The sequence below is a fragment of the Balaenoptera ricei genome, chromosome 13 (assembly GCF_028023285.1).
Source record: "Balaenoptera ricei isolate mBalRic1 chromosome 13, mBalRic1.hap2, whole genome shotgun sequence".
Taxonomy (NCBI): Eukaryota; Metazoa; Chordata; class Mammalia; order Artiodactyla; family Balaenopteridae; genus Balaenoptera; species Balaenoptera ricei.
The window spans coordinates 35,227,654-35,516,011 of NC_082651.1; the positions used below are offsets into that span (position 1 = coordinate 35,227,654).

A 288,358-nucleotide genomic window follows, 5' to 3' on the forward strand; every position below is an offset into this window, starting at 1 on the left:
AAGATTTGGTAACAGATTTAAAATACATTTTGCAGGCAAGAAAGGGTGGAATTAACATGAAGGAAGTTAAATTAGTGATGAGGACAAATCTGAGAGTCTGCAAAATTACAGAGGAAAAAGGAGAAGAAAATGAAAATGCTGTGAAAGATGATGAGAGACATAAGAAACATAGCTAAGTAAACCAAACCAAGAATTATATCTGCAGCTGAGGAAGAAAGTAATATTCAAACACTTAATTGAATAAAACATCCTCCTCCTGAAAAGGGGAACACTGTATGCAGATTGAAAGTTGCCATAAAAATCCAGGGAAAAATCAGAGACTGAGACACATATCAGAAAAAGATTTTTGAGTCAAAATAAATAGAAGAAAATCCCATAAATAAACAATTTAAAAAAAAAAGTTAAGAGAAGAAAATTTAGTCTGATATCAGGCTTATTTAAAATACTAAATGTAAAAATAATGGAACCAAATCTGTATTTATTGGGGAAATTATATAATTCAAGGATTTATGGACCCAGTGCATTTTCATTAAGCACTATGACAATGAAAAGACATTTTCACAAGTACACAGCAGCTAGAAAGTATATTCAACCTCTGTACCTTCTTGAAAAATTCACTTGAAGACTCACCCAGCTGAAGAGATGAATCAAAATGAAGAATTCATTACAGAGAAATGAAGCAATGCTGAAAGTGATCAGTGGTGAACTTTGAAGTCAGTTTGACACAACACTCATCTAAATAGCAAATTTAGTTACAAGGTGGAAAAAAAAATGCCAAAAGTTAATTTTGGAATGAAAGGCATGAAAAGAAAAAACAATTGTATTTTTTTGTCTTTTTGACTAAAGAGCTGTCATTTTATTCATGACTTGGTGATCAGATAGGTTAAAGAAGTTTTCATAAAAAATAAATTTGACTTGATTAAAATTTAAAACTTGTGTGCACCAAAAAAAAAAAAAAAAAAAACAAAACACCATCAACATAGTAAAAAGGTTGCACACAGAATTGGGAAAAACATTTGCAATTCATATATCTGATGAGAGATGACTATCCATAATATATGAAGAACTCTTACAGTTCAACAACAGCAAAAAGCAATCTAATTTTTAAATGAGTACAGAATCTGAAGAGACATTTCTCCAGGAAAGATACAGATGGCCAAAAAGAACGTGAAAAGATGTTTTACTTCATTAGTCATGAAGGAAATGTAAATAAAAACTACAAAGAGATACCACTTCATACCCATTAGGATGGCTTTTATGAAATAAAAAAGAGCAAGGGTTGGCAGGGATATGGTGAAATTGGAACTCTTGTGTATTGCTGATGGGAATGTAAAATGGTATAGCCACCGTGGAAAACAGTGTAGTGGTTCCTCAAAAAATGAAACATAGAATTACTATATGATCTAGCAATTCTTCTTCTAAGTATATACCCAAAAGAATCGAAAGCAGGGATTTGAACAGATTTTGAACACCCAGGTTCATAGCAGCATTATTAACAATAGCCAAAGGGTGAGAACAATCCAGATGTCTACCACCTGATGAATGGATCAATACAATGTGATACATACATACAATAGAATATTATTCAGCCTTAAAAAGGAGTGAATTTCTGACACATGCTACACTGTGGATGGACTTTGAAGGCATTGTGCTAAGTAATACAAGCCAATCACAAAAGGGTTGGAGGAGGAGGAAAAGGGAGTTATTGTTTAATAGGTACAGAGTTTCCATTTGGGAAAATGAGTTAATTCTGGAGATGGATGGTGTGATGGTTGCCCAACAATGTGAATATACTTAATGCCTTAACTTGTATACTTAAAAATGTTTGAAATGGTAAATTTTATGTATATTTTACCACAATGGAAAAAAGCTACCAAAAAATGAAACTCGAAAAGAATTTTAAAACTAGATATCTGTCTTCCAAATTATTGTTGAGTATATAAAATAAGCAAAATAACATAGAACAAGAACAGGAAACAAGAGGGGCTTCTGTGGTGGCGCAGTGGTTAAGAATCTGCCTGCCGTCGCAGGGGACACGGGTTCAAGCCCTGGTCCAGGAAGACCCCACATGCCGTGGAGCAGCTAAGTCCATGCACCACAACTACTGAGCCCGCATGCCACGACTACTGAAGCCCGCGAGCCTAGAGCCCATGCTCCGCAACAAGAGAAGCCACCGCAATGAGAAGCCCGCGCACCACAATGAAGAGTAGCCCCGCTCGCCGCAACTACAGAAAGCCCGCGCGCAGCAATGAGCACCCAATGCAACCAAATAAATAAACAAATAAATACATTTATTAAAGAAAAAGAATGAAAACTAAACTTTTTAAGCCTAGTCTTTCAGAACAGTAGAATGGGCTCCCAAAGAACCTTTCAAATGCTAATTTTTCTCTTTTCCTTACAAATTCTATAATCTAATAAATTATATACTTGCACTGTTTCTTAGATGTTCAATTGCTTTCCTGATTCCATTTTTTTCATATGTATTCACCTTTGCCCAAAATGCTTTTCTCTTTCCATCTCAGTTTTTTTGGTTTTGTTTTAAACATCTTTATTGGAGTATAATTGCTTGACAATGGTGTGTTAGTTTCTGCTTTATAACAAAGTGAATCAGCTATACATATACATATATCCCCATATCTCCTCCCTCTTGCATCTCCCTCCCACCCTCCCGATCCCACCCCTCTAGCTGGTCACACCACACTGAGCTGATCTCCCTGTGCTATGCGGCTGCTTCCCACTAACTATCTATTTTACATTTGGTAGTATATGAGTCCGTGCCACTCTCTCACTTCGTCCCAGCTTCCCCTTCCCCCTCCCCGTGTCCTCACGTCTGTTCTCTACGTCTGCGTCTTTATTCCTGTCCTGCATCCATCTCACTGTTTATCCAGTGTAACTCTCTTCTCACACTAGTAGATGCTTGAGAGGTATTTTAAAATAATTTTTGTCAGCTTCCTGTCTGAATCGTGATTTCCCTCTCTTAGGTTCCAGGGCTGCTGCTGCTTCAGAGCAGTCAGCTCAACTACAAGACACGAAGATTGATAATCTAGCAGACACTAAAGCCATTAAACAGAAAGGGGAGATCCACAGTAAGAGGACCGTTCCTAAGGAAGCCTGGCCCGAAGAGAAGAAATCCTTGCAAATAGATATTGCAGGTAATGGGGAGTGGGGTAGGGGGTGTGAGAGAGAGAGAGCATGCACACGCAAACGCCTGTGTCTACGTGTTTCCACTTAATTCTGATGAGACTATAGTCTCACAATTTAAACAGAGTTCCATCTTTTTATTTTTTGCTTTCTTATGCATATCACTTCAGTGCTTCTTTGTCTGTGTGGATGTATGTATTTATTTGTAAGATAATTGTTACTTCTGGGAAAAGACACTGGCAATTTAGAAACAAAATTACAATTAAATACCCAAGGCTGATAGTATTAGAAGTGAAGTATCATGTCTCAACACTGAAACAGGGGAGGGAAAGCTTAAGGCATTCCAGATGACTGTGACAAAGACAGAAAGAATCTCAATACAAACTTTTAAAAAATTACAATAAAAAAGACCCAAGATCAAATCTATTTATGTTCACCCATGGCCCCCTTTTTCTAATAACATAAAAGAAAAGTGTATAGGACACAAGCCATTACTACCTAGCTGTCAAAGGAAAACTGGATATCCACATGCAGAAGAATTAATTTGGACCATTACCTTTTACCATATACAAAATTAACCCAAAATGGATCAAAGATCCAAACAGAAGAGCTAAAATTATAAAACTCTTAGAAGAAAACATGGGGGGAAAGCTTCATGACATTGGATTTGGCAATGATTTCGTGGATATGACACCAACAGTATAGGCAACAAAAGCAAAAATAAATAAATTATACTATATCAGAATTTAAAACTCTGCTTCAAAGGACACAATCAACAGAGTTAAAAGACAACCTGTGGAATAGGAGAAAATATTTGCAAATCATGATAAGTGACCAATATCCAGATTATATATGGAACTTCTAAAAGTCAACAACAAAGAAACCCAATTTAAAAATGGGTAAAGGACTCGAATAGACACTTCTCCAGGGAGTATATATGAATGGCCAACAAGTATATGAAAAGATGCTTAATATCACTAATCATCAAAGAAATGCAAATCAAAACCACAATGAGATACTACTGCACACCTATTAGGATGGGTAGTATCAAAAGAACAGAAAATAACAATCGTTGTCAAGGATGCAGAGAAATTGGATCCCTTGTGCACTGCTGGTGGAAATATAAAATGGCACAGCCATTATGGAAAACAGTGTGGAGGTTCCTAAAAAATTAAAAATAGAATGACGATATGATACAGCAATCCCACTTCTGGGTGTATATCCAAAGGAATTCAAAGCAGGATCTCACAGATATCTGCACACCCATGTTCATTGCAGCATTACTCACGATAATCAAGATACGTCCATCAGCAGATGAATGGATAAATATAATGTGATATCTATACAATAGAATGTTATGCAGCCTTAAAAGAAGAAAATCCTGTCACATGCTATAACATAGGTGAATCTCAAGGACCTTGTGCTGAGTGAAATAAGCCAGTCACAAAAAGATAAACACTGTATATTCCGCCTACGTGAAGTATCTGAAATAGTGAAAATCATAGAAACAAAGTAGAAAAGTGGCTGCCAACGGCTGGGGAGAGAAAGGAGGGGGAATTCATGTTTATTGGGTATAGAGTTTCAGTGTTGCAAGATGAAGATGTTCTAGAGATCTGTTGTGCAACAGTGTGAACATACTTAACACTGCTGAACTGTATGCTTAAAAATTGGTTAAGATGGTAAATTTAATCTTCTGTGTTTATCACACACAAAAAAGAATGTGTAAGATGAAAAAACAACATTGCAATTCTGCAGTGGGTAGTCTAGGAGACATAGCTTGGAAAAGAAAGATGGAAATATAACCTGCAGAAGCATACTCTAGCCCAGGCCGCACAGAGGAGGTGAGCGGCGGGCGGGCGAGCGAGAGAAACTTCATCTGCAGCTCCCTATCGCTCCCCATTCCTCACGTTACCGCCTGAACCATCCCCCCACCCCCCAACCCCGTCTGTGGAAAAATTGTCTTCCATGACACCGGTCCCTGGTGGCAAAAAGGTTGGGGACCGCTGCCCTAGAGGACCCTCAAGGAGAAATGGATAATACAGAACACTAGAGAGCTTGAACACACATACTTAGCCCATGACAGACCATAGAAATGAAATTAAAAAAAAAAAAAAGCAGAGTTAGAGAAACATCTGGAAATATTGAGGTTGATGTGTATAAATGTTTGTATGCTTTTAAAACACAACCTTTCAAATGCTCATAGAACATTTTTTTTTCAAACAGCTTTTTTAATATGTAATGCACATATATAATTCTCCCACTTAAAGTGTACCATTTAATGATTTTTACCCTATTCACAGATATGTGCAACCATCCACACAGTTGACTTTAGAACATTTTTATCACCTCAGAAAGAAACCCTATACCCCTTAGCTATCACCCCTCTATTTCCTCATCACCCACCTCCCCCCAAGCCCTAAGTCAACCACTGATCTACTTTGTCTCTATTATAAATTTTCCTATTCTAGACCTTAATACAAATGGAATCATTTAATGTGTGGACTTTTGTGACTGGCTTCTTGTAACTCAGCATGATGTTTTTGGGTTCATCCAAGTTAGGGCTTGTATCATTATTTTATTCCTTCTAATGGCTCAATAATATTTCATCGTATGTATGTATCACAGTTTGTTTATCTGTTTGTTGATGGACATTTGGTTGTTTCCACCTTTTGGCTACTATGAATAATGCTTTTATAAAATAATGATTTTATATTTATAAAATATAAATGCTTTTCTATTCATGTACAGGTTTTTATATGGACAATATGTTTTCATTTGTCTTGGGTACGTACCCAGGAATGGAATTCCTAGATCATGTGATAACTTTATATTTCATCATCTGAGGAGTTGTCAGACTGTTTGCCAAAGTGGCTGCACCATTTTACATTCCCAGTAGCAATGTATGAGGATTTCAATTTCTCTACTAACTCACCAACACTTATTATCTGACTTTTTCATTGGATCTATTCTAGTGGATGTGAAGTTGTATCTCATTTTGCTTTTGATTTGCATTTGCCTCCTGATTATGATGTTGAACATCTTTCTGTGTGCTTATTGGCCAGTTGTGTGTTATCCTTGGAGAAATGTGTATTCAGATCCTGGCCTGGTTTTTATTTGGGCTATTTCTCTTTTTTATTGAGTTTTAAGAGTTCTATGTATTCTAGATACACATTCTTATCAAAATTTTGATTTTGATATATTCTCCCATTCTGTGAGTTAAAATTGGGAAGTATGAGTCCTCCAACATGACCTTATTTTTCATGATTGTCTTGGCTCTTCTGGGTCCTTGACAATTCCATATGCTTGCAAAATTTCTACTAAGAAATCAGCTAGGATTCTGATAGGGATTGTGTTGAATCTGTGATCACTTTGGTGAGAATTGCTTTCTTAACAGTAAGTCCGTGGACTTGGGATGTTTGATTTAGATAGATATTTATTGATTTAGATATTTATTTAGATATTCTTTAATTTCTTGCAGTCATTTTTTGTAACTTTCAGAGTAGAAGTTTTTCTCTTCTTATGTTAAATTTACATTAATATTTTAATTTTTTTGAGGCTGTTGTGAACAGAATGGTTTCCTTTTGCTTTTCTTTTTGTTTTTGGCTGTGCTGCTTGACTTGAGGGATCTTAGTTCCCCAACCAGGGATCTAACTTATGCCCTCTTGCAGTGGAATTGCAGAGTCCTAACCACTGGACTGCCAGAGAATTCCCCCAGAATGGTTTTCTTAATTTCATTTTCAGTTTGTTAATTGCAAGTATATCATAATACAATTGATTTTTTTAATATTTAACTTTTATCCTGCAACGATGCTGACTCGTTTATTAGTTCTAAATGGTGAATGGGATTGTTTGCTTAATTGGTCTTTCTTAGCTTTCGTTGTTAGTATGTAGAAATGCAGCAGATTTCTGTGTATTAATTTCATATCCTGAAACTTTAGCGAATTCACTGATGAGCTCTAGTAGTTTTCTGGTAGCAGCTTTAGGATTTTATAGTATCATGTCATCTGTAAAAACTGACAGTTTTACTTCTTTTCCAATTTGGATTCGTTTTATTTCTTTTTCTTCTCTGCTTGCCGCGACTAGGACCTTCAAAACTATGTTGAAAAAAAGTGGCGAGAGTGGACATCCTTGTCTTGTTCCTGATCTTAGGGGAAATGCTTTCAGCTTTTCACCATTGAGTATAATGTTAGCTGTGGGTTTGTCATATATGGCCTTTATTGTGTTGAGGTATGTTCTCTCTGTGCCCACTTTCTAGAGAGTTTTTATCATAAATGTGTGTTGAAATTTGTCAAAAGCTTTTTCTGCATCTATTGAGATGATCATATGTTTTTTTTTAATAAATTTATTTTATTTATTTATTTTTGGCTGTGTTGGGTCTTCATTACTGTGTGCGGGCTTTCTCTAGTTGCAACGAGCGGGGGCTACTCTTTGTTGCGGTGTGCGGGCTTCTCATTGCGGTGGCTTCTCTTTGTTGCGGAGCACAGGCTCTAGGCGCACAGGCTTCAGTAGTTGTAGCACGCGGGCTCAGTAGTTGTGGCTCACAGGCTCTAGAGCACAGGCTCAGCAGTTGTGGCACACGGGCTTAGTTGCTTCACGGCATGTGGGATCTTCCGGGACCAGGGCTCGAATCCGTGTCCCCTGCAGTGGCAGGTGGATTCTTAACCACGGTGCCACCAGGGAAGCCCGATCATATGGTTTTTATTCTTCAGTTTGTTAATGCGGTGTATCACACTGATTGATTTGCAGATATTGAAAAATCCTTGCATCCCTGGGATGAATCCCACGTGATCATGGTGTATGAGCCTTTTAATTTATTAGTGGATTCGGTTTGCTAGTATTTTGTAGAGGATTTTTGCATCTATGTTCATCAGTGGTATTGGTCTGTAGTTTTCTTTTGTGTAATATCTTTATCTGGTTTTGGTATCAGGGTGATGGTGGCCTCCTAGAATGAGTTCAGAAGTTTTCTTTCCTCTGCAAACTTTTGGAAGGGTTTCAGAAGGATGGGTGTTAACTCTTCTCAATGTTTGGTAGAATTCACCTGTGAAGCCATTTGGTCCTGGACTTTTCTTTGTTGGGAATTTTTAAATTGCTGATTCAATTTCAGTTCTGGTAATTGGTCTGTTCATATTTTCTGTGTCTTCCTGATTCAGTCTTGGGAGGTTGTACCTTTCTAAGAATTCATCAGTTCCTTCTAGGTTGTCCGTTATATTGGCATGTAGTTGCTCATAGTAGTCTCTTATGATCCTTTGTATTTCTGTGGTGTCGGTTGTAACTTCTCCTTTTTCATTTCTGATTTTATTGATTGGGGCCCTCTCCCTTTTTTTCTTGATGAGTCTTCCTAAAGGTTTATCAATTTTGTTTATATTTTCAAAGAGCCAGCTTTTAGTTTCATTGATCTTTCCTATTGTTTTTTTTAGTCTCTATTTCATTTATTTCTGCTCTGATATTTATGATTTCTTTCCTTCTACTAACTTTGGTTTTTATTTATTCTTCTTTCTCTACTTGCTTTAGATGTAAGTTTAGGTTGTTAATTTGAGATTTTTCTTGTTTCCTGAGGTAAGCCTGTATTACTATAAACTTCCCTCTTAGAACTGCTTTGTCTGCGTCCCATAAGTCTTGGATCATCGTGCTTTCGTTTTCATTTGTCTCTAGGTAGTTTTTGATTTCCTCTTTGATTTCTTCAGTGATCCATCGGTTGTTTAGTAGCATATTGTTTAGCCTCCACGTGTTTGTGGTTTTTGCAGGTTTTTTTTCTTGTAGGTGATTTCTAGTTCCATAGAGTTGTGGTTGGAAAAGAAGCTTGATATGATTTCAGTTTTCTTAAATTTACCAAGGCTTGTTTTGTGGCCTAACATGTGATCTATCCTGGAGAATGTTACATGTGCACTTGAAAAGAATGTGCATTCTGCTGCTTTTGGGTGGAATGCTCTATAAATATCAGTTAAGTCCCTTTGGTCTAATGTGTTATTTAAGGCCTGTGTTTCCCTGTTGATTTTCTCTCTGGATGATCTGTCCATTGATGTAAGTCAGGTGTTAAAGTCCTTACTATTATTGTGCTGCTGTTGATTTCTCCTTTTATGTCTATTAATATTTTGCCTTCTGTATTCAGGTGCTCCTATGTTGGGTGCATATATATTTACAGTTGTTATATCTTCTTCTTGGATTGATCCCTTGATCATTCTGTAGTGTCCTTCTTTGTCTCCTGTGACAGTTTTTATTTTAAAGTTGATTTCATCTAATATAAATATTGGTACTCTGGCTTTCTTTCGATTTTCATTTGTGTGGACTACCTTTTCCATCCCCTCACTTTTAGTCTGTATGTGTCTCTAGATCTGTAGTGAGTCTCTTGTAGGCAGCAAATACACGGGTCTTGTTTTTGTATCCATTCAGCCAGTTTGTGTCTTTTGGTTGGAGCATTCAGTCTGTTTACGTTTAAGGTAATTATCGATATGTATGTTCGTACTGTCATTTTGTTAATTGTTTTGGATTTGTTTCTGTAGGTCTTTTTTTCCCCCTTCTTTTGTTCTCTTCTCTTGTGATTTGATGACTATCTTCAGTGTTATGTTTAGATTCCTTTTTTGTGTATGTGTGTATCTGTTACAGATTTTTGGCTTGTGGTTACCTTGAGGTTATTGTATAGCAGTCTCTGTATACATATGGTGATTCTTCTAAATTGCTGATGTCTTAATTTCAAATGCATTTGCAATTACCCTCCATGTGTACTCTCCTCCCCTCATGATTACTGTTTTTTATGTCATGTTTTACATCAAATTGTTTTGTGTATCCCTTAACTGCTTATCGTGGATACAGATGATTTTACTACTTCCGTCTTTTAATCTTCCTGCTAGCTTTGTTTGCGAATGATTTCCTACCTTTACTGTATGTTTACTGGTGAGCTTTTTTGTTCCATAGTTTTCTTATATCTAGTTGTGGCCCTTTCTTTTGCACCTGGAGAAGTTCCTTTAACATTTGTTGTAAAGCTGGTTTAGTGGTGCTGAATTCTTTTAGCCTTTGCTTGTCTGTACAGCTTTTGATTTCTCTGTCAAATCTGAACAAGAGCCTTGCTGAGTAGAGTATTCTTGGATGTAGGTTCTTCCCTTTCATCACTTGAAATATATCATGCCAGTCCCTTCCGACCTGCAGAGTGCCTGCTGAAAAGTCAACTGATAGTCTTATGGGAGTTCCTTTGTATGTTATTTGCTGCTTTCCCCTTGCTGCTTTTAGTATTCTCTGTATCTTTAATTCTTGACATTTTGATTACAGCGTGTCTTGGTGTGTTCCTCTTTGGGTTATCCTGTATGGGATTTTCTGCGCTTCTTGGACTTGGATGACTATTTCCTTTCCCAGGTTAGGGAGGTTTTCAGCTATTATCTCTTCAAATATTTTCCTGAGCTCTTTCTTTCAAATATGTTCCCGGGCTCTTTCTCTCTTCTTCTGGGACCCCTGTGGTGCGAATATTAGTGCTCTTGATGTTGTCTCAGAGATCTTTTAAACCGTTCTCATTTCTTTTCTTTTTTAAATCTTTTTTCTGTTCAGTGGCAGTGATTTCCACTACTCTGTCTTCCAGCTCACTGATCCATTCTTCTGAATCCTTTAGTCTACTTTGATTCCTTGCACTGTATTTTTCATTTCAGTTATTGTATTCTTCATCTCTGGTTGTTCTTTATATTTTCTAACTCTTTTCTTAAAACTTATAACTTCTCGTTCTGTGCATCCATTCTCCTCCTGAGTTCTTTGATCATCTGTATGATCATTACTCTGAACTATTTCTTGGGTAGATTGCCTATTTCCACTTCACTTAGTTCTTCTTCTGGGATTTTATCTTGTTCCTTCATCTGAAACATATTGCTCTGCCATCTCATTTTGTCAATAAGTTGCTATTTGTATTTTTATGTATGTAGTAGGTAAGTTACATCTGTCAACCTTGGAGAAGTGGCCCTCTGTAGGAGGCGTCCTGTGCATTTCAGCAGCACACTCCCCTCTCGTTACCCAAGCTGTGTGCTCTAGGGGTTCACCCTAAGAGGGCTACTTGGGCCTTCTGTTGTGGTGGGCTAACTATGTGGGTAGTCTGGTAGGCCCCTAGTCTGGTTGGTTGCCAGGTCCTGCCTTGTGTGGATGCTGCTGGCTGCTGTTTAGCAGGGCCTGGTCACAACGTGGCTGGTTGCAGAATGCTAGGGGCCCCGGGGCTAATGCTGGCTCACTGGTGGGTGGAGTCAGGGTCCTGAAGACCCTAGGGTTGTTGCCTACCCACTGGTAGTTGAAGCCAGATCATGGGGTTAGTGCTGGTCTACTGGCAGGCAGAGCTGGTCCCTGGAGTCCAGCTGCAGGGTCCTGGGATCCCAGAGCTCATTTCAGATTGTTGAGGGGGTGGTGTCGGTTCCTGACACAGTTGGGTACAGGGTCTGGAGTGTCCTGAAGGTTTCCTTGGCCTGCTAGTGGGCCAGTCCAAGGCCCAGCTGGTCCCAGGGTAGGCTCTGGCCTGCATTGAGGAATCATAGTTTTCTTGCTTTTGGTGCCTGCATCCTGGTGAATGAGACTGGTCTAGAAGCTTGGCCTGGCTTCCTGGTGGGAGAGTCCTGTGCCTGTCTACTGGTGGGTGGTGCTGGGTCTTGGCCCTCTGGTGGGCTGGGCCATGTCTAGGGGCTAGTCCAAAGGCAGCTGTGAGCTTTTTTGTCTTTAGGCAGCCTGTCTGCTAATGGGTGGAGCTGTGTCCTGACCCAGTTAGTTCTTTGGCCTGAGGCGTCCCAGCACTGTTGCCTGCAGGCTGTTGGGTGGGGCCAGGTTTTGGAGCTAATGAGCCAATATGTCATCCACCAACAGTGTTCCCCAATATGTCTGCCACCAGTGTCTATGTCCCCAGGGTGAGCCGCAGCCACCCTCCCCCAACCCCTGCCGCTCCAGGAGACTCTCCAAGACGAGCAGGTAGGTCTGGCCCAGGCTCCTATCAAATTACTTCTTTGGCCCTGTGTCCCAGGGTATATGAGATTTCATGTGCACCCTTTAAGGGTGATATCTCTATTTTCCCCAGTCCTGTGGGGCTCCTGCAATTAAGCCTTTCTGGCCTTCAAAGCCAAATGCTCTGTGGGCTCATCTCAACAATGCCAGACCCCCAACCTGGGAGAACCTCTGGAATATATTTACTCTCCAGTTTTCGTTGCCTACATAGGGGTTATGGAATTTGATTATATTGTGAGTCTCCCCCTATTACCGGTTTTGTTGCCATTCCTTCTTTATGTCTTTTGGTGTAGGAGATCTTTTCTGGTGGGTTCCAGTGTTTTGTGTGTGTGCGTTTTTTTTTATTGGTTGCTCTGCGGATAGTTGTGATTTTGGTGTGCTTGTGAGAGGAGGTGAGCTCAAGGTCTTTTTACTCTGCCATCTTGCCCACTTTCCTCTATACCACATTTTCTTTTTTTTTGTTTTGTTTTAATTTTTATTGGAGTATAGTTGCTTTACAGTGTTGTGTTAGTTTCTACTGTACAGCAAAGTGAACCAGCTATACGTATATATATATATAGATATCTATCTATCTATCTATATATATATATAGATAGATAGATAGATATCTATATATATATATATATATATATATATATATATCTCCCCTCTTTTTTGGATTTCCTTCCCATTTAGGTCACCACAGAGCATTGAGTAGAATTCCCTGTGCTATATACAGTAGGTTCTCATCAGTTATCTATTTTATACATAGTATCAATAGTGTATATATGTCAGTCCCAATCTCCCAATTCCTCCCACCCCCCCCCATACCACACTTTCCTTATCTATTCATCCATCAGTGGACACTTAGGTGGTTTCCATGTCTTGGCTATTTTAAATAATGCTGCAGTGAGCACAGATCTACGAATATCTCTCCAAGACCAAGCTTTCAATTGTTTTGTGTGTAGACCCAGAAGCAGAACTGCTGGATCGTATGGTAGTTGCATTTTAACTCTTTGGGTAACCTCCATACTGATTTCCATAGTGGCAACACCAATTACATTCTCACTAACAGTGCACAGAAAAAGGAACCTTTAGCTCCATAACCTCACTAATGCTTGTTATTTCTTGTCTTTTTGATGATAGCCATTCTAACAGGTGTGAGGTGATATCTCATTGTGGTTTTGGTTTACATTTCCCTGATGATTATTGGTGCTGAGCATCTTTTCCTGTATTTGTTAGCCATTCGTATGTCTTCTTCACAAAAATGTCTATTAAGATCCTGTGCCCTCATTTTTTAATTGGGTTGTTTGTTTGTTTGTTTTTATTTGAGTTGAATTCTTTGTCTATTTTGGATGTTAACCCCTTGTCAGATATGTCATTTGCAAATATCTTCTTCCATTCAGTAGTCTGATGGTTTCTTTTGCTGTGCAGAAGCCTTTCAGTTGGATGTACTCCTACTATTTACTTTCGCTTTTGTTGTCTTTGCTTTGGGCGTCAAATTCAAAAAATTATTGCTAACACCAGTGTCAAAGCTCTTACTGCCTATGTTTTCTTCTAGGAATTTTATGGTTTCAGACCTTACATTTAAATCTTCAATCCATTTAGAATTGATTTTTGTGTATGGTGTAAGATAACGCTTCAGTTTCATTCTTTTGCATGTGGCTATCGAGTTTTCCCAGTACCATTTATTGAAGAGACTATCCTTTCCCCATTGTATATTCTTGGCTGCTTTGTCATAAGGTAATTGACCTTATATGTGTGAGTTTATTTCTGGTCTCTCTATTCTTTTCCATTGATCTACATGTCTGTTTTTATGTCAGTACTATACCATTTTGATTACTGTAGCTTTGTAATATAGTTTGAAATCAGGAAGTGTGATGCCTACAGTTTTCTTCTACTTTTTAAAGATTGCTTTGGCTATTTGGAGTCTTTTGTGGTTACATACAAATTTTAGGATTGTTCAATTTTTGTGAAAAATGCCATTGGAATTTTGATAGGGATTGCATTGAATCTGTAGATTGTTTTGAGTAGTATGGACATTTTAACAATATTAATTCTTCCAATCTGTGAACACAGAATATTTTCCCATTTGTTCATGTCTTTTTCAGCTTTTTTCATCAATGTTTTCAGTATACAGGTCTTTCACCTCCTTGGTTAAATTTATTCCTAGGTATTTTATTCTTTTGATGCAATTATGAACAGGATTGTTTTAATTTGTTTTTCTGGCAGTTTATTATTAATGTATAGAAATGCAACAGATCTTTGTCTGTTAAATAATTTTGTATACTGCAACTTTACTGAATGTTTTAGTTGTAACAGTTTTTTTGGTGGCGTCTTTAGGGTTTTCTATATCTAAAACCATGTCATTTTCACATAGTGACAATTTTGCTTCTCTTCTGATTTGGGTGCCTTTTGTTTCTTTTTCTTGCCTAATTGCTCTGGCTAGAACTTCCAATACTGTGTTCAATAAACGTGATGCCGGTGGATATCCTTGTCTTGTTCCTGATCTTAGAGGAAATGCTTTCCATTTTTCACCATTGAGTATGTTAGCTATGGTCTTGTCAGAAATGGTCGTGAGCTATGTTTCCTGTATACCTACTTTGTTGAGAGTTTTTATCATGAATGGATTTTGAGTTTTCTCAAATGCTTTTTCTACATCTATTGACTATATGATTTTTGTCCTTTATTTGGTTAGTGTCATGTACCACATTGATTGATTTGTAAGATGTTGAATCATCCTTGCATTCCTGGAATAAATCCCACTTGATCATAGTGTATAATCCTTTTAATATATTATTGAATTTGGTGTGCTAATGTTTTGTTTGGTTTCTTTTTGCATCTATGTTCATCAGGGATATTGGCTTGTAATTTTTTTGTAGTGTATCTACACTGGGTATCTAGGTAACGTCTGGATAACAGGGTAATGTGGGCCTTATAAAATAAGTTTGGAAGTGTTCTCTCCTGTTCTGCTTATTGGAAGAGTTTGAGAATCTTTCATATTAATCCTTCCTTAAGTGTTCGGTAGAATTCAGCAGTGAAGCCACCTGGTCCTGGACTTTTGTTCATTGGGAGGTTTGAGAGTCTTTTTATCCTTTAGATATAAAAGCAGACTCCATGTATCCCACTATATTTTCGGGAAATTGTCTTAGGGATTCCCAGAGTATTTTGTGAAAATTCTGATTACCAATAATCTATAGAGAAGGTAAAATGGATCCCATAGTTACAAGTGATACTGTGTTTCATATGTATGTCTGTTTCTTCCATGACTTCGAACTCTAAAAATGTGTATGGAAACTGAATTAACGTTTGCAATTATGGTTTATAGTTGTTAAGATGTTCTACATCTTAAAATGCCTATTTTGATATAGAATGACTGTCAAAATGTGAAGATGGAAGATGGTAAATTATAGTAGGTGTATTTTACCACAATAAAAAAAATGGAGGGGGTGTGAAGATGGTTCAGAAAAAAGAATTTTTCAAGGCTCTAAAACATACAAAGAGTTGGAGTTTTAAAAATTCCATCCATTTAATTACTGATGATAAAAATAAAGTCTCAGGTTTCTTAGCTGAAAATGAGATTAATAATACCTCTCTCTCAGTTTGATAAGAGGGGAAAAAACAGATATAGAGCATATATCATAATAGCCCACACATAGCAAGCAGTAATACATAGCAGCTGCTGTTACAATCCCAAGAACCTAAATGCCCTCCTCAAGGTCATACAGCCAGTCTGTGGCAGAATCCAGCCCAGAATCTGGGTCTTTTGATCCTGAGTCTCTTAAACTATTACCATGCCAATCTAGCCACTAGGCACAAGGCATGAATCCTTTGTCCAGGCAGTGAATTTTCTGAATCTTTATATAGACCATTCTTTCCTTCAGTCTTTGTTTTGTATCTAAAGAATTAAATGTGAATACTATTTCTAAAGGGAATGCAAATATTTTGAAAGTCCTTCAAAATCTTTTTTTTTTTTTTTTTTTTTCACCTTTTCAGAGTCCAGATGTCATTCAGAATTTGAAAATACCACCCATTCTGTCTTCAGGTCAGCTAAGTTTTACTTTCATCATCCAGTGCACCTACCAAGTGATCAAGATTTTTGCCATGAATCCTTAGGAAGAAGAGTTTTCATGAGGCATTCTTGGAAAGATTCCTTTCAGCATCATCCAGACAAACAAAGAGAACACACTTGTCTTCCTTCCTCTTATCAAAATGTGGCAAAGACAAAGTCAGATTATACCAGAATAGAGAGCCTCAGTATCAATGTAAGCTTGGAAAACAAAGAAGTACAGCATACTACTAAAAGTCAGGCTAGAGATTTTCCAAAATATGACAAACAAGTTAATGACCTAAAAAGGGATCATAAGGCCACCCCAGAGTTAACAACTCAGCACACTGTGAGTTTAAATGAACTCTGGAACAGGTATCAGGAGCGACAGAGGCAACAGAAACCTCCTGAGTTCAGTGCCAAGAAGGAACTTTCCTTGGTGGAGCGACTTGATCGTTTGGCTAAACTTCTTCAGCGTCCCATCACACATTCTCTCCAGCCCTCAGAAAGTACACAGGATGATAGCAAGGGGGAACAAGATGTTAAGGAATGGAGTGGTAGACAGCAACAGCAGAACAACAAGCTTCAGAAAAACAAACGGTATAAAAGCCTGGAGAAATGCCGTAAAAACACAGGCGATCTTAAAAAAAAAACAAGGTTCTTTCTACTCATCAAGCTGGGAGGGCCAATCAGATTACAATTGAACAGATTAAATTTGATAAATATATTCTGAGAAAACAGCCAGGTTTTCATTATAGAAATAACACTTCTTCAGATTCTAGACACTCAGAGGAGAGTGAGCTGCTCACAGATACTGCCGCCAACATCCTTTCCACCACCACTTCTGTGGAATCAGATATATTGACCCAAACAGATAAGGAAGTGACTCTGCATGAGAGGGGCAGCTCTATTTCCACCATTGATACTGCCCGACTGACTGAGCCATGCTTTTGGCCATGAAAGAGTTTGTTTGTCACCCAGGCGAATTAAACTAGACAGCAGCATCACCGACCATCAGAGGAGATACCTTGAGAAGCGGAGCGAGAAAAACAAGAAACCATTGAATACAGGTTACCCCCAAATTACTTCAGAGCACACCAGAAGGAAACACATCCAGGTACATGGCTACAAATTCCATCTGGCAATGTGACTGCATTTTTCATGGACTTTTTAGTTAAGCTTTGCACACAGGTGAAAAATAGCCAATTGCCCTTTCCTCACTATAACATTTCTTACCAGCTGGAAAAGAGTGAGAAAGTGTAGTACAGTGCTGTTTGAGTCGTCATGCTTTTCATCAACACTCATTTACGAATTACCCTTTGGATGAAAGGCTTTGCTGCTAAATGCTTCAAAATCTGCAAAGTCTATACCTTTGGTACAGGGGAGCTTCAAGTTTAGAATGACCTCCATTCTGAACAATATTGCCTGGTTTTTTTTGCCTGTTGGTTTTTGTTTATTCATTCCTTCCTGTCTTTTAAGAAATTTTGAGGTGCTTTTAAGCGCGCGCACACACACACACACAGACACATACATATATAAGTAATATGATATGATTGTTTTTTAAGTAAATGAAGAATTGGAATGATGGAAAATTAGACTGAAGCCAGGGAGGGGTGAGCTACAACATGATTTGAAAAATAAATACATGAAGAATTAAGAGTGACGGGAAGGCAAGTTGATACCTTGTGGATGTGGTTGCTAAAAATGAGCCACAAATTTTGCTTTATGTTTTCTAGCAATTAGTGTTGCTAGAATTTTGTGATCACTTACATAACTCGAATATAAAAGCAAGCGAAATTTTCAAAAGCATTACAGATATTTCTGGTACTGAGACTTCTTAAATTTCTCTCGTCTGTCCTCATAAAGAAGGCGTTGTGGTGTAACAAAATCCTCAACGGCGTCCTTACAGTACATTCTCAGTAACAACAATCATGTAAGGCTAATAGGGCCTTAGTTTAGGGAATTCCATAAAGGCAGATTTCAAGGGGTCAGTAAATGCAGACCATTACTTTAACCCAAGATAAAATTGATTTGGAGAGGTGCTCTCCAAATAGGGATACTTGCAAAATGGTTCATTGGAGTATGAACCTTTTAAAATTTATATTTTTGTATATGTTTTACAGGGCATGAGTACAGCAATAATATATAATTTATAAATAAGTATCTACTTTAGTAGTTTGTACTCAAAAATATTTTATCAGTGGGACCCCATGATCAAAACAATTTGGAGACCACTAGTTTAGCTGAAAGAAGGCACAAAACATTCAGACATTTAACCATAAATATTATTTCTCAATTGAGTTTTTGGTAGGTATTAAATGACAGTAATTACACATATAAATAGTACAATAAGACTCTTTTTTAAAGTAAGCCAAAAATTGGGACAGACACAGATTGAGGCTTTTTGTTCCATAGAGGAGGTAGGGGGAAAAGATGCAGATAGAGGGGTTTTTGGTGTGTGTACTAAAATACATATACGTAACAAAGTTTACAGTTTTATCATTTTAAAGTATGCAGTTCAGTGGCGCTGAGTATATTCACAGTGTCTTACAACTATCACCACTATCTAGTTCCAGAGCTTTTTCATCACCCTAGTGGAAACCTCATACCCATTAAGCAGTTACTCTCTATTCCCCCTTCCTACCAGCCCCTGTCAATCACTAATCTACTTTTTGCCTCTGTGACCTTGCCTATTCTGGTTATTTCATTTAATTGGAATCATATCATATGTGGCCTTTGTGTCAGTCTTCTTTGACTCTAGAATAATCTTTCTGAGATTTATCCATGTCCCAGCATCTGTCAGTACTTCATTGCTTTTTATGGCTGAATAATATTTCATTATATGTTTAGACACATTTTGTCTATGTGTTCATCCATTCATGAACATTTAGGTTGTTTCTACCTTTTGGCTATTGTGAATAGACCTGATATGAACATTTGTGTACAAGTTTTTATTTGAACAGCTACATACAGTTCTTTTGGGTATACATGTAAGAGTTGAAAATGCTGGGTCATTTGGTAGTTTTATTTTAAGCTTATTTAGGAACCATCAAACTGTTTTTCACAGTGGCCACACCATTTTACATTCCCAGCAGCAATTTCTAAGGGTTCCAATTTCTCCACATTCACCAACACTCTTTGTTTACTTTTTTTTTTTTTTTTTTGCCATCCCAGTAGGTACAAAGTGGTATCTCACACTCATTGTCATTTTGATTGTGGTTTGTTTTGCCTTTCCCTTTGCATAATGACTAATGATGTTAAGTATCTTTTTATGTGCTTGTTGGCCATTTTAAAAATTTAATTAATTAATTAATTAATTAATTTTTGGCTGCATTTGGTCTTCGTTGCTGTGCATAGGCTTTCTCTAGTTGTGGCGAGCGGGGGCTACTCTTCGTTGTGGCGTGTGGGCTTCTCATTGCGGTGGCGTCTCTCGTTGCAAAGCACGGGCCCTAGGTGCGTGGGCTTCAGTAGTTGTGGCTTGCTGGCTCAGTACTTGTGGCTCGTGGGCTCTAGAGTGCAGGCTCAGTAGTGTGGCGCCTGGGCTTAGTTGCTCCGTGGCATGTGGGATCTTCCTGGACCAGGGCATGAACCCTGCGTTGTCAGGTGGATTCTTAACCACTGAGCCACCAGGGAAGTCCCTGCCCACTTTTTAATTAAGTTGTTTGGCCTTTTTGTTTTTGAGTTGTAAGAGTTCTTTATATATTCTGGATTGTGGAATCTTATCAGATGTGTAATTTGCAAATATTTGCTTCCACTCTCTGGGTTGTGTTTTCACTCACTTACTACTGTTTTGTGAAGCACAGCAGTTTACTTTCAGTGAAGCCCCAGTGTACCTATTTTTTCTTTTGTTGCCTGTGCTTTTGGTGTCATATTTAAGAAACCATTGCCAAATCCAAAGTCATGAAGATTTGTCCGTATATTTTCTTTCAAGAATTTTATACTTTTAGTTCTTTCATTTGCATCTTGGATGTATATTGAGTTAATTTATTTATATGGTATGAGGTAGGGGTCAAACATTCTTTCCACATGGAATTGTCCCAAAATCAGCTGTTGAGACTGTTCTTTCTCCATTGAATGGTCTTGGCACCCTTGTCAAAAATCAGTTGACCATAGATGTGAGGGTTTATTTCTAGGCTCTCAGTTCTGTTCCATTGATCTATATGCCGATCTGTATGCCATTACTGCACTGATCTGGTTACTGGAGCTTTGTTGTAAGTTTTAAAATTGAGAAGTATGAGTCTTCCAACTTTGTTCTTTTTAAAGACTGTTTTGGCCAATCAGGGCCCTTGTGTCTCCATATGAATTTTAGGATCAGCTTTTTTTCATTTCTGCTGAAAAGGTTGTTGGGAATCTTATGTTAATTGCATTTAATATGTAGCTTGCTTTGGGGTTTATTGCCATCTTAACAACATTGTCTTCCAGCCGATGAACACAGGATGTTTTTCAATTTATTTAGGTCTTTAATTTCTTCCAGTAAGGTCTTGTAGTTGCCAATGTACAAGTGTTATACCTTCTTGTCTAAATTCATTCCTAAGTATTTGATTCTCGTGTTTTCTTTCTTTTTCTTTATTATTTTTAATTGTGGTAATATATGCATAACAAAATTTATCATCTTAACCATTTTTTCTTTGTAATTCTAGTTTATTTATTTTTCTTCCAGTTTTATCGATTTAATTGACATACAGCACTGTTTGTTTGAGTACAGCATAATGATTTGACTTACATACATCATGAAATGATTATCACAGTAAGTTTAGTGAACATCTATCATCTCATACAGATACCAAATTAAAGACATAGAAAAAAAAATTTTCCTTGTGATGAGAACTCTTAGGATTTACTCTCTTAACCACTTTCATCTATAATATACAGCAGTGTTAGTTTTATTTATCATGTTGTACATTACATCCTTAAGAGTTGTTTACCTTATAACTGGAAGTTTGACTGCCCTCAACCAATTCCCACTCCCTCCCCCCACCCGTTGCCTCTGTTAACCACAAATCTGATCTCTTTCTATGAGTTTGTTATCTTGTTTCTGAAGTATAATTAATCTACAACATTCTGTTAGTTCCTGTGCACAAAATAGTGATTTGATATTTCTATACATTTCAAACACCACGGTAAGTCTAGTTACGATATGCCACTATGCAAAGATATTACATAGTTATTGACTGTATTCCCCACACTGTACACTTAATACCCGAGACTCATTTATTTTACAAATGGAAGTTTGGACTTCTTAATCTCCCTCACTTATTTCTTTCCTCCCTTCACCACCTCCCCTCTGACAACCACCTGTTTGTTTTCTATCTATAACTCTGTTTCTGTTTTGTTATGTTTGTTTGTTTTGGTTTTTAGATTTCACTTAGCATAATACCCTCTAGGTCCATCCATGTTGTTGCAAATGGCAAGATTTCATTCTTTTTATGGCTGAGCAATATTCCATTTCATAAATATATACACCACATTTTCTTTATCCATGGGCATTTAGGTTGCTTCCATATCTTGGCTATTGTAAATAATGCTGCAGTGACCATAGGGGTGTATATACCTTTTCGAATGAGTGTTTTTGTTTTCTTCAGAAAAATACCCATATGTTAATTGTTGGATCATGTGATAGTTCTGTTTTTAATTTTGTGAGGAGCCTCCAAACTGTTTTCCATAGTGGCTGCACCAATTTACATTCCCACCAACAGTGCACGAGTGTTCCCTTTTCTCTTCATCCTTGCCAGTACTTGTTGTATTTTGCTAATAGCCATTCTGACAAGTGGGAGGTGATATTTCATTGTGGTTTTGATTTTCATTTCCCTGATGATTAATGATGTTGAGCATCTTTTCATGTGCCTCTTGGCCATCTGTATGTCTTCTTTGCAAAAATGTCTATTCAGATCCTTTGCCCATTTTTAAAAATCAGGTTGTTTGGGTTTTTGATGTTGAGTTGTATGAGTTCTTTGTATATTCTGGGTATTAACCCCTTATCAGATAGATTGCTTGCAGATATCTTCTCCCATTCAGTAGATGATAGTTCCCTTCACTGTGGAAAAGCTCTTTAGTTTGATGTAGTCCCATTTGTTTATTTTTGGTTTTGTTTCCCTTGCCTGAGGAGACATATGCAAAAAAAAATTATTAAGATCAGTGTCAAAGAGCTTAGTGCCTGTGTTTTCTTCAGGAAGTTTTGTCTCTTTTTTTGGTTGTGGTTTCAGTTCTTACATTTAAGTCTTTAATCCATTTTGAATTTGTTTTTGTGCATGGTGTAGTTTAATGGTATTAAATACATTCATATTGTTGTGCAGACATCACCGTCACCCATCTCTAGAACTCTTTTCATCTTGCAAAACTGAATTTCTACATTGACTCAAATAGCAACTCCCCATTCCACCTTATGCTCAAGCCCCTGGCAACCACCATTCTAAGAATTTGACTACTCTAGGTACCTCACGTAATTGGAATACAGTATTTGTCCTTAAGTAACAAGTTTACTTCACTTAGCATAATGTCCTCAAGGATCATCAGTGTTGTACTATCTGACAGGATTGTCTTTTTTTTAAGACTGAATGATACTGCGTTGTATGTATATACCACATTTTGTTTGTTCATTCATTCATCCATCCGTTAATAGATACTTGTGTTGCTTCCACCTTTAGACCATTGTGAATAATGCTGCTATGAACATGAGTGTACAAATATCCATTCAAGATCCTACTTTCAATTTTGGGGGTTACATATCCAGAAGTGGAATGGCTGGATTATATGGTAGTTCTATTTTTAATTATTTGAGGAACCACCCTACTGTTTTCCACAGCAGCTGCCCATTTTACAGTCCCACCAACAGCACACAATGGTTCCACTTTTTCCACATCTTTGTCAACACTTGTTATTTTCTGTTTTTTTTTTTATAGTGGCATCCTAGTGTGTATGAAGTGATATGTTTTTGACTTGCATTTCTTTCATGATTATATTGAGCATCTTTTTATATACTTCTTGGCCATTTGTATATCATCTTTGGAGAAATGTCTATTCAAGTACTTTGCCCATTCTTGAATCGCGTTATTTTTTGGTCATTGAGTTGTAGTAGTTCTTTACATATTCTGAGTATTAACCTCTTATCAGATATATGATTTATAAATTTTTCTCCCAGTCAGTGGGTTGCCTTCTCACCTTTGTTGATTGTGTCCTTTGATGCCCAGAAATTTTTAATATTGATGTAGTCCCAATTGTCGAGTTTTACTTTTGCTGCCTGTGCTTTTGGTGTCATATCTAAGAAGTCATTACCAAGTCCAATGCCATGAAGCTTTTCCCCTGTGTGTTCTTCCAAGAATGTTATGGTTTTAGGTCTTTAATCCATTTTGAGGTAATTTTTGTATACGATGTAAGATAAGGCTCCAACTTCATTCTTTTTTTTTTTTCCCCATTTCATTCTTTTTAAGAGCATGTGCATATCCAGTTTTCCCAGCACCATTTGTTAAGGAGACTGCTCTTTTCCTGTTGAATGGTCTTGGCCCCTTGTCAAGGGTCAGAGATCATTTGACCATGTGGCACAAAGGTTTATTTCTGGGCTCTCTATTCTAGTCCATTGATCTATTTATCTTTATGCCAGTACCACAGTGTTATTGTATTACTGTTTTGAAATCAGGAAGTGTGAATCCTCCAACTTTGTTGTTCTCTTTCAAAGTTGTTTTGGTTCTTCAGGGTTTCTTATCATTTTTAATGATTTCTTATTGTTTTCCTTTTTTTTTATTGCTATATGATTTTCTTTGAGTTGTTTTTTTTTGCTAACTTAGCAGCCATGTAATTAACAAATATGCTTAAGCTACTGTCTCAATGTACCACTCAGATATGAAATAGTATCTATTGACTCCATTATATAAAAAATTAAGAAACTGGTTGCACTTGCCCTACTTCTCCCCACTCTCCACCTACACACACTTCCCCCAACATAACAATATTCGTTAATTTTGTGAATGTTGTCTCAGTTCATTATGGTAGTATTACTACTGTATTGATTAGCTTTATTTTTAAGAAGTATAGCATTTTTCTTCCATGTTATAAGCAAAATCACCATTTTATGTGTTTTTTAAAGGGGGTCAATATCATCAGTCTTTTCAGTGTAACTGTTTGTGAGTTTATTAATTTAAATAATTTTATTATTTAGCTAGATTTTTCAACAGTTGTTCAGGAGTGAGCATCTCTTCAGTTCTTATAAATTTGAGATTATCATTCTGTAACCTTTGTATAGGAATAACAACTTGTTTGGGTATAAAACTTTTGAATAATAATCTTTAATTCAAAACTCAGTCAGATTTGCTCCCCCTTTCTGGGCACATACAATTAATATTTCTGTGCCAGAGGCAACCCTAATATTTTTTCCCTATTGGATCCTGGATTGTTGTTGGGTTTTTAAAATTTAAGTTTTCTTACTTTCCCAGGGTATGTCTCAGCGTTGGTCAATCTCTATTGATTTTTTAAAAATAAAATTTACATACCTTACAATTCATTCTTGTAAAGTATACAATTCAGTGGTTTTTAATATATTCAGAGGAGGTTATACAACTGTCACCACTAATTCCAGAACTTTTTGTCATACCAAAAAGAAACCCTGTGCCCCTTCACAGTCATTTCCTAGCCTTCAACCATTAATCTACTTTCTGTATCTATGGATTTGCCCATTGGGCACATTTTCTATAAGCAAATCATGCAATATGTGGCCTTTTGTGTCTGGCTTCTTTTACTTAATATTTTCAAGGTTCATCCATTTTGTAGCAGGAATCAGTACTTGTTGTTTGTTATGAACAGTAACAAACAGTATTTCAAATACATATACAACATGTTTATTCATGAGTTGTTGGACATGTGGATTGTTTCTGCTTTTTTGGCCATTATGAAAAATGCTGCTGTAAACATTAATGCACAGGTTTTTGTGTGGACATGTTCCTTCAATTTTCTTACGTATATACCTAGGCGTAGAATTGCTGGATCATATGGTAACTCTGTTTAAGCTTCTGAGTAACTGCCAAAGTGTTTTCCAAAGTGGCTGCACCATTTTATATTCCCACCTGGATCATATTTCAGTTTGTCTACATCCTCATCAACACTTGTTGTCTGTCTTTTGATAATAACTATCTTAATGGGTGTGAAGAGGTATCTCACTTTTTAATGATTTTAATTTGCATTTCGCTAATGACTAAGATGTTGAGCATCTTTTCATATGCTTATTGGCCATTTGTTTACCTTTAGAGAAATGTCTATTCCAATCCTTTGCCCATTTTAAAATTGGCTTATTTGTCATTTTATTACTGAGTTCTGTTTCTTTGTCTATTCTGAATACAAGTCCCTTATTAGGATATGTTTTGCAAACATGTTCTTTCATTCTGTGCCATCCTTTTCACTTTCTTGATGACTTTACTTGTGGTACAAAAGTTTTAATTTTGACAAAGTACAATTTGTCTGTTTCTTCTTTTGTCACTTGTGCTTTTCATGTCATATCTAAAACTATTGTCTAACCCAAGGTTACAAAATATTTACTCTTTATTTTCTTCTAAAAGTTTTATAATTGTAGTTCTTACTTTTAGTTCTATGATCATTTTTTAGTTAACTTTTGTATGTGGCATTGAGGTAGTACAGTTTTATTCTTTTGCCTGTGGATAGCCAGTGTCGTAGTACCATTTGTTGCAAAGACTATTCTTTCTTCCATTGAATTGTCTGGGCACCCTTGGCAAAAATCAATTGATCATAAGAAAAAAAAAATCAGAAAAATAAAAATAAACTTAAAAAATGAAAAAAAAAAGCGATTGATTATAAATGTAAGGGTTTATTCTAGACTATAAACCCTATTTTATTGATCTATATGTCACTCTTTATGCCACTACCACACTGTCTAATTAGTGTGACTCCTCCAACTTTGTTTTTTCTTTTTCAAGATTGTTTTATCTATTCTTAGGTCATAGGAATATTCAGATCAGCTTGTCAATAATTTCTGCCAAAAAGAAAAAAAAAAAGACAACTTGAATCTTGGGTAGGGATTGCATTGAAACTGTAGAAAAATTTAGGGAGTACTGCTGTCATAACGATATTAAATCTTCTAATCCATGAACTGGGGTGTTTTTCCATTTATTTAGGTCATCTTTAATTTCTTCAACGATGTTCGTGGGTTCCACTTCTTTGTAGTTTGGCACTTCTGTTGTTAAAAGTATCCCTGAGGGGGGAGAAGAGAAGATGGCGGAAGAGTAAGACGCGGAGATCACCTTCCTTCCCACAGATACAGTAGAAATACATCTACACGTGGAACTGCTCCTACAGAACACCCACTGAATGCTGGCAGAAAACGTCAGACCTACCAAAAGGCAAGAAACTCCCCCCGTACTTGGGTAGGGCAAAAGAAAAAAGAAATAACAGAGACAAAAGAATAGGGACGGCACCTGCACCAGTGGGAGGGAGCTGTGAAGGAGGAAAGATTTCCACGCACTAGGAAGCCCCTTCGCGGGCAGAGACTGCGGGTGGCAGAGGGGGGAAGCTTCGGAGCCACGGAGGAGAGCGCAGCCACAGGGGTGCAGAGGGCAAAGCGGAGAGATTCCCGCACGGAGGATCAGTGCCGACCAGCACTCAGCAGCCCGAGAGGCTTGTCGGCTCACCCGCCGGGGCGGGCGGGGCTGGGAGTTGAGGCTCGGGCTTCGGTCGGATCGCAGGGAGAGGACTGGGGTTGGCGGCGTGAACACAGCCTGAAGGGGTTAGCGCACCACAGCTGGCTGGGAGGGAGACCGGGAAAAAGTCTGCAGCTGCCAAAGAGGCAAGAGACTTTTTCTTGCCTCTTTGTTTCGCGGCGCGCAAGGAGAGGGAATTCAGAGCGCCGCCTAAACGAACTCCAGAGACGGGCGCGAGCCGCGGCTATCAGCGCGGACCCCAGAGACGGGCGTGAGACGCTGGGGCTGCTGCTGCCGCCTCCAAAAATCCTGTGTGCGAGCACAGGTCACTCTCCACACCGCCCCTCCCAGGAGCCTGTGCAGCCCACCACTGCCAGGGTCCCGTGATCCAGGGACAACTTCCCCGGGAGAACGCACGGCGCGCCTCAGGCTGGTGCCACGTCACGCCGGCCTCTGCCGCCGCAGGCTCGCCCCGCCTCCTCTGTACCCCTCCCTCCCCGCGGCCTGGGTGAGCCAGAGCCCCCGAAGCAGCTGCTCCTTTAACCCCGTCCTGTCTGGGCGGGGAACAGACGCCCTCAGGCGACCTACACGCAGAGGCGGGTCCAAATCCAAAGCTGATCCCCAGGAGCTGTGCGAACAGAGAAGAGAAGGGGAAATCTCTCCCAGCAGCCTCAGAAGCAGCGGATTAAAACTCCACAAACAACTTGATGTGCCTGCATCTGTTGAATACCTGAATAGACAACGAATCATCCCAAATTCAGGAGGTGGACTTAGGGAGCAGGATATATTAATTTTTCCCCTTTTCCTTTTTTTGTGAGTGTATATGTATATGCTTCTGGGTGAGATTTTGTCTGTATAGCTTTGCTTTATAATAGCTTTCTTTTACTTCACTATATTATAGCCTCTTTCTTTCTTTCTTTCTATTTTTTCTCCCTTTTACTCTGAGCCGTGTGGACGAAAGGCTCTTGGTGCTCCAGCCAGGCATCAGGGCTGTACCTCTGAGGTGGGAGAGCCAACTTCAGGACACTGGTCCACAAGAGACCTCCCAGCTCCACGTAATACCAAACGGCAAAAATCTCTCAGAGATCTCCATCTCAACATCAAGACCCAGCATCACTCAATGACCAGCAAGCTACAGTGCTGAACACCCTATGCCAAACAACTAGCAAGACAGGAACACAGCCCCATCCATTAGCAGAGAGGCTGCCTAAAATCATAATAAGGCCTCAGACACCCCAAAATACACCACCAGACGTGGACGTGCCCACCAGAAAGACAAGATCCAGCCTCATCCACCAGAACTCAGGCACTAGTCCCCCCCACCAGGAAGCCTACACAACCCACTGAACCAACCTTAGCCACTGGGGACAGATACCAAAAGCAACGGGAACTACGAACCTGCAGCCTGTGAAAAGAAGACCCCAAACACAGTAAGATAAGCAAAATGAGATGACAGAAAAACACACAGCAGATGAAGGAGCAGGGTCAAAACACACCAGACTTAACAAATGAAGAGGAAATAGGTAGTCTACCTGAAAAAGAATTCAGAATAATGATAGTAAGGATGATCCAAAATCTGGGAAATAGTATAGACAAAATGCAAGAAACATTTAACAAGGACGTAGAAGAACTAAAGAGGAACCAAGCAATGATGAAAAACACAATAAATGAAATTAAAAATACTCTAGATGGGATCAATAGCAGAATAACTGAGGCAGAAGAAAGGATAAGTGACCTGGAAGATAAAATGGTGGAAATAACTACTGCAGAGCAGGATAAAGAAAAAAGAATGAAAAGAACTGAGGAAAGTCTCAGAGACCTCTGGGACAACATTAAACGCACCAACATTCGAATTATAGGGGTCCCAGAAGAAGAAGAGAAAAAGAAAGGGACTGAGAAAATATTTGAAGAGATTATAGTTGAAAACTTCCCTAATATGGGAAAGGAAATAGTTAACCAAGTCCTGGAAGCACAGAGAGTCCCATACAGGATAAACCCAAGGAGAAACACGCCAAGACACATATTAATCAAACTGTCAAAAATTAAATATAAGGAAAACATATTAAAAGCAGCAAGGGAAAAACAACAAATAACACACAAGGGAATCCCCATAAGGTTAACATCTGATCTTTCAGCAGAAACTCTGCAAGCCAGAAGGGAGTGGCAGGATATACTTAAAGTGATGAAGGAGAAAAACCTACAACCAAGATTACTCTACCCAGCAGGGATCTCATTCAGATGTGATGGAGAAATGAAAACCTTTACAGACAAGCAAAAGCTGAGAGAGTTCAGCACCACCAAACCAGCTTTACAACAAATGCTAAAGGAACTTCTCTAGGCAAGAAACACAAGAGAAGGAAAACACCTACAATAACAAACCCAAAACAGTTACGAAAATGGGACTAGGAACATACATATCGATAATTACCTTGAATGTAAATGGATTAAATGCTCCCACCAAAAGACACAGGCTGGCTGAATGGATACAAAAACAAGACCCATATATATGCTGTCTACAAGAGACCCACTTCAGACCTAGAGACACATACAGACTGAAAGTGAGGGGATGGAAAAAGATATTCCATGCAAATGGAAATCAAAAGAAAGCTGGAGTAGCAATTCTCATATCAGACAAAATAGACTTTAAAATAAAGACTATTACAAGAGACAAAGAAGGACACTATATAATGATCAAGGGATCGATCCAAGAGGAAGGTATAACAATTGTAAATATTTATGCACCCAACATAGGAGCACCTCAATACAGAAGGCAAATACTAACAGCCATAAAAGGGGAAATCGACAGCAACACAATCATAGTAGGGGACTTTAACACCCCACTTTCACCAATGGACAGATCATCCAAAATGAAAATAAATAAGGAAACACAAGCTTTAAATGATACATTAAACAAGATGGACTTAATTGATATTTATAGGACATTCCACCCAAAAACAACAGAATACACATTTTTCTCAAGTGCTCATGGAACATTCTCCAGGATAGATCATATCTTGGGTCACAAATCAAGCCTTGGTAAATTTAAGAAAATTGAAATCGTATCAAGTATCTTTTCCGACCACAACGCTATGAGACTAGATATCAATTACAGGAAAAGATCTGTAAATAATACAAACACATGGAGGCTACACAATACACTACTTAATAACGAAGTGATCACTGAAGAAATCAAAGGGGAAATCAAAAAATACCTAGAAACAAATGACAATGGAGATACGACGACCCAAAACCTATGGGACGCAGCAAAAGCAGTGCTAAGAGGGAAGTTTATAGCAATACAAGCCTACCTCAAGAAACAGGAAACATCTCGAATAAACAACCTAACCTTGCACCTAAAGCAATTAGAGAAAGAAGAACAAAAAAACCCCAAAGCCAGCAGAAGGAAAGAAATCATAAAGATTAGGTCAGAAATAAATGAAAAAGAAATGAAGGAAACAATAGCAAAAATCAATGAAACTAAAAGCTGGTTCTTTGAGAAGATAAACAAAATTGATAAACCATTAGCCAGACTCATCAAGAGAAAAAGGGAGAAGACTCAAATCAATAGAATTAGAAATGAAAAAGGAGAAGTAACCACTGACACTGCAGAGATACAAACGATCATGAGAGATTACTACAAGCAACTCTATGCCAATAAAATGGACAACCTGGAAGAAATGGACAGATTCTTAGAAATGCACAAACTGCCGAGACTGAACCAGGAAGAAATAGAAAATATGAACAGACCAATCACAAGCACTGAAATTGAAACTGTGATTAAAAACCTTCCAACAAACAAAAACCCAGGACCAGATGGCTTCACAGGCGAATTCTATCAAACATTTAGAGAAGAGCTAACACCTATCCTTCTCAAACTCTTCCAAAATATTGCAGAGGGAGGAACACTCCCCAACTCATTCTACGAGGCCACCATCACCCTGATACCAAAACCAGACAAAGATGTCACAAAGAAAGAAAACTACAGGCCAATATCACTGATGAACATAGATGCAAAAATCCTCAACAAAATACTAGCAAACAGAATCCAACAGCACATTAAAAGGATCATACACCATGATCAAGTGGGGTTTATCCCAGGAATGCAAGGATTCTTCAACATACGCAAATCAATCAATGTGATACACCATATTAACAAACTGAAGGAGAAAAACCATATGATCATCTCAATAGATGCAGAGAAAGCTTTCGACAAAATTCAACACCCATTTATGATAAAAGCCCTGCAGAAAGTAGGCATAGAGGGAACCTTCCTCAACATAATAAAGGCCATATATGACAAACCCACAGCCAACATTGTCCTCAATGGTGAAAAACTGAAACCATTTCCACTAAGATCAGGAACAAGACAAGGTTGCCCACTCTCACCACTATTATTCAACATAGTTTTGGAAGTGTTAGCCACAGCAATCAGAGAAGACAAAGAAATAAAAGGAATCCAAATCAGAAAAGAAGAAGTAAAGCTGTCACTATTTGCAGATGACATGATACTATACATAGAGAATCCTAAAGATGCTACCAGAAAACTCCTAGAGCTAATCAATGAATTTGGTAAAGTAGCAGGATACAAAATTAATGCACAGAAATCTCTTGCATTTCTATACACTAATGACGAAAAATCTGAAAGTGAAATTAAGAAAACACTCCCGTTTACCATTGCAGCAAAAAGAATAAAATATCTAGGAATAAACCTACCTAAGGAGACAAAAGACCTGTATGCAGAAAATTATAAGACACTGATGAAAGAAATTAAAGATGATACAAATAGATGGAGAGATATACCATGTTCCTGGATTGGAAGAATCAACATTGTGAAAATGACTCTACTACCCAAAGAAATCTACAGATTCAATGCAATCCCTATCAAACTACCACTGGCATTTTTCACAGAACTAGAACCAAAAATTTCACAATTTCTATGGAGACACAAAAGACCCCGAATAGCCAAAGCAATCTTGAGAACGAAAAATGGAGCTGGAGGAATCGGGCTCCCTGACTTCAGACTATATTACAAAGCTACAGTAATCAAGACAGTTTGGTACTGGCACAAAAACAGAAATATAGATCAATGGAACAGGATAGAAAGCCCAGAGATAAACCCACACACATATGGTCACCTTATCTTTGATAAAGGAGGCAAGCATATACAGTGGAGAAAAGACAGCCTCTTCAATAAGTGGTGCTGGGAAAATTGGACAGGTACATGTAAAAGTATGAAATTAGAACACTCCCTGACACCATGCACAAAAATAAACTCAAAATGGATTAAAGACCTAAGTGTAAGGGCAGACACTATCAAACTCTTAGAGGAAAACATAGGCAGAACACTCTATGACATACATCACAGCAAGATTCTTTTTGACCCAGCTCCCAGAGAAATGGAAATAAGAACACAAATAAACAAATGGGACCTAATGAAACTTAAAAGCTTTTGCACAGCAAAGGAAACCATAAACAAGACCAAAAGACAACCCTCAGAATGGGAGAAAATATTTGCAAATGAAGCAACTGACAAAGGATTAATCTCCAAGATTTATAAGCAGCTCATGCAGCTCAATAACAAAAAAACAAACAACCCAATCCAAAAATGGGCAGAAGACCTAAATAGACATTTCTCCAAAGAAGATATACAGATGGCCTACAGACACATGAAAGAATGCTCAACATCATTAATCATTAGAGAAATGCAAATCAAAACTACAATGAGATATCATCTCACACCGGTCAGAATGGCCATCATCAAAAAATCTAGAAACAATAAATGCTGGAGAGGGTGTGGAGGAAAGGGAACACTCTTGCACTGTTGGTGGGAATGTAAATTGATACAGCCACTACGGAGAACAGTATGGAGGTTCCTTAAAAAACTACAAATAGAACTACCATACGACCCAGCAATCCCACTCCTGGGCATATACCCTGAGAAAACCATAGGTCAAAAAGAGTCATGTACCAAAATGTTCATTGCAGCTCTATTTACAATAGCCAGGACATGGAAGCAACCTAAATGTCCATCGACAGATGAATGGATAAAGAAGATGTGGCACATATATACAATGGAATATTACTCAGCCATAAAAAGAAATGAAATGGAGATATTTGTAATGAGGTGGATGGAGTTAGAGTCTGTCATACAGAGTGAAGTAAGTCAGAAAGAGAAAAACAAATACAGTATGCTAACACATATATACGGAATCTAAGGAAAAAAAAAAAAAGGCCATGAAGAACCTAGTGGCAAGACGGGAATAAAGACACAGACCTACTAGAGAATGGACTTGAGGATATGGGGAGGGGGTGGGGTGAGATGTGACAGGGTAAGAGAGTGTCATGGACATATATACACTACCAAATGTAAAATAGATAACTAGTGGGAAGCAGCCGCATAGCACAGGGAGATCAGCTCGGTGCTTTGTGACCACCTAGAGGGGTGGGATGGGGAGGGTGGGAGGGAGGGAGATGCAAGAGGGAAGAGAAATGGGAACATATTGTATATGTATAACTGATTCACTTTGTTATAAAGCAGAAGCTAACACACCATTGTAAGGCAATTATACTTCAATAAAGATGTTTAAAAAAAAAAAAGTATCCCTGAGTATTTCATTCTTTTTGATAGCAGTGTAACTAGTATTGGTTTCTTAAGTTCATTTTGGGAATTTTCCTTGTGGTACAGGAATATTACTGGTTTTTGTATGTATTTTGGTTCCTGCAACTTTGCTGAACTTGCTTATAAGTTTGAGTAATTTGTGTTTGTGTGTTCCTTAGTGTTTTCTATATAAAATATTGTGTCATTTGCAAAGAGAGATAGTTTTCCTTCTTCTTTCTGATATCATGTCATTTATCTCTTTTTCTTGCCTAGTTGCCCTTGCTAGAACCTCCAGTACTGTGTTGAATAGAAGTGTTAAGAATGAGTATCCTTGTCTTGTTCCTGATTTTAAGGAGAAATCTTTCTGGTCATTAAGCATGATGTTAGCTGTGAGTTTTTTTTATAAATGCCGTTTATCAGGTTGAGGAACTTCTATTCCTGTTTTGTTGAGTGTTTTTATTATGGAAGGGTTTTGGGTTTTGCCATATGCTTTTTCTATGTATAATGAAATGATCCTATGTTTTCTTTATGAAGATGGTGTGTTACGTTGATTGATAATCATATATTGAACCAACTTTGCCTTCCTGGGATAAATTCCTCTTGGTTTTAATGTATAATCCCTCTTCTGTGTTGCTGGATTCAGTTTGCTAGTATTTTGTTGAGGATTTTCCTTCTATATTCATAAGGGGTATTGGTCTGTAGTTTTACTGTATCTTTGCCTTTTTTATCAGGGTAATAATCTCCTTATAGAAAGAATTGGGAAGTAATCCTTCTTCTCATTTTGTTTTGATGATGATGTTGTTTTTTGAGTTTGTGAATGGTTGTTGTTAATTCTACTTTAAATGTTTTTTAGAATTCACCAGTTTGGGCCTGGGCTTTTCTTTGGGGGGTGTTTTCTGATTACTGACTCAGCCTCTGTCCTTATTATAGGTTTGTTCAGATTTTCTATTTTTGCTTGAGTCAGTTTTGCTAGGTTGTTTTTCTAGGAATTTGTCTATTTCATCTGGGTTACCTAATTTGTTGACATGTGATTGTTCATAATATTCCCTTATGATCCTTTTTAATTTCTGTGTGATTGGTAGTAACATCCCCTGGTTCATTCTTAATGTAAATGATTTGAGTTTTCCCCTTTTTGCTTTTGGTGAATTCTAGCTAAAGATTTGTCCATTTTTGTTGACCTTTTCCAAGAACCAACTTTTGATTTCTTTGATTTTTCTCTTTTTTTGATTCTCTGATTCATTTATTTTCATTCTAATCTATATAATTTCCTTCATTTTGCCTGCTTTGGGTTTTATTTGGTCTTCTTTTTCTGGTTTCTTAAGGTTGAAGGTGAGGTTATAGTTTCGAAATCTTTCTTCTTTTAATATGGACATTTACAGATACAAATATCTGTAAGCTCTGCCTTCACTGCATCCCAAAGGTTTTGGGATGTTTTGCTTTCGTTTTCATTCATCTCAAAGTATTTTCTAATTGCCCTTGTGATTTCTTCTTTGAACATTGGTAGTTAAGAGTGTGTCATTTAATTTCTCTATATTTTTGAATTTCCCAAATTTCCTTATTGATTTCTAGTTTCATTCCATTGTGGTCAGAAAACATACTTTGTATAGTTTGTAAATATATTGTGACTTGTTTTATGGCCTAGCACATGGTCTCTCCTGGAGAACATTATTATGTTCCCTCAGAAGAATGTGTATTCTGCTTCTGTTGGTTGGAGTATTATGTATATGTCTTTAGGTCTAGTTGGATTATAGTGTTGTTCAAGCCTTCTATTTCCTTATTGGTCTGTCGAGTTTTTCTATCCATTTTGAAAGTGTACTATTGCAGTCTCCAGCTATTACTATTGAATTGTCTATGTCTCCCTTCATTTCTGTCAGTTTTTTTCCTTTGGTACCTGTCCTTGGTTTTCCAACACATGGCAGACATTCATTCATTTTTGGATGAAGTGTGTTAATTTGTCAACTACCTTTTAGTCTCCCTGTATTGTCCTAGCTTATCTTGGATCCATTTCATTAAGTCCATGTTCTTTTTAAATTTTCTCTAGAGTGAGAGTACAAATTCTTTATTGACTAAAATGGGTAAACCTTCTGGCAAAATAAATTCTTTCTCTTTCCCTTCTTTTTTTCCTTCCTTTCTTCCACTTGTTTCTTTATAAATTTATTTATTTTATTTATTTATTTTTGGCTGCATTGGGCCTTCATTGCTGCGCCCAGGCTTTCTCTAGTTGTGGTGAGCGAGGGCTACTCTTCATTGTGGTGCGGGAGCTTCTCATTGCCGTGGCTCCTCTTGTTGTGGCGCACGGGCTCTAGGCACACAGGCTTCAGTAGCTGTGGCGCGTGAGCTCAGTAGTTGTGGCTCGCAGGCTCTAGAGCACAGGCTCAGTAATTCTGGCACCCTGGCTTTCTTGCTCCGCGGCATATGGGACCTTCCCAGACCAGGGCTCGAACCCGTGTCCCCTGCATTGGTAGGCGGATTCTTAACCACTGCGCCACCAGAGAAGCCCCCTTTCTTCCACTTTAATGCTATAGAATATTTTCATAAATCCTTCTCTTTTGTTTTCAGATGACCTTTGTCTCAAAACAGTTCTGTGGAAGCCATTTATTTGATCACAACCATTTATTTGATCACATTTGATGACCTTATTACCTATTTACAAGATACTGCTTGAGTCCCCTTCCTAGGACATGAACTTGAAGGCTCATTGTGTATGGCTTGTATTTCTTTTGCCCCTCAGAGTTTGGGAAAGGCAGAAAGATAGTAATTGATTCTAGGACTCTGGACAGCTACAGTAGGTGACATTTTTCTCTGCCATTGTTTTGAAACTCATAAATTGATGGCCACCTTATCAAGTGTGGAGGTGAGGAAAGTATCTTGTTCTATAGGACATGCCCTTGGGGTTTTGCTATTACACTACTGTAAAGTCACCTGGCAGCTGCTTTCATAGCATTGTCGTGTGGGCAGTGATATGGCTGAGGCCTTATTTTTTTCTAGCAAATCTTAGTAATAAAACTAAGACATTTAGACTTAAAAGGTTATTTCCCATCCCTTTTTCTGACTTCTTCCTGGCCAGAGTAGGCATACAGTAAACCATTCTGGCAAGGACATAAGGAGCTATTTTTTCACAGGGAACGTGTCTCCAATTGGGACATTTATCTTTCTCCTGGGCCACTTATTACCTCAGTCCCTTTTCTGAGATACCAGTGGGATATTTTGAATTGTTGACTCACCTTTTACCCTTCTGCTGTATGGTCCTTTGTGTAGGAAGAGCTTTGTGGTGGCTCCTTATATTTATTCCCAGTTGTTTCTTTAGACATTATTTCTGGGATTTTGTGGTGTGAGTTGAGTCTGTTCCCTAGATTCTGAATATTTTTTTACTTTTTTAATAAATTTGTTTATTTATGTAGTTAGTTATTTTGGCTGCGTTTGGGGCTTTGTGCACGGGCTTTCTCTGGTTGTGGCGAGTGGGGGTTACTCTTCGTTGTGGTGCGCAGGCTTCTCATTGTGGTGGCTTCTCTTGTTGTGGAGCACGGACTCTAGGCATGTGGGCTTCAGTAGTTGTGGCACATGGGCTCAGTAGCTGTGGCACACGGGCTTAGTTGCTCCACGGCATGTGGGATCTTCCCTGACCAGGGCTCGAACCCATGTCCCCTGCCTTGGCAGGCGGATTCTCAACCGCTGTGCCACCAGAGAAGCCCTATTTTTTTACTTTTTGATGTTTTTTGTTTGTGTCTTTCAGTTATGAAAGAAAAGGTTCATTAAGGTCTCTGTGCTGTCATATTTTCTAAAATCCATTATCTGTTTTCTCAGTTTTGTTTTCGCTCTCTCTTTTATATTCCATTTCTTCCTTTTCTGTAGGCTCCTTCCTCTCAGCTAGAACCATGCTTATGTCTCTCCTTATCATAGACTGGGGAGTGGAGGGCTTGCCTGTGGTTGATGCTTCTACCACTTTACATCTCTCTCTTCTCTTTATTACTAAATACTTTGGTCAAAAAAGATATTTTATTACTTTTGAGTATAAAAGTAAAAAGGTAACTAAATATAAAGAGTTTAGATAATATATAAAATATAAAGACCTTGGAAATCACCCATAATTCTCACCATCCTGAAATAGTCGTGATTAACATTACAGATAAGCTTCCAGGTTTATATTTTATGATTCACATACCTACTGCCTATCTTGGATCTATTTTATTAGGTCTGCAATCTAATGAAGCTAAATATCAAATGAAGAATTCCACGAGAGCATAAAATGAGAGCTTTATTAATGTTTAATTAAATGTTTACCAGTGTTTCTTACACTTTTATAAAACAGGCCGATTTCATACCAGTCTTCAAAATCATGTTCATATATGGAGAGAAACAACAGTCCAAAAAAATGAAATCATACTATGTATATTGTTTTGAAGCTCTGCACTTAGTATATCATAGACATCTTTCTATGCAGTAAATAAAGATTTATGTAGTCATTGTTAATAGCTTTATGGGTTCCATTGTATAAATATAATATTTAGTTAGTTCCTAATGACAGATATTTAAGTTTTTTTGGAATTTTTCTTTATCATAATCTGCACTTCGATGGGTAGTCTTGTTACATCTTTCTGAATTTTTCAATTTCCTTGAGAAACATTTCTAAACATGGAATTTCTGGGTTACCAAGTAGGCACATTAAAAATGTTTAAGCCACACTACTAAATTGTCCTTCTGAAATGTTGATTCAATTATTTGTTCACCAGTAATGTGCAATAATATTTTGGTCAATACCTGCCAACAGCATCCTTGTTAATACTTGCCACATAGGCCAGAAATATGGTATCTATCCTGATCCACGTTTCTTTAATCACATGGAGTTTTTAGTTTCTTTTGTGTGTTGATCGACCGTATTTCTTCTTTTTGGAACTGCCTATCTTATCTTTAACCCAGGTTTCCTTAGATATGCTAATGCTTTTTTCCCCTGAACATGTGTACCCAGGACATGTACATTTGAGGGGTTAAGAGTGAATATAAGGGAATAAGTGCAACTGCCTGCTTGCTCTTCCCTTCTTCCTTTGATTACACCTACTCTTTCTTTGACTCATTCTTTCTGTGCCTCTCTCTGCTGTGTCTATGCAGGCTGTCCCCAGGCTCTATAGTTCATGCTTTTCTCTTATTACAGTGTCTTTGCACCCTGTCTGCTTCTGTGTTCTTTCTCTCTGCCTCTGTGCACCCGCATTCTGTGCACTTGTGCTCTCCTCCACCCCACCCCATGCTGTCTCTTGTCTCACTGTCTCTGCTGTGTAGCTCTCTTGTTCTTCTGCTTACTCCTTTTCTCCTCTCCTTCTCTCATGTTCTTGCTGTGTTTGTCTCTGTGCTCTTTCTCTCTCTCCTTCTTGTTTTTTCTTTCTTTCCCCCTCCCTTTCCCATCTTTTTCTCTCAATGTCTGGGTGTATACTGGGATCAAAGAAAAGGGATAGTTTACTACTGTCAGTACAAAAGAAGCCATATTTAACAGTTTTTGTTTACAGAGAAAAAGCTGAAGATGAATAATTTCTCTGTATTTTTGACCTCTCATTATTTCCAGTTGCCCACGTTTTCAGCAGTGGGGCAAATGAACAACACAAACTAACTACCAAACAAAGAGACCTCCATGAGAGAATAAAATGAGAGCTTTAGTAATATTTAATTAAATGTTTACCAGTGTTTCTTACATTTTTATAAAACAGGCTAATTTCGTATCACTCTTCACAATCACACATATATGGAGAGAAACAACAGTCCAAAGCAGTATCTTGGAACCCAAGGATACATTTCATTATATGCTAAGAGGTAAAAAGCAAGATATAATATTTACATGTATTTATATGACTGGATCAAAATTAGATATTAGCAGATTATTTTAAGATTATGGGATTATACTTTTTTTAAAAAAATTTTTTCATGTTTTTTTTTAAACAAGAAGCACATCTTTTCTACTATGAAACCATAAAAATTTCTTTGTGACATTAATTAAAAAGTGACCTCAGCCAGACTGATCAAACATAAAACGTTAGTTATGAGCTGGAAGAGAGAATTCTCAAGCTTTTCATTGTGTTCTAGTTTCTGCCTAAAGTACCTGTTTGAACCTCCAATCTAGTCATAACAAATCCTTCTAGAAGCAGAGCGAAAGCATAGAATTAGTACGCAGTTTCTATGCCAAGATAAAGTTAAAAAAATTTTTTTAACTTCAGCTGCCAAGAGTTGAGTTAAGTATACTCCTAGGTTCATGGCCTCTCTTTTTAAAATTTCATTCCCATATCCCATCCTCATTCCTGTCCTCCCGTCGGAACTGGCCTTGTTATGTAAATATCTTTTGGCTTACAAGAGTTCTTACAAAATATGTATTCTGTGTTGTCATGTATTTTCAATGTATATAAAAGGTATGTCATTACTTTTGTTATTTTCACTAAGCTTGTATTTTTAAGATTCATCACATTGCTATACATACGTCTAATTCAGGTTTCTGATCACTGCATAGTACTCCATGGAGTGCATCTACCAATCTACCTATGCACTTGCCCTGTAATGGACACCCAGGTCGCCGTCAATTCCCAACAAGGCAAAACACCAGCAGTGCACATCCTTGTCCATATTGCCTTATGGACCTTGTGAGACTACCTTTGTTGCACAGACCCAGAAGTGGAAATCTTGGATCATAAGCTATATGTATACTTAATTTTCTACATTAGTACCAAATTAATTTCCAGTCTATATTCCTACCTGCAATGCACGAAAATTCCTATACTTCCACCTTTCTGCCAATAATTTATAGTTTTTCCGGATTAGAAATACAAGTTTCTATACCATGGAAAGGTAGCGTTTTGGGGTCATTTCTAATTAAATGTTACTTGTCTTGAGAATCTACCCTATCTCCACTCTGTAATTTCCAAGGGAAGAAAGAGTCTTTCAGAGACTTCCAAAATTACTGCTGTGCTTTCAACCAGAGTGCATTCATATGTTCATCCAGACATAATTACAATACACAACGTGACAAAAGTACAAGAATGGGATATTTTCATTGTTTTTATCAGATTTTGACATATAACAGATAAAAGATATGGAAGATTTTAATAGCAATATTAAGAAGTTTGATTTAAAGTATCTATAGAAAACTTTATTCCCAAAACACAGCAGCCACAGTTGTTCCAAATGCCCACGGAATATTTACAAAAATTAACTGTACATTTAGGCAAAATGTTGATAAATCCGCAAAGTAGAACATTTCTAACTAAGCTTATATTCTCTAACCACAGTACAATAAGGTTGGAATTTAACAACTATAACTTTTTCCTTAAATAAACATTTTAAAACAGTCTAAGCTTTTGGGCTACAGGAGAACTAAAAATTGAGATTATAGAATTTTTTTCATTAATGACAGTAAAAGCACATATCCAAAACTTACGGGATGTGACTAAATCTATATTGAGAGGAAAATGTATAGCCTTCAATGATATTTTAGTTCAACAAACTCAACTAGGAAACAATTGAAATAAGCATTCTATAAATCAGTCCCCAGAATTGATCGATATAACCAAGATCTGGTTCTTTCAAAAAAAAAATAGACCAAATCTCTGGTTATTCTGACCATGAGAAAAGGATCAACACTAATAGTATGGAAGGGTATAACCACAGTCAAAGAAGTGTTTTTTTTAAAAAGATTACTGTATGCAACTTTAAGCTGATATATATATATTTTTTTCCTTTTTTTTTTTTTTAATATGAATGGCTGGATTTTATTTATTTATTTATTTTATTTTTTTGGCTGTGTTGGGTCTTCGTTTCTACGCGAGGGCTTTCTCTAGTTGTGGCAAGCGGGGGCCACTCTTCATCGCGGTGCGCGGGGTTTTCACTGTCGCGGCCTCTCTTGTTGCGGGGCACAGGCTCCAGACGCGCAGGCTCAGTAGTTGTGGCTCACGGGCCTAGTTGCTCCGCGGCATGTGGGATCCTCCCAGACCAGGGCTCGAACCCGTGTCCCCTGCATTGGCAGGCAGATTCTCAACCACTGCGCCACCAGGGAAGCCCTAGGCTGATATATTTTAAAACCGAAGTTAGATGGGTGATTTTCTAAGAAAATATAAATTAACAGAGTTGACCAAGAAGTTTTAAATCCTAAGTAGATCATTAATAATAGAAATTTAAAAGACTGTCAGTAATCTGTAGACCTCCCCACCTCTAACTATGTGCCCTCCGGGAATTTTGTACAAATATATGTGCCCACCAAAAGTATGAGAGGATGTGTTTCTTCATTCCTTTGCCAACTATGGGTAGTATCAGTCTTTTTAATATTTGCTAATCTAATGTGTGAAAAAACTCATTGCTTTAAATTGCATTTTTTAAATATTAGGTTTCAGAGATTGCTCTTTACATTTCTTGTTTTGAGAATTAGCTGCTTAGATCCTTTGCCCATTTTTCTCTGAAGAATTTTTCTTATTAATTCTTGAGCATTATTGATATTGTATTAATAGTGTAATAGCATTGTTGTGTACTCAACTTCTTTATTTCTTTTTTCCATGCTAAGAAAGATGTCCCCAACCACAAGATTATAAAAAAGTATTCTCCTTTTTTTTTTAATACTTATTTAGGGTGGAGGGCAATGCATTTAAACACTTAATCCACATGGAATTTATTTTGTGTGTCTAGATATAATTTTATTGCCAAATGTTTAGCTAATTGTCAGCAGAGATTTTTAAATAAGAAAGTGATATTCATCAATTAATTTATGAGAAGAAACTAAGCTGGACTCTCATCACTTGGACTTGGTAATTAATAGCCGTGGTTCTTTTGAAATTTCTACCCAAAGCAACTAAAATACTATGCAAACACCTTATCAAAATGGAGAGATTGGAAGAGGAAACTAATTCTGACTGAAATATGAAGGAGTTTTATTGATTAAAGTTGAAGTTAGATCAAAACATCCAAGTGAAACTATCTAAAAACATAGCTACGTATGACCTCATGAGTATGTCATGAGTGGAATAAAGATTTTAGAGCCATCCATGTAAAAAAGGTGATCATAATCCTCACAAATACTAAAGCTAAGAGGAAAGATTTCAGAGAATGCAGAGAAGCAAAGAGAGTGAGAGGGTCACTTCCAGACCATAATTTTTCAAACCTGATAGAAAATCCTTTGGGACTTAAGTCATCTAGCTCTACCACCCTCTACAAGATTTTAATGATCATTTGCTAACCTTCCAGTTTTTCCTGTATATTAATTGAGGACTTTAGCTCTTGATTTTCTTTCTTTTCTACCCCAAACCCAGCCACTATCTGGGAACCTTACCATCCTGTTAGTTTCTTGACCTCGGTTCTAATGACAAGTACTTCCATTACATTTTAACTCTACAGTCTCATGGCCATACTTGGAATTTTGGCATTATTCAGATTCGTTATGTCTCTGCAATCTTTACTCATTCATGTATGAAAAGGAATTTTCTGAGGACCATTCTGCAGGCGCAATGCATTTTTGATTTGAGGGGGAGGATATATTAGAGTTATCATCTACCATACTTGCAGAAGTAATTGACCAGTTCTGATTTTCTGATGGTGACTACTAGACAGTTATCACCTTAGTTCCTGCTTTTAGAAGTTCTAATCTTGCCTTTCAGAATTAAATCTACGTCAAAATGTTATTTTGGGGGCAGACGAGCTAGTACGTTTTCGTACTGAAACGCCAGTTGCCAGTTTGAACGGTGCATATCTAAAAACTTTTCACAAGAAAAGACTGTCTTTTGGTGCCATCGACTGTATTTCTAATTTTGACTCTGTCTTATCAATGTGTATCTCTGGTCCTAAACTTTAGTGGTTATAAATAAATGAGCATAAACCCATTTTTCTGAAAGAAAAGCATCTTTCAGCAGGCACCTTGCCGGCAGAAGGTCAGCAATAACAATCTTCATACATGAAGAATAGCTGTATAAGGTGATGTAAGAAAATACAGCCTTTTTCCTATATTAGAGATGTTTTCCTAAGTTCAGTTTCCACCTAAAAAGTCATTATTTAATTGAAAAGCTTTTCTTTTTCCCCCCCCTGGGTCTCTATGATGGTTTGTCTGATCAATGAACACGGGAATGAATTTCACCTAGATTTTAATTAAACTAAAAAGTACTACAAAAAGCCTGAAACATCTCTGAGATGGTGGCAGTTACTTTTTCCCCAGTTGTAATAAGGCATTAACAGGTGAGTTTACTCTCACAATAATAGAAATTATAACAGAAGAAGCCAGCCAGTGTGTATCTCCTTTCAAGACTCTCTGCAACAGAAAGCTTAAATCATGGTAGCTGATAATGTGAGTTGACTTGTAGTCACTTCAATCTTTATGCGTAAGCCCAGTTGCAGAGAACAGAGTGGGTTGATTCACATCCAGGCGCTAAGGGATGATGAGATCATTAGAGGAAATGCCTGAGACTCTCCCACGGACTAAGGAAAGTGGATTGTTGTGGTTTACCGACGGCATCTGTAAATGAATTCAGCAACAGTTCTATGTTCTATCCCATGGTGGGTCCTCAGCACAAATTGTCACACACAGTGCAGACCTGTGAATTGTGGTTATTGATTGAATCTGTGGAAGTCAAATTAGCGTGACGGCACGGTTCTGACGGTTTGCACTTAGTGCTAGCCGTAGTGTGTGTAGCACTGCACCAAACGTACAATACCCAGCGCCCACATTTTTGTTGGGACTGTCCACTGTTAAATGGAAATGACGCTGTTGGTCACCTTCCATTGTTCTTGTACCCCTGATTCAGTAACAGAAGATGTAAGAACAGAGAGCCCGAGAAGCTTTTTTCTCCAAATAAGGCTTCATAATCGACATGTATTTTAGTTTGCGTACATGAATAAACACATTGTTATAGCTTTCTTGAGATCCTTAACATACCATAAAAGTCACCTATTTAAAGCGTACAGTTAAGTGTGTTTCAGTGTATTCACCGAGCTGTGCAACCATCACCCCAGTTTAATTTTAAGACATTTTCAACACCTACCATAAACACCCTATGTACATTAGCAGTCACTCATTTCTCCCAATCTCCCACCCCTGCCCCAGCCCCTGCCCCGGCTGTGGTTACTAATCTGCTTTCTGTCTCTATAGATTTCATTATTCTGGACATTTCATGTAAATGGAATCATACAACATGTGATCTTTTGTGACTGGCTTCTTTCACTTAATATTTTCAGAGTTCATCTACACTGTAGCATGTATTCATTCCTTTTTATGGCCAAATCATATTCCACTGTATGAATGCACATATTTCACTTATCTATTCATCAGTTACTGGACATTTGCATTTCTTCCACTGCTTGGCTACTATTAACAAAGCTGCTGTGAACATCCATGTACAAGTTTTTGTGTGGACGTATTTTACATTTCTTTTGGGCATATGCCGATGAATGGATATACTCTGGATAATACAGTTAACTCTATATTTAACCATTTGGGGAACTACCAGACTGTTATGCAAAGTATTGTTACCATTTTGCATTCCTAGCAGCAATGTATGAAGGTTCCCATTTCTCCACATCCTTGAAAACACTTGTTGGCGTCTGTCCTTTTGATTTTCACCATCCTAGAGGGCTAACTAGATACATTTTGTTGAGAAAGAATTTATTTTTAGACTATTTTCTATTTTTAAATGTTTACCGTTTTATAGGCAGGAATGAACTTAATCAGAAAGATTGAAACTAGAAGCAGAAACACACACACCAAGGCTCCTCCCTCATTTAATCAGATGTAAACGTGTGTGCTTTACACCCAGCGGTGCATACCATGTCCTCTGGAAGTGCCAGAGGTTCTCAGACTCGTTCTCGGAAGGGACCGTCAACACTTCCGCTGCCTCTGCTCCACAGGGTGCTCCAGCCTCTGCTTCAACAGCTCCACCACTCACTTGCCGCTCATTGGCAACTTGTTCCATTTGTCTAAGGCTCCAGCTGGCAAAGGTTTTAAAACTTAAAAAGATCCAAAATCTGCCTGTACTAGATTTCCTGGCTCTGCTTCCAGTTCTGCTCTCTGAAGGCACAAAAGAGACCTAATCTTCTACCTCTCAGGTCCCCACTTCCTTCCCTGAAGTATTTTCCCTCAGGTTTTCACTCTTTGAACCGTTTCTCACAGGTCATCCTTTCTACTCCCCTTTCCTAAGTTGACAGCTTCTGGGTCTATTTGTTGACATCCTGTTTTTAAGCATGTCCCTTTGAACTAAGCATGTTGTGCTTCAGATGGTGACAGAGGATTTATCATCTTCCTTTCTGTAAGCTAGAACATTTCTATGGCCTAACATATGTTTTACTCCTATTGAACTCACCAAAGCCATTAAACCTTTATTGCCACACTCTTCCTTGTAAGTTTTTGTTTTGTTTATTCTCATTTCTTAAACTGACAATACATGGTACAAAATTAAAAATATAGAAAGGAGTATTTGATACAGTGTCTTCCCTCTCCCGTTTCCCAGGCACCCATCTTTCCTTTCCAGAGCTACTCAGTGTGACTTGTTCTGGCATATCTTTACAGAGATTTTTAAAACACTTTATAGAAGTTTAATTTACATACCATAAAATACATCCATTTTAAGTATACAATTCAATTATTTTTAGTAAATTTACAGAGCTGTGCAATCATCACCACAATCCAGTTTTAGAACACTTCTGTTACCCAGAAAAGTCCCTTATACCTGTTTGCAATCAATCCACATTCCCAGCCCCAGACAACCTCCAATCTGCCTTTTTCCTTTTCTGCACATTTCATGTAAATAGAATTATATAATATCTAGTCTTTGCATCTAGCTTCTTAGCATGATGTTTTCAAGATTCATCCTTGTTATAGTGTGTACCAGTACTCCTTTTTATTGCTGGTTAGTATTCCATTGTATGGCTCTACCACATTTTGTTTATCCAGTTGCCAGTTGTTGGACATTTGGATTGTTTCATTTTTTTTTTTTTTCCGGATAACGTGAATCATGCTGCTATGGACATTTTTGTAAAAGTTTTTCTGTGGACATAGGTTTTCATTTCTTTTGCATATATACGCAGGACTGGAATTGCTGGGTCATATGGTAAGTTTATGTTTAGCTTTTAAGAAAATGCCAAAGTGCAAGCCCCACAAACAGCAAGAAAGTTGAAGAATGAGGTCAGCATGCAAAAATGGGGTCAAATCTACAGCTGGGAAGTGGTGTACAGACAGGTCGAATTTAGATCCTGAGCCTTTAATAACCACTACCTTCGCTCAGTGCTCTCTGTTTTTAGACTCTATATGAGAACACCTAGGGCTTCCCTGGTGGCGCCGTGGTTAAGAATCCGCCTGCCAAGGCAGGGGACACGGGTTCGAGGCCTGGTCAGGGAAGATCCCAGATGCAGTGGAGCGACTAAGCGCATGTGCCACAGCTACTGAGCCTGCATTCTAGAGCCCGGGAGCCACAACTACTGAAGCCCATGCGCCTAGAGCCCATACTCCGCAACAAGAGAAGCCACCGCAATGAGAAACCCGCACACCGCAACCAAGAGTAGCCCCCGCTAGCCGCAACTAGAGAAAGCCCGTGCACAGCAATGAGAGACCCAGTGCAGCCAAAAAAATTAATACATAAAATAAATAAGTTCAAAAAATAAATAAACAAATTAAAAAAAAAAAAACAGAACACCTAATGCAGGTGGGAAGGTGGGAGGGACACTGTAAAGGTCATCTATGCTACATGTACAAGAACCCCGAGAGCACACCAATAGGTACCACATTTTTCACTGCTGTAGCCGATCATTCCCCCTGTACTACCACACTGTAGCATTCCCTTCCCTGATCTACTGCTACAGTCTCTTTGGAAGGTGTTTCAGAACTCTTGTTATGAGAGTGCCAGTTGAACTGTCCTCACTTCCTTCATTTATACCAGGATTGAAGACCTTGTGGTCCGAGATCCTGTCCAGAGAGCAAGCAGGCTAAGACTCTGTCTTTGTTGATGTATTTCATCAGAAAGGGCTCTACCCCCTCTCCTAGTTCATGGTGTGAAGTGTTCTTAGCCTCTCAGGAAAGTGGGGAGAATTGGAAAGACTCTACATGAGAATGCTAGGCTTTGTAAAACACTTTAGTTTTTTTAAAATAAGACTCATTTTGTATCGGACTTATAACAATCCTATGAAATACAAAGAAAGCCAAGAATCAGTGACATGAAATGATCACCAGTAAGAACTACAACAGTCACCGCTTATCTCGTAGCACAGGGCATTGTCCATGATCCTTAAGAAGAGTTACTAGAAATGCCTCGCCCATTCTGCCCCTAAACACCAACACAGCAATCATGTACCTTGAACGGTACATGATTGCTGTGTTGGAGTTTAGCGGGAGCATCTCACTTACCAGGGACTGGACTTTTACCTTGATTCCTTTGTAGTGACGGAGACATCCCTGGTGATGAAAAATTCCCTGGGATTGCAACCTCCAAGCCAGACATTTTGTGTGACACAAACTCAAGAACTCCCCAAGTCCTGCAGTAGCAGAAACAGTCACATATTTGAGAGTAACCCAGCATCTGAACTTGGGGACATTTCAGTGACAGTTCCAGTCCAGAGTGCCAGGCGTCTCCTGGCCCTGCCTCCAGCTCCAAGCCAGGGACAAATAGAGAGTAAGAACGTGGATGATATTAAAACCAAGGTTTCAAAGATTCTGGATGCCTAACACATCCCAAAAGAAAACCAAGATACTCCACTACTCCCTTTAGGAATCCCTGATATTCACCAGCCGCTGGCCTGCACCGATCCCCTCAGCCAAGAGGAGCAGCCTGGTTCTGAAAATGCTGATCTGGGAAAGAACAGCCTGAGTCGTGAGGACCTAGGGACACTCGAAAATGGGATCGAATCCAGCAGTGGTTTTGCAGACATTACTACACTGGCGGAGGATATTCACCTTCCCCAGCTCTTTAGTTCTTTGAAAGATCTTGATCAATCCCAAGGTCCCAACGGGATCAAAGCCAAAGATGCCAGAGCCTTTAAGGTGAATCAGGTGCAGGAAAAGCCAAGTGTCATAAAGGTTCCCTCTGATCAACCCAGGAAGAACAAACAGAAAGCCTCTGAGCCTATCAGCGGCGCTCCCAAGGCCAAAATCCAGCCAAAGAATCCAGAGTGCCTGTTAGGGGGAGAAGTGGTTACCTGCCACGCTGCAGTCAGTGACAGGGCTCCTGTGAACACGGCCAAGCACTCTCAAGGCAAACCTCAGAAAGCTGCATCCAGAAAGATCAGCAAAACTAAGAGCCACGGGCAGGAAAAGACCAAAAGGACCAGAGGGAGAAACAAGGCTGAAGAGAACAAGCAGTCAGGGAACAAAGTCAAGGCAGAAGAGAAGCCAGCAATCCCCCACACGAAGCGAAAGGAACACCAAACTGAGCTTCTCCAACAGAGCTTTCAAAAGCCTCGAACCTCCCTTGGCGTGCGCATGCTGGAGTCTGTGAAGGTTCTTCATGCGCTGGGGAAGAAGAATGAGACGAAAACTGGGCTCTCTTCCTGTCGGCTCTTGGGAAAGTCAAGCAACCCCAAAGACCCCCAGCCACCCCCAGCTATCCAGCCATGGCGGCATACCCCACGTGAGGGGAAGGGTCCTGAGAAAACGCAAGTCCAAGCCCAGAAACCAGACAGCAGTGCTGAAACAGAGTGTCCATCTCCAGCCCAGTATGAGCGGCCTCCTCCTGGGAAGGTCAAGTTGATACCTCTGCCTTTTTCTGCCTGGGACAAGCCTCAAGCTCGACCCGCTCCTCGGAGGCCACAGTCTCTGGCCTCACATCGGCCTGCTGGGGCTTACCGTGCCCAGCCTGGTTCTACTGACTCAGCTCAACCTGCTGCAGTCAATTCATCCCAGCCAGCTCCTGCCTCTTTGCCAGGCCCCGCCAAACCAGCTCAGCCAACTGTGACCAACCCAACCCAACCGGCTTGGACCAACCACACCCAGCCTCGTGTCCCTCAGTCTGCTGCTCCTAGGCCTGCACCCTCCAAAACTTCATCCGGCGCTCCTCTCCAGCGGGAGCCTGTTCCCCCTGCTGTGAATAAGCGCCAGGCCCCACCCAAGCTCCAAACCCAATTTCTACTCCAAGACTTCAGCAAGCAACGAGTTCCATGGAGGGAACCCAACGTGCCTGAGCCAGTCATGTCAAAGCCCATCGAACAAGAGCAGAGGCCAGAGCGAGAGGCCATGAAGAGGCGGGCTCAACAACAACGGGAGAATGCTGCCAGATACACCTCTTCGGGCAAGCTGCAATTTTTCACCGAGAGGGAAAACGAAATGGAAATTGCCGACTACTACGGATACGTCAAGTGAGAGCTGCTAGGATTCTTGGTGCCACCTTGGCTACCAGCTGTTCTTCCATACACAGGTAAGACAGGTATAGAACTGAATAAGTAAATGGAATACAATTAAATAGACGAGTAACAAACCTTTCGAATTTTCAGATGCTGCTAACTGGGGCGTGAGAAAGGAAGGACTGAAAGTTGGATGGGAGAATGAAGGAAAGGGGTAAAAACTGAGCAAAGAGGAAGGAACTTGGCCCAGGGCTAGGAAGGCCAAAAGAGACGTATGGATTTAGGAAAGGAAGCAGGAGTGAGGATGAAATGGCAGAAGTAAAAAGCAGGGTCAGAGGTCTGGGTTGAAAGAACACAATTGGAGTAGAGTTGAAGGTGACAGAAGAGGAGTCTAGGTTTACTAGGAGAAATAGAAAAAGTCTCTCGGGGACGCTGGCCTTAAGTCTCACAACCACCAGATAGGTATTTCAGAAAACAAGAGGTTCAGGACACATCTCTGAAAGGTCTGAGTTGCCTTATTCAGGTGTGACTGTAGTGGGGGAATAGGGAAATCTACCAGAGAAGTGGCTAGGGCTCAGAGTTATCCTAGGGGCAGCTGACGACAGGGGCAGAGCCAAGGGAACTGCTGGATCAGGAGGCCCACGAACAAATCAGGGGCAGAGCCGCCTGTCACTTCCCTGCCAGGAAGGAAGCCAGGTATATTACTATAACCAAGGCACACTGGGGTCTTTACTGTATGGAGAACTTGGCTCCTGCCCGCAATCCTACGGCTCGGCGTCACACACAGGAAGTCGGGCCTCTGGGCAACCAGAAATGGGAACGGGACTGAAGGAGATTCAGCCCACAAATATCCGACCACCAGCTTCCACCTCTGCAGTCTGCCACCCTGTGTCTGCTCAACGCATCACAGAAACAAGTTTTCAAGGTGAGTATACAGACGGCAGAGAAAAGTTGAACAATGAGGTCAGCATTCAAAAATGGGGTCAAATCGACAGCTGGGAAGGGGTGTAGAGACAGGTAGAATTTAGATCCTGAGCCTTTAATAACCACTACCTTCTCTCAGTGCTCTCTGTTTTTAGACTCTATATGAGAACACCTAGGGCTTCCCTGGTGGCGCCTGCCAATGCAGGGGACACGGGTACGAGCCCTGGTCTGCGAAGATCCCACATGCCGTGCAGCAACTAAGCGCATGTGCCACAACGACGGAGCCTGCATTCTAGAGCCCGTGAGCCTCAACTACCGAAGCCCACGTGCCTACAGCCCATGCTCCGCAACAAGAGAAGCCACCGCGATGAGATGCCCGCACACCGCAACCAAGAGTAGCCCCCGCTAGCCGCCAACTAGAGAAAGCCCGTGCACAGCAATGAGAGACCCAGTGCGGCCAAAAAAATAAATACGTAGAATAAATAAGTTCAAACAGTAAATAAATACATAAACATAAATTACAAAAAAAAAGAACACCTAATGCAGGTGGGAAGGTGGGAGGGCCACTGTAGAGGTCATCTATGCTACATGTACAAGAACCCCGAGAGCACACCAATCGGTACCACACTTTTCACTGCTGTAGCCGATCGTTCCCCCCTGTACTGCCACACTGTAGCACTCCCTTCCCTCATCTACTGCTATAGTCTCTTTGGAAGGTTATTTCAGAACTCTTGTTATGAGAGTGCCAGTTGAACTGTCCTCACTTCCTTCATTTATACCAGGATTGAAGACCTTGTGGTCCGAGATCCTGTCCAGAGAGCAAGCAGGCTAAGGCTCTGTCTTTGTTGATGTATTTCATCAGAAAGGGCTCTACCCCCTCTCCTAGTTCATGGTGTGAAGTGTTCTTGGCCTCTCGGGAAAGTGGGGAGAATGGAAAGGACCCTATATGAGAATGCTAGGCTCTGTAAAACATTTCAGGTTTTTAAAAATAAGACTCATTTTGTATTGGACTTACAACAGTCCTATGAAATACAAAGAAAGCCGAGAATCAGTGACAGGAAAGGATCACCAGTAAGAACTACAACAGTCACCGCTTACCTCGTAGCATAGGGCACTGTCCGTGGTCCTTAAGAAGAGTTAGTAGAAATGCCTTTGCCCATCTTGCCCCTGAACCCCTTGCAAGGTACACGACTGCTGTGTTGGTGTTTAGGGGGAGCATCTCACTTACCAGGGACTGACTTCTCCCTTGATTCCTCTGTAGTGATGGAGACTTCCCCGCTGATGAAAAATTCCCTGGGATTGCAACCTCCAAGCCAGACAGCTTTCCTATGGAATGACAGAGAACTTGTCAAGGTGAAACACCAGTCTGCGGGAGAAAGGGAAGAAGAGAATGATGGAAATCGTTTCTGGGAAACTATTTTTACATTATGTGTTGTTTGTTCCCGGTAAATAAACTGAAATCTTCTTAACAGTAAAACAAAATCGAAACCACTAAAGCCAATAATACAGGAGTATAACGTTCGAAAAAAATTTCTTTGGCTGCGCAGCATGTGGGATCTTAGCTCCCCAACCAGGGACTGAACCCACGCCTGCTGCATTGGAAGCGCAGAGTCTTCACCACGGGACCACCGGGGAAGTCCCAGGACTACCACTTTTAAAGGAGAAGGTACAAACCCCTCGGTTCTATGAACTGGAGATTTTTAGTAAGAAGTCAATATATTTGTTGTTAGGCACATTTTATGTTAGGCTGTCTCCCTGCACAGGATGCAGGCGCCTTGAGAATGGAAGTCATATCCCTCTATAGTGCGTCCCTCTTCTTTCTGCTTTGCAGTTTGCTGCTCCACTTGTTCAACCCCACCTAGTAATAACCTATACTTCCCTTGTTCCTGTTTTCCCATCTGGAAAACAGACAAAAGGCAACCAAACAACGCAAAGGTCTCAACAAATAAGGGATATCCAAAACCAGAGATGGCCAGAACTTCTGTACCCCTGATGAAATAGTCCTCATACAAAACCTGATAATCAAATTCCTTAATGCTAGGAATCACAGTGAAAAATAGTATCTGAACTGACTTCTGTCAGATGAGTGAGAACTAAGGTTAATTCAGTGTATCTGAAGCATAGAAAGTGAGGGCAAAAGTGGCACAAGATGGGGCTAGAGAAGCAGAGAGGATTCTAGACCACGCAGAGTCTTAAAGGCCAACAGTGTGTTTTCTATTCTCAAAACAATGTTTGTGAGCGATGTTTATGAGCAACGTTCCAACTTGCTTTGAAGGTTTCTTGTGTGAAGAGTGGATGGGAAGGAAACAAGACATATGGACACTAGTTAGGACCTAATCGCAACAGACAGGCAAGTTCAGTATTAGGAAGTTGAGGAAGAGCTGGCTGACAGATTCCAAAGAAATTCAGGAGATGAACTGAAGCGGGCTTAATGGGGTAGGAGATGGAGGAAAGGAAGGTCTTAGGGAATTCAAGGGTTTACTGCACACATGAGCAAAGTCTCAAAATTAATCATTTGAACGTACAGAGGCGGATCTCCCAAATGACACCGGTTAGGAAGCAACGGTACGCCCTTTAGAATTCCTAGAGACAACACAAATCAACTGTTTCGATGGAAAATTCGGCGGGACTCTTGACTTCCATGGGAATACAGAGAAAAGAGACACTGATCTGGCTTGCAGGTATATTTAGGAAGTTGTTAGCCGGACATCACCTACTAGTATCATGTAAGTAGGCCGTCCGAAGTAGGAAGCTTAGGGGAAAAACCTGGAGGAAAACTTAAAAGCTGAAGCCACACCTCCACACTACACCACCTTTCACAATTTCTTCTCAGATAAGCATCATCCCCATCAGTGAAGAAACTCGTACCTCATAATAGGAAAAACAGGCCTAAAGATTCAATGTGTGTCTTGGGAGGTCCCATCTATGCGATATCTTCCTGGGACCAGAAAAGGCCCCAGGAAGATCAATCTCTGCACCCCTGAAAGCTTACCACCAAGGAAAATGACTAGGTCCATAGATTTCCTCCCTCAAACCAGCTTACCTCACACATAGATCATTAGCAACTCAGCCCGTACTCACATCATCACAGTCACAAGAGTGGTTAGGGAGAAAAGCACTAACCAGGGGAACTAAAACAGAGGCAATCCAGGCCAAGCTGGGCTGGTGGCAGATATCTGCTCCTTACGCTCGGGTGCATAATGCGACTCACCACAGTGCCTTTTTCACAGACCCTTTTGAACGTTTCTCCACAGAATCCAACAGCTCAAGTTAGCTCATGACGCTTCAAGGTCAACAATCGTCAAGAGAAAAACATGCAATATGTCTTACAATGTTGGATTCCTTACAAACAGGACAAGGAGATAACCATGTAGACAAAACCAGAGCATTTGAAAACATCTGTATTCTACAAACACACCAGTGAATGCTATAAATAAGGTACTATGACATAAAACAAAATGAAAACTAGATGTGAGACTGTTCTCTTCAGTGTACAGACTTCATGGCAGTTGCTGCACACTATATCTAGCTACTTAGATCTTTAACTCTCTGTTCTGTTAATACCAAATGAGGCCCAAGTGTGTCAACCTGTTTCCCACAGAAACCAAAAAGTCTACATGCATCTCTTTTCTCCTGTGCCCTTTCACCTTACCTGCTCCCAATTCTCCACCAACGTCCTCCTCTTTCTCTAATTATTCTCCTCTTCATTTTGCTTGGCCTTGCCCCCAAGCATGCAAGACAGAGAGTCCTAGAGGTCCAAGATTCTAGAGTGGCTGTTTGCAAGGCGGAGGAGATTACAGTAACTGCCACACTGTATATACTTCTGTGCAAAGAAAAAGGGACAGTGTTCAGAATGTCTCTCACATATAACAAGAGCTGGAGATGGCAGGATACCTGTGTGGCCCAAGGAACTAGAGCTAGCAAATTACGGGCCAAACAATTGCAACCAAAGGCTGGAAGAGGAAAGGTCTGCAACCAGCTCTGTCTCCTAGCTCTCTGGTATTTGCTGCCAACGGGCAGAGTCTATTTCGTGAGGCATCAAGCACTGAAAAGAAGACTCCTGCTGCTGGAAGTTGACAGGAAGTAACGTCCAATGCAAGATCAAGGCTTGTCCTCGAAGCAATGCCCATAATGGAAGAAAAAAAAACAAGAGAAAGCGGAAGAGAAATGTTAAGTCGCAAGTCCAACCTGGCCCCCAGCCTAGCCCAGCCCAAGGAAGGTAGGAGTCAAGGAGAAGAAACTAAAAGAGAAGAGCCTTGGACCACAACATTCTCCACAAGGTACACTCAACAAACTTCACCCTACTCTTGAACCAAGTTACAAAGAGAGCTTCTTAATCCCTACTTTGGCTCCTTAAAAGCTGCTATCAGTTCACTCATTAGACACATATGATTTCAGAACAACTGTAATAGTTCAAACTAGATGGCTCTTTCCTTCCTAAGGATTATTAATTAAATAAGATCTATATAGCTCTAAGTATATGATACATAAAATAGAATACTCTGTAGAATGTAAGTAACTCTTAGTTCAGTGTATTAATGAACGTCTGTAAGAAATGTTGCAATGATTTCCCTAATGGAAGAGCCTGGGGGAGGTAAATCTGTCTTCTAGGATTTCCTCCCCAGAGCTCAGAAACTCAGGTGTTGTTTTAGCTCTCCTACACTCTCTTCACCCAAGCCCGCCTTCCTGTTGGGGATCGGACCTCCCTATTGGCTCTCTCATACCTTTCAACTGCCTGCTTTGTGACATCACTCTCCTACCAAACCTACTACCACTTGGTAGAGCCTTGGGGTTTCCGTGGAGCTGTTTGGACCAGTAACCAGTGACCTCTGTACTGGACACGTGCGCCGTTCAGCTGCAGCCACTCAGACATCCTCTAGTGTTGTCTCCTCATCCCTTGTACCTGCAGTGGATGCTTCCTCTTCTCTGACCATGTCAGGTAAGAAAAGAAACTTTGGAAAGTTTTGCGTTCGATTTCTTTTGCCCCTAAATTGAGTAGGAGATTCAAAATAGCATGGAATAATGAGGGAAAGTATTGAACTACAAGTCTGGAGACCTAATTTCAGTTTTGACTTTGACGTTTACTATCTGTGTGACTTTGGACAAATCACTGGCTGTCTCACAAAGCCTGTTGCTTTCCTTAACTGTTACGTTAGGATACCACATTGGGTTGATCACTCTGATCCCCTTCTTTTCCAGTACTGAGCCTTAAAGGGTACCCATGTAGAAAACGAAATCAGACACTTCTCAAGAGTGTTTCAACAGAAACATAGAAAAGCCAGGGGACATAGAAAACTAGCAATATATACCAAGATGTTTCATCTCTAATGGTCTCCCTCCACTAGGATTTCGACTAGTTGAAAAGAGAGAATAGGGAGAGAGGATGGAGAGTACTGGGCTCTACAGGGAGGCACAGAGTCGAGCGTAAGGAAGTTTAGGATGGTTTTCATTAGCACAGGCCAACAGGCACCAAGAGATGGGAGAAAATGTAAGAATGAAGAGGGAAAGCATAGAGGAGCTCTCAAGAAAAACGGAGTTTGCAATGGAATGCTGATGGGAACCAAAGATTTTCAATTAAAGCAGAAACAGCACAGAGGGAAACCTGCTCAGAGCAGGGCAAAACCAAGTTGATGGTAGCAAACCCTTACATTAACAGACGAAGAAGGAAAGTAAGGCCAGAACAGGGGATCACCAGGAAAGGCAGCTTATCAGAAAAGTCATACTCCGTTTTCTTTCTTTTATTGCCTCTCTGAATACAGTTGGCCACTTGACAGTTTTGAATATAAACATTTTAGAAACACGTTTTAGAAATGATGCCTCCTATAAACAAGCAACCACAGTGGTTATCTAGGGGGCTGCTTTTCAGTGTTTTATTCTTTCTAATTTTTAAACTAGGTAGACATTTCGCCAATTCAACATTTTAAGTGATATCTTCTAAATTGAATCAGAAGGACTATTTTCCTTTGTGTGATATGTAGGTTCTAAGGCAAGGCTGCTTTTCATTTTTACAGTTATTTCCTTCCTAACACAGAGAGCACATTGATCAACAGCCATCGTTCGCTTGTAGATCTTAGCTACCGAAGAAGAAGAAGAAGAAGAAGAAAAAGTCAAGCCCCACATCTCTAATTCCCCCCCACTTAGGGAATTCCTTGGCGGTCCAGTGCTTAGGACTCGGTGCTTTCACGGCCAGGGCCACGCGGCGCGGCCAAAGAAACAAAACAAACAAACATCCACGTTTATCGAAAACCATATTGTGGAGTCCTGTGGATTTTCTTACATTTGAAAATCTTTTTTAATTGGATTCTAGGCATGATGGTTTTTTGAGGTTTTGGGATGCCATCTTCTTGGATGCTGAAGATGATTCTAATCTAAGTTCTAGGATAAATCCAAAAACCTTCCTGATACATTTTAAGCTTCCTTTCTGCTTATTATATAAGCTATATTCATTGAAATATATATTTCTCCTAGGCTTAATACCTCTTACTTGCTGGGTAAAAATATGAAGGAGCACAATAATGAAACTCTTTTACACTTATTATTTTGCTGTCTGCTTCGTACCGGTTTTCATTGAAATACTTGTCTATATGTGTTGTGGCTACCTATACATGCACATTTATTGCATTCTGTTGCTTGTTATGCATTTTTTACTGACATACCTTCTCTGTCTGTATGCATTGGCTAGGAATTCATTCACCTCTATCACCTCCATCGTGTTTTCTGGTTAATAGTATTCACTAAAACAGAGTGGGCAAAATTCACTTTCATAATATTGCATGGATAGTACAGAATGCCATTTGTTAGTAAATTCATTAGGCTTCGATACTTGCCACATACCCCCGTTTTCATTAATATCTATGGATTTCTTTTTCGTTAACATAATATGCTTGTCATGATTTTTCTTTGTCTTTCTAGAACTTATTGTATCTTCCTCCATATAAATCATACGCAATAGATCAGCTTATTCATCTATTAATTATTACTGCTATTATTATTGGTGGTGGTGTTATAACCACTTTATAGATGAGTAATCTGAAGGAATCAGATAACTTTTCCCTTTCCAAAAGCACTTAAGAAATCCACTTTCGGGTAATCATTTTGAGGTAGGATGAGAAACCAGGCTTGAAGAGGGCAAAAATGACTCTTTCAATTCACCAGTTGGACTGAGCTGTACGTCACCTCTAGGTAATAGCGTGGGAACTGCACAAGCCAAGGGAGACACTGAAGACGACAATGGTAATAGCCGTACTGTTTTCTAATGGACAAAAAAAAATGCCTATATTATAAGTTCTGTTTCTCCTGCTTTCTGGCAGTATCATGCTCAGAGTGGAGTCCTGGCAAGGAAGTCAGGATACTTAGGTTCTGAAACCTGGTAATGATACTAACATAATGAGAGAACTTGAACAAGTCAACCCGACCTCTCTGAGCCTCAGTTTCCTTACTCACGAAATGAGACTGAGAACATCGAAGTTCTCTAAGGGCCTCCTAGTTCTAAAATGCTTCCAGTCTAGGAAATAGCATAGAAGTCAATACGAGTGCAGGCTGAAGGGAAAGACAGGGCAGGGAGAAGGTTGCTTCCAGCCTAGAGAACAATCTCTGAACCACACCACTTGGCTCTTCTGCCCGTCTGTGCCCAAGATTGGGAGCACAGGCAGTTAATAGAGAAGAGTGGAAAACTGCTCAGTCCTTACAGCCATCATTAACTGTCTGATTTTGGGTTTCTCAGGAAGTAGTGATAGTAGAGGTGTCCTGATAGCAAGAACCTTCAGATGATGCCGTTCCTCAAACGTAGTGAGAATTTCTCAACCTCCCTGAGTTTGTCATGACCCTCTTGTTCTTACAGAAAATTTCCAACATCCATCTCTACTTGGAACTCTAAATTCTCTGCAGCATTCTCCTCCTGTGGTGAGCAATGCAACTTCCCTAACACGAAGTGTCTGCAACTTCTCCAGAGTCTCTGCCCCTGCCGTCAGTTCGGCATCGGCTACTGGTACCCCTTTCCAGACACTCATGGGTAGTGCCTACCTTTACCAACATTCTAGCACGACTATGTTATCTGGAGTTACTGACCACAGCCAGATCTCCACTTCAGCTGCTTCCTATCCAGGTGTTCTTGAGTGGGACATCACAGCAAGCACTGAAAAGAATTCTTCTTCACTCGGAGACTTTACTCTGGCACTCACTGACCGCCACACAGCTGCCTCCTCCATGTTTCTGGCAGCCCAGTATGATAAAACTTCAGACGCCAAGAACATGGTCCCTCTACATCCATCGCTTTCTGCCAGCCTTGCTCAGGGAACACCATCTCAGATTCCAAATCAGGGGCAGAGCCGCCTGCCACTTCCCTGCCAGGAAGGAAGCCAGGTATATTACTATAACCAAGGCACACTGGGGTCTTTACTGTATGGAGAACTTGGCTCCTGCCCGCAATCCTACGGCTCGGCGTCATACACAGGAAGTCGGGCCTCTGGGCAACCAGAAATGGGAATGGGACTGAAGGAGATTCAGCCCACAAATATCCGACCACCAGCTTCCACCTCTGCAGTCTGCCACCCTGTGTCTGCTCAATGCATCACGGAAACAAGTTTTCAAGGTGAGTATAACAAACGCCAGAGAAAGTTGAAGAATGAGGTCGGCATTCAAAAATGGGGTCAAATCGACAGCTGGGAAGGGGTGTAGAGGCAGGTAGAATTTAGATCCTGAGCCTTTAATAACCACTACCTTCGCTCAGTGCCCTCTGTTTTTAGACTCTATATGAGAACACCTAGGGCTTCCCTGGTGGCGCCGTGGTTAAGAATCCGCCTGCCAATGCAATGCGGGGGACACGGGTTCGAGCCCTGGTCTGCGAAGATCCCACATGCCGTGCAGCAACTAAGCGCATGTGCCACAACGACGGAGCCTGCATTCTAGAGCCCGTGAGCCTCAACTACCGAAGCCCACGTGCCTACAGCCCATGCTCCGCAACAAGAGAAGCCACCGCGATGAGATGCCCGCACACCGCAACCAAGAGTAGCCCCCGCTAGCCGCCAACTAGAGAAAGCCCGTGCACAGCAATGAGAGACCCAGTGCGGCCAAAAAAATAAATACGTAGACTAAATAAGTTCAAACAGTAAATAAATACATAAACATAAATTACAAAAAAAAAGAACACCTAATGCAGGTGGGAAGGTGGGAGGGCCACTGTAGAGGTCATCTATGCTACATGTACAAGAACCCCGAGAGCACACCAATCGGTACCACACTTTTCACTGCTGTAGCCGATCGTTCCCCCCTGTACTGCCACACTGTAGCACTCCCTTCCCTCATCTACTGCTATAGTCTCTTTGGAAGGTTATTTCAGAACTCTTGTTATGAGAGTGCCAGTTGAACTGTCCTCACTTCCTTCATTTATACCAGGATTGAAGACCTTGTGGTCCGAGATCCTGTCCAGAGAGCAAGCAGGCTAAGGCTCTGTCTTTGTTGATGTATTTCATCAGAAAGGGCTCTACCCCCTCTCCTAGTTCATGGTGTGAAGTGTTCTTGGCCTCTCGGGAAAGTGGGGAGAATGGAAAGGACCCTATATGAGAATGCTAGGCTCTGTAAAACATTTCAGGTTTTTAAAAATAAGACTCATTTTGTATTGGACTTACAACAGTCCTATGAAATACAAAGAAAGCCGAGAATCAGTGACAGGAAAGGATCACCAGTAAGAACTACAACAGTCACCGCTTACCTCGTAGCATAGGGCACTGTCCGTGATCCTTAAGAAGAGTTAGTAGAAATGCCTTTGCCCATCTTGCCCCTGAACCCCTTGAAAGGTACACGACTGCTGTGTTGGTGTTTAGGGGGAGCATCTCACTTACCAGGGACTGACTTCTCCCTTGATTCCTCTGTAGTGATGGAGACTTCCCCGCTGATGAAAAATTCCCTGGGATTGCAACCTCCAAGCCAGACAGCTTTCCTATGGAATGACAGAGAACTTGTCAAGGTGAAACACCAGTCTGCGGGAGAAAGGGAAGAAGAGAATGATGGAAATCGTTTCTGGGAAACTATTTTTACATTATGTGTTGTTTGTTCCCGGTAAATAAACTGAAATCTTCTTAACAGTAAAACAAAATCGAAACCACTAAAGCCAATAATACAGGAGTATAACGTTCGAAAAAAATTTCTTTGGCTGCGCAGCATGTGGGATCTTAGCTCCCCAACCAGGGACTGAACCCACGCCTGCTGCATTGGAAGCACAGAGTCTTCACCACGGGACCACCGGGGAAGTCCCAGGACTACCACTTTTAAAGGAGAAGGTACAAACCCCTCGGTTCTATGAACTGGAGATTTTTAGTAAGAAGTCAATATATTTGTTGTTAGGCACATTTTATGTTAGGCTGTCTCCCTGCACAGGATGCAGGCGCCTTGAGAATGGAAGTTATATCCCTCTATAGTGCGTCCCTCTTCTTTCTGCTTTGCAGTTTGCTGCTCCACTTGTTCAACCCCACCTAGTAATAATCTATACTTCCCTTGTTCCTGTTTTCCCATCTGGAAAACAGACAAAAGGCAACCAAACAACGCAAAGGTCTCAACAAATAAGGGATATCCAAAACCAGAGATGGCCAGAACTTCTGTACCCCTGATGAAATAGTCCTCATACAAAACCTGATAATCAAATTCCTTAATGCTAGGAATCACAGTGAAAAATAGTATCTGAACTGACTTCTGTCAGATGAGTGAGAACTAAGGTTAATTCAGTGTATCTGAAGCATAGAAAGTGAGGGCAAAAGTGGCACAAGATGGGGCTAGAGAAGCAGAGAGGATTCTAGACCACGCAGAGTCTTAAAGGCCAACAGTGTGTTTTCTATTCTCAAAACAATGTTTGTGAGCGATGTTTATGAGCAACGTTCCAACTTGCTTTGAAGGTTTCTTGTGTGAAGAGTGGATGGGAAGGAAACAAGACATATGGACACTAGTTAGGACCTAATCGCAACAGACAGGCAAGTTCAGTATTAGGAAGTTGAGGAAGAGCTGGCTGACAGATTCCAAAGAAATTCAGGAGATGAACTGAAGCGGGCTTAATGGGGTAGGAGATGGAGGAAAGGAAGGTCTTAGGGAATTCAAGGGTTTACTGCACACATGAGCAAAGTCTCAAAATTAATCATTTGAACGTACAGAGGCGGATCTCCCAAATGACACCGGTTAGGAAGCAACGGTACGCCCTTTAGAATTCCTAGAGACAACACAAATCAACTGTTTCGATGGAAAATTCGGCGGGACTCTTGATTTCCATGGGAATACAGAGAAAAGAGACACTGATCTGGCTTGCAGGTATATTTAGGAAGTTGTTAGCCGGACATCACCTACTAGTATCATGTAAGTAGGCCGTCCGAAGTAGGAAGCTTAGGGGAAAAACCTGGAGGAAAACTTAAAAGCTGAAGCCACACCTCCACACTACACCACCTTTCACAATTTCTTCTCAGATAAGCATCATCCCCATCAGTGAAGAAACTCGTACCTCATAATAGGAAAAACAGGCCTAAAGATTCAATGTGTGTCTTGGGAGGTCCCATCTATGCGATATCTTCCTGGGACCAGAAAAGGCCCCAGGAAGATCAATCTCTGCACCCCTGAAAGCTTACCACCAAGGAAAATGACTAGGTCCATAGATTTCCTCCCTCAAACCAGCTTACCTCACACATAGATCATTAGCAACTCAGCCCGTACTCACATCATCACAGTCACAAGAGTGGTTAGGGAGAAAAGCACTAACCAGGGGAACTAAAACAGAGGCAATCCAGGCCAAGCTGGGCTGGTGGCAGATATCTGCTCCTTACGCTCGGGTGCATAATGCGACTCACCACAGTGCCTTTTTCACAGACCCTTTTGAACGTTTCTCCACAGAATCCAACAGCTCAAGTTAGTTCATGGCGCTTCAAGGTCAACAATCGTCAAGAGAAAAACATGCAATATGTCTAACAATGTTGGATTCCTTACAAACAGGACAAGGAGATAACCATGTAGACAAAACCAGAGCATTTGAAAACATCTGTATTCTACAAACACACCAGTGAATGCCATAAATAAGGTACTATGACATAAAACAAAATGAAAACTAGATGTGAGACTGTTCTCTTCAGTGTACAGACTTCATGGCAGTTGCTGCACACTATATCTAGCTACTTAGATCTTTAACTCTCTGTTCTGTTAATACCAAATGAGGCCCAAGTGTGTCAACCTGTTTCCCACAGAAACCAAAAAGTCTACATGCATCTCTTTTCTCCTGTGCCCTTTCACCTTACCTGCTCCCAATTCTCCACCAACGTCCTCCTCTTTCTCTAATTATTCTCCTCTTCATTTTGCTTGGCCTTGCCCCCAAGCATGCAAGACAGAGAGTCCTAGAGGTCCAAGATTCTAGAGTGGCTGTTTGCAAGGCGGAGGAGATTACAGTAACTGCCACACTGTATATACTTCTGTGCAAAGAAAAAGGGACAGTGTTCAGAATGTCTCTCACATATAACAAGAGCTGGAGATGGCAGGATACCTGTGTGGCCCAAGGAACTAGAGCTAGCAAATTACGGGCCAAACAATTGCAACCAAAGGCTGGAAGAGGAAAGGTCTGCAACCAGCTCTGTCTCCTAGCTCTCTGGTATTTGCTGCCAACGGGCAGAGTCTATTTCGTGAGGCATCAAGCACTGAAAAGAAGACTCCTGCTGCTGGAAGTTGACAGGAAGTAACGTCCAATGCAAGATCAAGGCTTGTCCTCGAAGCAATGCCCATAATGGAAGAAAAAAAAACAAGAGAAAGCGGAAGAGAAATGTTAAGTCGCAAGTCCAACCTGGCCCCCAGCCTAGCCCAGCCCAAGGAAGGTAGGAGTCAAGGAGAAGAAACTAAAAGAGAAGAGCCTTGGACCACAACATTCTCCACAAGGTACACTCAACAAACTTCACCCTACTCTTGAACCAAGTTACAAAGAGAGCTTCTTAATCCCTACTTTGGCTCCTTAAAAGCTGCTATCAGTTCACTCATTAGACACATATGATTTCAGAACAACTGTAATAGTTCAAACTAGATGGCTCTTTCCTTCCTAAGGATTATTAATTAAATAAGATCTATATAGCTCTAAGTATATGATACATAAAATAGAATACTCTGTAGAATGTAAGTAACTCTTAGTTCAGTGTATTAATGAACGTCTGTAAGAAATGTTGCAATGATTTCCCTAATGGAAGAGCCTGGGGGAGGTAAATCTGTCTTCTAGGATTTCCTCCCCAGAGCTCAGAAACTCAGGTGTTGTTTTAGCTCTCCTACACTCTCTTCACCCAAGCCCGCCTTCCTGTTGGGGATCGGACCTCCCTATTGGCTCTCTCATACCTTTCAACTGCCTGCTTTGTGACATCACTCTCCTACCAAACCTACTTCCACTTGGTAGAGCCTTGGGGTTTCCGTGGAGCTGTTTGGACCAGTAACCAGTGACCTCTGTACTGGACACGTGCGCCGTTCAGCTGCAGCCACTCAGACATCCTCTAGTGTTGTCTCCTCATCCCTTGTACCTGCAGTGGATGCTTCCTCTTCTCTGACCATGTCAGGTAAGAAAAGAAACTTTGGAAAGTTTTGCGTTCGATTTCTTTTGCCCCTAAATTGAGTAGGAGATTCAAAATAGCATGGAATAATGAGGGAAAGTATTGAACTACAAGTCTGGAGACCTAATTTCACTTTTGACTTTGACGTTTACTATCTGTGTGACTTTGGACAAATCACTGGCTGTCTCACAAAGCCTGTTGCTTTCCTTAACTGTTACGTTAGGATACCACATTGGGTTGATCACTCTGATCCCCTTCTTTTCCAGTACTGAGCCTTAAAGGGTACCCATGTAGAAAACGAAATCAGACACTTCTCAAGAGTGTTTCAACAGAAACATAGAAAAGCCAGGGGACATAGAAAACTAGCAATACATACCAAGATGTTTCATCTCTAATGGTCTCCCTCCACTAGGATTTCGACTAGTTGAAAAGAGAGAATAGGGAGAGAGGATGGAGAGTACTGGGCTCTACAGGGAGGCACAGAGTCGAGCGTAAGGAAGTTTAGGATGGTTTTCATTAGCACAGGCCAACAGGCACCAAGAGATGGGAGAAAATGTAAGAATGAAGAGGGAAAGCATAGAGGAGCTCTCAAGAAAAACGGAGTTTGCAATGGAATGCTGATGGGAACCAAAGATTTTCAATTAAAGCAGAAACAGCACAGAGGGAAACCTGCTCAGAGCAGGGCAAAACCAAGTTGATGGTAGCAAACCCTTACATTAACAGACGAAGAAGGAAAGTAAGGCCAGAACAGGGGATCACCAGGAAAGGCAGCTTATCAGAAAAGTCATACTCCGTTTTCTTTCTTTTATTGCCTCTCTGAATACAGTTGGCCACTTGACAGTTTTGAATATAAACATTTTAGAAACACGTTTTAGAAATGATGCCTCCTATAAACAAGCAACCACAGTGGTTATCTAGGGGGCTGCTTTTCAGTGTTTTATTCTTTCTAATTTTTAAACTAGGTAGACATTTCGCCAATTCAACATTTTAAGTGATATCTTCTAAATTGAATCAGAAGGACTATTTTCCTTTGTGTGATATGTAGGTTCTAAGGCAAGGCTGCTTTTCATTTTTACAGTTATTTCCTTCCTAACACAGAGAGCACATTGATCAACAGCCATCGTTCGCTTGTAGATCTTAGCTACCGAAGAAGAAGAAGAAGAAGAAGAAAAAGTCAAGCCCCACATCTCTAATTCCCCCCCACTTAGGGAATTCCCTGGCGGTCCAGTGCTTAGGACTCGGTGCTTTCACGGCCAGGGCCACGCGGCGCGGCCAAAGAAACAAAACAAACAAACATCCACGTTTATCGAAAACCATATTGTGGAGTCCTGTGGATTTTCTTACATTTGAAAATCTTTTTTAATTGGATTCTAGGCATGATGGTTTTTTGAGGTTTTGGGATGCCATCTTCTTGGATGCTGAAGATGATTCTAATCTAAGTTCTAGGATAAATCCAAAAACCTTCCTGATACATTTTAAGCTTCCTTTCTGCTTATTATATAAGCTATATTCATTGAAATATATATTTCTCCTAGGCTTAATACCTCTTACTTGCTGGGTAAAAATATGAAGGAGCACAATAATGAAACTCTTTTACACTTATTATTTTGCTGTCTGCTTCGTACCGGTTTTCATTGAAATACTTGTCTATATGTGTTGTGGCTACCTATACATGCACATTTATTGCATTCTGTTGCTTGTTATGCATTTTTTACTGACATACCTTCTCTGTCTGTATGCATTGGCTAGGAATTCATTCACCTCTATCACCTCCATCGTGTTTTCTGGTTAATAGTATTCACTAAAATAGAGTGGGCAAAATTCACTTTCATAATATTGCATGGATAGTACAGAATGCCATTTGTTAGTAAATTCATTAGGCTTCGATACTTGCCACATACCCCCGTTTTCATTAATATCTATGGATTTCTTTTTCGTTAACGTAATATGCTTGTCATGATTTTTCTTTGTCTTTCTAGAACTTATTGTATCTTCCTCCATATAAATCATACGCAATAGATCAGCTTATTCATCTATTAATTATTACTGCTATTATTATTGGTGGTGGTGTTATAACCACTTTATAGATGAGTAATCTGAAGGAATCAGATAACTTTTCCCTTTCCAAAAGCACTTAAGAAATCCACTTTCGGGTAATCATTTTGAGGTAGGATGAGAAACCAGGCTTGAAGAGGGCAAAAATGACTCTTTCAATTCACCAGTTGGACTGAGCTGTACGTCACCTCTAGGTAATAGCGTGGGAACTGCACAAGCAAAGGGAGACACTGAAGACGACAATGGTAATAGCCGTACTGTTTTCTAATGGACAAAAAAAAATGCCTATATTATAAGTTCTGTTTCTCCTGCTTTCTGGCAGTATCATGCTCAGAGTGGAGTCCTGGCAAGGAAGTCAGGATACTTAGGTTCTGAAACCTGGTAATGATACTAACATAATGAGAGAACTTGAACAAGTCAACCCGACCTCTCTGAGCCTCAGTTTCCTTACTCACGAAATGAGACTGAGAACATCGAAGTTCTCTAAGGGCCTCCTAGTTCTAAAATGCTTCCAGTCTAGGAAATAGCATAGAAGTCAATACGAGTGCAGGCTGAAGGGAAAGACAGGGCAGGGAGAAGGTTGCTTCCAGCCTAGAGAACAATCTCTGAACCACACCACTTGGCTCTTCTGCCCGTCTGTGCCCAAGATTGGGAGCACAGGCAGTTAATAGAGAAGAGTGGAAAACTGCTCAGTCCTTACAGCCATCATTAACTGTCTGATTTTGGGTTTCTCAGGAAGTAGTGATAGTAGAGGTGTCCTGATAGCAAGAACCTTCAGATGATGCCGTTCCTCAAACGTAGTGAGAATTTCTCAACCTCCCTGAGTTTGTCATGACCCTCTTGTTCTTACAGAAAATTTCCAACATCCATCTCTACTTGGAACTCTAAATTCTCTGCAGCATTCTCCTCCTGTGGTGAGCAATGCAACTTCCCTAACACGAAGTGTCTGCAACTTCTCCAGAGTCTCTGCCCCTGCCGTCAGTTCGGCATCGGCTACTGGTACCCCTTTCCAGACACTCATGGGTAGTGCCTACCTTTACCAACATTCTAGCACGACTATGTTATCTGGAGTTACTGACCACAGCCAGATCTCCACTTCAGCTGCTTCCTATCCAGGTGTTCTTGAGTGGGACATCACAGCAAGCACTGAAAAGAATTCTTCTTCACTCGGAGACTTTACTCTGGCACTCACTGACCGCCACACAGCTGCCTCCTCCATGTTTCTGGCAGCCCAGTATGATAAAACTTCAGACGCCAAGAACATGGTCCCTCTACATCCATCGCTTTCTGCCAGCCTTGCTCAGGGAACACCATCTCAGATTCCAAATCAGGGGCAGAGCCGCCTGCCACTTCCCTGCCAGGAAGGAAGCCAGGTATATTACTATAACCAAGGCACACTGGGGTCTTTACTGTATGGAGAACTTGGCTCCTGCCCGCAATCCTACGGCTCGGCGTCATACACAGGAAGTCGGGCCTCTGGGCAACCAGAAATGGGAATGGGACTGAAGGAGATTCAGCCCACAAATATCCGACCACCAGCTTCCACCTCTGCAGTCTGCCACCCTGTGTCTGCTCAACGCATCACGGAAACAAGTTTTCAAGGTGAGTATAACAAACGCCAGAGAAAGTTGAAGAATGAGGTCGGCATTCAAAAATGGGGTCAAATCGACAGCTGGGAAGGGGTGTAGAGGCAGGTAGAATTTAGATCCTGAGCCTTTAATAACCACTACCTTCGCTCAGTGCCCTCTGTTTTTAGACTCTATATGGGAACACCTAGGGCTTCCCTGGTGGCGCCGTGGTTAAGAATCCGCCTGCCAATGCAATGCGGGGGACACGGGTTCGAGCCCTGGTCTGCGAAGATCCCACATGCCGTGCAGCAACTAAGCGCATGTGCCACAACGACGGAGCCTGCATTCTAGAGCCCGTGAGCCTCAACTACCGAAGCCCACGTGCCTACAGCCCATGCTCCGCAACAAGAGAAGCCACCGCGATGAGAAGCCCGCACACCGCAACCAAGAGTAGCCCCCGCTAGCCGCCAACTAGAGAAAGCCCGTGCACAGCAATGAGAGACCCAGTGCAGCCAAAAAAATAAATACGTAGACTAAATAAGTTCAAACAGTAAATAAATACATAAACATAAATTACAAAAAAAAGAACACCTAATGCAGGTGGGAAGGTGGGAGGGCCACTGTAGAGTTCATCTATGCTACATGTACAAGAACCCCGAGAGCACACCAATCGGTACCACACTTTTCACTGCTGTAGCCGATCGTTCCCCCTGTACTGCCACACTGTAGCACTCCCTTCCCTCATCTACTGCTATAGTCTCTTTGGAAGGTGTTTCAGAACTCTTGTTATGAGAGTGCCAGTTGAACTGTCCTCACTTCCTTCATTTATACCAGGATTGAAGACCTTGTGGTCCGAGATCCTGTCCAGAGAGCAAGCAGGCTAAGACTCTGTCTTTGTTGATGTATTTCATCAGCAAGGGCTCTACCCCCTCTCCTAGTTCATGGTGTGACGTGTTCTTGGCCTCTCGGGAAAGTGGGGAGAATGGAAAGGACCCTATATGAGAATGCTAGGCTCTGTAAAACATTTCAGGTTTTTAAAAATAAGACTCATTTTGTATTGGACTTATAACAGTCCTATGAAATACAAAGCGAGCCGAGAATCAGCGACAGGAAAGGCTCACCAGTAAGAATTACAACAGTCACCGCTTACCTCGTAGCATAGGGCACTGTCCATGATCCTTAAGAAGAGTTAGTAGAAATGCCTTGCCCATCTTGCCCCTGAACCCCTTGAAAGGTACACGACTGCTGTGTTGGTGTTTAGGGGGAGCATCTCACTTACCAGGGACTGACTTCTCCCTTGATCCCTTTGTAGGGATGGAGACCTCCCCCCTGGTGATGAAAAATTCCCTGGGATTGCAACCTCCAAGCCAGACGTTTTGTGTGACACAAAGTCAAGAACTCCCCAAGTCCTGCAGTAGCAGAAACAGCCACATACTTGAGAGTAACCCACCATCTGAACTTGGGGACATTTCAGTGACAGCTCCAGTCCAGAGTGCCAGGCGTCTCCTGGCCCTGCCTCCAGCTCCAAGCCAGGGACAAATAGAGAGTAAGCACGTGGATGATATCAAAACCAAGCTTTCAAAGCCTCTGGATGCCTACCAGATCCCAACAGAGAACCAAGATCCTCCACTACTCCCTTTAGGAATCCCTGATATTCACCAGCCGCTGGCCTGCACCGATCCCCTCAGCCAAGAGGAGCAGCCTGGTTCTGAAAATGCTGATCTGGGAGAGAACAGCCGGAGTCGTCAGGACCTAGGGACACTTGAAAATGGGATTGAACCTAGCAGTGGTCTTGCAGACGTTACTACACTGGCGGAGGATATTCACCTTCCCCAGCTCTTTAATCCTTTGAAAGAGCTTGATCAATCCCAAGGTCCCAACGTGATCAAAGCTAAAGACACCAGAGCCATTAAGGTGAATCAGGTGCAGGAAAAGCCAAGTGTCATAAAGGTTCCCTCTGATCAACCCAGGAAGAACAAACAGAAAGCCTCTGAGCCTATCAGTGGCGCTCCCAAGGCCAAAATCCAGCCAAAGAATCCAGAGTGCCTGTTAGGGGGAGAAGTGGTTACCTGCCACGCTGCAGTCAGTGACAGGGCTCCTGTGAACACGGCCAAGCACTCTCAAGGCAAACCTCAGAAAGCTGCATCCAGAAAGATCAGCAAAACTAAGAGCCACGGGCAGGAAAAGACCAAAAGGACCAGAGGGAGAAACAAGGCTGAAGAGAACAAGCAGTCAGGGAACAAAGTCAAGGCAGAAGAGAAGCCAGCAATCCCCCACACGAAGCGAAAGGAACACCAAACTGAGCTTCTCCAACAGAGCTTTCAAAAGCCTCGAACCTCCCTTGGCGTGCGCATGCTGGAGTCTGTGAAGGTTCTTCATGCGCTGGGGAAGAAGAATGAGACGAAAACTGGGCTCTCTTCCTGTCGGCTCTTGGGAAAGTCAAGCAACCCCAAAGACCCCCAGCCACCCCCAGCTATCCAGCCATGGCGGCATACCCCACGTGAGGGGAAGGGTCCTGAGAAAACGCAAGTCCAAGCCCAGAAACCAGACAGCAGTGCTGAAACAGAGTGTCCATCTCCAGCCCAGTATGAGCGGCCTCCTCCTGGGAAGGTCAAGTTGATACCTCTGCCTTTTTCTGCCTGGGACAAGCCTCAAGCTCGACCCGCTCCTCGGAGGCCCCAGTCTCTGGCCTCACATCGGCCTGCTGGGGCTTACCGTGCCCAGCCTGGTTCTACTGACTCAGCTCAACCTGCTGCAGTCAATTCATCCCAGCCAGCTCCTGCCTCTTTGCCAGGCCCCGCCAAACCAGCTCAGCCAACTGTGACCAACCCAACCCAACCGGCTTGGACCAACCACACCCAGCCTCGTGTCCCTCAGTCTGCTGCTCCTAGGCCTGCACCCTCCAAAACTTCATCCGGCGCTCCTCTCCAGCGGGAGCCTGTTCCCCCTGCTGTGAATAAGCGCCAGGCCCCACCCAAGCTCCAAACCCAATTTCTACTCCAAGACTTCAGCAAGCAACGAGTTCCATGGAGGGAACCCAACGTGCCTGAGCCAGTCATGTCAAAGCCCATCGAACAAGAGCAGAGGCCAGAGCGAGAGGCCATGAAGAGGCGGGCTCAACAACAACGGGAGAATGCTGCCAGATACACCTCTTCGGGCAAGCTGCAATTTTTCACCGAGAGGGAAAACGAAATGGAAATTGCCGACTACTACGGATACGTCAAGTGAGAGCTGCTAGGATTCTTGGTGCCACCTTGGCTACCAGCTGTTCTTCCATACACAGGTAAGACAGGTATAGAACTGAATAAGTAAATGGAATACAATTAAATAGACGAGTAACAAACCTTTCGAATTTTCAGATGCTGCTAACTGGGGCGTGAGAAAGGAAGGACTGAAAGTTGGATGGGAGAATGAAGGAAAGGGGTAAAAACTGAGCAAAGAGGAAGGAACTTGGCCCAGGGCTAGGAAGGCCAAAAGAGACGTATGGATTTAGGAAAGGAAGCAGGAGTGAGGATGAAATGGCAGAAGTAAAAAGCAGGGTCAGAGGTCTGGGTTGAAAGAACACAATTGGAGTAGAGTTGAAGGTGACAGAAGAGGAGTCTAGGTTTACTAGGAGAAATAGAAAAAGTCTCTCGGGGACGCTGGCCTTAAGTCTCACAACCACCAGATAGGTATTTCAGAAAACAAGAGGTTCAGGACACATCTCTGAAAGGTCTGAGTTGCCTTATTCAGGTGTGACTGTAGTGGGGGAATAGGGAAATCTACCAGAGAAGTGGCTAGGGCTCAGAGTTATCCTAGGGGCAGCTGACGACAGGGGCAGAGCCAAGGGAACTGCTGGAACAGGAGGCCCACGAACAAATCAGGGGCAGAGCCGCCTGTCACTTCCCTGCCAGGAAGGAAGCCAGGTATATTACTATAACCAAGGCACACTGGGGTCTTTACTGTATGGAGAACTTGGCTCCTGCCCGCAATCCTACGGCTCGGCGTCACACACAGGAAGTCGGGCCTCTGGGCAACCAGAAATGGGAACGGGACTGAAGGAGATTCAGCCCACAAATATCCGACCACCAGCTTCCACCTCTGCAGTCTGCCACCCTGTGTCTGCTCAACGCATCACAGAAACAAGTTTTCAAGGTGAGTATACAGACGGCAGAGAAAAGTTGAACAATGAGGTCAGCATTCAAAAATGGGGTCAAATCGACAGCTGGGAAGGGGTGTAGAGACAGGTAGAATTTAGATCCTGAGCCTTTAATAACCACTACCTTCTCTCAGTGCTCTCTGTTTTTAGACTCTATATGAGAACACCTAGGGCTTCCCTGGTGGCGCCTGCCAATGCAGGGGACACGGGTACGAGCCCTGGTCTGCGAAGATCCCACATGCCGTGCAGCAACTAAGCGCATGTGCCACAACGACGGAGCCTGCATTCTAGAGCCCGTGAGCCTCAACTACCGAAGCCCACGTGCCTACAGCCCATGCTCCGCAACAAGAGAAGCCACCGCGATGAGATGCCCGCACACCGCAACCAAGAGTAGCCCCCGCTAGCCGCCAACTAGAGAAAGCCCGTGCACAGCAATGAGAGACCCAGTGCGGCCAAAAAAATAAATACGTAGAATAAATAAGTTCAAACAGTAAATAAATACATAAACATAAATTACAAAAAAAAAGAACACCTAATGCAGGTGGGAAGGTGGGAGGGCCACTGTAGAGGTCATCTATGCTACATGTACAAGAACCCCGAGAGCACACCAATCGGTACCACACTTTTCACTGCTGTAGCCGATCGTTCCCCCCTGTACTGCCACACTGTAGCACTCCCTTCCCTCATCTACTGCTATAGTCTCTTTGGAAGGTTATTTCAGAACTCTTGTTATGAGAGTGCCAGTTGAACTGTCCTCACTTCCTTCATTTATACCAGGATTGAAGACCTTGTGGTCCGAGATCCTGTCCAGAGAGCAAGCAGGCTAAGGCTCTGTCTTTGTTGATGTATTTCATCAGAAAGGGCTCTACCCCCTCTCCTAGTTCATGGTGTGAAGTGTTCTTGGCCTCTCGGGAAAGTGGGGAGAATGGAAAGGACCCTATATGAGAATGCTAGGCTCTGTAAAACATTTCAGGTTTTTAAAAATAAGACTCATTTTGTATTGGACTTACAACAGTCCTATGAAATACAAAGAAAGCCGAGAATCAGTGACAGGAAAGGATCACCAGTAAGAACTACAACAGTCACCGCTTACCTCGTAGCATAGGGCACTGTCCGTGATCCTTAAGAAGAGTTAGTAGAAATGCCTTTGCCCATCTTGCCCCTGAACCCCTTGAAAGGTACACGACTGCTGTGTTGGTGTTTAGGGGGAGCATCTCACTTACCAGGGACTGACTTCTCCCTTGATTCCTCTGTAGTGATGGAGACTTCCCCGCTGATGAAAAATTCCCTGGGATTGCAACCTCCAAGCCAGACAGCTTTCCTATGGAATGACAGAGAACTTGTCAAGGTGAAACACCAGTCTGCGGGAGAAAGGGAAGAAGAGAATGATGGAAATCGTTTCTGGGAAACTATTTTTACATTATGTGTTGTTTGTTCCCGGTAAATAAACTGAAATCTTCTTAACAGTAAAACAAAATCGAAACCACTAAAGCCAATAATACAGGAGTATAACGTTCGAAAAAAATTTCTTTGGCTGCGCAGCATGTGGGATCTTAGCTCCCCAACCAGGGACTGAACCCACGCCTGCTGCATTGGAAGCGCAGAGTCTTCACCACGGGACCACCGGGGAAGTCCCAGGACTACCACTTTTAAAGGAGAAGGTACAAACCCCTCGGTTCTATGAACTGGAGATTTTTAGTAAGAAGTCAATATATTTGTTGTTAGGCACATTTTATGTTAGGCTGTCTCCCTGCACAGGATGCAGGCGCCTTGAGAATGGAAGTCATATCCCTCTATAGTGCGTCCCTCTTCTTTCTGCTTTGCAGTTTGCTGCTCCACTTGTTCAACCCCACCTAGTAATAACCTATACTTCCCTTGTTCCTGTTTTCCCATCTGGAAAACAGACAAAAGGCAACCAAACAACGCAAAGGTCTCAACAAATAAGGGATATCCAAAACCAGAGATGGCCAGAACTTCTGTACCCCTGATGAAATAGTCCTCATACAAAACCTGATAATCAAATTCCTTAATGCTAGGAATCACAGTGAAAAATAGTATCTGAACTGACTTCTGTCAGATGAGTGAGAACTAAGGTTAATTCAGTGTATCTGAAGCATAGAAAGTGAGGGCAAAAGTGGCACAAGATGGGGCTAGAGAAGCAGAGAGGATTCTAGACCACGCAGAGTCTTAAAGGCCAACAGTGTGTTTTCTATTCTCAAAACAATGTTTGTGAGCGATGTTTATGAGCAACGTTCCAACTTGCTTTGAAGGTTTCTTGTGTGAAGAGTGGATGGGAAGGAAACAAGACATATGGACACTAGTTAGGACCTAATCGCAACAGACAGGCAAGTTCAGTATTAGGAAGTTGAGGAAGAGCTGGCTGACAGATTCCAAAGAAATTCAGGAGATGAACTGAAGCGGGCTTAATGGGGTAGGAGATGGAGGAAAGGAAGGTCTTAGGGAATTCAAGGGTTTACTGCACACATGAGCAAAGTCTCAAAATTAATCATTTGAACGTACAGAGGCGGATCTCCCAAATGACACCGGTTAGGAAGCAACGGTACGCCCTTTAGAATTCCTAGAGACAACACAAATCAACTGTTTCGATGGAAAATTCGGCGGGACTCTTGATTTCCATGGGAATACAGAGAAAAGAGACACTAATCTGGCTTGCAGGTATATTTAGGAAGTTGTTAGCCGGACATCACCTACTAGTATCATGTAAGTAGGCCGTCCGAAGTAGGAAGCTTAGGGGAAAAACCTGGAGGAAAACTTAAAAGCTGAAGCCACACCTCCACACTACACCACCTTTCACAATTTCTTCTCAGATAAGCATCATCCCCATCAGTGAAGAAACTCGTACCTCATAATAGGAAAAACAGGCCTAAAGATTCAATGTGTGTCTTGGGAGGTCCCATCTATGCGATATCTTCCTGGGACCAGAAAAGGCCCCAGGAAGATCAATCTCTGCACCCCTGAAAGCTTACCACCAAGGAAAATGACTAGGTCCATAGATTTCCTCCCTCAAACCAGCTTACCTCACACATAGATCATTAGCAACTCAGCCCTTACTCACATCATCACAGTCACAAGAGTGGTTAGGGAGAAAAGCACTAACCAGGGGAACTAAAACAGAGGCAATCCAGGCCAAGCTGGGCTGGTGGCAGATATCTGCTCCTTACGCTCGGGTGCATAATGCGACTCACCACAGTGCCTTTTTCACAGACCCTTTTGAACGTTTCTCCACAGAATCCAACAGCTCAAGTTAGTTCATGACGCTTCAAGGTCAACAATCGTCAAGAGAAAAACATGCAATATGTCTTACAATGTTGGATTCCTTACAAACAGGACAAGGAGATAACCATGTAGACAAAACCAGAGCATTTGAAAACATCTGTATTCTACAAACACACCAGTGAATGCTATAAATAAGGTACTATGACATAAAACAAAATGAAAACTAGATGTGAGACTGTTCTCTTCAGTGTACAGACTTCATGGCAGTTGCTGCACACTATATCTAGCTACTTAGATCTTTAACTCTCTGTTCTGTTAATACCAAATGAGGCCCAAGTGTGTCAACCTGTTTCCCACAGAAACCAAAAAGTCTACATGCATCTCTTTTCTCCTGTGCCCTTTCACCTTACCTGCTCCCAATTCTCCACCAACGTCCTCCTCTTTCTCTAATTATTCTCCTCTTCATTTTGCTTGGCCTTGCCCCCAAGCATGCAAGACAGAGAGTCCTAGAGGTCCAAGATTCTAGAGTGGCTGTTTGCAAGGCGGAGGAGATTACAGTAACTGCCACACTGTATATACTTCTGTGCAAAGAAAAAGGGACAGTGTTCAGAATGTCTCTCACATATAACAAGAGCTGGAGATGGCAGGATACCTGTGTGGCCCAAGGAACTAGAGCTAGCAAATTACGGGCCAAACAATTGCAACCAAAGGCTGGAAGAGGAAAGGTCTGCAACCAGCTCTGTCTCCTAGCTCTCTGGTATTTGCTGCCAACGGGCAGAGTCTATTTCGTGAGGCATCAAGCACTGAAAAGAAGACTCCTGCTGCTGGAAGTTGACAGGAAGTAACGTCCAATGCAAGATCAAGGCTTGTCCTCGAAGCAATGCCCATAATGGAAGAAAAAAAAACAAGAGAAAGCGGAAGAGAAATGTTAAGTCGCAAGTCCAACCTGGCCCCCAGCCTAGCCCAGCCCAAGGAAGGTAGGAGTCAAGGAGAAGAAACTAAAAGAGAAGAGCCTTGGACCACAACATTCTCCACAAGGTACACTCAACAAACTTCACCCTACTCTTGAACCAAGTTACAAAGAGAGCTTCTTAATCCCTACTTTGGCTCCTTAAAAGCTGCTATCAGTTCACTCATTAGACACATATGATTTCAGAACAACTGTAATAGTTCAAACTAGATGGCTCTTTCCTTCCTAAGGATTATTAATTAAATAAGATCTATATAGCTCTAAGTATATGATACATAAAATAGAATACTCTGTAGAATGTAAGTAACTCTTAGTTCAGTGTATTAATGAACGTCTGTAAGAAATGTTGCAATGATTTCCCTAATGGAAGAGCCTGGGGGAGGTAAATCTGTCTTCTAGGATTTCCTCCCCAGAGCTCAGAAACTCAGGTGTTGTTTTAGCTCTCCTACACTCTCTTCACCCAAGCCCGCCTTCCTGTTGGGGATCGGACCTCCCTATTGGCTCTCTCATACCTTTCAACTGCCTGCTTTGTGACATCACTCTCCTACCAAACCTACTACCACTTGGTAGAGCCTTGGGGTTTCCGTGGAGCTGTTTGGACCAGTAACCAGTGACCTCTGTACTGGACACGTGCGCCGTTCAGCTGCAGCCACTCAGACATCCTCTAGTGTTGTCTCCTCATCCCTTGTACCTGCAGTGGATGCTTCCTCTTCTCTGACCATGTCAGGTAAGAAAAGAAACTTTGGAAAGTTTTGCGTTCGATTTCTTTTGCCCCTAAATTGAGTAGGAGATTCAAAATAGCATGGAATAATGAGGGAAAGTATTGAACTACAAGTCTGGAGACCTAATTTCAGTTTTGACTTTGACGTTTACTATCTGTGTGACTTTGGACAAATCACTGGCTGTCTCACAAAGCCTGTTGCTTTCCTTAACTGTTACGTTAGGATACCACATTGGGTTGATCACTCTGATCCCCTTCTTTTCCAGTACTGAGCCTTAAAGGGTACCCATGTAGAAAACGAAATCAGACACTTCTCAAGAGTGTTTCAACAGAAACATAGAAAAGCCAGGGGACATAGAAAACTAGCAATATATACCAAGATGTTTCATCTCTAATGGTCTCCCTCCACTAGGATTTCGACTAGTTGAAAAGAGAGAATAGGGAGAGAGGATGGAGAGTACTGGGCTCTACAGGGAGGCACAGAGTCGAGCGTAAGGAAGTTTAGGATGGTTTTCATTAGCACAGGCCAACAGGCACCAAGAGATGGGAGAAAATGTAAGAATGAAGAGGGAAAGCATAGAGGAGCTCTCAAGAAAAACGGAGTTTGCAATGGAATGCTGATGGGAACCAAAGATTTTCAATTAAAGCAGAAACAGCACAGAGGGAAACCTGCTCAGAGCAGGGCAAAACCAAGTTGATGGTAGCAAACCCTTACATTAACAGACGAAGAAGGAAAGTAAGGCCAGAACAGGGGATCACCAGGAAAGGCAGCTTATCAGAAAAGTCATACTCCGTTTTCTTTCTTTTATTGCCTCTCTGAATACAGTTGGCCACTTGACAGTTTTGAATATAAACATTTTAGAAACACGTTTTAGAAATGATGCCTCCTATAAACAAGCAACCACAGTGGTTATCTAGGGGGCTGCTTTTCAGTGTTTTATTCTTTCTAATTTTTAAACTAGGTAGACATTTCGCCAATTCAACATTTTAAGTGATATCTTCTAAATTGAATCAGAAGGACTATTTTCCTTTGTGTGATATGTAGGTTCTAAGGCAAGGCTGCTTTTCATTTTTACAGTTATTTCCTTCCTAACACAGAGAGCACATTGATCAACAGCCATCGTTCGCTTGTAGATCTTAGCTACCGAAGAAGAAGAAGAAGAAGAAGAAAAAGTCAAGCCCCACATCTCTAATTCCCCCCCACTTAGGGAATTCCCTGGCGGTCCAGTGCTTAGGACTCGGTGCTTTCACGGCCAGGGCCACGCGGCGCGGCCAAAGAAACAAAACAAACAAACATCCACGTTTATCGAAAACCATATTGTGGAGTCCTGTGGATTTTCTTACATTTGAAAATCTTTTTTAATTGGATTCTAGGCATGATGGTTTTTTGAGGTTTTGGGATGCCATCTTCTTGGATGCTGAAGATGATTCTAATCTAAGTTCTAGGATAAATCCAAAAACCTTCCTGATACATTTTAAGCTTCCTTTCTGCTTATTATATAAGCTATATTCATTGAAATATATATTTCTCCTAGGCTTAATACCTCTTACTTGCTGGGTAAAAATATGAAGGAGCACAATAATGAAACTCTTTTACACTTATTATTTTGCTGTCTGCTTCGTACCGGTTTTCATTGAAATACTTGTCTATATGTGTTGTGGCTACCTATACATGCACATTTATTGCATTCTGTTGCTTGTTATGCATTTTTTACTGACATACCTTCTCTGTCTGTATGCATTGGCTAGGAATTCATTCACCTCTATCACCTCCATCGTGTTTTCTGGTTAATAGTATTCACTAAAATAGAGTGGGCAAAATTCACTTTCATAATATTGCATGGATAGTACAGAATGCCATTTGTTAGTAAGTTCATTAGGCTTCGATACTTGCCACATACCCCCGTTTTCATTAATATCTATGGATTTCTTTTTCGTTAACGTAATATGCTTGTCATGATTTTTCTTTGTCTTTCTAGAACTTATTGTATCTTCCTCCATATAAATCATACGCAATAGATCAGCTTATTCATCTATTAATTATTACTGCTATTATTATTGGTGGTGGTGTTATAACCACTTTATAGATGAGTAATCTGAAGGAATCAGATAACTTTTCCCTTTCCAAAAGCACTTAAGAAATCCACTTTCGGGTAATCATTTTGAGGTAGGATGAGAAACCAGGCTTGAAGAGGGCAAAAATGACTCTTTCAATTCACCAGTTGGACTGAGCTGTACGTCACCTCTAGGTAATAGCGTGGGAACTGCACAAGCAAAGGGAGACACTGAAGACGACAATGGTAATAGCCGTACTGTTTTCTAATGGACAAAAAAAAATGCCTATATTATAAGTTCTGTTTCTCCTGCTTTCTGGCAGTATCATGCTCAGAGTGGAGTCCTGGCAAGGAAGTCAGGATACTTAGGTTCTGAAACCTGGTAATGATACTAACATAATGAGAGAACTTGAACAAGTCAACCCGACCTCTCTGAGCCTCAGTTTCCTTACTCACGAAATGAGACTGAGAACATCGAAGTTCTCTAAGGGCCTCCTAGTTCTAAAATGCTTCCAGTCTAGGAAATAGCATAGAAGTCAATACGAGTGCAGGCTGAAGGGAAAGACAGGGCAGGGAGAAGGTTGCTTCCAGCCTAGAGAACAATCTCTGAACCACACCACTTGGCTCTTCTGCCCGTCTGTGCCCAAGATTGGGAGCACAGGCAGTTAATAGAGAAGAGTGGAAAACTGCTCAGTCCTTACAGCCATCATTAACTGTCTGATTTTGGGTTTCTCAGGAAGTAGTGATAGTAGAGGTGTCCTGATAGCAAGAACCTTCAGATGATGCCGTTCCTCAAACGTAGTGAGAATTTCTCAACCTCCCTGAGTTTGTCATGACCCTCTTGTTCTTACAGAAAATTTCCAACATCCATCTCTACTTGGAACTCTAAATTCTCTGCAGCATTCTCCTCCTGTGGTGAGCAATGCAACTTCCCTAACACGAAGTGTCTGCAACTTCTCCAGAGTCTCTGCCCCTGCCGTCAGTTCGGCATCGGCTACTGGTACCCCTTTCCAGACACTCATGGGTAGTGCCTACCTTTACCAACATTCTAGCACGACTATGTTATCTGGAGTTACTGACCACAGCCAGATCTCCACTTCAGCTGCTTCCTATCCAGGTGTTCTTGAGTGGGACATCACAGCAAGCACTGAAAAGAATTCTTCTTCACTCGGAGACTTTACTCTGGCACTCACTGACCGCCACACAGCTGCCTCCTCCATGTTTCTGGCAGCCCAGTATGATAAAACTTCAGACGCCAAGAACATGGTCCCTCTACATCCATCGCTTTCTGCCAGCCTTGCTCAGGGAACACCATCTCAGATTCCAAATCAGGGGCAGAGCCGCCTGCCACTTCCCTGCCAGGAAGGAAGCCAGGTATATTACTATAACCAAGGCACACTGGGGTCTTTACTGTATGGAGAACTTGGCTCCTGCCCGCAATCCTACGGCTCGGCGTCATACACAGGAAGTCGGGCCTCTGGGCAACCAGAAATGGGAATGGGACTGAAGGAGATTCAGCCCACAAATATCCGACCACCAGCTTCCACCTCTGCAGTCTGCCACCCTGTGTCTGCTCAACGCATCACGGAAACAAGTTTTCAAGGTGAGTATAACAAACGCCAGAGAAAGTTGAAGAATGAGGTCGGCATTCAAAAATGGGGTCAAATCGACAGCTGGGAAGGGGTGTAGAGGCAGGTAGAATTTAGATCCTGAGCCTTTAATAACCACTACCTTCGCTCAGTGCCCTCTGTTTTTAGACTCTATATGAGAACACCTAGGGCTTCCCTGGTGGCGCCGTGGTTAAGAATCCGCCTGCCAATGCAATGCGGGGGACACGGGTTCGAGCCCTGGTCTGCGAAGATCCCACATGCCGTGCAGCAACTAAGCGCATGTGCCACAACGACGGAGCCTGCATTCTAGAGCCCGTGAGCCTCAACTACCGAAGCCCACGTGCCTACAGCCCATGCTCCGCAACAAGAGAAGCCACCGCGATGAGAAGCCCGCACACCGCAACCAAGAGTAGCCCCCGCTAGCCGCCAACTAGAGAAAGCCCGTGCACAGCAATGAGAGACCCAGTGCAGCCAAAAAAATAAATACGTAGACTAAATAAGTTCAAACAGTAAATAAATACATAAACATAAATTACAAAAAAAAGAACACCTAATGCAGGTGGGAAGGTGGGAGGGCCACTGTAGAGGTCATCTATGCTACATGTACAAGAACCCCGAGAGCACACCAATCGGTACCACACTTTTCACTGCTGTAGCCGATCGTTCCCCCTGTACTGCCACACTGTAGCACTCCCTTCCCTCATCTACTGCTATAGTCTCTTTGGAAGGTGTTTCAGAACTCTTGTTATGAGAGTGCCAGTTGAACTGTCCTCACTTCCTTCATTTATACCAGGATTGAAGACCTTGTGGTCCGAGATCCTGTCCAGAGAGCAAGCAGGCTAAGACTCTGTCTTTGTTGATGTATTTCATCAGAAAGGGCTCTACCCCCTCTCCTAGTTCATGGTGTGACGTGTTCTTGGCCTCTCGGGAAAGTGGGGAGAATGGAAAGGACCCTATATGAGAATGCTAGGCTCTGTAAAACATTTCAGGTTTTTAAAAATAAGACTCATTTTGTATTGGACTTATAACAGTCCTATGAAATACAAAGCGAGCCGAGAATCAGCGACAGGAAAGGCTCACCAGTAAGAATTACAACAGTCACCGCTTACCTCGTAGCATAGGGCACTGTCCATGATCCTTAAGAAGAGTTAGTAGAAATGCCTTGCCCATCTTGCCCCTGAACCCCTTGAAAGGTACACGACTGCTGTGTTGGTGTTTAGGGGGAGCATCTCACTTACCAGGGACTGACTTCTCCCTTGATCCCTTTGTAGGGATGGAGACCTCCCCCCTGGTGATGAAAAATTCCCTGGGATTGCAACCTCCAAGCCAGACGTTTTGTGTGACACAAAGTCAAGAACTCCCCAAGTCCTGCAGTAGCAGAAACAGCCACATACTTGAGAGTAACCCACCATCTGAACTTGGGGACATTTCAGTGACAGCTCCAGTCCAGAGTGCCAGGCGTCTCCTGGCCCTGCCTCCAGCTCCAAGCCAGGGACAAATAGAGAGTAAGCACGTGGATGATATCAAAACCAAGCTTTCAAAGCCTCTGGATGCCTACCAGATCCCAACAGAGAACCAAGATCCTCCACTACTCCCTTTAGGAATCCCTGATATTCACCAGCCGCTGGCCTGCACCGATCCCCTCAGCCAAGAGGAGCAGCCTGGTTCTGAAAATGCTGATCTGGGAGAGAACAGCCGGAGTCGTCAGGACCTAGGGACACTTGAAAATGGGATTGAACCTAGCAGTGGTCTTGCAGACGTTACTACACTGGCGGAGGATATTCACCTTCCCCAGCTCTTTAATCCTTTGAAAGATCTTGATCAATCCCAAGGTCCCAACGTGATCAAAGCTAAAGACACCAGAGCCATTAAGGTGAATCAGGTGCAGGAAAAGCCAAGTGTCATAAAGGTTCCCTCTGATCAACCCAGGAAGAACAAACAGAAAGCCTCTGAGCCTATCAGTGGCGCTCCCAAGGCCAAAATCCAGCCAAAGAATCCAGAGTGCCTGTTAGGGGGAGAAGTGGTTACCTGCCACGCTGCAGTCAGTGACAGGGCTCCTGTGAACACGGCCAAGCACTCTCAAGGCAAACCTCAGAAAGCTGCATCCAGAAAGATCAGCAAAACTAAGAGCCACGGGCAGGAAAAGACCAAAAGGACCAGAGGGAGAAACAAGGCTGAAGAGAACAAGCAGTCAGGGAACAAAGTCAAGGCAGAAGAGAAGCCAGCAATCCCCCACACGAAGCGAAAGGAACACCAAACTGAGCTTCTCCAACAGAGCTTTCAAAAGCCTCGAACCTCCCTTGGCGTGCGCATGCTGGAGTCTGTGAAGGTTCTTCATGCGCTGGGGAAGAAGAATGAGACGAAAACTGGGCTCTCTTCCTGTCGGCTCTTGGGAAAGTCAAGCAACCCCAAAGACCCCCAGCCACCCCCAGCTATCCAGCCATGGCGGCATACCCCACGTGAGGGGAAGGGTCCTGAGAAAACGCAAGTCCAAGCCCAGAAACCAGACAGCAGTGCTGAAACAGAGTGTCCATCTCCAGCCCAGTATGAGCGGCCTCCTCCTGGGAAGGTCAAGTTGATACCTCTGCCTTTTTCTGCCTGGGACAAGCCTCAAGCTCGACCCGCTCCTCGGAGGCCCCAGTCTCTGGCCTCACATCGGCCTGCTGGGGCTTACCGTGCCCAGCCTGGTTCTACTGACTCAGCTCAACCTGCTGCAGTCAATTCATCCCAGCCAGCTCCTGCCTCTTTGCCAGGCCCCGCCAAACCAGCTCAGCCAACTGTGACCAACCCAACCCAACCGGCTTGGACCAACCACACCCAGCCTCGTGTCCCTCAGTCTGCTGCTCCTAGGCCTGCACCCTCCAAAACTTCATCTGGCCCTCCTCTCCAGCGGGAGCCTGTTCCCCCTGCTGTGAATAAGCGCCAGGCCCCACCCAAGCTCCAAACCCAATTTCTACTCCAAGACTTCAGCAAGCAACGAGTTCCATGGAGGGAACCCAACGTGCCTGAGCCAGTCATGTCAAAGCCCATCGAACAAGAGCAGAGGCCAGAGCGAGAGGCCATGAAGAGGCGGGCTCAACAACAACGGGAGAATGCTGCCAGATACACCTCTTCGGGCAAGCTGCAATTTTTCACCGAGAGGGAAAACGAAATGGAAATTGCCGACTACTACGGATACGTCAAGTGAGAGCTGCTAGGATTCTTGGTGCCACCTTGGCTACCAGCTGTTCTTCCATACACAGGTAAGACAGGTATAGAACTGAATAAGTAAATGGAATACAATTAATAGACGAGTAACAAACCTTTCGAATTTTCAGATGCTGCTAACTGGGGCGTGAGAAAGGAAGGACTGAAAGTTGGATGGGAGAATGAAGGAAAGGGGTAAAAACTGAGCAAAGAGGAAGGAACTTGGCCCAGGGCTAGGAAGGCCAAAAGAGACGTATGGATTTAGGAAAGGAAGCAGGAGTGAGGATGAAATGGCAGAAGTAAAAAGCAGGGTCAGAGGTCTGGGTTGAAAGAACACAATTGGAGTAGAGTTGAAGGTGACAGAAGAGGAGTCTAGGTTTACTAGGAGAAATAGAAAAAGTCTCTCGGGGACGCTGGCCTTAAGTCTCACAACCACCAGATAGGTATTTCAGAAAACAAGAGGTTCAGGACACATCTCTGAAAGGTCTGAGTCGCCTTATTCAGGTGTGACTGTAGTGGGGGAATAGGGAAATCTACCAGAGAAGTGGCTAGGGCTCAGAGTTATCCTAGGGGCAGCTGACGACAGGGGCAGAGCCAAGGGAACTGCTGGATCAGGAGGCCCACGAACAAATCAGGGGCATAGCCGCCTGTCACTTCCCTGCCAGGAAGGAAGCCAGGTATATTACTATAACCAAGGCACACTGGGGTCTTTACTGTATGGAGAACTTGGCTCCTGCCCGCAATCCTACGGCTCGGCGTCACACACAGGAAGTAGGGCCTCTGGGCAACCAGAAATGGGAACGGGACTGAAGGAGATTCAGCCCACAAATATCCGACCACCAGCTTCCACCTCTGCAATCTGCCACCCTGTGTCTGCTCAACGCATCACAGAAACAAGTTTTCAAGGTGAGTATACAGACGGCAGAGAAAAGTTGAACAATGAGGTCAGCATTGAAAAATGGGGTCAAATCGACAGCTGGGAAGGGGTGTAGAGACAGGTAGAATTTAGATCCTGAGCCTTTAATAACCACTACCTTCTCTCAGTGCTCTCTGTTTTTAGACTCTATATGAGAACACCTAGGGCTTCCCTGGTGGCGCCTGCCAATGCAGGGGACACGGGTTCGAGCCCTGGTCTGCGAAGATCCCACATGCCGTGCAGCAACTAAGCGCATGTGCCACAACGACGGAGCCTGCATTCTAGAGCCCGTGAGCCTCAACTACCGAAGCCCACGTGCCTACAGCCCATGCTCCGCAACAAGAGAAGCCACCGCGATGAGATGCCCGCACACCGCAAGCAAGAGTAGCCCCCGCTAGCCGCCAACTAGAGAAAGCCCGTGCACAGCAATGAGAGACCCAGTGCAGCCAAAAAAATAAATACGTAGAATAAATAAGTTCAAACAGTAAATAAATACATAAACATAAATTACAAAAAAAAAGAACACCTAATGCAGGTGGGAAGGTGGGAGGGCCACTGTAGAGGTCATCTATGCTACATGTACAAGAACCCCGAGAGCACACCAATCGGTACCACACTTTTCACTGCTGTAGCCGATCATTCCCCCGGTACTGCCACACTGTAGCACTCCCTTCCCTCATCTACTGCTATAGTCTCTTTGGAAGGTGTTTCAGAACTCTTGTTATGAGAGTGCCAGTTGAACTGTCCTCACTTCCTTCATTTACACCAGGAGTGAAGACCTTGTGGTCCGAGATCCTGTCCAGAGAGCAAGCAGGCTAAGACTCTGTCTTTGTTGATGTATTTCATCAGAAAGGGCTCTACCCCCTCTCCTAGTTCATGGTGTGAAGTGTTCTTGGCCTCTCGGGAAAGTGGGGAGAATGGAAAGGACCCTATATGAGAATGCTAGGCTCTGTAAAACATTTCAGGTTTTTAAAAATAAGACTCATTTTGTATTGGACTGACAACAGTCCTATGAAATACAAAGAAAGCCGAGAATCAGTGACAGGAAAGGATCACCAGTAAGAACTACAACAGTCACCGCTTACCTCGTAGCACAGGGCGCTGTCCGTGATCCTTAAGAAGAGTTAGTAGAAATGCCTTGCCCATCTTGCCCCTGAACCCCTTGAAAGGTACACGACTGCTGTGTTGGTGTTTAGGGGGAGCATCTCACTTACCAGGGACTGACTTCTCCCTTGATTCCTCTGTAGTGATGGAGACTTCCCCGCTGATGAAAAATTCCCTGGGATTGCAACCTCCAAGCCAGACAGCTTTCCTATGGAATGACAGAGAACTTGTCAAGGTGAAACACCAGTCTGCGGGAGAAAGGGAAGAAGAGAATGATGGAAATCGTTTCTGGGAAACTATTTTTACATTATGTGTTGTTTGTTCCCGGTAAATAAACTGAAATCTTCTTAACAGTAAAACAAAATCGAAACCACTAAAGCCAATAATACAGGAGTATAACGTTCGAAAAAAATTTCTTTGGCTGCGCAGCATGTGGGATCTTAGCTCCCCAACCAGGGATTGAACCCACGCCTGCTGCATTGCAAGCGCAGAGTCTTCACCACGGGACCACCGGGGAAGTCCCAGGACTATCACTTTTAAAGGAGAAGGTACAAACCCCTCGGTTCTATGAACTGGAGATTTTTAGTAAGAAGTCAATATATTTGTTGTTAGGCACATTTTATGTTAGGCTGTCTCCCTGCACAGGATGCAGGCGCCTTGAGAATGGAAGTCATATCCCTCTATAGTACGTCCCTCTTCTTTCTGCTTTGCAGTTTGCTGCTCCACTTGTTCAACCCCACCTAGTAATAACCTATACTTCCCTTGTTCCTGTTTTCCCATCTGGAAAACAGACAAAAGGCCACCAAACAACGCAAAGGTCTCAACAAATAAGGGATATCCAAAACCAGAGATGGCCAGAACTTCTGTACCCCTGATGAAATAGTCCTCATACAAAACCTGATAATCAAATTCCTTAATGCTAGGAATCACAGTGAAAAATAGTATCTGAACTGACTTCTGTCAGATGAGTGAGAACTAAGGTTAATTCAGTGTATCTGAAGCATAGAAAGTGAGGGCAAAAGTGGCACAAGATGGGACTAGAGAAGCAGAGAGGATTCTAGACCACGCAGAGTCTTAAAGGCCAACAGTGTGTTTTCTATTCTCAAAACAATGTTTGTGAGCGATGTTTATGAGCACCGTTCCAACTTGCTTTGAAGGTTTCTTGTGTGAAGAGTGGATTGGAAGGAAACAAGATATATGGACACTAGTTAGGACCTAATCGCAACAGACAGGCAAGTTCAGTATTAGGAAGTTGAGGAAGAGCTGGCTGACAGATTCCAAAGAAATTCAGGAGATGAACTGAAGCGGGCTTAATGGGGTAGGAGATGGAGGAAAGGAAGGTCTTAGGGAATTCAAGGGTTTACTGCACACATGAGCAAAGTCTCAAAATTAATCATTTGAACGTACAGAGGCGGATCTCCCAAATGACACCGGTTAGGAAGCAACGGTACGCCCTTTAGAATTCCTAGAGACAACACAAATCAACTGTTTCGATGGAAAATTCGGCGGGACTCTTGACTTCCATGGGAATACAGAGAAAAGAGACACTGATCTGGCTTGCAGGTATATTTAGGAAGTTGTTAGCCGGACATCACCTACTAGTATCATGTAAGTAGGCCGTCCGAAGTAGGAAGCTTAGGGGAAAAACCTGGAGGAAAACTTAAAAGCTGAAGCCACACCTCTACACTACACCACCTTTCACAATTTCTTCTCAGATAAGCATCATCCCCATCAGTGAAGAAACTCGTACCTCATAATAGGAAAAACAGGCCTAAAGATTCAATGTGTGTCTTGGGGGGTCCCATCTATGCGATATCTTCCTGGGACCAGAAAAGGCCCCAGGAAGATCAATCTCTGCACCCCTGAAAGCTTACCACCAAGGAAAATGACTAGGTCCATAGATTTCCTCCCTCAAACCAGCTTACCTCACACATAGATCATTAGCAACTCCGCCCTTACTCACATTATCACAGTCACAAGAGTGGTTAGGGAGAAAAGCACTGACCAGGGGAACTAAAACAGAGGCAATCCAGGCCAAGCTGGGCTGGTGGCAGATATCTGCTCCTTACGCTCGGGTGCATAATGCGACTCACCACAGTGCCTTTTTCATAGACCCTTTTGAACGTTTCTCCACAGAATCCAACAGCTCAAGTTAGCTCATGACGCTTCAAGGTCAACAGTCGTCAAGAGAAAAACATGCAATATGTCTTACAATGTTGGATTCCTTACAAACAGGACAAGGAGATAACCATGTAGACAAAACCAGAGCATTTGAAAACATCTGTATTCTACAAACACACCAGTGAATGCTATAAATAAGGTACTATGACATAAAACAAAATGAAAACTAGATGTGAGACTGTTCTCTTCAGTGTACAGACTTCATGGCAGTTGCTGCACACTATCTAGCTACTTAGATCTTTAACTCTCTGTTCTGTTAATACCAAATGAGGCCCAAGTGTGTCAACCTGTTTCCCACAGAAACCAAAAAGTCTACATGCATCTCTTTTCTCCTGTGCCCTTTTCACCTTACCTGCTCCCAATTCTCCACCAACGTCCTCCTCTTTCTCTAATTATTCTCCTCTTCATTTTGCTTGGCCTTGCCCCCAAGCATGCAAGACAGAGAGTCCTGGGGCTTCTCTGGTGGCGCAGTGGTTGAGAATCTGCCTGCCAATGCAGGGGACACGGGTTCGAGCCCTGGTCTGGGAAGATCCCACATGCCGTGGAGCAACTAGGCCCGTGAGCCACAACTACTGAGCCTGCGCGTCTGGAGCCTGTGCTCCGCAACGAGAGAGGCCACGATAGTGAGAGGCCCGCGCACCGTGATGAAGAGTGGCCCCCGCTTGCCGCAACTGGAGAAAGCCCTAGCGCAGAAACGAAGACCCAACATAGCAGTCAATCAATAAAATAAATCTTTAAAAAAAAAAAAAAAAAAAAAAAAAAAAAGACAGAGAGTCCTAGAGGTCCAAGATTCTAGAGTGGCTGTTTGCAAGGCGGAGGAGATTACAGTAACTGCCACACTGTATATACTTCTGTGCAAAGAAAAAGGGACAGTGTTCAGAATGTCTCTCACATATAACAAGAGCTGGAGATGGCAGGATACCTGTGTGGCCCAAGGAACTAGAGCTAGCAAATTACGGGCCAAACAATTGCAACCAAAGGCTGGAAGAGGAAAGGTCTGCAACCAGCTCTGTCTCCTAGCTCTCTGGTATTTGCTGCCAACGGGCAGAGTCTATTTCGTGAGGCATCAAGCACTGAAAAGAAGACTCCTGCTGCTGGAAGTTGACAGGAAGTAACGTCCAATGCAAGATCAAGGCTTGTCCTCGAAGCAATGCCCATAATGGAAGAAAAAAAAACAAGAGAAAGCGGAAGAGAAATGTTAAGTCGCAAGTCCAACCTGGCCCCCAGCCTAGCCCAGCCCAAGGAAGGTAGGAGTCAAGGAGAAGAAACTAAAAGAGAAGAGCCTTGGACCACAACATTCTCCACAAGGTACACTCAAGAAACTTCACCCTACTCTTGAACCAAGTTACAAAGAGAGCTTCTTAATCCCTACTTTGGCTCCTTAAAAGCTGCTATCAGTTCACTCATTAGACACATATGATTTCAGAACAACTGTAATAGTTCAAACTAGATGGCTCTTTCCTTCCTAAGGATTATTAATTAAATAAGATCTATATAGCTCTAAGTATATGATACATAAAATAGAATACTCTGTAGAATGTAAGTAACTCTTAGTTCAGTGTATTAATGAACGTCTGTAAGAAATGTTGCAATGATTTCCCTAATGGAAGAGCCTGGGGGAGGTAAATCTGTCTTCTAGGATTTCCTCCCCAGAGCTCAGAAACTCAGGTGTTGTTTTAGCTCTCCTACACTCTCTTCACCCAAGCCGCCTTCCTGTGGGGATCGGACCTCCCCTCTCTCTCCTGTTAGGGGAATCGGACCTCCCTATTGTCTCATTGGCTCTCTCATACCTTTCAACTGCCTGCTTTGTGACATCACTCTCCTACCAAACCTACTACCACTTGGTAGAGTCTTGGGGTTTCCGTGGAGCTGTTTGGACCAGTAACCAGTGACCTCTGTACTGGACACGTGCGCCGTTCAGCTGCAGCCACTCAGACATCCTCTAGTGTTGTCTCCTCATCCCTTGTACCTGCAGTGGATGCTTCCTCTTCTCTGACCATGTCAGGTAAGAAAAGAAACTTTGGAAAGTTTTGCGTTCGATTTCTTTTGCCCCTAAATTGAGTAGGAGATTCAAAATAGCATGGAATAATGAGGGAAAGTATTGAACTACAAGTCTGGAGACCTAATTTCACTTTTGACTTTGACGTTTACTATCTGTGTGACTTTGGACAAATCACTGGCTGTCTCACAAAGCCTGTTGCTTTCCTTAACTGTTACGTTAGGATACCACATTGGGTTGATCACTCTGATCCCCTTCTTTTCCAGTATTGAGCCTTAAAGGGTACCCATGTAGAAAACGAAATCAGACACTTCTCAAGAGTGTTTCAACAGAAACATAGAAAAGCCAGGGGACATAGAAAACTAGCAATATATACCAAGATGTTTCATCTCTAATGGTCTCCCTCCACTAGGATTTCGACTAGTTGAAAAGAGAGAATAGGGAGAGAGGATGGAGAGTACTGGGCTCTACAGGGAGGCACAGAGTCGAGCGTAAGGAAGTTTAGGATGGTTTTCATTAGCACAGGCCAACAGGCACCAAGAGATGGGAGAAAATGTAAGAATGAAGAGGGAAAGCATAGAGGAGCTCTCAAGAAAAACGGAGTTTGCAATGGAATGCTGATGGGAACCAAAGATTTTCAATTAAAGCAGAAACAGCACAGAGGGAAACCTGCTCAGAGCAGGGCAAAACCAAGTTGATGGTAGCAAACCCTTACATTAACAGACTAAGAAGGAAAGTAAGGCCAGAACAGGGGATCACCAGGAAAGGCAGCTTATCAGAAAAGTCATACTCCGTTTTCTTTCTTTTATTGCCTCTCTGAATACAGTTGGCCACTTGACAGTTTTGAATATAAACGTTTTAGAAATACGTTTTAGAAATGATGCCTCCTATAAACAAGCAACCACAGTGGTTATCTAGGGGGCTGCTTTTCAGTGTTTTATTCTTTCTAATTTTTAAACTAGGTAGACATTTCGCCAATTCAACATTTTAAGTGATATCTTCTAAATTGAATCAGAAGGACTATTTTCCTTTGTGTGATATGTAGGTTCTAAGGCAAGGCTGCTTTTCATTTTTACAGTTATTTCCTTCCTAACACAGAGAGCACATTGATCAACAGCCATCGTTCGCTTGTAGATCTTAGCTACCGAAGAAGAAGAAGAAGAAGAAAAAGTCAAGCCCCACATCTCTAATTCCCCCCCACTTAGGGAATTCCCTGGCGGTCCAGTGCTTAGGACTCGGTGCTTTCACGGCCAGGGCCACGCGGCGCGGCCAAAGAAACAAAACAAACAAACATCCACGTTTATCGAAAACCATATTGTGGAGTCCTGTGGATTTTCTTACATTTGAAAATCTTTTTTAATGGGATTCTAGGCATGATGGTTTTTTGAGGTTTTGGGATGCCATCTTCTTGGATGCTGAAGATGATTCTAATCTAAGTTCTAGGATAAATCCAAAAACCTTCCTGATACATTTTAAGCTTCCTTTCTGCTTATTATATAAGCTATATTCATTGAAATATATATTTCTCCTAGGCTTAATACCTCTTACTTGCTGGGTAAAAATATGAAGGAGCACAATAATGAAACTCTTTTACACTTATTATTTTGCCGTCTGCTTCGTACCGGTTTTCATTGAAATACTTGTCTATGTGTGTTGTGGCTACCTATACATGCACATTTATTGCATTCTGTTGCTTGTTATGCATTTTTTACTGACATACCTTCTCTGTCTGTATGCATTGGCTAGGAATTCATTCACCTCTATCACCTCCATCGTGTTTTCTGGTTAATAGTATTCACTAAAATAGAGTGGGCAAAATTCACTTTCATAATGTTGCATGGATGGTACAGAATGCCATTTGTTAGTAAATTCATTAGGCTTCGATACTTGCCACATACCCCAGTTTTCATTAATATCTATGGATTTCTTTTTCGTTAACGTAATATGCTTGTCATGATTTTTCTTTGTCTTTCTAGAACTTATTGTATCTTCCTCCATATAAACCATACGCAATAGATCAGCTTATTCATCTATTAATTATTACTGCTATTATTATTGGTGGTGGTGTTATAACCACTTTATAGATGAGTAATCTGAAGGAATCAGATAACTTTTCCCTTTCCAAAAGCACTTAAGAAATCCACTTTCGGGTAATCATTTTGAGGTAGGATGAGAAACCAGGCTTGAAGAGGGCAAAAATGACTCTTTCAATTCACCAGTTGGACTGAGCTGTACGTCACCTCTAGGTAATAGCGTGGGAACTGCACAAGCAAAGGGAGACACTGAAGACGACAATGGTAATAGCCGTACTGTTTTCTAATGGACAAAAAAAATGCCTATATTATAAGTTCTGTTTCTCCTGCTTTCTGGCAGTATCATGCTCAGAGTGGAGTCCTGGCAAGGAAGTCAGGATACTTAGGTTCTGAAACCTGGTAATGATACTAACATAATGAGAGAACTTGAACAAGTCAACCCGACCTCTCTGAGCCTCAGTTTCCTTACTCACGAAATGAGACTGAGAACATCGAAGTTCTCTAAGGGCCTCCTAGTTCTAAAATGCTTCCAGTCTAGGAAATAGCATAGAAGTCAATACGAGTGCAGGCTGAAGGGAAAGACAGGGCAGGGAGAAGGTTGCTTCCAGCCTAGAGAACAATCTCTGAACCACACCACTTGGCTCTTCTGCCCGTCTGTGCCCAAGATTGGGAGCACAGGCAGTTAATAGAGAAGAGTGGAAAACTGCTCAGTCCTTACAGCCATCATTAACTGTCTGATTTTGGGTTTCTCAGGAAGTAGTGATAGTAGAGGTGTCCTGATAGCAAGAACCTTCAGATGATGCCGTTCCTCAAACGTAGTGAGAATTTCTCAACCTCCCTGAGTTTGTCATGACCCTCTTGTTCTTACAGAAAATTTCCAACATCCATCTCTACGTGGAACTCTAAATTCTCTGCAGCATTCTCCTCCTGTGGTGAGCAATGCAACTTCCCTAACACGAAGTGTCTGCAACTTCTCCAGAGTCTCTGCCCCTGCCGTCAGTTCGGCATCGGCTACTGGTACCCCTTTCCAGACACTCATGGGTAGTGCCTACCTTTACCAACATTCTAGCACGACTATGTTATCTGGAGTTACGGACCACAGCCAGATCTCCACTTCAGCTGCTTCCTATCCAGGTGTTCTTGAGTGGGACATCACAGCAAGCACTGAAAAGAATTCTTCTTCACTCGGAGACTTTACTCTGGCACTCACTGACCGCCACACAGCTGCCTCCTCCATGTTTCTGGCAGCCCAGTATGATAAAACTTCAGACGCCAAGAACATGGTCCCTCTACATCCATCGCTTTCTGCCAGCCTTGCTCAGGGAACACCATCTCAGATTCCAAATCAGGGGCAGAGCCGCCTGCCACTTCCCTGCCAGGAAGGAAGCCAGGTATATTACTATAACCAAGGCACACTGGGGTCTTTACTGTATGGAGAACTTGGCTCCTGCCCGCAATCCTACGGCTCGGCGTCATACACAGGAAGTCGGGCCTCTGGGCAACCAGAAATGGGAATGGGACTGAAGGAGATTCAGCCCACAAATATCCGACCACCAGCTTCCACCTCTGCAGTCTGCCACCCTGTGCCTGCTCAACGCATCACAGAAACAAGTTTTCAAGGTGAGTATAACAAACGCCAGAGAAAGTTGAAGAATGAGGTCGGCATTCAAAAATGGGGTCAAATCGACAGCTGGGAAGGGGTGTAGAGGCAGGTAGAATTTAGATCCTGAGCCTTTAATAACCACTACCTTCGCTCAGTGCCCTCTGTTTTTAGACTCTACATGAGAACACCTAGGGCTTCCCTGGTGGCGCCGTGGTTAAGAATCCGCCTGCCAATGCAATGCGGGGGACACGGGTTCGAGCCCTGGTCTGCGGAGATCCCACATGCCGTGCAGCAACTAAGCGCATGTGCCACAACGACGGAGCCTGCATTCTAGAGCCCGTGAGCCTCAGCTACCGAAGCCCACGTGCCTACAGCCCATGCTCCGCAACAAGAGAAGCCACCGCGATGAGAAGCCCGCAAACCGCAACCAAGAGTAGCCCCCGCTAGCCGCCAAATAGAGAAAGCCCGTGCACAGCAATGAGAGACCCAGTGCAGCCAAAAAAATAAATACGCAGAATAAATAAGTTCAAACAGTAAATAAATACATAAACATAAATTACAAAAAGAAGAACACCTAATGCAGGTGGGAAGGTGGGAGGGCCACTGTAGAGGTCATCTATGCTACATGTACAAGAACCCCGAGAGCACACCAATCGGTACCACACTTTTCACTGCTGTAGCCGATCGTTCCCCCTGTACTGCCACACTGTAGCACTCCCTTCCCTCATCTACTGCTATAGTCTCTTTGGAAGGTGTTTCAGAACTCTTGTTATGAGAGTGCCAGTTGAACTGTCCTCACTTCCTTCATTTATACCAGGATTGAAGACCTTGTGGTCCGAGATCCTGTCCAGAGAGCAAGCAGGCTAAGACTCTGTCTTTGCTGATGTATTTCATCAGAAAGGGCTCTACCCCCTCTCCTAGTTCATGGCGTGACGTGTTCTTGGCCTCTCGGGAGAGTGGGGAGAATGGAAAGGACCCTATATGAGAATATGCTAGGCTCTGTAAAACATTTCAGGTTTTTAAAAATAAGACTCATTTTGTATGGACTTATAACAGTCCTATGAAATACAAAGCGAGCCGAGAATCAGTGACAGGAAAGGCTCACCAGTAAGAATTACAACAGTCACCGCTTACCTCGTAGCATAGGGCACTGTCCATGATCCTTAAGAAGAGTTAGTAGAAATGCCTTGCCCATCTTGCCCCTGAACCCCTTGAAAGGTACATGACTGCTGTGTTGGTGTTTAGGGGGAGCATCTCACTTACCAGGGACTGACTTCTCCCTTGATCCCTTTGTAGGGATGGAGACCTCCCCCCTGGTGATGAAAAATTCCCTGGGATTGCAACCTCCAAGCCAGACGTTTTGTGTGACACAACGTCAAGAACTCCCCAAGTCCTGCAGTAGCAGAAACAGCCACATACTTGAGAGTAACCCACCATCTGAACTTGGGGACATTTCAGTGACAGCTCCAGTCCAGAGTGCCAGGCGTCTCCTGGCCCTGCCTCCAGCTCCAAGCCAGGGACAAATAGAGAGTAAGCACGTGGATGATATCAAAACCAAGCTTTCAAAGCCTCTGGATGCCTACCAGATCCCAACAGAGAACCAAGATCCTCCACTACTCCCTTTAGGAATCCCTGATATTCACCAGCCGCTGGCCTGCACCGATCCCCTCAGCCAAGAGGAGCAGCCTGGTTCTGAAAATGCTGATCTGGGAGAGAACAGCCGGAGTCGTCAGGACCTAGGGACACTTGAAAATGGGATTGAACCTAGCAGTGGTCTTGCAGACGTTACTACACTGGCGGAGGATATTCACCTTCCCCAGCTCTTTAATCCTTTGAAAGATCTTGATCAATCCCAAGGTCCCAACGTGATCAAAGCTAAAGACACCAGAGCCATTAAGGTGAATCAGGTGCAGGAAAAGCCAAGTGTCATAAAGGTTCCCTCTGATCAACCCAGGAAGAACAAACAGAAAGCCTCTGAGCCTATCAGTGGCGCTCCCAAGGCCAAAATCCAGCCAAAGAATCCAGAGTGCCTGTTAGGGGGAGAAGTGGTTACCTGCCACGCTGCAGTCAGTGACAGGGCTCCTGTGAACACGGCCAAGCACTCTCAAGGCAAACCTCAGAAAGCTGCATCCAGAAAGATCAGCAAAACTAAGAGCCACGGGCAGGAAAAGACCAAAAGGACCAGAGGGAGAAACAAGGCTGAAGAGAACAAGCAGTCAGGGAACAAAGTCAAGGCAGAAGAGAAGCCAGCAATCCCCCACACGAAGCGAAAGGAACACCAAACTGAGCTTCTCCAACAGAGCTTTCAAAAGCCTCGAACCTCCCTTGGCGTGCGCATGCTGGAGTCTGTGAAGGTTCTTCATGCGCTGGGGAAGAAGAATGAGACGAAAACTGGGCTCTCTTCCTGTCGGCTCTTGGGAAAGTCAAGCAACCCCAAAGACCCCCAGCCACCCCCAGCTATCCAGCCATGGCGGCATACCCCACGTGAGGGGAAGGGTCCTGAGAAAACGCAAGTCCAAGCCCAGAAACCAGACAGCAGTGCTGAAACAGAGTGTCCATCTCCAGCCCAGTATGAGCGGCCTCCTCCTGGGAAGGTCAAGTTGATACCTCTGCCTTTTTCTGCCTGGGACAAGCCTCAAGCTCGACCCGCTCCTCGGAGGCCCCAGTCTCTGGCCTCACATCGGCCTGCTGGGGCTTACCGTGCCCAGCCTGGTTCTACTGACTCAGCTCAACCTGCTGCAGTCAATTCATCCCAGCCAGCTCCTGCCTCTTTGCCAGGCCCCGCCAAACCAGCTCAGCCAACTGTGACCAACCCAACCCAACCGGCTTGGACCAACCACACCCAGCCTCGTGTCCCTCAGTCTGCTGCTCCTAGGCCTGCACCCTCCAAAACTTCATCTGGCCCTCCTCTCCAGCGGGAGCCTGTTCCCCCTGCTGTGAATAAGCGCCAGGCCCCACCCAAGCTCCAAACCCAATTTCTACTCCAAGACTTCAGCAAGCAACGAGTTCCATGGAGGGAACCCAACGTGCCTGAGCCAGTCATGTCAAAGCCCATCGAACAAGAGCAGAGGCCAGAGCGAGAGGCCATGAAGAGGCGGGCTCAACAACAACGGGAGAATGCTGCCAGATACACCTCTTCGGGCAAGCTGCAATTTTTCACCGAGAGGGAAAACGAAATGGAAATTGCCGACTACTACGGATACGTCAAGTGAGAGCTGCTAGGATTCTTGGTGCCACCTTGGCTACCAGCTGTTCTTCCATACACAGGTAAGACAGGTATAGAACTGAATAAGTAAATGGAATACAATTAATAGACGAGTAACAAACCTTTCGAATTTTCAGATGCTGCTAACTGGGGCGTGAGAAAGGAAGGACTGAAAGTTGGATGGGAGAATGAAGGAAAGGGGTAAAAACTGAGCAAAGAGGAAGGAACTTGGCCCAGGGCTAGGAAGGCCAAAAGAGACGTATGGATTTAGGAAAGGAAGCAGGAGTGAGGATGAAATGGCAGAAGTAAAAAGCAGGGTCAGAGGTCTGGGTTGAAAGAACACAATTGGAGTAGAGTTGAAGGTGACAGAAGAGGAGTCTAGGTTTACTAGGAGAAATAGAAAAAGTCTCTCGGGGACGCTGGCCTTAAGTCTCACAACCACCAGATAGGTATTTCAGAAAACAAGAGGTTCAGGACACATCTCTGAAAGGTCTGAGTCGCCTTATTCAGGTGTGACTGTAGTGGGGGAATAGGGAAATCTACCAGAGAAGTGGCTAGGGCTCAGAGTTATCCTAGGGGCAGCTGACGACAGGGGCAGAGCCAAGGGAACTGCTGGATCAGGAGGCCCACGAACAAATCAGGGGCATAGCCGCCTGTCACTTCCCTGCCAGGAAGGAAGCCAGGTATATTACTATAACCAAGGCACACTGGGGTCTTTACTGTATGGAGAACTTGGCTCCTGCCCGCAATCCTACGGCTCGGCGTCACACACAGGAAGTAGGGCCTCTGGGCAACCAGAAATGGGAACGGGACTGAAGGAGATTCAGCCCACAAATATCCGACCACCAGCTTCCACCTCTGCAATCTGCCACCCTGTGTCTGCTCAACGCATCACAGAAACAAGTTTTCAAGGTGAGTATACAGACGGCAGAGAAAAGTTGAACAATGAGGTCAGCATTGAAAAATGGGGTCAAATCGACAGCTGGGAAGGGGTGTAGAGACAGGTAGAATTTAGATCCTGAGCCTTTAATAACCACTACCTTCTCTCAGTGCTCTCTGTTTTTAGACTCTATATGAGAACACCTAGGGCTTCCCTGGTGGCGCCTGCCAATGCAGGGGACACGGGTTCGAGCCCTGGTCTGCGAAGATCCCACATGCCGTGCAGCAACTAAGCGCATGTGCCACAACGACGGAGCCTGCATTCTAGAGCCCGTGAGCCTCAACTACCGAAGCCCACGTGCCTACAGCCCATGCTCCGCAACAAGAGAAGCCACCGCGATGAGATGCCCGCACACCGCAAGCAAGAGTAGCCCCCGCTAGCCGCCAACTAGAGAAAGCCCGTGCACAGCAATGAGAGACCCAGTGCAGCCAAAAAAATAAATACGTAGAATAAATAAGTTCAAACAGTAAATAAATACATAAACATAAATTACAAAAAAAAAGAACACCTAATGCAGGTGGGAAGGTGGGAGGGCCACTGTAGAGGTCATCTATGCTACATGTACAAGAACCCCGAGAGCACACCAATCGGTACCACACTTTTCACTGCTGTAGCCGATCATTCCCCCGGTACTGCCACACTGTAGCACTCCCTTCCCTCATCTACTGCTATAGTCTCTTTGGAAGGTGTTTCAGAACTCTTGTTATGAGAGTGCCAGTTGAACTGTCCTCACTTCCTTCATTTACACCAGGAGTGAAGACCTTGTGGTCCGAGATCCTGTCCAGAGAGCAAGCAGGCTAAGACTCTGTCTTTGTTGATGTATTTCATCAGAAAGGGCTCTACCCCCTCTCCTAGTTCATGGTGTGAAGTGTTCTTGGCCTCTCGGGAAAGTGGGGAGAATGGAAAGGACCCTATATGAGAATGCTAGGCTCTGTAAAACATTTCAGGTTTTTAAAAATAAGACTCATTTTGTATTGGACTGACAACAGTCCTATGAAATACAAAGAAAGCCGAGAATCAGTGACAGGAAAGGATCACCAGTAAGAACTACAACAGTCACCGCTTACCTCGTAGCACAGGGCGCTGTCCGTGATCCTTAAGAAGAGTTAGTAGAAATGCCTTGCCCATCTTGCCCCTGAACCCCTTGAAAGGTACACGACTGCTGTGTTGGTGTTTAGGGGGAGCATCTCACTTACCAGGGACTGACTTCTCCCTTGATTCCTCTGTAGTGATGGAGACTTCCCCGCTGATGAAAAATTCCCTGGGATTGCAACCTCCAAGCCAGACAGCTTTCCTATGGAATGACAGAGAACTTGTCAAGGTGAAACACCAGTCTGCGGGAGAAAGGGAAGAAGAGAATGATGGAAATCGTTTCTGGGAAACTATTTTTACATTATGTGTTGTTTGTTCCCGGTAAATAAACTGAAATCTTCTTAACAGTAAAACAAAATCGAAACCACTAAAGCCAATAATACAGGAGTATAACGTTCGAAAAAAATTTCTTTGGCTGCGCAGCATGTGGGATCTTAGCTCCCCAACCAGGGATTGAACCCACGCCTGCTGCATTGCAAGCGCAGAGTCTTCACCACGGGACCACCGGCGAAGTCCCAGGACTATCACTTTTAAAGGAGAAGGTACAAACCCCTCGGTTCTATGAACTGGAGATTTTTAGTAAGAAGTCAATATATTTGTTGTTAGGCACATTTTATGTTAGGCTGTCTCCCTGCACAGGATGCAGGCGCCTTGAGAATGGAAGTCATATCCCTCTATAGTACGTCCCTCTTCTTTCTGCTTTGCAGTTTGCTGCTCCACTTGTTCAACCCCACCTAGTAATAACCTATACTTCCCTTGTTCCTGTTTTCCCATCTGGAAAACAGACAAAAGGCCACCAAACAACGCAAAGGTCTCAACAAATAAGGGATATCCAAAACCAGAGATGGCCAGAACTTCTGTACCCCTGATGAAATAGTCCTCATACAAAACCTGATAATCAAATTCCTTAATGCTAGGAATCACAGTGAAAAATAGTATCTGAACTGACTTCTGTCAGATGAGTGAGAACTAAGGTTAATTCAGTGTATCTGAAGCATAGAAAGTGAGGGCAAAAGTGGCACAAGATGGGACTAGAGAAGCAGAGAGGATTCTAGACCACGCAGAGTCTTAAAGGCCAACAGTGTGTTTTCTATTCTCAAAACAATGTTTGTGAGCGATGTTTATGAGCACCGTTCCAACTTGCTTTGAAGGTTTCTTGTGTGAAGAGTGGATTGGAAGGAAACAAGATATATATGGACACTAGTTAGGACCTAATCGCAACAGACAGGCAAGTTCAGTATTAGGAAGTTGAGGAAGAGCTGGCTGACAGATTCCAAAGAAATTCAGGAGATGAACTGAAGCGGGCTTAATGGGGTAGGAGATGGAGGAAAGGAAGGTCTTAGGGAATTCAAGGGTTTACTGCACACATGAGCAAAGTCTCAAAATTAATCATTTGAACGTACAGAGGCGGATCTCCCAAATGACACCGGTTAGGAAGCAACGGTACGCCCTTTAGAATTCCTAGAGACAACACAAATCAACTGTTTCGATGGAAAATTCGGCGGGACTCTTGACTTCCATGGGAATACAGAGAAAAGAGACACTGATCTGGCTTGCAGGTATATTTAGGAAGTTGTTAGCCGGACATCACCTACTAGTATCATGTAAGTAGGCCGTCCGAAGTAGGAAGCTTAGGGGAAAAACCTGGAGGAAAACTTAAAAGCTGAAGCCACACCTCTACACTACACCACCTTTCACAATTTCTTCTCAGATAAGCATCATCCCCATCAGTGAAGAAACTCGTACCTCATAATAGGAAAAACAGGCCTAAAGATTCAATGTGTGTCTTGGGGGGTCCCATCTATGCGATATCTTCCTGGGACCAGAAAAGGCCCCAGGAAGATCAATCTCTGCACCCCTGAAAGCTTACCACCAAGGAAAATGACTAGGTCCATAGATTTCCTCCCTCAAACCAGCTTACCTCACACATAGATCATTAGCAACTCCGCCCTTACTCACATCATCACAGTCACAAGAGTGGTTAGGGAGAAAAGCACTAACCAGGGGAACTAAAACAGAGGCAATCCAGGCCAAGCTGGGCTGGTGGCAGATATCTGCTCCTTACGCTCGGGTGCATAATGCGACTCACCACAGTGCCTTTTTCACAGACCCTTTTGAACGTTTCTCCACAGAATCCAACAGCTCAAGTTAGCTCATGACGCTTCAAGGTCAACAGTCGTCAAGAGAAAAACATGCAATATGTCTTACAATGTTGGATTCCTTACAAACAGGACAAGGAGATAACCATGTAGACAAAACCAGAGCATTTGAAAACATCTGTATTCTACAAACACACCAGTGAATGCTATAAATAAGGTACTATGACATAAAACAAAATGAAAACTAGATGTGAGACTGTTCTCTTCAGTGTACAGACTTCATGGCAGTTGCTGCACACTATATCTAGCTACTTAGATCTTTAACTCTCTGTTCTGTTAATACCAAATGAGGCCCAAGTGTGTCAACCTGTTTCCCACAGAAACCAAAAAGTCTACATGCATCTCTTTTCTCCTGTGCCCTTTCACCTTACCTGCTCCCAATTCTCCACCAACGTCCTCCTCTTTCTCTAATTATTCTCCTCTTCATTTTGCTTGGCCTTGCCCCCAAGCATGCAAGACAGAGAGTCCTAGAGGTCCAAGATTCTAGAGTGGCTGTTTGCAAGGCGGAGGAGATTACAGTAACTGCCACACTGTATATACTTCTGTGCAAAGAAAAAGGGACAGTGTTCAGAATGTCTCTCACATATAACAAGAGCTGGAGATGGCAGGATACCTGTGTGGCCCAAGGAACTAGAGCTAGCAAATTACGGGCCAAACAATTGCAACCAAAGGCTGGAAGAGGAAAGGTCTGCAACCAGCTCTGTCTCCTAGCTCTCTGGTATTTGCTGCCAACGGGCAGAGTCTATTTCGTGAGGCATCAAGCACTGAAAAGAAGACTCCTGCTGCTGGAAGTTGACAGGAAGTAACGTCCAATGCAAGATCAAGGCTTGTCCTCGAAGCAATGCCCATAATGGAAGAAAAAAAAACAAGAGAAAGCGGAAGAGAAATGTTAAGTCGCAAGTCCAACCTGGCCCCCAGCCTAGCCCAGCCCAAGGAAGGTAGGAGTCAAGGAGAAGAAACTAAAAGAGAAGAGCCTTGGACCACAACATTCTCCACAAGGTACACTCAAGAAACTTCACCCTACTCTTGAACCAAGTTACAAAGAGAGCTTCTTAATCCCTACTTTGGCTCCTTAAAAGCTGCTATCAGTTCACTCATTAGACACATATGATTTCAGAACAACTGTAATAGTTCAAACTAGATGGCTCTTTCCTTCCTAAGGATTATTAATTAAATAAGATCTATATAGCTCTAAGTATATGATACATAAAATAGAATACTCTGTAGAATGTAAGTAACTCTTAGTTCAGTGTATTAATGAACGTCTGTAAGAAATGTTGCAATGATTTCCCTAATGGAAGAGCCTGGGGGAGGTAAATCTGTCTTCTAGGATTTCCTCCCCAGAGCTCAGAAACTCAGGTGTTGTTTTAGCTCTCCTACACTCTCTTCACCCAAGCCCGCCTTCCTGTTGGGGATCGGACCTCCCTATTGGCTCTCTCATACCTTTCAACTGCCTGCTTTGTGACATCACTCTCCTACCAAACCTACTACCACTTGGTAGAGCCTTGGGGTTTCCGTGGAGCTGTTTGGACCAGTAACCAGTGACCTCTGTACTGGACACGTGCGCCGTTCAGCTGCAGCCACTCAGACATCCTCTAGTGTTGTCTCCTCATCCCTTGTACCTGCAGTGGATGCTTCCTCTTCTCTGACCATGTCAGGTAAGAAAAGAAACTTTGGAAAGTTTTGCGTTCGATTTCTTTTGCCCCTAAATTGAGTAGGAGATTCAAAATAGCATGGAATAATGAGGGAAAGTATTGAACTACAAGTCTGGAGACCTAATTTCAGTTTTGACTTTGACGTTTACTATCTGTGTGACTTTGGACAAATCACTGGCTGTCTCACAAAGCCTGTTGCTTTCCTTAACTGTTACGTTAGGATACCACATTGGGTTGATCACTCTGATCCCCTTCTTTTCCAGTACTGAGCCTTAAAGGGTACCCATGTAGAAAACGAAATCAGACACTTCTCAAGAGTGTTTCAACAGAAACATAGAAAAGCCAGGGGACATAGAAAACTAGCAATATATACCAAGATGTTTCATCTCTAATGGTCTCCCTCCACTAGGATTTCGACTAGTTGAAAAGAGAGAATAGGGAGAGAGGATGGAGAGTACTGGGCTCTACAGGGAGGCACAGAGTCGAGCGTAAGGAAGTTTAGGATGGTTTTCATTAGCACAGGCCAACAGGCACCAAGAGATGGGAGAAAATGTAAGAATGAAGAGGGAAAGCATAGAGGAGCTCTCAAGAAAAACGGAGTTTGCAATGGAATGCTGATGGGAACCAAAGATTTTCAATTAAAGCAGAAACAGCACAGAGGGAAACCTGCTCAGAGCAGGGCAAAACCAAGTTGATGGTAGCAAACCCTTACATTAACAGACGAAGAAGGAAAGTAAGGCCAGAACAGGGGATCACCAGGAAAGGCAGCTTATCAGAAAAGTCATACTCCGTTTTCTTTCTTTTATTGCCTCTCTGAATACAGTTGGCCACTTGACAGTTTTGAATATAAACATTTTAGAAACACGTTTTAGAAATGATGCCTCCTATAAACAAGCAACCACAGTGGTTATCTAGGGGGCTGCTTTTCAGTGTTTTATTCTTTCTAATTTTTAAACTAGGTAGACATTTCGCCAATTCAACATTTTAAGTGGTATCTTCTAAATTGAATCAGAAGGACTATTTTCCTTTGTGTGATATGTAGGTTCTAAGGCAAGGCTGCTTTTCATTTTTACAGTTATTTCCTTCCTAACACAGAGAGCACATTGATCAACAGCCATCGTTCGCTTGTAGATCTTAGCTACCGAAGAAGAAGAAGAAGAAGAAAAAGTCAAGCCCCACATCTCTAATTCCCCCCCACTTAGGGAATTCCCTGGCGGTCCAGTGCTTAGGACTCGGTGCTTTCACGGCCAGGGCCACGCGGCGCGGCCAAAGAAACAAAACAAACAAACATCCACGTTTATCGAAAACCATATTGTGGAGTCCTGTGGATTTTCTTACATTTGAAAATCTTTTTTAATGGGATTCTAGGCATGATGGTTTTTTGAGGTTTTGGGATGCCATCTTCTTGGATGCTGAAGATGATTCTAATCTAAGTTCTAGGATAAATCCAAAAACCTTCCTGATACATTTTAAGCTTCCTTTCTGCTTATTATATAAGCTATATTCATTGAAATATATATTTCTCCTAGGCTTAATACCTCTTACTTGCTGGGTAAAAATATGAAGGAGCACAATAATGAAACTCTTTTACACTTATTATTTTGCCGTCTGCTTCGTACCGGTTTTCATTGAAATACTTGTCTATGTGTGTTGTGGCTACCTATACATGCACATTTATTGCATTCTGTTGCTTGTTATGCATTTTTTACTGACATACCTTCTCTGTCTGTATGCATTGGCTAGGAATTCATTCACCTCTATCACCTCCATCGTGTTTTCTGGTTAATAGTATTCACTAAAATAGAGTGGGCAAAATTCACTTTCATAATGTTGCATGGATGGTACAGAATGCCATTTGTTAGTAAATTCATTAGGCTTCGATACTTGCCACATACCCCAGTTTTCATTAATATCTATGGATTTCTTTTTCGTTAACGTAATATGCTTGTCATGATTTTTCTTTGTCTTTCTAGAACTTATTGTATCTTCCTCCATATAAACCATACGCAATAGATCAGCTTATTCATCTATTAATTATTACTGCTATTATTATTGGTGGTGGTGTTATAACCACTTTATAGATGAGTAATCTGAAGGAATCAGATAACTTTTCCCTTTCCAAAAGCACTTAAGAAATCCACTTTCGGGTAATCATTTTGAGGTAGGATGAGAAACCAGGCTTGAAGAGGGCAAAAATGACTCTTTCAATTCACCAGTTGGACTGAGCTGTACGTCACCTCTAGGTAATAGCGTGGGAACTGCACAAGCAAAGGGAGACACTGAAGACGACAATGGTAATAGCCGTACTGTTTTCTAATGGACAAAAAAAATGCCTATATTATAAGTTCTGTTTCTCCTGCTTTCTGGCAGTATCATGCTCAGAGTGGAGTCCTGGCAAGGAAGTCAGGATACTTAGGTTCTGAAACCTGGTAATGATACTAGCATAATGAGAGAACTTGAACAAGTCAACCCGACCTCTCTGAGCCTCAGTTTCCTTACTCACGAAATGAGACTGAGAACATCGAAGTTCTCTAAGGGCCTCCTAGTTCTAAAATGCTTCCAGTCTAGGAAATAGCATAGAAGTCAATACGAGTGCAGGCTGAAGGGAAAGACAGGGCAGGGAGAAGGTTGCTTCCAGCCTAGAGAACAATCTCTGAACCACACCACTTGGCTCTTCTGCCCGTCTGTGCCCAAGATTGGGAGCACAGGCAGTTAATAGAGAAGAGTGGAAAACTGCTCAGTCCTTACAGCCATCATCAACTGTCTGATTTTGGGTTTCTCAGGAAGTAGTGATAGTAGAGGTGTCCTGATAGCAAGAACCTTCAGATGATGCCGTTCCTCAAACGTAGTGAGAATTTCTCAACCTCCCTGAGTTTGTCATGACCCTCTTGTTCTTACAGAAAATTTCCAACATCCATCTCTACGTGGAACTCTAAATTCTCTGCAGCATTCTCCTCCTGTGGTGAGCAATGCAACTTCCCTAACACGAAGTGTCTGCAACTTCTCCAGAGTCTCTGCCCCTGCCGTCAGTTCGGCATCGGCTACTGGTACCCCTTTCCAGACACTCATGGGTAGTGCCTACCTTTACCAACATTCTAGCACGACTATGTTATCTGGAGTTACGGACCACAGCCAGATCTCCACTTCAGCTGCTTCCTATCCAGGTGTTCTTGAGTGGGACATCACAGCAAGCACTGAAAAGAATTCTTCTTCACTCGGAGACTTTACTCTGGCACTCACTGACCGCCACACAGCTGCCTCCTCCATGTTTCTGGCAGCCCAGTATGATAAAACTTCAGACGCCAAGAACATGGTCCCTCTACATCCATCGCTTTCTGCCAGCCTTGCTCAGGGAACACCATCTCAGATTCCAAATCAGGGGCAGAGCCGCCTGTCACTTCCCTGCCAGGAAGGAAGCCAGGTATATTACTATAACCAAGGCACACTGGGGTCTTTACTGTATGGAGAACTTGGCTCCTGCCCGCAATCCTACGGCTCGGCGTCATACACAGGAAGTCGGGCCTCTGGGCAACCAGAAATGGGAATGGGACTGAAGGAGATTCAGCCCACAAATATCCGACCACCAGCTTCCACCTCTGCAGTCTGCCACCCTGTGCCTGCTCAACGCATCACAGAAACAAGTTTTCAAGGTGAGTATAACAAACGCCAGAGAAAGTTGAAGAATGAGGTCGGCATTCAAAAATGGGGTCAAATCGACAGCTGGGAAGGGGTGTAGAGGCAGGTAGAATTTAGATCCTGAGCCTTTAATAACCACTACCTTCGCTCAGTGCCCTCTGTTTTTAGACTCTACATGAGAACACCTAGGGCTTCCCTGGTGGCGCCGTGGTTAAGAATCCGCCTGCCAATGCAATGCGGGGGACACGGGTTCGAGCCCTGGTCTGCGGAGATCCCACATGCCGTGCAGCAACTAAGCGCATGTGCCACAACGACGGAGCCTGCATTCTAGAGCCCGTGAGCCTCAGCTACCGAAGCCCACGTGCCTACAGCCCATGCTCCGCAACAAGAGAAGCCACCGCGATGAGAAGCCCGCACACCGCAAGCAAGAGTAGCCCCCGCTAGCCGCCAACTAGAGAAAGCCCGTGCACAGCAATGAGAGACCCAGTGCAGCCAAAAAAATAAATACGCAGAATAAATAAGTTCAAACAGTAAATAAATACATAAACATAAATTACAAAAAGAAGAACACCTAATGCAGGTGGGAAGGTGGGAGGGCCACTGTAGAGGTCATCTATGCTACATGTACAAGAACCCCGAGAGCACACCAATCGGTACCACACTTTTCACTGCTGTAGCCGATCGTTCCCCCTGTACTGCCACACTGTAGCACTCCCTTCCCTCATCTACTGCTATAGTCTCTTTGGAAGGTGTTTCAGAACTCTTGTTATGAGAGTGCCAGTTGAACTGTCCTCACTTCCTTCATTTATACCAGGATTGAAGACCTTGTGGTCCGAGATCCTGTCCAGAGAGCAAGCAGGCTAAGACTCTGTCTTTGCTGATGTATTTCATCAGAAAGGGCTCTACCCCCTCTCCTAGTTCATGGTGTGACGTGTTCTTGGCCTCTCGGGAGAGTGGGGAGAATGGAAAGGACCCTATATGAGAATATGCTAGGCTCTGTAAAACATTTCAGGTTTTTAAAAATAAGACTCATTTTGTATTGGACTTATAACAGTCCTATGAAATACAAAGCGAGCCGAGAATCAGTGACAGGAAAGGCTCACCAGTAAGAATTACAACAGTCACCGCTTACCTCGTAGCATAGGGCACTGTCCATGATCCTTAAGAAGAGTTAGTAGAAATGCCTTGCCCATCTTGCCCCTGAACCCCTTGAAAGGTACACGACTGCTGTGTTGGTGTTTAGGGGGAGCATCTCACTTACCAGGGACTGACTTCTCCCTTGATCCCTTTGTAGGGATGGAGACCTCCCCCCTGGTGATGAAAAATTCCCTGGGATTGCAACCTCCAAGCCAGACGTTTTGTGTGACACAACGTCAAGAACTCCCCAAGTCCTGCAGTAGCAGAAACAGCCACATACTTGAGAGTAACCCACCATCTGAACTTGGGGACATTTCAGTGACAGCTCCAGTCCAGAGTGCCAGGCGTCTCCTGGCCCTGCCTCCAGCTCCAAGCCAGGGACAAATAGAGAGTAAGCACGTGGATGATATCAAAACCAAGCTTTCAAAGCCTCTGGATGCCTACCAGATCCCAACAGAGAACCAAGATCCTCCACTACTCCCTTTAGGAATCCCTGATATTCACCAGCCGCTGGCCTGCACCGATCCCCTCAGCCAAGAGGAGCAGCCTGGTTCTGAAAATGCTGATCTGGGAGAGAACAGCCGGAGTCGTCAGGACCTAGGGACACTTGAAAATGGGACTGAACCTAGCAGTGGTCTTGCAGACGTTACTACACTGGCGGAGGATATTCACCTTCCCCAGCTCTTTAATCCTTTGAAAGAGCTTGATCAATCCCAAGGTCCCCACGTGATCAAAGCTAAAGACACCAGAGCCATTAAGGTGAATCAGGTGCAGGAAAAGCCAAGTGTCATAAAGGTTCCCTCTGATCAACCCAGGAAGAACAAACAGAAAGCCTCTGAGCCTATCAGTGGCGCTCCCAAGGCCAAAATCCAGCCAAAGAATCCAGAGTGCCTGTTAGGGGGAGAAGTGGTTACCTGCCACGCTGCAGTCAGTGACAGGGCTCCTGTGAACACGGCCAAGCACTCTCAAGGCAAACCTCAGAAAGCTGCATCCAGAAAGATCAGCAAAACTAAGAGCCACGGGCAGGAAAAGACCAAAAGGACCAGAGGGAGAAACAAGGCTGAAGAGAACAAGCAGTCAGGGAACAAAGTCAAGGCAGAAGAGAAGCCAGCAATCCCCCACACGAAGCGAAAGGAACACCAAACTGAGCTTCTCCAACAGAGCTTTCAAAAGCCTCGAACCTCCCTTGGCGTGCGCATGCTGGAGTCTGTGAAGGTTCTTCATGCGCTGGGGAAGAAGAATGAGACGAAAACTGGGCTCTCTTCCTGTCGGCTCTTGGGAAAGTCAAGCAACCCCAAAGACCCCCAGCCACCCCCAGCTATCCAGCCATGGCGGCATACCCCACGTGAGGGGAAGGGTCCTGAGAAAACGCAAGTCCAAGCCCAGAAACCAGACAGCAGTGCTGAAACAGAGTGTCCATCTCCAGCCCAGTATGAGCGGCCTCCTCCTGGGAAGGTCAAGTTGATACCTCTGCCTTTTTCTGCCTGGGACAAGCCTCAAGCTCGACCCGCTCCTCGGAGGCCCCAGTCTCTGGCCTCACATCGGCCTGCTGGGGCTTACCGTGCCCAGCCTGGTTCTACTGACTCAGCTCAACCTGCTGCAGTCAATTCATCCCAGCCAGCTCCTGCCTCTTTGCCAGGCCCCGCCAAACCAGCTCAGCCAACTGTGACCAACCCAACCCAACCGGCTTGGACCAACCACACCCAGCCTCGTGTCCCTCAGTCTGCTGCTCCTAGGCCTGCACCCTCCAAAACTTCATCTGGCCCTCCTCTCCAGCGGGAGCCTGTTCCCCCTGCTGTGAATAAGCGCCAGGCCCCACCCAAGCTCCAAACCCAATTTCTACTCCAAGACTTCAGCAAGCAACGAGTTCCATGGAGGGAACCCAACGTGCCTGAGCCAGTCATGTCAAAGCCCATCGAACAAGAGCAGAGGCCAGAGCGAGAGGCCATGAAGAGGCGGGCTCAACAACAACGGGAGAATGCTGCCAGATACACCTCTTCGGGCAAGCTGCAATTTTTCACCGAGAGGGAAAACGAAATGGAAATTGCCGACTACTACGGATACGTCAAGTGAGAGCTGCTAGGATTCTTGGTGCCACCTTGGCTACCAGCTGTTCTTCCATACACAGGTAAGACAGGTATAGAACTGAATAAGTAAATGGAATACAATTAATAGACGAGTAACAAACCTTTCGAATTTTCAGATGCTGCTAACTGGGGCGTGAGAAAGGAAGGACTGAAAGTTGGATGGGAGAATGAAGGAAAGGGGTAAAAACTGAGCAAAGAGGAAGGAACTTGGCCCAGGGCTAGGAAGGCCAAAAGAGACGTATGGATTTAGGAAAGGAAGCAGGAGTGAGGATGAAATGGCAGAAGTAAAAAGCAGGGTCAGAGGTCTGGGTTGAAAGAACACAATTGGAGTAGAGTTGAAGGTGACAGAAGAGGAGTCTAGGTTTACTAGGAGAAATAGAAAAAGTCTCTCGGGGACGCTGGCCTTAAGTCTCACAACCACCAGATAGGTATTTCAGAAAACAAGAGGTTCAGGACACATCTCTGAAAGGTCTGAGTCGCCTTATTCAGGTGTGACTGTAGTGGGGGAATAGGGAAATCTACCAGAGAAGTGGCTAGGGCTCAGAGTTATCCTAGGGGCAGCTGACGACAGGGGCAGAGCCAAGGGAACTGCTGGATCAGGAGGCCCACGAACAAATCAGGGGCATAGCCGCCTGTCACTTCCCTGCCAGGAAGGAAGCCAGGTATATTACTATAACCAAGGCACACTGGGGTCTTTACTGTATGGAGAACTTGGCTCCTGCCCGCAATCCTACGGCTCGGCGTCACACACAGGAAGTAGGGCCTCTGGGCAACCAGAAATGGGAACGGGACTGAAGGAGATTCAGCCCACAAATATCCGACCACCAGCTTCCACCTCTGCAATCTGCCACCCTGTGTCTGCTCAACGCATCACAGAAACAAGTTTTCAAGGTGAGTATACAGACGGCAGAGAAAAGTTGAACAATGAGGTCAGCATTGAAAAATGGGGTCAAATCGACAGCTGGGAAGGGGTGTAGAGACAGGTAGAATTTAGATCCTGAGCCTTTAATAACCACTACCTTCTCTCAGTGCTCTCTGTTTTTAGACTCTATATGAGAACACCTAGGGCTTCCCTGGTGGCGCCTGCCAATGCAGGGGACACGGGTTCGAGCCCTGGTCTGCGAAGATCCCACATGCCGTGCAGCAACTAAGCGCATGTGCCACAACGACGGAGCCTGCATTCTAGAGCCCGTGAGCCTCAACTACCGAAGCCCACGTGCCTACAGCCCATGCTCCGCAACAAGAGAAGCCACCGCGATGAGATGCCCGCACACCGCAAGCAAGAGTAGCCCCCGCTAGCCGCCAACTAGAGAAAGCCCGTGCACAGCAATGAGAGACCCAGTGCAGCCAAAAAAATAAATACGTAGAATAAATAAGTTCAAACAGTAAATAAATACATAAACATAAATTACAAAAAAAAAGAACACCTAATGCAGGTGGGAAGGTGGGAGGGCCACTGTAGAGGTCATCTATGCTACATGTACAAGAACCCCGAGAGCACACCAATCGGTACCACACTTTTCACTGCTGTAGCCGATCATTCCCCCGGTACTGCCACACTGTAGCACTCCCTTCCCTCATCTACTGCTATAGTCTCTTTGGAAGGTGTTTCAGAACTCTTGTTATGAGAGTGCCAGTTGAACTGTCCTCACTTCCTTCATTTACACCAGGAGTGAAGACCTTGTGGTCCGAGATCCTGTCCAGAGAGCAAGCAGGCTAAGACTCTGTCTTTGTTGATGTATTTCATCAGAAAGGGCTCTACCCCCTCTCCTAGTTCATGGTGTGAAGTGTTCTTGGCCTCTCGGGAAAGTGGGGAGAATGGAAAGGACCCTATATGAGAATGCTAGGCTCTGTAAAACATTTCAGGTTTTTAAAAATAAGACTCATTTTGTATTGGACTGACAACAGTCCTATGAAATACAAAGAAAGCCGAGAATCAGTGACAGGAAAGGATCACCAGTAAGAACTACAACAGTCACCGCTTACCTCGTAGCACAGGGCGCTGTCCGTGATCCTTAAGAAGAGTTAGTAGAAATGCCTTGCCCATCTTGCCCCTGAACCCCTTGAAAGGTACACGACTGCTGTGTTGGTGTTTAGGGGGAGCATCTCACTTACCAGGGACTGACTTCTCCCTTGATTCCTCTGTAGTGATGGAGACTTCCCCGCTGATGAAAAATTCCCTGGGATTGCAACCTCCAAGCCAGACAGCTTTCCTATGGAATGACAGAGAACTTGTCAAGGTGAAACACCAGTCTGCGGGAGAAAGGGAAGAAGAGAATGATGGAAATCGTTTCTGGGAAACTATTTTTACATTATGTGTTGTTTGTTCCCGGTAAATAAACTGAAATCTTCTTAACAGTAAAACAAAATCGAAACCACTAAAGCCAATAATACAGGAGTATAACGTTCGAAAAAAATTTCTTTGGCTGCGCAGCATGTGGGATCTTAGCTCCCCAACCAGGGATTGAACCCACGCCTGCTGCATTGCAAGCGCAGAGTCTTCACCACGGGACCACCGGGGAAGTCCCAGGACTATCACTTTTAAAGGAGAAGGTACAAACCCCTCGGTTCTATGAACTGGAGATTTTTAGTAAGAAGTCAATATATTTGTTGTTAGGCACATTTTATGTTAGGCTGTCTCCCTGCACAGGATGCAGGCGCCTTGAGAATGGAAGTCATATCCCTCTATAGTACGTCCCTCTTCTTTCTGCTTTGCAGTTTGCTGCTCCACTTGTTCAACCCCACCTAGTAATAACCTATACTTCCCTTGTTCCTGTTTTCCCATCTGGAAAACAGACAAAAGGCCACCAAACAACGCAAAGGTCTCAACAAATAAGGGATATCCAAAACCAGAGATGGCCAGAACTTCTGTACCCCTGATGAAATAGTCCTCATACAAAACCTGATAATCAAATTCCTTAATGCTAGGAATCACAGTGAAAAATAGTATCTGAACTGACTTCTGTCAGATGAGTGAGAACTAAGGTTAATTCAGTGTATCTGAAGCATAGAAAGTGAGGGCAAAAGTGGCACAAGATGGGACTAGAGAAGCAGAGAGGATTCTAGACCACGCAGAGTCTTAAAGGCCAACAGTGTGTTTTCTATTCTCAAAACAATGTTTGTGAGCGATGTTTATGAGCACCGTTCCAACTTGCTTTGAAGGTTTCTTGTGTGAAGAGTGGATTGGAAGGAAACAAGATATATATGGACACTAGTTAGGACCTAATCGCAACAGACAGGCAAGTTCAGTATTAGGAAGTTGAGGAAGAGCTGGCTGACAGATTCCAAAGAAATTCAGGAGATGAACTGAAGCGGGCTTAATGGGGTAGGAGATGGAGGAAAGGAAGGTCTTAGGGAATTCAAGGGTTTACTGCACACATGAGCAAAGTCTCAAAATTAATCATTTGAACGTACAGAGGCGGATCTCCCAAATGACACCGGTTAGGAAGCAACGGTACGCCCTTTAGAATTCCTAGAGACAACACAAATCAACTGTTTCGATGGAAAATTCGGCGGGACTCTTGACTTCCATGGGAATACAGAGAAAAGAGACACTGATCTGGCTTGCAGGTATATTTAGGAAGTTGTTAGCCGGACATCACCTACTAGTATCATGTAAGTAGGCCGTCCGAAGTAGGAAGCTTAGGGGAAAAACCTGGAGGAAAACTTAAAAGCTGAAGCCACACCTCTACACTACACCACCTTTCACAATTTCTTCTCAGATAAGCATCATCCCCATCAGTGAAGAAACTCGTACCTCATAATAGGAAAAACAGGCCTAAAGATTCAATGTGTGTCTTGGGGGGTCCCATCTATGCGATATCTTCCTGGGACCAGAAAAGGCCCCAGGAAGATCAATCTCTGCACCCCTGAAAGCTTACCACCAAGGAAAATGACTAGGTCCATAGATTTCCTCCCTCAAACCAGCTTACCTCACACATAGATCATTAGCAACTCCGCCCTTACTCACATCATCACAGTCACAAGAGTGGTTAGGGAGAAAAGCACTAACCAGGGGAACTAAAACAGAGGCAATCCAGGCCAAGCTGGGCTGGTGGCAGATATCTGCTCCTTACGCTCGGGTGCATAATGCGACTCACCACAGTGCCTTTTTCACAGACCCTTTTGAACGTTTCTCCACAGAATCCAACAGCTCAAGTTAGCTCATGACGCTTCAAGGTCAACAGTCGTCAAGAGAAAAACATGCAATATGTCTTACAATGTTGGATTCCTTACAAACAGGACAAGGAGATAACCATGTAGACAAAACCAGAGCATTTGAAAACATCTGTATTCTACAAACACACCAGTGAATGCTATAAATAAGGTACTATGACATAAAACAAAATGAAAACTAGATGTGAGACTGTTCTCTTCAGTGTACAGACTTCATGGCAGTTGCTGCACACTATATCTAGCTACTTAGATCTTTAACTCTCTGTTCTGTTAATACCAAATGAGGCCCAAGTGTGTCAACCTGTTTCCCACAGAAACCAAAAAGTCTACATGCATCTCTTTTCTCCTGTGCCCTTTCACCTTACCTGCTCCCAATTCTCCACCAACGTCCTCCTCTTTCTCTAATTATTCTCCTCTTCATTTTGCTTGGCCTTGCCCCCAAGCATGCAAGACAGAGAGTCCTAGAGGTCCAAGATTCTAGAGTGGCTGTTTGCAAGGCGGAGGAGATTACAGTAACTGCCACACTGTATATACTTCTGTGCAAAGAAAAAGGGACAGTGTTCAGAATGTCTCTCACATATAACAAGAGCTGGAGATGGCAGGATACCTGTGTGGCCCAAGGAACTAGAGCTAGCAAATTACGGGCCAAACAATTGCAACCAAAGGCTGGAAGAGGAAAGGTCTGCAACCAGCTCTGTCTCCTAGCTCTCTGGTATTTGCTGCCAACGGGCAGAGTCTATTTCGTGAGGCATCAAGCACTGAAAAGAAGACTCCTGCTGCTGGAAGTTGACAGGAAGTAACGTCCAATGCAAGATCAAGGCTTGTCCTCGAAGCAATGCCCATAATGGAAGAAAAAAAAACAAGAGAAAGCGGAAGAGAAATGTTAAGTCGCAAGTCCAACCTGGCCCCCAGCCTAGCCCAGCCCAAGGAAGGTAGGAGTCAAGGAGAAGAAACTAAAAGAGAAGAGCCTTGGACCACAACATTCTCCACAAGGTACACTCAAGAAACTTCACCCTACTCTTGAACCAAGTTACAAAGAGAGCTTCTTAATCCCTACTTTGGCTCCTTAAAAGCTGCTATCAGTTCACTCATTAGACACATATGATTTCAGAACAACTGTAATAGTTCAAACTAGATGGCTCTTTCCTTCCTAAGGATTATTAATTAAATAAGATCTATATAGCTCTAAGTATATGATACATAAAATAGAATACTCTGTAGAATGTAAGTAACTCTTAGTTCAGTGTATTAATGAACGTCTGTAAGAAATGTTGCAATGATTTCCCTAATGGAAGAGCCTGGGGGAGGTAAATCTGTCTTCTAGGATTTCCTCCCCAGAGCTCAGAAACTCAGGTGTTGTTTTAGCTCTCCTACACTCTCTTCACCCAAGCCCGCCTTCCTGTTGGGGATCGGACCTCCCTATTGGCTCTCTCATACCTTTCAACTGCCTGCTTTGTGACATCACTCTCCTACCAAACCTACTACCACTTGGTAGAGCCTTGGGGTTTCCGTGGAGCTGTTTGGACCAGTAACCAGTGACCTCTGTACTGGACACGTGCGCCGTTCAGCTGCAGCCACTCAGACATCCTCTAGTGTTGTCTCCTCATCCCTTGTACCTGCAGTGGATGCTTCCTCTTCTCTGACCATGTCAGGTAAGAAAAGAAACTTTGGAAAGTTTTGCGTTCGATTTCTTTTGCCCCTAAATTGAGTAGGAGATTCAAAATAGCATGGAATAATGAGGGAAAGTATTGAACTACAAGTCTGGAGACCTAATTTCAGTTTTGACTTTGACGTTTACTATCTGTGTGACTTTGGACAAATCACTGGCTGTCTCACAAAGCCTGTTGCTTTCCTTAACTGTTACGTTAGGATACCACATTGGGTTGATCACTCTGATCCCCTTCTTTTCCAGTACTGAGCCTTAAAGGGTACCCATGTAGAAAACGAAATCAGACACTTCTCAAGAGTGTTTCAACAGAAACATAGAAAAGCCAGGGGACATAGAAAACTAGCAATATATACCAAGATGTTTCATCTCTAATGGTCTCCCTCCACTAGGATTTCGACTAGTTGAAAAGAGAGAATAGGGAGAGAGGATGGAGAGTACTGGGCTCTACAGGGAGGCACAGAGTCGAGCGTAAGGAAGTTTAGGATGGTTTTCATTAGCACAGGCCAACAGGCACCAAGAGATGGGAGAAAATGTAAGAATGAAGAGGGAAAGCATAGAGGAGCTCTCAAGAAAAACGGAGTTTGCAATGGAATGCTGATGGGAACCAAAGATTTTCAATTAAAGCAGAAACAGCACAGAGGGAAACCTGCTCAGAGCAGGGCAAAACCAAGTTGATGGTAGCAAACCCTTACATTAACAGACGAAGAAGGAAAGTAAGGCCAGAACAGGGGATCACCAGGAAAGGCAGCTTATCAGAAAAGTCATACTCCGTTTTCTTTCTTTTATTGCCTCTCTGAATACAGTTGGCCACTTGACAGTTTTGAATATAAACATTTTAGAAACACGTTTTAGAAATGATGCCTCCTATAAACAAGCAACCACAGTGGTTATCTAGGGGGCTGCTTTTCAGTGTTTTATTCTTTCTAATTTTTAAACTAGGTAGACATTTCGCCAATTCAACATTTTAAGTGGTATCTTCTAAATTGAATCAGAAGGACTATTTTCCTTTGTGTGATATGTAGGTTCTAAGGCAAGGCTGCTTTTCATTTTTACAGTTATTTCCTTCCTAACACAGAGAGCACATTGATCAACAGCCATCGTTCGCTTGTAGATCTTAGCTACCGAAGAAGAAGAAGAAGAAGAAAAAGTCAAGCCCCACATCTCTAATTCCCCCCCACTTAGGGAATTCCCTGGCGGTCCAGTGCTTAGGACTCGGTGCTTTCACGGCCAGGGCCACGCGGCGCGGCCAAAGAAACAAAACAAACAAACATCCACGTTTATCGAAAACCATATTGTGGAGTCCTGTGGATTTTCTTACATTTGAAAATCTTTTTTAATGGGATTCTAGGCATGATGGTTTTTTGAGGTTTTGGGATGCCATCTTCTTGGATGCTGAAGATGATTCTAATCTAAGTTCTAGGATAAATCCAAAAACCTTCCTGATACATTTTAAGCTTCCTTTCTGCTTATTATATAAGCTATATTCATTGAAATATATATTTCTCCTAGGCTTAATACCTCTTACTTGCTGGGTAAAAATATGAAGGAGCACAATAATGAAACTCTTTTACACTTATTATTTTGCCGTCTGCTTCGTACCGGTTTTCATTGAAATACTTGTCTATGTGTGTTGTGGCTACCTATACATGCACATTTATTGCATTCTGTTGCTTGTTATGCATTTTTTACTGACATACCTTCTCTGTCTGTATGCATTGGCTAGGAATTCATTCACCTCTATCACCTCCATCGTGTTTTCTGGTTAATAGTATTCACTAAAATAGAGTGGGCAAAATTCACTTTCATAATGTTGCATGGATGGTACAGAATGCCATTTGTTAGTAAATTCATTAGGCTTCGATACTTGCCACATACCCCAGTTTTCATTAATATCTATGGATTTCTTTTTCGTTAACGTAATATGCTTGTCATGATTTTTCTTTGTCTTTCTAGAACTTATTGTATCTTCCTCCATATAAACCATACGCAATAGATCAGCTTATTCATCTATTAATTATTACTGCTATTATTATTGGTGGTGGTGTTATAACCACTTTATAGATGAGTAATCTGAAGGAATCAGATAACTTTTCCCTTTCCAAAAGCACTTAAGAAATCCACTTTCGGGTAATCATTTTGAGGTAGGATGAGAAACCAGGCTTGAAGAGGGCAAAAATGACTCTTTCAATTCACCAGTTGGACTGAGCTGTACGTCACCTCTAGGTAATAGCGTGGGAACTGCACAAGCAAAGGGAGACACTGAAGACGACAATGGTAATAGCCGTACTGTTTTCTAATGGACAAAAAAAATGCCTATATTATAAGTTCTGTTTCTCCTGCTTTCTGGCAGTATCATGCTCAGAGTGGAGTCCTGGCAAGGAAGTCAGGATACTTAGGTTCTGAAACCTGGTAATGATACTAACATAATGAGAGAACTTGAACAAGTCAACCCGACCTCTCTGAGCCTCAGTTTCCTTACTCACGAAATGAGACTGAGAACATCGAAGTTCTCTAAGGGCCTCCTAGTTCTAAAATGCTTCCAGTCTAGGAAATAGCATAGAAGTCAATACGAGTGCAGGCTGAAGGGAAAGACAGGGCAGGGAGAAGGTTGCTTCCAGCCTAGAGAACAATCTCTGAACCACACCACTTGGCTCTTCTGCCCGTCTGTGCCCAAGATTGGGAGCACAGGCAGTTAATAGAGAAGAGTGGAAAACTGCTCAGTCCTTACAGCCATCATTAACTGTCTGATTTTGGGTTTCTCAGGAAGTAGTGATAGTAGAGGTGTCCTGATAGCAAGAACCTTCAGATGATGCCGTTCCTCAAACGTAGTGAGAATTTCTCAACCTCCCTGAGTTTGTCATGACCCTCTTGTTCTTACAGAAAATTTCCAACATCCATCTCTACGTGGAACTCTAAATTCTCTGCAGCATTCTCCTCCTGTGGTGAGCAATGCAACTTCCCTAACACGAAGTGTCTGCAACTTCTCCAGAGTCTCTGCCCCTGCCGTCAGTTCGGCATCGGCTACTGGTACCCCTTTCCAGACACTCATGGGTAGTGCCTACCTTTACCAACATTCTAGCACGACTATGTTATCTGGAGTTACGGACCACAGCCAGATCTCCACTTCAGCTGCTTCCTATCCAGGTGTTCTTGAGTGGGACATCACAGCAAGCACTGAAAAGAATTCTTCTTCACTCGGAGACTTTACTCTGGCACTCACTGACCGCCACACAGCTGCCTCCTCCATGTTTCTGGCAGCCCAGTATGATAAAACTTCAGACGCCAAGAACATGGTCCCTCTACATCCATCGCTTTCTGCCAGCCTTGCTCAGGGAACACCATCTCAGATTCCAAATCAGGGGCAGAGCCGCCTGCCACTTCCCTGCCAGGAAGGAAGCCAGGTATATTACTATAACCAAGGCACACTGGGGTCTTTACTGTATGGAGAACTTGGCTCCTGCCCGCAATCCTACGGCTCGGCGTCATACACAGGAAGTCGGGCCTCTGGGCAACCAGAAATGGGAATGGGACTGAAGGAGATTCAGCCCACAAATATCCGACCACCAGCTTCCACCTCTGCAGTCTGCCACCCTGTGCCTGCTCAACGCATCACAGAAACAAGTTTTCAAGGTGAGTATAACAAACGCCAGAGAAAGTTGAAGAATGAGGTCGGCATTCAAAAATGGGGTCAAATCGACAGCTGGGAAGGGGTGTAGAGGCAGGTAGAATTTAGATCCTGAGCCTTTAATAACCACTACCTTCGCTCAGTGCCCTCTGTTTTTAGACTCTACATGAGAACACCTAGGGCTTCCCTGGTGGCGCCGTGGTTAAGAATCCGCCTGCCAATGCAATGCGGGGGACACGGGTTCGAGCCCTGGTCTGCGGAGATCCCACATGCCGTGCAGCAACTAAGCGCATGTGCCACAACGACGGAGCCTGCATTCTAGAGCCCGTGAGCCTCAGCTACCGAAGCCCACGTGCCTACAGCCCATGCTCCGCAACAAGAGAAGCCACCGCGATGAGAAGCCCGCAAACCGCAACCAAGAGTAGCCCCCGCTAGCCGCCAAATAGAGAAAGCCCGTGCACAGCAATGAGAGACCCAGTGCAGCCAAAAAAATAAATACGCAGAATAAATAAGTTCAAACAGTAAATAAATACATAAACATAAATTACAAAAAGAAGAACACCTAATGCAGGTGGGAAGGTGGGAGGGCCACTGTAGAGGTCATCTATGCTACATGTACAAGAACCCCGAGAGCACACCAATCGGTACCACACTTTTCACTGCTGTAGCCGATCGTTCCCCCTGTACTGCCACACTGTAGCACTCCCTTCCCTCATCTACTGCTATAGTCTCTTTGGAAGGTGTTTCAGAACTCTTGTTATGAGAGTGCCAGTTGAACTGTCCTCACTTCCTTCATTTATACCAGGATTGAAGACCTTGTGGTCCGAGATCCTGTCCAGAGAGCAAGCAGGCTAAGACTCTGTCTTTGCTGATGTATTTCATCAGAAAGGGCTCTACCCCCTCTCCTAGTTCATGGCGTGACGTGTTCTTGGCCTCTCGGGAGAGTGGGGAGAATGGAAAGGACCCTATATGAGAATATGCTAGGCTCTGTAAAACATTTCAGGTTTTTAAAAATAAGACTCATTTTGTATGGACTTATAACAGTCCTATGAAATACAAAGCGAGCCGAGAATCAGTGACAGGAAAGGCTCACCAGTAAGAATTACAACAGTCACCGCTTACCTCGTAGCATAGGGCACTGTCCATGATCCTTAAGAAGAGTTAGTAGAAATGCCTTGCCCATCTTGCCCCTGAACCCCTTGAAAGGTACATGACTGCTGTGTTGGTGTTTAGGGGGAGCATCTCACTTACCAGGGACTGACTTCTCCCTTGATCCCTTTGTAGGGATGGAGACCTCCCCCCTGGTGATGAAAAATTCCCTGGGATTGCAACCTCCAAGCCAGACGTTTTGTGTGACACAACGTCAAGAACTCCCCAAGTCCTGCAGTAGCAGAAACAGCCACATACTTGAGAGTAACCCACCATCTGAACTTGGGGACATTTCAGTGACAGCTCCAGTCCAGAGTGCCAGGCGTCTCCTGGCCCTGCCTCCAGCTCCAAGCCAGGGACAAATAGAGAGTAAGCACGTGGATGATATCAAAACCAAGCTTTCAAAGCCTCTGGATGCCTACCAGATCCCAACAGAGAACCAAGATCCTCCACTACTCCCTTTAGGAATCCCTGATATTCACCAGCCGCTGGCCTGCACCGATCCCCTCAGCCAAGAGGAGCAGCCTGGTTCTGAAAATGCTGATCTGGGAGAGAACAGCCGGAGTCGTCAGGACCTAGGGACACTTGAAAATGGGATTGAACCTAGCAGTGGTCTTGCAGACGTTACTACACTGGCGGAGGATATTCACCTTCCCCAGCTCTTTAATCCTTTGAAAGATCTTGATCAATCCCAAGGTCCCAACGTGATCAAAGCTAAAGACACCAGAGCCATTAAGGTGAATCAGGTGCAGGAAAAGCCAAGTGTCATAAAGGTTCCCTCTGATCAACCCAGGAAGAACAAACAGAAAGCCTCTGAGCCTATCAGTGGCGCTCCCAAGGCCAAAATCCAGCCAAAGAATCCAGAGTGCCTGTTAGGGGGAGAAGTGGTTACCTGCCACGCTGCAGTCAGTGACAGGGCTCCTGTGAACACGGCCAAGCACTCTCAAGGCAAACCTCAGAAAGCTGCATCCAGAAAGATCAGCAAAACTAAGAGCCACGGGCAGGAAAAGACCAAAAGGACCAGAGGGAGAAACAAGGCTGAAGAGAACAAGCAGTCAGGGAACAAAGTCAAGGCAGAAGAGAAGCCAGCAATCCCCCACACGAAGCGAAAGGAACACCAAACTGAGCTTCTCCAACAGAGCTTTCAAAAGCCTCGAACCTCCCTTGGCGTGCGCATGCTGGAGTCTGTGAAGGTTCTTCATGCGCTGGGGAAGAAGAATGAGACGAAAACTGGGCTCTCTTCCTGTCGGCTCTTGGGAAAGTCAAGCAACCCCAAAGACCCCCAGCCACCCCCAGCTATCCAGCCATGGCGGCATACCCCACGTGAGGGGAAGGGTCCTGAGAAAACGCAAGTCCAAGCCCAGAAACCAGACAGCAGTGCTGAAACAGAGTGTCCATCTCCAGCCCAGTATGAGCGGCCTCCTCCTGGGAAGGTCAAGTTGATACCTCTGCCTTTTTCTGCCTGGGACAAGCCTCAAGCTCGACCCGCTCCTCGGAGGCCCCAGTCTCTGGCCTCACATCGGCCTGCTGGGGCTTACCGTGCCCAGCCTGGTTCTACTGACTCAGCTCAACCTGCTGCAGTCAATTCATCCCAGCCAGCTCCTGCCTCTTTGCCAGGCCCCGCCAAACCAGCTCAGCCAACTGTGACCAACCCAACCCAACCGGCTTGGACCAACCACACCCAGCCTCGTGTCCCTCAGTCTGCTGCTCCTAGGCCTGCACCCTCCAAAACTTCATCTGGCCCTCCTCTCCAGCGGGAGCCTGTTCCCCCTGCTGTGAATAAGCGCCAGGCCCCACCCAAGCTCCAAACCCAATTTCTACTCCAAGACTTCAGCAAGCAACGAGTTCCATGGAGGGAACCCAACGTGCCTGAGCCAGTCATGTCAAAGCCCATCGAACAAGAGCAGAGGCCAGAGCGAGAGGCCATGAAGAGGCGGGCTCAACAACAACGGGAGAATGCTGCCAGATACACCTCTTCGGGCAAGCTGCAATTTTTCACCGAGAGGGAAAACGAAATGGAAATTGCCGACTACTACGGATACGTCAAGTGAGAGCTGCTAGGATTCTTGGTGCCACCTTGGCTACCAGCTGTTCTTCCATACACAGGTAAGACAGGTATAGAACTGAATAAGTAAATGGAATACAATTAATAGACGAGTAACAAACCTTTCGAATTTTCAGATGCTGCTAACTGGGGCGTGAGAAAGGAAGGACTGAAAGTTGGATGGGAGAATGAAGGAAAGGGGTAAAAACTGAGCAAAGAGGAAGGAACTTGGCCCAGGGCTAGGAAGGCCAAAAGAGACGTATGGATTTAGGAAAGGAAGCAGGAGTGAGGATGAAATGGCAGAAGTAAAAAGCAGGGTCAGAGGTCTGGGTTGAAAGAACACAATTGGAGTAGAGTTGAAGGTGACAGAAGAGGAGTCTAGGTTTACTAGGAGAAATAGAAAAAGTCTCTCGGGGACGCTGGCCTTAAGTCTCACAACCACCAGATAGGTATTTCAGAAAACAAGAGGTTCAGGACACATCTCTGAAAGGTCTGAGTCGCCTTATTCAGGTGTGACTGTAGTGGGGGAATAGGGAAATCTACCAGAGAAGTGGCTAGGGCTCAGAGTTATCCTAGGGGCAGCTGACGACAGGGGCAGAGCCAAGGGAACTGCTGGATCAGGAGGCCCACGAACAAATCAGGGGCATAGCCGCCTGTCACTTCCCTGCCAGGAAGGAAGCCAGGTATATTACTATAACCAAGGCACACTGGGGTCTTTACTGTATGGAGAACTTGGCTCCTGCCCGCAATCCTACGGCTCGGCGTCACACACAGGAAGTAGGGCCTCTGGGCAACCAGAAATGGGAACGGGACTGAAGGAGATTCAGCCCACAAATATCCGACCACCAGCTTCCACCTCTGCAATCTGCCACCCTGTGTCTGCTCAACGCATCACAGAAACAAGTTTTCAAGGTGAGTATACAGACGGCAGAGAAAAGTTGAACAATGAGGTCAGCATTGAAAAATGGGGTCAAATCGACAGCTGGGAAGGGGTGTAGAGACAGGTAGAATTTAGATCCTGAGCCTTTAATAACCACTACCTTCTCTCAGTGCTCTCTGTTTTTAGACTCTATATGAGAACACCTAGGGCTTCCCTGGTGGCGCCTGCCAATGCAGGGGACACGGGTTCGAGCCCTGGTCTGCGAAGATCCCACATGCCGTGCAGCAACTAAGCGCATGTGCCACAACGACGGAGCCTGCATTCTAGAGCCCGTGAGCCTCAACTACCGAAGCCCACGTGCCTACAGCCCATGCTCCGCAACAAGAGAAGCCACCGCGATGAGATGCCCGCACACCGCAAGCAAGAGTAGCCCCCGCTAGCCGCCAACTAGAGAAAGCCCGTGCACAGCAATGAGAGACCCAGTGCAGCCAAAAAAATAAATACGTAGAATAAATAAGTTCAAACAGTAAATAAATACATAAACATAAATTACAAAAAAAAAGAACACCTAATGCAGGTGGGAAGGTGGGAGGGCCACTGTAGAGGTCATCTATGCTACATGTACAAGAACCCCGAGAGCACACCAATCGGTACCACACTTTTCACTGCTGTAGCCGATCATTCCCCCGGTACTGCCACACTGTAGCACTCCCTTCCCTCATCTACTGCTATAGTCTCTTTGGAAGGTGTTTCAGAACTCTTGTTATGAGAGTGCCAGTTGAACTGTCCTCACTTCCTTCATTTACACCAGGAGTGAAGACCTTGTGGTCCGAGATCCTGTCCAGAGAGCAAGCAGGCTAAGACTCTGTCTTTGTTGATGTATTTCATCAGAAAGGGCTCTACCCCCTCTCCTAGTTCATGGTGTGAAGTGTTCTTGGCCTCTCGGGAAAGTGGGGAGAATGGAAAGGACCCTATATGAGAATGCTAGGCTCTGTAAAACATTTCAGGTTTTTAAAAATAAGACTCATTTTGTATTGGACTGACAACAGTCCTATGAAATACAAAGAAAGCCGAGAATCAGTGACAGGAAAGGATCACCAGTAAGAACTACAACAGTCACCGCTTACCTCGTAGCACAGGGCGCTGTCCGTGATCCTTAAGAAGAGTTAGTAGAAATGCCTTGCCCATCTTGCCCCTGAACCCCTTGAAAGGTACACGACTGCTGTGTTGGTGTTTAGGGGGAGCATCTCACTTACCAGGGACTGACTTCTCCCTTGATTCCTCTGTAGTGATGGAGACTTCCCCGCTGATGAAAAATTCCCTGGGATTGCAACCTCCAAGCCAGACAGCTTTCCTATGGAATGACAGAGAACTTGTCAAGGTGAAACACCAGTCTGCGGGAGAAAGGGAAGAAGAGAATGATGGAAATCGTTTCTGGGAAACTATTTTTACATTATGTGTTGTTTGTTCCCGGTAAATAAACTGAAATCTTCTTAACAGTAAAACAAAATCGAAACCACTAAAGCCAATAATACAGGAGTATAACGTTCGAAAAAAATTTCTTTGGCTGCGCAGCATGTGGGATCTTAGCTCCCCAACCAGGGATTGAACCCACGCCTGCTGCATTGCAAGCGCAGAGTCTTCACCACGGGACCACCGGGGAAGTCCCAGGACTATCACTTTTAAAGGAGAAGGTACAAACCCCTCGGTTCTATGAACTGGAGATTTTTAGTAAGAAGTCAATATATTTGTTGTTAGGCACATTTTATGTTAGGCTGTCTCCCTGCACAGGATGCAGGCGCCTTGAGAATGGAAGTCATATCCCTCTATAGTACGTCCCTCTTCTTTCTGCTTTGCAGTTTGCTGCTCCACTTGTTCAACCCCACCTAGTAATAACCTATACTTCCCTTGTTCCTGTTTTCCCATCTGGAAAACAGACAAAAGGCCACCAAACAACGCAAAGGTCTCAACAAATAAGGGATATCCAAAACCAGAGATGGCCAGAACTTCTGTACCCCTGATGAAATAGTCCTCATACAAAACCTGATAATCAAATTCCTTAATGCTAGGAATCACAGTGAAAAATAGTATCTGAACTGACTTCTGTCAGATGAGTGAGAACTAAGGTTAATTCAGTGTATCTGAAGCATAGAAAGTGAGGGCAAAAGTGGCACAAGATGGGACTAGAGAAGCAGAGAGGATTCTAGACCACGCAGAGTCTTAAAGGCCAACAGTGTGTTTTCTATTCTCAAAACAATGTTTGTGAGCGATGTTTATGAGCACCGTTCCAACTTGCTTTGAAGGTTTCTTGTGTGAAGAGTGGATTGGAAGGAAACAAGATATATATGGACACTAGTTAGGACCTAATCGCAACAGACAGGCAAGTTCAGTATTAGGAAGTTGAGGAAGAGCTGGCTGACAGATTCCAAAGAAATTCAGGAGATGAACTGAAGCGGGCTTAATGGGGTAGGAGATGGAGGAAAGGAAGGTCTTAGGGAATTCAAGGGTTTACTGCACACATGAGCAAAGTCTCAAAATTAATCATTTGAACGTACAGAGGCGGATCTCCCAAATGACACCGGTTAGGAAGCAACGGTACGCCCTTTAGAATTCCTAGAGACAACACAAATCAACTGTTTCGATGGAAAATTCGGCGGGACTCTTGACTTCCATGGGAATACAGAGAAAAGAGACACTGATCTGGCTTGCAGGTATATTTAGGAAGTTGTTAGCCGGACATCACCTACTAGTATCATGTAAGTAGGCCGTCCGAAGTAGGAAGCTTAGGGGAAAAACCTGGAGGAAAACTTAAAAGCTGAAGCCACACCTCTACACTACACCACCTTTCACAATTTCTTCTCAGATAAGCATCATCCCCATCAGTGAAGAAACTCGTACCTCATAATAGGAAAAACAGGCCTAAAGATTCAATGTGTGTCTTGGGGGGTCCCATCTATGCGATATCTTCCTGGGACCAGAAAAGGCCCCAGGAAGATCAATCTCTGCACCCCTGAAAGCTTACCACCAAGGAAAATGACTAGGTCCATAGATTTCCTCCCTCAAACCAGCTTACCTCACACATAGATCATTAGCAACTCCGCCCTTACTCACATCATCACAGTCACAAGAGTGGTTAGGGAGAAAAGCACTAACCAGGGGAACTAAAACAGAGGCAATCCAGGCCAAGCTGGGCTGGTGGCAGATATCTGCTCCTTACGCTCGGGTGCATAATGCGACTCACCACAGTGCCTTTTTCACAGACCCTTTTGAACGTTTCTCCACAGAATCCAACAGCTCAAGTTAGCTCATGACGCTTCAAGGTCAACAATCGTCAAGAGAAAAACATGCAATATGTCTTACAATGTTGGATTCCTTACAAACAGGACAAGGAGATAACCATGTAGACAAAACCAGAGCATTTGAAAACATCTGTATTCTACAAACACACCAGTGAATGCTATAAATAAGGTACTATGACATAAAACAAAATGAAAACTAGATGTGAGACTGTTCTCTTCAGTGTACAGACTTCATGGCAGTTGCTGCACACTATATCTAGCTACTTAGATCTTTAACTCTCTGTTCTGTTAATACCAAATGAGGCCCAAGTGTGTCAACCTGTTTCCCACAGAAACCAAAAAGTCTACATGCATCTCTTTTCTCCTGTGCCCTTTCACCTTACCTGCTCCCAATTCTCCACCAACGTCCTCCTCTTTCTCTAATTATTCTCCTCTTCATTTTGCTTGGCCTTGCCCCCAAGCATGCAAGACAGAGAGTCCTAGAGGTCCAAGATTCTAGAGTGGCTGTTTGCAAGGCGGAGGAGATTACAGTAACTGCCACACTGTATATACTTCTGTGCAAAGAAAAAGGGACAGTGTTCAGAATGTCTCTCACATATAACAAGAGCTGGAGATGGCAGGATACCTGTGTGGCCCAAGGAACTAGAGCTAGCAAATTACGGGCCAAACAATTGCAACCAAAGGCTGGAAGAGGAAAGGTCTGCAACCAGCTCTGTCTCCTAGCTCTCTGGTATTTGCTGCCAACGGGCAGAGTCTATTTCGTGAGGCATCAAGCACTGAAAAGAAGACTCCTGCTGCTGGAAGTTGACAGGAAGTAACGTCCAATGCAAGATCAAGGCTTGTCCTCGAAGCAATGCCCATAATGGAAGAAAAAAAAACAAGAGAAAGCGGAAGAGAAATGTTAAGTCGCAAGTCCAACCTGGCCCCCAGCCTAGCCCAGCCCAAGGAAGGTAGGAGTCAAGGAGAAGAAACTAAAAGAGAAGAGCCTTGGACCACAACATTCTCCACAAGGTACACTCAAGAAACTTCACCCTACTCTTGAACCAAGTTACAAAGAGAGCTTCTTAATCCCTACTTTGGCTCCTTAAAAGCTGCTATCAGTTCACTCATTAGACACATATGATTTCAGAACAACTGTAATAGTTCAAACTAGATGGCTCTTTCCTTCCTAAGGATTATTAATTAAATAAGATCTATATAGCTCTAAGTATATGATACATAAAATAGAATACTCTGTAGAATGTAAGTAACTCTTAGTTCAGTGTATTAATGAACGTCTGTAAGAAATGTTGCAATGATTTCCCTAATGGAAGAGCCTGGGGGAGGTAAATCTGTCTTCTAGGATTTCCTCCCCAGAGCTCAGAAACTCAGGTGTTGTTTTAGCTCTCCTACACTCTCTTCACCCAAGCCCGCCTTCCTGTTGGGGATCGGACCTCCCTATTGGCTCTCTCATACCTTTCAACTGCCTGCTTTGTGACATCACTCTCCTACCAAACCTACTACCACTTGGTAGAGCCTTGGGGTTTCCGTGGAGCTGTTTGGACCAGTAACCAGTGACCTCTGTACTGGACACGTGCGCCGTTCAGCTGCAGCCACTCAGACATCCTCTAGTGTTGTCTCCTCATCCCTTGTACCTGCAGTGGATGCTTCCTCTTCTCTGACCATGTCAGGTAAGAAAAGAAACTTTGGAAAGTTTTGCGTTCGATTTCTTTTGCCCCTAAATTGAGTAGGAGATTCAAAATAGCATGGAATAATGAGGGAAAGTATTGAACTACAAGTCTGGAGACCTAATTTCAGTTTTGACTTTGACGTTTACTATCTGTGTGACTTTGGACAAATCACTGGCTGTCTCACAAAGCCTGTTGCTTTCCTTAACTGTTACGTTAGGATACCACATTGGGTTGATCACTCTGATCCCCTTCTTTTCCAGTACTGAGCCTTAAAGGGTACCCATGTAGAAAACGAAATCAGACACTTCTCAAGAGTGTTTCAACAGAAACATAGAAAAGCCAGGGGACATAGAAAACTAGCAATATATACCAAGATGTTTCATCTCTAATGGTCTCCCTCCACTAGGATTTCGACTAGTTGAAAAGAGAGAATAGGGAGAGAGGATGGAGAGTACTGGGCTCTACAGGGAGGCACAGAGTCGAGCGTAAGGAAGTTTAGGATGGTTTTCATTAGCACAGGCCAACAGGCACCAAGAGATGGGAGAAAATGTAAGAATGAAGAGGGAAAGCATAGAGGAGCTCTCAAGAAAAACGGAGTTTGCAATGGAATGCTGATGGGAACCAAAGATTTTCAATTAAAGCAGAAACAGCACAGAGGGAAACCTGCTCAGAGCAGGGCAAAACCAAGTTGATGGTAGCAAACCCTTACATTAACAGACGAAGAAGGAAAGTAAGGCCAGAACAGGGGATCACCAGGAAAGGCAGCTTATCAGAAAAGTCATACTCCGTTTTCTTTCTTTTATTGCCTCTCTGAATACAGTTGGCCACTTGACAGTTTTGAATATAAACATTTTAGAAACACGTTTTAGAAATGATGCCTCCTATAAACAAGCAACCACAGTGGTTATCTAGGGGGCTGCTTTTCAGTGTTTTATTCTTTCTAATTTTTAAACTAGGTAGACATTTCGCCAATTCAACATTTTAAGTGGTATCTTCTAAATTGAATCAGAAGGACTATTTTCCTTTGTGTGATATGTAGGTTCTAAGGCAAGGCTGCTTTTCATTTTTACAGTTATTTCCTTCCTAACACAGAGAGCACATTGATCAACAGCCATCGTTCGCTTGTAGATCTTAGCTACCGAAGAAGAAGAAGAAGAAGAAGAAGAAAAAGTCAAGCCCCACATCTCTAATTCCCCCCCACTTAGGGAATTCCCTGGCGGTCCAGTGCTTAGGACTCGGTGCTTTCACGGCCAGGGCCACGCGGCGCGGCCAAAGAAACAAAACAAACAAACATCCACGTTTATCGAAAACCATATTGTGGAGTCCTGTGGATTTTCTTACATTTGAAAATCTTTTTTAATTGGATTCTAGGCATGATGGTTTTTTGAGGTTTTGGGATGCCATCTTCTTGGATGCTGAAGATGATTCTAATCTAAGTTCTAGGATAAATCCAAAAACCTTCCTGATACATTTTAAGCTTCCTTTCTGCTTATTATATAAGCTATATTCATTGAAATATATATTTCTCCTAGGCTTAATACCTCTTACTTGCTGGGTAAAAATATGAAGGAGCACAATAATGAAACTCTTTTACACTTATTATTTTGCTGTCTGCTTCGTACCGGTTTTCATTGAAATACTTGTCTATATGTGTTGTGGCTACCTATACATGCACATTTATTGCATTCTGTTGCTTGTTATGCATTTTTTACTGACATACCTTCTCTGTCTGTATGCATTGGCTAGGAATTCATTCACCTCTATCACCTCCATCGTGTTTTCTGGTTAATAGTATTCACTAAAATAGAGTGGGCAAAATTCACTTTCATAATATTGCATGGATAGTACAGAATGCCATTTGTTAGTAAGTTCATTAGGCTTCGATACTTGCCACATACCCCCGTTTTCATTAATATCTATGGATTTCTTTTTCGTTAACGTAATATGCTTGTCATGATTTTTCTTTGTCTTTCTAGAACTTATTGTATCTTCCTCCATATAAATCATACGCAATAGATCAGCTTATTCATCTATTAATTATTACTGCTATTATTATTGGTGGTGGTGTTATAACCACTTTATAGATGAGTAATCTGAAGGAATCAGATAACTTTTCCCTTTCCAAAAGCACTTAAGAAATCCACTTTCGGGTAATCATTTTGAGGTAGGATGAGAAACCAGGCTTGAAGAGGGCAAAAATGACTCTTTCAATTCACCAGTTGGACTGAGCTGTACGTCACCTCTAGGTAATAGCGTGGGAACTGCACAAGCAAAGGGAGACACTGAAGACGACAATGGTAATAGCCGTACTGTTTTCTAATGGACAAAAAAAAATGCCTATATTATAAGTTCTGTTTCTCCTGCTTTCTGGCAGTATCATGCTCAGAGTGGAGTCCTGGCAAGGAAGTCAGGATACTTAGGTTCTGAAACCTGGTAATGATACTAACATAATGAGAGAACTTGAACAAGTCAACCCGACCTCTCTGAGCCTCAGTTTCCTTACTCACGAAATGAGACTGAGAACATCGAAGTTCTCTAAGGGCCTCCTAGTTCTAAAATGCTTCCAGTCTAGGAAATAGCATAGAAGTCAATACGAGTGCAGGCTGAAGGGAAAGACAGGGCAGGGAGAAGGTTGCTTCCAGCCTAGAGAACAATCTCTGAACCACACCACTTGGCTCTTCTGCCCGTCTGTGCCCAAGATTGGGAGCACAGGCAGTTAATAGAGAAGAGTGGAAAACTGCTCAGTCCTTACAGCCATCATTAACTGTCTGATTTTGGGTTTCTCAGGAAGTAGTGATAGTAGAGGTGTCCTGATAGCAAGAACCTTCAGATGATGCCGTTCCTCAAACGTAGTGAGAATTTCTCAACCTCCCTGAGTTTGTCATGACCCTCTTGTTCTTACAGAAAATTTCCAACATCCATCTCTACTTGGAACTCTAAATTCTCTGCAGCATTCTCCTCCTGTGGTGAGCAATGCAACTTCCCTAACACGAAGTGTCTGCAACTTCTCCAGAGTCTCTGCCCCTGCCGTCAGTTCGGCATCGGCTACTGGTACCCCTTTCCAGACACTCATGGGTAGTGCCTACCTTTACCAACATTCTAGCACGACTATGTTATCTGGAGTTACTGACCACAGCCAGATCTCCACTTCAGCTGCTTCCTATCCAGGTGTTCTTGAGTGGGACATCACAGCAAGCACTGAAAAGAATTCTTCTTCACTCGGAGACTTTACTCTGGCACTCACTGACCGCCACACAGCTGCCTCCTCCATGTTTCTGGCAGCCCAGTATGATAAAACTTCAGATGCCAAGAACATGGTCCCTCTACATCCATCGCTTTCTGCCAGCCTTGCTCAGGGAACACCATCTCAGATTCCAAATCAGGGGCAGAGCCGCCTGCCACTTCCCTGCCAGGAAGGAAGCCAGGTATATTACTATAACCAAGGCACACTGGGGTCTTTACTGTATGGAGAACTTGGCTCCTGCCCGCAATCCTACGGCTCGGCGTCATACACAGGAAGTCGGGCCTCTGGGCAACCAGAAATGGGAATGGGACTGAAGGAGATTCAGCCCACAAATATCCGACCACCAGCTTCCACCTCTGCAGTCTGCCACCCTGTGTCTGCTCAACGCATCACGGAAACAAGTTTTCAAGGTGAGTATAACAAACGCCAGAGAAAGTTGAAGAATGAGGTCGGCATTCAAAAATGGGGTCAAATCGACAGCTGGGAAGGGGTGTAGAGGCAGGTAGAATTTAGATCCTGAGCCTTTAATAACCACTACCTTCGCTCAGTGCCCTCTGTTTTTAGACTCTATATGGGAACACCTAGGGCTTCCCTGGTGGCGCCGTGGTTAAGAATCCGCCTGCCAATGCAATGCGGGGGACACGGGTTCGAGCCCTGGTCTGCGAAGATCCCACATGCCGTGCAGCAACTAAGCGCATGTGCCACAACGACGGAGCCTGCATTCTAGAGCCCGTGAGCCTCAGCTACCGAAGCCCACGTGCCTACAGCCCATGCTCCGCAACAAGAGAAGCCACCGCGATGAGAAGCCCGCACACCGCAACCAAGAGTAGCCCCCGCTAGCCGCCAACTAGAGAAAGCCCGTGCACAGCAATGAGAGACCCAGTGCAGCCAAAAAAATAAATACGTAGACTAAATAAGTTCAAACAGTAAATAAATACATAAACATAAATTACAAAAAAAAGAACACCTAATGCAGGTGGGAAGGTGGGAGGGCCACTGTAGAGGTCATCTATGCTACATGTACAAGAACCCCGAGAGCACACCAATCGGTACCACACTTTTCACTGCTGTAGCCGATCGTTCCCCCTGTACTGCCACACTGTAGCACTCCCTTCCCTCATCTACTGCTATAGTCTCTTTGGAAGGTGTTTCAGAACTCTTGTTATGAGAGTGCCAGTTGAACTGTCCTCACTTCCTTCATTTATACCAGGATTGAAGACCTTGTGGTCCGAGATCCTGTCCAGAGAGCAAGCAGGCTAAGACTCTGTCTTTGTTGATGTATTTCATCAGCAAGGGCTCTACCCCCTCTCCTAGTTCATGGTGTGACGTGTTCTTGGCCTCTCGGGAAAGTGGGGAGAATGGAAAGGACCCTATATGAGAATGCTAGGCTCTGTAAAACATTTCAGGTTTTTAAAAATAAGACTCATTTTGTATTGGACTTATAACAGTCCTATGAAATACAAAGCGAGCCGAGAATCAGCGACAGGAAAGGCTCACCAGTAAGAATTACAACAGTCACCGCTTACCTCGTAGCATAGGGCACTGTCCATGATCCTTAAGAAGAGTTAGTAGAAATGCCTTGCCCATCTTGCCCCTGAACCCCTTGAAAGGTACACGACTGCTGTGTTGGTGTTTAGGGGGAGCATCTCACTTACCAGGGACTGACTTCTCCCTTGATCCCTTTGTAGGGATGGAGACCTCCCCCCTGGTGATGAAAAATTCCCTGGGATTGCAACCTCCAAGCCAGACGTTTTGTGTGACACAAAGTCAAGAACTCCCCAAGTCCTGCAGTAGCAGAAACAGCCACATACTTGAGAGTAACCCACCATCTGAACTTGGGGACATTTCAGTGACAGCTCCAGTCCAGAGTGCCAGGCGTCTCCTGGCCCTGCCTCCAGCTCCAAGCCAGGGACAAATAGAGAGTAAGCACGTGGATGATATCAAAACCAAGCTTTCAAAGCCTCTGGATGCCTACCAGATCCCAACAGAGAACCAAGATCCTCCACTACTCCCTTTAGGAATCCCTGATATTCACCAGCCGCTGGCCTGCACCGATCCCCTCAGCCAAGAGGAGCAGCCTGGTTCTGAAAATGCTGATCTGGGAGAGAACAGCCGGAGTCGTCAGGACCTAGGGACACTTGAAAATGGGATTGAACCTAGCAGTGGTCTTGCAGACGTTACTACACTGGCGGAGGATATTCACCTTCCCCAGCTCTTTAATCCTTTGAAAGATCTTGATCAATCCCAAGGTCCCAACGTGATCAAAGCTAAAGACACCAGAGCCATTAAGGTGAATCAGGTGCAGGAAAAGCCAAGTGTCATAAAGGTTCCCTCTGATCAACCCAGGAAGAACAAACAGAAAGCCTCTGAGCCTATCAGTGGCGCTCCCAAGGCCAAAATCCAGCCAAAGAATCCAGAGTGCCTGTTAGGGGGAGAAGTGGTTACCTGCCACGCTGCAGTCAGTGACAGGGCTCCTGTGAACACGGCCAAGCACTCTCAAGGCAAACCTCAGAAAGCTGCATCCAGAAAGATCAGCAAAACTAAGAGCCACGGGCAGGAAAAGACCAAAAGGACCAGAGGGAGAAACAAGGCTGAAGAGAACAAGCAGTCAGGGAACAAAGTCAAGGCAGAAGAGAAGCCAGCAATCCCCCACACGAAGCGAAAGGAACACCAAACTGAGCTTCTCCAACAGAGCTTTCAAAAGCCTCGAACCTCCCTTGGCGTGCGCATGCTGGAGTCTGTGAAGGTTCTTCATGCGCTGGGGAAGAAGAATGAGACGAAAACTGGGCTCTCTTCCTGTCGGCTCTTGGGAAAGTCAAGCAACCCCAAAGACCCCCAGCCACCCCCAGCTATCCAGCCATGGCGGCATACCCCACGTGAGGGGAAGGGTCCTGAGAAAACGCAAGTCCAAGCCCAGAAACCAGACAGCAGTGCTGAAACAGAGTGTCCATCTCCAGCCCAGTATGAGCGGCCTCCTCCTGGGAAGGTCAAGTTGATACCTCTGCCTTTTTCTGCCTGGGACAAGCCTCAAGCTCGACCCGCTCCTCGGAGGCCCCAGTCTCTGGCCTCACATCGGCCTGCTGGGGCTTACCGTGCCCAGCCTGGTTCTACTGACTCAGCTCAACCTGCTGCAGTCAATTCATCCCAGCCAGCTCCTGCCTCTTTGCCAGGCCCCGCCAAACCAGCTCAGCCAACTGTGACCAACCCAACCCAACCGGCTTGGACCAACCACACCCAGCCTCGTGTCCCTCAGTCTGCTGCTCCTAGGCCTGCACCCTCCAAAACTTCATCTGGCGCTCCTCTCCAGCGGGAGCCTGTTCCCCCTGCTGTGAATAAGCGCCAGGCCCCACCCAAGCTCCAAACCCAATTTCTACTCCAAGACTTCAGCAAGCAACGAGTTCCATGGAGGGAACCCAACGTGCCTGAGCCAGTCATGTCAAAGCCCATCGAACAAGAGCAGAGGCCAGAGCGAGAGGCCATGAAGAGGCGGGCTCAACAACAACGGGAGAATGCTGCCAGATACACCTCTTCGGGCAAGCTGCAATTTTTCACCGAGAGGGAAAACGAAATGGAAATTGCCGACTACTACGGATACGTCAAGTGAGAGCTGCTAGGATTCTTGGTGCCACCTTGGCTACCAGCTGTTCTTCCATACACAGGTAAGACAGGTATAGAACTGAATAAGTAAATGGAATACAATTAAATAGACGAGTAACAAACCTTTCGAATTTTCAGATGCTGCTAACTGGGGCGTGAGAAAGGAAGGACTGAAAGTTGGATGGGAGAATGAAGGAAAGGGGTAAAAACTGAGCAAAGAGGAAGGAACTTGGCCCAGGGCTAGGAAGGCCAAAAGAGACGTATGGATTTAGGAAAGGAAGCAGGAGTGAGGATGAAATGGCAGAAGTAAAAAGCAGGGTCAGAGGTCTGGGTTGAAAGAACACAATTGGAGTAGAGTTGAAGGTGACAGAAGAGGAGTCTAGGTTTACTAGGAGAAATAGAAAAAGTCTCTCGGGGACGCTGGCCTTAAGTCTCACAACCACCAGATAGGTATTTCAGAAAACAAGAGGTTCAGGACACATCTCTGAAAGGTCTGAGTTGCCTTATTCAGGTGTGACTGTAGTGGGGGAATAGGGAAATCTACCAGAGAAGTGGCTAGGGCTCAGAGTTATCCTAGGGGCAGCTGACGACAGGGGCAGAGCCAAGGGAACTGCTGGATCAGGAGGCCCACGAACAAATCAGGGGCAGAGCCGCCTGTCACTTCCCTGCCAGGAAGGAAGCCAGGTATATTACTATAACCAAGGCACACTGGGGTCTTTACTGTATGGAGAACTTGGCTCCTGCCCGCAATCCTACGGCTCGGCGTCACACACAGGAAGTCGGGCCTCTGGGCAACCAGAAATGGGAACGGGACTGAAGGAGATTCAGCCCACAAATATCCGACCACCAGCTTCCACCTCTGCAGTCTGCCACCCTGTGTCTGCTCAACGCATCACAGAAACAAGTTTTCAAGGTGAGTATACAGACGGCAGAGAAAAGTTGAACAATGAGGTCAGCATTCAAAAATGGGGTCAAATCGACAGCTGGGAAGGGGTGTAGAGACAGGTAGAATTTAGATCCTGAGCCTTTAATAACCACTACCTTCTCTCAGTGCTCTCTGTTTTTAGACTCTATATGAGAACACCTAGGGCTTCCCTGGTGGCGCCTGCCAATGCAGGGGACACGGGTTCGAGCCCTGGTCTGCGAAGATCCCACATGCCGTGCAGCAACTAAGCGCATGTGCCACAACGACGGAGCCTGCATTCTAGAGCCCGTGAGCCTCAACTACCGAAGCCCACGTGCCTACAGCCCATGCTCCGCAACAAGAGAAGCCACCGCGATGAGATGCCCGCACACCGCAACCAAGAGTAGCCCCCGCTAGCCGCCAACTAGAGAAAGCCCGTGCACAGCAATGAGAGACCCAGTGCGGCCAAAAAAATAAATACGTAGAATAAATAAGTTCAAACAGTAAATAAATACATAAACATAAATTACAAAAAAAAAGAACACCTAATGCAGGTGGGAAGGTGGGAGGGCCACTGTAGAGGTCATCTATGCTACATGTACAAGAACCCCGAGAGCACACCAATCGGTACCACACTTTTCACTGCTGTAGCCGATCGTTCCCCCCTGTACTGCCACACTGTAGCACTCCCTTCCCTCATCTACTGCTATAGTCTCTTTGGAAGGTTATTTCAGAACTCTTGTTATGAGAGTGCCAGTTGAACTGTCCTCACTTCCTTCATTTATACCAGGATTGAAGACCTTGTGGTCCGAGATCCTGTCCAGAGAGCAAGCAGGCTAAGGCTCTGTCTTTGTTGATGTATTTCATCAGAAAGGGCTCTACCCCCTCTCCTAGTTCATGGTGTGAAGTGTTCTTGGCCTCTCGGGAAAGTGGGGAGAATGGAAAGGACCCTATATGAGAATGCTAGGCTCTGTAAAACATTTCAGGTTTTTAAAAATAAGACTCATTTTGTATTGGACTTACAACAGTCCTATGAAATACAAAGAAAGCCGAGAATCAGTGACAGGAAAGGATCACCAGTAAGAACTACAACAGTCACCGCTTACCTCGTAGCATAGGGCACTGTCCGTGATCCTTAAGAAGAGTTAGTAGAAATGCCTTTGCCCATCTTGCCCCTGAACCCCTTGAAAGGTACACGACTGCTGTGTTGGTGTTTAGGGGGAGCATCTCACTTACCAGGGACTGACTTCTCCCTTGATTCCTCTGTAGTGATGGAGACTTCCCCGCTGATGAAAAATTCCCTGGGATTGCAACCTCCAAGCCAGACAGCTTTCCTATGGAATGACAGAGAACTTGTCAAGGTGAAACACCAGTCTGCGGGAGAAAGGGAAGAAGAGAATGATGGAAATCGTTTCTGGGAAACTATTTTTACATTATGTGTTGTTTGTTCCCGGTAAATAAACTGAAATCTTCTTAACAGTAAAACAAAATCGAAACCACTAAAGCCAATAATACAGGAGTATAACGTTCGAAAAAAATTTCTTTGGCTGCGCAGCATGTGGGATCTTAGCTCCCCAACCAGGGACTGAACCCACGCCTGCTGCATTGGAAGCGCAGAGTCTTCACCACGGGACCACCGGGGAAGTCCCAGGACTACCACTTTTAAAGGAGAAGGTACAAACCCCTCGGTTCTATGAACTGGAGATTTTTAGTAAGAAGTCAATATATTTGTTGTTAGGCACATTTTATGTTAGGCTGTCTCCCTGCACAGGATGCAGGCGCCTTGAGAATGGAAGTCATATCCCTCTATAGTGTGTCCCTCTTCTTTCTGCTTTGCAGTTTGCTGCTCCACTTGTTCAACCCCACCTAGTAATAACCTATACTTCCCTTGTTCCTGTTTTCCCATCTGGAAAACAGACAAAAGGCAACCAAACAACGCAAAGGTCTCAACAAATAAGGGATATCCAAAACCAGAGATGGCCAGAACTTCTGTACCCCTGATGAAATAGTCCTCATACAAAACCTGATAATCAAATTCCTTAATGCTAGGAATCACAGTGAAAAATAGTATCTGAACTGACTTCTGTCAGATGAGTGAGAACTAAGGTTAATTCAGTGTATCTGAAGCATAGAAAGTGAGGGCAAAAGTGGCACAAGATGGGGCTAGAGAAGCAGAGAGGATTCTAGACCACGCAGAGTCTTAAAGGCCAACAGTGTGTTTTCTATTCTCAAAACAATGTTTGTGAGCGATGTTTATGAGCAACGTTCCAACTTGCTTTGAAGGTTTCTTGTGTGAAGAGTGGATGGGAAGGAAACAAGACATATGGACACTAGTTAGGACCTAATCGCAACAGACAGGCAAGTTCAGTATTAGGAAGTTGAGGAAGAGCTGGCTGACAGATTCCAAAGAAATTCAGGAGATGAACTGAAGCGGGCTTAATGGGGTAGGAGATGGAGGAAAGGAAGGTCTTAGGGAATTCAAGGGTTTACTGCACACATGAGCAAAGTCTCAAAATTAATCATTTGAACGTACAGAGGCGGATCTCCCAAATGACACCGGTTAGGAAGCAACGGTACGCCCTTTAGAATTCCTAGAGACAACACAAATCAACTGTTTCGATGGAAAATTCGGCGGGACTCTTGATTTCCATGGGAATACAGAGAAAAGAGACACTGATCTGGCTTGCAGGTATATTTAGGAAGTTGTTAGCCGGACATCGCCTACTAGTATCATGTAAGTAGGCCGTCCGAAGTAGGAAGCTTAGGGGAAAAACCTGGAGGAAAACTTAAAAGCTGAAGCCACACCTCCACACTACACCACCTTTCACAATTTCTTCTCAGATAAGCATCATCCCCATCAGTGAAGAAACTCGTACCTCATAATAGGAAAAACAGGCCTAAAGATTCAATGTGTGTCTTGGGAGGTCCCATCTATGCGATATCTTCCTGGGACCAGAAAAGGCCCCAGGAAGATCAATCTCTGCACCCCTGAAAGCTTACCACCAAGGAAAATGACTAGGTCCATAGATTTCCTCCCTCAAACCAGCTTACCTCACACATAGATCATTAGCAACTCAGCCCTTACTCACATCATCACAGTCACAAGAGTGGTTAGGGAGAAAAGCACTAACCAGGGGAACTAAAACAGAGGCAATCCAGGCCAAGCTGGGCTGGTGGCAGATATCTGCTCCTTACGCTCGGGTGCATAATGCGACTCACCACAGTGCCTTTTTCACAGACCCTTTTGAACGTTTCTCCACAGAATCCAACAGCTCAAGTTAGCTCATGACGCTTCAAGGTCAACAATCGTCAAGAGAAAAACATGCAATATGTCTTACAATGTTGGATTCCTTACAAACAGGACAAGGAGATAACCATGTAGACAAAACCAGAGCATTTGAAAACATCTGTATTCTACAAACACACCAGTGAATGCTATAAATAAGGTACTATGACATAAAACAAAATGAAAACTAGATGTGAGACTGTTCTCTTCAGTGTACAGACTTCATGGCAGTTGCTGCACACTATCTAGCTACTTAGATCTTTAACTCTCTGTTCTGTTAATACCAAATGAGGCCCAAGTGTGTCAACCTGTTTCCCACAGAAACCAAAAAGTCTACATGCATCTCTTTTCTCCTGTGCCCTTTCACCTTACCTGCTCCCAATTCTCCACCAACGTCCTCCTCTTTCTCTAATTATTCTCCTCTTCATTTTGCTTGGCCTTGCCCCCAAGCATGCAAGACAGAGAGTCCTAGAGGTCCAAGATTCTAGAGTGGCTGTTTGCAAGGCGGAGGAGATTACAGTAACTGCCACACTGTATATACTTCTGTGCAAAGAAAAAGGGACAGTGTTCAGAATGTCTCTCACATATAACAAGAGCTGGAGATGGCAGGATACCTGTGTGGCCCAAGGAACTAGAGCTAGCAAATTATGGGCCAAACAATTGCAACCAAAGGCTGGAAGAGGAAAGGTCTGCAACCAGCTCTGTCTCCTAGCTCTCTGGTATTTGCTGCCAACGGGCAGAGTCTATTTCGTGAAGCATCAAGCACTGAAAAGAAGACTCCTGCTGCTGGAAGTTGACAGGAAGTAACGTCCAATGCAAGATCAAGGCTTGTCCTCGAAGCAATGCCCATAATGGAAGAAAAAAAAACAAGAGAAAGCGGAAGAGAAATGTTAAGTCGCAAGTCCAACCTGGCCCCCAGCCTAGCCCAGCCCAAGGAAGGTAGGAGTCAAGGAGAAGAAACTAAAAGAGAAGAGCCTTGGACCACAACATTCTCCACAAGGTACACTCAACAAACTTCACCCTACTCTTGAACCAAGTTACAAAAAGAGCTTCTTAATCCCTACTTTGGCTCCTTAAAAGCTGCTATCAGTTCACTCATTAGACACATATGATTTCAGAACAACTGTAATAGTTCAAACTAGATGGCTCTTTCCTTCCTAAGGATTATTAATTAAATAAGATCTATATAGCTCTAAGTATATGATACATAAAATAGAATACTCAGTAGAATATAAGTAACTCTTAGTTCAGTGTATTAATGAACGTCTGTAAGAAATGTTGCAATGATTTCCCTAATGGAAGAGCCTGGGGGAGGTAAATCTGTCTTCTAGGATTTCCTCCCCAGAGCTCAGAAACTCAGGTGTTGTTTTAGCTCTCCTACACTCTCTTCACCCAAGCCCGCCTTCCTGTTGGGGATCGGACCTCCCTATTGGCTCTCTCATACCTTTCAACTGCCTGCTTTGTGACATCACTCTCCTACCAAACCTACTACCACTTGGTAGAGCCTTGGGGTTTCCGTGGAGCTGTTTGGACCAGTAACCAGTGACCTCTGTACTGGACACGTGCGCCGTTCAGCTGCAGCCACTCAGACATCCTCTAGTGTTGTCTCCTCATCCCTTGTACCTGCAGTGGATGCTTCCTCTTCTCTGACCATGTCAGGTAAGAAAAGAAACTTTGGAAAGTTTTGCGTTCGATTTCTTTTGCCCCTAAATTGAGTAGGAGATTCAAAATAGCATGGAATAATGAGGGAAAGTATTGAACTACAAGTCTGGAGACCTAATTTCAGTTTTGACTTTGACGTTTACTATCTGTGTGACTTTGGACAAATCACTGGCTGTCTCACAAAGCCTGTTGCTTTCCTTAACTGTTACGTTAGGATACCACATTGGGTTGATCACTCTGATCCCCTTCTTTTCCAGTACTGAGCCTTAAAGGGTACCCATGTAGAAAACGAAATCAGACACTTCTCAAGAGTGTTTCAACAGAAACATAGAAAAGCCAGGGGACATAGAAAACTAGCAATATATACCAAGATGTTTCGTCTCTAATGGTCTCCCTCCACTAGGATTTCGACTAGTTGAAAAGAGAGAATAGGGAGAGAGGATGGAGAGTACTGGGCTCTACAGGGAGGCACAGAGTCGAGCGTAAGGAAGTTTAGGATGGTTTTCATTAGCACAGGCCAACAGGCACCAAGAGATGGGAGAAAATGTAAGAATGAAGAGGGAAAGCATAGAGGAGCTCTCAAGAAAAACGGAGTTTGCAATGGAATGCTGATGGGAACCAAAGATTTTCAATTAAAGCAGAAACAGCACAGAGGGAAACCTGCTCAGAGCAGGGCAAAACCAAGTTGATGGTAGCAAACCCTTACATTAACAGACGAAGAAGGAAAGTAAGGCCAGAACAGGGGATCACCAGGAAAGGCAGCTTATCAGAAAAGTCATACTCCGTTTTCTTTCTTTTATTGCCTCTCTGAATACAGTTGGCCACTTGACAGTTTTGAATATAAACATTTTAGAAACACGTTTTAGAAATGATGCCTCCTATAAACAAGCAACCACAGTGGTTATCTAGGGGGCTGCTTTTCAGTGTTTTATTCTTTCTAATTTTTAAACTAGGTAGACATTTCGCCAATTCAACATTTTAAGTGATATCTTCTAAATTGAATCAGAAGGACTATTTTCCTTTGTGTGATATGTAGGTTCTAAGGCAAGGCTGCTTTTCATTTTTACAGTTATTTCCTTCCTAACACAGAGAGCACATTGATCAACAGCCATCGTTCGCTTGTAGATCTTAGCTACCGAAGAAGAAGAAGAAGAAGAAAAAGTCAAGCCCCACATCTCTAATTCCCCCCCACTTAGGGAATTCCCTGGCGGTCCAGTGCTTAGGACTCGGTGCTTTCACGGCCAGGGCCACGCGGCGCGGCCAAAGAAACAAAACAAACAAACATCCACGTTTATCGAAAACCATATTGTGGAGTCCTGTGGATTTTCTTACATTTGAAAATCTTTTTTAATGGGATTCTAGGCATGATGGTTTTTTGAGGTTTTGGGATGCCATCTTCTTGGATGCTGAAGATGATTCTAATCTAAGTTCTAGGATAAATCCAAAAACCTTCCTGATACATTTTAAGCTTCCTTTCTGCTTATTATATAAGCTATATTCATTGAAATATATATTTCTCCTAGGCTTAATACCTCTTACTTGCTGGGTAAAAATATGAAGGAGCACAATAATGAAACTCTTTTACACTTATTATTTTGCCGTCTGCTTCGCACCGGTTTTCATTGAAATACTTGTCTATGTGTGTTGTGGCTACCTATACATGCACATTTATTGCATTCTGTTGCTTGTTATGCATTTTTTACTGACATACCTTCTCTGTCTGTATGCATTGGCTAGGAATTCATTCACCTCTATCACCTCCATCGTGTTTTCTGGTTAATAGTATTCACTAAAATAGAGTGGGCAAAATTCACTTTCATAATGTTGCATGGATGGTACAGAATGCCATTTGTTAGTAAATTCATTAGGCTTCGATACTTGCCACATACCCCCGTTTTCATTAATATCTATGGATTTCTTTTTCGTTAACGTAATATGCTTGTCATGATTTTTCTTTGTCTTTCTAGAACTTATTGTATCTTCCTCCATATAAACCATACGCAATAGATCAGCTTATTCATCTATTAATTATTACTGCTATTATTATTGGTGGTGGTGTTATAACCACTTTATAGATGAGTAATCTGAAGGAATCAGATAACTTTTCCCTTTCCAAAAGCACTTAAGAAATCCACTTTCGGGTAATCATTTTGAGGTAGGATGAGAAACCAGGCTTGAAGAGGGCAAAAATGACTCTTTCAATTCACCAGTTGGACTGAGCTGTACGTCACCTCTAGGTAATAGCGTGGGAACTGCACAAGCAAAGGGAGACACTGAAGACGACAATGGTAATAGCCGTACTGTTTTCTAATGGACAAAAAAAAATGCCTATATTATAAGTTCTGTTTCTCCTGCTTTCTGGCAGTATCATGCTCAGAGTGGAGTCCTGGCAAGGAAGTCAGGATACTTAGGTTCTGAAACCTGGTAATGATACTAACATAATGAGAGAACTTGAACAAGTCAACCCGACCTCTCTGAGCCTCAGTTTCCTTACTCACGAAATGAGACTGAGAACATCGAAGTTCTCTAAGGGCCTCCTAGTTCTAAAATGCTTCCAGTCTAGGAAATAGCATAGAAGTCAATACGAGTGCAGGCTGAAGGGAAAGACAGGGCAGGGAGAAGGTTGCTTCCAGCCTAGAGAACAATCTCTGAACCACACCACTTGGCTCTTCTGCCCGTCTGTGCCCAAGATTGGGAGCACAGGCAGTTAATAGAGAAGAGTGGAAAACTGCTCAGTCCTTACAGCCATCATTAACTGTCTGATTTTGGGTTTCTCAGGAAGTAGTGATAGTAGAGGTGTCCTGATAGCAAGAACCTTCAGATGATGCCGTTCCTCAAACGTAGTGAGAATTTCTCAACCTCCCTGAGTTTGTCATGACCCTCTTGTTCTTACAGAAAATTTCCAACATCCATCTCTACGTGGAACTCTAAATTCTCTGCAGCATTCTCCTCCTGTGGTGAGCAATGCAACTTCCCTAACACGAAGTGTCTGCAACTTCTCCAGAGTCTCTGCCCCTGCCGTCAGTTCGGCATCGGCTACTGGTACCCCTTTCCAGACACTCATGGGTAGTGCCTACCTTTACCAACATTCTAGCACGACTATGTTATCTGGAGTTACGGACCACAGCCAGATCTCCACTTCAGCTGCTTCCTATCCAGGTGTTCTTGAGTGGGACATCACAGCAAGCACTGAAAAGAATTCTTCTTCACTCGGAGACTTTACTCTGGCACTCACTGACCGCCACACAGCTGCCTCCTCCATGTTTCTGGCAGCCCAGTATGATAAAACTTCAGACGCCAAGAACATGGTCCCTCTACATCCATCGCTTTCTGCCAGCCTTGCTCAGGGAACACCATCTCAGATTCCAAATCAGGGGCAGAGCCGCCTGCCACTTCCCTGCCAGGAAGGAAGCCAGGTATATTACTATAACCAAGGCACACTGGGGTCTTTACTGTATGGAGAACTTGGCTCCTGCCCGCAATCCTACGGCTCGGCGTCATACACAGGAAGTCGGGCCTCTGGGCAACCAGAAATGGGAATGGGACTGAAGGAGATTCAGCCCACAAATATCCGACCACCAGCTTCCACCTCTGCAGTCTGCCACCCTGTGCCTGCTCAACGCATCACAGAAACAAGTTTTCAAGGTGAGTATAACAAACGCCAGAGAAAGTTGAAGAATGAGGTCGGCATTCAAAAATGGGGTCAAATCGACAGCTGGGAAGGGGTGTAGAGGCAGGTAGAATTTAGATCCTGAGCCTTTAATAACCACTACCTTCGCTCAGTGCCCTCTGTTTTTAGACTCTACATGAGAACACCTAGGGCTTCCCTGGTGGCGCCGTGGTTAAGAATCCGCCTGCCAATGCAATGCGGGGGACACGGGTTCGAGCCCTGGTCTGCGGAGATCCCACATGCCGTGCAGCAACTAAGCGCATGTGCCACAACGACGGAGCCTGCATTCTAGAGCCCGTGAGCCTCAGCTACCGAAGCCCACGTGCCTACAGCCCATGCTCCGCAACAAGAGAAGCCACCGCGATGAGAAGCCCGCAAACCGCAACCAAGAGTAGCCCCCGCTAGCCGCCAAATAGAGAAAGCCCGTGCACAGCAATGAGAGACCCAGTGCAGCCAAAAAAATAAATACGCAGAATAAATAAGTTCAAACAGTAAATAAATACATAAACATAAATTACAAAAAGAAGAACACCTAATGCAGGTGGGAAGGTGGGAGGGCCACTGTAGAGGTCATCTATGCTACATGTACAAGAACCCCGAGAGCACACCAATCGGTACCACACTTTTCACTGCTGTAGCCGATCGTTCCCCCTGTACTGCCACACTGTAGCACTCCCTTCCCTCATCTACTGCTATAGTCTCTTTGGAAGGTGTTTCAGAACTCTTGTTATGAGAGTGCCAGTTGAACTGTCCTCACTTCCTTCATTTATACCAGGATTGAAGACCTTGTGGTCCGAGATCCTGTCCAGAGAGCAAGCAGGCTAAGACTCTGTCTTTGCTGATGTATTTCATCAGAAAGGGCTCTACCCCCTCTCCTAGTTCATGGTGTGACGTGTTCTTGGCCTCTCGGGAGAGTGGGGAGAATGGAAAGGACCCTATATGAGAATATGCTAGGCTCTGTAAAACATTTCAGGTTTTTAAAAATAAGACTCATTTTGTATGGACTTATAACAGTCCTATGAAATACAAAGCGAGCCGAGAATCAGTGACAGGAAAGGCTCACCAGTAAGAATTACAACAGTCACCGCTTACCTCGTAGCATAGGGCACTGTCCATGATCCTTAAGAAGAGTTAGTAGAAATGCCTTGCCCATCTTGCCCCTGAACCCCTTGAAAGGTACATGACTGCTGTGTTGGTGTTTAGGGGGAGCATCTCACTTACCAGGGACTGACTTCTCCCTTGATCCCTTTGTAGGGATGGAGACCTCCCCCCTGGTGATGAAAAATTCCCTGGGATTGCAACCTCCAAGCCAGACGTTTTGTGTGACACAACGTCAAGAACTCCCCAAGTCCTGCAGTAGCAGAAACAGCCACATACTTGAGAGTAACCCACCATCTGAACTTGGGGACATTTCAGTGACAGCTCCAGTCCAGAGTGCCAGGCGTCTCCTGGCCCTGCCTCCAGCTCCAAGCCAGGGACAAATAGAGAGTAAGCACGTGGATGATATCAAAACCAAGCTTTCAAAGCCTCTGGATGCCTACCAGATCCCAACAGAGAACCAAGATCCTCCACTACTCCCTTTAGGAATCCCTGATATTCACCAGCCGCTGGCCTGCACCGATCCCCTCAGCCAAGAGGAGCAGCCTGGTTCTGAAAATGCTGATCTGGGAGAGAACAGCCGGAGTCGTCAGGACCTAGGGACACTTGAAAATGGGATTGAACCTAGCAGTGGTCTTGCAGACGTTACTACACTGGCGGAGGATATTCACCTTCCCCAGCTCTTTAATCCTTTGAAAGATCTTGATCAATCCCAAGGTCCCAACGTGATCAAAGCTAAAGACACCAGAGCCATTAAGGTGAATCAGGTGCAGGAAAAGCCAAGTGTCATAAAGGTTCCCTCTGATCAACCCAGGAAGAACAAACAGAAAGCCTCTGAGCCTATCAGTGGCGCTCCCAAGGCCAAAATCCAGCCAAAGAATCCAGAGTGCCTGTTAGGGGGAGAAGTGGTTACCTGCCACGCTGCAGTCAGTGACAGGGCTCCTGTGAACACGGCCAAGCACTCTCAAGGCAAACCTCAGAAAGCTGCATCCAGAAAGATCAGCAAAACTAAGAGCCACGGGCAGGAAAAGACCAAAAGGACCAGAGGGAGAAACAAGGCTGAAGAGAACAAGCAGTCAGGGAACAAAGTCAAGGCAGAAGAGAAGCCAGCAATCCCCCACACGAAGCGAAAGGAACACCAAACTGAGCTTCTCCAACAGAGCTTTCAAAAGCCTCGAACCTCCCTTGGCGTGCGCATGCTGGAGTCTGTGAAGGTTCTTCATGCGCTGGGGAAGAAGAATGAGACGAAAACTGGGCTCTCTTCCTGTCGGCTCTTGGGAAAGTCAAGCAACCCCAAAGACCCCCAGCCACCCCCAGCTATCCAGCCATGGCGGCATACCCCACGTGAGGGGAAGGGTCCTGAGAAAACGCAAGTCCAAGCCCAGAAACCAGACAGCAGTGCTGAAACAGAGTGTCCATCTCCAGCCCAGTATGAGCGGCCTCCTCCTGGGAAGGTCAAGTTGATACCTCTGCCTTTTTCTGCCTGGGACAAGCCTCAAGCTCGACCCGCTCCTCGGAGGCCACAGTCTCTGGCCTCACATCGGCCTGCTGGGGCTTACCGTGCCCAGCCTGGTTCTACTGACTCAGCTCAACCTGCTGCAGTCAATTCATCCCAGCCAGCTCCTGCCTCTTTGCCAGGCCCCGCCAAACCAGCTCAGCCAACTGTGACCAACCCAACCCAACCGGCTTGGACCAACCACACCCAGCCTCGTGTCCCTCAGTCTGCTGCTCCTAGGCCTGCACCCTCCAAAACTTCATCTGGCCCTCCTCTCCAGCGGGAGCCTGTTCCCCCTGCTGTGAATAAGCGCCAGGCCCCACCCAAGCTCCAAACCCAATTTCTACTCCAAGACTTCAGCAAGCAACGAGTTCCATGGAGGGAACCCAACGTGCCTGAGCCAGTCATGTCAAAGCCCATCGAACAAGAGCAGAGGCCAGAGCGAGAGGCCATGAAGAGGCGGGCTCAACAACAACGGGAGAATGCTGCCAGATACACCTCTTCGGGCAAGCTGCAATTTTTCACCGAGAGGGAAAACGAAATGGAAATTGCCGACTACTACGGATACGTCAAGTGAGAGCTGCTAGGATTCTTGGTGCCACCTTGGCTACCAGCTGTTCTTCCATACACAGGTAAGACAGGTATAGAACTGAATAAGTAAATGGAATACAATTAATAGACGAGTAACAAACCTTTCGAATTTTCAGATGCTGCTAACTGGGGCGTGAGAAAGGAAGGACTGAAAGTTGGATGGGAGAATGAAGGAAAGGGGTAAAAACTGAGCAAAGAGGAAGGAACTTGGCCCAGGGCTAGGAAGGCCAAAAGAGACGTATGGATTTAGGAAAGGAAGCAGGAGTGAGGATGAAATGGCAGAAGTAAAAAGCAGGGTCAGAGGTCTGGGTTGAAAGAACACAATTGGAGTAGAGTTGAAGGTGACAGAAGAGGAGTCTAGGTTTACTAGGAGAAATAGAAAAAGTCTCTCGGGGACGCTGGCCTTAAGTCTCACAACCACCAGATAGGTATTTCAGAAAACAAGAGGTTCAGGACACATCTCTGAAAGGTCTGAGTCGCCTTATTCAGGTGTGACTGTAGTGGGGGAATAGGGAAATCTACCAGAGAAGTGGCTAGGGCTCAGAGTTATCCTAGGGGCAGCTGACGACAGGGGCAGAGCCAAGGGAACTGCTGGATCAGGAGGCCCACGAACAAATCAGGGGCATAGCCGCCTGTCACTTCCCTGCCAGGAAGGAAGCCAGGTATATTACTATAACCAAGGCACACTGGGGTCTTTACTGTATGGAGAACTTGGCTCCTGCCCGCAATCCTACGGCTCGGCGTCACACACAGGAAGTCGGGCCTCTGGGCAACCAGAAATGGGAATGGGACTGAAGGAGATTCAGCCCACAAATATCCGACCACCAGCTTCCACCTCTGCAATCTGCCACCCTGTGTCTGCTCAACGCATCACAGAAACAAGTTTTCAAGGTGAGTATACAGACGGCAGAGAAAAGTTGAACAATGAGGTCAGCATTGAAAAATGGGGTCAAATCGACAGCTGGGAAGGGGTGTAGAGACAGGTAGAATTTAGATCCTGAGCCTTTAATAACCACTACCTTCTCTCAGTGCTCTCTGTTTTTAGACTCTATATGAGAACACCTAGGGCTTCCCTGGTGGCGCCTGCCAATGCAGGGGACACGGGTTCGAGCCCTGGTCTGCGAAGATCCCACATGCCGTGCAGCAACTAAGCGCATGTGCCACAACGACGGAGCCTGCATTCTAGAGCCCGTGAGCCTCAACTACCGAAGCCCACGTGCCTACAGCCCATGCTCCGCAACAAGAGAAGCCACCGCGATGAGATGCCCGCACACCGCAAGCAAGAGTAGCCCCCGCTAGCCGCCAACTAGAGAAAGCCCGTGCACAGCAATGAGAGACCCAGTGCAGCCAAAAAAATAAATACGTAGAATAAATAAGTTCAAACAGTAAATAAATACATAAACATAAATTACAAAAAAAAAGAACACCTAATGCAGGTGGGAAGGTGGGAGGGCCACTGTAGAGGTCATCTATGCTACATGTACAAGAACCCCGAGAGCACACCAATCGGTACCACACTTTTCACTGCTGTAGCCGATCATTCCCCCGGTACTGCCACACTGTAGCACTCCCTTCCCTCATCTACTGCTATAGTCTCTTTGGAAGGTGTTTCAGAACTCTTGTTATGAGAGTGCCAGTTGAACTGTCCTCACTTCCTTCATTTACACCAGGAGTGAAGACCTTGTGGTCCGAGATCCTGTCCAGAGAGCAAGCAGGCTAAGACTCTGTCTTTGTTGATGTATTTCATCAGAAAGGGCTCTACCCCCTCTCCTAGTTCATGGTGTGAAGTGTTCTTGGCCTCTCGGGAAAGTGGGGAGAATGGAAAGGACCCTATATGAGAATGCTAGGCTCTGTAAAACATTTCAGGTTTTTAAAAATAAGACTCATTTTGTATTGGACTGACAACAGTCCTATGAAATACAAAGAAAGCCGAGAATCAGTGACAGGAAAGGATCACCAGTAAGAACTACAACAGTCACCGCTTACCTCGTAGCACAGGGCGCTGTCCGTGATCCTTAAGAAGAGTTAGTAGAAATGCCTTGCCCATCTTGCCCCTGAACCCCTTGAAAGGTACACGACTGCTGTGTTGGTGTTTAGGGGGAGCATCTCACTTACCAGGGACTGACTTCTCCCTTGATTCCTCTGTAGTGATGGAGACTTCCCCGCTGATGAAAAATTCCCTGGGATTGCAACCTCCAAGCCAGACAGCTTTCCTATGGAATGACAGAGAACTTGTCAAGGTGAAACACCAGTCTGCGGGAGAAAGGGAAGAAGAGAATGATGGAAATCGTTTCTGGGAAACTATTTTTACATTATGTGTTGTTTGTTCCCGGTAAATAAACTGAAATCTTCTTAACAGTAAAACAAAATCGAAACCACTAAAGCCAATAATACAGGAGTATAACGTTCGAAAAAAATTTCTTTGGCTGCGCAGCATGTGGGATCTTAGCTCCCCAACCAGGGATTGAACCCACGCCTGCTGCATTGCAAGCGCAGAGTCTTCACCACGGGACCACCGGGGAAGTCCCAGGACTATCACTTTTAAAGGAGAAGGTACAAACCCCTCGGTTCTATGAACTGGAGATTTTTAGTAAGAAGTCAATATATTTGTTGTTAGGCACATTTTATGTTAGGCTGTCTCCCTGCACAGGATGCAGGCGCCTTGAGAATGGAAGTCATATCCCTCTATAGTACGTCCCTCTTCTTTCTGCTTTGCAGTTTGCTGCTCCACTTGTTCAACCCCACCTAGTAATAACCTATACTTCCCTTGTTCCTGTTTTCCCATCTGGAAAACAGACAAAAGGCCACCAAACAACGCAAAGGTCTCAACAAATAAGGGATATCCAAAACCAGAGATGGCCAGAACTTCTGTACCCCTGATGAAATAGTCCTCATACAAAACCTGATAATCAAATTCCTTAATGCTAGGAATCACAGTGAAAAATAGTATCTGAACTGACTTCTGTCAGATGAGTGAGAACTAAGGTTAATTCAGTGTATCTGAAGCATAGAAAGTGAGGGCAAAAGTGGCACAAGATGGGACTAGAGAAGCAGAGAGGATTCTAGACCACGCAGAGTCTTAAAGGCCAACAGTGTGTTTTCTATTCTCAAAACAATGTTTGTGAGCGATGTTTATGAGCACCGTTCCAACTTGCTTTGAAGGTTTCTTGTGTGAAGAGTGGATTGGAAGGAAACAAGATATATATGGACACTAGTTAGGACCTAATCGCAACAGACAGGCAAGTTCAGTATTAGGAAGTTGAGGAAGAGCTGGCTGACAGATTCCAAAGAAATTCAGGAGATGAACTGAAGCGGGCTTAATGGGGTAGGAGATGGAGGAAAGGAAGGTCTTAGGGAATTCAAGGGTTTACTGCACACATGAGCAAAGTCTCAAAATTAATCATTTGAACGTACAGAGGCGGATCTCCCAAATGACACCGGTTAGGAAGCAACGGTACGCCCTTTAGAATTCCTAGAGACAACACAAATCAACTGTTTCGATGGAAAATTCGGCGGGACTCTTGACTTCCATGGGAATACAGAGAAAAGAGACACTGATCTGGCTTGCAGGTATATTTAGGAAGTTGTTAGCCGGACATCACCTACTAGTATCATGTAAGTAGGCCGTCCGAAGTAGGAAGCTTAGGGGAAAAACCTGGAGGAAAACTTAAAAGCTGAAGCCACACCTCTACACTACACCACCTTTCACAATTTCTTCTCAGATAAGCATCATCCCCATCAGTGAAGAAACTCGTACCTCATAATAGGAAAAACAGGCCTAAAGATTCAATGTGTGTCTTGGGGGGTCCCATCTATGCGATATCTTCCTGGGACCAGAAAAGGCCCCAGGAAGATCAATCTCTGCACCCCTGAAAGCTTACCACCAAGGAAAATGACTAGGTCCATAGATTTCCTCCCTCAAACCAGCTTACCTCACACATAGATCATTAGCAACTCCGCCCTTACTCACATCATCACAGTCACAAGAGTGGTTAGGGAGAAAAGCACTAACCAGGGGAACTAAAACAGAGGCAATCCAGGCCAAGCTGGGCTGGTGGCAGATATCTGCTCCTTACGCTCGGGTGCATAATGCGACTCACCACAGTGCCTTTTTCACAGACCCTTTTGAACGTTTCTCCACAGAATCCAACAGCTCAAGTTAGCTCATGACGCTTCAAGGTCAACAATCGTCAAGAGAAAAACATGCAATATGTCTTACAATGTTGGATTCCTTACAAACAGGACAAGGAGATAACCATGTAGACAAAACCAGAGCATTTGAAAACATCTGTATTCTACAAACACACCAGTGAATGCTATAAATAAGGTACTATGACATAAAACAAAATGAAAACTAGATGTGAGACTGTTCTCTTCAGTGTACAGACTTCATGGCAGTTGCTGCACACTATATCTAGCTACTTAGATCTTTAACTCTCTGTTCTGTTAATACCAAATGAGGCCCAAGTGTGTCAACCTGTTTCCCACAGAAACCAAAAAGTCTACATGCATCTCTTTTCTCCTGTGCCCTTTCACCTTACCTGCTCCCAATTCTCCACCAACGTCCTCCTCTTTCTCTAATTATTCTCCTCTTCATTTTGCTTGGCCTTGCCCCCAAGCATGCAAGACAGAGAGTCCTAGAGGTCCAAGATTCTAGAGTGGCTGTTTGCAAGGCGGAGGAGATTACAGTAACTGCCACACTGTATATACTTCTGTGCAAAGAAAAAGGGACAGTGTTCAGAATGTCTCTCACATATAACAAGAGCTGGAGATGGCAGGATACCTGTGTGGCCCAAGGAACTAGAGCTAGCAAATTACGGGCCAAACAATTGCAACCAAAGGCTGGAAGAGGAAAGGTCTGCAACCAGCTCTGTCTCCTAGCTCTCTGGTATTTGCTGCCAACGGGCAGAGTCTATTTCGTGAGGCATCAAGCACTGAAAAGAAGACTCCTGCTGCTGGAAGTTGACAGGAAGTAACGTCCAATGCAAGATCAAGGCTTGTCCTCGAAGCAATGCCCATAATGGAAGAAAAAAAAACAAGAGAAAGCGGAAGAGAAATGTTAAGTCGCAAGTCCAACCTGGCCCCCAGCCTAGCCCAGCCCAAGGAAGGTAGGAGTCAAGGAGAAGAAACTAAAAGAGAAGAGCCTTGGACCACAACATTCTCCACAAGGTACACTCAAGAAACTTCACCCTACTCTTGAACCAAGTTACAAAGAGAGCTTCTTAATCCCTACTTTGGCTCCTTAAAAGCTGCTATCAGTTCACTCATTAGACACATATGATTTCAGAACAACTGTAATAGTTCAAACTAGATGGCTCTTTCCTTCCTAAGGATTATTAATTAAATAAGATCTATATAGCTCTAAGTATATGATACATAAAATAGAATACTCTGTAGAATGTAAGTAACTCTTAGTTCAGTGTATTAATGAACGTCTGTAAGAAATGTTGCAATGATTTCCCTAATGGAAGAGCCTGGGGGAGGTAAATCTGTCTTCTAGGATTTCCTCCCCAGAGCTCAGAAACTCAGGTGTTGTTTTAGCTCTCCTACACTCTCTTCACCCAAGCCCGCCTTCCTGTTGGGGATCGGACCTCCCTATTGGCTCTCTCATACCTTTCAACTGCCTGCTTTGTGACATCACTCTCCTACCAAACCTACTACCACTTGGTAGAGCCTTGGGGTTTCCGTGGAGCTGTTTGGACCAGTAACCAGTGACCTCTGTACTGGACACGTGCGCCGTTCAGCTGCAGCCACTCAGACATCCTCTAGTGTTGTCTCCTCATCCCTTGTACCTGCAGTGGATGCTTCCTCTTCTCTGACCATGTCAGGTAAGAAAAGAAACTTTGGAAAGTTTTGCGTTCGATTTCTTTTGCCCCTAAATTGAGTAGGAGATTCAAAATAGCATGGAATAATGAGGGAAAGTATTGAACTACAAGTCTGGAGACCTAATTTCAGTTTTGACTTTGACGTTTACTATCTGTGTGACTTTGGACAAATCACTGGCTGTCTCACAAAGCCTGTTGCTTTCCTTAACTGTTACGTTAGGATACCACATTGGGTTGATCACTCTGATCCCCTTCTTTTCCAGTACTGAGCCTTAAAGGGTACCCATGTAGAAAACGAAATCAGACACTTCTCAAGAGTGTTTCAACAGAAACATAGAAAAGCCAGGGGACATAGAAAACTAGCAATATATACCAAGATGTTTCATCTCTAATGGTCTCCCTCCACTAGGATTTCGACTAGTTGAAAAGAGAGAATAGGGAGAGAGGATGGAGAGTACTGGGCTCTACAGGGAGGCACAGAGTCGAGCGTAAGGAAGTTTAGGATGGTTTTCATTAGCACAGGCCAACAGGCACCAAGAGATGGGAGAAAATGTAAGAATGAAGAGGGAAAGCATAGAGGAGCTCTCAAGAAAAACGGAGTTTGCAATGGAATGCTGATGGGAACCAAAGATTTTCAATTAAAGCAGAAACAGCACAGAGGGAAACCTGCTCAGAGCAGGGCAAAACCAAGTTGATGGTAGCAAACCCTTACATTAACAGACGAAGAAGGAAAGTAAGGCCAGAACAGGGGATCACCAGGAAAGGCAGCTTATCAGAAAAGTCATACTCCGTTTTCTTTCTTTTATTGCCTCTCTGAATACAGTTGGCCACTTGACAGTTTTGAATATAAACATTTTAGAAACACGTTTTAGAAATGATGCCTCCTATAAACAAGCAACCACAGTGGTTATCTAGGGGGCTGCTTTTCAGTGTTTTATTCTTTCTAATTTTTAAACTAGGTAGACATTTCGCCAATTCAACATTTTAAGTGGTATCTTCTAAATTGAATCAGAAGGACTATTTTCCTTTGTGTGATATGTAGGTTCTAAGGCAAGGCTGCTTTTCATTTTTACAGTTATTTCCTTCCTAACACAGAGAGCACATTGATCAACAGCCATCGTTCGCTTGTAGATCTTAGCTACCGAAGAAGAAGAAGAAGAAGAAGAAGAAAAAGTCAAGCCCCACATCTCTAATTCCCCCCCACTTAGGGAATTCCCTGGCGGTCCAGTGCTTAGGACTCGGTGCTTTCACGGCCAGGGCCACGCGGCGCGGCCAAAGAAACAAAACAAACAAACATCCACGTTTATCGAAAACCATATTGTGGAGTCCTGTGGATTTTCTTACATTTGAAAATCTTTTTTAATTGGATTCTAGGCATGATGGTTTTTTGAGGTTTTGGGATGCCATCTTCTTGGATGCTGAAGATGATTCTAATCTAAGTTCTAGGATAAATCCAAAAACCTTCCTGATACATTTTAAGCTTCCTTTCTGCTTATTATATAAGCTATATTCATTGAAATATATATTTCTCCTAGGCTTAATACCTCTTACTTGCTGGGTAAAAATATGAAGGAGCACAATAATGAAACTCTTTTACACTTATTATTTTGCTGTCTGCTTCGTACCGGTTTTCATTGAAATACTTGTCTATATGTGTTGTGGCTACCTATACATGCACATTTATTGCATTCTGTTGCTTGTTATGCATTTTTTACTGACATACCTTCTCTGTCTGTATGCATTGGCTAGGAATTCATTCACCTCTATCACCTCCATCGTGTTTTCTGGTTAATAGTATTCACTAAAATAGAGTGGGCAAAATTCACTTTCATAATATTGCATGGATAGTACAGAATGCCATTTGTTAGTAAGTTCATTAGGCTTCGATACTTGCCACATACCCCCGTTTTCATTAATATCTATGGATTTCTTTTTCGTTAACGTAATATGCTTGTCATGATTTTTCTTTGTCTTTCTAGAACTTATTGTATCTTCCTCCATATAAATCATACGCAATAGATCAGCTTATTCATCTATTAATTATTACTGCTATTATTATTGGTGGTGGTGTTATAACCACTTTATAGATGAGTAATCTGAAGGAATCAGATAACTTTTCCCTTTCCAAAAGCACTTAAGAAATCCACTTTCGGGTAATCATTTTGAGGTAGGATGAGAAACCAGGCTTGAAGAGGGCAAAAATGACTCTTTCAATTCACCAGTTGGACTGAGCTGTACGTCACCTCTAGGTAATAGCGTGGGAACTGCACAAGCAAAGGGAGACACTGAAGACGACAATGGTAATAGCCGTACTGTTTTCTAATGGACAAAAAAAAATGCCTATATTATAAGTTCTGTTTCTCCTGCTTTCTGGCAGTATCATGCTCAGAGTGGAGTCCTGGCAAGGAAGTCAGGATACTTAGGTTCTGAAACCTGGTAATGATACTAACATAATGAGAGAACTTGAACAAGTCAACCCGACCTCTCTGAGCCTCAGTTTCCTTACTCACGAAATGAGACTGAGAACATCGAAGTTCTCTAAGGGCCTCCTAGTTCTAAAATGCTTCCAGTCTAGGAAATAGCATAGAAGTCAATACGAGTGCAGGCTGAAGGGAAAGACAGGGCAGGGAGAAGGTTGCTTCCAGCCTAGAGAACAATCTCTGAACCACACCACTTGGCTCTTCTGCCCGTCTGTGCCCAAGATTGGGAGCACAGGCAGTTAATAGAGAAGAGTGGAAAACTGCTCAGTCCTTACAGCCATCATTAACTGTCTGATTTTGGGTTTCTCAGGAAGTAGTGATAGTAGAGGTGTCCTGATAGCAAGAACCTTCAGATGATGCCGTTCCTCAAACGTAGTGAGAATTTCTCAACCTCCCTGAGTTTGTCATGACCCTCTTGTTCTTACAGAAAATTTCCAACATCCATCTCTACTTGGAACTCTAAATTCTCTGCAGCATTCTCCTCCTGTGGTGAGCAATGCAACTTCCCTAACACGAAGTGTCTGCAACTTCTCCAGAGTCTCTGCCCCTGCCGTCAGTTCGGCATCGGCTACTGGTACCCCTTTCCAGACACTCATGGGTAGTGCCTACCTTTACCAACATTCTAGCACGACTATGTTATCTGGAGTTACTGACCACAGCCAGATCTCCACTTCAGCTGCTTCCTATCCAGGTGTTCTTGAGTGGGACATCACAGCAAGCACTGAAAAGAATTCTTCTTCACTCGGAGACTTTACTCTGGCACTCACTGACCGCCACACAGCTGCCTCCTCCATGTTTCTGGCAGCCCAGTATGATAAAACTTCAGATGCCAAGAACATGGTCCCTCTACATCCATCGCTTTCTGCCAGCCTTGCTCAGGGAACACCATCTCAGATTCCAAATCAGGGGCAGAGCCGCCTGCCACTTCCCTGCCAGGAAGGAAGCCAGGTATATTACTATAACCAAGGCACACTGGGGTCTTTACTGTATGGAGAACTTGGCTCCTGCCCGCAATCCTACGGCTCGGCGTCATACACAGGAAGTCGGGCCTCTGGGCAACCAGAAATGGGAATGGGACTGAAGGAGATTCAGCCCACAAATATCCGACCACCAGCTTCCACCTCTGCAGTCTGCCACCCTGTGTCTGCTCAACGCATCACGGAAACAAGTTTTCAAGGTGAGTATAACAAACGCCAGAGAAAGTTGAAGAATGAGGTCGGCATTCAAAAATGGGGTCAAATCGACAGCTGGGAAGGGGTGTAGAGGCAGGTAGAATTTAGATCCTGAGCCTTTAATAACCACTACCTTCGCTCAGTGCCCTCTGTTTTTAGACTCTATATGGGAACACCTAGGGCTTCCCTGGTGGCGCCGTGGTTAAGAATCCGCCTGCCAATGCAATGCGGGGGACACGGGTTCGAGCCCTGGTCTGCGAAGATCCCACATGCCGTGCAGCAACTAAGCGCATGTGCCACAACGACGGAGCCTGCATTCTAGAGCCCGTGAGCCTCAGCTACCGAAGCCCACGTGCCTACAGCCCATGCTCCGCAACAAGAGAAGCCACCGCGATGAGAAGCCCGCACACCGCAACCAAGAGTAGCCCCCGCTAGCCGCCAACTAGAGAAAGCCCGTGCACAGCAATGAGAGACCCAGTGCAGCCAAAAAAATAAATACGTAGACTAAATAAGTTCAAACAGTAAATAAATACATAAACATAAATTACAAAAAAAAGAACACCTAATGCAGGTGGGAAGGTGGGAGGGCCACTGTAGAGGTCATCTATGCTACATGTACAAGAACCCCGAGAGCACACCAATCGGTACCACACTTTTCACTGCTGTAGCCGATCGTTCCCCCTGTACTGCCACACTGTAGCACTCCCTTCCCTCATCTACTGCTATAGTCTCTTTGGAAGGTGTTTCAGAACTCTTGTTATGAGAGTGCCAGTTGAACTGTCCTCACTTCCTTCATTTATACCAGGATTGAAGACCTTGTGGTCCGAGATCCTGTCCAGAGAGCAAGCAGGCTAAGACTCTGTCTTTGTTGATGTATTTCATCAGCAAGGGCTCTACCCCCTCTCCTAGTTCATGGTGTGACGTGTTCTTGGCCTCTCGGGAAAGTGGGGAGAATGGAAAGGACCCTATATGAGAATGCTAGGCTCTGTAAAACATTTCAGGTTTTTAAAAATAAGACTCATTTTGTATTGGACTTATAACAGTCCTATGACATACAAAGCGAGCCGAGAATCAGCGACAGGAAAGGCTCACCAGTAAGAATTACAACAGTCACCGCTTACCTCGTAGCATAGGGCACTGTCCATGATCCTTAAGAAGAGTTAGTAGAAATGCCTTGCCCATCTTGCCCCTGAACCCCTTGAAAGGTACACGACTGCTGTGTTGGTGTTTAGGGGGAGCATCTCACTTACCAGGGACTGACTTCTCCCTTGATCCCTTTGTAGGGATGGAGACCTCCCCCCTGGTGATGAAAAATTCCCTGGGATTGCAACCTCCAAGCCAGACGTTTTGTGTGACACAAAGTCAAGAACTCCCCAAGTCCTGCAGTAGCAGAAACAGCCACATACTTGAGAGTAACCCACCATCTGAACTTGGGGACATTTCAGTGACAGCTCCAGTCCAGAGTGCCAGGCGTCTCCTGGCCCTGCCTCCAGCTCCAAGCCAGGGACAAATAGAGAGTAAGCACGTGGATGATATCAAAACCAAGCTTTCAAAGCCTCTGGATGCCTACCAGATCCCAACAGAGAACCAAGATCCTCCACTACTCCCTTTAGGAATCCCTGATATTCACCAGCCGCTGGCCTGCACCGATCCCCTCAGCCAAGAGGAGCAGCCTGGTTCTGAAAATGCTGATCTGGGAGAGAACAGCCGGAGTCGTCAGGACCTAGGGACACTTGAAAATGGGATTGAACCTAGCAGTGGTCTTGCAGACGTTACTACACTGGCGGAGGATATTCACCTTCCCCAGCTCTTTAATCCTTTGAAAGATCTTGATCAATCCCAAGGTCCCAACGTGATCAAAGCTAAAGACACCAGAGCCATTAAGGTGAATCAGGTGCAGGAAAAGCCAAGTGTCATAAAGGTTCCCTCTGATCAACCCAGGAAGAACAAACAGAAAGCCTCTGAGCCTATCAGTGGCGCTCCCAAGGCCAAAATCCAGCCAAAGAATCCAGAGTGCCTGTTAGGGGGAGAAGTGGTTACCTGCCACGCTGCAGTCAGTGACAGGGCTCCTGTGAACACGGCCAAGCACTCTCAAGGCAAACCTCAGAAAGCTGCATCCAGAAAGATCAGCAAAACTAAGAGCCACGGGCAGGAAAAGACCAAAAGGACCAGAGGGAGAAACAAGGCTGAAGAGAACAAGCAGTCAGGGAACAAAGTCAAGGCAGAAGAGAAGCCAGCAATCCCCCACACGAAGCGAAAGGAACACCAAACTGAGCTTCTCCAACAGAGCTTTCAAAAGCCTCGAACCTCCCTTGGCGTGCGCATGCTGGAGTCTGTGAAGGTTCTTCATGCGCTGGGGAAGAAGAATGAGACGAAAACTGGGCTCTCTTCCTGTCGGCTCTTGGGAAAGTCAAGCAACCCCAAAGACCCCCAGCCACCCCCAGCTATCCAGCCATGGCGGCATACCCCACGTGAGGGGAAGGGTCCTGAGAAAACGCAAGTCCAAGCCCAGAAACCAGACAGCAGTGCTGAAACAGAGTGTCCATCTCCAGCCCAGTATGAGCGGCCTCCTCCTGGGAAGGTCAAGTTGATACCTCTGCCTTTTTCTGCCTGGGACAAGCCTCAAGCTCGACCCGCTCCTCGGAGGCCCCAGTCTCTGGCCTCACATCGGCCTGCTGGGGCTTACCGTGCCCAGCCTGGTTCTACTGACTCAGCTCAACCTGCTGCAGTCAATTCATCCCAGCCAGCTCCTGCCTCTTTGCCAGGCCCCGCCAAACCAGCTCAGCCAACTGTGACCAACCCAACCCAACCGGCTTGGACCAACCACACCCAGCCTCGTGTCCCTCAGTCTGCTGCTCCTAGGCCTGCACCCTCCAAAACTTCATCTGGCGCTCCTCTCCAGCGGGAGCCTGTTCCCCCTGCTGTGAATAAGCGCCAGGCCCCACCCAAGCTCCAAACCCAATTTCTACTCCAAGACTTCAGCAAGCAACGAGTTCCATGGAGGGAACCCAACGTGCCTGAGCCAGTCATGTCAAAGCCCATCGAACAAGAGCAGAGGCCAGAGCGAGAGGCCATGAAGAGGCGGGCTCAACAACAACGGGAGAATGCTGCCAGATACACCTCTTCGGGCAAGCTGCAATTTTTCACCGAGAGGGAAAACGAAATGGAAATTGCCGACTACTACGGATACGTCAAGTGAGAGCTGCTAGGATTCTTGGTGCCACCTTGGCTACCAGCTGTTCTTCCATACACAGGTAAGACAGGTATAGAACTGAATAAGTAAATGGAATACAATTAAATAGACGAGTAACAAACCTTTCGAATTTTCAGATGCTGCTAACTGGGGCGTGAGAAAGGAAGGACTGAAAGTTGGATGGGAGAATGAAGGAAAGGGGTAAAAACTGAGCAAAGAGGAAGGAACTTGGCCCAGGGCTAGGAAGGCCAAAAGAGACGTATGGATTTAGGAAAGGAAGCAGGAGTGAGGATGAAATGGCAGAAGTAAAAAGCAGGGTCAGAGGTCTGGGTTGAAAGAACACAATTGGAGTAGAGTTGAAGGTGACAGAAGAGGAGTCTAGGTTTACTAGGAGAAATAGAAAAAGTCTCTCGGGGACGCTGGCCTTAAGTCTCACAACCACCAGATAGGTATTTCAGAAAACAAGAGGTTCAGGACACATCTCTGAAAGGTCTGAGTTGCCTTATTCAGGTGTGACTGTAGTGGGGGAATAGGGAAATCTACCAGAGAAGTGGCTAGGGCTCAGAGTTATCCTAGGGGCAGCTGACGACAGGGGCAGAGCCAAGGGAACTGCTGGATCAGGAGGCCCACGAACAAATCAGGGGCAGAGCCGCCTGTCACTTCCCTGCCAGGAAGGAAGCCAGGTATATTACTATAACCAAGGCACACTGGGGTCTTTACTGTATGGAGAACTTGGCTCCTGCCCGCAATCCTACGGCTCGGCGTCACACACAGGAAGTCGGGCCTCTGGGCAACCAGAAATGGGAACGGGACTGAAGGAGATTCAGCCCACAAATATCCGACCACCAGCTTCCACCTCTGCAGTCTGCCACCCTGTGTCTGCTCAACGCATCACAGAAACAAGTTTTCAAGGTGAGTATACAGACGGCAGAGAAAAGTTGAACAATGAGGTCAGCATTCAAAAATGGGGTCAAATCGACAGCTGGGAAGGGGTGTAGAGACAGGTAGAATTTAGATCCTGAGCCTTTAATAACCACTACCTTCTCTCAGTGCTCTCTGTTTTTAGACTCTATATGAGAACACCTAGGGCTTCCCTGGTGGCGCCTGCCAATGCAGGGGACACGGGTTCGAGCCCTGGTCTGCGAAGATCCCACATGCCGTGCAGCAACTAAGCGCATGTGCCACAACGACGGAGCCTGCATTCTAGAGCCCGTGAGCCTCAACTACCGAAGCCCACGTGCCTACAGCCCATGCTCCGCAACAAGAGAAGCCACCGCGATGAGATGCCCGCACACCGCAACCAAGAGTAGCCCCCGCTAGCCGCCAACTAGAGAAAGCCCGTGCACAGCAATGAGAGACCCAGTGCGGCCAAAAAAATAAATACGTAGAATAAATAAGTTCAAACAGTAAATAAATACATAAACATAAATTACAAAAAAAAAGAACACCTAATGCAGGTGGGAAGGTGGGAGGGCCACTGTAGAGGTCATCTATGCTACATGTACAAGAACCCCGAGAGCACACCAATCGGTACCACACTTTTCACTGCTGTAGCCGATCGTTCCCCCCTGTACTGCCACACTGTAGCACTCCCTTCCCTCATCTACTGCTATAGTCTCTTTGGAAGGTTATTTCAGAACTCTTGTTATGAGAGTGCCAGTTGAACTGTCCTCACTTCCTTCATTTATACCAGGATTGAAGACCTTGTGGTCCGAGATCCTGTCCAGAGAGCAAGCAGGCTAAGGCTCTGTCTTTGTTGATGTATTTCATCAGAAAGGGCTCTACCCCCTCTCCTAGTTCATGGTGTGACGTGTTCTTGGCCTCTCGGGAAAGTGGGGAGAATGGAAAGGACCCTATATGAGAATGCTAGGCTCTGTAAAACATTTCAGGTTTTTAAAAATAAGACTCATTTTGTATTGGACTTACAACAGTCCTATGAAATACAAAGAAAGCCGAGAATCAGTGACAGGAAAGGATCACCAGTAAGAACTACAACAGTCACCGCTTACCTCGTAGCATAGGGCACTGTCCGTGATCCTTAAGAAGAGTTAGTAGAAATGCCTTTGCCCATCTTGCCCCTGAACCCCTTGAAAGGTACACGACTGCTGTGTTGGTGTTTAGGGGGAGCATCTCACTTACCAGGGACTGACTTCTCCCTTGATTCCTCTGTAGTGATGGAGACTTCCCCGCTGATGAAAAATTCCCTGGGATTGCAACCTCCAAGCCAGACAGCTTTCCTATGGAATGACAGAGAACTTGTCAAGGTGAAACACCAGTCTGCGGGAGAAAGGGAAGAAGAGAATGATGGAAATCGTTTCTGGGAAACTATTTTTACATTATGTGTTGTTTGTTCCCGGTAAATAAACTGAAATCTTCTTAACAGTAAAACAAAATCGAAACCACTAAAGCCAATAATACAGGAGTATAACGTTCGAAAAAAATTTCTTTGGCTGCGCAGCATGTGGGATCTTAGCTCCCCAACCAGGGACTGAACCCACGCCTGCTGCATTGGAAGCGCAGAGTCTTCACCACGGGACCACCGGGGAAGTCCCAGGACTACCACTTTTAAAGGAGAAGGTACAAACCCCTCGGTTCTATGAACTGGAGATTTTTAGTAAGAAGTCAATATATTTGTTGTTAGGCACATTTTATGTTAGGCTGTCTCCCTGCACAGGATGCAGGCGCCTTGAGAATGGAAGTCATATCCCTCTATAGTGCGTCCCTCTTCTTTCTGCTTTGCAGTTTGCTGCTCCACTTGTTCAACCCCACCTAGTAATAACCTATACTTCCCTTGTTCCTGTTTTCCCATCTGGAAAACAGACAAAAGGCAACCAAACAACGCAAAGGTCTCAACAAATAAGGGATATCCAAAACCAGAGATGGCCAGAACTTCTGTACCCCTGATGAAATAGTCCTCATACAAAACCTGATAATCAAATTCCTTAATGCTAGGAATCACAGTGAAAAATAGTATCTGAACTGACTTCTGTCAGATGAGTGAGAACTAAGGTTAATTCAGTGTATCTGAAGCATAGAAAGTGAGGGCAAAAGTGGCACAAGATGGGGCTAGAGAAGCAGAGAGGATTCTAGACCACGCAGAGTCTTAAAGGCCAACAGTGTGTTTTCTATTCTCAAAACAATGTTTGTGAGCGATGTTTATGAGCAACGTTCCAACTTGCTTTGAAGGTTTCTTGTGTGAAGAGTGGATGGGAAGGAAACAAGACATATGGACACTAGTTAGGACCTAATCGCAACAGACAGGCAAGTTCAGTATTAGGAAGTTGAGGAAGAGCTGGCTGACAGATTCCAAAGAAATTCAGGAGATGAACTGAAGCGGGCTTAATGGGGTAGGAGATGGAGGAAAGGAAGGTCTTAGGGAATTCAAGGGTTTACTGCACACATGAGCAAAGTCTCAAAATTAATCATTTGAACGTACAGAGGCGGATCTCCCAAATGACACCGGTTAGGAAGCAACGGTACGCCCTTTAGAATTCCTAGAGACAACACAAATCAACTGTTTCGATGGAAAATTCGGCGGGACTCTTGACTTCCATGGGAATACAGAGAAAAGAGACACTGATCTGGCTTGCAGGTATATTTAGGAAGTTGTTAGCCGGACATCACCTACTAGTATCATGTAAGTAGGCCGTCCGAAGTAGGAAGCTTAGGGGAAAAACCTGGAGGAAAACTTAAAAGCTGAAGCCACACCTCTACACTACACCACCTTTCACAATTTCTTCTCAGATAAGCATCATCCCCATCAGTGAAGAAACTCGTACCTCATAATAGGAAAAACAGGCCTAAAGATTCAATGTGTGCCTTGGGAGGTCCCATCTATGCGATATCTTCCTGGGACCAGAAAAGGCCCCAGGAAGATCAATCTCTGCACCCCTGAAAGCTTACCACCAAGGAAAATGACTAGGTCCATAGATTTCCTCCCTCAAACCAGCTTACCTCACACATAGATCATTAGCAACTCCGCCCTTACTCACATTATCACAGTCACAAGAGTGGTTAGGGAGAAAAGCACTGACCAGGGGAACTAAAACAGAGGCAATCCAGGCCAAGCTGGGCTGGTGGCAGATATCTGCTCCTTACGCTCGGGTGCATAATGCGACTCACCACAGTGCCTTTTTCACAGACCCTTTTGAACGTTTCTCCACAGAATCCAACAGCTCAAGTTAGCTCATGACGCTTCAAGGTCAACAGTCGTCAAGAGAAAAACATGCAATATGTCTTACAATGTTGGATTCCTTACAAACAGGACAAGGAGATAACCATGTAGACAAAACCAGAGCATTTGAAAACATCTGTATTCTACAAACACACCAGTGAATGCTATAAATAAGGTACTATGACATAAAACAAAATGAAAACTAGATGTGAGACTGTTCTCTTCAGTGTACAGACTTCATGGCAGTTGCTGCACACTATATCTAGCTACTTAGATCTTTAACTCTCTGTTCTGTTAATACCAAATGAGGCCCAAGTGTGTCAACCTGTTTCCCACAGAAACCAAAAAGTCTACATGCATCTCTTTTCTCCTGTGCCCTTTTCACCTTACCTGCTCCCAATTCTCCACCAACGTCCTCCTCTTTCTCTAATTATTCTCCTCTTCATTTTGCTTGGCCTTGCCCCCAAGCATGCAAGACAGAGAGTCCTAGAGGTCCAAGATTCTAGAGTGGCTGTTTGCAAGGCGGAGGAGATTACAGTAACTGCCACACTGTATATACTTCTGTGCAAAGAAAAAGGGACAGTGTTCAGAATGTCTCTCACATATAACAAGAGCTGGAGATGGCAGGATACCTGTGTGGCCCAAGGAACTAGAGCTAGCAAATTACGGGCCAAACAATTGCAACCAAAGGCTGGAAGAGGAAAGGTCTGCAACCAGCTCTGTCTCCTAGCTCTCTGGTATTTGCTGCCAACGGGCAGAGTCTATTTCGTGAGGCATCAAGCACTGAAAAGAAGACTCCTGCTGCTGGAAGTTGACAGGAAGTAACGTCCAATGCAAGATCAAGGCTTGTCCTCGAAGCAATGCCCATAATGGAAGAAAAAAAAACAAGAGAAAGCGGAAGAGAAATGTTAAGTCGCAAGTCCAACCTGGCCCCCAGCCTAGCCCAGCCCAAGGAAGGTAGGAGTCAAGGAGAAGAAACTAAAAGAGAAGAGCCTTGGACCACAACATTCTCCACAAGGTACACTCAACAAACTTCACCCTACTCTTGAACCAAGTTACAAAGAGAGCTTCTTAATCCCTACTTTGGCTCCTTAAAAGCTGCTATCAGTTCACTCATTAGACACATATGATTTCAGAACAACTGTAATAGTTCAAACTAGATGGCTCTTTCCTTCCTAAGGATTATTAATTAAATAAGATCTATATAGCTCTAAGTATATGATACATAAAATAGAATACTCTGTAGAATGTAAGTAACTCTTAGTTCAGTGTATTAATGAACGTCTGTAAGAAATGTTGCAATGATTTCCCTAATGGAAGAGCCTGGGGGAGGTAAATCTGTCTTCTAGGATTTCCTCCCCAGAGCTCAGAAACTCAGGTGTTGTTTTAGCTCTCCTACACTCTCTTCACCCAAGCCCGCCTTCCTGTTGGGGATCGGACCTCCCTATTGGCTCTCTCATACCTTTCAACTGCCTGCTTTGTGACATCACTCTCCTACCAAACCTACTACCACTTGGTAGAGCCTTGGGGTTTCCGTGGAGCTGTTTGGACCAGTAACCAGTGACCTCTGTACTGGACACGTGCGCCGTTCAGCTGCAGCCACTCAGACATCCTCTAGTGTTGTCTCCTCATCCCTTGTACCTGCAGTGGATGCTTCCTCTTCTCTGACCATGTCAGGTAAGAAAAGAAACTTTGGAAAGTTTTGCGTTCGATTTCTTTTGCCCCTAAATTGAGTAGGAGATTCAAAATAGCATGGAATAATGAGGGAAAGTATTGAACTACAAGTCTGGAGACCTAATTTCAGTTTTGACTTTGACGTTTACTATCTGTGTGACTTTGGACAAATCACTGGCTGTCTCACAAAGCCTGTTGCTTTCCTTAACTGTTACGTTAGGATACCACATTGGGTTGATCACTCTGATCCCCTTCTTTTCCAGTACTGAGCCTTAAAGGGTACCCATGTAGAAAACGAAATCAGACACTTCTCAAGAGTGTTTCAACAGAAACATAGAAAAGCCAGGGGACATAGAAAACTAGCAATATATACCAAGATGTTTCATCTCTAATGGTCTCCCTCCACTAGGATTTCGACTAGTTGAAAAGAGAGAATAGGGAGAGAGGATGGAGAGTACTGGGCTCTACAGGGAGGCACAGAGTCGAGCGTAAGGAAGTTTAGGATGGTTTTCATTAGCACAGGCCAACAGGCACCAAGAGATGGGAGAAAATGTAAGAATGAAGAGGGAAAGCATAGAGGAGCTCTCAAGAAAAACGGAGTTTGCAATGGAATGCTGATGGGAACCAAAGATTTTCAATTAAAGCAGAAACAGCACAGAGGGAAACCTGCTCAGAGCAGGGCAAAACCAAGTTGATGGTAGCAAACCCTTACATTAACAGACGAAGAAGGAAAGTAAGGCCAGAACAGGGGATCACCAGGAAAGGCAGCTTATCAGAAAAGTCATACTCCGTTTTCTTTCTTTTATTGCCTCTCTGAATACAGTTGGCCACTTGACAGTTTTGAATATAAACATTTTAGAAACACGTTTTAGAAATGATGCCTCCTATAAACAAGCAACCACAGTGGTTATCTAGGGGGCTGCTTTTCAGTGTTTTATTCTTTCTAATTTTTAAACTAGGTAGACATTTCGCCAATTCAACATTTTAAGTGGTATCTTCTAAATTGAATCAGAAGGACTATTTTCCTTTGTGTGATATGTAGGTTCTAAGGCAAGGCTGCTTTTCATTTTTACAGTTATTTCCTTCCTAACACAGAGAGCACATTGATCAACAGCCATCGTTCGCTTGTAGATCTTAGCTACCGAAGAAGAAGAAGAAGAAGAAGAAGAAAAAGTCAAGCCCCACATCTCTAATTCCCCCCCACTTAGGGAATTCCCTGGCGGTCCAGTGCTTAGGACTCGGTGCTTTCACGGCCAGGGCCACGCGGCGCGGCCAAAGAAACAAAACAAACAAACATCCACGTTTATCGAAAACCATATTGTGGAGTCCTGTGGATTTTCTTACATTTGAAAATCTTTTTTAATTGGATTCTAGGCATGATGGTTTTTTGAGGTTTTGGGATGCCATCTTCTTGGATGCTGAAGATGATTCTAATCTAAGTTCTAGGATAAATCCAAAAACCTTCCTGATACATTTTAAGCTTCCTTTCTGCTTATTATATAAGCTATATTCATTGAAATATATATTTCTCCTAGGCTTAATACCTCTTACTTGCTGGGTAAAAATATGAAGGAGCACAATAATGAAACTCTTTTACACTTATTATTTTGCTGTCTGCTTCGTACCGGTTTTCATTGAAATACTTGTCTATATGTGTTGTGGCTACCTATACATGCACATTTATTGCATTCTGTTGCTTGTTATGCATTTTTTACTGACATACCTTCTCTGTCTGTATGCATTGGCTAGGAATTCATTCACCTCTATCACCTCCATCGTGTTTTCTGGTTAATAGTATTCACTAAAATAGAGTGGGCAAAATTCACTTTCATAATATTGCATGGATAGTACAGAATGCCATTTGTTAGTAAGTTCATTAGGCTTCGATACTTGCCACATACCCCCGTTTTCATTAATATCTATGGATTTCTTTTTCGTTAACGTAATATGCTTGTCATGATTTTTCTTTGTCTTTCTAGAACTTATTGTATCTTCCTCCATATAAATCATACGCAATAGATCAGCTTATTCATCTATTAATTATTACTGCTATTATTATTGGTGGTGGTGTTATAACCACTTTATAGATGAGTAATCTGAAGGAATCAGATAACTTTTCCCTTTCCAAAAGCACTTAAGAAATCCACTTTCGGGTAATCATTTTGAGGTAGGATGAGAAACCAGGCTTGAAGAGGGCAAAAATGACTCTTTCAATTCACCAGTTGGACTGAGCTGTACGTCACCTCTAGGTAATAGCGTGGGAACTGCACAAGCAAAGGGAGACACTGAAGACGACAATGGTAATAGCCGTACTGTTTTCTAATGGACAAAAAAAAATGCCTATATTATAAGTTCTGTTTCTCCTGCTTTCTGGCAGTATCATGCTCAGAGTGGAGTCCTGGCAAGGAAGTCAGGATACTTAGGTTCTGAAACCTGGTAATGATACTAACATAATGAGAGAACTTGAACAAGTCAACCCGACCTCTCTGAGCCTCAGTTTCCTTACTCACGAAATGAGACTGAGAACATCGAAGTTCTCTAAGGGCCTCCTAGTTCTAAAATGCTTCCAGTCTAGGAAATAGCATAGAAGTCAATACGAGTGCAGGCTGAAGGGAAAGACAGGGCAGGGAGAAGGTTGCTTCCAGCCTAGAGAACAATCTCTGAACCACACCACTTGGCTCTTCTGCCCGTCTGTGCCCAAGATTGGGAGCACAGGCAGTTAATAGAGAAGAGTGGAAAACTGCTCAGTCCTTACAGCCATCATTAACTGTCTGATTTTGGGTTTCTCAGGAAGTAGTGATAGTAGAGGTGTCCTGATAGCAAGAACCTTCAGATGATGCCGTTCCTCAAACGTAGTGAGAATTTCTCAACCTCCCTGAGTTTGTCATGACCCTCTTGTTCTTACAGAAAATTTCCAACATCCATCTCTACTTGGAACTCTAAATTCTCTGCAGCATTCTCCTCCTGTGGTGAGCAATGCAACTTCCCTAACACGAAGTGTCTGCAACTTCTCCAGAGTCTCTGCCCCTGCCGTCAGTTCGGCATCGGCTACTGGTACCCCTTTCCAGACACTCATGGGTAGTGCCTACCTTTACCAACATTCTAGCACGACTATGTTATCTGGAGTTACTGACCACAGCCAGATCTCCACTTCAGCTGCTTCCTATCCAGGTGTTCTTGAGTGGGACATCACAGCAAGCACTGAAAAGAATTCTTCTTCACTCGGAGACTTTACTCTGGCACTCACTGACCGCCACACAGCTGCCTCCTCCATGTTTCTGGCAGCCCAGTATGATAAAACTTCAGATGCCAAGAACATGGTCCCTCTACATCCATCGCTTTCTGCCAGCCTTGCTCAGGGAACACCATCTCAGATTCCAAATCAGGGGCAGAGCCGCCTGCCACTTCCCTGCCAGGAAGGAAGCCAGGTATATTACTATAACCAAGGCACACTGGGGTCTTTACTGTATGGAGAACTTGGCTCCTGCCCGCAATCCTACGGCTCGGCGTCATACACAGGAAGTCGGGCCTCTGGGCAACCAGAAATGGGAATGGGACTGAAGGAGATTCAGCCCACAAATATCCGACCACCAGCTTCCACCTCTGCAGTCTGCCACCCTGTGTCTGCTCAACGCATCACGGAAACAAGTTTTCAAGGTGAGTATAACAAACGCCAGAGAAAGTTGAAGAATGAGGTCGGCATTCAAAAATGGGGTCAAATCGACAGCTGGGAAGGGGTGTAGAGGCAGGTAGAATTTAGATCCTGAGCCTTTAATAACCACTACCTTCGCTCAGTGCCCTCTGTTTTTAGACTCTATATGGGAACACCTAGGGCTTCCCTGGTGGCGCCGTGGTTAAGAATCCGCCTGCCAATGCAATGCGGGGGACACGGGTTCGAGCCCTGGTCTGCGAAGATCCCACATGCCGTGCAGCAACTAAGCGCATGTGCCACAACGACGGAGCCTGCATTCTAGAGCCCGTGAGCCTCAGCTACCGAAGCCCACGTGCCTACAGCCCATGCTCCGCAACAAGAGAAGCCACCGCGATGAGAAGCCCGCACACCGCAACCAAGAGTAGCCCCCGCTAGCCGCCAACTAGAGAAAGCCCGTGCACAGCAATGAGAGACCCAGTGCAGCCAAAAAAATAAATACGTAGACTAAATAAGTTCAAACAGTAAATAAATACATAAACATAAATTACAAAAAAAAGAACACCTAATGCAGGTGGGAAGGTGGGAGGGCCACTGTAGAGGTCATCTATGCTACATGTACAAGAACCCCGAGAGCACACCAATCGGTACCACACTTTTCACTGCTGTAGCCGATCGTTCCCCCTGTACTGCCACACTGTAGCACTCCCTTCCCTCATCTACTGCTATAGTCTCTTTGGAAGGTGTTTCAGAACTCTTGTTATGAGAGTGCCAGTTGAACTGTCCTCACTTCCTTCATTTATACCAGGATTGAAGACCTTGTGGTCCGAGATCCTGTCCAGAGAGCAAGCAGGCTAAGACTCTGTCTTTGTTGATGTATTTCATCAGCAAGGGCTCTACCCCCTCTCCTAGTTCATGGTGTGACGTGTTCTTGGCCTCTCGGGAAAGTGGGGAGAATGGAAAGGACCCTATATGAGAATGCTAGGCTCTGTAAAACATTTCAGGTTTTTAAAAATAAGACTCATTTTGTATTGGACTTATAACAGTCCTATGAAATACAAAGCGAGCCGAGAATCAGCGACAGGAAAGGCTCACCAGTAAGAATTACAACAGTCACCGCTTACCTCGTAGCATAGGGCACTGTCCATGATCCTTAAGAAGAGTTAGTAGAAATGCCTTGCCCATCTTGCCCCTGAACCCCTTGAAAGGTACACGACTGCTGTGTTGGTGTTTAGGGGGAGCATCTCACTTACCAGGGACTGACTTCTCCCTTGATCCCTTTGTAGGGATGGAGACCTCCCCCCTGGTGATGAAAAATTCCCTGGGATTGCAACCTCCAAGCCAGACGTTTTGTGTGACACAAAGTCAAGAACTCCCCAAGTCCTGCAGTAGCAGAAACAGCCACATACTTGAGAGTAACCCACCATCTGAACTTGGGGACATTTCAGTGACAGCTCCAGTCCAGAGTGCCAGGCGTCTCCTGGCCCTGCCTCCAGCTCCAAGCCAGGGACAAATAGAGAGTAAGCACGTGGATGATATCAAAACCAAGCTTTCAAAGCCTCTGGATGCCTACCAGATCCCAACAGAGAACCAAGATCCTCCACTACTCCCTTTAGGAATCCCTGATATTCACCAGCCGCTGGCCTGCACCGATCCCCTCAGCCAAGAGGAGCAGCCTGGTTCTGAAAATGCTGATCTGGGAGAGAACAGCCGGAGTCGTCAGGACCTAGGGACACTTGAAAATGGGATTGAACCTAGCAGTGGTCTTGCAGACGTTACTACACTGGCGGAGGATATTCACCTTCCCCAGCTCTTTAATCCTTTGAAAGATCTTGATCAATCCCAAGGTCCCAACGTGATCAAAGCTAAAGACACCAGAGCCATTAAGGTGAATCAGGTGCAGGAAAAGCCAAGTGTCATAAAGGTTCCCTCTGATCAACCCAGGAAGAACAAACAGAAAGCCTCTGAGCCTATCAGTGGCGCTCCCAAGGCCAAAATCCAGCCAAAGAATCCAGAGTGCCTGTTAGGGGGAGAAGTGGTTACCTGCCACGCTGCAGTCAGTGACAGGGCTCCTGTGAACACGGCCAAGCACTCTCAAGGCAAACCTCAGAAAGCTGCATCCAGAAAGATCAGCAAAACTAAGAGCCACGGGCAGGAAAAGACCAAAAGGACCAGAGGGAGAAACAAGGCTGAAGAGAACAAGCAGTCAGGGAACAAAGTCAAGGCAGAAGAGAAGCCAGCAATCCCCCACACGAAGCGAAAGGAACACCAAACTGAGCTTCTCCAACAGAGCTTTCAAAAGCCTCGAACCTCCCTTGGCGTGCGCATGCTGGAGTCTGTGAAGGTTCTTCATGCGCTGGGGAAGAAGAATGAGACGAAAACTGGGCTCTCTTCCTGTCGGCTCTTGGGAAAGTCAAGCAACCCCAAAGACCCCCAGCCACCCCCAGCTATCCAGCCATGGCGGCATACCCCACGTGAGGGGAAGGGTCCTGAGAAAACGCAAGTCCAAGCCCAGAAACCAGACAGCAGTGCTGAAACAGAGTGTCCATCTCCAGCCCAGTATGAGCGGCCTCCTCCTGGGAAGGTCAAGTTGATACCTCTGCCTTTTTCTGCCTGGGACAAGCCTCAAGCTCGACCCGCTCCTCGGAGGCCCCAGTCTCTGGCCTCACATCGGCCTGCTGGGGCTTACCGTGCCCAGCCTGGTTCTACTGACTCAGCTCAACCTGCTGCAGTCAATTCATCCCAGCCAGCTCCTGCCTCTTTGCCAGGCCCCGCCAAACCAGCTCAGCCAACTGTGACCAACCCAACCCAACCGGCTTGGACCAACCACACCCAGCCTCGTGTCCCTCAGTCTGCTGCTCCTAGGCCTGCACCCTCCAAAACTTCATCTGGCGCTCCTCTCCAGCGGGAGCCTGTTCCCCCTGCTGTGAATAAGCGCCAGGCCCCACCCAAGCTCCAAACCCAATTTCTACTCCAAGACTTCAGCAAGCAACGAGTTCCATGGAGGGAACCCAACGTGCCTGAGCCAGTCATGTCAAAGCCCATCGAACAAGAGCAGAGGCCAGAGCGAGAGGCCATGAAGAGGCGGGCTCAACAACAACGGGAGAATGCTGCCAGATACACCTCTTCGGGCAAGCTGCAATTTTTCACCGAGAGGGAAAACGAAATGGAAATTGCCGACTACTACGGATACGTCAAGTGAGAGCTGCTAGGATTCTTGGTGCCACCTTGGCTACCAGCTGTTCTTCCATACACAGGTAAGACAGGTATAGAACTGAATAAGTAAATGGAATACAATTAAATAGACGAGTAACAAACCTTTCGAATTTTCAGATGCTGCTAACTGGGGCGTGAGAAAGGAAGGACTGAAAGTTGGATGGGAGAATGAAGGAAAGGGGTAAAAACTGAGCAAAGAGGAAGGAACTTGGCCCAGGGCTAGGAAGGCCAAAAGAGACGTATGGATTTAGGAAAGGAAGCAGGAGTGAGGATGAAATGGCAGAAGTAAAAAGCAGGGTCAGAGGTCTGGGTTGAAAGAACACAATTGGAGTAGAGTTGAAGGTGACAGAAGAGGAGTCTAGGTTTACTAGGAGAAATAGAAAAAGTCTCTCGGGGACGCTGGCCTTAAGTCTCACAACCACCAGATAGGTATTTCAGAAAACAAGAGGTTCAGGACACATCTCTGAAAGGTCTGAGTTGCCTTATTCAGGTGTGACTGTAGTGGGGGAATAGGGAAATCTACCAGAGAAGTGGCTAGGGCTCAGAGTTATCCTAGGGGCAGCTGACGACAGGGGCAGAGCCAAGGGAACTGCTGGATCAGGAGGCCCACGAACAAATCAGGGGCAGAGCCGCCTGTCACTTCCCTGCCAGGAAGGAAGCCAGGTATATTACTATAACCAAGGCACACTGGGGTCTTTACTGTATGGAGAACTTGGCTCCTGCCCGCAATCCTACGGCTCGGCGTCACACACAGGAAGTCGGGCCTCTGGGCAACCAGAAATGGGAACGGGACTGAAGGAGATTCAGCCCACAAATATCCGACCACCAGCTTCCACCTCTGCAGTCTGCCACCCTGTGTCTGCTCAACGCATCACAGAAACAAGTTTTCAAGGTGAGTATACAGACGGCAGAGAAAAGTTGAACAATGAGGTCAGCATTCAAAAATGGGGTCAAATCGACAGCTGGGAAGGGGTGTAGAGACAGGTAGAATTTAGATCCTGAGCCTTTAATAACCACTACCTTCTCTCAGTGCTCTCTGTTTTTAGACTCTATATGAGAACACCTAGGGCTTCCCTGGTGGCGCCTGCCAATGCAGGGGACACGGGTTCGAGCCCTGGTCTGCGAAGATCCCACATGCCGTGCAGCAACTAAGCGCATGTGCCACAACGACGGAGCCTGCATTCTAGAGCCCGTGAGCCTCAACTACCGAAGCCCACGTGCCTACAGCCCATGCTCCGCAACAAGAGAAGCCACCGCGATGAGATGCCCGCACACCGCAACCAAGAGTAGCCCCCGCTAGCCGCCAACTAGAGAAAGCCCGTGCACAGCAATGAGAGACCCAGTGCGGCCAAAAAAATAAATACGTAGAATAAATAAGTTCAAACAGTAAATAAATACATAAACATAAATTACAAAAAAAAAGAACACCTAATGCAGGTGGGAAGGTGGGAGGGCCACTGTAGAGGTCATCTATGCTACATGTACAAGAACCCCGAGAGCACACCAATCGGTACCACACTTTTCACTGCTGTAGCCGATCGTTCCCCCCTGTACTGCCACACTGTAGCACTCCCTTCCCTCATCTACTGCTATAGTCTCTTTGGAAGGTTATTTCAGAACTCTTGTTATGAGAGTGCCAGTTGAACTGTCCTCACTTCCTTCATTTATACCAGGATTGAAGACCTTGTGGTCCGAGATCCTGTCCAGAGAGCAAGCAGGCTAAGGCTCTGTCTTTGTTGATGTATTTCATCAGAAAGGGCTCTACCCCCTCTCCTAGTTCATGGTGTGAAGTGTTCTTGGCCTCTCGGGAAAGTGGGGAGAATGGAAAGGACCCTATATGAGAATGCTAGGCTCTGTAAAACATTTCAGGTTTTTAAAAATAAGACTCATTTTGTATTGGACTTACAACAGTCCTATGAAATACAAAGAAAGCCGAGAATCAGTGACAGGAAAGGATCACCAGTAAGAACTACAACAGTCACCGCTTACCTCGTAGCATAGGGCACTGTCCGTGATCCTTAAGAAGAGTTAGTAGAAATGCCTTTGCCCATCTTGCCCCTGAACCCCTTGAAAGGTACACGACTGCTGTGTTGGTGTTTAGGGGGAGCATCTCACTTACCAGGGACTGACTTCTCCCTTGATTCCTCTGTAGTGATGGAGACTTCCCCGCTGATGAAAAATTCCCTGGGATTGCAACCTCCAAGCCAGACAGCTTTCCTATGGAATGACAGAGAACTTGTCAAGGTGAAACACCAGTCTGCGGGAGAAAGGGAAGAAGAGAATGATGGAAATCGTTTCTGGGAAACTATTTTTACATTATGTGTTGTTTGTTCCCGGTAAATAAACTGAAATCTTCTTAACAGTAAAACAAAATCGAAACCACTAAAGCCAATAATACAGGAGTATAACGTTCGAAAAAAATTTCTTTGGCTGCGCAGCATGTGGGATCTTAGCTCCCCAACCAGGGATTGAACCCACGCCTGCTGCATTGCAAGCGCAGAGTCTTCACCACGGGACCACCGGGGAAGTCCCAGGACTACCACTTTTAAAGGAGAAGGTACAAACCCCTCGGTTCTATGAACTGGAGATTTTTAGTAAGAAGTCAATATATTTGTTGTTAGGCACATTTTATGTTAGGCTGTCTCCCTGCACAGGATGCAGGCGCCTTGAGAATGGAAGTCATATCCCTCTATAGTGTGTCCCTCTTCTTTCTGCTTTGCAGTTTGCTGCTCCACTTGTTCAACCCCACCTAGTAATAACCTATACTTCCCTTGTTCCTGTTTTCCCATCTGGAAAACAGACAAAAGGCAACCAAACAACGCAAAGGTCTCAACAAATAAGGGATATCCAAAACCAGAGATGGCCAGAACTTCTGTACCCCTGATGAAATAGTCCTCATACAAAACCTGATAATCAAATTCCTTAATGCTAGGAATCACAGTGAAAAATAGTATCTGAACTGACTTCTGTCAGATGAGTGAGAACTAAGGTTAATTCAGTGTATCTGAAGCATAGAAAGTGAGGGCAAAAGTGGCACAAGATGGGGCTAGAGAAGCAGAGAGGATTCTAGACCACGCAGAGTCTTAAAGGCCAACAGTGTGTTTTCTATTCTCAAAACAATGTTTGTGAGCGATGTTTATGAGCAACGTTCCAACTTGCTTTGAAGGTTTCTTGTGTGAAGAGTGGATGGGAAGGAAACAAGACATATGGACACTAGTTAGGACCTAATCGCAACAGACAGGCAAGTTCAGTATTAGGAAGTTGAGGAAGAGCTGGCTGACAGATTCCAAAGAAATTCAGGAGATGAACTGAAGCGGGCTTAATGGGGTAGGAGATGGAGGAAAGGAAGGTCTTAGGGAATTCAAGGGTTTACTGCACACATGAGCAAAGTCTCAAAATTAATCATTTGAACGTACAGAGGCGGATCTCCCAAATGACACCGGTTAGGAAGCAACGGTACGCCCTTTAGAATTCCTAGAGACAACACAAATCAACTGTTTCGATGGAAAATTCGGCGGGACTCTTGATTTCCATGGGAATACAGAGAAAAGAGACACTGATCTGGCTTGCAGGTATATTTAGGAAGTTGTTAGCCGGACATCGCCTACTAGTATCATGTAAGTAGGCCGTCCGAAGTAGGAAGCTTAGGGGAAAAACCTGGAGGAAAACTTAAAAGCTGAAGCCACACCTCCACACTACACCACCTTTCACAATTTCTTCTCAGATAAGCATCATCCCCATCAGTGAAGAAACTCGTACCTCATAATAGGAAAAACAGGCCTAAAGATTCAATGTGTGTCTTGGGAGGTCCCATCTATGCGATATCTTCCTGGGACCAGAAAAGGCCCCAGGAAGATCAATCTCTGCACCCCTGAAAGCTTACCACCAAGGAAAATGACTAGGTCCATAGATTTCCTCCCTCAAACCAGCTTACCTCACACATAGATCATTAGCAACTCAGCCCTTACTCACATCATCACAGTCACAAGAGTGGTTAGGGAGAAAAGCACTAACCAGGGGAACTAAAACAGAGGCAATCCAGGCCAAGCTGGGCTGGTGGCAGATATCTGCTCCTTACGCTCGGGTGCATAATGCGACTCACCACAGTGCCTTTTTCACAGACCCTTTTGAACGTTTCTCCACAGAATCCAACAGCTCAAGTTAGCTCATGACGCTTCAAGGTCAACAATCGTCAAGAGAAAAACATGCAATATGTCTTACAATGTTGGATTCCTTACAAACAGGACAAGGAGATAACCATGTAGACAAAACCAGAGCATTTGAAAACATCTGTATTCTACAAACACACCAGTGAATGCTATAAATAAGGTACTATGACATAAAACAAAATGAAAACTAGATGTGAGACTGTTCTCTTCAGTGTACAGACTTCATGGCAGTTGCTGCACACTATCTAGCTACTTAGATCTTTAACTCTCTGTTCTGTTAATACCAAATGAGGCCCAAGTGTGTCAACCTGTTTCCCACAGAAACCAAAAAGTCTACATGCATCTCTTTTCTCCTGTGCCCTTTCACCTTACCTGCTCCCAATTCTCCACCAACGTCCTCCTCTTTCTCTAATTATTCTCCTCTTCATTTTGCTTGGCCTTGCCCCCAAGCATGCAAGACAGAGAGTCCTAGAGGTCCAAGATTCTAGAGTGGCTGTTTGCAAGGCGGAGGAGATTACAGTAACTGCCACACTGTATATACTTCTGTGCAAAGAAAAAGGGACAGTGTTCAGAATGTCTCTCACATATAACAAGAGCTGGAGATGGCAGGATACCTGTGTGGCCCAAGGAACTAGAGCTAGCAAATTATGGGCCAAACAATTGCAACCAAAGGCTGGAAGAGGAAAGGTCTGCAACCAGCTCTGTCTCCTAGCTCTCTGGTATTTGCTGCCAACGGGCAGAGTCTATTTCGTGAAGCATCAAGCACTGAAAAGAAGACTCCTGCTGCTGGAAGTTGACAGGAAGTAACGTCCAATGCAAGATCAAGGCTTGTCCTCGAAGCAATGCCCATAATGGAAGAAAAAAAAACAAGAGAAAGCGGAAGAGAAATGTTAAGTCGCAAGTCCAACCTGGCCCCCAGCCTAGCCCAGCCCAAGGAAGGTAGGAGTCAAGGAGAAGAAACTAAAAGAGAAGAGCCTTGGACCACAACATTCTCCACAAGGTACACTCAACAAACTTCACCCTACTCTTGAACCAAGTTACAAAAAGAGCTTCTTAATCCCTACTTTGGCTCCTTAAAAGCTGCTATCAGTTCACTCATTAGACACATATGATTTCAGAACAACTGTAATAGTTCAAACTAGATGGCTCTTTCCTTCCTAAGGATTATTAATTAAATAAGATCTATATAGCTCTAAGTATATGATACATAAAATAGAATACTCAGTAGAATATAAGTAACTCTTAGTTCAGTGTATTAATGAACGTCTGTAAGAAATGTTGCAATGATTTCCCTAATGGAAGAGCCTGGGGGAGGTAAATCTGTCTTCTAGGATTTCCTCCCCAGAGCTCAGAAACTCAGGTGTTGTTTTAGCTCTCCTACACTCTCTTCACCCAAGCCCGCCTTCCTGTTGGGGATCGGACCTCCCTATTGGCTCTCTCATACCTTTCAACTGCCTGCTTTGTGACATCACTCTCCTACCAAACCTACTACCACTTGGTAGAGCCTTGGGGTTTCCGTGGAGCTGTTTGGACCAGTAACCAGTGACCTCTGTACTGGACACGTGCGCCGTTCAGCTGCAGCCACTCAGACATCCTCTAGTGTTGTCTCCTCATCCCTTGTACCTGCAGTGGATGCTTCCTCTTCTCTGACCATGTCAGGTAAGAAAAGAAACTTTGGAAAGTTTTGCGTTCGATTTCTTTTGCCCCTAAATTGAGTAGGAGATTCAAAATAGCATGGAATAATGAGGGAAAGTATTGAACTACAAGTCTGGAGACCTAATTTCAGTTTTGACTTTGACGTTTACTATCTGTGTGACTTTGGACAAATCACTGGCTGTCTCACAAAGCCTGTTGCTTTCCTTAACTGTTACGTTAGGATACCACATTGGGTTGATCACTCTGATCCCCTTCTTTTCCAGTACTGAGCCTTAAAGGGTACCCATGTAGAAAACGAAATCAGACACTTCTCAAGAGTGTTTCAACAGAAACATAGAAAAGCCAGGGGACATAGAAAACTAGCAATATATACCAAGATGTTTCATCTCTAATGGTCTCCCTCCACTAGGATTTCGACTAGTTGAAAAGAGAGAATAGGGAGAGAGGATGGAGAGTACTGGGCTCTACAGGGAGGCACAGAGTCGAGCGTAAGGAAGTTTAGGATGGTTTTCATTAGCACAGGCCAACAGGCACCAAGAGATGGGAGAAAATGTAAGAATGAAGAGGGAAAGCATAGAGGAGCTCTCAAGAAAAACGGAGTTTGCAATGGAATGCTGATGGGAACCAAAGATTTTCAATTAAAGCAGAAACAGCACAGAGGGAAACCTGCTCAGAGCAGGGCAAAACCAAGTTGATGGTAGCAAACCCTTACATTAACAGACGAAGAAGGAAAGTAAGGCCAGAACAGGGGATCACCAGGAAAGGCAGCTTATCAGAAAAGTCATACTCCGTTTTCTTTCTTTTATTGCCTCTCTGAATACAGTTGGCCACTTGACAGTTTTGAATATAAACATTTTAGAAACACGTTTTAGAAATGATGCCTCCTATAAACAAGCAACCACAGTGGTTATCTAGGGGGCTGCTTTTCAGTGTTTTATTCTTTCTAATTTTTAAACTAGGTAGACATTTCGCCAATTCAACATTTTAAGTGGTATCTTCTAAATTGAATCAGAAGGACTATTTTCCTTTGTGTGATATGTAGGTTCTAAGGCAAGGCTGCTTTTCATTTTTACAGTTATTTCCTTCCTAACACAGAGAGCACATTGATCAACAGCCATCGTTCGCTTGTAGATCTTAGCTACCGAAGAAGAAGAAGAAGAAGAAGAAGAAAAAGTCAAGCCCCACATCTCTAATTCCCCCCCACTTAGGGAATTCCCTGGCGGTCCAGTGCTTAGGACTCGGTGCTTTCACGGCCAGGGCCACGCGGCGCGGCCAAAGAAACAAAACAAACAAACATCCACGTTTATCGAAAACCATATTGTGGAGTCCTGTGGATTTTCTTACATTTGAAAATCTTTTTTAATTGGATTCTAGGCATGATGGTTTTTTGAGGTTTTGGGATGCCATCTTCTTGGATGCTGAAGATGATTCTAATCTAAGTTCTAGGATAAATCCAAAAACCTTCCTGATACATTTTAAGCTTCCTTTCTGCTTATTATATAAGCTATATTCATTGAAATATATATTTCTCCTAGGCTTAATACCTCTTACTTGCTGGGTAAAAATATGAAGGAGCACAATAATGAAACTCTTTTACACTTATTATTTTGCTGTCTGCTTCGTACCGGTTTTCATTGAAATACTTGTCTATATGTGTTGTGGCTACCTATACATGCACATTTATTGCATTCTGTTGCTTGTTATGCATTTTTTACTGACATACCTTCTCTGTCTGTATGCATTGGCTAGGAATTCATTCACCTCTATCACCTCCATCGTGTTTTCTGGTTAATAGTATTCACTAAAATAGAGTGGGCAAAATTCACTTTCATAATATTGCATGGATAGTACAGAATGCCATTTGTTAGTAAGTTCATTAGGCTTCGATACTTGCCACATACCCCCGTTTTCATTAATATCTATGGATTTCTTTTTCGTTAACGTAATATGCTTGTCATGATTTTTCTTTGTCTTTCTAGAACTTATTGTATCTTCCTCCATATAAATCATACGCAATAGATCAGCTTATTCATCTATTAATTATTACTGCTATTATTATTGGTGGTGGTGTTATAACCACTTTATAGATGAGTAATCTGAAGGAATCAGATAACTTTTCCCTTTCCAAAAGCACTTAAGAAATCCACTTTCGGGTAATCATTTTGAGGTAGGATGAGAAACCAGGCTTGAAGAGGGCAAAAATGACTCTTTCAATTCACCAGTTGGACTGAGCTGTACGTCACCTCTAGGTAATAGCGTGGGAACTGCACAAGCAAAGGGAGACACTGAAGACGACAATGGTAATAGCCGTACTGTTTTCTAATGGACAAAAAAAAATGCCTATATTATAAGTTCTGTTTCTCCTGCTTTCTGGCAGTATCATGCTCAGAGTGGAGTCCTGGCAAGGAAGTCAGGATACTTAGGTTCTGAAACCTGGTAATGATACTAACATAATGAGAGAACTTGAACAAGTCAACCCGACCTCTCTGAGCCTCAGTTTCCTTACTCACGAAATGAGACTGAGAACATCGAAGTTCTCTAAGGGCCTCCTAGTTCTAAAATGCTTCCAGTCTAGGAAATAGCATAGAAGTCAATACGAGTGCAGGCTGAAGGGAAAGACAGGGCAGGGAGAAGGTTGCTTCCAGCCTAGAGAACAATCTCTGAACCACACCACTTGGCTCTTCTGCCCGTCTGTGCCCAAGATTGGGAGCACAGGCAGTTAATAGAGAAGAGTGGAAAACTGCTCAGTCCTTACAGCCATCATCAACTGTCTGATTTTGGGTTTCTCAGGAAGTAGTGATAGTAGAGGTGTCCTGATAGCAAGAACCTTCAGATGATGCCGTTCCTCAAACGTAGTGAGAATTTCTCAACCTCCCTGAGTTTTTCATGACCCTCTTGTTCTTACAGAAAATTTCCAACATCCATCTCTACTTGGAACTCTAAATTCTCTGCAGCATTCTCCTCCTGTGGTGAGCAATGCAACTTCCCTAACACGAAGTGTCTGCAACTTCTCCAGAGTCTCTGCCCCTGCCGTCAGTTCGGCATCGGCTACTGGTACCCCTTTCCAGACACTCATGGGTAGTGCCTACCTTTACCAACATTCTAGCACGACTATGTTATCTGGAGTTACTGACCACAGCCAGATCTCCACTTCAGCTGCTTCCTATCCAGGTGTTCTTGAGTGGGACATCACAGCAAGCACTGAAAAGAATTCTTCTTCACTCGGAGACTTTACTCTGGCACTCACTGACCGCCACACAGCTGCCTCCTCCATGTTTCTGGCAGCCCAGTATGATAAAACTTCAGACGCCAAGAACATGGTCCCTCTACATCCATCGCTTTCTGCCAGCCTTGCTCAGGGAACACCATCTCAGATTCCAAATCAGGGGCAGAGCCGCCTGCCACTTCCCTGCCAGGAAGGAAGCCAGGTATATTACTATAACCAAGGCACACTGGGGTCTTTACTGTATGGAGAACTTGGCTCCTGCCCGCAATCCTACGGCTCGGCGTCATACACAGGAAGTCGGGCCTCTGGGCAACCAGAAATGGGAATGGGACTGAAGGAGATTCAGCCCACAAATATCCGACCACCAGCTTCCACCTCTGCAGTCTGCCACCCTGTGTCTGCTCAACGCATCACGGAAACAAGTTTTCAAGGTGAGTATAACAAACGCCAGAGAAAGTTGAAGAATGAGGTCGGCATTCAAAAATGGGGTCAAATCGACAGCTGGGAAGGGGTGTAGAGGCAGGTAGAATTTAGATCCTGAGCCTTTAATAACCACTACCTTCGCTCAGTGCCCTCTGTTTTTAGACTCTATATGGGAACACCTAGGGCTTCCCTGGTGGCGCCGTGGTTAAGAATCCGCCTGCCAATGCAATGCGGGGGACACGGGTTCGAGCCCTGGTCTGCGAAGATCCCACATGCCGTGCAGCAACTAAGCGCATGTGCCACAACGACGGAGCCTGCATTCTAGAGCCCGTGAGCCTCAGCTACCGAAGCCCACGTGCCTACAGCCCATGCTCCGCAACAAGAGAAGCCACCGCGATGAGAAGCCCGCACACCGCAACCAAGAGTAGCCCCCGCTAGCCGCCAACTAGAGAAAGCCCGTGCACAGCAATGAGAGACCCAGTGCAGCCAAAAAAATAAATACGTAGAATAAATAAGTTCAAACAGTAAATAAATACATAAACATAAATTACAAAAAAAAGAACACCTAATGCAGGTGGGAAGGTGGGAGGGCCACTGTAGAGGTCATCTATGCTACATGTACAAGAACCCCGAGAGCACACCAATCGGTACCACACTTTTCACTGCTGTAGCCGATCGTTCCCCCTGTACTGCCACACTGTAGCACTCCCTTCCCTCATCTACTGCTATAGTCTCTTTGGAAGGTGTTTCAGAACTCTTGTTATGAGAGTGCCAGTTGAACTGTCCTCACTTCCTTCATTTATACCAGGATTGAAGACCTTGTGGTCCGAGATCCTGTCCAGAGAGCAAGCAGGCTAAGACTCTGTCTTTGTTGATGTATTTCATCAGCAAGGGCTCTACCCCCTCTCCTAGTTCATGGTGTGACGTGTTCTTGGCCTCTCGGGAAAGTGGGGAGAATGGAAAGGACCCTATATGAGAATGCTAGGCTCTGTAAAACATTTCAGGTTTTTAAAAATAAGACTCATTTTGTATTGGACTTATAACAGTCCTATGAAATACAAAGCGAGCCGAGAATCAGCGACAGGAAAGGCTCACCAGTAAGAATTACAACAGTCACCGCTTACCTCGTAGCATAGGGCACTGTCCATGATCCTTAAGAAGAGTTAGTAGAAATGCCTTGCCCATCTTGCCCCTGAACCCCTTGAAAGGTACACGACTGCTGTGTTGGTGTTTAGGGGGAGCATCTCACTTACCAGGGACTGACTTCTCCCTTGATCCCTTTGTAGGGATGGAGACCTCCCCCCTGGTGATGAAAAATTCCCTGGGATTGCAACCTCCAAGCCAGACGTTTTGTGTGACACAAAGTCAAGAACTCCCCAAGTCCTGCAGTAGCAGAAACAGCCACATACTTGAGAGTAACCCACCATCTGAACTTGGGGACATTTCAGTGACAGCTCCAGTCCAGAGTGCCAGGCGTCTCCTGGCCCTGCCTCCAGCTCCAAGCCAGGGACAAATAGAGAGTAAGCACGTGGATGATATCAAAACCAAGCTTTCAAAGCCTCTGGATGCCTACCAGATCCCAACAGAGAACCAAGATCCTCCACTACTCCCTTTAGGAATCCCTGATATTCACCAGCCGCTGGCCTGCACCGATCCCCTCAGCCAAGAGGAGCAGCCTGGTTCTGAAAATGCTGATCTGGGAGAGAACAGCCGGAGTCGTCAGGACCTAGGGACACTTGAAAATGGGATTGAACCTAGCAGTGGTCTTGCAGACGTTACTACACTGGCGGAGGATATTCACCTTCCCCAGCTCTTTAATCCTTTGAAAGATCTTGATCAATCCCAAGGTCCCAACGTGATCAAAGCTAAAGACACCAGAGCCATTAAGGTGAATCAGGTGCAGGAAAAGCCAAGTGTCATAAAGGTTCCCTCTGATCAACCCAGGAAGAACAAACAGAAAGCCTCTGAGCCTATCAGTGGCGCTCCCAAGGCCAAAATCCAGCCAAAGAATCCAGAGTGCCTGTTAGGGGGAGAAGTGGTTACCTGCCACGCTGCAGTCAGTGACAGGGCTCCTGTGAACACGGCCAAGCACTCTCAAGGCAAACCTCAGAAAGCTGCATCCAGAAAGATCAGCAAAACTAAGAGCCACGGGCAGGAAAAGACCAAAAGGACCAGAGGGAGAAACAAGGCTGAAGAGAACAAGCAGTCAGGGAACAAAGTCAAGGCAGAAGAGAAGCCAGCAATCCCCCACACGAAGCGAAAGGAACACCAAACTGAGCTTCTCCAACAGAGCTTTCAAAAGCCTCGAACCTCCCTTGGCGTGCGCATGCTGGAGTCTGTGAAGGTTCTTCAGGCGCTGGGGAAGAAGAATGAGACGAAAACTGGGCTCTCTTCCTGTCGGCTCTTGGGAAAGTCAAGCAACCCCAAAGACCCCCAGCCACCCCCAGCTATCCAGCCATGGCGGCATACCCCACGTGAGGGGAAGGGTCCTGAGAAAACGCAAGTCCAAGCCCAGAAACCAGACAGCAGTGCTGAAACAGAGTGTCCATCTCCAGCCCAGTATGAGCGGCCTCCTCCTGGGAAGGTCAAGTTGATACCTCTGCCTTTTTCTGCCTGGGACAAGCCTCAAGCTCGACCCGCTCCTCGGAGGCCACAGTCTCTGGCCTCACATCGGCCTGCTGGGGCTTACCGTGCCCAGCCTGGTTCTACTGACTCAGCTCAACCTGCTGCAGTCAATTCATCCCAGCCAGCTCCTGCCTCTTTGCCAGGCCCCGCCAAACCAGCTCAGCCAACTGTGACCAACCCAACCCAACCGGCTTGGACCAACCACACCCAGCCTCGTGTCCCTCAGTCTGCTGCTCCTAGGCCTGCACCCTCCAAAACTTCATCTGGCGCTCCTCTCCAGCGGGAGCCTGTTCCCCCTGCTGTGAATAAGCGCCAGGCCCCACCCAAGCTCCAAACCCAATTTCTACTCCAAGACTTCAGCAAGCAACGAGTTCCATGGAGGGAACCCAACGTGCCTGAGCCAGTCATGTCAAAGCCCATCGAACAAGAGCAGAGGCCAGAGCGAGAGGCCATGAAGAGGCGGGCTCAACAACAACGGGAGAATGCTGCCAGATACACCTCTTCGGGCAAGCTGCAATTTTTCACCGAGAGGGAAAACGAAATGGAAATTGCCGACTACTACGGATACGTCAAGTGAGAGCTGCTAGGATTCTTGGTGCCACCTTGGCTACCAGCTGTTCTTCCATACACAGGTAAGACAGGTATAGAACTGAATAAGTAAATGGAATACAATTAAATAGACGAGTAACAAACCTTTCGAATTTTCAGATGCTGCTAACTGGGGCGTGAGAAAGGAAGGACTGAAAGTTGGATGGGAGAATGAAGGAAAGGGGTAAAAACTGAGCAAAGAGGAAGGAACTTGGCCCAGGGCTAGGAAGGCCAAAAGAGACGTATGGATTTAGGAAAGGAAGCAGGAGTGAGGATGAAATGGCAGAAGTAAAAAGCAGGGTCAGAGGTCTGGGTTGAAAGAACACAATTGGAGTAGAGTTGAAGGTGACAGAAGAGGAGTCTAGGTTTACTAGGAGAAATAGAAAAAGTCTCTCGGGGACGCTGGCCTTAAGTCTCACAACCACCAGATAGGTATTTCAGAAAACAAGAGGTTCAGGACACATCTCTGAAAGGTCTGAGTTGCCTTATTCAGGTGTGACTGTAGTGGGGGAATAGGGAAATCTACCAGAGAAGTGGCTAGGGCTCAGAGTTATCCTAGGGGCAGCTGACGACAGGGGCAGAGCCAAGGGAACTGCTGGATCAGGAGGCCCACGAACAAATCAGGGGCAGAGCCGCCTGTCACTTCCCTGCCAGGAAGGAAGCCAGGTATATTACTATAACCAAGGCACACTGGGGTCTTTACTGTATGGAGAACTTGGCTCCTGCCCGCAATCCTACGGCTCGGCGTCACACACAGGAAGTCGGGCCTCTGGGCAACCAGAAATGGGAACGGGACTGAAGGAGATTCAGCCCACAAATATCCGACCACCAGCTTCCACCTCTGCAGTCTGCCACCCTGTGTCTGCTCAACGCATCACAGAAACAAGTTTTCAAGGTGAGTATACAGACGGCAGAGAAAAGTTGAACAATGAGGTCAGCATTCAAAAATGGGGTCAAATCGACAGCTGGGAAGGGGTGTAGAGACAGGTAGAATTTAGATCCTGAGCCTTTAATAACCACTACCTTCTCTCAGTGCTCTCTGTTTTTAGACTCTATATGAGAACACCTAGGGCTTCCCTGGTGGCGCCTGCCAATGCAGGGGACACGGGTTCGAGCCCTGGTCTGCGAAGATCCCACATGCCGTGCAGCAACTAAGCGCATGTGCCACAACGACGGAGCCTGCATTCTAGAGCCCGTGAGCCTCAACTACCGAAGCCCACGTGCCTACAGCCCATGCTCCGCAACAAGAGAAGCCACCGCGATGAGATGCCCGCACACCGCAACCAAGAGTAGCCCCCGCTAGCCGCCAACTAGAGAAAGCCCGTGCACAGCAATGAGAGACCCAGTGCGGCCAAAAAAATAAATACGTAGAATAAATAAGTTCAAACAGTAAATAAATACATAAACATAAATTACAAAAAAAAAGAACACCTAATGCAGGTGGGAAGGTGGGAGGGCCACTGTAGAGGTCATCTATGCTACATGTACAAGAACCCCGAGAGCACACCAATCGGTACCACACTTTTCACTGCTGTAGCCGATCGTTCCCCCCTGTACTGCCACACTGTAGCACTCCCTTCCCTCATCTACTGCTATAGTCTCTTTGGAAGGTTATTTCAGAACTCTTGTTATGAGAGTGCCAGTTGAACTGTCCTCACTTCCTTCATTTATACCAGGATTGAAGACCTTGTGGTCCGAGATCCTGTCCAGAGAGCAAGCAGGCTAAGGCTCTGTCTTTGTTGATGTATTTCATCAGAAAGGGCTCTACCCCCTCTCCTAGTTCATGGTGTGAAGTGTTCTTGGCCTCTCGGGAAAGTGGGGAGAATGGAAAGGACCCTATATGAGAATGCTAGGCTCTGTAAAACATTTCAGGTTTTTAAAAATAAGACTCATTTTGTATTGGACTTACAACAGTCCTATGAAATACAAAGAAAGCCGAGAATCAGTGACAGGAAAGGATCACCAGTAAGAACTACAACAGTCACCGCTTACCTCGTAGCATAGGGCACTGTCCGTGATCCTTAAGAAGAGTTAGTAGAAATGCCTTTGCCCATCTTGCCCCTGAACCCCTTGAAAGGTACACGACTGCTGTGTTGGTGTTTAGGGGGAGCATCTCACTTACCAGGGACTGACTTCTCCCTTGATTCCTCTGTAGTGATGGAGACTTCCCCGCTGATGAAAAATTCCCTGGGATTGCAACCTCCAAGCCAGACAGCTTTCCTATGGAATGACAGAGAACTTGTCAAGGTGAAACACCAGTCTGCGGGAGAAAGGGAAGAAGAGAATGATGGAAATCGTTTCTGGGAAACTATTTTTACATTATGTGTTGTTTGTTCCCGGTAAATAAACTGAAATCTTCTTAACAGTAAAACAAAATCGAAACCACTAAAGCCAATAATACAGGAGTATAACGTTCGAAAAAAATTTCTTTGGCTGCGCAGCATGTGGGATCTTAGCTCCCCAACCAGGGACTGAACCCACGCCTGCTGCATTGGAAGCGCAGAGTCTTCACCACGGGACCACCGGGGAAGTCCCAGGACTACCACTTTTAAAGGAGAAGGTACAAACCCCTCGGTTCTATGAACTGGAGATTTTTAGTAAGAAGTCAATATATTTGTTGTTAGGCACATTTTATGTTAGGCTGTCTCCCTGCACAGGATGCAGGCGCCTTGAGAATGGAAGTCATATCCCTCTATAGTGCGTCCCTCTTCTTTCTGCTTTGCAGTTTGCTGCTCCACTTGTTCAACCCCACCTAGTAATAACCTATACTTCCCTTGTTCCTGTTTTCCCATCTGGAAAACAGACAAAAGGCAACCAAACAACGCAAAGGTCTCAACAAATAAGGGATATCCAAAACCAGAGATGGCCAGAACTTCTGTACCCCTGATGAAATAGTCCTCATACAAAACCTGATAATCAAATTCCTTAATGCTAGGAATCACAGTGAAAAATAGTATCTGAACTGACTTCTGTCAGATGAGTGAGAACTAAGGTTAATTCAGTGTATCTGAAGCATAGAAAGTGAGGGCAAAAGTGGCACAAGATGGGGCTAGAGAAGCAGAGAGGATTCTAGACCACGCAGAGTCTTAAAGGCCAACAGTGTGTTTTCTATTCTCAAAACAATGTTTGTGAGCGATGTTTATGAGCAACGTTCCAACTTGCTTTGAAGGTTTCTTGTGTGAAGAGTGGATGGGAAGGAAACAAGACATATGGACACTAGTTAGGACCTAATCGCAACAGACAGGCAAGTTCAGTATTAGGAAGTTGAGGAAGAGCTGGCTGACAGATTCCAAAGAAATTCAGGAGATGAACTGAAGCGGGCTTAATGGGGTAGGAGATGGAGGAAAGGAAGGTCTTAGGGAATTCAAGGGTTTACTGCACACATGAGCAAAGTCTCAAAATTAATCATTTGAACGTACAGAGGCGGATCTCCCAAATGACACCGGTTAGGAAGCAACGGTACGCCCTTTAGAATTCCTAGAGACAACACAAATCAACTGTTTCGATGGAAAATTCGGCGGGACTCTTGACTTCCATGGGAATACAGAGAAAAGAGACACTGATCTGGCTTGCAGGTATATTTAGGAAGTTGTTAGCCGGACATCACCTACTAGTATCATGTAAGTAGGCCGTCCGAAGTAGGAAGCTTAGGGGAAAAACCTGGAGGAAAACTTAAAAGCTGAAGCCACACCTCTACACTACACCACCTTTCACAATTTCTTCTCAGATAAGCATCATCCCCATCAGTGAAGAAACTCGTACCTCATAATAGGAAAAACAGGCCTAAAGATTCAATGTGTGTCTTGGGGGGTCCCATCTATGCGATATCTTCCTGGGACCAGAAAAGGCCCCAGGAAGATCAATCTCTGCACCCCTGAAAGCTTACCACCAAGGAAAATGACTAGGTCCATAGATTTCCTCCCTCAAACCAGCTTACCTCACACATAGATCATTAGCAACTCCGCCCTTACTCACATTATCACAGTCACAAGAGTGGTTAGGGAGAAAAGCACTGACCAGGGGAACTAAAACAGAGGCAATCCAGGCCAAGCTGGGCTGGTGGCAGATATCTGCTCCTTACGCTCGGGTGCATAATGCGACTCACCACAGTGCCTTTTTCACAGACCCTTTTGAACGTTTCTCCACAGAATCCAACAGCTCAAGTTAGCTCATGACGCTTCAAGGTCAACAGTCGTCAAGAGAAAAACATGCAATATGTCTTACAATGTTGGATTCCTTACAAACAGGACAAGGAGATAACCATGTAGACAAAACCAGAGCATTTGAAAACATCTGTATTCTACAAACACACCAGTGAATGCTATAAATAAGGTACTATGACATAAAACAAAATGAAAACTAGATGTGAGACTGTTCTCTTCAGTGTACAGACTTCATGGCAGTTGCTGCACACTATATCTAGCTACTTAGATCTTTAACTCTCTGTTCTGTTAATACCAAATGAGGCCCAAGTGTGTCAACCTGTTTCCCACAGAAACCAAAAAGTCTACATGCATCTCTTTTCTCCTGTGCCCTTTTCACCTTACCTGCTCCCAATTCTCCACCAACGTCCTCCTCTTTCTCTAATTATTCTCCTCTTCATTTTGCTTGGCCTTGCCCCCAAGCATGCAAGACAGAGAGTCCTAGAGGTCCAAGATTCTAGAGTGGCTGTTTGCAAGGCGGAGGAGATTACAGTAACTGCCACACTGTATATACTTCTGTGCAAAGAAAAAGGGACAGTGTTCAGAATGTCTCTCACATATAACAAGAGCTGGAGATGGCAGGATACCTGTGTGGCCCAAGGAACTAGAGCTAGCAAATTACGGGCCAAACAATTGCAACCAAAGGCTGGAAGAGGAAAGGTCTGCAACCAGCTCTGTCTCCTAGCTCTCTGGTATTTGCTGCCAACGGGCAGAGTCTATTTCGTGAGGCATCAAGCACTGAAAAGAAGACTCCTGCTGCTGGAAGTTGACAGGAAGTAACGTCCAATGCAAGATCAAGGCTTGTCCTCGAAGCAATGCCCATAATGGAAGAAAAAAAAACAAGAGAAAGCGGAAGAGAAATGTTAAGTCGCAAGTCCAACCTGGCCCCCAGCCTAGCCCAGCCCAAGGAAGGTAGGAGTCAAGGAGAAGAAACTAAAAGAGAAGAGCCTTGGACCACAACATTCTCCACAAGGTACACTCAAGAAACTTCACCCTACTCTTGAACCAAGTTACAAAGAGAGCTTCTTAATCCCTACTTTGGCTCCTTAAAAGCTGCTATCAGTTCACTCATTAGACACATATGATTTCAGAACAACTGTAATAGTTCAAACTAGATGGCTCTTTCCTTCCTAAGGATTATTAATTAAATAAGATCTATATAGCTCTAAGTATATGATACATAAAATAGAATACTCTGTAGAATGTAAGTAACTCTTAGTTCAGTGTATTAATGAACGTCTGTAAGAAATGTTGCAATGATTTCCCTAATGGAAGAGCCTGGGGGAGGTAAATCTGTCTTCTAGGATTTCCTCCCCAGAGCTCAGAAACTCAGGTGTTGTTTTAGCTCTCCTACACTCTCTTCACCCAAGCCCGCCTTCCTGTTGGGGATCGGACCTCCCTATTGGCTCTCTCATACCTTTCAACTGCCTGCTTTGTGACATCACTCTCCTACCAAACCTACTACCACTTGGTAGAGCCTTGGGGTTTCCGTGGAGCTGTTTGGACCAGTAACCAGTGACCTCTGTACTGGACACGTGCGCCGTTCAGCTGCAGCCACTCAGACATCCTCTAGTGTTGTCTCCTCATCCCTTGTACCTGCAGTGGATGCTTCCTCTTCTCTGACCATGTCAGGTAAGAAAAGAAACTTTGGAAAGTTTTGCGTTCGATTTCTTTTGCCCCTAAATTGAGTAGGAGATTCAAAATAGCATGGAATAATGAGGGAAAGTATTGAACTACAAGTCTGGAGACCTAATTTCACTTTTGACTTTGACGTTTACTATCTGTGTGACTTTGGACAAATCACTGGCTGTCTCACAAAGCCTGTTGCTTTCCTTAACTGTTACGTTAGGATACCACATTGGGTTGATCACTCTGATCCCCTTCTTTTCCAGTACTGAGCCTTAAAGGGTACCCATGTAGAAAACGAAATCAGACACTTCTCAAGAGTGTTTCAACAGAAACATAGAAAAGCCAGGGGACATAGAAAACTAGCAATATATACCAAGATGTTTCATCTCTAATGGTCTCCCTCCACTAGGATTTCGACTAGTTGAAAAGAGAGAATAGGGAGAGAGGATGGAGAGTACTGGGCTCTACAGGGAGGCACAGAGTCGAGCGTAAGGAAGTTTAGGATGGTTTTCATTAGCACAGGCCAACAGGCACCAAGAGATGGGAGAAAATGTAAGAATGAAGAGGGAAAGCATAGAGGAGCTCTCAAGAAAAACGGAGTTTGCAATGGAATGCTGATGGGAACCAAAGATTTTCAATTAAAGCAGAAACAGCACAGAGGGAAACCTGCTCAGAGCAGGGCAAAACCAAGTTGATGGTAGCAAACCCTTACATTAACAGACGAAGAAGGAAAGTAAGGCCAGAACAGGGGATCACCAGGAAAGGCAGCTTATCAGAAAAGTCATACTCCGTTTTCTTTCTTTTATTGCCTCTCTGAATACAGTTGGCCACTTGACAGTTTTGAATATAAACATTTTAGAAACACGTTTTAGAAATGATGCCTCCTATAAACAAGCAACCACAGTGGTTATCTAGGGGGCTGCTTTTCAGTGTTTTATTCTTTCTAATTTTTAAACTAGGTAGACATTTCGCCAATTCAACATTTTAAGTGGTATCTTCTAAATTGAATCAGAAGGACTATTTTCCTTTGTGTGATATGTAGGTTCTAAGGCAAGGCTGCTTTTCATTTTTACAGTTATTTCCTTCCTAACACAGAGAGCACATTGATCAACAGCCATCGTTCGCTTGTAGATCTTAGCTACCGAAGAAGAAGAAGAAGAAGAAGAAGAAAAAGTCAAGCCCCACATCTCTAATTCCCCCCCACTTAGGGAATTCCCTGGCGGTCCAGTGCTTAGGACTCGGTGCTTTCACGGCCAGGGCCACGCGGCGCGGCCAAAGAAACAAAACAAACAAACATCCACGTTTATCGAAAACCATATTGTGGAGTCCTGTGGATTTTCTTACATTTGAAAATCTTTTTTAATTGGATTCTAGGCATGATGGTTTTTTGAGGTTTTGGGATGCCATCTTCTTGGATGCTGAAGATGATTCTAATCTAAGTTCTAGGATAAATCCAAAAACCTTCCTGATACATTTTAAGCTTCCTTTCTGCTTATTATATAAGCTATATTCATTGAAATATATATTTCTCCTAGGCTTAATACCTCTTACTTGCTGGGTAAAAATATGAAGGAGCACAATAATGAAACTCTTTTACACTTATTATTTTGCTGTCTGCTTCGTACCGGTTTTCATTGAAATACTTGTCTATATGTGTTGTGGCTACCTATACATGCACATTTATTGCATTCTGTTGCTTGTTATGCATTTTTTACTGACATACCTTCTCTGTCTGTATGCATTGGCTAGGAATTCATTCACCTCTATCACCTCCATCGTGTTTTCTGGTTAATAGTATTCACTAAAATAGAGTGGGCAAAATTCACTTTCATAATATTGCATGGATAGTACAGAATGCCATTTGTTAGTAAGTTCATTAGGCTTCGATACTTGCCACATACCCCCGTTTTCATTAATATCTATGGATTTCTTTTTCGTTAACGTAATATGCTTGTCATGATTTTTCTTTGTCTTTCTAGAACTTATTGTATCTTCCTCCATATAAATCATACGCAATAGATCAGCTTATTCATCTATTAATTATTACTGCTATTATTATTGGTGGTGGTGTTATAACCACTTTATAGATGAGTAATCTGAAGGAATCAGATAACTTTTCCCTTTCCAAAAGCACTTAAGAAATCCACTTTCGGGTAATCATTTTGAGGTAGGATGAGAAACCAGGCTTGAAGAGGGCAAAAATGACTCTTTCAATTCACCAGTTGGACTGAGCTGTACGTCACCTCTAGGTAATAGCGTGGGAACTGCACAAGCAAAGGGAGACACTGAAGACGACAATGGTAATAGCCGTACTGTTTTCTAATGGACAAAAAAAAATGCCTATATTATAAGTTCTGTTTCTCCTGCTTTCTGGCAGTATCATGCTCAGAGTGGAGTCCTGGCAAGGAAGTCAGGATACTTAGGTTCTGAAACCTGGTAATGATACTAACATAATGAGAGAACTTGAACAAGTCAACCCGACCTCTCTGAGCCTCAGTTTCCTTACTCACGAAATGAGACTGAGAACATCGAAGTTCTCTAAGGGCCTCCTAGTTCTAAAATGCTTCCAGTCTAGGAAATAGCATAGAAGTCAATACGAGTGCAGGCTGAAGGGAAAGACAGGGCAGGGAGAAGGTTGCTTCCAGCCTAGAGAACAATCTCTGAACCACACCACTTGGCTCTTCTGCCCGTCTGTGCCCAAGATTGGGAGCACAGGCAGTTAATAGAGAAGAGTGGAAAACTGCTCAGTCCTTACAGCCATCATTAACTGTCTGATTTTGGGTTTCTCAGGAAGTAGTGATAGTAGAGGTGTCCTGATAGCAAGAACCTTCAGATGATGCCGTTCCTCAAACGTAGTGAGAATTTCTCAACCTCCCTGAGTTTGTCATGACCCTCTTGTTCTTACAGAAAATTTCCAACATCCATCTCTACTTGGAACTCTAAATTCTCTGCAGCATTCTCCTCCTGTGGTGAGCAATGCAACTTCCCTAACACGAAGTGTCTGCAACTTCTCCAGAGTCTCTGCCCCTGCCGTCAGTTCGGCATCGGCTACTGGTACCCCTTTCCAGACACTCATGGGTAGTGCCTACCTTTACCAACATTCTAGCACGACTATGTTATCTGGAGTTACTGACCACAGCCAGATCTCCACTTCAGCTGCTTCCTATCCAGGTGTTCTTGAGTGGGACATCACAGCAAGCACTGAAAAGAATTCTTCTTCACTCGGAGACTTTACTCTGGCACTCACTGACCGCCACACAGCTGCCTCCTCCATGTTTCTGGCAGCCCAGTATGATAAAACTTCAGACGCCAAGAACATGGTCCCTCTACATCCATCGCTTTCTGCCAGCCTTGCTCAGGGAACACCATCTCAGATTCCAAATCAGGGGCAGAGCCGCCTGCCACTTCCCTGCCAGGAAGGAAGCCAGGTATATTACTATAACCAAGGCACACTGGGGTCTTTACTGTATGGAGAACTTGGCTCCTGCCCGCAATCCTACGGCTCGGCGTCATACACAGGAAGTCGGGCCTCTGGGCAACCAGAAATGGGAATGGGACTGAAGGAGATTCAGCCCACAAATATCCGACCACCAGCTTCCACCTCTGCAGTCTGCCACCCTGTGTCTGCTCAACGCATCACGGAAACAAGTTTTCAAGGTGAGTATAACAAACGCCAGAGAAAGTTGAAGAATGAGGTCGGCATTCAAAAATGGGGTCAAATCGACAGCTGGGAAGGGGTGTAGAGGCAGGTAGAATTTAGATCCTGAGCCTTTAATAACCACTACCTTCGCTCAGTGCCCTCTGTTTTTAGACTCTATATGGGAACACCTAGGGCTTCCCTGGTGGCGCCGTGGTTAAGAATCCGCCTGCCAATGCAATGCGGGGGACACGGGTTCGAGCCCTGGTCTGCGAAGATCCCACATGCCGTGCAGCAACTAAGCGCATGTGCCACAACGACGGAGCCTGCATTCTAGAGCCCGTGAGCCTCAGCTACCGAAGCCCACGTGCCTACAGCCCATGCTCCGCAACAAGAGAAGCCACCGCGATGAGAAGCCCGCACACCGCAACCAAGAGTAGCCCCCGCTAGCCGCCAACTAGAGAAAGCCCGTGCACAGCAATGAGAGACCCAGTGCAGCCAAAAAAATAAATACGTAGAATAAATAAGTTCAAACAGTAAATAAATACATAAACATAAATTACAAAAAAAAGAACACCTAATGCAGGTGGGAAGGTGGGAGGGCCACTGTAGAGGTCATCTATGCTACATGTACAAGAACCCCGAGAGCACACCAATCGGTACCACACTTTTCACTGCTGTAGCCGATCGTTCCCCCTGTACTGCCACACTGTAGCACTCCCTTCCCTCATCTACTGCTATAGTCTCTTTGGAAGGTGTTTCAGAACTCTTGTTATGAGAGTGCCAGTTGAACTGTCCTCACTTCCTTCATTTATACCAGGATTGAAGACCTTGTGGTCCGAGATCCTGTCCAGAGAGCAAGCAGGCTAAGACTCTGTCTTTGTTGATGTATTTCATCAGCAAGGGCTCTACCCCCTCTCCTAGTTCATGGTGTGACGTGTTCTTGGCCTCTCGGGAAAGTGGGGAGAATGGAAAGGACCCTATATGAGAATGCTAGGCTCTGTAAAACATTTCAGGTTTTTAAAAATAAGACTCATTTTGTATTGGACTTATAACAGTCCTATGAAATACAAAGCGAGCCGAGAATCAGCGACAGGAAAGGCTCACCAGTAAGAATTACAACAGTCACCGCTTACCTCGTAGCATAGGGCACTGTCCATGATCCTTAAGAAGAGTTAGTAGAAATGCCTTGCCCATCTTGCCCCTGAACCCCTTGAAAGGTACACGACTGCTGTGTTGGTGTTTAGGGGGAGCATCTCACTTACCAGGGACTGACTTCTCCCTTGATCCCTTTGTAGGGATGGAGACCTCCCCCCTGGTGATGAAAAATTCCCTGGGATTGCAACCTCCAAGCCAGACGTTTTGTGTGACACAAAGTCAAGAACTCCCCAAGTCCTGCAGTAGCAGAAACAGCCACATACTTGAGAGTAACCCACCATCTGAACTTGGGGACATTTCAGTGACAGCTCCAGTCCAGAGTGCCAGGCGTCTCCTGGCCCTGCCTCCAGCTCCAAGCCAGGGACAAATAGAGAGTAAGCACGTGGATGATATCAAAACCAAGCTTTCAAAGCCTCTGGATGCCTACCAGATCCCAACAGAGAACCAAGATCCTCCACTACTCCCTTTAGGAATCCCTGATATTCACCAGCCGCTGGCCTGCACCGATCCCCTCAGCCAAGAGGAGCAGCCTGGTTCTGAAAATGCTGATCTGGGAGAGAACAGCCGGAGTCGTCAGGACCTAGGGACACTTGAAAATGGGATTGAACCTAGCAGTGGTCTTGCAGACGTTACTACACTGGCGGAGGATATTCACCTTCCCCAGCTCTTTAATCCTTTGAAAGAGCTTGATCAATCCCAAGGTCCCAACGTGATCAAAGCTAAAGACACCAGAGCCATTAAGGTGAATCAGGTGCAGGAAAAGCCAAGTGTCATAAAGGTTCCCTCTGATCAACCCAGGAAGAACAAACAGAAAGCCTCTGAGCCTATCAGTGGCGCTCCCAAGGCCAAAATCCAGCCAAAGAATCCAGAGTGCCTGTTAGGGGGAGAAGTGGTTACCTGCCACGCTGCAGTCAGTGACAGGGCTCCTGTGAACACGGCCAAGCACTCTCAAGGCAAACCTCAGAAAGCTGCATCCAGAAAGATCAGCAAAACTAAGAGCCACGGGCAGGAAAAGACCAAAAGGACCAGAGGGAGAAACAAGGCTGAAGAGAACAAGCAGTCAGGGAACAAAGTCAAGGCAGAAGAGAAGCCAGCAATCCCCCACACGAAGCGAAAGGAACACCAAACTGAGCTTCTCCAACAGAGCTTTCAAAAGCCTCGAACCTCCCTTGGCGTGCGCATGCTGGAGTCTGTGAAGGTTCTTCATGCGCTGGGGAAGAAGAATGAGACGAAAACTGGGCTCTCTTCCTGTCGGCTCTTGGGAAAGTCAAGCAACCCCAAAGACCCCCAGCCACCCCCAGCTATCCAGCCATGGCGGCATACCCCACGTGAGGGGAAGGGTCCTGAGAAAACGCAAGTCCAAGCCCAGAAACCAGACAGCAGTGCTGAAACAGAGTGTCCATCTCCAGCCCAGTATGAGCGGCCTCCTCCTGGGAAGGTCAAGTTGATACCTCTGCCTTTTTCTGCCTGGGACAAGCCTCAAGCTCGACCCGCTCCTCGGAGGCCCCAGTCTCTGGCCTCACATCGGCCTGCTGGGGCTTACCGTGCCCAGCCTGGTTCTACTGACTCAGCTCAACCTGCTGCAGTCAATTCATCCCAGCCAGCTCCTGCCTCTTTGCCAGGCCCCGCCAAACCAGCTCAGCCAACTGTGACCAACCCAACCCAACCGGCTTGGACCAACCACACCCAGCCTCGTGTCCCTCAGTCTGCTGCTCCTAGGCCTGCACCCTCCAAAACTTCATCTGGCGCTCCTCTCCAGCGGGAGCCTGTTCCCCCTGCTGTGAATAAGCGCCAGGCCCCACCCAAGCTCCAAACCCAATTTCTACTCCAAGACTTCAGCAAGCAACGAGTTCCATGGAGGGAACCCAACGTGCCTGAGCCAGTCATGTCAAAGCCCATCGAACAAGAGCAGAGGCCAGAGCGAGAGGCCATGAAGAGGCGGGCTCAACAACAACGGGAGAATGCTGCCAGATACACCTCTTCGGGCAAGCTGCAATTTTTCACCGAGAGGGAAAACGAAATGGAAATTGCCGACTACTACGGATACGTCAAGTGAGAGCTGCTAGGATTCTTGGTGCCACCTTGGCTACCAGCTGTTCTTCCATACACAGGTAAGACAGGTATAGAACTGAATAAGTAAATGGAATACAATTAAATAGACGAGTAACAAACCTTTCGAATTTTCAGATGCTGCTAACTGGGGCGTGAGAAAGGAAGGACTGAAAGTTGGATGGGAGAATGAAGGAAAGGGGTAAAAACTGAGCAAAGAGGAAGGAACTTGGCCCAGGGCTAGGAAGGCCAAAAGAGACGTATGGATTTAGGAAAGGAAGCAGGAGTGAGGATGAAATGGCAGAAGTAAAAAGCAGGGTCAGAGGTCTGGGTTGAAAGAACACAATTGGAGTAGAGTTGAAGGTGACAGAAGAGGAGTCTAGGTTTACTAGGAGAAATAGAAAAAGTCTCTCGGGGACGCTGGCCTTAAGTCTCACAACCACCAGATAGGTATTTCAGAAAACAAGAGGTTCAGGACACATCTCTGAAAGGTCTGAGTTGCCTTATTCAGGTGTGACTGTAGTGGGGGAATAGGGAAATCTACCAGAGAAGTGGCTAGGGCTCAGAGTTATCCTAGGGGCAGCTGACGACAGGGGCAGAGCCAAGGGAACTGCTGGATCAGGAGGCCCACGAACAAATCAGGGGCAGAGCCGCCTGTCACTTCCCTGCCAGGAAGGAAGCCAGGTATATTACTATAACCAAGGCACACTGGGGTCTTTACTGTATGGAGAACTTGGCTCCTGCCCGCAATCCTACGGCTCGGCGTCACACACAGGAAGTCGGGCCTCTGGGCAACCAGAAATGGGAACGGGACTGAAGGAGATTCAGCCCACAAATATCCGACCACCAGCTTCCACCTCTGCAGTCTGCCACCCTGTGTCTGCTCAACGCATCACAGAAACAAGTTTTCAAGGTGAGTATACAGACGGCAGAGAAAAGTTGAACAATGAGGTCAGCATTCAAAAATGGGGTCAAATCGACAGCTGGGAAGGGGTGTAGAGACAGGTAGAATTTAGATCCTGAGCCTTTAATAACCACTACCTTCTCTCAGTGCTCTCTGTTTTTAGACTCTATATGAGAACACCTAGGGCTTCCCTGGTGGCGCCTGCCAATGCAGGGGACACGGGTTCGAGCCCTGGTCTGCGAAGATCCCACATGCCGTGCAGCAACTAAGCGCATGTGCCACAACGACGGAGCCTGCATTCTAGAGCCCGTGAGCCTCAACTACCGAAGCCCACGTGCCTACAGCCCATGCTCCGCAACAAGAGAAGCCACCGCGATGAGATGCCCGCACACCGCAACCAAGAGTAGCCCCCGCTAGCCGCCAACTAGAGAAAGCCCGTGCACAGCAATGAGAGACCCAGTGCGGCCAAAAAAATAAATACGTAGAATAAATAAGTTCAAACAGTAAATAAATACATAAACATAAATTACAAAAAAAAAGAACACCTAATGCAGGTGGGAAGGTGGGAGGGCCACTGTAGAGGTCATCTATGCTACATGTACAAGAACCCCGAGAGCACACCAATCGGTACCACACTTTTCACTGCTGTAGCCGATCGTTCCCCCCTGTACTGCCACACTGTAGCACTCCCTTCCCTCATCTACTGCTATAGTCTCTTTGGAAGGTTATTTCAGAACTCTTGTTATGAGAGTGCCAGTTGAACTGTCCTCACTTCCTTCATTTATACCAGGATTGAAGACCTTGTGGTCCGAGATCCTGTCCAGAGAGCAAGCAGGCTAAGGCTCTGTCTTTGTTGATGTATTTCATCAGAAAGGGCTCTACCCCCTCTCCTAGTTCATGGTGTGAAGTGTTCTTGGCCTCTCGGGAAAGTGGGGAGAATGGAAAGGACCCTATATGAGAATGCTAGGCTCTGTAAAACATTTCAGGTTTTTAAAAATAAGACTCATTTTGTATTGGACTTACAACAGTCCTATGAAATACAAAGAAAGCCGAGAATCAGTGACAGGAAAGGATCACCAGTAAGAACTACAACAGTCACCGCTTACCTCGTAGCATAGGGCACTGTCCGTGATCCTTAAGAAGAGTTAGTAGAAATGCCTTTGCCCATCTTGCCCCTGAACCCCTTGAAAGGTACACGACTGCTGTGTTGGTGTTTAGGGGGAGCATCTCACTTACCAGGGACTGACTTCTCCCTTGATTCCTCTGTAGTGATGGAGACTTCCCCGCTGATGAAAAATTCCCTGGGATTGCAACCTCCAAGCCAGACAGCTTTCCTATGGAATGACAGAGAACTTGTCAAGGTGAAACACCAGTCTGCGGGAGAAAGGGAAGAAGAGAATGATGGAAATCGTTTCTGGGAAACTATTTTTACATTATGTGTTGTTTGTTCCCGGTAAATAAACTGAAATCTTCTTAACAGTAAAACAAAATCGAAACCACTAAAGCCAATAATACAGGAGTATAACGTTCGAAAAAAATTTCTTTGGCTGCGCAGCATGTGGGATCTTAGCTCCCCAACCAGGGACTGAACCCACGCCTGCTGCATTGGAAGCGCAGAGTCTTCACCACGGGACCACCGGGGAAGTCCCAGGACTACCACTTTTAAAGGAGAAGGTACAAACCCCTCGGTTCTATGAACTGGAGATTTTTAGTAAGAAGTCAATATATTTGTTGTTAGGCACATTTTATGTTAGGCTGTCTCCCTGCACAGGATGCAGGCGCCTTGAGAATGGAAGTCATATCCCTCTATAGTGCGTCCCTCTTCTTTCTGCTTTGCAGTTTGCTGCTCCACTTGTTCAACCCCACCTAGTAATAACCTATACTTCCCTTGTTCCTGTTTTCCCATCTGGAAAACAGACAAAAGGCAACCAAACAACGCAAAGGTCTCAACAAATAAGGGATATCCAAAACCAGAGATGGCCAGAACTTCTGTACCCCTGATGAAATAGTCCTCATACAAAACCTGATAATCAAATTCCTTAATGCTAGGAATCACAGTGAAAAATAGTATCTGAACTGACTTCTGTCAGATGAGTGAGAACTAAGGTTAATTCAGTGTATCTGAAGCATAGAAAGTGAGGGCAAAAGTGGCACAAGATGGGGCTAGAGAAGCAGAGAGGATTCTAGACCACGCAGAGTCTTAAAGGCCAACAGTGTGTTTTCTATTCTCAAAACAATGTTTGTGAGCGATGTTTATGAGCAACGTTCCAACTTGCTTTGAAGGTTTCTTGTGTGAAGAGTGGATGGGAAGGAAACAAGACATATGGACACTAGTTAGGACCTAATCGCAACAGACAGGCAAGTTCAGTATTAGGAAGTTGAGGAAGAGCTGGCTGACAGATTCCAAAGAAATTCAGGAGATGAACTGAAGCGGGCTTAATGGGGTAGGAGATGGAGGAAAGGAAGGTCTTAGGGAATTCAAGGGTTTACTGCACACATGAGCAAAGTCTCAAAATTAATCATTTGAACGTACAGAGGCGGATCTCCCAAATGACACCGGTTAGGAAGCAACGGTACGCCCTTTAGAATTCCTAGAGACAACACAAATCAACTGTTTCGATGGAAAATTCGGCGGGACTCTTGACTTCCATGGGAATACAGAGAAAAGAGACACTGATCTGGCTTGCAGGTATATTTAGGAAGTTGTTAGCCGGACATCACCTACTAGTATCATGTAAGTAGGCCGTCCGAAGTAGGAAGCTTAGGGGAAAAACCTGGAGGAAAACTTAAAAGCTGAAGCCACACCTCTACACTACACCACCTTTCACAATTTCTTCTCAGATAAGCATCATCCCCATCAGTGAAGAAACTCGTACCTCATAATAGGAAAAACAGGCCTAAAGATTCAATGTGTGTCTTGGGGGGTCCCATCTATGCGATATCTTCCTGGGACCAGAAAAGGCCCCAGGAAGATCAATCTCTGCACCCCTGAAAGCTTACCACCAAGGAAAATGACTAGGTCCATAGATTTCCTCCCTCAAACCAGCTTACCTCACACATAGATCATTAGCAACTCCGCCCTTACTCACATTATCACAGTCACAAGAGTGGTTAGGGAGAAAAGCACTGACCAGGGGAACTAAAACAGAGGCAATCCAGGCCAAGCTGGGCTGGTGGCAGATATCTGCTCCTTACGCTCGGGTGCATAATGCGACTCACCACAGTGCCTTTTTCACAGACCCTTTTGAACGTTTCTCCACAGAATCCAACAGCTCAAGTTAGCTCATGACGCTTCAAGGTCAACAGTCGTCAAGAGAAAAACATGCAATATGTCTTACAATGTTGGATTCCTTACAAACAGGACAAGGAGATAACCATGTAGACAAAACCAGAGCATTTGAAAACATCTGTATTCTACAAACACACCAGTGAATGCTATAAATAAGGTACTATGACATAAAACAAAATGAAAACTAGATGTGAGACTGTTCTCTTCAGTGTACAGACTTCATGGCAGTTGCTGCACACTATATCTAGCTACTTAGATCTTTAACTCTCTGTTCTGTTAATACCAAATGAGGCCCAAGTGTGTCAACCTGTTTCCCACAGAAACCAAAAAGTCTACATGCATCTCTTTTCTCCTGTGCCCTTTTCACCTTACCTGCTCCCAATTCTCCACCAACGTCCTCCTCTTTCTCTAATTATTCTCCTCTTCATTTTGCTTGGCCTTGCCCCCAAGCATGCAAGACAGAGAGTCCTAGAGGTCCAAGATTCTAGAGTGGCTGTTTGCAAGGCGGAGGAGATTACAGTAACTGCCACACTGTATATACTTCTGTGCAAAGAAAAAGGGACAGTGTTCAGAATGTCTCTCACATATAACAAGAGCTGGAGATGGCAGGATACCTGTGTGGCCCAAGGAACTAGAGCTAGCAAATTACGGGCCAAACAATTGCAACCAAAGGCTGGAAGAGGAAAGGTCTGCAACCAGCTCTGTCTCCTAGCTCTCTGGTATTTGCTGCCAACGGGCAGAGTCTATTTCGTGAGGCATCAAGCACTGAAAAGAAGACTCCTGCTGCTGGAAGTTGACAGGAAGTAACGTCCAATGCAAGATCAAGGCTTGTCCTCGAAGCAATGCCCATAATGGAAGAAAAAAAAACAAGAGAAAGCGGAAGAGAAATGTTAAGTCGCAAGTCCAACCTGGCCCCCAGCCTAGCCCAGCCCAAGGAAGGTAGGAGTCAAGGAGAAGAAACTAAAAGAGAAGAGCCTTGGACCACAACATTCTCCACAAGGTACACTCAAGAAACTTCACCCTACTCTTGAACCAAGTTACAAAGAGAGCTTCTTAATCCCTACTTTGGCTCCTTAAAAGCTGCTATCAGTTCACTCATTAGACACATATGATTTCAGAACAACTGTAATAGTTCAAACTAGATGGCTCTTTCCTTCCTAAGGATTATTAATTAAATAAGATCTATATAGCTCTAAGTATATGATACATAAAATAGAATACTCTGTAGAATGTAAGTAACTCTTAGTTCAGTGTATTAATGAACGTCTGTAAGAAATGTTGCAATGATTTCCCTAATGGAAGAGCCTGGGGGAGGTAAATCTGTCTTCTAGGATTTCCTCCCCAGAGCTCAGAAACTCAGGTGTTGTTTTAGCTCTCCTACACTCTCTTCACCCAAGCCCGCCTTCCTGTTGGGGATCGGACCTCCCTATTGGCTCTCTCATACCTTTCAACTGCCTGCTTTGTGACATCACTCTCCTACCAAACCTACTACCACTTGGTAGAGCCTTGGGGTTTCCGTGGAGCTGTTTGGACCAGTAACCAGTGACCTCTGTACTGGACACGTGCGCCGTTCAGCTGCAGCCACTCAGACATCCTCTAGTGTTGTCTCCTCATCCCTTGTACCTGCAGTGGATGCTTCCTCTTCTCTGACCATGTCAGGTAAGAAAAGAAACTTTGGAAAGTTTTGCGTTCGATTTCTTTTGCCCCTAAATTGAGTAGGAGATTCAAAATAGCATGGAATAATGAGGGAAAGTATTGAACTACAAGTCTGGAGACCTAATTTCACTTTTGACTTTGACGTTTACTATCTGTGTGACTTTGGACAAATCACTGGCTGTCTCACAAAGCCTGTTGCTTTCCTTAACTGTTACGTTAGGATACCACATTGGGTTGATCACTCTGATCCCCTTCTTTTCCAGTATTGAGCCTTAAAGGGTACCCATGTAGAAAACGAAATCAGACACTTCTCAAGAGTGTTTCAACAGAAACATAGAAAAGCCAGGGGACATAGAAAACTAGCAATATATACCAAGATGTTTCATCTCTAATGGTCTCCCTCCACTAGGATTTCGACTAGTTGAAAAGAGAGAATAGGGAGAGAGGATGGAGAGTACTGGGCTCTACAGGGAGGCACAGAGTCGAGCGTAAGGAAGTTTAGGATGGTTTTCATTAGCACAGGCCAACAGGCACCAAGAGATGGGAGAAAATGTAAGAATGAAGAGGGAAAGCATAGAGGAGCTCTCAAGAAAAACGGAGTTTGCAATGGAATGCTGATGGGAACCAAAGATTTTCAATTAAAGCAGAAACAGCACAGAGGGAAACCTGCTCAGAGCAGGGCAAAACCAAGTTGATGGTAGCAAACCCTTACATTAACAGACGAAGAAGGAAAGTAAGGCCAGAACAGGGGATCACCAGGAAAGGCAGCTTATCAGAAAAGTCATACTCCGTTTTCTTTCTTTTATTGCCTCTCTGAATACAGTTGGCCACTTGACAGTTTTGAATATAAACGTTTTAGAAATACGTTTTAGAAATGATGCCTCCTATAAACAAGCAACCACAGTGGTTATCTAGGGGGCTGCTTTTCAGTGTTTTATTCTTTCTAATTTTTAAACTAGGTAGACATTTCGCCAATTCAACATTTTAAGTGATATCTTCTAAATTGAATCAGAAGGACTATTTTCCTTTGTGTGATATGTAGGTTCTAAGGCAAGGCTGCTTTTCATTTTTACAGTTATTTCCTTCCTAACACAGAGAGCACATTGATCAACAGCCATCGTTCGCTTGTAGATCTTAGCTACCGAAGAAGAAGAAGAAGAAGAAAAAGTCAAGCCCCACATCTCTAATTCCCCCCCACTTAGGGAATTCCCTGGCGGTCCAGTGCTTAGGACTCGGTGCTTTCACGGCCAGGGCCACGCGGCGCGGCCAAAGAAACAAAACAAACAAACATCCACGTTTATCGAAAACCATATTGTGGAGTCCTGTGGATTTTCTTACATTTGAAAATCTTTTTTAATGGGATTCTAGGCATGATGGTTTTTTGAGGTTTTGGGATGCCATCTTCTTGGATGCTGAAGATGATTCTAATCTAAGTTCTAGGATAAATCCAAAAACCTTCCTGATACATTTTAAGCTTCCTTTCTGCTTATTATATAAGCTATATTCATTGAAATATATATTTCTCCTAGGCTTAATACCTCTTACTTGCTGGGTAAAAATATGAAGGAGCACAATAATGAAACTCTTTTACACTTATTATTTTGCCGTCTGCTTCGTACCGGTTTTCATTGAAATACTTGTCTATGTGTGTTGTGGCTACCTATACATGCACATTTATTGCATTCTGTTGCTTGTTATGCATTTTTTACTGACATACCTTCTCTGTCTGTATGCATTGGCTAGGAATTCATTCACCTCTATCACCTCCATCGTGTTTTCTGGTTAATAGTATTCACTAAAATAGAGTGGGCAAAATTCACTTTCATAATGTTGCATGGATGGTACAGAATGCCATTTGTTAGTAAATTCATTAGGCTTCGATACTTGCCACATACCCCCGTTTTCATTAATATCTATGGATTTCTTTTTCGTTAACGTAATATGCTTGTCATGATTTTTCTTTGTCTTTCTAGAACTTATTGTATCTTCCTCCATATAAACCATACGCAATAGATCAGCTTATTCATCTATTAATTATTACTGCTATTATTATTGGTGGTGGTGTTATAACCACTTTATAGATGAGTAATCTGAAGGAATCAGATAACTTTTCCCTTTCCAAAAGCACTTAAGAAATCCACTTTCGGGTAATCATTTTGAGGTAGGATGAGAAACCAGGCTTGAAGAGGGCAAAAATGACTCTTTCAATTCACCAGTTGGACTGAGCTGTACGTCACCTCTAGGTAATAGCGTGGGAACTGCACAAGCAAAGGGAGACACTGAAGACGACAATGGTAATAGCCGTACTGTTTTCTAATGGACAAAAAAAATGCCTATATTATAAGTTCTGTTTCTCCTGCTTTCTGGCAGTATCATGCTCAGAGTGGAGTCCTGGCAAGGAAGTCAGGATACTTAGGTTCTGAAACCTGGTAATGATACTAACATAATGAGAGAACTTGAACAAGTCAACCCGACCTCTCTGAGCCTCAGTTTCCTTACTCACGAAATGAGACTGAGAACATCGAAGTTCTCTAAGGGCCTCCTAGTTCTAAAATGCTTCCAGTCTAGGAAATAGCATAGAAGTCAATACGAGTGCAGGCTGAAGGGAAAGACAGGGCAGGGAGAAGGTTGCTTCCAGCCTAGAGAACAATCTCTGAACCACACCACTTGGCTCTTCTGCCCGTCTGTGCCCAAGATTGGGAGCACAGGCAGTTAATAGAGAAGAGTGGAAAACTGCTCAGTCCTTACAGCCATCATCAACTGTCTGATTTTGGGTTTCTCAGGAAGTAGTGATAGTAGAGGTGTCCTGATAGCAAGAACCTTCAGATGATGCCGTTCCTCAAACGTAGTGAGAATTTCTCAACCTCCCTGAGTTTTTCATGACCCTCTTGTTCTTACAGAAAATTTCCAACATCCATCTCTACGTGGAACTCTAAATTCTCTGCAGCATTCTCCTCCTGTGGTGAGCAATGCAACTTCCCTAACACGAAGTGTCTGCAACTTCTCCAGAGTCTCTGCCCCTGCCGTCAGTTCGGCATCGGCTACTGGTACCCCTTTCCAGACACTCATGGGTAGTGCCTACCTTTACCAACATTCTAGCACGACTATGTTATCTGGAGTTACGGACCACAGCCAGATCTCCACTTCAGCTGCTTCCTATCCAGGTGTTCTTGAGTGGGACATCACAGCAAGCACTGAAAAGAATTCTTCTTCACTCGGAGACTTTACTCTGGCACTCACTGACCGCCACACAGCTGCCTCCTCCATGTTTCTGGCAGCCCAGTATGATAAAACTTCAGACGCCAAGAACATGGTCCCTCTACATCCATCGCTTTCTGCCAGCCTTGCTCAGGGAACACCATCTCAGATTCCAAATCAGGGGCAGAGCCGCCTGTCACTTCCCTGCCAGGAAGGAAGCCAGGTATATTACTATAACCAAGGCACACTGGGGTCTTTACTGTATGGAGAACTTGGCTCCTGCCCGCAATCCTACGGCTCGGCGTCATACACAGGAAGTCGGGCCTCTGGGCAACCAGAAATGGGAATGGGACTGAAGGAGATTCAGCCCACAAATATCCGACCACCAGCTTCCACCTCTGCAGTCTGCCACCCTGTGCCTGCTCAACGCATCACGGAAACAAGTTTTCAAGGTGAGTATAACAAACGCCAGAGAAAGTTGAAGAATGAGGTCGGCATTCAAAAATGGGGTCAAATCGACAGCTGGGAAGGGGTGTAGAGGCAGGTAGAATTTAGATCCTGAGCCTTTAATAACCACTACCTTCGCTCAGTGCCCTCTGTTTTTAGACTCTACATGAGAACACCTAGGGCTTCCCTGGTGGCGCCGTGGTTAAGAATCCGCCTGCCAATGCAATGCGGGGGACACGGGTTCGAGCCCTGGTCTGCGAAGATCCCACATGCCGTGCAGCAACTAAGCGCATGTGCCACAACGACGGAGCCTGCATTCTAGAGCCCGTGAGCCTCAGCTACCGAAGCCCACGTGCCTACAGCCCATGCTCCGCAACAAGAGAAGCCACCGCGATGAGAAGCCCGCACACCGCAACCAAGAGTAGCCCCCGCTAGCCGCCAACTAGAGAAAGCCCGTGCACAGCAATGACAGACCCAGTGCAGCCAAAAAAATAAATACGCAGAATAAATAAGTTCAAACAGTAAATAAATACATAAACATAAATTACAAAAAGAAGAACACCTAATGCAGGTGGGAAGGTGGGAGGGCCACTGTAGAGGTCATCTATGCTACATGTACAAGAACCCCGAGAGCACACCAATCGGTACCACACTTTTCACTGCTGTAGCCGATCGTTCCCCCTGTACTGCCACACTGTAGCACTCCCTTCCCTCATCTACTGCTATAGTCTCTTTGGAAGGTGTTTCAGAACTCTTGTTATGAGAGTGCCAGTTGAACTGTCCTCACTTCCTTCATTTATACCAGGATTGAAGACCTTGTGGTCCGAGATCCTGTCCAGAGAGCAAGCAGGCTAAGACTCTGTCTTTGCTGATGTATTTCATCAGAAAGGGCTCTACCCCCTCTCCTAGTTCATGGTGTGACGTGTTCTTGGCCTCTCGGGAGAGTGGGGAGAATGGAAAGGACCCTATATGAGAATATGCTAGGCTCTGTAAAACATTTCAGGTTTTTAAAAATAAGACTCATTTTGTATTGGACTTATAACAGTCCTATGAAATACAAAGCGAGCCGAGAATCAGCGACAGGAAAGGCTCACCAGTAAGAATTACAACAGTCACCGCTTACCTCGTAGCATAGGGCACTGTCCATGATCCTTAAGAAGAGTTAGTAGAAATGCCTTGCCCATCTTGCCCCTGAACCCCTTGAAAGGTACACGACTGCTGTGTTGGTGTTTAGGGGGAGCATCTCACTTACAAGGGACTGACTTCTCCCTTGATCCCTTTGTAGGGATGGAGACCTCCCCCCTGGTGATGAAAAATTCCCTGGGATTGCAACCTCCAAGCCAGACGTTTTGTGTGACACAACGTCAAGAACTCCCCAAGTCCTGCAGTAGCAGAAACAGCCACATACTTGAGAGTAACCCACCATCTGAACTTGGGGACATTTCAGTGACAGCTCCAGTCCAGAGTGCCAGGCGTCTCCTGGCCCTGCCTCCAGCTCCAAGCCAGGGACAAATAGAGAGTAAGCACGTGGATGATATCAAAACCAAGCTTTCAAAGCCTCTGGATGCCTACCAGATCCCAACAGAGAACCAAGATCCTCCACTACTCCCTTTAGGAATCCCTGATATTCACCAGCCGCTGGCCTGCACCGATCCGCTCAGCCAAGAGGAGCAGCCTGGTTCTGAAAATGCTGATCTGGGAGAGAACAGCCGGAGTCGTCAGGACCTAGGGACACTTGAAAATGGGACTGAACCTAGCAGTGGTCTTGCAGACATTACTACACTGGCGGAGGATATTCACCTTCCCCAGCTCTTTAATCCTTTGAAAGAGCTTGATCAATCCCAAGGTCCCAACGTGATCAAAGCTAAAGACACCAGAGCCATTAAGGTGAATCAGGTGCAGGAAAAGCCAAGTGTCATAAAGGTTCCCTCTGATCAACCCAGGAAGAACAAACAGAAAGCCTCTGAGCCTATCAGTGGCGCTCCCAAGGCCAAAATCCAGCCAAAGAATCCAGAGTGCCTGTTAGGGGGAGAAGTGGTTACCTGCCACGCTGCAGTCAGTGACAGGGCTCCTGTGAACACGGCCAAGCACTCTCAAGGCAAACCTCAGAAAGCTGCATCCAGAAAGATCAGCAAAACTAAGAGCCACGGGCAGGAAAAGACCAAAAGGACCAGAGGGAGAAACAAGGCTGAAGAGAACAAGCAGTCAGGGAACAAAGTCAAGGCAGAAGAGAAGCCAGCAATCCCCCACACGAAGCGAAAGGAACACCAAACTGAGCTTCTCCAACAGAGCTTTCAAAAGCCTCGAACCTCCCTTGGCGTGCGCATGCTGGAGTCTGTGAAGGTTCTTCATGCGCTGGGGAAGAAGAATGAGACGAAAACTGGGCTCTCTTCCTGTCGGCTCTTGGGAAAGTCAAGCAACCCCAAAGACCCCCAGCCACCCCCAGCTATCCAGCCATGGCGGCATACCCCACGTGAGGGGAAGGGTCCTGAGAAAACGCAAGTCCAAGCCCAGAAACCAGACAGCAGTGCTGAAACAGAGTGTCCATCTCCAGCCCAGTATGAGCGGCCTCCTCCTGGGAAGGTCAAGTTGATACCTCTGCCTTTTTCTGCCTGGGACAAGCCTCAAGCTCGACCCGCTCCTCGGAGGCCACAGTCTCTGGCCTCACATCGGCCTGCTGGGGCTTACCGTGCCCAGCCTGGTTCTACTGACTCAGCTCAACCTGCTGCAGTCAATTCATCCCAGCCAGCTCCTGCCTCTTTGCCAGGCCCCGCCAAACCAGCTCAGCCAACTGTGACCAACCCAACCCAACCGGCTTGGACCAACCACACCCAGCCTCGTGTCCCTCAGTCTGCTGCTCCTAGGCCTGCACCCTCCAAAACTTCATCTGGCGCTCCTCTCCAGCGGGAGCCTGTTCCCCCTGCTGTGAATAAGCGCCAGGCCCCACCCAAGCTCCAAACCCAATTTCTACTCCAAGACTTCAGCAAGCAACGAGTTCCATGGAGGGAACCCAACGTGCCTGAGCCAGTCATGTCAAAGCCCATCGAACAAGAGCAGAGGCCAGAGCGAGAGGCCATGAAGAGGCGGGCTCAACAACAACGGGAGAATGCTGCCAGATACACCTCTTCGGGCAAGCTGCAATTTTTCACCGAGAGGGAAAACGAAATGGAAATTGCCGACTACTACGGATACGTCAAGTGAGAGCTGCTAGGATTCTTGGTGCCACCTTGGCTACCAGCTGTTCTTCCATACACAGGTAAGACAGGTATAGAACTGAATAAGTAAATGGAATACAATTAAATAGACGAGTAACAAACCTTTCGAATTTTCAGATGCTGCTAACTGGGGCGTGAGAAAGGAAGGACTGAAAGTTGGATGGGAGAATGAAGGAAAGGGGTAAAAACTGAGCAAAGAGGAAGGAACTTGGCCCAGGGCTAGGAAGGCCAAAAGAGACGTATGGATTTAGGAAAGGAAGCAGGAGTGAGGATGAAATGGCAGAAGTAAAAAGCAGGGTCAGAGGTCTGGGTTGAAAGAACACAATTGGAGTAGAGTTGAAGGTGACAGAAGAGGAGTCTAGGTTTACTAGGAGAAATAGAAAAAGTCTCTCGGGGACGCTGGCCTTAAGTCTCACAACCACCAGATAGGTATTTCAGAAAACAAGAGGTTCAGGACACATCTCTGAAAGGTCTGAGTCGCCTTATTCAGGTGTGACTGTAGTGGGGGAATAGGGAAATCTACCAGAGAAGTGGCTAGGGCTCAGAGTTATCCTAGGGGCAGCTGACGACAGGGGCAGAGCCAAGGGAACTGCTGGATCAGGAGGCCCACGAACAAATCAGGGGCAGAGCCGCCTGTCACTTCCCTGCCAGGAAGGAAGCCAGGTATATTACTATAACCAAGGCACACTGGGGTCTTTACTGTATGGAGAACTTGGCTCCTGCCCGCAATCCTACGGCTCGGCGTCACACACAGGAAGTCGGGCCTCTGGGCAACCAGAAATGGGAACGGGACTGAAGGAGATTCAGCCCACAAATATCCGACCACCAGCTTCCACCTCTGCAGTCTGCCACCCTGTGTCTGCTCAACGCATCACAGAAACAAGTTTTCAAGGTGAGTATACAGACGGCAGAGAAAAGTTGAACAATGAGGTCAGCATTCAAAAATGGGGTCAAATCGACAGCTGGGAAGGGGTGTAGAGACAGGTAGAATTTAGATCCTGAGCCTTTAATAACCACTACCTTCTCTCAGTGCTCTCTGTTTTTAGACTCTATATGAGAACACCTAGGGCTTCCCTGGTGGCGCCTGCCAATGCAGGGGACACGGGTTCGAGCCCTGGTCTGCGAAGATCCCACATGCCGTGCAGCAACTAAGCGCATGTGCCACAACGACGGAGCCTGCATTCTAGAGCCCGTGAGCCTCAACTACCGAAGCCCACGTGCCTACAGCCCATGCTCCGCAACAAGAGAAGCCACCGCGATGAGATGCCCGCACACCGCAACCAAGAGTAGCCCCCGCTAGCCGCCAACTAGAGAAAGCCCGTGCACAGCAATGAGAGACCCAGTGCGGCCAAAAAAATAAATACGTAGAATAAATAAGTTCAAACAGTAAATAAATACATAAACATAAATTACAAAAAAAAAGAACACCTAATGCAGGTGGGAAGGTGGGAGGGCCACTGTAGAGGTCATCTATGCTACATGTACAAGAACCCCGAGAGCACACCAATCGGTACCACACTTTTCACTGCTGTAGCCGATCGTTCCCCCCTGTACTGCCACACTGTAGCACTCCCTTCCCTCATCTACTGCTATAGTCTCTTTGGAAGGTTATTTCAGAACTCTTGTTATGAGAGTGCCAGTTGAACTGTCCTCACTTCCTTCATTTATACCAGGATTGAAGACCTTGTGGTCCGAGATCCTGTCCAGAGAGCAAGCAGGCTAAGGCTCTGTCTTTGTTGATGTATTTCATCAGAAAGGGCTCTACCCCCTCTCCTAGTTCATGGTGTGACGTGTTCTTGGCCTCTCGGGAAAGTGGGGAGAATGGAAAGGACCCTATATGAGAATGCTAGGCTCTGTAAAACATTTCAGGTTTTTAAAAATAAGACTCATTTTGTATTGGACTTACAACAGTCCTATGAAATACAAAGAAAGCCGAGAATCAGTGACAGGAAAGGATCACCAGTAAGAACTACAACAGTCACCGCTTACCTCGTAGCATAGGGCACTGTCCGTGATCCTTAAGAAGAGTTAGTAGAAATGCCTTTGCCCATCTTGCCCCTGAACCCCTTGAAAGGTACACGACTGCTGTGTTGGTGTTTAGGGGGAGCATCTCACTTACCAGGGACTGACTTCTCCCTTGATTCCTCTGTAGTGATGGAGACTTCCCCGCTGATGAAAAATTCCCTGGGATTGCAACCTCCAAGCCAGACAGCTTTCCTATGGAATGACAGAGAACTTGTCAAGGTGAAACACCAGTCTGCGGGAGAAAGGGAAGAAGAGAATGATGGAAATCGTTTCTGGGAAACTATTTTTACATTATGTGTTGTTTGTTCCCGGTAAATAAACTGAAATCTTCTTAACAGTAAAACAAAATCGAAACCACTAAAGCCAATAATACAGGAGTATAACGTTCGAAAAAAATTTCTTTGGCTGCGCAGCATGTGGGATCTTAGCTCCCCAACCAGGGACTGAACCCACGCCTGCTGCATTGGAAGCGCAGAGTCTTCACCACGGGACCACCGGGGAAGTCCCAGGACTACCACTTTTAAAGGAGAAGGTACAAACCCCTCGGTTCTATGAACTGGAGATTTTTAGTAAGAAGTCAATATATTTGTTGTTAGGCACATTTTATGTTAGGCTGTCTCCCTGCACAGGATGCAGGCGCCTTGAGAATGGAAGTCATATCCCTCTATAGTGCGTCCCTCTTCTTTCTGCTTTGCAGTTTGCTGCTCCACTTGTTCAACCCCACCTAGTAATAACCTATACTTCCCTTGTTCCTGTTTTCCCATCTGGAAAACAGACAAAAGGCAACCAAACAACGCAAAGGTCTCAACAAATAAGGGATATCCAAAACCAGAGATGGCCAGAACTTCTGTACCCCTGATGAAATAGTCCTCATACAAAACCTGATAATCAAATTCCTTAATGCTAGGAATCACAGTGAAAAATAGTATCTGAACTGACTTCTGTCAGATGAGTGAGAACTAAGGTTAATTCAGTGTATCTGAAGCATAGAAAGTGAGGGCAAAAGTGGCACAAGATGGGGCTAGAGAAGCAGAGAGGATTCTAGACCACGCAGAGTCTTAAAGGCCAACAGTGTGTTTTCTATTCTCAAAACAATGTTTGTGAGCGATGTTTATGAGCAACGTTCCAACTTGCTTTGAAGGTTTCTTGTGTGAAGAGTGGATGGGAAGGAAACAAGACATATGGACACTAGTTAGGACCTAATCGCAACAGACAGGCAAGTTCAGTATTAGGAAGTTGAGGAAGAGCTGGCTGACAGATTCCAAAGAAATTCAGGAGATGAACTGAAGCGGGCTTAATGGGGTAGGAGATGGAGGAAAGGAAGGTCTTAGGGAATTCAAGGGTTTACTGCACACATGAGCAAAGTCTCAAAATTAATCATTTGAACGTACAGAGGCGGATCTCCCAAATGACACCGGTTAGGAAGCAACGGTACGCCCTTTAGAATTCCTAGAGACAACACAAATCAACTGTTTCGATGGAAAATTCGGCGGGACTCTTGACTTCCATGGGAATACAGAGAAAAGAGACACTGATCTGGCTTGCAGGTATATTTAGGAAGTTGTTAGCCGGACATCACCTACTAGTATCATGTAAGTAGGCCGTCCGAAGTAGGAAGCTTAGGGGAAAAACCTGGAGGAAAACTTAAAAGCTGAAGCCACACCTCTACACTACACCACCTTTCACAATTTCTTCTCAGATAAGCATCATCCCCATCAGTGAAGAAACTCGTACCTCATAATAGGAAAAACAGGCCTAAAGATTCAATGTGTGTCTTGGGGGGTCCCATCTATGCGATATCTTCCTGGGACCAGAAAAGGCCCCAGGAAGATCAATCTCTGCACCCCTGAAAGCTTACCACCAAGGAAAATGACTAGGTCCATAGATTTCCTCCCTCAAACCAGCTTACCTCACACATAGATCATTAGCAACTCCGCCCTTACTCACATCATCACAGTCACAAGAGTGGTTAGGGAGAAAAGCACTAACCAGGGGAACTAAAACAGAGGCAATCCAGGCCAAGCTGGGCTGGTGGCAGATATCTGCTCCTTACGCTCGGGTGCATAATGCGACTCACCACAGTGCCTTTTTCACAGACCCTTTTGAACGTTTCTCCACAGAATCCAACAGCTCAAGTTAGCTCATGACGCTTCAAGGTCAACAATCGTCAAGAGAAAAACATGCAATATGTCTTACAATGTTGGATTCCTTACAAACAGGACAAGGAGATAACCATGTAGACAAAACCAGAGCATTTGAAAACATCTGTATTCTACAAACACACCAGTGAATGCTATAAATAAGGTACTATGACATAAAACAAAATGAAAACTAGATGTGAGACTGTTCTCTTCAGTGTACAGACTTCATGGCAGTTGCTGCACACTATATCTAGCTACTTAGATCTTTAACTCTCTGTTCTGTTAATACCAAATGAGGCCCAAGTGTGTCAACCTGTTTCCCACAGAAACCAAAAAGTCTACATGCATCTCTTTTCTCCTGTGCCCTTTCACCTTACCTGCTCCCAATTCTCCACCAACGTCCTCCTCTTTCTCTAATTATTCTCCTCTTCATTTTGCTTGGCCTTGCCCCCAAGCATGCAAGACAGAGAGTCCTAGAGGTCCAAGATTCTAGAGTGGCTGTTTGCAAGGCGGAGGAGATTACAGTAACTGCCACACTGTATATACTTCTGTGCAAAGAAAAAGGGACAGTGTTCAGAATGTCTCTCACATATAACAAGAGCTGGAGATGGCAGGATACCTGTGTGGCCCAAGGAACTAGAGCTAGCAAATTACGGGCCAAACAATTGCAACCAAAGGCTGGAAGAGGAAAGGTCTGCAACCAGCTCTGTCTCCTAGCTCTCTGGTATTTGCTGCCAACGGGCAGAGTCTATTTCGTGAGGCATCAAGCACTGAAAAGAAGACTCCTGCTGCTGGAAGTTGACAGGAAGTAACGTCCAATGCAAGATCAAGGCTTGTCCTCGAAGCAATGCCCATAATGGAAGAAAAAAAAACAAGAGAAAGCGGAAGAGAAATGTTAAGTCGCAAGTCCAACCTGGCCCCCAGCCTAGCCCAGCCCAAGGAAGGTAGGAGTCAAGGAGAAGAAACTAAAAGAGAAGAGCCTTGGACCACAACATTCTCCACAAGGTACACTCAAGAAACTTCACCCTACTCTTGAACCAAGTTACAAAGAGAGCTTCTTAATCCCTACTTTGGCTCCTTAAAAGCTGCTATCAGTTCACTCATTAGACACATATGATTTCAGAACAACTGTAATAGTTCAAACTAGATGGCTCTTTCCTTCCTAAGGATTATTAATTAAATAAGATCTATATAGCTCTAAGTATATGATACATAAAATAGAATACTCTGTAGAATGTAAGTAACTCTTAGTTCAGTGTATTAATGAACGTCTGTAAGAAATGTTGCAATGATTTCCCTAATGGAAGAGCCTGGGGGAGGTAAATCTGTCTTCTAGGATTTCCTCCCCAGAGCTCAGAAACTCAGGTGTTGTTTTAGCTCTCCTACACTCTCTTCACCCAAGCCCGCCTTCCTGTTGGGGATCGGACCTCCCTATTGGCTCTCTCATACCTTTCAACTGCCTGCTTTGTGACATCACTCTCCTACCAAACCTACTACCACTTGGTAGAGCCTTGGGGTTTCCGTGGAGCTGTTTGGACCAGTAACCAGTGACCTCTGTACTGGACACGTGCGCCGTTCAGCTGCAGCCACTCAGACATCCTCTAGTGTTGTCTCCTCATCCCTTGTACCTGCAGTGGATGCTTCCTCTTCTCTGACCATGTCAGGTAAGAAAAGAAACTTTGGAAAGTTTTGCGTTCGATTTCTTTTGCCCCTAAATTGAGTAGGAGATTCAAAATAGCATGGAATAATGAGGGAAAGTATTGAACTACAAGTCTGGAGACCTAATTTCACTTTTGACTTTGACGTTTACTATCTGTGTGACTTTGGACAAATCACTGGCTGTCTCACAAAGCCTGTTGCTTTCCTTAACTGTTACGTTAGGATACCACATTGGGTTGATCACTCTGATCCCCTTCTTTTCCAGTACTGAGCCTTAAAGGGTACCCATGTAGAAAACGAAATCAGACACTTCTCAAGAGTGTTTCAACAGAAACATAGAAAAGCCAGGGGACATAGAAAACTAGCAATATATACCAAGATGTTTCATCTCTAATGGTCTCCCTCCACTAGGATTTCGACTAGTTGAAAAGAGAGAATAGGGAGAGAGGATGGAGAGTACTGGGCTCTACAGGGAGGCACAGAGTCGAGCGTAAGGAAGTTTAGGATGGTTTTCATTAGCACAGGCCAACAGGCACCAAGAGATGGGAGAAAATGTAAGAATGAAGAGGGAAAGCATAGAGGAGCTCTCAAGAAAAACGGAGTTTGCAATGGAATGCTGATGGGAACCAAAGATTTTCAATTAAAGCAGAAACAGCACAGAGGGAAACCTGCTCAGAGCAGGGCAAAACCAAGTTGATGGTAGCAAACCCTTACATTAACAGACGAAGAAGGAAAGTAAGGCCAGAACAGGGGATCACCAGGAAAGGCAGCTTATCAGAAAAGTCATACTCCGTTTTCTTTCTTTTATTGCCTCTCTGAATACAGTTGGCCACTTGACAGTTTTGAATATAAACATTTTAGAAACACGTTTTAGAAATGATGCCTCCTATAAACAAGCAACCACAGTGGTTATCTAGGGGGCTGCTTTTCAGTGTTTTATTCTTTCTAATTTTTAAACTAGGTAGACATTTCGCCAATTCAACATTTTAAGTGATATCTTCTAAATTGAATCAGAAGGACTATTTTCCTTTGTGTGATATGTAGGTTCTAAGGCAAGGCTGCTTTTCATTTTTACAGTTATTTCCTTCCTAACACAGAGAGCACATTGATCAACAGCCATCGTTCGCTTGTAGATCTTAGCTACCGAAGAAGAAGAAGAAGAAGAAGAAAAAGTCAAGCCCCACATCTCTAATTCCCCCCCACTTAGGGAATTCCCTGGCGGTCCAGTGCTTAGGACTCGGAGCTTTCACGGCCAGGGCCACGCGGCGCGGCCAAAGAAACAAAACAAACAAACATCCACGTTTATCGAAAACCATATTGTGGAGTCCTGTGGATTTTCTTACATTTGAAAATCTTTTTTAATTGGATTCTAGGCATGATGGTTTTTTGAGGTTTTGGGATGCCATCTTCTTGGATGCTGAAGATGATTCTAATCTAAGTTCTAGGATAAATCCAAAAACCTTCCTGATACATTTTAAGCTTCCTTTCTGCTTATTATATAAGCTATATTCATTGAAATATATATTTCTCCTAGGCTTAATACCTCTTACTTGCTGGGTAAAAATATGAAGGAGCACAATAATGAAACTCTTTTACACTTATTATTTTGCTGTCTGCTTCGTACCGGTTTTCATTGAAATACTTGTCTATATGTGTTGTGGCTACCTATACATGCACATTTATTGCATTCTGTTGCTTGTTATGCATTTTTTACTGACATACCTTCTCTGTCTGTATGCATTGGCTAGGAATTCATTCACCTCTATCACCTCCATCGTGTTTTCTGGTTAATAGTATTCACTAAAATAGAGTGGGCAAAATTCACTTTCATAATATTGCATGGATAGTACAGAATGCCATTTGTTAGTAAATTCATTAGGCTTCGATACTTGCCACATACCCCCGTTTTCATTAATATCTATGGATTTCTTTTTCGTTAACGTAATATGCTTGTCATGATTTTTCTTTGTCTTTCTAGAACTTATTGTATCTTCCTCCATATAAATCATACGCAATAGATCAGCTTATTCATCTATTAATTATTACTGCTATTATTATTGGTGGTGGTGTTATAACCACTTTATAGATGAGTAATCTGAAGGAATCAGATAACTTTTCCCTTTCCAAAAGCACTTAAGAAATCCACTTTCGGGTAATCATTTTGAGGTAGGATGAGAAACCAGGCTTGAAGAGGGCAAAAATGACTCTTTCAATTCACCAGTTGGACTGAGCTGTACGTCACCTCTAGGTAATAGCGTGGGAACTGCACAAGCAAAGGGAGACACTGAAGACGACAATGGTAATAGCCGTACTGTTTTCTAATGGACAAAAAAAAATGCCTATATTATAAGTTCTGTTTCTCCTGCTTTCTGGCAGTATCATGCTCAGAGTGGAGTCCTGGCAAGGAAGTCAGGATACTTAGGTTCTGAAACCTGGTAATGATACTAACATAATGAGAGAACTTGAACAAGTCAACCCGACCTCTCTGAGCCTCAGTTTCCTTACTCACGAAATGAGACTGAGAACATCGAAGTTCTCTAAGGGCCTCCTAGTTCTAAAATGCTTCCAGTCTAGGAAATAGCATAGAAGTCAATACGAGTGCAGGCTGAAGGGAAAGACAGGGCAGGGAGAAGGTTGCTTCCAGCCTAGAGAACAATCTCTGAACCACACCACTTGGCTCTTCTGCCCGTCTGTGCCCAAGATTGGGAGCACAGGCAGTTAATAGAGAAGAGTGGAAAACTGCTCAGTCCTTACAGCCATCATTAACTGTCTGATTTTGGGTTTCTCAGGAAGTAGTGATAGTAGAGGTGTCCTGATAGCAAGAACCTTCAGATGATGCCGTTCCTCAAACGTAGTGAGAATTTCTCAACCTCCCTGAGTTTGTCATGACCCTCTTGTTCTTACAGAAAATTTCCAACATCCATCTCTACTTGGAACTCTAAATTCTCTGCAGCATTCTCCTCCTGTGGTGAGCAATGCAACTTCCCTAACACGAAGTGTCTGCAACTTCTCCAGAGTCTCTGCCCCTGCCGTCAGTTCGGCATCGGCTACTGGTACCCCTTTCCAGACACTCATGGGTAGTGCCTACCTTTACCAACATTCTAGCACGACTATGTTATCTGGAGTTACTGACCACAGCCAGATCTCCACTTCAGCTGCTTCCTATCCAGGTGTTCTTGAGTGGGACATCACAGCAAGCACTGAAAAGAATTCTTCTTCACTCGGAGACTTTACTCTGGCACTCACTGACCGCCACACAGCTGCCTCCTCCATGTTTCTGGCAGCCCAGTATGATAAAACTTCAGACGCCAAGAACATGGTCCCTCTACATCCATCGCTTTCTGCCAGCCTTGCTCAGGGAACACCATCTCAGATTCCAAATCAGGGGCAGAGCCGCCTGCCACTTCCCTGCCAGGAAGGAAGCCAGGTATATTACTATAACCAAGGCACACTGGGGTCTTTACTGTATGGAGAACTTGGCTCCTGCCCGCAATCCTACGGCTCGGCGTCATACACAGGAAGTCGGGCCTCTGGGCAACCAGAAATGGGAATGGGACTGAAGGAGATTCAGCCCACAAATATCCGACCACCAGCTTCCACCTCTGCAGTCTGCCACCCTGTGTCTGCTCAACGCATCACGGAAACAAGTTTTCAAGGTGAGTATAACAAACGCCAGAGAAAGTTGAAGAATGAGGTCGGCATTCAAAAATGGGGTCAAATCGACAGCTGGGAAGGGGTGTAGAGGCAGGTAGAATTTAGATCCTGAGCCTTTAATAACCACTACCTTCGCTCAGTGCCCTCTGTTTTTAGACTCTATATGGGAACACCTAGGGCTTCCCTGGTGGCGCCGTGGTTAAGAATCCGCCTGCCAATGCAATGCGGGGGACACGGGTTCGAGCCCTGGTCTGCGAAGATCCCACATGCCGTGCAGCAACTAAGCGCATGTGCCACAACGACGGAGCCTGCATTCTAGAGCCCGTGAGCCTCAACTACCGAAGCCCACGTGCCTACAGCCCATGCTCCGCAACAAGAGAAGCCACCGCGATGAGAAGCCCACACACCGCAACCATGAGAAGCCCGCACACCGCAACCAAGAGTAGCCCCCGCTAGCCGCCAACTAGAGAAAGCCCGTGCACAGCAATGAGAGACCCAGTGCAGCCAAAAAAATAAATACGTAGAATAAATAAGTTCAAACAGTAAATAAATACATAAACATAAATTACAAAAAAAAGAACACCTAATGCAGGTGGGAAGGTGGGAGGGCCACTGTAGAGGTCATCTATGCTACATGTACAAGAACCCCGAGAGCACACCAATCGGTACCACACTTTTCACTGCTGTAGCCGATCGTTCCCCCCTGTACTGCCACACTGTAGCACTCCCTTCCCTCATCTACTGCTATAGTCTCTTTGGAAGGTTATTTCAGAACTCTTGTTATGAGAGTGCCAGTTGAACTGTCCTCACTTCCTTCATTTATACCAGGAGTGAAGACCTTGTGGTCCGAGATCCTGTCCAGAGAGCAAGCAGGCTAAGGCTCTGTCTTTGTTGATGTATTTCATCAGAAAGGGCTCTACCCCCTCTCCTAGTTCATGGTGTGAAGTGTTCTTGGCCTCTCGGGAAAGTGGGGAGAATGGAAAGGACCCTATATGAGAATGCTAGGCTCTGTAAAACATTTCAGGTTTTTAAAAATAAGACTCATTTTGTATTGGACTTACAACAGTCCTATGAAATACAAAGAAAGCCGAGAATCAGTGACAGGAAAGGATCACCAGTAAGAACTACAACAGTCACCGCTTACCTCGTAGCATAGGGCACTGTCCGTGATCCTTAAGAAGAGTTAGTAGAAATGCCTTTGCCCATCTTGCCCCTGAACCCCTTGAAAGGTACACGACTGCTGTGTTGGTGTTTAGGGGGAGCATCTCACTTACCAGGGACTGACTTCTCCCTTGATTCCTCTGTAGTGATGGAGACTTCCCCGCTGATGAAAAATTCCCTGGGATTGCAACCTCCAAGCCAGACAGCTTTCCTATGGAATGACAGAGAACTTGTCAAGGTGAAACACCAGTCTGCGGGAGAAAGGGAAGAAGAGAATGATGGAAATCGTTTCTGGGAAACTATTTTTACATTATGTGTTGTTTGTTCCCGGTAAATAAACTGAAATCTTCTTAACAGTAAAACAAAATCGAAACCACTAAAGCCAATAATACAGGAGTATAACGTTCGAAAAAAATTTCTTTGGCTGCGCAGCATGTGGGATCTTAGCTCCCCAACCAGGGACTGAACCCACGCCTGCTGCATTGGAAGCGCAGAGTCTTCACCACGGGACCACCGGGGAAGTCCCAGGACTACCACTTTTAAAGGAGAAGGTACAAACCCCTCGGTTCTATGAACTGGAGATTTTTAGTAAGAAGTCAATATATTTGTTGTTGGGCACATTTTATGTTAGGCTGTCTCCCTGCACAGGATGCAGGCGCCTTGAGAATGGAAGTCATATCCCTCTATAGTGCGTCCCTCTTCTTTCTGCTTTGCAGTTTGCTGCTCCACTTGTTCAACCCCACCTAGTAATAACCTATACTTCCCTTGTTCCTGTTTTCCCATCTGGAAAACAGACAAAAGGCAACCAAACAACGCAAAGGTCTCAACAAATAAGGGATATCCAAAACCAGAGATGGCCAGAACTTCTGTACCCCTGATGAAATAGTCCTCATACAAAACCTGATAATCAAATTCCTTAATGCTAGGAATCACAGTGAAAAATAGTATCTGAACTGACTTCTGTCAGATGAGTGAGAACTAAGGTTAATTCAGTGTATCTGAAGCATAGAAAGTGAGGGCAAAAGTGGCATAAGATGGGGCTAGAGAAGCAGAGAGGATTCTAGACCACGCAGAGTCTTAAAGGCCAACAGTGTGTTTTCTATTCTCAAAACAATGTTTGTGAGCGATGTTTATGAGCAACGTTCCAACTTGCTTTGAAGGTTTCTTGTGTGAAGAGTGGATGGGAAGGAAACAAGATATATGGACACTAGTTAGGACCTAATCGCAACAGACAGGCAAGTTCAGTATTAGGAAGTTGAGGAAGAGCTGGCTGACAGATTCCAAAGAAATTCAGGAGATGAACTGAAGCGGGCTTAATGGGGTAGGAGATGGAGGAAAGGAAGGTCTTAGGGAATTCAAGGGTTTACTGCACACATGAGCAAAGTCTCAAAATTAATCATTTGAACGTACAGAGGCGGATCTCCCAAATGACACCGGTTAGGAAGCAACGGTACGCCCTTTAGAATTCCTAGAGACAACACAAATCAACTGTTTCGATGGAAAATTCGGCGGGACTCTTGATTTCCATGGGAATACAGAGAAAAGAGACACTGATCTGGCTTGCAGGTATATTTAGGAAGTTGTTAGCCGGACATCACCTACTAGTATCATGTAAGTAGGCCGTCCGAAGTAGGAAGCTTAGGGGAAAAACCTGGAGGAAAACTTAAAAGCTGAAGCCACACCTCCACACTACACCACCTTTCACAATTTCTTCTCAGATAAGCATCATCCCCATCAGTGAAGAAACTCGTACCTCATAATAGGAAAAACAGGCCTAAAGATTCAATGTGTGTCTTGGGAGGTCCCATCTATGCGATATTTTCCTGGGACCAGAAAAGGCCCCAGGAAGATCAATCTCTGCACCCCTGAAAGCTTACCACCAAGGAAAATGACTAGGTCCATAGATTTCCTCCCTCAAACCAGCTTACCTCACACATAGATCATTAGCAACTCAGCCCTTACTCACATTATCACAGTCACAAGAGTGGTTAGGGAGAAAAGCACTAACCAGGGGAACTCAAACAGAGGCAATCCAGGCCAAGCTGGGCTGGTGGCAGATATCTGCTCCTTACGCTCGGGTGCATAATGCGACTCACCACAGTGCCTTTTTCACAGACCCTTTTGAACGTTTCTCCACAGAATCCAACAGCTCAAGTTAGTTCATGGCGCTTCAAGGTCAACAATCGTCAAGAGAAAAACATGCAATATGTCTTACAATGTTGGATTCCTTACAAACAGGACAAGGAGATAACCATGTAGACAAAACCAGAGCATTTGAAAACATCTGTATTCTACAAACACACCAGTGAATGCTATAAATAAGGTACTATGACATAAAACAAAATGAAAACTAGATGTGAGACTGTTCTCTTCAGTGTACAGACTTCATGGCAGTTGCTGCACACTATCTAGCTACTTAGATCTTTAACTCTCTGTTCTGTTAATACCAAATGAGGCCCAAGTGTGTCAACCTGTTTCCCACAGAAACCAAAAAGTCTACATGCATCTCTTTTCTCCTGTGCCCTTTTCACCTTACCTGCTCCCAATTCTCCACCAACGTCCTCCTCTTTCTCTAATTATTCTCCTCTTCATTTTGCTTGGCCTTGCCCCCAAGCATGCAAGACAGAGAGTCCTAGAGGTCCAAGATTCTAGAGTGGCTGTTTGCAAGGCGGAGGAGATTACAGTAACTGCCACACTGTATATACTTCTGTGCAAAGAAAAAGGGACAGTGTTCAGAATGTCTCTCACATATAACAAGAGCTGGAGATGGCAGGATACCTGTGTGGCCCAAGGAACTAGAGCTAGCAAATTACGGGCCAAACAATTGCAACCAAAGGCTGGAAGAGGAAAGGTCTGCAACCAGCTCTGTCTCCTAGCTCTCTGGTATTTGCTGCCAACGGGCAGAGTCTATTTCGTGAGGCATCAAGCACTGAAAAGAAGACTCCTGCTGCTGGAAGTTGACAGGAAGTAACGTCCAATGCAAGATCAAGGCTTGTCCTCGAAGCAATGCCCATAATGGAAGAAAAAAAAACAAGAGAAAGCGGAAGAGAAATGTTAAGTCGCAAGTCCAACCTGGCCCCCAGCCTAGCCCAGCCCAAGGAAGGTAGGAGTCAAGGAGAAGAAACTAAAAGAGAAGAGCCTTGGACCACAACATTCTCCACAAGGTACACTCAACAAACTTCACCCTACTCTTGAACCAAGTTACAAAGAGAGCTTCTTAATCCCTACTTTGGCTCCTTAAAAGCTGCTATCAGTTCACTCATTAGACACATATGATTTCAGAACAACTGTAATAGTTCAAACTAGATGGCTCTTTCCTTCCTAAGGATTATTAATTAAATAAGATCTATATAGCTCTAAGTATATGATACATAAAATAGAATACTCTGTAGAATGTAAGTAACTCTTAGTTCAGTGTATTAATGAACGTCTGTAAGAAATGTTGCAATGATTTCCCTAATGGAAGAGCCTGGGGGAGGTAAATCTGTCTTCTAGGATTTCCTCCCCAGAGCTCAGAAACTCAGGTGTTGTTTTAGCTCTCCTACACTCTCTTCACCCAAGCCCGCCTTCCTGTTGGGGATCGGACCTCCCTATTGGCTCTCTCATACCTTTCAACTGCCTGCTTTGTGACATCACTCTCCTACCAAACCTACTACCACTTGGTAGAGCCTTGGGGTTTCCGTGGAGCTGTTTGGACCAGTAACCAGTGACCTCTGTACTGGACACGTGCGCCGTTCAGCTGCAGCCACTCAGACATCCTCTAGTGTTGTCTCCTCATCCCTTGTACCTGCAGTGGATGCTTCCTCTTCTCTGACCATGTCAGGTAAGAAAAGAAACTTTGGAAAGTTTTGCGTTCGATTTCTTTTGCCCCTAAATTGAGTAGGAGATTCAAAATAGCATGGAATAATGAGGGAAAGTATTGAACTACAAGTCTGGAGACCTAATTTCACTTTTGACTTTGACGTTTACTATCTGTGTGACTTTGGACAAATCACTGGCTGTCTCACAAAGCCTGTTGCTTTCCTTAACTGTTACGTTAGGATACCACATTGGGTTGATCACTCTGATCCCCTTCTTTTCCAGTACTGAGCCTTAAAGGGTACCCATGTAGAAAACGAAATCAGACACTTCTCAAGAGTGTTTCAACAGAAACATAGAAAAGCCAGGGGACATAGAAAACTAGCAATATATACCAAGATGTTTCATCTCTAATGGTCTCCCTCCACTAGGATTTCGACTAGTTGAAAAGAGAGAATAGGGAGAGAGGATGGAGAGTACTGGGCTCTACAGGGAGGCACAGAGTCGAGCGTAAGGAAGTTTAGGATGGTTTTCATTAGCACAGGCCAACAGGCACCAAGAGATGGGAGAAAATGTAAGAATGAAGAGGGAAAGCATAGAGGAGCTCTCAAGAAAAACGGAGTTTGCAATGGAATGCTGATGGGAACCAAAGATTTTCAATTAAAGCAGAAACAGCACAGAGGGAAACCTGCTCAGAGCAGGGCAAAACCAAGTTGATGGTAGCAAACCCTTACATTAACAGACGAAGAAGGAAAGTAAGGCCAGAACAGGGGATCACCAGGAAAGGCAGCTTATCAGAAAAGTCATACTCCGTTTTCTTTCTTTTATTGCCTCTCTGAATACAGTTGGCCACTTGACAGTTTTGAATATAAACATTTTAGAAACACGTTTTAGAAATGATGCCTCCTATAAACAAGCAACCACAGTGGTTATCTAGGGGGCTGCTTTTCAGTGTTTTATTCTTTCTAATTTTTAAACTAGGTAGACATTTCGCCAATTCAACATTTTAAGTGATATCTTCTAAATTGAATCAGAAGGACTATTTTCCTTTGTGTGATATGTAGGTTCTAAGGCAAGGCTGCTTTTCATTTTTACAGTTATTTCCTTCCTAACACAGAGAGCACATTGATCAACAGCCATCGTTCGCTTGTAGATCTTAGCTACCGAAGAAGAAGAAGAAGAAGAAGAAAAAGTCAAGCCCCACATCTCTAATTCCCCCCCACTTAGGGAATTCCCTGGCGGTCCAGTGCTTAGGACTCGGTGCTTTCACGGCCAGGGCCACGCGGTGCGGCCAAAGAAACAAAACAAACAAACATCCACGTTTATCGAAAACCATATTGTGGAGTCCTGTGGATTTTCTTACATTTGAAAATCTTTTTTAATTGGATTCTAGGCATGATGGTTTTTTGAGGTTTTGGGATGCCATCTTCTTGGATGCTGAAGATGATTCTAATCTAAGTTCTAGGATAAATCCAAAAACCTTCCTGATACATTTTAAGCTTCCTTTCTGCTTATTATATAAGCTATATTCATTGAAATATATATTTCTCCTAGGCTTAATACCTCTTACTTGCTGGGTAAAAATATGAAGGAGCACAATAATGAAACTCTTTTACACTTATTATTTTGCTGTCTGCTTCGTACCGGTTTTCATTGAAATACTTGTCTATATGTGTTGTGGCTACCTATACATGCACATTTATTGCATTCTGTTGCTTGTTATGCATTTTTTACTGACATACCTTCTCTGTCTGTATGCATTGGCTAGGAATTCATTCACCTCTATCACCTCCATCGTGTTTTCTGGTTAATAGTATTCACTAAAATAGAGTGGGCAAAATTCACTTTCATAATATTGCATGGATAGTACAGAATGCCATTTGTTAGTAAGTTCATTAGGCTTCGATACTGGCCACATACCCCCGTTTTCATTAATATCTATGGATTTCTTTTTCGTTAACGTAATATGCTTGTCATGATTTTTCTTTGTCTTTCTAGAACTTATTGTATCTTCCTCCATATAAATCATACGCAATAGATCAGCTTATTCATCTATTAATTATTACTGCTATTATTATTGGTGGTGGTGTTATAACCACTTTATAGATGAGTAATCTGAAGGAATCAGATAACTTTTCCCTTTCCAAAAGCACTTAAGAAATCCACTTTCGGGTAATCATTTTGAGGTAGGATGAGAAACCAGGCTTGAAGAGGGCAAAAATGACTCTTTCAATTCACCAGTTGGACTGAGCTGTACGTCACCTCTAGGTAATAGCGTGGGAACTGCACAAGCAAAGGGAGACACTGAAGACGACAATGGTAATAGCCGTACTGTTTTCTAATGGACAAAAAAAAATGCCTATATTATAAGTTCTGTTTCTCCTGCTTTCTGGCAGTATCATGCTCAGAGTGGAGTCCTGGCAAGGAAGTCAGGATACTTAGGTTCTGAAACCTGGTAATGATACTAACATAATGAGAGAACTTGAACAAGTCAACCCGACCTCTCTGAGCCGCAGTTTCCTTACTCACGAAATGAGACTGAGAACATCGAAGTTCTCTAAGGGCCTCCTAGTTCTAAAATGCTTCCAGTCTAGGAAATAGCATAGAAGTCAATACGAGTGCAGGCTGAAGGGAAAGACAGGGCAGGGAGAAGGTTGCTTCCAGCCTAGAGAACAATCTCTGAACCACACCACTTGGCTCTTCTGCCCGTCTGTGCCCAAGATTGGGAGCACAGGCAGTTAATAGAGAAGAGTGGAAAACTGCTCAGTCCTTACAGCCATCATTAACTGTCTGATTTTGGGTTTCTCAGGAAGTAGTGATAGTAGAGGTGTCCTGATAGCAAGAACCTTCAGATGATGCCGTTCCTCAAACGTAGTGAGAATTTCTCAACCTCCCTGAGTTTGTCATGACCCTCTTGTTCTTACAGAAAATTTCCAACATCCATCTCTACTTGGAACTCTAAATTCTCTGCAGCATTCTCCTCCTGTGGTGAGCAATGCAACTTCCCTAACACGAAGTGTCTGCAACTTCTCCAGAGTCTCTGCCCCTGCCGTCAGTTCGGCATCGGCTACTGGTACCCCTTTCCAGACACTCATGGGTAGTGCCTACCTTTACCAACATTCTAGCACGACTATGTTATCTGGAGTTACTGACCACAGCCAGATCTCCACTTCAGCTGCTTCCTATCCAGGTGTTCTTGAGTGGGACATCACAGCAAGCACTGAAAAGAATTCTTCTTCACTCGGAGACTTTACTCTGGCACTCACTGACCGCCACACAGCTGCCTCCTCCATGTTTCTGGCAGCCCAGTATGATAAAACTTCAGACGCCAAGAACATGGTCCCTCTACATCCATCGCTTTCTGCCAGCCTTGCTCAGGGAACACCATCTCAGATTCCAAATCAGGGGCAGAGCCGCCTGCCACTTCCCTGCCAGGAAGGAAGCCAGGTATATTACTATAACCAAGGCACACTGGGGTCTTTACTGTATGGAGAACTTGGCTCCTGCCCGCAATCCTACGGCTCGGCGTCATACACAGGAAGTCGGGCCTCTGGGCAACCAGAAATGGGAATGGGACTGAAGGAGATTCAGCCCACAAATATCCGACCACCAGCTTCCACCTCTGCAGTCTGCCACCCTGTGTCTGCTCAACGCATCACGGAAACAAGTTTTCAAAGTGAGTATAACAAACGCCAGAGAAAGTTGAAGAATGAGGTCGGCATTCAAAAATGGGGTCAAATCGACAGCTGGGAAGGGGTGTAGAGGCAGGTAGAATTTAGATCCTGAGCCTTTAATAACCACTACCTTCGCTCAGTGCCCTCTGTTTTTAGACTCTATATGGGAACACCTAGGGCTTCCCTGGTGGCGCCGTGGTTAAGAATCCGCCTGCCAATGCAATGCGGGGGACACGGGTTTGAGCCCTGGTCTGCGAAGATCCCACATGCCGTGCAGCAACTAAGCGCATGTGCCACAACGACGGAGCCTGCATTCTAGAGCCCGTGAGCCTCAACTACCGAAGCCCACGTGCCTACAGCCCATGCTCCGCAACAAGAGAAGCCACCGCGATGAGAAGCCCACACACCGCAACCATGAGAAGCCCGCACACCGCAACCAAGAGTAGCCCCCGCTAGCCGCCAACTAGAGAAAGCCCGTGCACAGCAATGAGAGACCCAGTGCAGCCAAAAAAATAAATACGTAGAATAAATAAGTTCAAACAGTAAATAAATACATAAACATAAATTACAAAAAAAAAGAACACCTAATGCAGGTGGGAAGGTGGGAGGGCCACTGTAGAGGTCATCTATGCTACATGTACAAGAACCCCGAGAGCACACCAATCGGTACCACACTTTTCACTGCTGTAGCCGATCGTTCCCCCGGTACTGCCACACTGTAGCACTCCCTTCCCTCATCTACTGCTATAGTCTCTTTGGAAGGTGTTTCAGAACTCTTGTTATGAGAGTGCCAGTTGAACTGTCCTCACTTCCTTCATTTACACCAGGAGTGAAGACCTTGTGGTCCGAGATCCTGTCCAGAGAGCAAGCAGGCTAAGACTCTGTCTTTGTTGATGTATTTCATCAGAAAGGGCTCTACCCCCTCTCCTAGTTCATGGTGTGAAGTGTTCTTGGCCTCTCGGGAAAGTGGGGAGAATGGAAAGGACCCTATATGAGAATGCTAGGCTCTGTAAAACATTTCAGGTTTTTAAAAATAAGACTCATTTTGTATTGGACTGACAACAGTCCTATGAAATACAAAGAAAGCCGAGAATCAGTGACAGGAAAGGATCACCAGTAAGAACTACAACAGTCACCGCTTACCTCGTAGCACAGGGCGCTGTCCGTGATCCTTAAGAAGAGTTAGTAGAAATGCCTTGCCCATCTTGCCCCTGAACCCCTTGAAAGGTACACGACTGCTGTGTTGGTGTTTAGGGGGAGCATCTCACTTACCAGGGACTGACTTCTCCCTTGATCCCTCTGTAGTGATGGAGACTTCCCCGCTGATGAAAAATTCCCTGGGATTGCAACCTCCAAGCCAGACAGCTTTCCTATGGAATGACAGAGAACTTGTCAAGGTGAAACACCAGTCTGCGGGAGAAAGGGAAGAAGAGAATGATGGAAATCGTTTCTGGGAAACTATTTTTACATTATGTGTTGTTTGTTCCCGGTAAATAAACTGAAATCTTCTTAACAGTAAAACAAAATCGAAACCACTAAAGCCAATAATACAGGAGTATAACGTTCGAAAAAAATTTCTTTGGCTGCGCAGCATGTGGGATCTTAGCTCCCCAACCAGGGATTGAACCCACGCCTGCTGCATTGCAAGCGCAGAGTCTTCACCACGGGACCACCGGGGAAGTCCCAGGACTATCACTTTTAAAGGAGAAGGTACAAACCCCTCGGTTCTATGAACTGGAGATTTTTAGTAAGAAGTCAATATATTTGTTGTTAGGCACATTTTATGTTAGGCTGTCTCCCTGCACAGGATGCAGGCGCCTTGAGAATGGAAGTCATATCCCTCTATAGTACGTCCCTCTTCTTTCTGCTTTGCAGTTTGCTGCTCCACTTGTTCAACCCCACCTAGTAATAACCTATACTTCCCTTGTTCCTGTTTTCCCATCTGGAAAACAGACAAAAGGCCACCAAACAACGCAAAGGTCTCAACAAATAAGGGATATCCAAAACCAGAGATGGCCAGAACTTCTGTACCCCTGATGAAATAGTCCTCATACAAAACCTGATAATCAAATTCCTTAATGCTAGGAATCACAGTGAAAAATAGTATCTGAACTGACTTCTGTCAGATGAGTGAGAACTAAGGTTAATTCAGTGTATCTGAAGCATAGAAAGTGAGGGCAAAAGTGGCACAAGATGGGACTAGAGAAGCAGAGAGGATTCTAGACCACGCAGAGTCTTAAAGGCCAACAGTGTGTTTTCTATTCTCAAAACAATGTTTGTGAGCGATGTTTATGAGCACCGTTCCAACTTGCTTTGAAGGTTTCTTGTGTGAAGAGTGGATTGGAAGGAAACAAGATATATGGACACTAGTTAGGACCTAATCGCAACAGACAGGCAAGTTCAGTATTAGGAAGTTGAGGAAGAGCTGGCTGACAGATTCCAAAGAAATTCAGGAGATGAACTGAAGCGGGCTTAATGGGGTAGGAGATGGAGGAAAGGAAGGTCTTAGGGAATTCAAGGGTTTACTACTGCACACATGAGCAAAGTCTCAAAATTAATCATTTGAACGTACAGAGGCGGATCTCCCAAATGACACCGGTTAGGAAGCAACGGTACGCCCTTTAGAATTCCTAGAGACAACACAAATCAACTGTTTCGATGGAAAATTCGGCGGGACTCTTGACTTCCATGGGAATACAGAGAAAAGAGACACTGATCTGGCTTGCAGGTATATTTAGGAAGTTGTTAGCCGGACATCACCTACTAGTATCATGTAAGTAGGCCGTCCGAAGTAGGAAGCTTAGGGGAAAAACCTGGAGGAAAACTTAAAAGCTGAAGCCACACCTCTACACTACACCACCTTTCACAATTTCTTCTCAGATAAGCATCATCCCCATCAGTGAAGAAACTCGTACCTCATAATAGGAAAAACAGGCCTAAAGATTCAATGTGTGTCTTGGGGGGTCCCATCTATGCGATATCTTCCTGGGACCAGAAAAGGCCCCAGGAAGATCAATCTCTGCACCCCTGAAAGCTTACCACCAAGGAAAATGACTAGGTCCATAGATTTCCTCCCTCAAACCAGCTTACCTCACACATAGATCATTAGCAACTCCGCCCTTACTCACATTATCACAGTCACAAGAGTGGTTAGGGAGAAAAGCACTGACCAGGGGAACTAAAACAGAGGCAATCCAGGCCAAGCTGGGCTGGTGGCAGATATCTGCTCCTTACGCTCGGGTGCATAATGCGACTCACCACAGTGCCTTTTTCATAGACCCTTTTGAACGTTTCTCCACAGAATCCAACAGCTCAAGTTAGCTCATGACGCTTCAAGGTCAACAGTCGTCAAGAGAAAAACATGCAATATGTCTTACAATGTTGGATTCCTTACAAACAGGACAAGGAGATAACCATGTAGACAAAACCAGAGCATTTGAAAACATCTGTATTCTACAAACACACCAGTGAATGCTATAAATAAGGTACTATGACATAAAACAAAATGAAAACTAGATGTGAGACTGTTCTCTTCAGTGTACAGACTTCATGGCAGTTGCTGCACACTATCTAGCTACTTAGATCTTTAACTCTCTGTTCTGTTAATACCAAATGAGGCCCAAGTGTGTCAACCTGTTTCCCACAGAAACCAAAAAGTCTACATGCATCTCTTTTCTCCTGTGCCCTTTTCACCTTACCTGCTCCCAATTCTCCACCAACGTCCTCCTCTTTCTCTAATTATTCTCCTCTTCATTTTGCTTGGCCTTGCCCCCAAGCATGCAAGACAGAGAGTCCTAGAGGTCCAAGATTCTAGAGTGGCTGTTTGCAAGGCGGAGGAGATTACAGTAACTGCCACACTGTATATACTTCTGTGCAAAGAAAAAGGGACAGTGTTCAGAATGTCTCTCACATATAACAAGAGCTGGAGATGGCAGGATACCTGTGTGGCCCAAGGAACTAGAGCTAGCAAATTACGGGCCAAACAATTGCAACCAAAGGCTGGAAGAGGAAAGGTCTGCAACCAGCTCTGTCTCCTAGCTCTCTGGTATTTGCTGCCAACGGGCAGAGTCTATTTCGTGAGGCATCAAGCACTGAAAAGAAGACTCCTGCTGCTGGAAGTTGACAGGAAGTAACGTCCAATGCAAGATCAAGGCTTGTCCTCGAAGCAATGCCCATAATGGAAGAAAAAAAAACAAAGAGAAAGCGGAAGAGAAATGTTAAGTCGCAAGTCCAACCTGGCCCCCAGCCTAGCCCAGCCCAAGGAAGGTAGGAGTCAAGGAGAAGAAACTAAAAGAGAAGAGCCTTGGACCACAACATTCTCCACAAGGTACACTCAAGAAACTTCACCCTACTCTTGAACCAAGTTACAAAGAGAGCTTCTTAATCCCTACTTTGGCTCCTTAAAAGCTGCTATCAGTTCACTCATTAGACACATATGATTTCAGAACAACTGTAATAGTTCAAACTAGATGGCTCTTTCCTTCCTAAGGATTATTAATTAAATAAGATCTATATAGCTCTAAGTATATGATACATAAAATAGAATACTCTGTAGAATGTAAGTAACTCTTAGTTCAGTGTATTAATGAACGTCTGTAAGAAATGTTGCAATGATTTCCCTAATGGAAGAGCCTGGGGGAGGTAAATCTGTCTTCTAGGATTTCCTCCCCAGAGCTCAGAAACTCAGGTGTTGTTTTAGCTCTCCTACACTCTCTTCACCCAAGCCCGCCTTCCTGTTGGGGATCGGACCTCCCTATTGGCTCTCTCATACCTTTCAACTGCCTGCTTTGTGACATCACTCTCCTACCAAACCTACTACCACTTGGTAGAGTCTTGGGGTTTCCGTGGAGCTGTTTGGACCAGTAACCAGTGACCTCTGTACTGGACACGTGCGCCGTTCAGCTGCAGCCACTCAGACATCCTCTAGTGTTGTCTCCTCATCCCTTGTACCTGCAGTGGATGCTTCCTCTTCTCTGACCATGTCAGGTAAGAAAAGAAACTTTGGAAAGTTTTGCGTTCGATTTCTTTTGCCCCTAAATTGAGTAGGAGATTCAAAATAGCATGGAATAATGAGGGAAAGTATTGAACTACAAGTCTGGAGACCTAATTTCACTTTTGACTTTGACGTTTACTATCTGTGTGACTTTGGACAAATCACTGGCTGTCTCACAAAGCCTGTTGCTTTCCTTAACTGTTACGTTAGGATACCACATTGGGTTGATCACTCTGATCCCCTTCTTTTCCAGTATTGAGCCTTAAAGGCTACCCATGTAGAAAACGAAATCAGACACTTCTCAAGAGTGTTTCAACAGAAACATAGAAAAGCCAGGGGACATAGAAAACTAGCAATATATACCAAGATGTTTCATCTCTAATGGTCTCCCTCCACTAGGATTTCGACTAGTTGAAAAGAGAGAATAGGGAGAGAGGATGGAGAGTACTGGGCTCTACAGGGAGGCACAGAGTCGAGCGTAAGGAAGTTTAGGATGGTTTTCATTAGCACAGGCCAACAGGCACCAAGAGATGGGAGAAAATGTAAGAATGAAGAGGGAAAGCATAGAGGAGCTCTCAAGAAAAACGGAGTTTGCAATGGAATGCTGATGGGAACCAAAGATTTTCAATTAAAGCAGAAACAGCACAGAGGGAAACCTGCTCAGAGCAGGGCAAAACCAAGTTGATGGTAGCAAACCCTTACATTAACAGACTAAGAAGGAAAGTAAGGCCAGAACAGGGGATCGCCAGGAAAGGCAGCTTATCAGAAAAGTCATACTCCGTTTTCTTTCTTTTATTGCCTCTCTGAATACAGTTGGCCACTTGACAGTTTTGAATATAAACGTTTTAGAAATACGTTTTAGAAATGATGCCTCCTATAAACAAGCAACCACAGTGGTTATCTAGGGGGCTGCTTTTCAGTGTTTTATTCTTTCTAATTTTTAAACTAGGTAGACATTTCGCCAATTCAACATTTTAAGTGATATCTTCTAAATTGAATCAGAAGGACTATTTTCCTTTGTGTGATATGTAGGTTCTAAGGCAAGGCTGCTTTTCATTTTTACAGTTATTTCCTTCCTAACACAGAGAGCACATTGATCAACAGCCATCGTTCGCTTGTAGATCTTAGCTACCGAAGAAGAAGAAGAAGAAGAAAAAGTCAAGCCCCACATCTCTAATTCCCCCCCACTTAGGGAATTCCCTGGCGGTCCAGTGCTTAGGACTCGGTGCTTTCACGGCCAGGGCCACGCGGCGCGGCCAAAGAAACAAAACAAACAAACATCCACGTTTATCGAAAACCATATTGTGGAGTCCTGTGGATTTTCTTACATTTGAAAATCTTTTTTAATGGGATTCTAGGCATGATGGTTTTTTGAGGTTTTGGGATGCCATCTTCTTGGATGCTGAAGATGATTCTAATCTAAGTTCTAGGATAAATCCAAAAACCTTCCTGATACATTTTAAGCTTCCTTTCTGCTTATTATATAAGCTATATTCATTGAAATATATATTTCTCCTAGGCTTAATACCTCTTACTTGCTGGGTAAAAATATGAAGGAGCACAATAATGAAACTCTTTTACACTTATTATTTTGCCGTCTGCTTCGTACCGGTTTTCATTGAAATACTTGTCTATGTGTGTTGTGGCTACCTATACATGCACATTTATTGCATTCTGTTGCTTGTTATGCATTTTTTACTGACATACCTTCTCTGTCTGTATGCATTGGCTAGGAATTCATTCACCTCTATCACCTCCATCGTGTTTTCTGGTTAATAGTATTCACTAAAATAGAGTGGGCAAAATTCACTTTCATAATGTTGCATGGATGGTACAGAATGCCATTTGTTAGTAAATTCATTAGGCTTCGATACTTGCCACATACCCCAGTTTTCATTAATATCTATGGATTTCTTTTTCGTTAACGTAATATGCTTGTCATGATTTTTCTTTGTCTTTCTAGAACTTATTGTATCTTCCTCCATATAAACCATACGCAATAGATCAGCTTATTCATCTATTAATTATTACTGCTATTATTATTGGTGGTGGTGTTATAACCACTTTATAGATGAGTAATCTGAAGGAATCAGATAACTTTTCCCTTTCCAAAAGCACTTAAGAAATCCACTTTCGGGTAATCATTTTGAGGTAGGATGAGAAACCAGGCTTGAAGAGGGCAAAAATGACTCTTTCAATTCACCAGTTGGACTGAGCTGTACGTCACCTCTAGGTAATAGCGTGGGAACTGCACAAGCAAAGGGAGACACTGAAGACGACAATGGTAATAGCCGTACTGTTTTCTAATGGACAAAAAAAATGCCTATATTATAAGTTCTGTTTCTCCTGCTTTCTGGCAGTATCATGCTCAGAGTGGAGTCCTGGCAAGGAAGTCAGGATACTTAGGTTCTGAAACCTGGTAATGATACTAACATAATGAGAGAACTTGAACAAGTCAACCCGACCTCTCTGAGCCTCAGTTTCCTTACTCACGAAATGAGACTGAGAACATCGAAGTTCTCTAAGGGCCTCCTAGTTCTAAAATGCTTCCAGTCTAGGAAATAGCATAGAAGTCAATACGAGTGCAGGCTGAAGGGAAAGACAGGGCAGGGAGAAGGTTGCTTCCAGCCTAGAGAACAATCTCTGAACCACACCACTTGGCTCTTCTGCCCGTCTGTGCCCAAGATTGGGAGCACAGGCAGTTAATAGAGAAGAGTGGAAAACTGCTCAGTCCTTACAGCCATCATTAACTGTCTGATTTTGGGTTTCTCAGGAAGTAGTGATAGTAGAGGTGTCCTGATAGCAAGAACCTTCAGATGATGCCGTTCCTCAAACGTAGTGAGAATTTCTCAACCTCCCTGAGTTTGTCATGACCCTCTTGTTCTTACAGAAAATTTCCAACATCCATCTCTACTTGGAACTCTAAATTCTCTGCAGCATTCTCCTCCTGTGGTGAGCAATGCAACTTCCCTAACACGAAGTGTCTGCAACTTCTCCAGAGTCTCTGCCCCTGCCGTCAGTTCGGCATCGGCTACTGGTACCCCTTTCCAGACACTCATGGGTAGTGCCTACCTTTACCAACATTCTAGCACGACTATGTTATCTGGAGTTACTGACCACAGCCAGATCTCCACTTCAGCTGCTTCCTATCCAGGTGTTCTTGAGTGGGACATCACAGCAAGCACTGAAAAGAATTCTTCTTCACTCGGAGACTTTACTCTGGCACTCACTGACTGCCACACAGCTGCCTCCTCCATGTTTCTGGCAGCCCAGTATGATAAAACTTCAGACGCCAAGAACATGGTCCCTCTACATCCATCGCTTTCTGCCAGCCTTGCTCAGGGAACACCATCTCAGATTCCAAATCAGGGGCAGAGCCGCCTGCCACTTCCCTGCCAGGAAGGAAGCCAGGTATATTACTATAACCAAGGCACACTGGGGTCTTTACTGTATGGAGAACTTGGCTCCTGCCCGCAATCCTACGGCTCGGCGTCATACACAGGAAGTCGGGCCTCTGGGCAACCAGAAATGGGAATGGGACTGAAGGAGATTCAGCCCACAAATATCCGACCACCAGCTTCCACCTCTGCAGTCTGCCACCCTGTGTCTGCTCAACGCATCACGGAAACAAGTTTTCAAGGTGAGTATAACAAACGCCAGAGAAAGTTGAAGAATGAGGTCGGCATTCAAAAATGGGGTCAAATCGACAGCTGGGAAGGGGTGTAGAGGCAGGTAGAATTTAGATCCTGAGCCTTTAATAACCACTACCTTCGCTCAGTGCCCTCTGTTTTTAGACTCTATATGGGAACACCTAGGGCTTCCCTGGTGGCGCCGTGGTTAAGAATCCGCCTGCCAATGCAATGCGGGGGACACGGGTTCGAGCCCTGGTCTGCGAAGATCCCACATGCCGTGCAGCAACTAAGCGCATGTGCCACAACGACGGAGCCTGCATTCTAGAGCCCGTGAGCCTCAACTACCGAAGCCCACGTGCCTACAGCCCATGCTCCGCAACAAGAGAAGCCACCGCGATGAGAAGCCCGCACACCGCAACCAAGAGTAGCCCCCGCTAGCCGCCAACTAGAGAAAGCCCGTGCACAGCAATGAGAGACCCAGTGCAGCCAAAAAAATAAATACGTAGACTAAATAAGTTCAAACAGTAAATAAATACATAAACATAAATTACAAAAAAAAGAACACCTAATGCAGGTGGGAAGGTGGGAGGGCCACTGTAGAGGTCATCTATGCTACATGTACAAGAACCCCGAGAGCACACCAATCGGTACCACACTTTTCACTGCTGTAGCCGATCGTTCCCCCTGTACTGCCACACTGTAGCACTCCCTTCCCTCATCTACTGCTATAGTCTCTTTGGAAGGTGTTTCAGAACTCTTGTTATGAGAGTGCCAGTTGAACTGTCCTCACTTCCTTCATTTATACCAGGATTGAAGACCTTGTGGTCCGAGATCCTGTCCAGAGAGCAAGCAGGCTAAGACTCTGTCTTTGTTGACGTATTTCATCAGCAAGGGCTCTACCCCCTCTCCTAGTTCATGGTGTGACGTGTTCTTGGCCTCTCGGGAAAGTGGGGAGAATGGAAAGGACCCTATATGAGAATGCTAGGCTCTGTAAAACATTTCAGGTTTTTAAAAATAAGACTCATTTTGTATTGGACTTATAACAGTCCTATGAAATACAAAGCGAGCCGAGAATCAGCGACAGGAAAGGCTCACCAGTAAGAATTACAACAGTCACCGCTTACCTCGTAGCATAGGGCACTGTCCATGATCCTTAAGAAGAGTTAGTAGAAATGCCTTGCCCATCTTGCCCCTGAACCCCTTGAAAGGTACACGACTGCTGTGTTGGTGTTTAGGGGGAGCATCTCACTTACCAGGGACTGACTTCTCCCTTGATCCCTTTGTAGGGATGGAGACCTCCCCCCTGGTGATGAAAAATTCCCTGGGATTGCAACCTCCAAGCCAGACGTTTTGTGTGACACAAAGTCAAGAACTCCCCAAGTCCTGCAGTAGCAGAAACAGCCACATACTTGAGAGTAACCCACCATCTGAACTTGGGGACATTTCAGTGACAGCTCCAGTCCAGAGTGCCAGGCGTCTCCTGGCCCTGCCTCCAGCTCCAAGCCAGGGACAAATAGAGAGTAAGCACGTGGATGATATCAAAACCAAGCTTTCAAAGCCTCTGGATGCCTACCAGATCCCAACAGAGAACCAAGATCCTCCACTACTCCCTTTAGGAATCCCTGATATTCACCAGCCGCTGGCCTGCACCGATCCCCTCAGCCAAGAGGAGCAGCCTGGTTCTGAAAATGCTGATCTGGGAGAGAACAGCCGGAGTCGTCAGGACCTAGGGACACTTGAAAATGGGACTGAACCTAGCAGTGGTCTTGCAGACGTTACTACACTGGCGGAGGATATTCACCTTCCCCAGCTCTTTAATCCTTTGAAAGAGCTTGATCAATCCCAAGGTCCCAACGTGATCAAAGCTAAAGACACCAGAGCCATTAAGGTGAATCAGGTGCAGGAAAAGCCAAGTGTCATAAAGGTTCCCTCTGATCAACCCAGGAAGAACAAACAGAAAGCCTCTGAGCCTATCAGTGGCGCTCCCAAGGCCAAAATCCAGCCAAAGAATCCAGAGTGCCTGTTAGGGGGAGAAGTGGTTACCTGCCACGCTGCAGTCAGTGACAGGGCTCCTGTGAACACGGCCAAGCACTCTCAAGGCAAACCTCAGAAAGCTGCATCCAGAAAGATCAGCAAAACTAAGAGCCACGGGCAGGAAAAGACCAAAAGGACCAGAGGGAGAAACAAGCCTGAAGAGAACAAGCAGTCAGGGAACAAAGTCAAGGCAGAAGAGAAGCCAGCAATCCCCCACACGAAGCGAAAGGAACACCAAACTGAGCTTCTCCAACAGAGCTTTCAAAAGCCTCGAACCTCCCTTGGCGTGCGCATGCTGGAGTCTGTGAAGGTTCTTCAGGCGCTGGGGAAGAAGAATGAGACGAAAACTGGGCTCTCTTCCTGTCGGCTCTTGGGAAAGTCAAGCAACCCCAAAGACCCCCAGCCACCCCCAGCTATCCAGCCATGGCGGCATACCCCACGTGAGGGGAAGGGTCCTGAGAAAACGCAAGTCCAAGCCCAGAAACCAGACAGCAGTGCTGAAACAGAGTGTCCATCTCCAGCCCAGTATGAGCGGCCTCCTCCTGGGAAGGTCAAGTTGATACCTCTGCCTTTTTCTGCCTGGGACAAGCCTCAAGCTCGACCCGCTCCTCGGAGGCCACAGTCTCTGGCCTCACATCGGCCTGCTGGGGCTTACCGTGCCCAGCCTGGTTCTACTGACTCAGCTCAACCTGCTGCAGTCAATTCATCCCAGCCAGCTCCTGCCTCTTTGCCAGGCCCCGCCAAACCAGCTCAGCCAACTGTGACCAACCCAACCCAACCGGCTTGGACCAACCACACCCAGCCTCGTGTCCCTCAGTCTGCTGCTCCTAGGCCTGCACCCTCCAAAACTTCATCTGGCGCTCCTCTCCAGCGGGAGCCTGTTCCCCCTGCTGTGAATAAGCGCCAGGCCCCACCCAAGCTCCAAACCCAATTTCTACTCCAAGACTTCAGCAAGCAACGAGTTCCATGGAGGGAACCCAACGTGCCTGAGCCAGTCATGTCAAAGCCCATCGAACAAGAGCAGAGGCCAGAGCGAGAGGCCATGAAGAGGCGGGCTCAACAACAACGGGAGAATGCTGCCAGATACACCTCTTCGGGCAAGCTGCAATTTTTCACCGAGAGGGAAAACGAAATGGAAATTGCCGACTACTACGGATACGTCAAGTGAGAGCTGCTAGGATTCTTGGTGCCACCTTGGCTACCAGCTGTTCTTCCATACACAGGTAAGACAGGTATAGAACTGAATAAGTAAATGGAATACAATTAATAGACGAGTAACAAACCTTTCGAATTTTCAGATGCTGCTAACTGGGGCGTGAGAAAGGAAGGACTGAAAGTTGGATGGGAGAATGAAGGAAAGGGGTAAAAACTGAGCAAAGAGGAAGGAACTTGGCCCAGGGCTAGGAAGGCCAAAAGAGACGTATGGATTTAGGAAAGGAAGCAGGAGTGAGGATGAAATGGCAGAAGTAAAAAGCAGGGTCAGAGGTCTGGGTTGAAAGAACACAATTGGAGTAGAGTTGAAGGTGACAGAAGAGGAGTCTAGGTTTACTAGGAGAAATAGAAAAAGTCTCTCGGGGACGCTGGCCTTAAGTCTCACAACCACCAGATAGGTATTTCAGAAAACAAGAGGTTCAGGACACATCTCTGAAAGGTCTGAGTTGCCTTATTCAGGTGTGACTGTAGTGGGGGAATAGGGAAATCTACCAGAGAAGTGGCTAGGGCTCAGAGTTATCCTAGGGGCAGCTGACGACAGGGGCAGAGCCAAGGGAACTGCTGGATCAGGAGGCCCACGAACAAATCAGGGGCATAGCCGCCTGTCACTTCCCTGCCAGGAAGGAAGCCAGGTATATTACTATAACCAAGGCACACTGGGGTCTTTACTGTATGGAGAACTTGGCTCCTGCCCGCAATCCTACGGCTCGGCGTCACACACAGGAAGTAGGGCCTCTGGGCAACCAGAAATGGGAATGGGACTGAAGGAGATTCAGCCCACAAATATCCGACCACCAGCTTCCACCTCTGCAATCTGCCACCCTGTGTCTGCTCAACGCATCACAGAAACAAGTTTTCAAGGTGAGTATACAGACGGCAGAGAAAAGTTGAACAATGAGGTCAGCATTGAAAAATGGGGTCAAATCGACAGCTGGGAAGGGGTGTAGAGACAGGTAGAATTTAGATCCTGAGCCTTTAATAACCACTACCTTCTCTCAGTGCTCTCTGTTTTTAGACTCTATATGAGAACACCTAGGGCTTCCCTGGTGGCGCCTGCCAATGCAGGGGACACGGGTTCGAGCCCTGGTCTGCGAAGATCCCACATGCCGTGCAGCAACTAAGCGCATGTGCCACAACGACGGAGCCTGCATTCTAGAGCCCGTGAGCCTCAACTACCGAAGCCCACGTGCCTACAGCCCATGCTCCGCAACAAGAGAAGCCACCGCGATGAGATGCCCGCACACCGCAACCAAGAGTAGCCCCCGCTAGCCGCCAACTAGAGAAAGCCCGTGCACAGCAATGAGAGACCCAGTGCAGCCAAAAAAATAAATACGTAGAATAAATAAGTTCAAACAGTAAATAAATACATAAACATAAATTACAAAAAAAAAGAACACCTAATGCAGGTGGGAAGGTGGGAGGGCCACTGTAGAGGTCATCTATGCTACATGTACAAGAACCCCGAGAGCACACCAATCGGTACCACACTTTTCACTGCTGTAGCCGATCGTTCCCCCGGTACTGCCACACTGTAGCACTCCCTTCCCTCATCTACTGCTATAGTCTCTTTGGAAGGTGTTTCAGAACTCTTGTTATGAGAGTGCCAGTTGAACTGTCCTCACTTCCTTCATTTACACCAGGAGTGAAGACCTTGTGGTCCGAGATCCTGTCCAGAGAGCAAGCAGGCTAAGACTCTGTCTTTGTTGATGTATTTCATCAGAAAGGGCTCTACCCCCTCTCCTAGTTCATGGTGTGACGTGTTCTTGGCCTCTCGGGAAAGTGGGGAGAATGGAAAGGACCCTATATGAGAATGCTAGGCTCTGTAAAACATTTCAGGTTTTTAAAAATAAGACTCATTTTGTATTGGGCTTACAACAGTCCTATGAAATACAAAGCGAGCCGAGAATCAGCGACAGGAAAGGCTCACCAGTAAGAATTACAACAGTCACCGCTTACCTCGTAGCATAGGGCACTGTCCATGATCCTTAAGAAGAGTTAGTAGAAATGCCTTGCCCATCTTGCCCCTGAACCCCTTGAAAGGTACACGACTGCTGTGTTGGTGTTTAGGGGGAGCATCTCACTTACCAGGGACTGACTTCTCCCTTGATCCCTTTGTAGGGATGGAGACCTCCCCCCTGGTGATGAAAAATTCCCTGGGATTGCAACCTCCAAGCCAGACGTTTTGTGTGACACAAAGTCAAGAACTCCCCAAGTCCTGCAGTAGCAGAAACAGCCACATACTTGAGAGTAACCCACCATCTGAACTTGGGGACATTTCAGTGACAGCTCCAGTCCAGAGTGCCAGGCGTCTCCTGGCCCTGCCTCCAGCTCCAAGCCAGGGACAAATAGAGAGTAAGCACGTGGATGATATCAAAACCAAGCTTTCAAAGCCTCTGGATGCCTACCAGATCCCAACAGAGAACCAAGATCCTCCACTACTCCCTTTAGGAATCCCTGATATTCACCAGCCGCTGGCCTGCACCGATCCCCTCAGCCAAGAGGAGCAGCCTGGTTCTGAAAATGCTGATCTGGGAGAGAACAGCCGGAGTCGTCAGGACCTAGGGACACTTGAAAATGGGACTGAACCTAGCAGTGGTCTTGCAGACATTACTACACTGGCGGAGGATATTCACCTTCCCCAGCTCTTTAATCCTTTGAAAGAGCTTGATCAATCCCAAGGTCCCAACGTGATCAAAGCTAAAGACACCAGAGCCATTAAGGTGAATCAGGTGCAGGAAAAGCCAAGTGTCATAAAGGTTCCCTCTGATCAACCCAGGAAGAACAAACAGAAAGCCTCTGAGCCTATCAGTGGCGCTCCCAAGGCCAAAATCCAGCCAAAGAATCCAGAGTGCCTGTTAGGGGGAGAAGTGGTTACCTGCCACGCTGCAGTCAGTGACAGGGCTCCTGTGAACACGGCCAAGCACTCTCAAGGCAAACCTCAGAAAGCTGCATCCAGAAAGATCAGCAAAACTAAGAGCCACGGGCAGGAAAAGACCAAAAGGACCAGAGGGAGAAACAAGCCTGAAGAGAACAAGCAGTCAGGGAACAAAGTCAAGGCAGAAGAGAAGCCAGCAATCCCCCACACGAAGCGAAAGGAACACCAAACTGAGCTTCTCCAACAGAGCTTTCAAAAGCCTCGAACCTCCCTTGGCGTGCGCATGCTGGAGTCTGTGAAGGTTCTTCAGGCGCTGGGGAAGAAGAATGAGACGAAAACTGGGCTCTCTTCCTGTCGGCTCTTGGGAAAGTCAAGCAACCCCAAAGACCCCCAGCCACCCCCAGCTATCCAGCCATGGCGGCATACCCCACGTGAGGGGAAGGGTCCTGAGAAAACGCAAGTCCAAGCCCAGAAACCAGACAGCAGTGCTGAAACAGAGTGTCCATCTCCAGCCCAGTATGAGCGGCCTCCTCCTGGGAAGGTCAAGTTGATACCTCTGCCTTTTTCTGCCTGGGACAAGCCTCAAGCTCGACCCGCTCCTCGGAGGCCACAGTCTCTGGCCTCACATCGGCCTGCTGGGGCTTACCGTGCCCAGCCTGGTTCTACTGACTCAGCTCAACCTGCTGCAGTCAATTCATCCCAGCCAGCTCCTGCCTCTTTGCCAGGCCCCGCCAAACCAGCTCAGCCAACTGTGACCAACCCAACCCAACCGGCTTGGACCAACCACACCCAGCCTCGTGTCCCTCAGTCTGCTGCTCCTAGGCCTGCACCCTCCAAAACTTCATCTGGCCCTCCTCTCCAGCGGGAGCCTGTTCCCCCTGCTGTGAATAAGCGCCAGGCCCCACCCAAGCTCCAAACCCAATTTCTACTCCAAGACTTCAGCAAGCAACGAGTTCCATGGAGGGAACCCAACGTGCCTGAGCCAGTCATGTCAAAGCCCATCGAACAAGAGCAGAGGCCAGAGCGAGAGGCCATGAAGAGGCGGGCTCAACAACAACGGGAGAATGCTGCCAGATACACCTCTTCGGGCAAGCTGCAATTTTTCACCGAGAGGGAAAACGAAATGGAAATTGCCGACTACTACGGATACGTCAAGTGAGAGCTGCTAGGATTCTTGGTGCCACCTTGGCTACCAGCTGTTCTTCCATACACAGGTAAGACAGGTATAGAACTGAATAAGTAAATGGAATACAATTAATAGACGAGTAACAAACCTTTCGAATTTTCAGATGCTGCTAACTGGGGCGTGAGAAAGGAAGGACTGAAAGTTGGATGGGAGAATGAAGGAAAGGGGGAAAAACTGAGCAAAGAGGAAGGAACTTGGCCCAGGGCTAGGAAGGCCAAAAGAGACGTATGGATTTAGGAAAGGAAGCAGGAGTGAGGATGAAATGGCAGAAGTAAAAAGCAGGGTCAGAGGTCTGGGTTGAAAGAACACAATTGGAGTAGAGTTGAAGGTGACAGAAGAGGAGTCTAGGTTTACTAGGAGAAATAGAAAAAGTCTCTCGGGGACGCTGGCCTTAAGTCTCACAACCACCAGATAGGTATTTCAGAAAACAAGAGGTTCAGGACACATCTCTGAAAGGTCTGAGTCGCCTTATTCAGGTGTGACTGTAGTGGGGGAATAGGGAAATCTACCAGAGAAGTGGCTAGGGCTCAGAGTTATCCTAGGGGCAGCTGACGACAGGGGCAGAGCCAAGGGAACTGCTGGATCAGGAGGCCCACGAACAAATCAGGGGCATAGCCGCCTGTCACTTCCCTGCCAGGAAGGAAGCCAGGTATATTACTATAACCAAGGCACACTGGGGTCTTTACTGTATGGAGAACTTGGCTCCTGCCCGCAATCCTACGGCTCGGCGTCACACACAGGAAGTAGGGCCTCTGGGCAACCAGAAATGGGAATGGGACTGAAGGAGATTCAGCCCACAAATATCCGACCACCAGCTTCCACCTCTGCAATCTGCCACCCTGTGTCTGCTCAACGCATCACAGAAACAAGTTTTCAAGGTGAGTATACAGACGGCAGAGAAAAGTTGAACAATGAGGTCAGCATTGAAAAATGGGGTCAAATCGACAGCTGGGAAGGGGTGTAGAGACAGGTAGAATTTAGATCCTGAGCCTTTAATAACCACTACCTTCTCTCAGTGCTCTCTGTTTTTAGACTCTATATGAGAACACCTAGGGCTTCCCTGGTGGCGCCTGCCAATGCAGGGGACACGGGTTCGAGCCCTGGTCTGCGAAGATCCCACATGCTGTGCAGCAACTAAGCGCATGTGCCACAACGACGGAGCCTGCATTCTAGAGCCCGTGAGCCTCAACTACCGAAGCCCACGTGCCTACAGCCCATGCTCCGCAACAAGAGAAGCCACCGCGATGAGATGCCCGCACACCGCAACCAAGAGTAGCCCCCGCTAGCCGCCAACTAGAGAAAGCCCGTGCACAGCAATGAGAGACCCAGTGCAGCCAAAAAAATAAATACGTAGAATAAATAAGTTCAAACAGTAAATAAATACATAAACATAAATTACAAAAAAAAAGAACACCTAATGCAGGTGGGAAGGTGGGAGGGCCACTGTAGAGGTCATCTATGCTACATGTACAAGAACCCCGAGAGCACACCAATCGGTACCACACTTTTCACTGCTGTAGCCGATCGTTCCCCCGGTACTGCCACACTGTAGCACTCCCTTCCCTCATCTACTGCTATAGTCTCTTTGGAAGGTGTTTCAGAACTCTTGTTATGAGAGTGCCAGTTGAACTGTCCTCACTTCCTTCATTTACACCAGGAGTGAAGACCTTGTGGTCCGAGATCCTGTCCAGAGAGCAAGCAGGCTAAGACTCTGTCTTTGTTGATGTATTTCATCAGAAAGGGCTCTACCCCCTCTCCTAGTTCATGGTGTGACGTGTTCTTGGCCTCTCGGGAAAGTGGGGAGAATGGAAAGGACCCTATATGAGAATGCTAGGCTCTGTAAAACATTTCAGGTTTTTAAAAATAAGACTCATTTTGTATTGGGCTTACAACAGTCCTATGAAATACAAAGCGAGCCGAGAATCAGCGACAGGAAAGGCTCACCAGTAAGAATTACAACAGTCACCGCTTACCTCGTAGCATAGGGCACTGTCCATGATCCTTAAGAAGAGTTAGTAGAAATGCCTTGCCCATCTTGCCCCTGAACCCCTTGAAAGGTACACGACTGCTGTGTTGGTGTTTAGGGGGAGCATCTCACTTACCAGGGACTGACTTCTCCCTTGATCCCTTTGTAGGGATGGAGACCTCCCCCCTGGTGATGAAAAATTCCCTGGGATTGCAACCTCCAAGCCAGACGTTTTGTGTGACACAAAGTCAAGAACTCCCCAAGTCCTGCAGTAGCAGAAACAGCCACATACTTGAGAGTAACCCACCATCTGAACTTGGGGACATTTCAGTGACAGCTCCAGTCCAGAGTGCCAGGCGTCTCCTGGCCCTGCCTCCAGCTCCAAGCCAGGGACAAATAGAGAGTAAGCACGTGGATGATATCAAAACCAAGCTTTCAAAGCCTCTGGATGCCTACCAGATCCCAACAGAGAACCAAGATCCTCCACTACTCCCTTTAGGAATCCCTGATATTCACCAGCCGCTGGCCTGCACCGATCCCCTCAGCCAAGAGGAGCAGCCTGGTTCTGAAAATGCTGATCTGGGAGAGAACAGCCGGAGTCGTCAGGACCTAGGGACACTTGAAAATGGGACTGAACCTAGCAGTGGTCTTGCAGACATTACTACACTGGCGGAGGATATTCACCTTCCCCAGCTCTTTAATCCTTTGAAAGAGCTTGATCAATCCCAAGGTCCCAACGTGATCAAAGCTAAAGACACCAGAGCCATTAAGGTGAATCAGGTGCAGGAAAAGCCAAGTGTCATAAAGGTTCCCTCTGATCAACCCAGGAAGAACAAACAGAAAGCCTCTGAGCCTATCAGTGGCGCTCCCAAGGCCAAAATCCAGCCAAAGAATCCAGAGTGCCTGTTAGGGGGAGAAGTGGTTACCTGCCACGCTGCAGTCAGTGACAGGGCTCCTGTGAACACGGCCAAGCACTCTCAAGGCAAACCTCAGAAAGCTGCATCCAGAAAGATCAGCAAAACTAAGAGCCACGGGCAGGAAAAGACCAAAAGGACCAGAGGGAGAAACAAGCCTGAAGAGAACAAGCAGTCAGGGAACAAAGTCAAGGCAGAAGAGAAGCCAGCAATCCCCCACACGAAGCGAAAGGAACACCAAACTGAGCTTCTCCAACAGAGCTTTCAAAAGCCTCGAACCTCCCTTGGCGTGCGCATGCTGGAGTCTGTGAAGGTTCTTCAGGCGCTGGGGAAGAAGAATGAGACGAAAACTGGGCTCTCTTCCTGTCGGCTCTTGGGAAAGTCAAGCAACCCCAAAGACCCCCAGCCACCCCCAGCTATCCAGCCATGGCGGCATGCCCCACGTGAGGGGAAGGGTCCTGAGAAAACGCAAGTCCAAGCCCAGAAACCAGACAGCAGTGCTGAAACAGAGTGTCCATCTCCAGCCCAGTATGAGCGGCCTCCTCCTGGGAAGGTCAAGTTGATACCTCTGCCTTTTTCTGCCTGGGACAAGCCTCAAGCTCGACCCGCTCCTCGGAGGCCACAGTCTCTGGCCTCACATCGGCCTGCTGGGGCTTACCGTGCCCAGCCTGGTTCTACTGACTCAGCTCAACCTGCTGCAGTCAATTCATCCCAGCCAGCTCCTGCCTCTTTGCCAGGCCCCGCCAAACCAGCTCAGCCAACTGTGACCAACCCAACCCAACCGGCTTGGACCAACCACACCCAGCCTCGTGTCCCTCAGTCTGCTGCTCCTAGGCCTGCACCCTCCAAAACTTCATCTGGCGCTCCTCTCCAGCGGGAGCCTGTTCCCCCTGCTGTGAATAAGCGCCAGGCCCCACCCAAGCTCCAAACCCAATTTCTACTCCAAGACTTCAGCAAGCAACGAGTTCCATGGAGGGAACCCAACGTGCCTGAGCCAGTCATGTCAAAGCCCATCGAACAAGAGCAGAGGCCAGAGCGAGAGGCCATGAAGAGGCGGGCTCAACAACAACGGGAGAATGCTGCCAGATACACCTCTTCGGGCAAGCTGCAATTTTTCACCGAGAGGGAAAACGAAATGGAAATTGCCGACTACTACGGATACGTCAAGTGAGAGCTGCTAGGATTCTTGGTGCCACCTTGGCTACCAGCTGTTCTTCCATACACAGGTAAGACAGGTATAGAACTGAATAAGTAAATGGAATACAATTAATAGACGAGTAACAAACCTTTCGAATTTTCAGATGCTGCTAACTGGGGCGTGAGAAAGGAAGGACTGAAAGTTGGATGGGAGAATGAAGGAAAGGGGTAAAAACTGAGCAAAGAGGAAGGAACTTGGCCCAGGGCTAGGAAGGCCAAAAGAGACGTATGGATTTAGGAAAGGAAGCAGGAGTGAGGATGAAATGGCAGAAGTAAAAAGCAGGGTCAGAGGTCTGGGTTGAAAGAACACAATTGGAGTAGAGTTGAAGGTGACAGAAGAGGAGTCTAGGTTTACTAGGAGAAATAGAAAAAGTCTCTCGGGGACGCTGGCCTTAAGTCTCACAACCACCAGATAGGTATTTCAGAAAACAAGAGGTTCAGGACACATCTCTGAAAGGTCTGAGTCGCCTTATTCAGGTGTGACTGTAGTGGGGGAATAGGGAAATCTACCAGAGAAGTGGCTAGGGCTCAGAGTTATCCTAGGGGCAGCTGACGACAGGGGCAGAGCCAAGGGAACTGCTGGATCAGGAGGCCCACGAACAAATCAGGGGCATAGCCGCCTGTCACTTCCCTGCCAGGAAGGAAGCCAGGTATATTACTATAACCAAGGCACACTGGGGTCTTTACTGTATGGAGAACTTGGCTCCTGCCCGCAATCCTACGGCTCGGCGTCACACACAGGAAGTAGGGCCTCTGGGCAACCAGAAATGGGAATGGGACTGAAGGAGATTCAGCCCACAAATATCCGACCACCAGCTTCCACCTCTGCAATCTGCCACCCTGTGTCTGCTCAACGCATCACAGAAACAAGTTTTCAAGGTGAGTATACAGACGGCAGAGAAAAGTTGAACAATGAGGTCAGCATTGAAAAATGGGGTCAAATCGACAGCTGGGAAGGGGTGTAGAGACAGGTAGAATTTAGATCCTGAGCCTTTAATAACCACTACCTTCTCTCAGTGCTCTCTGTTTTTAGACTCTATATGAGAACACCTAGGGCTTCCCTGGTGGCGCCTGCCAATGCAGGGGACACGGGTTCGAGCCCTGGTCTGCGAAGATCCCACATGCCGTGCAGCAACTAAGCGCATGTGCCACAACGACGGAGCCTGCATTCTAGAGCCCGTGAGCCTCAACTACCGAAGCCCACGTGCCTACAGCCCATGCTCCGCAACAAGAGAAGCCACCGCGATGAGATGCCCGCACACCGCAACCAAGAGTAGCCCCCGCTAGCCGCCAACTAGAGAAAGCCCGTGCACAGCAATGAGAGACCCAGTGCAGCCAAAAAAATAAATACGTAGAATAAATAAGTTCAAACAGTAAATAAATACATAAACATAAATTACAAAAAAAAAGAACACCTAATGCAGGTGGGAAGGTGGGAGGGCCACTGTAGAGGTCATCTATGCTACATGTACAAGAACCCCGAGAGCACACCAATCGGTACCACACTTTTCACTGCTGTAGCCGATCGTTCCCCCGGTACTGCCACACTGTAGCACTCCCTTCCCTCATCTACTGCTATAGTCTCTTTGGAAGGTGTTTCAGAACTCTTGTTATGAGAGTGCCAGTTGAACTGTCCTCACTTCCTTCATTTACACCAGGAGTGAAGACCTTGTGGTCCGAGATCCTGTCCAGAGAGCAAGCAGGCTAAGACTCTGTCTTTGTTGATGTATTTCATCAGAAAGGGCTCTACCCCCTCTCCTAGTTCATGGTGTGACGTGTTCTTGGCCTCTCGGGAAAGTGGGGAGAATGGAAAGGACCCTATATGAGAATGCTAGGCTCTGTAAAACATTTCAGGTTTTTAAAAATAAGACTCATTTTGTATTGGACTTACAACAGTCCTATGAAATACAAAGAAAGCCGAGAATCAGTGACAGGAAAGGATCACCAGTAAGAACTACAACAGTCACCGCTTACCTCGTAGCACAGGGCACTGTCCGTGATCCTTAAGAAGAGTTAGTAGAAATGCCTTGCCCATCTTGCCCCTGAACCCCTTGAAAGGTACACGACTGCTGTGTTGGTGTTTAGGGGGAGCATCTCACTTACCAGGGACTGACTTCTCCCTTGATTCCTCTGTAGTGATGGAGACTTCCCCGCTGATGAAAAATTCCCTGGGATTGCAACCTCCAAGCCAGACAGCTTTCCTATGGAATGACAGAGAACTTGTCAAGGTGAAACACCAGTCTGCGGGAGAAAGGGAAGAAGAGAATGATGGAAATCGTTTCTGGGAAACTATTTTTACATTATGTGTTGTTTGTTCCCGGTAAATAAACTGAAATCTTCTTAACAGTAAAACAAAATCGAAACCACTAAAGCCAATAATACAGGAGTATAACGTTCGAAAAAAATTTCTTTGGCTGCGCAGCATGTGGGATCTTAGCTCCCCAACCAGGGATTGAACCCACGCCTGCTGCATTGCAAGCGCAGAGTCTTCACCACGGGACCACCGGGGAAGTCCCAGGATTATCACTTTTAAAGGAGAAGGTACAAACCCCTCGGTTCTATGAACTGGAGATTTTTAGTAAGAAGTCAATATATTTGTTGTTAGGCACATTTTATGTTAGGCTGTCTCCCTGCACAGGATGCAGGCGCCTTGAGAATGGAAGTCATATCCCTCTATAGTACGTCCCTCTTCTTTCTGCTTTGCAGTTTGCTGCTCCACTTGTTCAACCCCACCTAGTAATAACCTATACTTCCCTTGTTCCTGTTTTCCCATCTGGAAAACAGACAAAAGGCCACCAAACAATGCAAAGGTCTCAACAAATAAGGGATATCCAAAACCAGAGATGGCCAGAACTTCTGTACCCCTGATGAAATAGTCCTCATACAAAACCTGATAATCAAATTCCTTAATGCTAGGAATCACAGTGAAAAATAGTATCTGAACTGACTTCTGTCAGATGAGTGAGAACTAAGGTTAATTCAGTGTATCTGAAGCATAGAAAGTGAGGGCAAAAGTGGCACAAGATGGGACTAGAGAAGCAGAGAGGATTCTAGACCACGCAGAGTCTTAAAGGCCAACAGTGTGTTTTCTATTCTCAAAACAATGTTTGTGAGCGATGTTTATGAGCACCGTTCCAACTTGCTTTGAAGGTTTCTTGTGTGAAGAGTGGATTGGAAGGAAACAAGATATATGGACACTAGTTAGGACCTAATCGCAACAGACAGGCAAGTTCAGTATTAGGAAGTTGAGGAAGAGCTGGCTGACAGATTCCAAAAAAATTCAGGAGATGAACTGAAGCGGGCTTAATGGGGTAGGAGATGGAGGAAAGGAAGGTCTTAGGGAATTCAAGGGTTTACTGCACACATGAGCAAAGTCTCAAAATTAATCATTTGAACGTACAGAGGCGGATCTCCCAAATGACACCGGTTAGGAAGCAACGGTACGCCCTTTAGAATTCCTAGAGACAACACAAATCAACTGTTTCGATGGAAAATTCGGCGGGACTCTTGACTTCCATGGGAATACAGAGAAAAGAGACACTGATCTGGCTTGCAGGTATATTTAGGAAGTTGTTAGCCGGACATCACCTACTAGTATCATGTAAGTAGGCCGTCCGAAGTAGGAAGCTTAGGGGAAAAACCTGGAGGAAAACTTAAAAGCTGAAGCCACACCTCTACACTACACCACCTTTCACAATTTCTTCTCAGATAAGCATCATCCCCATCAGTGAAGAAACTCGTACCTCATAATAGGAAAAACAGGCCTAAAGATTCAATGTGTGTCTTGGGAGGTCCCATCTATGCGATATCTTCCTGGGACCAGAAAAGGCCCCAGGAAGATCAATCTCTGCACCCCTGAAAGCTTACCACCAAGGAAAATGACTAGGTCCATAGATTTCCTCCCTCAAACCAGCTTACCTCACACATAGATCATTAGCAACTCCGCCCTTACTCACATTATCACAGTCACAAGAGTGGTTAGGGAGAAAAGCACTAACCAGGGGAACTAAAACAGAGGCAATCCAGGCCAAGCTGGGCTGGTGGCAGATATCTGCTCCTTACGCTCGGGTGCATAATGCGACTCACCACAGTGCCTTTTTCACAGACCCTTTTGAACGTTTCTCCACAGAATCCAACAGCTCAAGTTAGCTCATGACGCTTCAAGGTCAACAGTCGTCAAGAGAAAAACATGCAATATGTCTTACAATGTTGGATTCCTTACAAACAGGACAAGGAGATAACCATGTAGACAAAACCAGAGCATTTGAAAACATCTGTATTCTACAAACACACCAGTGAATGCTATAAATAAGGTACTATGACATAAAACAAAATGAAAACTAGATGTGAGACTGTTCTCTTCAGTGTACAGACTTCATGGCAGTTGCTGCACACTATCTAGCTACTTAGATCTTTAACTCTCTGTTCTGTTAATACCAAATGAGGCCCAAGTGTGTCAACCTGTTTCCCACAGAAACCAAAAAGTCTACATGCATCTCTTTTCTCCTGTGCCCTTTCACCTTACCTGCTCCCAATTCTCCACCAACGTCCTCCTCTTTCTCTAATTATTCTCCTCTTCATTTTGCTTGGCCTTGCCCCCAAGCATGCAAGACACAGAGTCCTAGAGGTCCAAGATTCTAGAGTGGCTGTTTGCAAGGCGGAGGAGATTACAGTAACTGCCACACTGTATATACTTCTGTGCAAAGAAAAAGGGACAGTGTTCAGAATGTCTCTCACATATAACAAGAGCTGGAGATGGCAGGATACCTGTGTGGCCCAAGGAACTAGAGCTAGCAAATTATGGGCCAAACAATTGCAACCAAAGGCTGGAAGAGGAAAGGTCTGCAACCAGCTCTGTCTCCTAGCTCTCTGGTATTTGCTGCCAACGGGCAGAGTCTATTTCGTGAGGCATCAAGCACTGAAAAGAAGACTCCTGCTGCTGGAAGTTGACAGGAAGTAACGTCCAATGCAAGATCAAGGCTTGTCCTCGAAGCAATGCCCATAATGGAAGAAAAAAAACAAAGAGAAAGCGGAAGAGAAATGTTAAGTCGCAAGTCCAACCTGGCCCCCAGCCTAGCCCAGCCCAAGGAAGGTAGGAGTCAAGGAGAAGAAACTAAAAGAGAAGAGCCTTGGACCACAACATTCTCCACAAGGTACACTCAACAAACTTCACCCTACTCTTGAACCAAGTTACAAAGAGAGCTTCTTAATCCCTACTTTGGCTCCTTAAAAGCTGCTATCAGTTCACTCATTAGACACATATGATTTCAGAACAACTGTAATAGTTCAAACTAGATGGCTCTTTCCTTCCTAAGGATTATTAATTAAATAAGATCTATATAGCTCTAAGTATATGATACATAAAATAGAATACTCTGTAGAATGTAAGTAACTCTTAGTTCAGTGTATTAATGAACGTCTGTAAGAAATGTTGCAATGATTTCCCTAATGGAAGAGCCTGGGAGAGGTAAATCTGTCTTCTAGGATTTCCTCCCCAGAGCTCAGAAACTCAGGTGTTGTTTTAGCTCTCCTACACTCTTCTTCACCCAAGCCCGCCTTCCTGTTGGGGATCGGACCTCCCTATTGGCTCTCTCATACCTTTCAACTGCCTGCTTTGTGACATCACTCTCCTACCAAACCTACTACCACTTGGTAGAGTCTTGGGGTTTCCGTGGAGCTGTTTGGACCAGTAACCAGTGACCTCTGTACTGGACACGTGCGCCGTTCAGCTGCAGCCACTCAGACATCCTCTAGTGTTGTCTCCTCATCCCTTGTACCTGCAGTGGATGCTTCCTCTTCTCTGACCATGTCAGGTAAGAAAAGAAACTTTGGAAAGTTTTGCGTTCGATTTCTTTTGCCCCTAAATTGAGTAGGAGATTCAAAATAGCATGGAATAATGAGGGAAAGTATTGAACTACAAGTCTGGAGACCTAATTTCACTTTTGACTTTGACGTTTACTATCTGTGTGACTTTGGACAAATCACTGGCTGTCTCACAAAGCCTGTTGCTTTCCTTAACTGTTACGTGAGGATACCACATTGGGTTGATCACTCTGATCCCCTTCTTTTCCAGTATTGAGCCTTAAAGGGTACCCATGTAGAAAACGAAATCAGACACTTCTCAAGAGTGTTTCAACAGAAACATAGAAAAGCCAGGGGACATAGAAAACTAGCAATATATACCAAGATGTTTCATCTCTAATGGTCTCCCTCCACTAGGATTTCGACTAGTTGAAAAGAGAGAATAGGGAGAGAGGATGGAGAGTACTGGGCTCTACAGGGAGGCACAGAGTCGAGCGTAAGGAAGTTTAGGATGGTTTTCATTAGCACAGGCCAACAGGCACCAAGAGATGGGAGAAAATGTAAGAATGAAGAGGGAAAGCATAGAGGAGCTCTCAAGAAAAACGGAGTTTGCAATGGAATGCTGATGGGAACCAAAGATTTTCAATTAAAGCAGAAACAGCACAGAGGGAAACCTGCTCAGAGCAGGGCAAAACCAAGTTGATGGTAGCAAACCCTTACATTAACAGACTAAGAAGGAAAGTAAGGCCAGAACAGGGGATCACCAGGAAAGGCAGCTTATCAGAAAAGTCATACTCCATTTTCTTTCTTTTATTGCCTCTCTGAATACAGTTGGCCACTTGACAGTTTTGAATATAAACGTTTTAGAAATACGTTTTAGAAATGATGCCTCCTATAAACAAGCAACCACAGTGGTTATCTAGGGGGCTGCTTTTCAGTGTTTTATTCTTTCTAATTTTTAAACTAGGTAGACATTTCGCCAATTCAACATTTTAAGTGATATCTTCTAAATTGAATCAGAAGGACTATTTTCCTTTGTGTGATATGTAGGTTCTAAGGCAAGGCTGCTTTTCATTTTTACAGTTATTTCCTTCCTAACACAGAGAGCACATTGATCAACAGCCATCGTTCGCTTGTAGATCTTAGCTACCGAAGAAGAAGAAGAAGAAGAAAAAGTCAAGCCCCACATCTCTAATTCCCCCCCACTTAGGGAATTCCCTGGCGGTCCAGTGCTTAGGACTCGGTGCTTTCACGGCCAGGGCCACGCGGCGCGGCCAAAGAAACAAAACAAACAAACATCCACGTTTATCGAAAACCATATTGTGGAGTCCTGTGGATTTTCTTACATTTGAAAATCTTTTTTAATGGGATTCTAGGCATGATGGTTTTTTGAGGTTTTGGGATGCCATCTTCTTGGATGCTGAAGATGATTCTAATCTAAGTTCTAGGATAAATCCAAAAACCTTCCTGATACATTTTAAGCTTCCTTTCTGCTTATTATATAAGCTATATTCATTGAAATATATATTTCTCCTAGGCTTAATACCTCTTACTTGCTGGGTAAAAATATGAAGGAGCACAATAATGAAACTCTTTTACACTTATTATTTTGCCGTCTGCTTCGTACCGGTTTTCATTGAAATACTTGTCTATGTGTGTTGTGGCTACCTATACATGCACATTTATTGCATTCTGTTGCTTGTTATGCATTTTTTACTGACATACCTTCTCTGTCTGTATGCATTGGCTAGGAATTCATTCACCTCTATCACCTCCATCGTGTTTTCTGGTTAATAGTATTCACTAAAATAGAGTGGGCAAAATTCACTTTCATAATGTTGCATGGATGGTACAGAATGCCATTTGTTAGTAAATTCATTAGGCTTCGATACTTGCCACATACCCCAGTTTTCATTAATATCTATGGATTTCTTTTTCGTTAACGTAATATGCTTGTCATGATTTTTCTTTGTCTTTCTAGAACTTATTGTATCTTCCTCCATATAAATCATACGCAATAGATCAGCTTATTCATCTATTAATTATTACTGCTATTATTATTGGTGGTGGTGTTATAACCACTTTATAGATGAGTAATCTGAAGGAATCAGATAACTTTTCCCTTTCCAAAAGCACTTAAGAAATCCACTTTCGGGTAATCATTTTGAGGTAGGATGAGAAACCAGGCTTGAAGAGGGCAAAAATGACTCTTTCAATTCACCAGTTGGACTGAGCTGTACGTCACCTCTAGGTAATAGCGTGGGAACTGCACAAGCAAAGGGAGACACTGAAGACGACAATGGTAATAGCCGTACTGTTTTCTAATGGACAAAAAAAATGCCTATATTATAAGTTCTGTTTCTCCTGCTTTCTGGCAGTATCATGCTCAGAGTGGAGTCCTGGCAAGGAAGTCAGGATACTTAGGTTCTGAAACCTGGTAATGATACTAACATAATGAGAGAACTTGAACAAGTCAACCCGACCTCTCTGAGCCTCAGTTTCCTTACTCACGAAATGAGACTGAGAACATCGAAGTTCTCTAAGGGCCTCCTAGTTCTAAAATGCTTCCAGTCTAGGAAATAGCATAGAAGTCAATACGAGTGCAGGCTGAAGGGAAAGACAGGGCAGGGAGAAGGTTGCTTCCAGCCTAGAGAACAATCTCTGAACCACACCACTTGGCTCTTCTGCCCGTCTGTGCCCAAGATTGGGAGCACAGGCAGTTAATAGAGAAGAGTGGAAAACTGCTCAGTCCTTACAGCCATCATTAACTGTCTGATTTTGGGTTTCTCAGGAAGTAGTGATAGTAGAGGTGTCCTGATAGCAAGAACCTTCAGATGATGCCGTTCCTCAAACGTAGTGAGAATTTCTCAACCTCCCTGAGTTTGTCATGACCCTCTTGTTCTTACAGAAAATTTCCAACATCCATCTCTACTTGGAACTCTAAATTCTCTGCAGCATTCTCCTCCTGTGGTGAGCAATGCAACTTCCCTAACACGAAGTGTCTGCAACTTCTCCAGAGTCTCTGCCCCTGCCGTCAGTTCGGCATCGGCTACTGGTACCCCTTTCCAGACACTCATGGGTAGTGCCTACCTTTACCAACATTCTAGCACGACTATGTTATCTGGAGTTACTGACCACAGCCAGATCTCCACTTCAGCTGCTTCCTATCCAGGTGTTCTTGAGTGGGACATCACAGCAAGCACTGAAAAGAATTCTTCTTCACTCGGAGACTTTACTCTGGCACTCACTGACCGCCACACAGCTGCCTCCTCCATGTTTCTGGCAGCCCAGTATGATAAAACTTCAGATGCCAAGAACATGGTCCCTCTACATCCATCGCTTTCTGCCAGCCTTGCTCAGGGAACACCATCTCAGATTCCAAATCAGGGGCAGAGCCGCCTGCCACTTCCCTGCCAGGAAGGAAGCCAGGTATATTACTATAACCAAGGCACACTGGGGTCTTTACTGTATGGAGAACTTGGCTCCTGCCCGCAATCCTACGGCTCGGCGTCACACACAGGAAGTAGGGCCTCTGGGCAACCAGAAATGGGAATGGGACTGAAGGAGATTCAGCCCACAAATATCCGACCACCAGCTTCCACCTCTGCAATCTGCCACCCTGTGTCTGCTCAACGCATCACAGAAACAAGTTTTCAAGGTGAGTATACAGACGGCAGAGAAAAGTTGAACAATGAGGTCAGCATTGAAAAATGGGGTCAAATCGACAGCTGGGAAGGGGTGTAGAGACAGGTAGAATTTAGATCCTGAGCCTTTAATAACCACTACCTTCTCTCAGTGCTCTCTGTTTTTAGACTCTATATGAGAACACCTAGGGCTTCCCTGGTGGCGCCTGCCAATGCAGGGGACACGGGTTCGAGCCCTGGTCTGCGAAGATCCCACATGCCGTGCAGCAACTAAGCGCATGTGCCACAACGACGGAGCCTGCATTCTAGAGCCCGTGAGCCTCAACTACCGAAGCCCACGTGCCTACAGCCCATGCTCCGCAACAAGAGAAGCCACCGCGATGAGATGCCCGCACACCGCAAGCAAGAGTAGCCCCCGCTAGCCGCCAACTAGAGAAAGCCCGTGCACAGCAATGAGAGACCCAGTGCAGCCAAAAAAATAAATACGTAGAATAAATAAGTTCAAACAGTAAATAAATACATAAACATAAATTACAAAAAAAAAGAACACCTAATGCAGGTGGGAAGGTGGGAGGGCCACTGTAGAGGTCATCTATGCTACATGTACAAGAACCCCGAGAGCACACCAATCGGTACCACACTTTTCACTGCTGTAGCCGATCGTTCCCCCGGTACTGCCACACTGTAGCACTCCCTTCCCTCATCTACTGCTATAGTCTCTTTGGAAGGTGTTTCAGAACTCTTGTTATGAGAGTGCCAGTTGAACTGTCCTCACTTCCTTCATTTACACCAGGAGTGAAGACCTTGTGGTCCGAGATCCTGTCCAGAGAGCAAGCAGGCTAAGACTCTGTCTTTGTTGATGTATTTCATCAGAAAGGGCTCTACCCCCTCTCCTAGTTCATGGTGTGACGTGTTCTTGGCCTCTCGGGAAAGTGGGGAGAATGGAAAGGACCCTATATGAGAATGCTAGGCTCTGTAAAACATTTCAGGTTTTTAAAAATAAGACTCATTTTGTATTGGACTTACAACAGTCCTATGAAATACAAAGAAAGCCGAGAATCAGTGACAGGAAAGGATCACCAGTAAGAACTACAACAGTCACCGCTTACCTCGTAGCACAGGGCACTGTCCGTGATCCTTAAGAAGAGTTAGTAGAAATGCCTTGCCCATCTTGCCCCTGAACCCCTTGAAAGGTACACGACTGCTGTGTTGGTGTTTAGGGGGAGCATCTCACTTACCAGGGACTGACTTCTCCCTTGATTCCTCTGTAGTGATGGAGACTTCCCCGCTGATGAAAAATTCCCTGGGATTGCAACCTCCAAGCCAGACAGCTTTCCTATGGAATGACAGAGAACTTGTCAAGGTGAAACACCAGTCTGCGGGAGAAAGGGAAGAAGAGAATGATGGAAATCGTTTCTGGGAAACTATTTTTACATTATGTGTTGTTTGTTCCCGGTAAATAAACTGAAATCTTCTTAACAGTAAAACAAAATCGAAACCACTAAAGCCAATAATACAGGAGTATAACGTTCGAAAAAAATTTCTTTGGCTGCGCAGCATGTGGGATCTTAGCTCCCCAACCAGGGATTGAACCCACGCCTGCTGCATTGCAAGCGCAGAGTCTTCACCACGGGACCACCGGGGAAGTCCCAGGATTATCACTTTTAAAGGAGAAGGTACAAACCCCTCGGTTCTATGAACTGGAGATTTTTAGTAAGAAGTCAATATATTTGTTGTTAGGCACATTTTATGTTAGGCTGTCTCCCTGCACAGGATGCAGGCGCCTTGAGAATGGAAGTCATATCCCTCTATAGTACGTCCCTCTTCTTTCTGCTTTGCAGTTTGCTGCTCCACTTGTTCAACCCCACCTAGTAATAACCTATACTTCCCTTGTTCCTGTTTTCCCATCTGGAAAACAGACAAAAGGCCACCAAACAATGCAAAGGTCTCAACAAATAAGGGATATCCAAAACCAGAGATGGCCAGAACTTCTGTACCCCTGATGAAATAGTCCTCATACAAAACCTGATAATCAAATTCCTTAATGCTAGGAATCACAGTGAAAAATAGTATCTGAACTGACTTCTGTCAGATGAGTGAGAACTAAGGTTAATTCAGTGTATCTGAAGCATAGAAAGTGAGGGCAAAAGTGGCACAAGATGGGACTAGAGAAGCAGAGAGGATTCTAGACCACGCAGAGTCTTAAAGGCCAACAGTGTGTTTTCTATTCTCAAAACAATGTTTGTGAGCGATGTTTATGAGCACCGTTCCAACTTGCTTTGAAGGTTTCTTGTGTGAAGAGTGGATTGGAAGGAAACAAGATATATGGACACTAGTTAGGACCTAATCGCAACAGACAGGCAAGTTCAGTATTAGGAAGTTGAGGAAGAGCTGGCTGACAGATTCCAAAAAAATTCAGGAGATGAACTGAAGCGGGCTTAATGGGGTAGGAGATGGAGGAAAGGAAGGTCTTAGGGAATTCAAGGGTTTACTGCACACATGAGCAAAGTCTCAAAATTAATCATTTGAACGTACAGAGGCGGATCTCCCAAATGACACCGGTTAGGAAGCAACGGTACGCCCTTTAGAATTCCTAGAGACAACACAAATCAACTGTTTCGATGGAAAATTCGGCGGGACTCTTGACTTCCATGGGAATACAGAGAAAAGAGACACTGATCTGGCTTGCAGGTATATTTAGGAAGTTGTTAGCCGGACATCACCTACTAGTATCATGTAAGTAGGCCGTCCGAAGTAGGAAGCTTAGGGGAAAAACCTGGAGGAAAACTTAAAAGCTGAAGCCACACCTCTACACTACACCACCTTTCACAATTTCTTCTCAGATAAGCATCATCCCCATCAGTGAAGAAACTCGTACCTCATAATAGGAAAAACAGGCCTAAAGATTCAATGTGTGTCTTGGGAGGTCCCATCTATGCGATATCTTCCTGGGACCAGAAAAGGCCCCAGGAAGATCAATCTCTGCACCCCTGAAAGCTTACCACCAAGGAAAATGACTAGGTCCATAGATTTCCTCCCTCAAACCAGCTTACCTCACACATAGATCATTAGCAACTCCGCCCTTACTCACATTATCACAGTCACAAGAGTGGTTAGGGAGAAAAGCACTAACCAGGGGAACTAAAACAGAGGCAATCCAGGCCAAGCTGGGCTGGTGGCAGATATCTGCTCCTTACGCTCGGGTGCATAATGCGACTCACCACAGTGCCTTTTTCACAGACCCTTTTGAACGTTTCTCCACAGAATCCAACAGCTCAAGTTAGCTCATGACGCTTCAAGGTCAACAGTCGTCAAGAGAAAAACATGCAATATGTCTTACAATGTTGGATTCCTTACAAACAGGACAAGGAGATAACCATGTAGACAAAACCAGAGCATTTGAAAACATCTGTATTCTACAAACACACCAGTGAATGCTATAAATAAGGTACTATGACATAAAACAAAATGAAAACTAGATGTGAGACTGTTCTCTTCAGTGTACAGACTTCATGGCAGTTGCTGCACACTATCTAGCTACTTAGATCTTTAACTCTCTGTTCTGTTAATACCAAATGAGGCCCAAGTGTGTCAACCTGTTTCCCACAGAAACCAAAAAGTCTACATGCATCTCTTTTCTCCTGTGCCCTTTCACCTTACCTGCTCCCAATTCTCCACCAACGTCCTCCTCTTTCTCTAATTATTCTCCTCTTCATTTTGCTTGGCCTTGCCCCCAAGCATGCAAGACACAGAGTCCTAGAGGTCCAAGATTCTAGAGTGGCTGTTTGCAAGGCGGAGGAGATTACAGTAACTGCCACACTGTATATACTTCTGTGCAAAGAAAAAGGGACAGTGTTCAGAATGTCTCTCACATATAACAAGAGCTGGAGATGGCAGGATACCTGTGTGGCCCAAGGAACTAGAGCTAGCAAATTATGGGCCAAACAATTGCAACCAAAGGCTGGAAGAGGAAAGGTCTGCAACCAGCTCTGTCTCCTAGCTCTCTGGTATTTGCTGCCAACGGGCAGAGTCTATTTCGTGAGGCATCAAGCACTGAAAAGAAGACTCCTGCTGCTGGAAGTTGACAGGAAGTAACGTCCAATGCAAGATCAAGGCTTGTCCTCGAAGCAATGCCCATAATGGAAGAAAAAAAACAAAGAGAAAGCGGAAGAGAAATGTTAAGTCGCAAGTCCAACCTGGCCCCCAGCCTAGCCCAGCCCAAGGAAGGTAGGAGTCAAGGAGAAGAAACTAAAAGAGAAGAGCCTTGGACCACAACATTCTCCACAAGGTACACTCAACAAACTTCACCCTACTCTTGAACCAAGTTACAAAGAGAGCTTCTTAATCCCTACTTTGGCTCCTTAAAAGCTGCTATCAGTTCACTCATTAGACACATATGATTTCAGAACAACTGTAATAGTTCAAACTAGATGGCTCTTTCCTTCCTAAGGATTATTAATTAAATAAGATCTATATAGCTCTAAGTATATGATACATAAAATAGAATACTCTGTAGAATGTAAGTAACTCTTAGTTCAGTGTATTAATGAACGTCTGTAAGAAATGTTGCAATGATTTCCCTAATGGAAGAGCCTGGGAGAGGTAAATCTGTCTTCTAGGATTTCCTCCCCAGAGCTCAGAAACTCAGGTGTTGTTTTAGCTCTCCTACACTCTTCTTCACCCAAGCCCGCCTTCCTGTTGGGGATCGGACCTCCCTATTGGCTCTCTCATACCTTTCAACTGCCTGCTTTGTGACATCACTCTCCTACCAAACCTACTACCACTTGGTAGAGTCTTGGGGTTTCCGTGGAGCTGTTTGGACCAGTAACCAGTGACCTCTGTACTGGACACGTGCGCCGTTCAGCTGCAGCCACTCAGACATCCTCTAGTGTTGTCTCCTCATCCCTTGTACCTGCAGTGGATGCTTCCTCTTCTCTGACCATGTCAGGTAAGAAAAGAAACTTTGGAAAGTTTTGCGTTCGATTTCTTTTGCCCCTAAATTGAGTAGGAGATTCAAAATAGCATGGAATAATGAGGGAAAGTATTGAACTACAAGTCTGGAGACCTAATTTCACTTTTGACTTTGACGTTTACTATCTGTGTGACTTTGGACAAATCACTGGCTGTCTCACAAAGCCTGTTGCTTTCCTTAACTGTTACGTGAGGATACCACATTGGGTTGATCACTCTGATCCCCTTCTTTTCCAGTATTGAGCCTTAAAGGGTACCCATGTAGAAAACGAAATCAGACACTTCTCAAGAGTGTTTCAACAGAAACATAGAAAAGCCAGGGGACATAGAAAACTAGCAATATATACCAAGATGTTTCATCTCTAATGGTCTCCCTCCACTAGGATTTCGACTAGTTGAAAAGAGAGAATAGGGAGAGAGGATGGAGAGTACTGGGCTCTACAGGGAGGCACAGAGTCGAGCGTAAGGAAGTTTAGGATGGTTTTCATTAGCACAGGCCAACAGGCACCAAGAGATGGGAGAAAATGTAAGAATGAAGAGGGAAAGCATAGAGGAGCTCTCAAGAAAAACGGAGTTTGCAATGGAATGCTGATGGGAACCAAAGATTTTCAATTAAAGCAGAAACAGCACAGAGGGAAACCTGCTCAGAGCAGGGCAAAACCAAGTTGATGGTAGCAAACCCTTACATTAACAGACTAAGAAGGAAAGTAAGGCCAGAACAGGGGATCACCAGGAAAGGCAGCTTATCAGAAAAGTCATACTCCATTTTCTTTCTTTTATTGCCTCTCTGAATACAGTTGGCCACTTGACAGTTTTGAATATAAACGTTTTAGAAATACGTTTTAGAAATGATGCCTCCTATAAACAAGCAACCACAGTGGTTATCTAGGGGGCTGCTTTTCAGTGTTTTATTCTTTCTAATTTTTAAACTAGGTAGACATTTCGCCAATTCAACATTTTAAGTGATATCTTCTAAATTGAATCAGAAGGACTATTTTCCTTTGTGTGATATGTAGGTTCTAAGGCAAGGCTGCTTTTCATTTTTACAGTTATTTCCTTCCTAACACAGAGAGCACATTGATCAACAGCCATCGTTCGCTTGTAGATCTTAGCTACCGAAGAAGAAGAAGAAGAAGAAAAAGTCAAGCCCCACATCTCTAATTCCCCCCCACTTAGGGAATTCCCTGGCGGTCCAGTGCTTAGGACTCGGTGCTTTCACGGCCAGGGCCACGCGGCGCGGCCAAAGAAACAAAACAAACAAACATCCACGTTTATCGAAAACCATATTGTGGAGTCCTGTGGATTTTCTTACATTTGAAAATCTTTTTTAATGGGATTCTAGGCATGATGGTTTTTTGAGGTTTTGGGATGCCATCTTCTTGGATGCTGAAGATGATTCTAATCTAAGTTCTAGGATAAATCCAAAAACCTTCCTGATACATTTTAAGCTTCCTTTCTGCTTATTATATAAGCTATATTCATTGAAATATATATTTCTCCTAGGCTTAATACCTCTTACTTGCTGGGTAAAAATATGAAGGAGCACAATAATGAAACTCTTTTACACTTATTATTTTGCCGTCTGCTTCGCACCGGTTTTCATTGAAATACTTGTCTATGTGTGTTGTGGCTACCTATACATGCACATTTATTGCATTCTGTTGCTTGTTATGCATTTTTTACTGACATACCTTCTCTGTCTGTATGCATTGGCTAGGAATTCATTCACCTCTATCACCTCCATCGTGTTTTCTGGTTAATAGTATTCACTAAAATAGAGTGGGCAAAATTCACTTTCATAATGTTGCATGGATGGTACAGAATGCCATTTGTTAGTAAATTCATTAGGCTTCGATACTTGCCACATACCCCAGTTTTCATTAATATCTATGGATTTCTTTTTCGTTAACGTAATATGCTTGTCATGATTTTTCTTTGTCTTTCTAGAACTTATTGTATCTTCCTCCATATAAATCATACGCAATAGATCAGCTTATTCATCTATTAATTATTACTGCTATTATTATTGGTGGTGGTGTTATAACCACTTTATAGATGAGTAATCTGAAGGAATCAGATAACTTTTCCCTTTCCAAAAGCACTTAAGAAATCCACTTTCGGGTAATCATTTTGAGGTAGGATGAGAAACCAGGCTTGAAGAGGGCAAAAATGACTCTTTCAATTCACCAGTTGGACTGAGCTGTACGTCACCTCTAGGTAATAGCGTGGGAACTGCACAAGCAAAGGGAGACACTGAAGACGACAATGGTAATAGCCGTACTGTTTTCTAATGGACAAAAAAAATGCCTATATTATAAGTTCTGTTTCTCCTGCTTTCTGGCAGTATCATGCTCAGAGTGGAGTCCTGGCAAGGAAGTCAGGATACTTAGGTTCTGAAACCTGGTAATGATACTAACATAATGAGAGAACTTGAACAAGTCAACCCGACCTCTCTGAGCCTCAGTTTCCTTACTCACGAAATGAGACTGAGAACATCGAAGTTCTCTAAGGGCCTCCTAGTTCTAAAATGCTTCCAGTCTAGGAAATAGCATAGAAGTCAATACGAGTGCAGGCTGAAGGGAAAGACAGGGCAGGGAGAAGGTTGCTTCCAGCCTAGAGAACAATCTCTGAACCACACCACTTGGCTCTTCTGCCCGTCTGTGCCCAAGATTGGGAGCACAGGCAGTTAATAGAGAAGAGTGGAAAACTGCTCAGTCCTTACAGCCATCATTAACTGTCTGATTTTGGGTTTCTCAGGAAGTAGTGATAGTAGAGGTGTCCTGATAGCAAGAACCTTCAGATGATGCCGTTCCTCAAACGTAGTGAGAATTTCTCAACCTCCCTGAGTTTGTCATGACCCTCTTGTTCTTACAGAAAATTTCCAACATCCATCTCTACTTGGAACTCTAAATTCTCTGCAGCATTCTCCTCCTGTGGTGAGCAATGCAACTTCCCTAACACGAAGTGTCTGCAACTTCTCCAGAGTCTCTGCCCCTGCCGTCAGTTCGGCATCGGCTACTGGTACCCCTTTCCAGACACTCATGGGTAGTGCCTACCTTTACCAACATTCTAGCACGACTATGTTATCTGGAGTTACTGACCACAGCCAGATCTCCACTTCAGCTGCTTCCTATCCAGGTGTTCTTGAGTGGGACATCACAGCAAGCACTGAAAAGAATTCTTCTTCACTCGGAGACTTTACTCTGGCACTCACTGACCGCCACACAGCTGCCTCCTCCATGTTTCTGGCAGCCCAGTATGATAAAACTTCAGATGCCAAGAACATGGTCCCTCTACATCCATCGCTTTCTGCCAGCCTTGCTCAGGGAACACCATCTCAGATTCCAAATCAGGGGCAGAGCCGCCTGCCACTTCCCTGCCAGGAAGGAAGCCAGGTATATTACTATAACCAAGGCACACTGGGGTCTTTACTGTATGGAGAACTTGGCTCCTGCCCGCAATCCTACGGCTCGGCGTCACACACAGGAAGTAGGGCCTCTGGGCAACCAGAAATGGGAATGGGACTGAAGGAGATTCAGCCCACAAATATCCGACCACCAGCTTCCACCTCTGCAATCTGCCACCCTGTGTCTGCTCAACGCATCACAGAAACAAGTTTTCAAGGTGAGTATACAGACGGCAGAGAAAAGTTGAACAATGAGGTCAGCATTGAAAAATGGGGTCAAATCGACAGCTGGGAAGGGGTGTAGAGACAGGTAGAATTTAGATCCTGAGCCTTTAATAACCACTACCTTCTCTCAGTGCTCTCTGTTTTTAGACTCTATATGAGAACACCTAGGGCTTCCCTGGTGGCGCCTGCCAATGCAGGGGACACGGGTTCGAGCCCTGGTCTGCGAAGATCCCACATGCCGTGCAGCAACTAAGCGCATGTGCCACAACGACGGAGCCTGCATTCTAGAGCCCGTGAGCCTCAACTACCGAAGCCCACGTGCCTACAGCCCATGCTCCGCAACAAGAGAAGCCACCGCGATGAGATGCCCGCACACCGCAACCAAGAGTAGCCCCCGCTAGCCGCCAACTAGAGAAAGCCCGTGCACAGCAATGAGAGACCCAGTGCAGCCAAAAAAATAAATACGTAGAATAAATAAGTTCAAACAGTAAATAAATACATAAACATAAATTACAAAAAAAAAGAACACCTAATGCAGGTGGGAAGGTGGGAGGGCCACTGTAGAGGTCATCTATGCTACATGTACAAGAACCCCGAGAGCACACCAATCGGTACCACACTTTTCACTGCTGTAGCCGATCGTTCCCCCGGTACTGCCACACTGTAGCACTCCCTTCCCTCATCTACTGCTATAGTCTCTTTGGAAGGTGTTTCAGAACTCTTGTTATGAGAGTGCCAGTTGAACTGTCCTCACTTCCTTCATTTACACCAGGAGTGAAGACCTTGTGGTCCGAGATCCTGTCCAGAGAGCAAGCAGGCTAAGACTCTGTCTTTGTTGATGTATTTCATCAGAAAGGGCTCTACCCCCTCTCCTAGTTCATGGTGTGACGTGTTCTTGGCCTCTCGGGAAAGTGGGGAGAATGGAAAGGACCCTATATGAGAATGCTAGGCTCTGTAAAACATTTCAGGTTTTTAAAAATAAGACTCATTTTGTATTGGACTTACAACAGTCCTATGAAATACAAAGAAAGCCGAGAATCAGTGACAGGAAAGGATCACCAGTAAGAACTACAACAGTCACCGCTTACCTCGTAGCACAGGGCACTGTCCGTGATCCTTAAGAAGAGTTAGTAGAAATGCCTTGCCCATCTTGCCCCTGAACCCCTTGAAAGGTACACGACTGCTGTGTTGGTGTTTAGGGGGAGCATCTCACTTACCAGGGACTGACTTCTCCCTTGATTCCTCTGTAGTGATGGAGACTTCCCCGCTGATGAAAAATTCCCTGGGATTGCAACCTCCAAGCCAGACAGCTTTCCTATGGAATGACAGAGAACTTGTCAAGGTGAAACACCAGTCTGCGGGAGAAAGGGAAGAAGAGAATGATGGAAATCGTTTCTGGGAAACTATTTTTACATTATGTGTTGTTTGTTCCCGGTAAATAAACTGAAATCTTCTTAACAGTAAAACAAAATCGAAACCACTAAAGCCAATAATACAGGAGTATAACGTTCGAAAAAAATTTCTTTGGCTGCGCAGCATGTGGGATCTTAGCTCCCCAACCAGGGATTGAACCCACGCCTGCTGCATTGCAAGCGCAGAGTCTTCACCACGGGACCACCGGGGAAGTCCCAGGATTATCACTTTTAAAGGAGAAGGTACAAACCCCTCGGTTCTATGAACTGGAGATTTTTAGTAAGAAGTCAATATATTTGTTGTTAGGCACATTTTATGTTAGGCTGTCTCCCTGCACAGGATGCAGGCGCCTTGAGAATGGAAGTCATATCCCTCTATAGTACGTCCCTCTTCTTTCTGCTTTGCAGTTTGCTGCTCCACTTGTTCAACCCCACCTAGTAATAACCTATACTTCCCTTGTTCCTGTTTTCCCATCTGGAAAACAGACAAAAGGCCACCAAACAATGCAAAGGTCTCAACAAATAAGGGATATCCAAAACCAGAGATGGCCAGAACTTCTGTACCCCTGATGAAATAGTCCTCATACAAAACCTGATAATCAAATTCCTTAATGCTAGGAATCACAGTGAAAAATAGTATCTGAACTGACTTCTGTCAGATGAGTGAGAACTAAGGTTAATTCAGTGTATCTGAAGCATAGAAAGTGAGGGCAAAAGTGGCACAAGATGGGACTAGAGAAGCAGAGAGGATTCTAGACCACGCAGAGTCTTAAAGGCCAACAGTGTGTTTTCTATTCTCAAAACAATGTTTGTGAGCGATGTTTATGAGCACCGTTCCAACTTGCTTTGAAGGTTTCTTGTGTGAAGAGTGGATTGGAAGGAAACAAGATATATGGACACTAGTTAGGACCTAATCGCAACAGACAGGCAAGTTCAGTATTAGGAAGTTGAGGAAGAGCTGGCTGACAGATTCCAAAAAAATTCAGGAGATGAACTGAAGCGGGCTTAATGGGGTAGGAGATGGAGGAAAGGAAGGTCTTAGGGAATTCAAGGGTTTACTGCACACATGAGCAAAGTCTCAAAATTAATCATTTGAACGTACAGAGGCGGATCTCCCAAATGACACCGGTTAGGAAGCAACGGTACGCCCTTTAGAATTCCTAGAGACAACACAAATCAACTGTTTCGATGGAAAATTCGGCGGGACTCTTGACTTCCATGGGAATACAGAGAAAAGAGACACTGATCTGGCTTGCAGGTATATTTAGGAAGTTGTTAGCCGGACATCACCTACTAGTATCATGTAAGTAGGCCGTCCGAAGTAGGAAGCTTAGGGGAAAAACCTGGAGGAAAACTTAAAAGCTGAAGCCACACCTCTACACTACACCACCTTTCACAATTTCTTCTCAGATAAGCATCATCCCCATCAGTGAAGAAACTCGTACCTCATAATAGGAAAAACAGGCCTAAAGATTCAATGTGTGTCTTGGGAGGTCCCATCTATGCGATATCTTCCTGGGACCAGAAAAGGCCCCAGGAAGATCAATCTCTGCACCCCTGAAAGCTTACCACCAAGGAAAATGACTAGGTCCATAGATTTCCTCCCTCAAACCAGCTTACCTCACACATAGATCATTAGCAACTCCGCCCTTACTCACATTATCACAGTCACAAGAGTGGTTAGGGAGAAAAGCACTAACCAGGGGAACTAAAACAGAGGCAATCCAGGCCAAGCTGGGCTGGTGGCAGATATCTGCTCCTTACGCTCGGGTGCATAATGCGACTCACCACAGTGCCTTTTTCACAGACCCTTTTGAACGTTTCTCCACAGAATCCAACAGCTCAAGTTAGCTCATGACGCTTCAAGGTCAACAGTCGTCAAGAGAAAAACATGCAATATGTCTTACAATGTTGGATTCCTTACAAACAGGACAAGGAGATAACCATGTAGACAAAACCAGAGCATTTGAAAACATCTGTATTCTACAAACACACCAGTGAATGCTATAAATAAGGTACTATGACATAAAACAAAATGAAAACTAGATGTGAGACTGTTCTCTTCAGTGTACAGACTTCATGGCAGTTGCTGCACACTATCTAGCTACTTAGATCTTTAACTCTCTGTTCTGTTAATACCAAATGAGGCCCAAGTGTGTCAACCTGTTTCCCACAGAAACCAAAAAGTCTACATGCATCTCTTTTCTCCTGTGCCCTTTCACCTTACCTGCTCCCAATTCTCCACCAACGTCCTCCTCTTTCTCTAATTATTCTCCTCTTCATTTTGCTTGGCCTTGCCCCCAAGCATGCAAGACACAGAGTCCTAGAGGTCCAAGATTCTAGAGTGGCTGTTTGCAAGGCGGAGGAGATTACAGTAACTGCCACACTGTATATACTTCTGTGCAAAGAAAAAGGGACAGTGTTCAGAATGTCTCTCACATATAACAAGAGCTGGAGATGGCAGGATACCTGTGTGGCCCAAGGAACTAGAGCTAGCAAATTAGGGGCCAAACAATTGCAACCAAAGGCTGGAAGAGGAAAGGTCTGCAACCAGCTCTGTCTCCTAGCTCTCTGGTATTTGCTGCCAACGGGCAGAGTCTATTTCGTGAGGCATCAAGCACTGAAAAGAAGACTCCTGCTGCTGGAAGTTGACAGGAAGTAACGTCCAATGCAAGATCAAGGCTTGTCCTCGAAGCAATGCCCATAATGGAAGAAAAAAAACAAAGAGAAAGCGGAAGAGAAATGTTAAGTCGCAAGTCCAACCTGGCCCCCAGCCTAGCCCAGCCCAAGGAAGGTAGGAGTCAAGGAGAAGAAACTAAAAGAGAAGAGCCTTGGACCACAACATTCTCCACAAGGTACACTCAACAAACTTCACCCTACTCTTGAACCAAGTTACAAAGAGAGCTTCTTAATCCCTACTTTGGCTCCTTAAAAGCTGCTATCAGTTCACTCATTAGACACATATGATTTCAGAACAACTGTAATAGTTCAAACTAGATGGCTCTTTCCTTCCTAAGGATTATTAATTAAATAAGATCTATATAGCTCTAAGTATATGATACATAAAATAGAATACTCTGTAGAATGTAAGTAACTCTTAGTTCAGTGTATTAATGAACGTCTGTAAGAAATGTTGCAATGATTTCCCTAATGGAAGAGCCTGGGAGAGGTAAATCTGTCTTCTAGGATTTCCTCCCCAGAGCTCAGAAACTCAGGTGTTGTTTTAGCTCTCCTACACTCTTCTTCACCCAAGCCCGCCTTCCTGTTGGGGATCGGACCTCCCTATTGGCTCTCTCATACCTTTCAACTGCCTGCTTTGTGACATCACTCTCCTACCAAACCTACTACCACTTGGTAGAGTCTTGGGGTTTCCGTGGAGCTGTTTGGACCAGTAACCAGTGACCTCTGTACTGGACACGTGCGCCGTTCAGCTGCAGCCACTCAGACATCCTCTAGTGTTGTCTCCTCATCCCTTGTACCTGCAGTGGATGCTTCCTCTTCTCTGACCATGTCAGGTAAGAAAAGAAACTTTGGAAAGTTTTGCGTTCGATTTCTTTTGCCCCTAAATTGAGTAGGAGATTCAAAATAGCATGAAATAATGAGGGAAAGTATTGAACTACAAGTCTGGAGACCTAATTTCACTTTTGACTTTGACGTTTACTATCTGTGTGACTTTGGACAAATCACTGGCTGTCTCACAAAGCCTGTTGCTTTCCTTAACTGTTACGTGAGGATACCACATTGGGTTGATCACTCTGATCCCCTTCTTTTCCAGTATTGAGCCTTAAAGGGTACCCATGTAGAAAACGAAATCAGACACTTCTCAAGAGTGTTTCAACAGAAACATAGAAAAGCCAGGGGACATAGAAAACTAGCAATATATACCAAGATGTTTCATCTCTAATGGTCTCCCTCCACTAGGATTTCGACTAGTTGAAAAGAGAGAATAGGGAGAGAGGATGGAGAGTACTGGGCTCTACAGGGAGGCACAGAGTCGAGCGTAAGGAAGTTTAGGATGGTTTTCATTAGCACAGGCCAACAGGCACCAAGAGATGGGAGAAAATGTAAGAATGAAGAGGGAAAGCATAGAGGAGCTCTCAAGAAAAACGGAGTTTGCAATGGAATGCTGATGGGAACCAAAGATTTTCAATTAAAGCAGAAACAGCACAGAGGGAAACCTGCTCAGAGCAGGGCAAAACCAAGTTGATGGTAGCAAACCCTTACATTAACAGACTAAGAAGGAAAGTAAGGCCAGAACAGGGGATCACCAGGAAAGGCAGCTTATCAGAAAAGTCATACTCCATTTTCTTTCTTTTATTGCCTCTCTGAATACAGTTGGCCACTTGACAGTTTTGAATATAAACGTTTTAGAAATACGTTTTAGAAATGATGCCTCCTATAAACAAGCAACCACAGTGGTTATCTAGGGGGCTGCTTTTCAGTGTTTTATTCTTTCTAATTTTTAAACTAGGTAGACATTTCGCCAATTCAACATTTTAAGTGATATCTTCTAAATTGAATCAGAAGGACTATTTTCCTTTGTGTGATATGTAGGTTCTAAGGCAAGGCTGCTTTTCATTTTTACAGTTATTTCCTTCCTAACACAGAGAGCACATTGATCAACAGCCATCGTTCGCTTGTAGATCTTAGCTACCGAAGAAGAAGAAGAAGAAGAAAAAGTCAAGCCCCACATCTCTAATTCCCCCCCACTTAGGGAATTCCCTGGCGGTCCAGTGCTTAGGACTCGGTGCTTTCACGGCCAGGGCCACGCGGCGCGGCCAAAGAAACAAAACAAACAAACATCCACGTTTATCGAAAACCATATTGTGGAGTCCTGTGGATTTTCTTACATTTGAAAATCTTTTTTAATGGGATTCTAGGCATGATGGTTTTTTGAGGTTTTGGGATGCCATCTTCTTGGATGCTGAAGATGATTCTAATCTAAGTTCTAGGATAAATCCAAAAACCTTCCTGATACATTTTAAGCTTCCTTTCTGCTTATTATATAAGCTATATTCATTGAAATATATATTTCTCCTAGGCTTAATACCTCTTACTTGCTGGGTAAAAATATGAAGGAGCACAATAATGAAACTCTTTTACACTTATTATTTTGCCGTCTGCTTCGTACCGGTTTTCATTGAAATACTTGTCTATGTGTGTTGTGGCTACCTATACATGCACATTTATTGCATTCTGTTGCTTGTTATGCATTTTTTACTGACATACCTTCTCTGTCTGTATGCATTGGCTAGGAATTCATTCACCTCTATCACCTCCATCGTGTTTTCTGGTTAATAGTATTCACTAAAATAGAGTGGGCAAAATTCACTTTCATAATGTTGCATGGATGGTACAGAATGCCATTTGTTAGTAAATTCATTAGGCTTCGATACTTGCCACATACCCCAGTTTTCATTAATATCTATGGATTTCTTTTTCGTTAACGTAATATGCTTGTCATGATTTTTCTTTGTCTTTCTAGAACTTATTGTATCTTCCTCCATATAAATCATACGCAATAGATCAGCTTATTCATCTATTAATTATTACTGCTATTATTATTGGTGGTGGTGTTATAACCACTTTATAGATGAGTAATCTGAAGGAATCAGATAACTTTTCCCTTTCCAAAAGCACTTAAGAAATCCACTTTCGGGTAATCATTTTGAGGTAGGATGAGAAACCAGGCTTGAAGAGGGCAAAAATGACTCTTTCAATTCACCAGTTGGACTGAGCTGTACGTCACCTCTAGGTAATAGCGTGGGAACTGCACAAGCAAAGGGAGACACTGAAGACGACAATGGTAATAGCCGTACTGTTTTCTAATGGACAAAAAAAATGCCTATATTATAAGTTCTGTTTCTCCTGCTTTCTGGCAGTATCATGCTCAGAGTGGAGTCCTGGCAAGGAAGTCAGGATACTTAGGTTCTGAAACCTGGTAATGATACTAACATAATGAGAGAACTTGAACAAGTCAACCCGACCTCTCTGAGCCTCAGTTTCCTTACTCACGAAATGAGACTGAGAACATCGAAGTTCTCTAAGGGCCTCCTAGTTCTAAAATGCTTCCAGTCTAGGAAATAGCATAGAAGTCAATACGAGTGCAGGCTGAAGGGAAAGACAGGGCAGGGAGAAGGTTGCTTCCAGCCTAGAGAACAATCTCTGAACCACACCACTTGGCTCTTCTGCCCGTCTGTGCCCAAGATTGGGAGCACAGGCAGTTAATAGAGAAGAGTGGAAAACTGCTCAGTCCTTACAGCCATCATTAACTGTCTGATTTTGGGTTTCTCAGGAAGTAGTGATAGTAGAGGTGTCCTGATAGCAAGAACCTTCAGATGATGCCGTTCCTCAAACGTAGTGAGAATTTCTCAACCTCCCTGAGTTTGTCATGACCCTCTTGTTCTTACAGAAAATTTCCAACATCCATCTCTACTTGGAACTCTAAATTCTCTGCAGCATTCTCCTCCTGTGGTGAGCAATGCAACTTCCCTAACACGAAGTGTCTGCAACTTCTCCAGAGTCTCTGCCCCTGCCGTCAGTTCGGCATCGGCTACTGGTACCCCTTTCCAGACACTCATGGGTAGTGCCTACCTTTACCAACATTCTAGCACGACTATGTTATCTGGAGTTACTGACCACAGCCAGATCTCCACTTCAGCTGCTTCCTATCCAGGTGTTCTTGAGTGGGACATCACAGCAAGCACTGAAAAGAATTCTTCTTCACTCGGAGACTTTACTCTGGCACTCACTGACCGCCACACAGCTGCCTCCTCCATGTTTCTGGCAGCCCAGTATGATAAAACTTCAGACGCCAAGAACATGGTCCCTCTACATCCATTGCTTTCTGCCAGCCTTGCTCAGGGAACACCATCTCAGATTCCAAATCAGGGGCAGAGCCGCCTGCCACTTCCCTGCCAGGAAGGAAGCCAGGTATATTACTATAACCAAGGCACACTGGGGTCTTTACTGTATGGAGAACTTGGCTCCTGCCCGCAATCCTACGGCTCGGCGTCATACACAGGAAGTCGGGCCTCTGGGCAACCAGAAATGGGAATGGGACTGAAGGAGATTCAGCCCACAAATATCCGACCACCAGCTTCCACCTCTGCAGTCTGCCACCCTGTGTCTGCTCAACGCATCACGGAAACAAGTTTTCAAGGTGAGTATAACAAACGCCAGAGAAAGTTGAAGAATGAGGTCGGCATTCAAAAATGGGGTCAAATCGACAGCTGGGAAGGGGTGTAGAGGCAGGTAGAATTTAGATCCTGAGCCTTTAATAACCACTACCTTCGCTCAGTGCCCTCTGTTTTTAGACTCTATATGGGAACACCTAGGGCTTCCCTGGTGGCGCCGTGGTTAAGAATCCGCCTGCCAATGCAATGCGGGGGACACGGGTTCGAGCCCTGGTCTGCGAAGATCCCACATGCCGTGCAGCAACTAAGCGCATGTGCCACAACGACGGAGCCTGCATTCTAGAGCCCGTGAGCCTCAACTACCGAAGCCCACGTGCCTACAGCCCATGCTCCGCAACAAGAGAAGCCACCGCGATGAGAAGCCCGCACACCGCAACCAAGAGTAGCCCCCGCTAGCCGCCAACTAGAGAAAGCCCGTGCACAGCAATGAGAGACCCAGTGCAGCCAAAAAATAAATACGTAGACTAAATAAGTTCAAACAGTAAATAAATACATAAACATAAATTACAAAAAAAAGAACACCTAATGCAGGTGGGAAGGTGGGAGGGCCACTGTAGAGGTCATCTATGCTACATGTACAAGAACCCCGAGAGCACACCAATCGGTACCACACTTTTCACTGCTGTAGCCGATCGTTCCCCCTGTACTGCCACACTGTAGCACTCCCTTCCCTCATCTACTGCTATAGTCTCTTTGGAAGGTGTTTCAGAACTCTTGTTATGAGAGTGCCAGTTGAACTGTCCTCACTTCCTTCATTTATACCAGGATTGAAGACCTTGTGGTCCGAGATCCTGTCCAGAGAGCAAGCAGGCTAAGACTCTGTCTTTGTTGATGTATTTCATCAGCAAGGGCTCTACCCCCTCTCCTAGTTCATGGTGTGACGTGTTCTTGGCCTCTCGGGAAAGTGGGGAGAATGGAAAGGACCCTATATGAGAATGCTAGGCTCTGTAAAACATTTCAGGTTTTTAAAAATAAGACTCATTTTGTATTGGACTTATAACAGTCCTATGAAATACAAAGCGAGCCGAGAATCAGCGACAGGAAAGGCTCACCAGTAAGAATTACAACAGTCACCGCTTACCTCGTAGCATAGGGCACTGTCCATGATCCTTAAGAAGAGTTAGTAGAAATGCCTTGCCCATCTTGCCCCTGAACCCCTTGAAAGGTACACGACTGCTGTGTTGGTGTTTAGGGGGAGCATCTCACTTACCAGGGACTGACTTCTCCCTTGATCCCTTTGTAGGGATGGAGACCTCCCCCCTGGTGATGAAAAATTCCCTGGGATTGCAACCTCCAAGCCAGACGTTTTGTGTGACACAAAGTCAAGAACTCCCCAAGTCCTGCAGTAGCAGAAACAGCCACATACTTGAGAGTAACCCACCATCTGAACTTGGGGACATTTCAGTGACAGCTCCAGTCCAGAGTGCCAGGCGTCTCCTGGCCCTGCCTCCAGCTCCAAGCCAGGGACAAATAGAGAGTAAGCACGTGGATGATATCAAAACCAAGCTTTCAAAGCCTCTGGATGCCTACCAGATCCCAACAGAGAACCAAGATCCTCCACTACTCCCTTTAGGAATCCCTGATATTCACCAGCCGCTGGCCTGCACCGATCCCCTCAGCCAAGAGGAGCAGCCTGGTTCTGAAAATGCTGATCTGGGAGAGAACAGCCGGAGTCGTCAGGACCTAGGGACACTTGAAAATGGGATTGAACCTAGCAGTGGTCTTGCAGACGTTACTACACTGGCGGAGGATATTCACCTTCCCCAGCTCTTTAATCCTTTGAAAGAGCTTGATCAATCCCAAGGTCCCAACGTGATCAAAGCTAAAGACACCAGAGCCATTAAGGTGAATCAGGTGCAGGAAAAGCCAAGTGTCATAAAGGTTCCCTCTGATCAACCCAGGAAGAACAAACAGAAAGCCTCTGAGCCTATCAGTGGCGCTCCCAAGGCCAAAATCCAGCCAAAGAATCCAGAGTGCCTGTTAGGGGGAGAAGTGGTTACCTGCCACGCTGCAGTCAGTGACAGGGCTCCTGTGAACACGGCCAAGCACTCTCAAGGCAAACCTCAGAAAGCTGCATCCAGAAAGATCAGCAAAACTAAGAGCCACGGGCAGGAAAAGACCAAAAGGACCAGAGGGAGAAACAAGGCTGAAGAGAACAAGCAGTCAGGGAACAAAGTCAAGGCAGAAGAGAAGCCAGCAATCCCCCACACGAAGCGAAAGGAACACCAAACTGAGCTTCTCCAACAGAGCTTTCAAAAGCCTCGAACCTCCCTTGGCGTGCGCATGCTGGAGTCTGTGAAGGTTCTTCATGCGCTGGGGAAGAAGAATGAGACGAAAACTGGGCTCTCTTCCTGTCGGCTCTTGGGAAAGTCAAGCAACCCCAAAGACCCCCAGCCACCCCCAGCTATCCAGCCATGGCGGCATACCCCACGTGAGGGGAAGGGTCCTGAGAAAACGCAAGTCCAAGCCCAGAAACCAGACAGCAGTGCTGAAACAGAGTGTCCATCTCCAGCCCAGTATGAGCGGCCTCCTCCTGGGAAGGTCAAGTTGATACCTCTGCCTTTTTCTGCCTGGGACAAGCCTCAAGCTCGACCCGCTCCTCGGAGGCCACAGTCTCTGGCCTCACATCGGCCTGCTGGGGCTTACCGTGCCCAGCCTGGTTCTACTGACTCAGCTCAACCTGCTGCAGTCAATTCATCCCAGCCAGCTCCTGCCTCTTTGCCAGGCCCCGCCAAACCAGCTCAGCCAACTGTGACCAACCCAACCCAACCGGCTTGGACCAACCACACCCAGCCTCGTGTCCCTCAGTCTGCTGCTCCTAGGCCTGCACCCTCCAAAACTTCATCTGGCGCTCCTCTCCAGCGGGAGCCTGTTCCCCCTGCTGTGAATAAGCGCCAGGCCCCACCCAAGCTCCAAACCCAATTTCTACTCCAAGACTTCAGCAAGCAACGAGTTCCATGGAGGGAACCCAACGTGCCTGAGCCAGTCATGTCAAAGCCCATCGAACAAGAGCAGAGGCCAGAGCGAGAGGCCATGAAGAGGCGGGCTCAACAACAACGGGAGAATGCTGCCAGATACACCTCTTCGGGCAAGCTGCAATTTTTCACCGAGAGGGAAAACGAAATGGAAATTGCCGACTACTACGGATACGTCAAGTGAGAGCTGCTAGGATTCTTGGTGCCACCTTGGCTACCAGCTGTTCTTCCATACACAGGTAAGACAGGTATAGAACTGAATAAGTAAATGGAATACAATTAAATAGACGAGTAACAAACCTTTCGAATTTTCAGATGCTGCTAACTGGGGCGTGAGAAAGGAAGGACTGAAAGTTGGATGGGAGAATGAAGGAAAGGGGTAAAAACTGAGCAAAGAGGAAGGAACTTGGCCCAGGGCTAGGAAGGCCAAAAGAGACGTATGGATTTAGGAAAGGAAGCAGGAGTGAGGATGAAATGGCAGAAGTAAAAAGCAGGGTCAGAGGTCTGGGTTGAAAGAACACAATTGGAGTAGAGTTGAAGGTGACAGAAGAGGAGTCTAGGTTTACTAGGAGAAATAGAAAAAGTCTCTCGGGGACGCTGGCCTTAAGTCTCACAACCACCAGATAGGTATTTCAGAAAACAAGAGGTTCAGGACACATCTCTGAAAGGTCTGAGTTGCCTTATTCAGGTGTGACTGTAGTGGGGGAATAGGGAAATCTACCAGAGAAGTGGCTAGGGCTCAGAGTTATCCTAGGGGCAGCTGACGACAGGGGCAGAGCCAAGGGAACTGCTGGAACAGGAGGCCCACGAACAAATCAGGGGCAGAGCCGCCTGTCACTTCCCTGCCAGGAAGGAAGCCAGGTATATTACTATAACCAAGGCACACTGGGGTCTTTACTGTATGGAGAACTTGGCTCCTGCCCGCAATCCTACGGCTCGGCGTCACACACAGGAAGTCGGGCCTCTGGGCAACCAGAAATGGGAACGGGACTGAAGGAGATTCAGCCCACAAATATCCGACCACCAGCTTCCACCTCTGCAGTCTGCCACCCTGTGTCTGCTCAACGCATCACAGAAACAAGTTTTCAAGGTGAGTATACAGACGGCAGAGAAAAGTTGAACAATGAGGTCAGCATTGAAAAATGGGGTCAAATCGACAGCTGGGAAGGGGTGTAGAGACAGGTAGAATTTAGATCCTGAGCCTTTAATAACCACTACCTTCTCTCAGTGCTCTCTGTTTTTAGACTCTATATGAGAACACCTAGGGCTTCCCTGGTGGCGCCTGCCAATGCAGGGGACACGGGTTCGAGCCCTGGTCTGCGAAGATCCCACATGCCGTGCAGCAACTAAGCGCATGTGCCACAACGACGGAGCCTGCATTCTAGAGCCCGTGAGCCTCAACTACCGAAGCCCACGTGCCTACAGCCCATGCTCCGCAACAAGAGAAGCCACCGCGATGAGATGCCCGCACACCGCAACCAAGAGTAGCCCCCGCTAGCCGCCAACTAGAGAAAGCCCGTGCACAGCAATGAGAGACCCAGTGCGGCCAAAAAAATAAATACGTAGAATAAATAAGTTCAAACAGTAAATAAATACATAAACATAAATTACAAAAAAAAAGAACACCTAATGCAGGTGGGAAGGTGGGAGGGCCACTGTAGAGGTCATCTATGCTACATGTACAAGAACCCCGAGAGCACACCAATCGGTACCACACTTTTCACTGCTGTAGCCGATCGTTCCCCCCTGTACTGCCACACTGTAGCACTCCCTTCCCTCATCTACTGCTATAGTCTCTTTGGAAGGTTATTTCAGAACTCTTGTTATGAGAGTGCCAGTTGAACTGTCCTCACTTCCTTCATTTATACCAGGATTGAAGACCTTGTGGTCCGAGATCCTGTCCAGAGAGCAAGCAGGCTAAGGCTCTGTCTTTGTTGATGTATTTCATCAGAAAGGGCTCTACCCCCTCTCCTAGTTCATGGTGTGAAGTGTTCTTGGCCTCTCGGGAAAGTGGGGAGAATGGAAAGGACCCTATATGAGAATGCTAGGCTCTGTAAAACATTTCAGGTTTTTAAAAATAAGACTCATTTTGTATTGGACTTACAACAGTCCTATGAAATACAAAGAAAGCCGAGAATCAGTGACAGGAAAGGATCACCAGTAAGAACTACAACAGTCACCGCTTACCTCGTAGCATAGGGCACTGTCCGTGATCCTTAAGAAGAGTTAGTAGAAATGCCTTTGCCCATCTTGCCCCTGAACCCCTTGAAAGGTACACGACTGCTGTGTTGGTGTTTAGGGGGAGCATCTCACTTACCAGGGACTGACTTCTCCCTTGATTCCTCTGTAGTGATGGAGACTTCCCCGCTGATGAAAAATTCCCTGGGATTGCAACCTCCAAGCCAGACAGCTTTCCTATGGAATGACAGAGAACTTGTCAAGGTGAAACACCAGTCTGCGGGAGAAAGGGAAGAAGAGAATGATGGAAATCGTTTCTGGGAAACTATTTTTACATTATGTGTTGTTTGTTCCCGGTAAATAAACTGAAATCTTCTTAACAGTAAAACAAAATCGAAACCACTAAAGCCAATAATACAGGAGTATAACGTTCGAAAAAAATTTCTTTGGCTGCGCAGCATGTGGGATCTTAGCTCCCCAACCAGGGACTGAACCCACGCCTGCTGCATTGGAAGCGCAGAGTCTTCACCACGGGACCACCGGGGAAGTCCCAGGACTACCACTTTTAAAGGAGAAGGTACAAACCCCTCGGTTCTATGAACTGGAGATTTTTAGTAAGAAGTCAATATATTTGTTGTTAGGCACATTTTATGTTAGGCTGTCTCCCTGCACAGGATGCAGGCGCCTTGAGAATGGAAGTCATATCCCTCTATAGTGCGTCCCTCTTCTTTCTGCTTTGCAGTTTGCTGCTCCACTTGTTCAACCCCACCTAGTAATAACCTATACTTCCCTTGTTCCTGTTTTCCCATCTGGAAAACAGACAAAAGGCAACCAAACAACGCAAAGGTCTCAACAAATAAGGGATATCCAAAACCAGAGATGGCCAGAACTTCTGTACCCCTGATGAAATAGTCCTCATACAAAACCTGATAATCAAATTCCTTAATGCTAGGAATCACAGTGAAAAATAGTATCTGAACTGACTTCTGTCAGATGAGTGAGAACTAAGGTTAATTCAGTGTATCTGAAGCATAGAAAGTGAGGGCAAAAGTGGCACAAGATGGGGCTAGAGAAGCAGAGAGGATTCTAGACCACGCAGAGTCTTAAAGGCCAACAGTGTGTTTTCTATTCTCAAAACAATGTTTGTGAGCGATGTTTATGAGCAACGTTCCAACTTGCTTTGAAGGTTTCTTGTGTGAAGAGTGGATGGGAAGGAAACAAGATATATATGGACACTAGTTAGGACCTAATCGCAACAGACAGGCAAGTTCAGTATTAGGAAGTTGAGGAAGAGCTGGCTGACAGATTCCAAAGAAATTCAGGAGATGAACTGAAGCGGGCTTAATGGGGTAGGAGATGGAGGAAAGGAAGGTCTTAGGGAATTCAAGGGTTTACTGCACACATGAGCAAAGTCTCAAAATTAATCATTTGAACGTACAGAGGCGGATCTCCCAAATGACACCGGTTAGGAAGCAACGGTACGCCCTTTAGAATTCCTAGAGACAACACAAATCAACTGTTTCGATGGAAAATTCGGCGGGACTCTTGACTTCCATGGGAATACAGAGAAAAGAGACACTGATCTGGCTTGCAGGTATATTTAGGAAGTTGTTAGCCGGACATCACCTACTAGTATCATGTAAGTAGGCCGTCCGAAGTAGGAAGCTTAGGGGAAAAACCTGGAGGAAAACTTAAAAGCTGAAGCCACACCTCCACACTACACCACCTTTCACAATTTCTTCTCAGATAAGCATCATCCCCATCAGTGAAGAAACTCGTACCTCATAATAGGAAAAACAGGCCTAAAGATTCAATGTGTGTCTTGGGAGGTCCCATCTATGCGATATCTTCCTGGGACCAGAAAAGGCCCCAGGAAGATCAATCTCTGCACCCCTGAAAGCTTACCACCAAGGAAAATGACTAGGTCCATAGATTTCCTCCCTCAAACCAGCTTACCTCACACATAGATCATTAGCAACTCAGCCCGTACTCACATTATCACAGTCACAAGAGTGGTTAGGGAGAAAAGCACTAACCAGGGGAACTAAAACAGAGGCAATCCAGGCCAAGCTGGGCTGGTGGCAGATATCTGCTCCTTACGCTCGGGTGCATAATGCGACTCACCACAGTGCCTTTTTCACAGACCCTTTTGAACGTTTCTCCACAGAATCCAACAGCTCAAGTTAGCTCATGACGCTTCAAGGTCAACAGTCGTCAAGAGAAAAACATGCAATATGTCTTACAATGTTGGATTCCTTACAAACAGGACAAGGAGATAACCATGTAGACAAAACCAGAGCATTTGAAAACATCTGTATTCTACAAACACACCAGTGAATGCTATAAATAAGGTACTATGACATAAAACAAAATGAAAACTAGATGTGAGACTGTTCTCTTCAGTGTACAGACTTCATGGCAGTTGCTGCACACTATCTAGCTACTTAGATCTTTAACTCTCTGTTCTGTTAATACCAAATGAGGCCCAAGTGTGTCAACCTGTTTCCCACAGAAACCAAAAAGTCTACATGCATCTCTTTTCTCCTGTGCCCTTTTCACCTTACCTGCTCCCAATTCTCCACCAACGTCCTCCTCTTTCTCTAATTATTCTCCTCTTCATTTTGCTTGGCCTTGCCCCCAAGCATGCAAGACAGAGAGTCCTAGAGGTCCAAGATTCTAGAGTGGCTGTTTGCAAGGCGGAGGAGATTACAGTAACTGCCACACTGTATATACTTCTGTGCAAAGAAAAAGGGACAGTGTTCAGAATGTCTCTCACATATAACAAGAGCTGGAGATGGCAGGATACCTGTGTGGCCCAAGGAACTAGAGCTAGCAAATTACGGGCCAAACAATTGCAACCAAAGGCTGGAAGAGGAAAGGTCTGCAACCAGCTCTGTCTCCTAGCTCTCTGGTATTTGCTGCCAACGGGCAGAGTCTATTTCGTGAGGCATCAAGCACTGAAAAGAAGACTCCTGCTGCTGGAAGTTGACAGGAAGTAACGTCCAATGCAAGATCAAGGCTTGTCCTCGAAGCAATGCCCATAATGGAAGAAAAAAAAACAAGAGAAAGCGGAAGAGAAATGTTAAGTCGCAAGTCCAACCTGGCCCCCAGCCTAGCCCAGCCCAAGGAAGGTAGGAGTCAAGGAGAAGAAACTAAAAGAGAAGAGCCTTGGACCACAACATTCTCCACAAGGTACACTCAAGAAACTTCACCCTACTCTTGAACCAAGTTACAAAGAGAGCTTCTTAATCCCTACTTTGGCTCCTTAAAAGCTGCTATCAGTTCACTCATTAGACACATATGATTTCAGAACAACTGTAATAGTTCAAACTAGATGGCTCTTTCCTTCCTAAGGATTATTAATTAAATAAGATCTATATAGCTCTAAGTATATGATACATAAAATAGAATACTCTGTAGAATGTAAGTAACTCTTAGTTCAGTGTATTAATGAACGTCTGTAAGAAATGTTGCAATGATTTCCCTAATGGAAGAGCCTGGGGGAGGTAAATCTGTCTTCTAGGATTTCCTCCCCAGAGCTCAGAAACTCAGGTGTTGTTTTAGCTCTCCTACACTCTCTTCACCCAAGCCCGCCTTCCTGTTGGGGATCGGACCTCCCTATTGGCTCTCTCATACCTTTCAACTGCCTGCTTTGTGACATCACTCTCCTACCAAACCTACTACCACTTGGTAGAGCCTTGGGGTTTCCGTGGAGCTGTTTGGACCAGTAACCAGTGACCTCTGTACTGGACACGTGCGCCGTTCAGCTGCAGCCACTCAGACATCCTCTAGTGTTGTCTCCTCATCCCTTGTACCTGCAGTGGATGCTTCCTCTTCTCTGACCATGTCAGGTAAGAAAAGAAACTTTGGAAAGTTTTGCGTTCGATTTCTTTTGCCCCTAAATTGAGTAGGAGATTCAAAATAGCATGGAATAATGAGGGAAAGTATTGAACTACAAGTCTGGAGACCTAATTTCACTTTTGACTTTGACGTTTACTATCTGTGTGACTTTGGACAAATCACTGGCTGTCTCACAAAGCCTGTTGCTTTCCTTAACTGTTACGTTAGGATACCACATTGGGTTGATCACTCTGATCCCCTTCTTTTCCAGTACTGAGCCTTAAAGGGTACCCATGTAGAAAACGAAATCAGACACTTCTCAAGAGTGTTTCAACAGAAACATAGAAAAGCCAGGGGACATAGAAAACTAGCAATATATACCAAGATGTTTCATCTCTAATGGTCTCCCTCCACTAGGATTTCGACTAGTTGAAAAGAGAGAATAGGGAGAGAGGATGGAGAGTACTGGGCTCTACAGGGAGGCACAGAGTCGAGCGTAAGGAAGTTTAGGATGGTTTTCATTAGCACAGGCCAACAGGCACCAAGAGATGGGAGAAAATGTAAGAATGAAGAGGGAAAGCATAGAGGAGCTCTCAAGAAAAACGGAGTTTGCAATGGAATGCTGATGGGAACCAAAGATTTTCAATTAAAGCAGAAACAGCACAGAGGGAAACCTGCTCAGAGCAGGGCAAAACCAAGTTGATGGTAGCAAACCCTTACATTAACAGACGAAGAAGGAAAGTAAGGCCAGAACAGGGGATCACCAGGAAAGGCAGCTTATCAGAAAAGTCATACTCCGTTTTCTTTCTTTTATTGCCTCTCTGAATACAGTTGGCCACTTGACAGTTTTGAATATAAACATTTTAGAAACACGTTTTAGAAATGATGCCTCCTATAAACAAGCAACCACAGTGGTTATCTAGGGGGCTGCTTTTCAGTGTTTTATTCTTTCTAATTTTTAAACTAGGTAGACATTTCGCCAATTCAACATTTTAAGTGATATCTTCTAAATTGAATCAGAAGGACTATTTTCCTTTGTGTGATATGTAGGTTCTAAGGCAAGGCTGCTTTTCATTTTTACAGTTATTTCCTTCCTAACACAGAGAGCACATTGATCAACAGCCATCGTTCGCTTGTAGATCTTAGCTACCGAAGAAGAAGAAGAAGAAGAAAAAGTCAAGCCCCACATCTCTAATTCCCCCCCACTTAGGGAATTCCCTGGCGGTCCAGTGCTTAGGACTCGGTGCTTTCACGGCCAGGGCCACGCGGCGCGGCCAAAGAAACAAAACAAACAAACATCCACGTTTATCGAAAACCATATTGTGGAGTCCTGTGGATTTTCTTACATTTGAAAATCTTTTTTAATGGGATTCTAGGCATGATGGTTTTTTGAGGTTTTGGGATGCCATCTTCTTGGATGCTGAAGATGATTCTAATCTAAGTTCTAGGATAAATCCAAAAACCTTCCTGATACATTTTAAGCTTCCTTTCTGCTTATTATATAAGCTATATTCATTGAAATATATATTTCTCCTAGGCTTAATACCTCTTACTTGCTGGGTAAAAATATGAAGGAGCACAATAATGAAACTCTTTTACACTTATTATTTTGCCGTCTGCTTCGTACCGGTTTTCATTGAAATACTTGTCTATGTGTGTTGTGGCTACCTATACATGCACATTTATTGCATTCTGTTGCTTGTTATGCATTTTTTACTGACATACCTTCTCTGTCTGTATGCATTGGCTAGGAATTCATTCACCTCTATCACCTCCATCGTGTTTTCTGGTTAATAGTATTCACTAAAATAGAGTGGGCAAAATTCACTTTCATAATGTTGCATGGATGGTACAGAATGCCATTTGTTAGTAAATTCATTAGGCTTCGATACTTGCCACATACCCCAGTTTTCATTAATATCTATGGATTTCTTTTTCGTTAACGTAATATGCTTGTCATGATTTTTCTTTGTCTTTCTAGAACTTATTGTATCTTCCTCCATATAAATCATACGCAATAGATCAGCTTATTCATCTATTAATTATTACTGCTATTATTATTGGTGGTGGTGTTATAACCACTTTATAGATGAGTAATCTGAAGGAATCAGATAACTTTTCCCTTTCCAAAAGCACTTAAGAAATCCACTTTCGGGTAATCATTTTGAGGTAGGATGAGAAACCAGGCTTGAAGAGGGCAAAAATGACTCTTTCAATTCACCAGTTGGACTGAGCTGTACGTCACCTCTAGGTAATAGCGTGGGAACTGCACAAGCAAAGGGAGACACTGAAGACGACAATGGTAATAGCCGTACTGTTTTCTAATGGACAAAAAAAATGCCTATATTATAAGTTCTGTTTCTCCTGCTTTCTGGCAGTATCATGCTCAGAGTGGAGTCCTGGCAAGGAAGTCAGGATACTTAGGTTCTGAAACCTGGTAATGATACTAACATAATGAGAGAACTTGAACAAGTCAACCCGACCTCTCTGAGCCTCAGTTTCCTTACTCACGAAATGAGACTGAGAACATCGAAGTTCTCTAAGGGCCTCCTAGTTCTAAAATGCTTCCAGTCTAGGAAATAGCATAGAAGTCAATACGAGTGCAGGCTGAAGGGAAAGACAGGGCAGGGAGAAGGTTGCTTCCAGCCTAGAGAACAATCTCTGAACCACACCACTTGGCTCTTCTGCCCGTCTGTGCCCAAGATTGGGAGCACAGGCAGTTAATAGAGAAGAGTGGAAAACTGCTCAGTCCTTACAGCCATCATTAACTGTCTGATTTTGGGTTTCTCAGGAAGTAGTGATAGTAGAGGTGTCCTGATAGCAAGAACCTTCAGATGATGCCGTTCCTCAAACGTAGTGAGAATTTCTCAACCTCCCTGAGTTTGTCATGACCCTCTTGTTCTTACAGAAAATTTCCAACATCCATCTCTACTTGGAACTCTAAATTCTCTGCAGCATTCTCCTCCTGTGGTGAGCAATGCAACTTCCCTAACACGAAGTGTCTGCAACTTCTCCAGAGTCTCTGCCCCTGCCGTCAGTTCGGCATCGGCTACTGGTACCCCTTTCCAGACACTCATGGGTAGTGCCTACCTTTACCAACATTCTAGCACGACTATGTTATCTGGAGTTACTGACCACAGCCAGATCTCCACTTCAGCTGCTTCCTATCCAGGTGTTCTTGAGTGGGACATCACAGCAAGCACTGAAAAGAATTCTTCTTCACTCGGAGACTTTACTCTGGCACTCACTGACCGCCACACAGCTGCCTCCTCCATGTTTCTGGCAGCCCAGTATGATAAAACTTCAGACGCCAAGAACATGGTCCCTCTACATCCATCGCTTTCTGCCAGCCTTGCTCAGGGAACACCATCTCAGATTCCAAATCAGGGGCAGAGCCGCCTGCCACTTCCCTGCCAGGAAGGAAGCCAGGTATATTACTATAACCAAGGCACACTGGGGTCTTTACTGTATGGAGAACTTGGCTCCTGCCCGCAATCCTACGGCTCGGCGTCATACACAGGAAGTCGGGCCTCTGGGCAACCAGAAATGGGAATGGGACTGAAGGAGATTCAGCCCACAAATATCCGACCACCAGCTTCCACCTCTGCAGTCTGCCACCCTGTGTCTGCTCAACGCATCACGGAAACAAGTTTTCAAGGTGAGTATAACAAACGCCAGAGAAAGTTGAAGAATGAGG

General features: G+C 44.8%; 1 long non-coding RNA gene across 1 annotated transcript; it reads right to left on the reverse strand.

The window, feature by feature from the left end:
* Nucleotides 1–25,915: 25,915 nt before the first annotated feature.
* On the reverse strand, nucleotides 25,916–230,368 carry LOC132376882 (uncharacterized). The gene is made up of 2 exons (XR_009506451.1): nucleotides 230,276–230,368; nucleotides 25,916–26,315 (listed from the first exon to the last, which is right to left on the reverse strand). It is a non-coding gene; the product is annotated as an uncharacterized LOC132376882 (long non-coding RNA).
* Between the last annotated feature and the right edge of the window lie 57,990 nt (nucleotides 230,369–288,358).